The sequence below is a fragment of the Capra hircus genome, chromosome 12 (genome assembly GCF_001704415.2).
Source record: "Capra hircus breed San Clemente chromosome 12, ASM170441v1, whole genome shotgun sequence".
Classification (NCBI taxonomy): Eukaryota; Metazoa; Chordata; class Mammalia; order Artiodactyla; family Bovidae; genus Capra; species Capra hircus.
In genome coordinates this window covers 71,676,648-71,965,005 of record NC_030819.1, presented here as the reverse complement: position 1 = coordinate 71,965,005, position 288,358 = coordinate 71,676,648, and the positions used below count along the sequence as shown (strand labels likewise).

At 41.6% G+C, this 288,358-nt stretch overlaps 1 protein-coding gene across 10 annotated transcripts; it reads right to left on the bottom strand.

Annotated features, from left to right (window-relative positions):
- Window positions 97,760-220,034, bottom strand: TSC22D1 (TSC22 domain family member 1). Of its 10 annotated transcripts, XM_018056771.1 has the most exons (4): window positions 217,415-220,034; window positions 217,008-217,051; window positions 100,310-100,361; window positions 97,760-99,144 (listed from the first exon to the last, which is right to left on the bottom strand). In XM_018056771.1, the coding sequence occupies exons 1-4, from the start codon at window positions 219,872-219,874 to the stop codon at window positions 98,887-98,889; spliced, it is 2,814 nt and encodes a 937-aa protein (XP_017912260.1). In that variant the 5' UTR covers window positions 219,875-220,034; the 3' UTR covers window positions 97,760-98,886. The 10 variants fall into 10 exon arrangements, 8 of the variants coding, with proteins under 8 accessions (XP_017912260.1, XP_017912256.1, XP_017912265.1 ...); XM_018056767.1 differs by having other exon boundaries at window positions 217,008-220,034; XM_018056776.1 differs by lacking the exons at window positions 217,008-217,051; window positions 217,415-220,034 and adding an exon at window positions 101,424-101,446.

Sequence of the window (288,358 nt, the reverse complement as noted above, 5' to 3'; positions counted from 1 at the left end):
AACTACCAAACTGCAAACAGGCTTCTTTGCTAACTAAGACTTCTTGGGGCTCTGGACAGGCATCATCCGCCTGAGAAGGGGCGCCAGCTGTACACCCAGAAAACTGGGCAGCAGGCACGGGAGAGGCGATAAGTCGCAGCGACCACGCTCGCCAAACACCTGAGCTACCTGGACCTGGGAAGGGCACAAAACGCAGGCCCAACCGAGCCTGAGCCTCTGAGGACTACCTGAGTGCCCGAGCCTGAGCGGCTTAGACCGGGGAGGTGCATGCAGCCCAGGGCTGGCCTCAGACGGTTCCCAGAGGAGCAACCTAGATCCTGAGCTATGTGCAAGGCCCAATGTGGCTGAGACACAGCGAGCACATGCCAATGTTATTTGTTTGCAGCGTCCCTCCGTCCCCACAGTGCGACTGAACAAGTGAGCTTAAAAAAAGTGTCTACCACCGCCCTCCGTGTGTCAGGACAGAAATCAGACACTGAAGAGACCAGCAAACAGAGGAAGCTAAAACAGAGGGAACTGCCTTGGAAGTGACAGGTGCCTTGGAAGTGACAGATTAAAACCCTGTCGTTAGTACCGACTACATAGGAAGGGGCCTATAGATCTTGAGAAATATAAGCCGGACCAAAGAACTATGCGAAAATGAACTGACCCCACACTGCCCACAACAACACCAGAGAAAGTCCTAGATATATCTTTACTATTTTTACGATCATTCATTTTTTTTTCTTTTCTTTTTCTTCTTTTTTTTTAACTTTTTGAAAATTTTAAGTCCTCTATTACTCCTTTAATTTTCATTTTTATAACCTACTATAACTTTTCAAAAAAGAAGACCCTATTTTTAAAGCAAACTTCATATATACATTTTTTAAAATAAGTCTTGTGACTTTGTGTTTTTCTTCTTCTTCTTCTTTTCTTTAATATTGTATTTTTGAAAATCCAACCTTTACTCTAGATTTTTAATCTTTGCTTTTTGGTATTTGTTATCAATTTTGTACCTTCAAAAACCCAATCTTCAGTACCCATTTTTACTTGAGAGCGAGATTACTGGCTTGACTGCTCTCTCCTTTGGACTCTCCTTTTTCTCCACCAGGTCACCTCTGTCTCCTCCCTCCCCCTTCTCTTCTCTACCCAACTCTGTGAATCTCTGTGTGTTTCAGACGGTGGAGAACACTTAGGGAACTGATTACTGGCTGGATCTGTCTCTCTCCTTTTCATTCCCCCCTTTTATCCTTCTGGCCACCTCTGTCTCCTTCCTCCCTCTTCTCTTCTCTGTGTAACTCCGTGAACATCTCTGAGTAGTCCAGACTGTGGAGTGCACATAAGGAAGTGATTACTGGCTAGCTTGCTCTCTCCTCTTTTGATTCCACTTCATCTCATTTGGGTCACCTCTAACTCCCTCCTCCCTCTTCTCTTCTCCATGTAACTCTGTGAACCTCTCTGGGTGTCCCTCACTGTGGAGGAACTTTTCATCTTTAACCTAGATGTTTTATCACCGGTGCTGTATAGAAGGAGAAGTCTTGAGACTACTGTAAAACTAAGACTGAAAACCAGAAGCAGGAGGCTTACATCTTAATCCTGAGAACATCAGAGAACTCCTAACTCCAGGGAACATTAATCGATAGAAGCTCATCAAATGCCTCCATACCTACACTGAAACCAAGCACCACCCAAGGGCCAACAAGTTCCAGAGCAAGACATACCATGCAAATTCTCCAGCAACATAGGAACACAGCCCTGAGCTTCAATATACAGGCTGCCCAAAGTTACTCCAAAACCACTGACATCTCATAACTCATTGCTGGACACTTCATTGCACTCCAGAGAGAAGAAATCCAGCTCAACCCACCAGAACACTGACACAAGCTTCCCTAACCAAGAAACCTTGACAAGCCACTGATACAACCCCACCCACAGTGAGGAAACTCCACAATAAAGAGAACTCCACAAACTGCCAGAATATAGAAAGGCCACCCAAAATGCAGCAATATAAACAAGATGAAGAGACAGAAGAATACCCAGCAGGTAAAGGAACAGGATAAATGCCCACCAAACCAAACAAAAGAGGAAGAGATAGGGAATCTACCTGATAAAGAATTCCAAATAATGATAGTGAAAATGATCCAAAATCTTGAAATAAAAATGGAATCACAGATAAATAGCCTGGAGACAAGGATTGAGAAAATGCAAGAAAAGTTTAACAAGGACCTAGAAGAAATAAAAAAGAGTCAATATATAATGAATAATGCAATAAATGAGATCAAAAACACTCTGCAGGCAACAAATAGTAGAATAACGGAGGCAGAAGATAGGATTAGTGAAATAGAAGATAGAATGGTAGAAATAAATGAATCAGAGAGGAAAAAAGAAAAACGAATTAAAAGAAATGAGGACAATATGAAACACTCCAACATTCGAATCATAGGAGTCAAAAGTTCATGAGAAAATACTTGAGGAGATAATAGTTGAAAACTTCCCTAAAATGGGGAAGGAAATAATCACCCAAGTCCAAGAAACCCAGAGAGTCCCAAACAGGATAAACCCCAAGGCAAAACACCCCAAGACACATATTAATCAAATTAACAAAGATCAAACACAAAGAACAAATAAAGCAGCAAGGGAAAAACAACAAATAACACACAAGGGGATTCCCATAAGGATAACAGCTGGTCTTTCAATAGAAACTCTTCAGGCCAGGAGGGAATGGCAAGACATACTTAAAGTGATGAAAGAAAATAACCTATAGCCCAGATTACTGTACCCAGCAAGGATCTAATTCAAATATGAAGGAGAAATCAAAAGCTTTACAGACAAGCAAAAGCTGAGAGAATTCAGCACCACCAAACCAGCTCTCCAACAAATGTTAAAGGATATTCTCCAGACAGGAAACACAAAAAGGGTGTATAAACCAGAACCCAAAACAATAAAGTAAATGGCAACGGGATCATACTTATCAATAATTACCTTAAATGTAAATGGGTTGAATGCCCCAACCAAAAGTCAAAGACTGGCTGAATGGATACAAAAACAAGACCCCTATATATGTTGTCTGCAAGAGACCCACCTCAAAACAAGGGACACATACAGACTGAAAGTGAAGGGCTGGAAAAAGATATATCATGCAAATAGAGACCAAAAGAAAGCAGGAGTAGCAATACTCATATCAGATAAAATGGACTTTAAAATAAAGGCTGTGAAAAGAGACAAAGACGGACACTACATAATGATCAAAGGATCAATCCAAGAAGAAGATATAACAATTATAAACGTATATGCACCCAACATAGGCGCACCGCAATATGCTAACAAGTATGAAAGGGGAAATTAACAATAACACAATAATAGTGGGAGACTTTAATACCCCACTCACACCTGTGGATAGATAAACTAAACAGAAAATTAACAAAGAAACACAAACTTTAAATGATACAATAGACCAGTTAGACCTAATTGATATCTATAGGACATTTCACCCCAAAACAATGAATTTCACCTTTTTCTCAAGTGCACACGGACCCTTCTCCAGGATAGATCACATCCTGGGCCATAAATCTAACCTTGGTAAATTCAAAAAAATTGAAATCATTCCAAGCATCTTTTCTGACCATAATGCATTAAGATTAGATCTCAATTACAACACATGGAGGCTGAACAACCCGCTGCTGAATAACCAACAAATCACAGAAGAAATCAAAATATGCATAGAAACAAATGAAAATAAAAACACAACAACCCAAAACCTGTGGGACACAATAAAAGCAGTGCTAAGGGGAAAGTTCATAGCAATACAGGCATACCTCAAGAAATAAGAAAAAAGTCAAATAAATAACCTAACTCTACACCTAAAGCAACTAGAAAAGGAAGAAATGGAGAATGCCAGGGTTAGTAGAAGAAAAGAAATCTTAAAAATTAGGGCAGAAATAAGTGGAAAAGCAACAAAAGAGACCATAGCAAAAATCAACAAAGCCAAAAGCTGGTTCTTTGAAAGGATAAATAAAATTGACAAACCATTAGCCAGACTCATCAAGAACCAAAGGGAGAAAAATCAAATCAATAAAATTAGAAATGAAAATGGAGAGATCACAACAGACAACACAGAAATACAAAGGATCATAAGAGACTACTATCAGCAATTATATGCCAATAAAATGGACAACGTGGAAGAAATGGACAAATTCTTAGAAAAGTACAACTTTCCAAAACTGAACCAGGAAGAAATAGAAAATCTTAACAGACCCATCACAAGCACGGAAATTGAAAATGTAATCAGAAATCTTCCAGCAAACAAAAGCCCAAGTCCAGATAGGTCCAGATGGCTTCACAGCTGAATTCCACCAAAAATTTAGAGAAGAGCTGACACCTATCCTACTCAAACTCTTCCAGAAAATTGCAGAGGTAGGTAAACTTCCAAACTCATTCTATGAGGCCACCATCACCCTAATACCAAAACCTGACAAAGATGCCACAAAAAAAGAAAACTACAGGCCAATATCACTGATGAACATAGATGCAAAAATCCTTAACAAAATTCTAGCAGTCAGAATCCAACAACACATTAAAAAGATCATACACCATGACCAAGTGGGCTTTATCCCAGGGATGCAAGGATTCTTCAATATCCACAAATCAATCAGTGTAATTCACCACATTAACAAATTGAAAAATAAAAGCCATATGATTATCTCAATAGATCAGAGAAAGCCTTTGACAAAATTCAATATCCATTTATGAGAAAAACTCTCCAGAAAGCAGGAATACAAGGAACATACCTCAACATAATAAAAGCTATATATGACAAACCCACAGCAAACATCATCCTCAATGGTGAAAAATTGTAAGCATTTCCCCTAAAGTCAGGAACAAGAGAAGGGCACCCGCTCTCACCACTACTATTCAACATAGTTCTGGAAGTTTTGGCCACAGATATCAGAGCAGAAAAAGAAACAAAATGAATCCAAATTGGAAAAGAAGAAGTAAAACTCTCACTGTTTGCAGATGACATGATCCTCTACATAGAAAACCCTAAAGACTCCACCAGAAAATTACAAGAGCTAATCAAAGAAAATAATAAAGTTTTAGGATATAAAATCAATATACAGAAATCCCTTGCATTCTTATACACTAATAATGAGAAAGTAGAAAAAGAAATTAAGGAAACAATTCCATTCACCATTGCAATGAAAAGAATAAAATACTTAGGAATATATCTACCTAAAGAAACTAAAGACCTATATATAGAAAACTATAAAACACTGGTGAAAGAAATCAAAGAGGACACTAATAAATGGAGAAATATACCATGTTCATGGACTGGAAGAATCAATATAGTGAAACTACCAAAGCAATCTACAGATTCAGTGCAATCCCTATCAAGCTACCAGTGGTATTTTTCACAGAGCTAGAACAAATAATTTCACAATTTGTATGGAAATACAAAAAAATTCGAATAGCCAAAGTAATCTTGAGAAAGAAGAATGGGACTGGCGGAATCAACCTGCCTGACTTCAGGCTCTACTACAAAGCCACAGTCATCAAGACAGTATGGTACTGGCACAAAGACAGAAATATAGATCAATGAAACAAAATAGAAAGCCCAGAGATCGATTCACACACCTATGGACACCTTATCTTTGACAAAGGAGGCAAGAATATACAATGGAGTAAAGACAATCTCTTTAACAAGTGGTGCTGGGAAAACTGGTCAACCACTTGTAAAAGAATGAAACTAGAACACATTCTAACACCATACACAACAATAAACTCAAAATGGATTAAAGATCTAAATGTAAGACCAGAAACTATAAAACTCCTAGAGGAGAACATAAGCAAAACACTCTCTGACATAAATCACAGCAGGATCCTCTATGACCCACCTTCCAGAATACTGGAAATAAAAGCAAAAATAAACAAATGGGATATAATTAAAATTAAAAGCTTCTTCACAACAAAGGAAACTATAAGCAAGGTGAAAAGAGAGCCTCCAGAATGGGAGAAAATAATAGCAAATGAGTGGATTGCCATTTCCTTCTCCAATGCATGAAAGTGAAAAGTGAAATTGAAGTCACTCAGTCATGTCCAGCTCTTCACGATCCCATGGACTGCAGCCTACCAGGCTCCTCCATCCATGGGATTTTCCAGGCAAGAGTACTGGAGTGGGGTGCCACTGCCTTCTCCCAATAGCAAATGAAGCAACTAACAACTAATCTCAAAAATATACAAGCAACTCCTGCAGCTCAATTCCAGAAAAATAAATGACCCAATCAAAAAATGGGCCAAAGAACTAAATAGACATTTCTTCAAAGAAGACATACAGATGGCTAACAAACACATGAAAAGATGCTCAACATCACTCATCATCAGAGAAATGCAAATTAAAACCACAATGAGGTACCATTTCACACCAGTCAGAATGGCTGCGATCCAAAAGTCTACAAGTAATAAATGCTGGAGAGGGTGTGGAGAAAAGGGAACCCTCTTACACTGTTGGTGGGAATGCAAACTAGTACAGCCACTATGGAGAACAGTGTGGAGATTCCTTAAAAAACTGGTAAAAGAACTGCCTTATGACCCAGCAATCCCACTGCTGGGCATACACACTGAGGAAACCAGAATTGAAAGAGACACGTGTACCCCAATGTTCATCGCAGCACTGTTTATAATAGCCAGGACATGGAAGCAACCTAGATGTCCATCAGCAGATGAATGGATAAGAAAGCTGTGGTACACACAATGGAGTATTACTCAGCCATTAAAAAGAATACATTTGAATCAGTTCTAGTGAGGTGGATGAAACTGGAGCCGATTATACAGAGTGAAGTAAGCCAGAAAGAAAAAACACCAATACAGTATACTAACACATATATATGGAATTTAGAAAGATGGTAACAAGAACCCCGTATGTGAGACAGCAAAAGAGACACAGATGTATAGAACAGTCTTTTGGAGAGGGAGAGGGTGGGATGATTTGGGAGGATGGCATTGAAACATGTATAATATCATAAAAGAAATGAATTGCCAGTCTAGGTTCGATGCAGGATACAGGATGCTTGGGGCTGGTGCACTGGGATGACCCAGAGAGACGGTATGGGGAGGGAGGTGGGGGTGGGGGGTTCAGGATGGGGAACACGTGTATATCTGTGGCGGATTTATGTTGATGTATGGCAAAGCCAATATAGTATTGTAAAGTAAAATAAAGTAAATAAATAACTAAATAAACAATAAAACGGTAAAAAAATAAAATAAAATACTGTGTGCGTATTATCTCACTTACCACCTTGGATTATAATTATCCATATGCCAATTGGATGATGTGATCCCAATGGGCAGAAACCTGACGCTTTTCCATGTCCTACAGTAAGCCTACTGTCCAACACAGAGCAGGTATTCAGTGCCTGCTTGATGAATGGATAAAGAAATCAATGAATGAACTGACAAATGAAGTGGAAGGAAAAAGGTATAAAAGCCAGATGACTCACAACATTGTATGGTGGGGGAGTTTTAGCCTCTGAATCACTTTTTCCCCAAAAGAATAGCAGTCAGAGTGGCTAACTGACCACCCAAAGCCGTTAGTGTGCTGGGCACACATCCTGAGCCAGCCATTGGAAAGTGGGTTTGGATCTACTTGTTAAAATGAGGATAGATTTCATTTGGGGATGTTCTCAACTGTGGAGTTACAGAATCTTAGAGAGGGATGGGTCCTTTGAGGTCACTTAAGTTGATGCTCTGAGCTGATCCAGCCAAATCCAAGAAGAGACCTTGGCTTCAGAGCAGTTCTGTTAGCCATTTCGATGGATTTCTTACTATACTAATTATTTTGAACCCAAGTTGTTTAGAAGATGAAAAAGATATTAGAAAAGAAAAATGATCCCTTAAAAGGAGGCCAAGTAAAATTGGCCACTTTTGTACAATTTTTTTTTTTTTTTTGAAAAATGAAGACAGAATCAGAAGAAATGGAGTGTGAGCTGAAGTCAGGAAATCAAGGACTGCAGGCTCCCGCATGTGCTTGTGTAAATCACCGGACCATACTGACTTTGCATCCCAGACAATGGAGGCTATTATACCTGCATCCCTCTCCCCAGACCTGCCTGCATTAGCTAATGCCTGTAACTGCCTTGTGCTCCCTGGAGAGTGGGTATGTGCAAAGCTCAGGCTGTTGTAAATATTCCAACAACAGTGAGAAACTAACGGTCCTTTTCCATAATTTGTTGAAAATCATAAACCACATGATTTGACCCAGCCAAGTGGTGAGAAATGTCCCTTATGATTTGATTCAGCCAAGTGGTGAGAAATGCAGCTGATCATCCTTCAACTGATGGGTGAACAAATGGAAACTTGAGGATCTGGGGCTGCCTTTTACCAGAAAGAAAATCAAATGCAAAAATGCAGAACACCCAGTTTCTCTGAGCCACACCTGTGAGCTTTCCATAAAGAATATATATGTGGGGGCTTCCTTGGCAGTCCAGTGGTTGAGATTCTGCACTTCCAATGCAGGGGACACAGGTTCCATCCCTGGTCCGGGAACTAAAATCTCACATGCCGCATGGCCAAATAATAATAATAATTTTAAAAATAAAAATGAATAAAAGTCTATGCAAAAAAATTATGTATTTGTTTTCTAAAAGTTTATTCAGCACCCACTACGTGCCAAGGACAGAACAGGGCTAGGTCAAAATAAATCAAGATGATAAGTGATAGTACCTTTGAGAAGGACAACATGTGATGCGTGGGGGAGACACACAAATGAATCAAGTCCGACAAGCTCTAGTAAAGAGGCTCTATGATAACCAAGATGCTATCTACCAATATTTCTAATTGCCCTTCTTGGCAGGGGCTAGTTGCTCTGGTCAATAAATGTTAGAAAAAAATTGTATGGGCAGAAGCATTTAGCTGCCAGTATGAGACTCCATCAGAGAAGGCAATGGCACCCCACTCCACTACTCTTGCCTGGCAAATCCCATGGACGGAGGAGCTGGTAGGCTGCAGTCCATGGGGTCGGTAAGAGTCGAACATGACTGAGTGACTTCACTTTCACTTTTCACTTTCATGAATTGGAGAAGGAAATGGCAACGCACTCCAGTGTTCCTGCCTGGAGAATCCCAGGGACAGCAGAGCCTGGTGGGCTGCCGTCTATGGGGTCACACGGAGTTGAACACGACTGAAGCGACTTAGCAGCAGCAGCAGCAAGACTGCATGGATTTCCCTGGTAGCTCAGCTGGTAAAGAATCTGCCTGTAATGCAGGAGACCTGGGTTTGATCCCTGTGTTGGGAAGGTCCCCTGGAGAAGGGATAGGCTACCCACTCCAGTATTCATGGGCTTCCCTCGTTGCCCAGATGGTAAAGAATCTGCCTGTAATGTGGGAGACCTGGGTTTGATCCCTGGGTTTGGAAAATCCCCTGAAGGAGGCCATGGCAACCCACTCCAGTATTCTTGCCTGAAGAAGCCCCATGGACAGAGGAGCCTGGAGGCTATAGCGCATGGGGTTGCAAAGAGTCAGACATGACTAAGCAACTAAAAACAGCACAGCACAGCACATGAGACCCCAGAGAGTTTTCATTTGATATCTTAAGTGATTGTGGAAGGATGGGTAGCCATTATGTGCAATGCTGAGCCTTCCCTCTTCAGCTACCCAGAAGAGGCTCCCAAACTACAGCCTACTCTGCATCAACTAGAAATACACCACTGTTCTTCTATACCTGGAAGATGTAGGGAGTGTTTGTTATCCACCTCTCCTGACTAATTCAGGTGTCTACTAAGCACTTTGAGAGTAGAGAGGGAAGTTGATGAAATGAAGGAAACATTCACAGTAGAAATGACATTTGAATCAAGTAAAACAGGAAATAGTATACGATCTGGTGCATGTGCACGTATACACTGTGTATATCTGGAGGGTGTATATGCTCACTGTGAGTTTTAATTTTTAGAGATTTAGGCTACAGAGCATTGGCCGTCCCAGTAAGGAGTTTGAAATGAATCCTATGAACTAGTTTCTTCCAAAAGGTGCTGAGGATCAACATGTTTATACCAAGGGTCTTCGGGAGAGCTCTCTAATGGAGAGAAATAACACTGTATCATGAAAAACATTATTCTCTTAGAATTTTTTGTTTTTAAAGTTTCTAATTGCATCAGATGTGATGCTCTTCACCCCACTAGGAATAACAGCCCAAGTCCTTTCGATGGGCTGCAAGGTCTATGACTTGAGCCATGAACCCTCTTCCCTCCTATGCTCGCCTTGAGCCACACGAGACTTCTTGCAGCTCTGTGTACCCCAGAACCCTCGCGCTTTCCATTCTCTACATGGAATGCTCTGCCCAGTATGCCCTGTGTCTCACTCTCACTTCCTTTAAGTCTTGGCTTGTGTTTCATCTTCCCAGTTGTGCCCTCCAGACACTAGGTCCATAAAAGTATAACCCCTTTACTGACTTGCTATTCTCAATAGCTCTTATCACCAACTTATATCAGTCAGTTCAGTCTCTCAGTTATGTCTGACTCTTTGCCACCCCATGGACTGCAGCACACCAGGCTTCCCTGTACCTCACCAACTCCTAGAGCTTGCTCAAACTCATATCCATTGAGTCAGTGATGCCATCCAACCATCTCATCCTCTGTCATCCCCTTCTCCTGCCTTCAATCTTTCCCAGTATCAGGGTCTTTTCCAGTGAGTCAGTTCTTCACAAGTGGCCAAAGTATTGGAGCTTCAGCTTCAGCATCAGCCCTTCCAATGAATATTCAGAACTGATTTCCTTTAGGATGGACTGGTTGGATCTCCTTGCAGTCTAAGGGACTCTCAAAAGACCTCTCCAACACCACAGTTCAAAAGCATCAGTTCTTCAGTGCTCAGCTTTCTTTACGGTCCAACTCTCACATCCATACATGACTACTGGAAAAACCATAGCCTTGACTAGATGGACTTTTGTCAGAAAAGTAATGTCTCTGCTTTTTAATATGCTGTCTAGGTTGGTCGTAACTTTTCTTCCAAGGAGCAAGCATCTTTTAATTTCATGGCTGCAGTCACCATCGGCAGTGATTTTGGAGCCCAAGAAAAGAAAGTCTCTTACTGTTTCCATTTTTTCCCCATATATTTGCCATAAAGTGATGGGACCAGATGACATGATCTTCGTTTCTTGAATGCTGAGTTTCATGTCAGCCAAAATTTTTATTGGTCTATAGTTGCTTTATATATTACAAAATTTTAAAACATTTTGTTTAGTATTTGTCTTTCCTCACTAGGATGTAAGCTCATCAGTGAAAGGGGTTTTTTGACACTTTATTCACCCCTTAATTCTCAGGCCTTAGAATGAACAGCAGGTTTCAAAAAAGTTTTTTTCATTATAGTTTGCATGCTAACTCGCTTCAGTCTTGTCTGACTCTTTGCAACCCCATGGGCTGTAGCCAATCAGGCTCCTTTGTCCATAGGATTCTCCAGACAAGAATACTGGAGAGGGTTGCCACGCCCTCCTTCAGGAGCTCTTAGCAACCCAGGGATCGAACCCGCGTCTTTTATGTCCCCTGCATTGGCAGGTGGGTTCTTTATCATTAGTGCCACCTGGGGAGCCCCATTTATAGTTTGGGTCCTTATAATTAGATTTATGGTATATGTTGTTATTTATGTGTATAGTGTGAGCTAAGTTCAGTTCAGTCACTCAGTCATGTCCGACTCTTTGCGACCCCATGAATTGCAGCACGCCAGGCCTCCCTGTTCACCATCTCCCGGAGTTCACACAGACTCACGTCCATCGAGTCCGTGATGCCATCCAGCCATCTCATCCTCTGTCGTCCCCTTCTCCTCCAGCCCCCAATCCCTCCCAGCATCAGAGTCTTTTCCAATGAGTCAACTCTTCGTATGAGGTGGCCAAAGTACTGGAGTTTCAGCTTTAGCATCATTCCCTCCAAAGAAATCCCAGGGCTGATCTCCTTCAGAACGGACTGGTTGGATCTCCTTGCAGTCCAAGGGACTCTCAAGGGTCTTCTCCAACACCACAGTTCAAAAGCATCAATTCTTCAGCACTCAGCCTTCTTCACAGTCCAACTCTCACATCCATACATGACCACAGGAAAAACCATAGCCTTGACTAGACGGACCTTAGTCGGCAAAGTAATGTCTCTGCTTTTGAATATACTATCTAGGTTGGTCATAACTTTTCTTCCAAGGAGTAAGCATCTTTTAATTTCATGGCTGCAGTCACCATCTGCAGTGATTTTGGAGCCCCCCAAAATAAAGTTTGACACTGTTTCCACTGTTTCCTCATCTATTTCCCATAAAGTGATGGGACCAGATGCCGTGACCTTCGTTTTCTGAATGTTGAGCTTTCAGCCAACTTTTTCACTCTCCTCTTTCACTTTCATCAAGAGGCTTTTTAGCTCCTCTTCACTTTCTGCCATAAGGGTGGTGTCATCTGCATATCTGAGGTTATTGATATTTCTCCCGGCAGTCTGATTCCAGCTTGTGTTTCTTCCAGTCCAGCGTTTCTCATGATGTACTCTGTATATAAATTAAATAAGCAGGGAGACAATATACAGCCTTGACGTACTCCTTTTCTTATTTGGAACCAGTCTGTTCTTCCATGTCCAGTTCTAACTGTTGCTTCCTGACCTGCATACAGATTTCTCAAGAGGCAGGTTAGGTGGTCTGGTATTCCCATCTCTTTCAGAATTTTCCACAGTTTCTTGTGATCCACACAGTCAAAGGCTTTGGCATAGTCAATAAAGCAGAAATAGATGTTTTTCTGGAATTCTCTTGCTTTTTCCATGATCCAGCGGATGTTAGCAATTTGATCTGTGGTTCCTCTGCCTTTTCTTAAACCAGCTTGAACATCAGAGAGTTCACGGTTCACGTATTGCTAAAGCCTGGCTTGGAGAATTTTGAGCATTACTTTACTAGCATATGAGATGAGTGCAATTGTGTGGTAGTTTGAGCATTCTTTGGCATTGCCTTTCTTTGGGACTGGAATGAAAACTGACCTTTTCCAGTCCTGTGGCCACTGCTGAGTCTTCCAAATTTGCTGGCATATTGAGTACAGCACTTTCACAGCATCATCTTTCAGGATTTGAAATAGCTCAACTGGAATCCCATCACCTCCGCTAGCTTTGTTCATAGTGATGCTTTCTAAGGCCCACTTGACTTCACTTTCCAAGATGTCTGGCTCTAGATTAGTGATCACATCATCATGATTATCTGGGTCGTGAAGATCTTTTTTATACAGTTCTTCTGTGTATTCTTGCCACCTCTTCTTAATATCTTCTGCTTCTGTTAGGTCCATACCATTTCTGTCCTTTCTCGAGCCCATCCTTGCATGAAATATTCCCTTGATATCTCTAATTTTCTTGAAGAGATCTCTAGTCTTTCCCATTCTGTTGTTTTCCTCTATTTATTTGCATTGATCGCTGAAGAAGGCTTTCTTATCTCTCCTTGCTATTCTTTGGAACTCTGCATTCAAATGGGTGTATCTTTCCTTTTCTCCTTTGCTTTTCGCCTCTCTTCTTTTCACAGCTATTCGTAAGGCCTCCCCAGACAGCCATTTTGCTTTTTTGCATTTCTTTTCCATAGGGATGGTCTTGATCCCTGTCTCCTGTACAATGTCACGAACCTCATTCCAGAGTTCACCAGGCACTCTATCTATCAGGTCTAGGCCCTTAAATCTATTCCTCACTTTCACTATATAATCATAAGGGATTTGATTTAGGTCATACCTGAATGGTCTAGTGGTTTTCCCTACTTTCTTCAATTTAAGTCTGAATTTGGTAATAAGGAGCTCATGATCTGAGCCACAGTCAGCTCCTGGTCTTGTTTTTGCTGACTGTATAGAGCTTCTCCATCTTTGGCTGCATAGAATATAATCAGTCTGATTTCGGTGTTGACCATCTGGTGATATTCACATGTAGAGTCTTCTCTTGTATTGTTGGAAGAGGGTGTTTGCTACGACCAGTGCATTTTCTTGGCAAAACTCTTAGTTTTGCCCTGCTTCATTCCACATTCCAAGGCCAAATTTGCCTGTTACTCCAGGTGTTTCTAGGCATTTTATTGTTGTTGCTGTTGTGTGTTTATTTTCACAAATGGATATTTAGTTTTTCCAGAAGACTATGCTTTCTTCTTGTGCACCCTTTTCAAAAATCAATTGACCACAAATGTATGCATTTATTTGGACTCTAATCTCTACCACTGACCTATTTGTCTATTCTTATGCAAACACCACGTGTATCTGATTACTGTAGCTTTATAATAAGCTTTGAGTCAGGAAGTATAGGTCTTCCAACTTTGTCCATTTATAAAGTAGTTTTGGCAGCTTAGGTCCTTTGTATTTCCATACAAGTTTAAGAAGAGCAAACACTTGTTTGTTTTTTTTTTTAAGCTCATGGAAACACTTTTTATCTTATGGAAACAATCCTATATTTCTCCCTTTTTTTTTTTTTTTTTTTTTGGTGAAAGGTCAGAATTCTACCTGACAAGAACAGGAAAGATTGTTAGTCATTTAAACAGTTATGCCTGGGGTATAAGAAGCACTAAAGAATGACTAACTCTTCTCTCCTTTCTGCACCCCGGCTTGCATCTCCACTAGAAGTTGTGTATCAGAACAACATTGGCTTAGACTCGGCCTCTCTAATGTACCAAGTGGGTGATCTTAGGCCAATTATTTAACCTCACTGAGCTTCGTTTCTTGTATCTGTGAAACTGACATAATAACATCTACCTCATAGGACTGTTCAACTATTAAATATTATGTGCACGGTACATAAAAAGGTCTAATGAATATTTTATGTGTGCATTAATAAATAAATGAAGAGCTAGGGATTAATTGAGCTTTATGACAGAACAAGCCAATAACATTCCATGGCTTCATGATTACAGAAACATTTGCAAGAGAAGAACTCATCTTTTGGTTTCCCACAGACATTCTTGATGAGAAATTAACCTCTCTGATTCTACCTACCTGGGTGATAGGTAAAAGAAATATTCAACATTCCTCTCACAGGAGTCATGACTGAGATTTTCAGAAATCTGCTTTTCTCTTTTTTTATGTTCCAAATAAAGCTCTTGAGCTCAGAATTGCATTTAGTCCTGGGCAAGAGAAAGCATGTTCTTTGCCCTGAAGGTTGTCAGATTTAGCAAATAAAACTGCTGGAAGCTCCAGTGACCTTTGAATTTCAGATAAGCAACGAACAATTTTTTTAGTATAACTATAGTGAAAGTGAAGTCGCTCAGTCGTGTCCGACTCTTTGCAACCCCATGGACTTTAGCTTATCAGGCTCCTCTGTCCATGGGATTTTCCAGGCAAGAGTGCTGGAGTGGATTGCCATTTCCTTCTCCAACTATGCAATATACTAAATTAGCATTTATTTGTATATATAGGATATATTAGTGTATCTTATGCAATTAGGGTATACACTTTCACTAAAATAAATAGTTCTAATTTATCTGAAATCAAGTTAATTGTGCATCCTGTATTTTATTTCGGAGAAGGCAATGGCACCCCACTCCAGCACTCTTGTCTGGAAAATCCCAAGGACAGAGGAACCTGGTAGGCTGCAGTCCATGGGGTCATTAAGAGTTGAACACAACTGAGAGACTTTCCTTTCACTTTTCACTTTGATGCATTGGAGAAGGAAATGGGAACCCACTCTGGTGTTCTTGTCTGGAGAATCCCAGGGACAGGGGAGCCTCTTGCGCTGCCGTCTATGGGGTCGCACAGATTCGGACACAACTGCAGTGACTTAGCAGCAGCAGCAGCATTATTTTATTTGTCCTTGCTTTAGAGGGCCTTGTATAATATAAACACACATAACCCAAACAATCAAAAAACCTAGTAAAGAAATACATGGGCACCTCTATCATTTGTTACCAAAATCTTTCATCAGTGGCACAGCATAACCTGCAAACATTCTCTCTGATAATGGAACTGTTCTCACAGTGAATGCCATTCAGGCCCCAGGGAATCACCTGTCCACTCCTCTTGCTCACCTGTCCTTGAAACAATAGACAACTTTATCTAAACCCTGGGAAGGTCTATGGGTTGGGCCTCTGCCAAGGTCAGAGATGAACACTGATTCAAAGTGCTGAGAGTTTTTGAGTGACAGAAGTGTGAAGGTAAAAGACAAATTAATTAACTTTCAAAGACCTTCCTTTCAGATAGCCTAGAAGACACAGACGCTTGCAAAATTAAATACTCGTTCACATTATTGCTGGTTAACTCATTTGTAGTCCACTGAATGACTCCGGTACTCTTGCCTGGAAAATCCCATGAACGAAGGAGTCTAATAGGCTGCAGTCCCTGGGGTCACTGCTTCACTTTCACTTTTCACTTTCACGCATTGGAGAAGAAAATGGCAACCCACTCCAGTGTTCTTGCCTGGAGAATCCCAGGGATGGGGGAGCCTGGTGGGCTGCCGTCTATAGGGTCACACAGAATCGGACACGACTGAAGCAACTTAGCCACAGCAGCAGAATGATTCTGGAAGTACTTACAAATTAGCAGGTCATCACAGCAGAATCATTCTGCAATATTCCATAACTCATATTACTCTTGAACTTGTGTGCTTATAAATGTACCCATGACATGCAATTATGTTGGCATCTGAAGAGACATTTAATGCTAGAAATATATTTATTTTTATAAAATATTTAATAGGTTTCAAATAGTCAAAGAATTAAAAACACAGCTCTAAGTCACTTTGATTTAAAGGTTTTATATTTATGAATTATAGTCTATAATTGGCCTCAGTTTTAAAAGGTAATTTTAACTATTTTAGGAGAAAATAACTATTTGGAAATGTATATTAAAATAATTCTAAAATTTTCCACTTAATTTGTTTATAAACAAAATATGTTTATACTTTGTTACCTTCAAATAATTACAAGGTAATTTTAACTCTTTATATCATTGTTACAAGTGATCATTTATAAATGATGTGAAAATCTTGATTATAACATAGATCATAATTAAGCTGAAATAAGGCAAGAAAATAAAATGTATGTAATAATTACATAATACTTTATTATTATTTAGGTCTTTACTTATTATTCATTCATTTCCACTCATGAAAAGATCATCCATGCATGTATAATGATAATTAAATTCAGTCATATTTAATATTTTGTCCACTATTAGTCAAATAAAAATTATAACTGTACACATATTTTTAAATTTTAATGCTGTTTTGCATGGTAGATTGACAGAATGTTTTTCATTTAGCTGTTAATATTAAGCAGTCAGATATTCAAGGCAGGGAGGGCAGTGGGCACGATGTTTTATTGTCTCTGAAGGTAAGAAAGGGAGTAGAACCAGCAAGCTCCTTTCGCAGCTGGTTGTTGGGAAGTCGACTCTTGACCTCTTATGAGACCTAAGACCTCTTCCTCTCACAGTTTGCTGGAGGCAACGTCAAGGAGGGCGGGGAAACCATAGAATCACAGCGATGGAGACAGTGGGATGCTGAGATTCAAGGGGCAGCCTTGTCTGGGGCCTGGGAACTCTCGTGAGAATAAGGGAGAGGGAACTATGCACACGGCGCCCTGGGCGGTGTGGTCCAGCACTTCCGTGATCCTGACTGAGGACAAGTCCAAGGCAGGGTGAGGGCATGGGATGGGAAGGACAGGCGGACGGCTGCGAGAAGTCACTTAAAATAGGTACCTGACTCTATAAAGGAGCAGATTCGGGAGTGATCAAGGTCCAGAGGAGGCCTGCTCTACATAGCTGGCTGGGCAGCCGTCGACCGGCTCCATGTTACGTGATGAGGGCAAACCGGGACAGCCTCAGCTGTCCCTTACTCACCCAGCTAACGCTTGCCAATATTCCTTCCTCCAGTGCTGGCCCTGCAGCAGGAAACCCAGGCGAGTCACCGGCAGCGCGCAGGCTGGCTCTGCCCACCCTCCTCTCCCCCTTAGCTTCATCTTCCCGCCCCGACCCTGCCCTGTGTCCCGGGTAATTCTGAGCCACCCGAGAGGGCTGCGGGTAACCCCCACGCTGCTTCACACCCACCGCGGTTCTCCTCCGGCCGTCCCCGTCTGTTTCCGGTGGACCTACACACCTTCAAGACCCAGCCTGGGGCCACCTCCCACGTGCTGTCATTCCAGGGTGATGCCTGTGGGCCTCCTGGGGTCCTGTCCAAGGGATGGACTTGTGCCCCTACTGGTACCCCTTAGTATGGAACAGGTCACTCGTTGAAGGGTCTGTCCCCTCTACACAGGCAGTTCTTGAGGCTGAAGGATCCTTTCATTTTTTGTTCCCAGCATCTAGCATAGTACCAGGTACATAACCATCACTCAATGTCTGTTGCCTAATGGAACACAATCCCACTTGAACTTCACTACACCTAGTAGAAATAGACATATTATTATCTTATTTATGGAGGTGAAAACAACGGCTTACAGAAGTTCCCTGGCCAAGGATCTCAGTCTTAAGCCTCCTGCCTTCTAAGATCACACACAGGACTTTCAGCTACATTATGAGGGTTAAATTAAATGGCTTTCTTTTTTTAAGGAGGGTTCTGTAGCTGTGAATTCTGTTTGAAGAACAAGGGAACAAGTGGTTCTCAGCTCTGAAGCTGTGAAGCAGTAGTTACACACTTGGGAATGGTCCTTGAAGGATGAAGATTGTTTTTGAAACTTCCTTTGCATAAAGTTGAGTTGGTACCATTAGCTGGGAAGTAATTACAGAGCACTCAGCCCTCAAGAGTATTTATTTATTTATTTTTTAAATCAGTCCTTTACAGGAAGCTGGTTTTCACCCAGGTAACTGCTGCAAAATATTTATCCATGACAGAGAAACATTCCTCAGCCAATCGGAGGCATCTCTGTTGTGTGACTTCAACTGCTTCAGTCCCCTTTACTACACACCCACCGTGTAATTACCTTCGATGTGAAATACATCCTGTTTCTGCTTGCTCAAACACTCCAGGTGACATTTTCTCTGACTTTCCAGAGCTCTGCTGGGAAGTCTCAGTCAGACAGGTGAAAAGGAAGTCTGACTGGCTAAGCCCCAAACCTCTGCCTCAGAGCGTGTTGGGACACAGCCAAACTTATAACCTTCCCCGAAGATACATGCACACCTCATCTGAGGAGGTCTCTTGGTCCTTGAGGGAAATGGCCACTGAAGGAGGAGGCAGCTCCAGGTGAGGCAAAGAAAATAACTCCCTGGGGCTCTCACGTGTGCCTGTTCTCCAGGTGATCCTGGTTCACCTCTTCCAAAAACAGACCTGAAAATGAGCAACAACTGTCGGAACATTTAGGTGGAGCCTTACATGGCGCTAGTGGTCAAGAATCCACCTGCAATGCGGGAGACCTGGCTTTGATCCAGGTCTGTCTGATTCCAAAGCCTATAATGCCACGTTGTACATTGACCTGTCAGGAGGGCTTCCCAGGTGGCGTTACTGGTAAAGAACCTGCCCGCCAATCCCTGGGTTGGGAAGATCCCTGGAGTAGGAAGTGGCAACCCACTCCAGTATTCTTGCCTGGAGAATCCCATGGACAGAGGAACCTGGCAGGCCACAGTCCATGAGGTCGCAGAGTCAGACTGGGTGACTACCACTTTCACTTTAATAGTGATGAACCCCCAAATCTTTGATAAGCTAATTTTCTCTCCTTTGGCACAGTATCACAAGTAGGTTAGGTGTGCTAAATAGCCAGCATCACATCCCTGCTCTGTCTCTCTGTAGTGGCATCCCTGGCGCAGTGTGTTCAGCTCATCAAGGTTGCTTCACCATTTGTCATACGCACCTTTTATTATGTATGTGAGGAGGATAGTACACACAATACCTCACAGCCACGGTGAGGGTTCCTAATACAGGACATGTCAAGCACAGAGCACAAATGTCTGGCACAGAGCGACCAGTCACCAAATATTATTTCTCTGTCCCCTCCATCCCTGGAAGCAGTAGACAGGATCCCCAAGGACCTCCTCAGAGAACAATGGCTTAATCTTCATGAAGGAACTTTGAAGATGGGCAATCAGGGAGGCTGCAAATTGATTCCCCCAAGGGCCAGGCAGGAGATGTAAATAAATGTGGGAGGAGGGGCACGACAAATAAAAGAGAGCCTGACCGTCCAGAGGGCCTCCTAGGATTATCAAAATACACAGGATCTGGTCCAGTGTTACCAGAGCTTTGATTTTTTTTTTAAAGGGAAGCAAGAAATCAAGGTATTTATTTGAGAGTTCCCAGTTACTAAAAGTTGAGTCAGTTAAAATAAATCAGATAATTATTACCACAGATAGGTAACCAAAGAGCCCTTACCCGTGTCTGCTTTACTTCATCTAATCCTAACAATTCTATAGTGTAGGCGTTAAGATCATCTCTTTGCAGATGAGAAAAATGTGGCTTTAAGATGTTTTCCCAGATCATCTATTTGTTAAGAGATGGAGTTGAGATCAGCTAAGTACCCCAAGTCCAGTTTCCTTCACGCTACATAATGTCTAATTCGTAAGTGGACTTGAAGAATCCAGGGGGAATCCTAACCAACAAGTTATTGCCACCATGTCTTGTGGGCACAGATTCTTAAGAAACATTGCTTTTTTAAAAATTTTTTTTTTCAGTGTGGGCCATTTATTTTTACCGTCTGAGCTACAGGGAAGTCCTAACATGGACCATTTTTTAAAATCTTAAATTGTTACAATATTGCTTCTGTGTTATGTTTTGCTTTTGTTTTTGGCTGCTAGGCATGTGCGATCTTAGTTCTCTGACCAGGAATCGAAACTTCATTGGAAGGCGAAGTCAACTACTGGGGCGCCAGGGGAGTCCCAAGAAATATTGCTTTTATCCGGAAGCAGGAAATCTTCCTCCAAGGCCCTATGGATGGAGGCATTTTCTACTCCACAAACTCATCAGGCTCCTAAATGTCCCCAGCCAATTAACAGAGAGAAACCTACACTTAAGAAAATTGGGGTCAATATTTGTTATGGCCTTGCAGTCCTGCAGAGTAACAGGATGTGGGAACAGAGGCAGTCATCAGCCTCAGGACATGACACACCTCCCACACACACTGCTGGCCACACCCTGGCCGGCCACCTCTCCGTCTCCTGCAAACACTGAGGTGAGGGTGGATAGCGTGATAACAAAGCCTGGGAGGCCGAGACTTGCGGGGCTGTGGTTACAGGCCATTCAGATGAGCCTTGATGCTTGTCGGAAATAAAACCTCACCAATAAATTAAAACAACAGTTACCATTTCGCATTCATCCGATTTACAAAATTTGAAAAGTTGACCGATACCAGGTGTTATTGAAGACGTGGGGCAATGGGAATTCTCACATATGGCTGACAGGAGTAGAAACCAACTCAAACATTGGAGAACATTCGGCAATATGGAAAACTCACATGGCCTGTGACCCAGTTAACCATTCTAGGTGTACACACTAAAGGAAATGTCCCTTATGTGCAGAAGGAGGTTGACTATAACATTCTGTGTGTGTGTGTGTGTGTGTGTGTGTGTGTACCTAGTTGCTTAGTCGTGTCTGACTCTTTGTGACACTTTAGAATATATATAGTGCACCAGGCTCTGCCGTCAACGGGATTTTTCAAACAAGAGTGGGTTGCCATTTCCTACTCCAGGGGATCTTCCTGGTCCAGGAACTGAACCCAAGTCTCCTGTGTCTCCTACACGGCAGGCAGATTCTTTACCTGCTGGGCCTTCGGAACAGCCCTAACATTCTATATAATAGCCAAACATAGGGAAATTGATAGACTTTGTGGTATAGTCACACTACGAAACAATAAGCAAAAGTTGAATGAACTGGATTCATACAAACCAACATGGTACATGGTGACATCTTTGGAACATAATGTGAAGGAAACAAAGACATTCATAGGATGATAAATATAACATGCCACCATCTCTGCAAATGTTTTAAATATATACTCTTATGTTAAGTAGGGAAAACAAAGAGACATGCTAAATTCATGATGGCAGCGACTGACATCTAAGGAAAGAGGGAATGGAACAATGGGACTGGGAAGGGGAACAGAAGGGGCTTTGGCTTCTCCGAAGCACGTATGGTAAAACGCGGACATCTGCTGCGTCTGGCTAGCGGGCACCGGGTGTGTGTTATATTCTCCGTTGTTTCTGACTTGCACACTTTTCATCCACAATAAAAAGGGCATCATGAAGAGGCACTGCCCTGGGAAGCTGCCCGCCTCAGCCCCTTGGCTGTGGCACCGAGGAGTCTCACCACCGTCACGTCGCTGGAGTGGCCTTCTCTCCCCTGAGGGCAGAACATGCAGTCCATCCACGGGAAGAGACCTCAGCAAATTGGTCTCTTGGATCTAATCTAAATCTGGGGCCAGGCCTCCAGTGCAAGTCAAAGGTGACTCATGATTTTAAAAGCAGGATGGGGCTTCCCTGGTGGTCCAGAGGTTAAGACCCTGTGTCTCCACTGCAGAGGGCACGAGTTCGATCTCTGATCTGGGAACTAAGATCCCACGTGCCATGCGGTGCAGCCAAAACAAGAACAAAATAAATAAATAAAAGGAAGATGGTCTAGGGGGGCACAATATTGCCAGCCAAACATTTCCTAGCCTTAAATTGCCAAGAGAAAGAATGAAGCTTCCTGACAGGCTGTGTGTGCATGGTAAGTCGATTCAATCGTGTCCAACTCTTTGTGACCCTATGAATTGTGGCTGGCCGGGCTTCTCTTTCTATGTGATTCTCCAGGCAAGAACACTGGAGTGGGTTGCCATTCCCTCGTCCAGGGGATCTTCTGAACCCAGGGACTGAAAGCGTGTTTCATGTTTCCTGCATTGGCGGGAGGGTTCTTTACCAGTAGCACCACCTGGGAAGCCCTCCTGACAGGTCAAGGTACAGTGAAACCTAATGTGGCATTCATTATAGGCTTTGGAATCAGACAGACCTGGATCATAATTCCAGCATCACTATTTATCAGTTGTGAGTCATTTTGCAGAGTAACCTGTCTGCATCTCGGCCTGCTTATCTGCGAAAGTGGGCAAAAGAAGACTTGCATCTTGGGGTCTGTTGAAAGAATTAAATGAATAAAGAAGGCACATCCTTATTCATTCCTTGGATACAGTAAACACTCAGAACATGACCATATTTCATCAACTCTGTCATACAGTTTCTCTCGGTTTAAAAGCTCTGAAAGCAGAGCCTGCTTTCAATCGTTAACATCTTGAAATTGTAATTGGTGGTATTTTGTGTTATTTCTTAGAGGAAACAACCTAGAGACACGTCTTGGAAGCAATGGGATCTTAGAGTCTATTAAATATGGTGGTTCCTGATCTTCCTCTTTCAAATAGTAACTGTGTGTAAATCAAGATATACCAGGTAATATTATTAGGCTATTTCTGAATATGTCTTGTCAAACCTAAAGGAAAGCACTAAAATAAGAACTTACCTCATTCTAATCCATCATCTTAGTCTCCTTAGGATAAAAATGGGGCTCCCTCCTGTATCCCCTGGATCAATCACTGTATCTTCAGTGCACCTTCTGTTTGTCCTGCAGGGCTGCTGGGAGAGAGATAGGCATTTCAGAAGAAAATATTAAGTGCACAGTAACAGCTGTAAACAAGCTCCAAGCTCATCTCCTTGCTTACTAAACAACAGAACTTGCTGAGCATTTCTAAAAGATAAGAGGAAGTTTGGAACCAGTAAAAAAGGTGATAGGGAAAAGGTATAAATCCCTGGAAAAAGTATTATATCTAATTATATCTAATAAGAAGATATTTTATAGTTTAAATTTTTCAAAGATTTTTCGTCTATTTTATTTAAAGTAATCGTCACAACCACTTCATGATTTAAGAGAATAAATATTATATTATCCTGTTTTACAAGTCAGACAAATGAGGCTTGGGAATAAGTGGTGGGTTGAGATCATACAGCTGAAGGAAATAGAAGAAACTAAATATTTGAATTTTCAGTCAAACTCTCCTTTTTAAATTTTTAAACCATTCTTTAAAATTGAAATACAGTTAACCCACAAAAAGTTCTCCTTTTTTGCAAATAAATTCATTTGTATCATATTTTAGATTCCACATAAAAGTGATATCATATGATATTTGTCTTTTCTTCTTGGTTCCTCTAACAGTGACCTGGAAGAAATCACAAGATTTTATTTTGTGGTCTGTTATAACAAGCTAGCATGCCAGATAATTTATTAGATTTCTTGCTTTTCTTTTTTAAATTTTTATTTTTACTTTATTTTACTTTACAATACTGTATTGGTTTTGCCATACATTGACATGAATCCACCACAGGTGTACATGAGTTTCCAATCCTGAACCCCCCTCCCGATTTCTTGCTTTTCTGATCACTGTTTGAAACTATTTCATAAAAAAAATACCAGCAACTCAACTACTATCTTTTTCTTCCTTTCCATCTTATGAACCCATACAATCATTTTTTAAAAGGAACATTTGACATTTTGTCATGATAGCAAAAGCCAATGTATTCACTGCCTTCACATCCCAGCCTGGCAATTTGCCCGTGTCTTCTGGCATATTCTGATGAAATCACTGCTCAACTTCAGTGTACTTCCTCACAGCCCTGAAAGAATTCCCCTACCCATTAATCTGTAGTTGTATTCATCCAAGATGTCAGCTTGATAGCTTATTTTCCATCCTGTCTAACTCACTAGTAACACGATCTGGGAACCAAACACATCGAAATGGAAATTCCTCCTAGAAAATGCAGCCATAAACACGTGTGAAGCTTATCATATGGTAGATTTTTTTAATACAGTTCAGAAGGATTAGGATATACATAATCAAGAATGCATCTGTGTTTTTATTTTCAAACAGGGAAAGTGAGATCACAGAGTTCTTTGATGTGTGATTTTGATCTTCAGAAAGTTTGTTATTACGACCCGTTGCTGATCAATCACCCACTTTTTCACATCCTGGAAGGACACAAGATGGATTTGTTTTCTATGAAAACTCCAGCCTAAACAACTGGTTAATAATCATAATATTCTCTTAGAGCAAAGGACATTGTCTCCAGCTCTTCTGACTGAACCTCAGTATGTTTGAAAGAGCACATCCTGTTTCAGACCCAGAGGGTGAGGGAGTCGGGGAAGAGTCAAGGAGAACTATGAGAATGTAAACATGGGTAACTAAGAATGGAGCCTGCCACCAGCAGTAGTAGAGTTGAGTAGCAGCAAAGGTTTGGGGAGACATTAAGATTGTGGTTATATATTCCATTTAAGGCATAGAGATTTAGGTGACGATAAACTATCCAAGTGGAAACACCTTGCAAACTGGGAAAAAAAGATAAGAACAAAATACAAAACTGGGGCTAAGACTGGAATTTATCTTCATTCAGTAATGACACCTCACTATGGAAAAATAACACCTCGTTATAACTACATGATAATCAATGTCATCCACATGCTTCTTACCATGTGTCTGTGGTTTAGTCACTAAGTCGTGACTGACTCTATTGCCACTCCAAGGACTGTAACCACCAGACACCTCTGTTCATGAAGCGAATACTGGAATGGGTTGCCATTTCCTTCTCCAGGAGATCCTCCCAACCCAGGGATTGAACCCATGTCTCCTGCATTGGCAGGCAGATTCTTTACCACCAAGCTACAAGGGAAGCCCTACCCTGTGTCTACAAACACATTCATTGTTGAAGTCTTAGAACAAGCCTGCAAAGCGGGTATCATAACCATTGCCATTTTCTTCAGATCCAGAATCTGAGACAGGGTTTAAGGGACATGGCCAAGTTTCCCACCCAGGTGAGCTGTTCCCGAGGCCACGTCCCTAACCACCCTAACATCTCCCAACAGAGTGTTACAGATCAAAATGTACCCGGACATCCTAGCCCATGCGTAATCCCCGTGGCAACCCTACAAAGGAAGTACTGTTATGTTTATTTTTACAGATGAGCACACCAAGGCCTTTCTGGGTGGTAAAGTTCCAGAACTCAACCCCACGTCTTCTGACTCCTAATGCAGTGTTCTTTCTGCTCCACCACAGCTGCCCCTGAAAGCTCACGAGCCCCTGCTTTAGGCAGGTAGCATGGACTGTGGATAGAAGAAAGGAAAACCCCACACATGTTGAGGAGGAAAGGGGAGGTCACGATAAGGAATGAGAACTCAGAAAAACAGAAGTCCAGAGAGCTCACATCAGATATTTTTCCTTCTAGGAACAGTCTCACCAAATTAAGATTGACCACCTTCCGTGGGCAAAGTGCTATGTTTGGTGCTTAAAGAAAGCTAGTTCCAGGGCAGATGCAATGGTAAACACTTCAGAGTAGACCTGATTCTTGTCTTTGATGAGCTTATAGTCTCATTAGAGAGTAAATCAGACATTAAACACAGACAATGGCTGGCCCCCATCAGATGAATGGGACCAAAAAGCACCTGAGGGCTGCAGAAGAGGCAAAAGCTACAGGTCACGTTGTCAGCTAATGCTTCCTGAGGGAAGATGGCACCTGAGCATTCTAGTAGAATCATTTTGTGCTCTTGTTCTTATTATTTTTAAGCATATCTGCACATTTATCTTGATATTCTGGAGCAAGATGGGAGAAAATGAGTTCAAATCCTTTCTTCCTTCCTTCCTGTCTTCCAAAACTAAAAAATGATGACAACTTCTCTAACCAAAAGACTGAGATGGCTTGCTTAAGTGCCTGCTTCAGTTCTAGTAGCTATCCTGTGCTGTGCTAAATCGTTTGTTGTGTCTGACTCTTTGTGACCCTATGGGCTATAGCCTGTCAGGCTCCTCTGTTTACCCTGGGCCAAGAAAATAGGTGTTATTTACACTGTCACCCCAAAGGCATTGGAAAGTGCTCTGAATACGCCCAAGGATCCACCCTCTAGCTGTTAACTAGGTCAACGGTCCCTTGAGGAAATAATCTCCCTTTTAGAAATCAGCTAGTTCTGCCTATAGTTAAAGAAACATAAACCATCTGATTCCTGATTCCTAGAAGCAACTAACCCAGTGTGAGCATTTATAAAAGTAAAGGAATCTCAAAAATCTGATATTTAACCATGAACCCCAAGCCGTAAATCTCTGTAAGTCCAGTTGTGTCAAAATAGAAGCCTAAAATAAACTCTAGAGGTTTAACAAGCCCCTTTCCTCTTGATGTGGTATCCCATTTCTGCTGTTGAGTTGGATTTCTAGACATTGCGTCAATTAAAGAGAATTATATGAGGCACATAGAATAGGCAGATTTGTGAAGATAAGAGGTCGGAGGAGAGGCAAATGGGGTGCTTGTGCTTAATGGGTACATACGGAGTTTTGGTTTGGGAGGATGAGAATGTTCTGGAGATGAATAGTGGTGATGGTCACACAGCAGTGTGAATGTACTTAATGCCTCAGAACTGTGCATTTTAAAATGGTTAAAATGGTGAATTTTATGTTCTATATATTTTATCACAATTTTAAAAAAGGAAGATAGGGAGCTTGTTTTAAAACACATTATTGTCACTTGCAGCAAGATAGACGGACCTGGAGATTATCATACTAAGTGAAGTAAGTCAGACAGAGAAAGACAAATATCTGAAAACACTTAAATGTGGAATCTAAAATATGATACAAGTGAACTTATTTACAAAGCATAAACAGACTCACAGACATAGAAAACAAACATGGTTACCAAAGGGGAAGGTGGGAGAATAAATTAGGAGTAGGGAATTAGCAGATACAAACTACTATATATAAAAGACATAAAGAACAAGGCCCTGCTGCATAGCACAGGGAACTATATAAGACATCTTGTAATAACCTATAATGGAAAAGAATCTGAAAAAGGATATATATGTGTGTACATAACTGAATCACTTTTCTGTGCACCGAAAACTAACACAACATTGCAAATCCACTATAATTCCATTTCTTTAATGTTCTTTTAAAAAATGAAGAATTAAAATCTTCTAGGAGCAATGACCAGGGCAATTGCCAACTTTTAAGGACAAGCCCGTTTCTAGTAAGCAATTTGAAAAGTACCATGAAAGAAGGGAAAGGAGAAAACAGAGCTTTTAAAGAGGATACAAAGGAACGTCACACTGTCTGCTAGGAGCCCTAGTATGAGTAATTCAGGTGAACCGTGGCTGTTTCCTGGATTATTTAAGGGAAGATTCAGTCACCAGATGGCTCTTCCACAATCTGATAGAAGCGTGCTGGGGCTTTGAGCCAACTGTTATCCGTTTAAGGATGCTAAGACTTCGAAACTGTGTTTCAGTTCCTAAAGAGGCAAATTCATGGAGACAGAAATAGAATAGAGGTTACCAAGGGCTGGGGAAAGGGTGGGGGAGCTTAGTGGGTATAGAGTTTCCATTTGGGATGATAAGAAAATTCTAGAAACAGTGGTGATATTTAATGCCACTGAATTGTACACTTTAAAATGGTTAACATTTATGCTATGTGTTAAATAAAACATTTTTACATTATATGTTCAGTTTTACATATTTTCTATCACACACACACAAAAACCTAGAACATCTCCACCACTTGAAATAAAAATGAAAAAAAGAAAGTGAATCCTAAGGGAAACGACTAATAGCTGGTAGACACTAGCAGTGGGAGGGGAATGACACTGCTGGGCTGTGCTAAGTCGCTTCAGTCGTGTCCCACTTTTGGTCACCCTATGGATGGGAATAACACTACATTTCACCAAATGGGCTGTTGCAGTCATGAGGCAGCATTGAGCCAGTCGACTCTACAGACAGCTATCCCAGGTCTTTGGCTGGTGAGGTCTTACTCAGCCAGAAGTTTTCCAAATGGCCCGTCCCTCTTTCTCTGGCCTCCTCCCTCCATCTTCCCCCTCCTTCTAAACTATTCAGAGCTCTAACTGGTCATTTTCTTCCTTTTATATTGGCAACCGCCTACACTGGATAAACAAAATACACAGGATGGAGGGGGTGGGTGAGGCGGAAGCACATTTCAGAGTTAGGAAAACAAATAGCCAACGAAGCAGGAGAGACCACAGTCTGACTGAGACAAGTTCAGCTGTGGAAAGAAGTGTCAGACGAGGCAATTGTTTCCAGATCTCCACAAGCAGGGGATGGGAGAGAGCAAACCATCCCATTTATGGGAGTGAGTTCACATGGGGTGCAGTCAAAGTCAAGGAAATGGAGGGAGAGAAACAAAGAGGAGAGTCAAGGTCCCTTCTCATTAAGTTGTCAGTGAGAAAGCCAACTCTGTAATAAAGCTTGCTGGGTACTGATTAGACTCTGTGGGTTTGGACAGGAGAGGAAGAAGAATCAAACACCAGTCATGACATAACACCTTCCCCCTGACTCTTGCTGGAGCAGAACCAAAAGAGTTGGACCAAACTAAGCTCAGAAGCCACAAAGCCACACAGCTGCCATAGGCCACCCGCGTATGAGCATCTCAGGAGGGATGAAGGAAGCCGGGGGAGACTGGGATCATGGGAAGGTGAACAGGCTGCTCCTTGGCATTCATGTTTTGCTATAGTTGGAATTCATTAAGGCCTTGTTTTCTCATTCAGACTAGTAGACCTGCGGAATGAGCTAGATGAATTGCTTGTTAGTAGAGGCTTCCCTTGTGGTAGATAACAGTATGAAAATTCAACAATTTCCTATTGCATGGAGTCCAAACGTTGAATGTGCATTCAGGCAATACTATTTTGATACAGGACAATATTACCCATTCCAAGTCCATGGGCCTGAATGTCCATGCCATTGACGTGTCTACAGTACAATAGAACACGGTGGGAAATGCTGAAGAGAGGGGATCAGAGAAAGAGGAAGCAGATCATGCAAATATGAACCAAGAGCACACACTCATGGAATATCAAATATGACAAAGAAAAAACCCAGAAAAGAAGCACCATGCCACTAAATGAACAACATAAAAAGACAACGTCTGGATGGACTGAACTGTGGAAATGTCCAAGAGAACTGGGCTCACCGGGAAAAGAGGGAACTTTTGTTATTAAAACAGCAATGCTAATATTAACCAGAATGAATCTGAAAGAAGAATATTTCCGTTCCTTCAGAGCAAAGGAACAAAAAACCCTCCGTCGAACCAATCATGTTTCCATTCCTTCTAGACTTTGCTCCTTTCACTGCCAAAGTCTTGTGTATGATTTCTACTCATGAATGATATTCATGCCTGTGTGTGCTCAGTCAGTCGTGTCCGACTCTTTGCAACCTCATGGACTGCAGCCCGCCAGGCTCCTCTGTCCATGGAATTTTCCAGGCAAGAATACTGGAGCAGGTTACTATTTCTTTCTCCAGGGGATCTTCTTGACCCAGGAATTGAACATAAGTCTCCTGCATTGGCAGACAGCTTCTATACCACAGAGCCTCCTGGGAAGCATTAGCTGAGTTAAAATAATGAAATGTATTTTAACTATATGTCCTACACAATACCAAGTGAAAGAGAAAGAAAAAAAAAAAAAAAAAGAGCCCCCCTCTCTCTCCACACTCACACACACTCAAATTCATTGAGTACAGGTTTTGCATATGAAAATGATCATTCTTGGTTACCAAGCAACCATCTCTATGAATTTTTCTCTTTTGACATTTGTTTTGCATCACCTTTAAAGGAGGAGCTGGACTGAATAGCTCTCAAGGTCCTTTTCAACCCTGAAGTCCCCTGAGTCCGTACAGGAGGTGGGCTCAGGAATTGTTCAGTGGGGAGCTCTGACAAAGCAGAGAGGGGCTGGCAACCCCCTCAGGTTCAGCAACCTGAACCCTTAGCCGGGGCCACCACTGGTATATAAGTGACAACCCTCTGGCAAAATCACGTCTGTCACAGTGGGCCATGCTGGTGCCAAGGAGACAGAGCTGGGGATAGAAGCCATGTATGCTTCAGGTTTTCTCAATTCTGTAAAAATGCTATGCAAGCAAAATTTCAAGACACATTCCTATAATCCAAAATGATAGGTACGCCCGTATTTTCATAGCAGCACTATTCATAATAGCCAAGACATGGAAACAACCTAAATGTCCATCAACAGATGAATGGATAAAGATTGGCTACATGTATACAACGGGATACTGCTCAGCCATAAAAAAGGAAGAAAGCAGGCCATTTGCAGCGACATGAATGGACTGGGAGACGATCACACTCAGTGAAGTGAGTCAGAAAGACAGACACCATATCATATCATGTACATTTGGAACCTAGGACGTGACACAAATGAATTTATCTACAAAACAGACTCCCAGACGTAGAGACTAGACTTGTGGTTGCCAAGGGGGAGGGGGAATGGGGAAGGGATGGACTGGGGGTTTGGGATTAGCCAACGCAAACTGTTATATACAGAATGAATAAACGAGATCCTACTGTATAGCACAGGGAACTATATTCAATATCCTGTGACAAACCATAATGGGAAAAAATATGAAAAAGAACATATGTGTATATATATATATATATAACTGAATCACTTTGCTATACAGCAGAAATCAATACAACACTGTATTAGTAAATCAACTAGGGACTTCCCTGGTAGGCCAGTGATTAAGAATTTATCTTGCAATGCCGAAGACTTGTGTTCGATTCCTGGTCAGGGAACTAAGATCCCACACGCCATGGAGCAACTAATCTGTATGACACAACCACTAAGCCCACGTGCTCCAGAGCCCACATGGTACAACTAAGACAGTCTGCAGCCAAATAAGTAAAAAAACTATACTTCAGTAAAATAATTTTTTTCAAAAAGGTACATTCCTACCACGGTCCCCTCTTCCCCACTTGTAACCAGATTGTTGACCCTGAGGTCCTTTATTTCTGGGAATTTTGTCATAGTCACCATCTGTGTGCTAGCTTCTCAGCTATAAGCCTGGGATAATGATGACGTTGACCTGGTGTGGGGGTTGACAGATCAAGCTTGGTAAAATAGCTTAGAAAATAGACAAAAGAACAGGACCTACTTCCCAGGAAGAATTCAGTGTTTCCATGGGCCTGACCCGTACTGGATGCGGTGACACTTGTCACTCTTTGGCAGTATTTTGTCCTTCTTGGACAAACGGCTCTGGAGTAAAAGGTGGGGTTGAACCACACACCCTCTCAATATTATGCTCAGAGGAATTCCTGGGAATCAGTCTGGTGAGGAGGCTTGCCAACTGCTCTGAGTCACTTCCTTTCTTCCCATGGATTGGCTCTTTCCTGATTTCTGCTTCTACGTGAAAAGGGTGTTCAAGCGGGTTGGGGAGTGACACCATGGCTCTGGTCCAGGCGTGTGTTTCCAGGTGACGTGAGGGGACTGATGCTTCTAGGTGACCAGGAGGGGCTCCCTTCAAAGCTTCCTCTTCCTCTTCCCTCACCTATTTTTGCCTCATCCCGGCTCAGATTTCACTGTGATATTCAACAGCCTTGGGGCAGCCCCTGCCTAGTACTCAGTTCCACCCAGATGAATGTGGAAACCAGAACGGCCCAGAGCTTTCCACATGCAAAGTCACCCGGGGACGTTGTGTGATTCAAACACTACTGTGGTTTCAGTGCAAACAGTTTCATCCAAATGCCTGAGCTTTCTGCGGATGGTTTACTAATCCATACCCATATCATTGCCAATAAGCTCTTTATGAAATCCTTTTTAGGTATATTGGATGTGACAAGTTTTCAGAAGCTGGGAATCTTGGTTGAATGTGCTGACATTCAGAAAGGCTGAGAGCATTCTTCATCATCCACAAAGCTCCTCTGAAGCAACTGTGTGATGACATTATTGAAAGGACTGGATTTTGGGGGGAAAAAAAAATTCAATGTGACAGACAGATAAAAATAACAACTATAATAAGGAGTGAGTGACCCAAACCAGTAAAACATGTATATTATTCTAAATGGTGATATAACTTTGAATTTAAATCAAAGGAAACTAACATAAGCAATGAAAACAGGGGCTTACTGTTATCTATAGATGGCTGGGTTACAGTTTGGAGTATGAACTTGCTCTGCATATCTAACGCAAGTTGACATGTATTCTGAATGAATGAAATACAAACTATATAATGCACAAAATAGATATTTATTGTAATTAATATCCAAACCTCCCCAATTCTTTCTGTAGTCACTATTCTTTCATTCAGTGTTCACTTAATCTGTCATCAGACACCCTCTGGGGATACCATCATGAACATCCATGGTCTGTGTCTTAAAGGAGCTCACAGTCTACTAAAAGCGATTTCTGTACAATAAGGATTGTGCATAAATATAAGGCCTTTATCTCTAAATTGTTTAGAGCTCTGTACTAGATATAAACATGTCTTGTGACAGTGAAGCTTAAAAAACAGAATAATATTATTTTTTAAACATTTCCATTTTTTGATAATTCTCTACTGTTAGGAAGGGAGACTCTAAGGAAATCCAGAAATGGTCAGGAATATTGCCCGTCTGTCCATCTTCTCCTCTGGTCCCTATCGTGACTCACTGACCGGGAAAGTACTAACCTTGATGAAGGGGACAACAAAGCTAACTGACTGCAGAGTGGACAAATTCATGACTGTGGCCTCATTACAGCACCCACTCTCACTAGGAAAGCCTGTAAAGCAACAAAAAGAAGTCATGCCACTCACCCATACAACTAAGGAAAAAATAACCTGAACCCATTCACATACATTATGAAGGAAGTATACAAATTGATACAATGTCTTCTGAGGATAATTTGATAATCTCCATACACTTCTCAACACATAACTTTTGGCCCAGTAATCACACTTCTGGGAAGTCCTCCAATAAATATATGCATGCATTTTTGCAAAAATATATCGGCAAAGCTATTCATTGATTTTTGTAGCAATAAACTGGAAACAATCTAAATATCTATCAATAGGAGATTGGTTAAATCAATTATGGTTTCTTCACACCTGAAATATCATGCAATCATGTTAAAATGATAAAATGATGTGAATCAATCTCCATGATACATGAAGTGAAAAAAAATAATGAAATAAGGTACAGATCGTGTTGAATAGCAGGATACTACTTGAGATTTTTTAAAGGGGAATTAAAAGGATTTTGTAACGAGTTTATTTAAACATATTATACATAAATAAGCATATATAATACATGTACACATGTTAAAATGTATTATGCATACATACTTGAGTATGCATAGACAGGTAGAAATTGTTTTCAACTTATTGGAGTCAAAGGTGAGAAAGTGTGACTTTTCTCTATATCCCTTCAATATGGTAATGCTTGAATATTTTTTAGATTTTTGAAATAATTTATAAGAAAAAATGACCAAGAAAGATTCTGTCTCTGAATGCAATGGCTCTTTGGGTTCATCTGGGCTTACAACGTTCAGGCCTGTTTCAGAACCTCCAGTAGACTCCAAAGTATGTGAGGGTAATGACCGCAGCTCATTGTCCTGACCTTCCTTAGGCAAGATACTTAACTTCTATAAAGCAATTTCCTCAGTGGCCCATGGAGGTATTAGCAGAGGCTGACATTTACTAAGTAATGACCATGGGTCTATGCTCTGTGTTTAATGTTCTTAACATGAATAATTTCATCTAATCTCAAAAGAACTCTAACAAGCATTACTGCTATATCCCCGCTTTACAGATGAAGAGAGACTTATATCACCCACCTAATAAGTAGAGGGGCCAGGATTTGTCTGTTTCCAGAATCCACGTACTTAGAGGGTTGTGTAAGAAGCGAGAAGGCACAGGTAAAGCAGTTAGCAATGTCTGGCCCTCAGGAAGTGCTTAGGAAATGTTAGGTATTACTGATGTTATTTCTTCCCTACCAGGAAACTCTTCCAGCCGTTAAAAACATGCACCCAACTGAACAGAAACAAGGTGGCTTTGTGCTAAATCACGGTTGAAATCTTAGCAGGGCACGGGCAGAAGTGTGATACGCAGCACGGCTTGAGTGTTCAAACATGTGGAAAACACTTCACATCACTGCAGCCCTGAGTGCACTGCCATGGGCGGTCATTAGGGAAAATACTGTAATGGGGTACGATCCCTCCCCCCTCGGGATAGGATGGCCTTACTGCTATTAATAACAGCTGTGAGCAGGCAATTACAGACTGGAGATGGGTAATCACGTCTTCCGTTTTAAAGCTTAATCTGATCACCTGTGGGGTCAGGGAATGACAGTTATCACAATGTTTAAAGTCTGTCTTGTGCCATCACTTAGGGCCCAAAGATCAAGGCTTGTCTGGAAGATAGTTTATCCTTGTCCTGCAGTGTGTGTGTGTGTGTGTGTGTGTGTGTGTGTGTGTGTGCACGTGCACGTGTGTGATTTATTTCAGAGCATGTAGAGGCTACTCCAAATCTCTCAAATCTGCATGCTGGCTCCCACTCAAGTTGACCTAGTAAATGTTCCTTCTGAGAAAACAGGAAGCCAAGAGGCCTCTTTGCTGCTTTCAACTCTGCCACAACTCCTTCTGCAATTCCAAGGCCTTTGCTCATTTGTGAAATGAGGCTATCTCCCAGTGTTTGCTCTCTGTCTCTGCCATAAAACCTAGCGCTTTCTAAAGGTAGAAACTCTTGTATCTGTCATTTGAATCCTCAGTGTCTAAAATAGTGTCTGGCACATAGAAGACACTCAATAAACATGAAACAAATGACTGAGTTCCCTTCATGTTACAACATGATATGATTCTATAAAATCATCATTGAAGGCGTTGATGCTAACACGTGCAGCCGACAGCGATGACTGTCAGTTCTATTTTTCTTTGCCTACTGTTGACACATCATCATGAACATTCTTATCAGAACTCCACATGTGCAAAGGAGATGATGCTGAGATTTGCCAACTTTGCCTCTTCTCCAGCAATACTGGAAACAGTGTGGAGGAAGAACAAACCAAAAATATTAATTTGAAGCATCCACGATCTGCTAGTTTTACTTATGTAGGGGGTACCAGTCACCCTCACTCAGTATCAAGAACTGGCCACCACAGCACCTGCCATCAAGATCTCTATGCCCAGGTCCCCTTGATGAGTCAGGCTGAGGGGAGGTCACTAGTTGTCAATGTCTGAAAACTTCAAGTGAGACGGCCATCATTCCAGATCTGGAAAGGGAAATGACCAAGGAGGACATTCTGGGGTTTTGCCTGTTTTGCATACATTCAGCAGGGGTTTTGGTTGTGATTGTTCTTGTTTAGTTGCTAAGTCATGTCCGACTCGTTTGCTAGCACATGGACTAAGCCCAACCTCTGTCCATGGGATTCTCCAGGCAAGAATACTGGAGGAGGTTGACATTTCCTTCTCCAGGGGATCTTCCCAATTCAGGGATCAAACTCACATCTCCTGCCTGGAAGGCAGATCCTTTGCCCCTGAGCCACCTGGGAAGCCCTCTTGATTGTGAACAACACATATAAACTCTGGCCAATGGAAGCAGGAGAATTTATTATAAGGATTGCAGAATACATGAGATACCACCATTGGGTCCACCACCATCTTAACCATCACCCTCTCTACTAGATACTGCTGGTGTCTTAGACCTCACCACCAAGGTGAGGTTGAACCTGGCCCTTTGTCCTTGCACTTTCTGCTCAAGCTTTGAAGTTCCAAACAGGAGCATCACTTGGCCAAGCTCGGTCACACACCCTACTGGGCTCCCATGGTGGGAGAGAAGGTCCTGAGATTCACAGTGAGGAGTCCCCCCAAAAGACACAAGGTTTGCATGTTGTTCACAAAAAAATGACAGGTGTCCAGTACCTCACAGCTCAATAGAGTCACATCTGTAAGCTTTTATTATTTGTTGTTACTTAGTCACTAAGTCACAGAGAAGGCAATGGCAGCCCACCCCAGCACTCTTGCCTGGAAAATCCCATGGACGGAGGAGCCTGGAAGGCTGCAGTCCATGGGGTCGCTGAGGGTCGGACACGACTGAGCCACTTCACTTTCAGTTTTCACTTTCATGCATTGGAGAAGGAAATGGCAACCCACTGCAGTGTTCTTGCCTGGAGAATCCCAGGGATGGGGGAGCCTGGTGGGCTGTCGTCTACGGGGTCACACAGAGTTGGACATGACTGAAGTGACTTAGCAGCAGCAGCAGTCACTAAGTCGAGTCTGACTCTTTTGCCATTTCCTTTTTCAAGGGAATCTTCCTAAATCAGGGATCAAACCCGCATCTCCTGCACTGGCAGGTGGATTTTTTTTACCACTGAGCCACCAGGGAAGCTGCAGCTTTGATTGTACATCATTCATAAAGATGGCTGAAACCCAGTCTCTCTAGTCTGAAACCCAGTGCCCTACATGGGGCAGCCTTAGTATTAATGGTCACAGGCTTGTGATGAATTCTTGCTCAAAAGGTTGACAAACTTACCACCCAAAATTCAATTTTAATCAGTTAACATAACAGCTTCCTGCTTCTTTACCCAAGGCAATTCTAGAAGTTGCAGTTGAGCATTACGTACTACCGGTATGTCATAAAACTCCTGCCACCAGCACCATTAACCCAAAGGAACTTTCTCCTCTTGATCTAGTTTCCATTCACCTCCTCAATCCTCCCACCTCATAAAAGCAAGATGACTCCAGGCCTCACTCCTTCTTAGCACAGTGGTTACTCTTGAACTCTAAGGACGCAGCTTCAGACATTGGACCCTGCTCCCCAGCAGAAGGGCTTCTGGCATGAGCCAGCTCGATCTCTGGTATATGGCAGGCTGTGGGGCTAAGGAGGCTTCCCCAGTGGCTCAGTGGTAAAGAATCTGCCTACAATGTAGGGGACGCAAGAGACGTGGGTTCGATCCCAGGGTCAGGATGATCCCCTGGAGGAGGGCATGGCAGCCCACTTCAGTATACTTGCCTGGAGAATCGCATGGACAGAGGAGCCTAGCAGGTTGCAGTCCATGGGGTCTCAAAGAGTCAGACACAAACGAAGCAACTGAGCATGCACACATGCATGTGGGGCTAAAGAGAGGAGCAAGACCCACGGTGAAAGGGAAAACTCTTCTTAGTAAATAATGGTTAATCCTCAGGACTTCCCTGGCAGTCCAGTGGTTAAGACTTCAACTTCCAATGGAGCGAGCTGTGGGTTTGATCCCTGGTGGGGCAGCTAAGATCCCACATGCCTCAAGGCCAAAAAAAAAAAAAGACATAAAACTGAAGCAGTATTCAACAAACTCAATAAAGACTTTAAAAATGGTCCATATTAAAAAATATTTAAACAACAACAACGGTGATCCTCTAGGTCTAATAAAGGTCTGAGACTTGCAGACGGCAAAGAGGAGAATGGGCAGATATAGAGGAGGTCGCGGTAGTAGTGGTGCTAGGGAAGACTCTTGAGAGTCCGTTGGGCTGCAAGGAGATCCAACGAGTTAATCCCAAAGGAAATTGGTCCTGAATAGTCATTTGAAGGACTGATGCTGAAGCTCCAATACTTTGGCCACCTAATGCAAAGAACTGACTCCTTGGAAAAGACCCTGAAGCTGGGAAAGATTGAGAGCAGTAGGGGAAGGGGGAGACAGGATGAGATGGTTGGATGGCAGCACCGACTCAATGGACATGAGTCTGAGCAAGCTCCGGGAGCTAGTGATGGACAGGGAGGCCTGGCGTTCACGGAGTCACAGAGTCGAACACGACTTAGTGACAGAACAAGAGGAGACTGCCTCGCCCCAAAAGAGGGCAGTAACTCCACTGAAGCCGTGAAAGGCACAGCAGCTCCAGCTCTAGCAATCTATCCCATACATACACATGTGTCCTGCACAAGGACATAAAGATACACGTCCAGGGATGTTCCTAAAGCATTGCTGGCAAACACACACATGTATACAAAATAACTGGAAATAACTGCCCACCTAGCAGTTCATTTCACTCAGTCGTGCCTGACTCTTTGGGACCCCATGGACTGCAGCACGCCAGCCTTCCCTGTCCATCACCAACTCCTGAAGTTTACTCAAACTCATGCCCATTGAGTCGGTGATGCCATCCAACCATCTCTTGCTTTGTCGTTCCCATCTCTTCCCGCCTTCAATCTTTCCCAGCATCAGGATCTTTTCCAATGAGTCAGCTCTTCCCATCAGGTGGCCAAACTATTGGAGTTTCAGCTTCAACATCAGTCCTTCCAATGAATATTCAGGACTGATTTCCTTTAGGATGGACTGGTTGGATCTCCTTGCAGTCCAAGGGACTCTCAAGAGTCTTCTCCAACACCACAGTTAGAAGGCACCAATTCTTCGGTGCTCAGCTTTCTTCACAGTCCAACTCTCACATCCATACATGACCACTGGAAAAACCATAGCCTTGACTAGACAGACCTTTGTTGCCAAAGTAATGTCCACCTATATTTCAATATATTACTATATAACCATAAATATGGAAGACTGTGTACCTATTAGAAAAAGAAGGGATATAAAAGTAGATGTAATCATATTGCAATAAACTGAGAAAATCAAGTGGCAGAACAGCTGGCATACGTTGGCTTGTTTTTTCAAAGGGAATATATAGGAGCCTTCTATAGGAGTAAATTTACTAGAAGGGTAACCTAGAAACAATGGGAATTAGTGGGGAGGGCAGGGAATGAGACCTTTGCTTTATCACTGTATATCCTATTTCTGTTTGAATGTTTGCTGTGAGTATACAATCTATAATTAAAACAAACTAACTTAAAATATTGTGACATGAAGCATAGCGAGAAAAAGAGAGTAAAATTGGTCAGTGTCAAGCAAGCACGCCTGCATGCTTAGTCGCTCCCGTAATGTCCCACTCTTTGTGACCCCTTGGACTGTGGCCCGCCAGGCTCCCCTGTCCATGGGATTCTCCAGGCAGGAACACTGGAGTGGTTGCCATGCCCTGCTCCAGGGGATCTTCCCGACCATGGAACTGAATCCACATCTCTTGCGTTGGCAGGTGGGTTCTTTACCACTAGCACCACCTGGGAAGCCCCATATCAAGCAGGAGTCACAGGTCAAAACCCAATTATTTTCCTAAGCGAGGCAGCATACCTGAGCCTGACGGAAGGCAGATCTCTGACCCTGAGGAACGCTTTTCTGCTCGCAGGCCCAAATGGAAAACCACCTCTGTCTGCATCTTTCCCTTCATGCTTCATGGAGCCAGGTCTGTGCCAGCTCAGGCGGGGCTCTGCCTCTCCAGGTATGTGGATGAGATCGGAGGAAGGCGAGGCACGGAGAGGCTGGCCCTGGTCCTCACACAGCCAAATCCAGCAAGTGTGACTGAGAGGGAGAAGGCCTCTCACCCTTCCCCACCAAGAATCTTATTTGCAAAACAGGAACAGACACATACATAGAGAAGAAACGAATGGACACGTAGGAGGGAATGGGAGGAACTGTGAGCTTGGAATCCACACATATGCATTACTGATGCCATGAATAAAACGGGGAACTAATGAGAGCCTACTCAGTGCTCGGGGAACTCTACTCAGAGCTCTGTGGTGACCTAAGTGGGAAGGAAATCCAAAAGGGAGGGGCTGTATGTATACATACAGCTGATTCATTTTGCTGTATAGTAGAAATGAACACAATATTGCAAAGCAGCTGTTGTTGTTCAGCGGCTAAGTCATGTCCAGCTCTGGTACCCGATGGACTGCAGCGCGCCAGGCCTCCCTGTCCTTCACTATCTGCAGGAGTTTGTTCAGACTCATGTCCATTGATTCAGTGGTGCCATCCAACCATCTCATTCTCTGTCGCCCCCTTCTCCTCCTGCCTTCAGTCTTGCCCAGCATCAGGGTCTTTTCCAATAAGCCAGCTCTTCGCATCAGCTGGCAACTATACTCAATAAAAATTAAAATTTTAAAAAGAAAGAACTCAATTGTTACTGAAAGCGCAGCATGTGGTCATGTAATGGTGGTGGTGGTAATGGTCAAGCCAATGGAAACTAGTTTGGAAACTTAACTCATCTTCAGAGTAGAAAAAGAGTGATCAGATTTTATTAATGATGCTAGATAACTTCTGGCTTCTAGGTTACCCAAAGCTGCCCCTAAACAGTCCATATTATCGTTTGATAGACAAGAAATGGGGAGAGGCATGAGGCTGAGCTCAGCTGAGGAGCCCCTGCCAGTTATGAGGGCACAAAGGGCCAGAAGGCGCCCTCCCTCTCCTCCCCTGGATACAGAGGAGTCTCACGCCATAGAACCCCGTGGAAACCCAGTCACAGATGCCCCAGAGGAAGAACTGGGGTGCATGAGCCAAAGCTGGTCTAACTCTTCTTCCCACCACTCCCCCCAGCCCCAGAACCTCCAGGCTGAGATTTCCCCTCTTCTGGTCTTCTAGGGGCTAACTCCAATCCATCCAGCAAGTGGGAAAGTGAAGGACTGGACCCCTCTTCCCATTCCCCCATCCCCCTCTTCCCCCTCCCCCGCCCGTCTCCACACTAGACAGTTAGTAGGGCCTGGTACCGACGGCTGTGAGTCAGGAACGTTCCATTTGTACCCTTGAACCACAGGGAAGCCTCCAGTTCGGATGCCCCTGGACCGGGGGTGGGGGGTTGGGGGGGGGGATTCTCTAGAGGAGAACCAAGTTGCCCCCGGTGGTCCAAGTTACCCACGTCCGGGCGGTGACCACCAAACTCCGCCTGGGCAGCAAGCCTAAGTCTTTCCTCCACGTTTCACTCAGATGCGGCGCTGTCCGTCTTCCGAGTAACCCCATAACCTCCCAGGCACGAAGGCCTCTCTCCGCTCCATCCTCACATCCCTTCTCTCCATCCTCGGGAAGATCCGGTCCTCTCTTCAGCACTTCAGAAAGCTCCTGCGGCGCCCTTCCCTGCACAAGCCCTTCCCCAGACCCCCGAAGGGGAGGCTCCTTCCCACGGTCCCCCCAGAAGCGCGGGCCCAGCCCCGTCCTCCCTCGTTCAACTTGTCTTTTGAAGACCGCGGGCCGCCGCCTCCAGCCCTGCCCTCGGCCAGCGGGCAGCGGTGCCCGGGAGACTGCGTGACCCCGGCTCGAAGCGCAGCCGCCCCAACCCCTTCCCCAGGGCCTCGGTGGGTCCCGGGCCGGGGAGCCCCCGCCCGCTGTGAGCGCACAAAGCTCGCGGCCGCCTGAACCCTGGGCCTCGCCGCGTTCGGCCGCTGGATCCCGACTCCCCCGGGGACCCCCGACCGGAGCCGCTCGGCGCGCTCCGCTCCGGCCGCCGGGTGCGCAGAGGACGCGCCGCAGCGCCAGCCTCGGGGCTGCGCTGGTTAGGTAGCTGGGGGGACCGGAAGGATGGCGAGGAAGTAGGAGAGGGTTTCCTGAGATGAAAGATTACTTCCGTCCGGGCTCTGGCCTCTCTCTGGAGCCAGCTCGTTGGGGGTTGGGGAGCGGGGTGCCCGGGGCTCGGGGGCCGCGCCTTGCCACCTGCAGCGCCCGGGGCGGGCGGGACGAGCTCGGCCCGGTCGGGGGGCTCACGCGGGGGGCATCCTTGCAGGTGGGAGTCGAGAGCGTTTCCTGGCGCCCGAGCCATGGTGGCCAAACAGCGGATCCGGATGGCCAACGAGAAGCACAGCAAAAACATCACCCAGAGGGGCAACGTAGCCAAAACCCTGGTAAGGCGGGGGCGGCGTGGACGAGAGGCGCGGGGCCGGGCCGGCGCGGGGCGGGCGTAGGGCTGCGGGCGCGGGGCTGCCCCCCACCCCGCCTCCTCCGCGCCCCGGGCCGCCCCTCCCGCGGGGTCCGGCACTCGGGGACGCTGAGGAATGGGCTCCGCCACGGCCGGGGCGCGGACTTGGCCTCGCGTGGGCGGAGAGGGCCCTGGTTGGCCGTGGCCCCTCTGGGAGTGGCTGACACGGAGGCGCAGAAGGGCCTCCCGAACTGAGTCTTTGTGTCTGGGAAAGATCAAAGTCACAGCCTTAAGGGAAGAGTTAAACCCACTGCTTGACACAAGGGACAGGAACCTAGTAGATGCGAGATCGTTTGTTGAATGAATGAATGAATGAATGGGTAAAGGGAGGCCGTGTGCCATCTCTCCCTCCTAGGCTTCGCCCCTGCCCGCCCTCCCCAACAAACACACCCTGGTAAGGGTTTCTTTCCTGCGTTTTGTAATGCTCTCCTTGTGTACATTGGGAATTCAAAGTGCGATTCAACCTGAATTTCCTTCCATCTTCCTTCTTTGCCTTTTCTCCAGGGGCTTGTAGGCCAAATTCTAAAAGCAGCATTCCTCTTATTCATTCTGTGAATTCAGGTTCATCTTGATAATATGTTCCAGAATTTTAGAGCCTAGTTTATTGCCAGGCATTCTACACCTCCAAAAGTGTAGATTAAAGCTTTATAACAATGTTTAAGTAAAATCTGTGCCTTATGCACAGGGGTAGGTGTGTGTGTGTGTGTGGGTGTGGGGGTGTGTGTGTGTGGGTGTGGGTGTGTGTGTGTGTGGGTGTGGGTGTGTGGGTGTGTGTGTGTGGGTGTGTGTGTGTGTGTTGTTCGTTTGTTTTCAGTAAAGCAAATGATCTTCAGCAGAAATTGCCAGGCCTGTATTTCTGGACATTCAGTGGCAGGCCTCAGATGAGCTGTTGGATGGTGTTTGTCTCCAAGTGCATGAGCAAAGACACTTGGAATCTATCAATATTATCTCAGACACTTCAGTGGAAGTTTAGCTGAAGCTTGGAGTTTGGCTGGAAGAGTCTTCTGACTTGATGAGGCGATTGCTTTTAGCCAAAGACACAATGCTGGTTTGATTCACTAAGCAAAAAGCTAGATTTGCAATCACTAGACTAGAATTCTTGCAGAACCAAGCAGTACTATGTCAGAGAAGCCTTAGGATCAAAGCTGGATCTTTATACACAGCTACAGGCTTACATAGGCTTCCCTGGTGGCTCAGACAGTCAAGAGTCCGCCCACAATGTGGGAGATCCGGGTTTGGTCCCTGGGTTGGGAAGATCCCCTGGAGAAGGGCATGGCAACCCACTCCAGTATTCTTGCCTGGAGAATCCCCATGGACAGAGGAGCCTGGCGGGCTACACATCATGGGGTCGAAAAGAGTCAGACACGACTGAAGCAGCTAAGCGCAGCACAGCTACAGGCTTAAGCTGTGCTGGAAACTCCCTCATGTGGGAGCTAGGTCACTGAGTAGTTGTTGGGCAGCAAGATGGCAACATGCCATTGAATTGGAACTATTTTTCACATAGATCTGTGTTTTTCTTATTTTTACTCCGGAAAAAAAAAAAATCTCACTGTCCAAATTGATGCTGAAAAACAATGTTTAAGGATATTAAAACATTCAGGGTTTATATCCCTAGAAGATCAGGTCTTCCAAGGATATTATACAGGCTAGTTAATTTACTGAAAATTTCTAGCTGTGTGGTTCTTTTTCATAAACTAAAAAAAAAAAAAATCAGACTTCACTTGTTAATTCTCTCCAGTTGACAACTTATCCGACTGCAAAAGTAACAACAAAACAGAAACTTTTTGCAGAGCTGTGTTATCCATTTGTTGTTGTTAGGTCGCTCAGTCAGGTCCACTCTTTCACAACCCCATGGACTGTATTCCCCCAGGCTGCTCTGTCCATGGAACTTCCCAGGCAAGAATACCGGCGTGGGTAGTCATTCCCTTCTCCATGGGATCTTCCTGACCCAGGGATCAAAACCATATCTTCTTCCCTGGCAAGCGGATTCTTTACCACTGAGCCACCAGGGAAGTCTGTGTTATCTGTTAGGCTTGGTAAAGTCAGCATCTGCCACCTTGAGCTTTTCAAGACCACTCGAGAACAATTGGGACCTGAAAAAAAAAAAAAATGATTGTCTCCAAAGTAAGAAAAGACAATGGAACAGCTGGAGAATAAACTGTTTAAATATCTAAGAAATGTAGTCAATTTGACTGCAGTTCAACTCAATTCAACTTTCAGAAATATTTTCAAATAATGTTTAATGTGTGGTGTGAATAGATTTTTAATAGGTTCTGATATAGAGTGGGCCCTTCAAAAGTGCCTGGCGCCTACAAGGATATTTAAATGGTCCTACTAACTTTGTAATGAAAGATTTCCAAACCAAGCCACAAGGTATGTTTATTTTCCCTTGGTTAGAAAGGCTTTTTTGGTTAACTTTATTGTACATGGATCATCATCCAAAAAGAAAAATGAAATTCTTTTTCAAAAAAAAAACAAAACAAAATGAGACACGTTAAATCCTAAATCTCATTTTCCTAATTACAGATCTAACATGATTATACTTAGAAAGAAGTAACTTGCAAGGGGTAACTTGTTCAGAATGAAATGCAGACACACAAACAGATTCTAAAGGAAAATCCAGACTAGTCATTTAGAAATAAACTCCTTTAATTGTATGCAGGTATTTCATTATTGGTGTACAGCTATGGAGTGAATCAATATTGTTCTCCCAGATAACAGAGTAATGGGATGATCATTTCATAATTATACAGTAGTAACTTCTTCAGAATAAAGGGGCAAATTACATCTCAGAGTTCCCCTGCTGGTATCTTATCACAGGGAAATACATCCTCCAACAAAGTGAAAGTGTTAGTCGCTCAGTCGTGTCCAACTCTTGTGACCCCATGGACTGTAGCCCGCCAGGCTCCTCTGTCCATGGGATTCTCCAGGCAAGAATGCTGGCGTGGTTGCCATTTCCTTCTCCAGGGGATCCCAACTCGGGTCTCCTGCATTGCAGGCAGATTCTTTACTGTCTGAGCCTCCAGGGAGGCCCATTTTGGGGCTCACAGACTGTCAAACTTCTGCTGGAAATGAACCATGTCATTTGCACGATTCGACTGCTTTTGTAATTTAAAAAAAAAAAAACAAAAAACACCTTTCCTAGCAGTAGACTCAGGCTTAGGTAAATTGTCCTGACAGATTTGTGCTGGACAATGTTTCCCAAAATGAAGTAACTCAAAGCTCTCAGAAAAGGATATGTTGGGTTAGAGGGGTTTGTTTTTTTTCCCCCTGTGCTGCAAGTCATGTGGGATCCTAGTTCTGCTACCCAAGATCAAACCCATGTCCCTTGCACTGGCAGCATGGAGTCTTAACAGCTGGACCACCAGGAATTCAAATCTAGAAAAACAGCATAGATGAACTTATTTGCAAAGCAGAAATAGAAACACATATAGAGAGCAAACATATGGATACCAAGGGAAGAGAAGGGAATGGGATGGATTGGGAAATTGAGATTGATACATACACACTACTCTGGGCTTCCCTGGTGACTCAGACAGTAAAGAATCTTCCTGCAATGCAGGAGACCTAGGTTTGATCCCTGGGTCGGGAAGATCCCCTGGAGGAGGGAATGGCAACCCACTCCAGTATTCTTGCCTGGAGAATCCCATGGACAGAGGAGCCAGATGCTACTGAGAGACTAATACTTTCACTTTCATGCATAAAATAGATAACTAACGAGAACAGGCTGTATCGCACAGGGAACTGGCAAGGAAATCCAAGGAAGAGGATACACATACACACACACATGGTTGATTCACTTTGCTGTACAGCAGAAACTAACACAACATTGTAAAGCAACTGTACTCCAGTTAAAAAAAAAATATATATATATATATATATATATAGGTATTATGACCAACCAAGTTGTTCTTGAGCTCTGAAAGTCCCGAAGTACTATTGATTCACTATGAACTGTCATCAAAAAGATTTCTGTGTTATATGCTCCAAGCTCTGCATCCTGATAATTTGAGTGGAGTTTCCACAAAGGAAAAATAAAGGACTCCATTTGGTATCTGCCCTAGACCAATAATCCCATTTACAGGCTCCTGAATTCACTTGTTGACTTTGCTGGAGACAGAACTAAATGGATTTTTTTTAAATATAGCATTAGTGGGATGACAGCAACAGAATTTGTTTCTGGTCAACTGGGACAAATGATTAGGAAGTTGGTGAATGGGGGAGGGGTAAGTGTTACACTCTGTTCAAATAACTATTTATTTGCTCTCATCTTGACTTAGTCTCAAGTGCCAAAGAATGACACAGTGAAAATGCTGATTAAAGAGTTATTCTGTGCAGTTATTTGACTGATTTTGTCCTTGTTCTAGTCAAAAGAAACCGTCTATCCCCTTTCAGTGTGATTTGCCATCATACAAGTGTTGGTACATACAAGTTTCTCAAGAGAAGTGAGTTGTTTTAATCCTTAGTCAGATTCTATCTGCCCCTGACATTAATCTATACTTCTCTAGTAAGAGAAATCCTGGAATAACCCTATCACCAATTTGGAAGAATTAATAAAAAAGCCAATATCTTTTCTAGATCCTTCTTTAGGTGACCTACAGAGTAGTGAAAGTGAAAGTGTTAGTCGCTCAGTCATGTCCAGCTCTTTGCAACTCTATGGACTGTACCCCTCCAGGCTCCTCTGTCCGTGGGATTTCCCAGGCAAGAATACTAGAATGGGTAGCAGTTCCCTTCTCCAAGGGATCTTCCTGACCCAGGGATTGAACCTGGGTCTCCTGCATTGCAGGTGGATTCTTTACCCCATCTGAGCCTCCAGGGAAGCCCCTAGGTGACCTAAGATGTCATATTTAGTGAATCTTGCATGCTTATTCATTCTTTGATGAACATTTACCAAGCATCTACTATATTTAATTTCTGGATCAGGCATTGGTATGCCCTGATACATGAAAGAGACACAGTGCCTGCCCTTGTGGGGCTTCCAGTCTAGTGGAGAGACAGACATTAAATAAAGCATCACAAGAATAAACATTGTCATACAAATCATGCTAAGTGCTATATAGAAAAAGTACTTGGTGATATAAGTGCCAAGTGAGCTCAACAGAAGTAGAAGAGAGAAGGTTCTCTAAGAATGGAACAAGTAAGCTGAGAACCAGAGAATTGTTGCCTTATCTATGATAAAAATAGGTTTTTTTTTTTTAACCTCTGTTGACTACAGCCTATTTTTGGCTCATGCCAATGAGAAAATATTTACTGAGTTCTTTCTTTTTTTCACTCTACCTTCTCCCTTAGCATTTGAGAAATTCTCCACTTTCAGATGCCTCTCTCAGAAAATATTGGTTTTCCTTTGATTGATTGGATTGTAAGGACCAAGCCCTACCAGCACACAGACCCAGAGGGGTTGCAGAGGGACTTCCTGCTCTTTTGGTTTGAGATGAGCAAGAGGTTCGCAGGACTTATCTGTGTGGGAACCACAGGCCCCTTGTGCTTCCCAGAGAAGCAGAGATTTCTCCAAAGAGTCAGCTTCACTAAGGATTAGGAGATTTATTACAGAATGCTGCTCCTCTCACCTCCATACGTAGTTGCTGTCTGCTGTTCCCTGGATTTGCACTGCAGTCACTTCCCAGGTTTTTAGCACTTAAACATTTTTTCTTTTTTAAACCATTTTTTATTTTTTAAAGAGTTCTCTTTATTTTTTTGGCCGCACCATGAGACACATGGATCTTAATTCCCCAACCAGAGATAGAACCTGTGCTTCCCAGGTGGCGCAGTGGTAAAGAATCCACCTGCCAATGCAGGAGACACAGGAGACCCGGATTCTATCCCTGAGTCGGGAAGATCCCCTGGAGGAGGAACTGGCAACCCGCTGCAGTATTCTTGCCTGGACAATCCCATGGACAAAGGAGCCTGGTGGCTACAGTCCACGAGGTTGCAAAGAGTCAGACACGACTGAGCTTACAAGCACCCATGCTTTGAAGGGTAGAGTCTTACCCACTTGATCTTGGGGGAAGTCCTGGCACTTGGAAAGTTTTGAGAATGGCTGTGCTTTGTGACCCAGCTTGTAAGCCACAGATGCAAGAATTCAAGGGGAGTCTGCTGGAGGCAAAACCCCTGGCTCTATAATGAGGCAAATCTAAACTTGAATCCCAGCTCTTGCTGAAGTTAACAAAGCCTGAGCCTCAGTTTCTCAGCTACAGAAGGGGGATAGTAAGACTGACTTCGTGTAGAGTTGTGAGCGCTGGAAATGGTAAATATCAGCTGCTTCCTAGAGTGCCTGGTATGAAGTGTGCTTTCAGCCAACAGAAACAATGATTAGTAATGGCATTTTTGGCTCCCAAATCACTGTAATGATTTATGTATTATACCTCATCTGTCTCCAGAATATTTAAGAACTACCAAGTTCATTGAGTTCAGTTCAGTTCAGTTCAGTCGCTCAGTCATGTCCGACTCTTTGCGACCCCATGAATCACAGCACGCCAGGCCTCCTGCCCATCACCATCTCCCAGAGTTCACTCAGACTCACGTCCTTTGAGTCCGTGATGCCATCCAGCCGTGTAAATAAGGTTGTTGACGAGTTTTTCCAAACCAGTCTTGATCCTTTAAATTGACTTTGTTCATCTAGATCTTTGATGGCTCAAACAGTAAAGAATCTGCTCACACATGGGCAACGTGGATTCAATCCCTGGGCCTGGCAGATCCCCTGGAGAAGGCAATGGCTACCCACCCCAGTATTCTTGCCTGAAGAATTCCTTGGACAGAGGTGCCTGGCGGGCTACAGTCCATGGGGTTGCAAAAGAGTTGGACACGACTGAGCAACTAACACTTTCCCTTTCATCTAGGTCTGCCCACTGGCATTAAGACTGGGTCTGTCTCGTTCACCGACGGGTCCCCAGCCTCTAGGACAGTGTCTAGCTGTACTCGGTAAATGTTTCTTGAATGAATGAACCTCATCTTACCTTCTCCCACTCGCTTTCAGAGGCCGCAAGAAGAGAAATATCCTGTGGGACCATGGCTGTTGGCGCTGTTCGTTTTTGTTGTCTGCGGCTCAGGTATGGGTTTCTCCCTGTCCTTACTATCCCATGGTCTCCTCTGTCCCATAAAAACACATGTTTTATCCACAAGGTAAATATGCCAAAAATATATTGGTCTGGGATTCAAGTTAATCGCTGCCTGAAGCCTTCCTCTTAATGGGTTTTGATTTCGTTTTCGTTCCAGCAAACCAAATAGGAATAGAGACAGAACTGATACGTTATCAAATCATAATCATAAAGTGATTACACTGAGCAATTAAATTGGCTGGCTACACTTCAGAGTTCAGTTAAAGCTTTCTCTGAAGACCTGACCTAAAAAGGGGCATTTGGAACAGAAAGTGGAGCACCGATCTGCCTGAGATAAATTCACGTTCCAGAAAGAGAGAGAGGCCTTATGCCTTGAGAGAAGCTCTGCAGAGATTTGGGGGAGAACGGAACCTTGGACCTAAGCCTCACGGTACAATCACCTGATGCCGGAAGGTGGCAAGTTCAGAGAACGGTACTTATACTCACATTAGAACACATGCTTTCCCTGGTGGCTCAGCGGTAAAGAATCTGCCTATAATTCAGGAGACCCAGGTTCAGTCCCTGGGTGGGGAAGATCCTCTGGAGGAGAAAATGACAACTCACTCCAGTATTCTTACCTGGGAAATCCCATGAGCAGAGGAACCTGGTGGGCTAGTCTATGGGATCGCAAAGAATTAGACACTGCAAGCCTGCACGCACAAAGCTTCGTGAACATTTCTATTATAATTTCATTGTTGGTTATAAGCCATTGTTCTACAGAGTAGCCAGAAAGTCTGGAAGCATAGAAGAACATCTGTAATAAATGGCTTACTGATATTATGTGATAATGCACCATACGGTTAGTGACATTACATGATATATTCAGTGTGTTGCCCTGCGTTAGCAATGCATAGTTCAGAGCGCTGGCGAAAAATTGCATTGAATACGGTGCGCCGATGCGGCATTTCACTCAGTGCCGCCTATACAGTCATCTGTGACACGTTGCCTCACGTGATCTGCCTCTGATTCTCTCCCCAAAGCAAAACAAACCAAAAAAGGAAAAACACATGCTGTTAGCATGCCACAGAAAAAATCAAGAAGAAAAATCCACCTGTATAAAAACTTATCTATGTTTTCAGGTTTTATAGTCAAACAAAGATTGAACCTTGAGCCTTTTATCTAATTATCTTTCTCTCCCAGCTTTATGGTTTCTTGAAAAAATATTATTCCTCCAAGTCACTGATAAAAGTCTAGCCTTGGAGAAGCCCACAGAACATGATTAGAGACAAATCCCCTCAGGTTGACTTTGAACCTCTCAGCAAAACTCCTACAAGCAATCCCAGTAACTTGAGGGTCCCCAGTGTGCCTGGCACTGGGCAGGCTCTGGAAATAGAAACTCCTCCAGGAGGCAGCAGGCCGTGGGTAGGCAGATAAGGAAGCTGTCCGTTGTAGCCCAGGGGATGAGCACTGTGATAGCAGAGCGCTCAGAGGGCTTGGCAAGCACGGATAAGGGACTGAGTCCATTCGGGCTGCTTTAGCAAAACACCGTGGACTGAGTGGCTTAGAAATGGCAAAATTTTATTGCTCATGGTTCAGGAGGCTGGAAGTCAGAATAGGGTACCAACATAGTCAGGTGAGGGCCCTGTGCCCAAACACAGGCTTCTCCCTGTATCCTCACATGACATCCTCACACGGCAGATGAGGCTTGGGAGCTCAGTGGGGTGTCCTTTACAAGAGCACTGATCCCATTTATGGGGCTTCCCTACTGCTCAGGGATAAGAACCCACCTGCCAAAGCAGGAGACCCAGGTTCGATCGCTAGGTCAGGTAGATCCCCTGGAGGAGGAAATGGCAACCCACTCCAGTGTTCTTGCCTGGGAAATCCCAAGGACAGAGGAGCCTGGAGGGCTGCAGTTCATGGAGGTCTCAAAAGAGTCAGACATGACTGAGAAACTAAATGAAACAACAAATCCCATTTATGAGACCTCCACCCTCAGGACCTAAGCACCTCCCCAAATCCCTACCTTCTACCTCCATCACATTGGGTACTAAGATTCCAACATGGGAATTGGATTGTGTAGCGGGGCTTCTAAATCATGCTGAGCAGAAGAGACATTTTCCCAGAGGAGCTGCCATTTGAGCTGAGTTTTGAAGGACAAACAGCCAGACAAAGAGAAGGTTAATCCGCATGAGGGAGCACCGTGTGACAAAGGCTTGGAGGCCTGAGATAATACACCAGGCTCAAGAATGGCCAAAGCCCAGTCACAGGGCTCTCTGAGAGTCGGTCACCATACAGCCTGTGTTGTTAGGAACTAAATAGATACAGAGCTGGGGTGGTTTTTTTTTGTTTGTTTTGCTTTTTTTGCTTCAAGATACACAGTAACTGGAGCCCTTTCTGGCCTGTGCCCTTAGGTAGCATGTAGGGGAGTGTTCGTGCTTAGTTGCTCAGCCACTCCTGACTCTTGCGACTCCATGGATTGTAGCCCACCAGGCTCCTCTGTCCATGGGGTTCTCTAGGCGAGAATACTGGAGTGTGTTGCCATGCCCTCCTCCAGGGAATCTTCCTGACCCAGGGATCGAATCCAGGTCTCCTGCACTACAGGCCAGTTCTGTACCCAGTGAGCCATCAGGGAAGCTCATATAAGGGAGAGGGCAAGCCAATAGTCTGGCTTATTTTTCTCCAACCCGTGCTAGTTTTCAATACCCATCCTTTTTTTTTTTTTTTAATTTTTTATTTTTTTTTTTAATTTTAAAATCTTTAATTCTTACATGCGTTCCCAAACATGAACCCCCCTCCCACCTCCCTCCCCACAACATCTCTCTGGGTCATCCCCATGCACCAGCCCCAAGCAATACCCATCCTTTTTAAAGGGATTAAAAACCTTCTTTAAACTACATCTTAGTTAACACTTTGCCAGGCTTATTGGTTCACATAGTGGGAACTGTATCTCCCCCTCCTGCCTGAGTACATTGGGATGTTTGCTGGCAGTAATCTTTTGCAAACGTCCCAGTTTCCATTAGTTTTTTCAAGGATCAAGTACATTGTCTCTGCTGTCCTGTTTGTTGGTTTGTGCAGGGGCCTGAAATGGGAGCCTGTAGGGCCTGGAGATTTGGACTTAAAATAGTTAAGAGGACACACCACTCACAGCATGCCACATCCCCTGCCTGCACGCCTGGGGCTCTTCTAAGGATGCCTCTTTATTTTTTAAAATACTTTGGCCATGCCACATGGTACGCCAGATCTTAGTTCCCCGGCCAGGGATCGAACCTATGCCCTATGCATTGAAAGCACAGAGTCTTAACCACTGGACTGCCAGGGAAGTTCTATAAGGACACTTCTTTACCTCTTCCTAGTTAAGACCACTGGCTTCTATGGAAAGGCTAGACAGTGAACAGGGAGTTGGGTCATCTTAACTTCCTTCTCTGTTAACATGCTGTTGTGATCCAAGCAAAGAACCTCATCCCTTTTTTAATCATAGCTAAAAATAATGTCCCTTTTAAATTTTTCTTTTCAAATTTCTTTCGCCAACTTTAGCTTTTTTTTTTTTTTCCCCGCAAGCTTCATTTCAGGCCTAAGCGCTGTTCTCACAGAAATGTATCACTCTTCTCAATTCGTCCTTGGTGCTGTGCCGTTCCTTCTATCTCTGTCTGTGTCCTTTTCTAAACCAAACATGTCATGAGAAACACAATAGCTGCTTTAGCTCCGTCCCTCTTGCCGTCTCTCTGGGATTAGTCACGATTCGGTTCCTCTTGCAGCTCTCACTTTCCCTCCAAGTTCCTCACGTTCCAGAGTCACAAGCCATAGGCTCCTGCCTATCTTTTTTCTCCTTGAATTTATTAGAGTTGATTTTACAACATTGTGTTAATTTCTGCCTCACAGCTAAGTGATTCCGTGATCTACGTACCTTTTCTCTACGTTTAAAAGAATTCGAGGGAGGGGACATATGTATACCTATGGCTGATTCACGTTGATGTATGGCAGAAACCAACACAACATCGTAAAGTAATTATCCTCCAATTAAAAATAAAATTAAATTTTAAAAAATGCAATTTCCTCAAATCTAGCCCTTCGCTTTATCATCAGTTCCTTGGCTTTATGTCATGAGCCGTCTCAGTGCCTGGATGACTGAAGCCCGTCATCACTGCTCTCTCGCGCCTCTGTTCAGTTTTATGAAAGCAAAAGTGTTAGTCGCTCAGTCGTGTCCAGCTCTTTGCTACCCCATGGACTGTAGCCCGCCAGGCTCCTCTGTCCACGGGGATTCTCCGGGCAAGAATACAGGAGTGGGTTGCTATGCCCTCCTCCAGGGGATCTTCCCAACCCAGGGGTCGAACTCGGGTCTCCTGCATTGCAGGCAGGTACTTTACCGTCTTTACCATACTTTACCCATTGTAGCGCAATGTAATAAAGACCCATCACATCCCACGTTCTGCTGTCCGTCTGTGATGCACGCAGCAGCCCTCTCACCCCTGCCTTGCCTGTCACGCTCACACAAAATACACCGGACTTTCCGGTGGGATTTCCATACCTCTGCAGACATGCCGCTTCCTGTCCCTGTCCAGCGGGTCCCTTTCCCGTGAACAGGATATACCGTAGGCCAACCTTAAGTTCCCTTTCACCAAGTCCCGGGGACATTAAGGAGGTCATTCGCCCTCTCTGAGTTCGTATAATTAGTTATTCATATTTTGTAAAAATTTTTTTGGCTACGCAGGCTCTTCATTGCGCGCACAGGCTTCTCTAGCTGTGGGCGAGAGGACTCAGTAGTTTTGCGGGCTTAGTTGCCCCGAAGCATATGGGCTCCTAGTTCCCTGACCAAGTATCCACCCCAAGTGCCCTACATTAGAAGGCAAATTCTTAACCACTGGACCACCAGGGAAGTCCCTAGATTTTTATACAGAGAGGAAAAATGTGATCTGATTCTCTTATTTTCATGACCTTACTCTGTTAACCCACTTTTCTGACTGATGGTTGGGCAAAGGGCTCTTTTTAGGAATAGTGTCACATAGAAAACAAACTTATGGCTACCAAAGGGGGCATGGGGGGAGGGGGAAGAGATAAATTAAGAATTAGGGATTAACAGATATTACTATACATAAAAGATAAACAACAAAGACCCACTGTATAGCATGGGAAACTATATTCAGCATCTTTATAATAACATATAGTAGAAAAGAATCTGAAAAATTGTATATATATATGTTTGTATCCCTGAATCACTTCGCTATATGGCAGCCCACTCCAGTATTCTCGCTTGCCTAGAGAATCCCATGGACAGAGGAGCCTGGTGGGCGACAGTCCATAGGGTCGCCAGGAGTCAGACAGGACTGAAGTGACTTACATACACACACATGTGTTTGTATCAATGAATCACTTTGCTGTACACCTGAAACGTCGTAAATCAACTGTACTTCAATTTAAAAAGTCACAGAAATACTGTCAGTGTACCAGGGTAAATCAATACTCAGGTCAGGCACGTCATAAGCATTGCCTGTTTTATCTGTTTTCCTAGTATCTTCTGGGAAAGAATGAAGACTGGTAAAAATGTTGACACTTAAGTAAATGCTCGCTTGCTGGTCACCCTTACTCCATTTTATGTGGGAAAACAAGTTAACAAACCTCCAGGAGGTGCCAGGACCCCTCATCACGGGGAGTGACGTGTCACAGCACACTCTTGACCCCTTCCTCCTCAGCTTCTTCCCTGTGGCCTTCCTCATTCTCCACACATGCCTTTCGTGCCGCCGGCGCTGGGCGCTGACAAGAGCCGGATGATGAGAAGGACGGGAGAGGACCCCGGGGAGTCAGGAGGCCACACAGCGCAGGCACTCAGAGAGACCCCTGGAGCCCAGGGGATGCCCACTCCTCACCAGGGAGGCCCCCGGGGTCCCGTCCAGCCCGGATCCATGGTTGTAACCAGTCAGAGGATGTTATCTAACACACCTAACTTCAGAGGAAGGAAATGTCCACTTTCCAGGATTGCAAAAGATCTCTCCGGCAAGACACTTCTTTGAAAACTGACCAACTGGCTGTAAAAGGATAAGAGGCTTCTGAGGGGAGGTTAGTTTGGGGCGCTGCCAGATGTGGGTTCAGAGCCTGGGTTCGCTAGGTATCCGCTGAAAACCCTTGGACCAGTTCCTCACTCTCTCTGTATTGATTTCCTAATGGATTAAACAGGGGTAGGAAGAGCCTTGCTGGAGGTTGTCCAGGCGCTGAACGGCTCCGGGGATGTACGTGCTAGCCCACAGCATGCTTGAAACCTGCAGCCTCAGCCACTGCCACCTCTGTCCCCATCACCCTCATGGGAAGTAGTGGTACCATGGATGGGACTTACGTGCCAGGGGGGCTTACTCTCCCATCGCCCCCTACCTCCATCCTCCCAGGCTGTGCCTCTGCTTGGCAGACACAGCCACTCACAGTGGTCTGAACCTTCCAGAGAGCTGTAGACCTCACCTCTTCACTCCAAGGAGGAGGGGACGCTGTCTCGGTGATAACACTCCCAGTGTGTGAGACTTATGTTCCCACAAGAAAGCATCAGAGCCTTTCAGACAGACCCAGGCAGGAAAAAGGAACCACCCACAGGCAGGCCGAAATGAGTGCATAGGGGTTTGTACTTTGAAGTTGAATATCAGAAGTAACCGGTGAGTTTCATCCCTTTGCTTGTGTGTATGCTCACTCGCTTAGTCGTGTCTGACTCTTTGCAATCCCGTGGACTATAGCCTGCCAGGCTCCACCATCCATGGGGATTTCCAGGCAGGAATACTGGAGTGGGTTGCCGTTTCCTCCTCCAGGGGATCTTCCTGACCCTGGGTTTTTATTTTCTTAAAGCAACCGAAATACACCACTGTTTTGTTATTAAAAAAAAAAAAAAAAGTTTCCGTTGTAAGATACAAAAGCTCAGGGGAACAGCGTGTTCTAATGAGACACGGAATTGTCCACAGAGGCCATCTCAGGCCCGTGTCTTACTTGGTCAGGCTTAGTTTGGAAACTAGCCTTACTGTTGTTAATATTATATACCTTCCATCAGAAATCTATAACCTGTCTCTTAGTCACATCCCTCTTCTGAGTCCCTGCAGATGATTATTTCAAACAGGCCAGAAACTTTTCTTGTTCAGGTCTTGACCCGAAATTTTTCCTGGGGCCTTTTTAACTGGGTTGCATTTGTCTTTGTTTGATTTCCTAGACCCTTAGATTGACATTGAAGTCTCAAGACTTTCAACACCCTTCTGTTAGAGACTCGGCTGTTTTATTCTCTCCCATTTTTATTAGAAAAAAAAAATTATCTTCCATTTCTGCAGGCTGGGGGTCCTCTTTCCAGATAAGCAGCTCATCCCAACTCTCAGTCCCCTGTTTTCAAAACCCTGCCTCTTTAGGGAACTGTCTGATAGCTTCTGTCTTTATCTTGAGACTCAGAGACAAGCGTGACCCGGAATGTCTGTCTGAGGCGGCAGAGATGCTGTCATACAGATACACCGAGCGTTATCTGCTCCAGACACTTGCTGTCTGCGGGTGCTTCCCTGGACCATTGACGGAGTCCATACGCCGTTTGTGCCCACAGTTCTTGCCCCTGGGTTTCCCGCTCCCTTTGGTCTCGGGCTCTTTCAAGAGCCTCGTGGAGGAGGGTTCCGAGCCACCCCCGGAGCTCTGTGGGGAGTGTGCTGCCGTGGGTCAGTAACGTCTGACCTGAACACAGCAGTGACGGCAGGGTGATCAGCCCTGACGTCTGTTTCACAGGGTTCACTGGACAACCATCTTCAGCAGTTTTACAGTAGTTTCTAGTGTACAAGTTCCACACATCTTTTGCTAAGTTTATGTCTAAACATCAACATTTATGTTTTTGACGCAATTGTACATGGAGTTGTTTGCTTGCTTGCTTTCTCTGGCTGCGTCTTAGTTGCGTCATTCGGGACCTTTCATTGTGCCGTGTGGGCTCGGCAGTTGTGGTGCACCGGCTTAGCTGCCCGTGTTCCCCCACCAGGGATCAAACCCGTGTCCCCTGCACTGCAAGGCAGATTCTCACCACTGGACCACAAGGGAAGGCCCTGTCTTCAGCACCTTTTTACCCCTTTTCAGTCTTTTATTTTTTATATACGTAGGATCTTTCCATAAGCATTACTGTCTTCAGCATTTTTGACTGTCCTCTTGAACTAAAAGTTTCACCTGGACCTGGGAAAATGAGGTCTTTTTCCTCGCAGGCTAGCTGACCAGACAGTTGGGTAGTTCAGTTGGTACTTCCATGTTTCTTGGGACCTTGTGGTGTCGTTCACCTCTCCGGGGCCCTGGCGTGTCCTTGGATGTGGGCAGGAAGCAGCAAGCTAAGAGCAGAGTCTGTCCTCTCCCCTCACTGAGCTTTCAGCCAGGTCTCTGGAGCCACCATTTTACCCCCATCGTGCTTACGACTCTCAGAAGGAAACTTACACACCAGCCAGCCCCGCTTCCTTCCCTCAGACTAATTCTCTCTCATCTGTCCCTCATTTCAGTTTCATTTCTCTCTCTCTCTCTCTCTGGCTGAACCTGATACTCACTTCCTAATTAGAGATTATGTGCATTTTCGTGGTTCTTGAAGCCTGGGTTTTCTTGAAACTGATGAGTTTATATCCCCCATCAAAGGGAAACCTCCAGGGTAATAGGATTAACCAGTGACTTATTTCCTTCCTAATTTTCTATATTTTCCAATTTTGTCAATGAGCATCTATTACTTGTATAATCAGAAAAAAATAAGTGTATTTGGGGAACAAAATGTCTAGACTCTTGGTTTTAGCCTTTTCTTTCTGTTTTTTTTTTTTTAAGCAGTAGACCTCTTTGTTCAAATCTTAAAGGGAAACAAATGAAAGAAAAGCTCTTCTCACTGAGGCAGGATCTTCAGTGAGATCCTGTGTTGTGTGTGTGTGTGTGCGTATGTGTTTATGTCTCTGTGTGTGTTTATGTCTGTGTCTGTGTGTATTTGCACATGTCTGTATGTGTGTTTGTGTATATGTGCTTGTGTGTGTCTCTGTGTGTGTGCTTGTCTATGTGTGTTTATGTGTCTCTGTGTATTTGCATATATGTGTTTTTGTGTCTCTGTGGGTTTGTGTGTGTGTCTCTGTGTGTCTGCCTGCTTTGTGTGTGTGAGTGTGCGTGTCTGTGTGTGTGTGTGTTTAGGGGATACCTCCTGTGTTGCTGGATATTCTGATTTTTTTTCATCCCCAGAGGGGAATGCACATCTGGACCCTCTTTGCCCATCACATGGGGAATTATGTCTGGCCCAGCGCTGGCCTCTGTGATTACAGAGTTAATGCCTTTCCCACAGAGCCTGCACCATCAGTCGTGAGTAGCTGCGCTGTTTCTGGACAGGAACGTTCCCTTTGTCCGGCAGTTAACAGACTGTACTCTTCTCCTGTCTCCTGCAGGCACTCTGCCTGCTGGGGTGGAATGGAGTAGAGATAATGTATCACGGGCAGGACCGTTTTCTCAGGACACCCTATTCAGAACAGATAGGAAGAGTGAGTCCCTGAGATGTTCTTGGCTGGGCTTGAAGTCTCCTGTCCTCCCAGCCTCGTTTCAGGGGGTCCAGCAGTCTCCCTTTATGGATATGCCTCTCTGTTTCTGGAAGGGCCAATTCCCCTTCCCTCGCTGGGACTGGTGGTTCTGTTAAGGATGGTGTGGACGAGCAAATGGCCCAAGTCCCACGTGTGCCAGCTCCAGGCCCAGCCTCCGTGGGTTGAAAACATGGCTCTGCCATCTACTAACTCTGGCCTGGTAAGAGCTACTCACGTCTATACCCGCTCTAAGCCTCAGTTCTCCCACTGTTAAAAGCGATGATTCTGAAAACTCCTAGGATCCTCATGAAAATGAATCCTGGGGATTATTAAATGAGGCCGTGTGTGCACCGTGTTTAGTTGAGTCCTGGTGGTGGTTTTACAAATGCTTTGTTGTTCCTGTCATTTTGCTGATGCCCTTCATCGTGCTGTGTCGCCATCTCTCAACACTCCTGGCAAGGTTCAAACCAAGTTTCTGAATGTTAACGAGGAAAGAAAGCTAACGCTGTGACTCTGGTGAAGGTGAGAAGATTTGTAGTGGGGGAGCACAACTCTGTGATATTGGGGAAGTCAGGAGCCCCCGCTCCTACCTGGACAGGTAGAGCTCACGGTTCGCCAGCCAGAGGTCAGTGGTGTCATCTCTGCAGGGGCAGCTAGAGCTAGAGCCTCTTGTCTCCTTCCAGAAAGAACTCTTTGAAGACCAGCCCATGGGGTGAGCCTGCAGGATCTATTCATACAACTATTTTGACTACTGTTTCTTGAGCACTTACTATAATGCCAGGCCCTCCATTTATGGTTTCTTTTCTTATCACCCAGTGCCTACAAAGAAGCTTTGGTACTCATTTCTCCGAATCACAAAACAGGTCCGTAGAGGAAATCAGCCAGCATCCCATAGCTAAAAAGAGAGCTAATTCCCGAACCTAAACTCCAAACCCATCTGCTTTCATCACCCTACGTCCTTTTCTCTTACCATTTCCCCCAAATGACCATGGAGGAAGTTTTCCACCAACTTCAGGCATTTAGCATATGACCAGGTATTGAAAAAAGCTCCTGTTGAAACATCTCTTACTTTCCCTGCCAGAAAAGCTGCACAGTGCAGAGTTCCATTTGGACAGACTGTCTGGGTTTGCTCCCAGGTGGGTAAAGCCCCGACCCAGCCATGGGCTGTTTCTTGACTGGGCCACCAGGCTTCTCTGTCACCTTGCTCTTTCCTGGACAGTTGCTTCAGGATAGATTTGAATTCGCCATGTTTGCAGGTTGACCACGTAAACACTGGCCTTTCCTGGAGACTGCCTGAACTATCTTGAAATTGTGATACCCAGAGGGTGTCACAGCCCCAAGACTGGAAAGTGGGATGTTTGAGGAGCTGAGCCGCCCCGGAGAACCCCTTCTGTTTCACCACAAAGGAAAGCTTGAGGACGTGCGTCTGCTCTGGAACTCCTGCCTCAGGATCTGAGATGAACAGTCTGGAAAAAGATGTCTCATCACCCATTGGCTCCCTCAAGGTGATCTTCACACCTCTCTTGTCTATGCTTCCTTCTTCCCCATGCCCCTTGGGTCCTCTGGGTTTCTTTATGGGTTCCTTCTCAGAAGAATGCTTCTACTGTCTGCCATTTGACTCTAGAGAGCGAGCACCCCATTCTTCGCTAATCTGATCCCTTCTAATATTGTCCTCCCGCCCTCACCTGTCCCAGGCTTCCCTTTCTTTCCCCTCTTCTCCATCTCTGGAGAAGCCACTGGGAAATGGCATCTTGCCTTTGACCTTCTTTGTGCTGATTCTTTCAAAGAAAGAGCCACCTCACGATGTCTTGTCTTCTAACATTTCTGCTTGTCTTTTGTGGGACCCATACTTTTCCTACTGGTGCTTTACTTTTCTAAATTTTTCAAATGAAAAAGAATAAAAGTTGTGTGATTTCTGAAGCTGGCTTATCCTCCTAAAGAAAGTTCCCTCTGGCCTCTCTGGATCCCGCTTCTCAGCAACTTCCTTGATGTCGCTTGTCGTCAACCACTCACTTTCAATAAGCGTCATTTTTGGAAGCCCGCATTGTCTGGCAGGGTCCCAGCGTCCCGACGGTCTCCGAGGGGACCTACTTGTGTCATGCCTGTGCTCTTCAGCCACTTGCAGTTATCTGAGGTCAGACGGTCCCCAGGAGGCGAGTGCTTTGGTCTGGCACAGCCCCCAACCTTAAGGAAGTTTGTGTTCTTATGACTTGACTTCCCCTCAAGGACTAAGCTCTTGGACCAATTGAATCTCGGGGTTGCCATATGATGCTGATTCTTTTGGTTGGCAGAGTAATCAACTGAAGTTTTTAAATGCATTTTCCTCCATGCTGTTCGCAATTTTTCATCTTTTGGTCCTTCAATAAATTTGTACTGAGGACCTACTATGTTCCTGGTGCTGAGCTTAGACCCAGGGGTTGATCTGGCAACACAATCATCCCTGCTGTCCTAGAGCCTGTGGTCAAGTGGGGAAGAAGGATGAGTCAGTCAAATAATTATGCTGAAATGTGTAAAATTTCAGCCATGAATATGTTTGAAGGAAAGGCACATAGGGCTCTGAAAGCATGTACCAGCAGACCTCAGAGATATTGCAGGTTTGGGTCCAGGCCACTGCAAGTAAAGTGAATATCTCAATAAAGCAAGTCACATGAGTTTTTTGGTTTCCCAGTGCATATAAAAGTTACATTTGCACTATACTATAGCTTAATAAGAATCCAACAACATTATATCTTTTAAAAAAGTGTATATAGGTTAATTTTAAAATGTATTTTTTTATTGATGAAAAACGCTAACCATCATCTGAGCCTTTCTGCAGGCCACAATCTTTTCTGTAACAGTAATATCAAAGATTACTGATTACAGATCACCATAGCCAGTGTAATAATAATGAAAAAGTTTGAAATGTGAGAATTATCGAAATGTGAGAATTATCAAAATGTGAGACAGAGGGAAGAAATGAGCAAATGCTGTTGGAAAAATGGCACCCTTAGACTTCAGCCATACTGGATTGCCACAATTTTTTTAAAAAAAGGCAATAAAACAAAGTGCGCCTGTGATGCAAAGGGATGGTGTGCTTTGGGTAAGTGGCTCTCCAGGCGTGGTCCCCGGACCATCAGCCTCAGCATCACCTAGGAACTTGTTAGAAATACACATTCTCAGTTCCCACCACAGACCCACTGGATTAGAAACTCTAGGGATGGGGTCCAGCACCTGTTTTCAGACACGTTCAGGACACTGTGATACACAAGTTAGAGAACTCTTGCTCCAGATGGTCAAAGTCAGCCTCTCTGAAGAAATAACTTTTGAATTATGAAAAAAAAACTAGGCAATAGGGTAGGATGGGGAAGTATTTCAGATGGAAAGAACGGCATGTTTAGAAGTCCGATCGTGAAATCAGGGAGCTCCTGAAAACAGGAAGATGTGCCATAAAGGAGGAAGAGAGTGAAGAAGGTGAGTATGGACAAGATGCCCGGAGCCAGAAAATGCTCGTCATGAAGGCTTTGCAAAGGATTGGGCAATAGAGAGCTTCTGGAACGCTAGGAACCCAAGGATGCTGATCTCACTTACTGGGCAATGCAAAGCTTCTGGTATGCTAGGAACTCAAGGATGGCATTATCTCACTTATTTTTATCAGGAATAATTCTAGCTACAGTATGGAGAAAGAATTGAAGAGGAGCAAACCAGCTGGAGATTGTCTCAGCAATCAGGGGAAAGATGACGGTAACTTGGACTAGGGCGGTTTCTGGAAGGATGAATGAAAGACACAGAATCACAAGATTGTTAGGTAATGCCCACAGGTCTCAGTCATCAACTAGACATGTCCAAGAATGACCCTGGTGCTTTGGGTTTACGTGCAAGATGGAGGGGGAGGATGCCAAGCTTGGCAGTGGGAAGAGACCGTGAGGCATTCCTCTTGAGTTCGATGAGCCTTTGAGCCATCTGTGCAGGTATCAATTAGACGGTGGAAGGCGTGGGTCTGGAGCTCCTAGGAGAGGTCAGGGCTGACAGCACATCTTGGTGAGTCATTGAAAGCTAAGTGGCCATTCTCACCTGGGAGAAGGAATGTAATGAAGAGAGGAAAGCCAGAACACATAGTGGGGAACTTCAGCATTCTTGTTGACTGGGCAGGAAGAGTCAGGATGACCCCCATACACCAGGTTTAGTGTAAAGAGTAGAGAGAAGGAAGAAGCCTGGATACCTGGAGAATCATGTGTCACAGAAGCCGAGGGAGAGCTCCCCGCAGGGAGCGCTCGCAACGGTGAAGAGGGGTATACGGCCAGAGGCGGCTGAAGGATGCTTGTGGATTAGGTGACTTGGAAGGCCATTTGTGGTTTCAGCAAGAGCTATTTCAATGGAGTTGAAGAGAGCAGAAGCTAGAGTGCAGTGGAATGAGAAATCGAAGGTAAGGAAATGGATAAAGTGAGGACTATAGACAGCTTTTTGGAAATGGTTGTGAAGAGGAGGGTATCTGTGGATGGGAGATGTAGAGTCAAGAGGATTGTCCTGGTTTGTTTGATTTTTGAGTTGCCAGTGCTTCTCGCATATTAAACCCTAAGGACTTCATTGAAAGGGAATAGTTGAATAAAAGAGATGGAGCCAGCTGAGGTTAACAAGAACCAGGATCCTAAACAGATGGGAGAGCACGGAGGCTCTTGGATTCTGGAGTTCCTGCTCTGGCCTGGATTTTTCTGAACCTCTGTGGCCTTCCCAGGGCCGGATGCCCTGACCTCCAATGCCTGCCTCCCCTCCCGTTCTTGGCATTCTCCTCCTGCTGACTCGCCTGCCCACAGCCCCTTTCCTGCAGCCCGCTCAACTGTTTTGTCTGCTTTGTTCACCCACTGTTAAGTTATTAACTTGTCAGGGTCTAGACTCCCCACTTCCTTTCCCACTTGGAACCCACTCTTGGCTCCCTTCCCGTTCACCGCCTCGGAAAGTCAGCACTGGGGAAGCCTGGATTGCTCAGCGGGTTATTACTGGCGTGCACACAGAAGTACAGTTAATATAATTGGTATAAGATGGTAAAGCCTTTTTAAAGACCTTGATGCAACTGAAAAAACATCATAAAATACAACCATCTCTCCATTATCTTAACAGTGGAGGCAAATGCTGAACTTAAAGTAGACTTTATTCAAAGTAATTTCTCCAAGAGGCTTCGATTTTAAAGGGTCACCTGTAAACATATTTAAGACCATCAGATTTTACATGTTAATTCATGGATTCAATAAGGGTCAAGAATGACCTTTCCTTAGTTTTTAAAGCAGACACAGACATAGGTAAGTTTTAATATAAGTATTGCTACTCTGAGGTAAGCAAACTTTGTCTAAGATTCTTAAGAGAAATTTGCAGCAGTTCCTTAAAAAGAATTGAGTGGTTTTATCATTACCCAGCACTTTCGAAATCATGGAATAACTTAAATGGGATCTGATGGACTAAGACACAGACTGCTTCCTAGTCACTGACCTACATATATACTGCTGATAACGATTTGTTGTCTAAGAATAAATCTCACAGAGAAACAACATTTTGGAGCATCTGTTATGAGCATCTTTCACTTATGTCATCATATTCATTCCTTGCAATTCTTTGGAATACATATTATCTACAGTTTTATAAATTAGAGAAATCAGGGCTCAAAACTATTTTGTGAATTCCAAAGATTCATACTCTGGCAGATGGTAAATAGCCCTTGAGCTCCAGTCTTCATGGGCATACCTAGAGAAGCCACAAGCATCACTGTAGTAATAGTAACTAGTAATTCCAATAGCTCCCATGCACCAAAACCTTGATATGTGAGGAGCCTCATCTATATCATATGTTTAATCCCTATATTAATGCAGCAAGCAACATGGTCCTCATTTCACAGCAGAGGAGACGAGCATGTAGAGGTTAAATTATTCATGCACATGGCTGGTCAGTGAAGAGCAGAGAGTCAGTCTCAGTTCCCTCCAACCCTAACACTCTCTTCTAAAGTTAAGCCCATTTGTCCAAATTAGGGATATTTTCCGATCCCAAGAACAAAGCCTGAGGCATGGCGGATGTAAATATTTTTTCCCTAATGTGCTTGAATATACAGCTGCCTCCTAGGACTCCTATGTGAAGCCAGAACACAGAATGTTTATTTAATTTTTATTCCTTGTTAGCTTTGCTAGAGGAAGACGGAAACATCCGTATTCCGGCAAGCTTATACATTTGGGTGAGTACTTCCTCATCCATCTAGCAACTTCTCCTGTCAAAAGTCACCCCAAAATCAGAATAAGCCAAGAAAACCTCTGAGCACAGCCAGGGTTAAATATCATGACTTGTTGAATTAACTCCTTTATCTAGAAAAGAGTCCAACCTTCACATACAACCGATTGACTCTAGTTACACACGTAGTTCCAGCAGTCTTTGTTTTCGACTTAGTCTGCAGCCCATAATAATAGAAGAGGGCCCACTGCAGACTGGTGTAGTAACACCAGAGATGTGACCATGCACAAGAATCCTTGAGCCCAAGTAACCACTGAGAAGCGTAAAAGAGAGCCCAGGATGTATAGTTGACTGGAGGTGTTTGGGGATCAGATCCAACACTGCATCCGCTGTAACGGTATTACAGCAGAACCTTATCAGTTAGCACTTTGTATATGGTCACACTGAACATTCATGAAAACCTAATATTAAATCACGTTGGGTGTATATCCAATTTAGGAAAGTCATGATGATGTACACAGTGATTTTTTTTTTTTTTTTAGTTTATGAAAAACCATAAACTAAAGTCCCATACGGGGACTTCCCTGGCAGTCCAGTGGTTAAGACTATGCCTTCCATTGCAGGGGCCGTGGGTTCGATCCCTATCGGGCAGCAAAGATCCCGTGTGCCTCGTGGCCAAAAAACCAAAACATAAAACGGAAACAATACTTTAACAGATTCAATAAAGACTTTAAAAATAGTCCACATCAAAAACAAAAAATCGTAAAAAAAATAAAAACAACCCAACACCCAACTTCATTCGTACTTAATCTACCCTTCAAATCTAGCTGTCCAAGAAGGAGCCCCTGTGAATTGTCTTTGGATCCCCAAACACAGTGCCCGGCCCATGGTAAATGCTCACTAAAGTTAGATGATAAAATCAAACACGTTGTTTTTTGAGGGTTCTGAGTCGCCTCTTTCACTCTGGTTACTTAGGATGCAGCATTCCTGGAAGACTTTATGAAGGAGAGACGGGGTAAACCCCTGAAATGACCTCTGCTTGTTCTGTGTTTACAGATGATTACATGGTACCCAGATGCTCCTCAAAAAAAAAAAAAAAAATCATTCCGTACATGTTCATTGCAGTTATCATCGTGATTGTCTTCACCACGATGAACCCATATTGTATATTGTATATCTGGGAAAGATGTGAAAAAGAAGTTGGACCTTCCTCTCCTGGGACACATTTAAACCCTTTCAACCAAACCAGACTGGGAACTATCCAATCAGCTCTAACCCAAATAAGGAGGGGATGGGCCCCAGGAATTGTTTGTTGGACATTCAGGCTACCCACCCCTTCGGTTTATCAGGAAGGAGCTCGTTCCACTTAGTGAGGACAGCGCCCTGAATAAATCAGTGTGGCTCTTGGTGTATTTCAAGTTGAATTTCAGAAAGTTCCAGGCCGCCTGAAGATGCACTTGTATAGAAAGGTTATCAGCAGCCGGGGGGCCCAGCTCTGCGTGTCTGCTCCCAGCACCTGGCCTTCCTTCCTGTTCAAGGGCAGCTTCTTTTCCAGGTCACAGCCCTTGGGAAGAGGCAGCGTCGATGACCTGTTAAACGAGCGCCCCGCCCGCACGCAAGCCCTGCTCCCCACTCCCCAGCAGCATCAGAACCTCCTGGGAACGGAGGGGAGGGGGCAAATCTCTCAGCATCTGAGGGCTTGCTGGCCTCCACTCTCGGTAGAATTAGCAGGAGTTATCCATAAATCCCTGCGGCATCCATCAGCAGACAGAGCAAGACTGCCTTTTTAAAGAAGTTCACTGACCTCTTGTTAACTTAACTCCTTGTTAGGAAATCTCTAATCAGCTGTGTGCTAACAAGCCCAGGGCCCCGGGTCAGCAAAGCGGGGCTGGCGGTGGGGTTGGGTTTCCAGCTGTGTGCTGTCGGGTGTCTGAGCGACTGTTGACTGTTTTGTTTTCCTCGTCCAGCTATCTTCCAGATCATTCAGAGCATCAGAATGGGCATGTGAGCCGGCCCTGGGGGTTTGACACTGCCCCCTCCCGCTGGTGGGTGGAGGACCACTTCAGCTCTTAGCCGGGTATCTGTGGGAAGCCGACAAGTCACCCAGAAGAGGAAAAAACAAACAAACAAAGGCTCCCTCAGCTGTTCCCTGATCACTTCATCGTGGACGTCAGACCAAATTGCTTTCTCACAGGACATCTCGGTACATCCGTGTTCTTGAGCGGAAAGGACATTTTGCTTTGCAGTTGGCAGGATGGGGAGCTTTCTGGTGTCTGTCTGGATTCACCCTGGGTTTCACTAATGTCTGCATGTGGACCCCCCATGATCACTGCTTTACTTTCTATGGAGACAGTCTGTGCTCCATTGGGAATTGCTTTTACAAATAAATGTCTTTGTTCAACCTTATGTCCCTTGCATCTTCCAGTGAGAACAGGTGTCAAGATAGCTCCTCAGGGGGATGGGTAGGGTGGGGGGGACTTAATTATGTAACGGGGAAAAGTCAGGGAATCTGTGGCCTTGGAACCAGGGCTAGATTTACCCACCCTCAAGGCCTACACCTGAAAGGAAGGCCTGGGCAGTTCTTGAGGACTTTGTTTTTTCCACACGTTCGACAATTTGCAGAGGGGCTCTTTGGATCTGCCCCCTGGTTGGGACTTCTAATTTTGCCTAAAGAGGTCACAGATGCCCAGATCACCTGCAGGATGAAAGAGGCTTACCATGCAACTTTAAACAGGCAGGCCTTCGCTGGTTTTTTTTTTTTTTAATTCCATTTTTGCTTTCTTAGTTATTTATTTCATCCCTTAATAATTGGGTGTGTTAGTCACTTAGTCACTCTTTGCAACACCATGGACCGTAGCCCACCAGGCTCCTCTGTTCATGGAATTCTCCAGGCAAGAATACTGGAGTGGTTAAGCTATTCCCCTCTCCAGGGGATCTTCTGACCCAGGGATCAAATCAGGGTCTCCCACATTGCAGGCAGATTCTTTACCATCTGCGCCATCAGAAAAGCCCTAATAAGTGTGAGAGTTTTAAAAACAAAAATGGAGGAAACAGCCAGGACCTCTCGTTACCACTTAAAGGGTCTTTGTTATAAGTGGCCCTTTGGAATAGAGGGCAGGGGCTTTTTGTCCACAAGAGTCCTTCACCCCAGACCTTTTAGTGATGTTCTTGAAAGCTTTCTTTTCTCCCATCCTCCGAGTTCCCCTCCTTCCTCTTTGTTTCCCACTGAGGAGAGGGTGTCAGGGCTGTTCTGAAATTAGCTGCTGCAGGGACAGGCTACCAATCTTGTGCCCACCTCCACCCCCACCCTAAGCCCCTCCAGAGCTGGCAAAAGACATTCTCCACCACTTGAGGGCTGCGCTCGGTAGGTGCTCTGCTAGCTGGCCCCTTCATTATCTGGGCTCTGTCTGGTCACCCTCTTCTTGGTGACTAAGATCAGTGTGAGATCAGACCCCATGGCTGCCTGCCAAGAAGCCGGCCGAAGGCCAGGACCCTGTTGTAAGGGTTCCCTGGTCTGTGCTCCCATTTACACCCTGTCTGACTCCCATGGGGCCTAGACTTTATCTAAGAGGCTTCCTCCTCCCCGCCTTAATGCCAACAAAAGCACACCCATCAGACCATCGTGAAATCCATGGCCGGTTCTGAGGTTTGAGGTTTATCCTTTACTGGAAAGAGTCTTTTCCCTGCCTCATTTGGTCTTTCCCACAACAATAATAATCAATAGGGTGATTATCCCCATTTCAAGGAAATGGAAACTGAAATTTGGCCAGACTGGGCTCTAGGTAAACCCAGCTGTCGCCAGGTGACAGGTGTGGTGGGCTGAGTCGTCTGCCATCCGTAAAACTTCCTGTGGTGGAGTTATCTCCCCGGGCTATGCAATTGGCTTTCTGTCAGTTTCCGGGGAACCTCCCAGAAGTTCTTGTATCTGACAATCTGCCCTCCCTGGTGACTTCTTCCTTGAGCCCTCTACTCGTGGAGACCAGAGCTAAGTTAGTTAGGGTCATGGCTGTACAAGGGAGATTTATAAACATTTTTTTGCCATGACCCATGGTAGGGACCTCCCTGGTGGCCCAGTGATTAAGAATCCACCAGCTTCCAATGTAGAAGATGCGGGTTTGATCCAAGGTTTGGGAACTAAGATCCCACGTGCCACGGGGCAACTAAGCCCATGAAGCAACTACTGAGCCCTCACATTCTAGAATCCCTGCTCCTGCAGCAAGAGAAGCCCTCATATCAAAACTAGAGAAAGCCTGCTCACTGCAATGAAGACCCAGTGCAGCCAAAATAAGTAAAATAGCAGAAAAAAAGAAACACATGGCAACTGGGTATGCCACACACCTACTAGGGCAATTATCATGGAACAACCCTTATCCTTAACACATATGACGCACTCTGGTTTTTATCTAGTCCTTTTCTTTAAGAAGCTGGTTGCACCCTCTTAAAAGGACATTATAAACCATGAGTAGATTGCAACCCACAGTGTGAAAAACACTGCTCTTCAGGAGAAAATCAAGCCCTTCATGGGATACAGGGAAGCAGGGCTTGTGAGGTGAGAAAGTCAGAACCCTGAATCCTGATGAGAACCTGACCTCTCATCTCGGTCACCCCCAAGCAGTACCTCCAGGAGCACATTAAGCAGCTCTTCTTTGGAGATTTATGGTACAGATCCTACAGAGAGAGAACTGGCACCCCCTGAATCCACTGACACATTGGGGCATAAACACCAGATCCTGCTTGTCAGCATTCACTTGCTGTGCAACACAGTTATTGTGGGGTGGGCTTGGGGGGGGGATGGGGTATTTTTAAAACAATATCCATATGATTTTAATGCTGCCCATCTACTCATTTAGCCTTTGGGAAACGATTCACCAGCAGACTTAGTTTAATTAAATCAAATGGGGACTCAGAGGCAATATTCCCAAACCTAACATGGCATCAACTTTGATGCATGAGAACGCCTCCCTCCTCTCACATTGGAAGCATCTGGGACCCTCTGCAGAGCTCAGCGACTCTAAGACTGTGTCTTATTTCGCTCCAGGTCCTGCGCATCTCTGTCGTTAAGAAGAACACAGACAGGGGCGCAGAGTGCTTACGACTTGACCCTCAAAAGCTCTGTAAGAGGGAAGCCATCTGCAGTGGAAATGCAAAGGGCTTTTTCCAGATTCTCACCTCCCAGGGCATCATGACAGATCAAACACTGTTTCTGGGAAGGCCGTGCACAGAGTGTGCTCACAGCTTCAGAGGGGAAGAAAGCACACAGAGAGACATGTGGGCTGCACAGGGCTGGAAGAGAGTTCTCATTCCTTCCAGACACAAGAACGTCCTAGCAGCCTGCAGTTACTCCACTCTGGATCACATTTGCTTTGGAGGCAAAATATCATTTGAGTGATCTCCTTTATCATTCACAACTCATCATCAGGTTTCAGCTGCAAATTGTGAAGATAGAGCAGTAAGTCTCAGCTCCTTTCTTTGAAAATCATCCAGTCCTCAGGCTTCCATCTGCCACCTGTGGGTCCGCTTTCCTCCCTGGGGGTCAGCAGACTTTCTCGGCAGAGGCCAGAGAGCAAATATTTTAGTCTTTGTGGGCCATACAGCCTTGAGACTACTCAGCTACACATTTGTAGCTTGGAAGCAGCCATAGGTAACACATACATGAATGGACAGGCTTTGTTTCAATAAAACTTTATTTAACAAGCCAGTGAGTCCTGCCAAGCCCTGCTCTTGAGTGGCAGTTCTCAGATTGTCATGTACAGATGTGAGAGTTGGACGATAAAGAAGGCTGAGTGTCAAAGAACTGATGCTTTCGATTTATGGTGCTGGAGAAAACTCGGTAATTCCCTGGACTGCAAGGAAATCAAACCAGTCAATCCTAAAGGAAACCAACCCTGAATATTCATTGGAAGGACTGATGCTAAAGCTGAAGCAGAAGCTCCCATCATTCGGCCACCTGATGCAAACAGCCAACTCACTGGAAAAGATCCTGAGGCTTGGAAAGATTTAAGGCAAAAAGTAGAATGGGGCAGCAGAGGATGGGATGGTTAGATAGCATCACTGGCGCAATGGACATGAATATGAGCAAACTTCAGGAGATAGTGGAGGACAGAGGAGCCTGGAGGGCTACAGTCCATGGGGTATTAAAGAGTCAGACACCACTCAGCAACTGAACAACAAATCTCAGATTGTGGTACACAAGCCCTCATCCCCTGGAACACTGGATTATGTTGGAAGGTTTTGCATATCCACAAGCCTGTTGCTCATGACAGAAGGCAGATTCTCTGAAGAAGGAATTTAGAATTTAAATAATAAAAGTAATATAGGCAATTGATCTGCCTTGGCAGGGCTCTGAGGGCTCTCTCAGGATGAACAGAAAGGATATTAATTCTATCAGTGCCAAGGCATGATTGGAGAGTTGGAGTGATAGGGTGAGACCTTGAAGGCAAAGCCAAATTTAAGATGGAGCCAGGGAGTCAAGCTGTTTCTGAGAAGTAACTGGAGATTCTCAGCCTTGAATGTTCAAAACAGAGGCACAGACTATGTTTCGACATCTCGAAAGTCCCCAAGATAGAAGCCTGTACACAGAGACTTCTAGTTTATCTCACTGTGGCAGATACAAACTTTAAATATTGCATTAGGAGAACAAAGAGACCTGAGCAGAGCTGCATAGAGCTCCGGAAGAGAGTTCCAAATGAATGGCTTAAAAATTGGCTCTGGGGACTTCCCTCATCATGGTCCAGTGGTTAAGACTCCTTGCTTCCAATGCAGGGGACTCAGGTTGGATACCTGGTCAGGGAACTAAGATCCCACAGGCTGCTTGACATGGTCAAAAAATAAATTAATAAAACAAAACTACAAACATTGGTTGGTCCTATGTTTATAACCCATCCATTACTTCTTGATGGGAGCAAGATGGAGGTCAACTATGGGGGAGACAAAATATGTTACTACTAAGAAGAAAGTCCAGGATTTCCCTGCTGGTCCAGTGGTAAAGAATCTGCTCCCTTGTCCAGGAAGATTCCACATGCCTTGGGGTAACTAAGCCTGCTGGCCAAAACTACCCCAACTAGAGAATAGCCCCTGCTCTCTGCAACTAGAGAAAGCCTGCATGAAGACCCCACTCAGTTAAAAATAAATCAATAAATAAAATCTGAAAAAAAAAAAAACAGAAGAAAGATCCAGAAAGAAATAAGCATTTGGAGTAATCACCCCAAATTTGCTGAAAAGCATTCTCTTTGTTTTTCTTTTTTTTTTTCAATTTTTAATTGGAGGATAATTGTTTCACAATGTTGTGCTGGCTTCTGCCACACAACCACAAGAATCAGCCGTAAGTATGCATATGTCCCCTCCCTGTTGAACCTCCCACCAACCCCCAGCCCATCACCCCACCAGGCTGTCAGAGAGTACGCCGCTGAGCTCCCCGCGCTATGCAGCCACTTCCCGTCCGCTATCTGCTTCACATATGGTGCTGTGTGTGTGTGTTTCCCTGCCGCCCTCTCAGTTCCTCCCACCCTCCTCTCTCTTCCCCCAACTCCCGCTCTGTCCGCAGCCCATTCTCTATGTCTGTGTCCTTATTCCTGCCCTTCAAATAGGTCCATCAGTACCACTTTCTAGATGCCATATATATACGATATTTGCTTTTCCCTTTCGCCATGACGCATTATTAAGCATTTCATAGTCTTGCACACACGTTTGTTGTCGCTGTGTTATTTCAGTCTCCCCATAAGGTAGGTTAGACTCATGACTAACACATATGGCTTACTGTGGGCCAGGTCCTATTCTGGTATCTATGAGTATCTGCTGTTTGAAGCCTCACAAAATGCCCCTTGGGTAAAAGCTATAATTACCCCTGTCTTACCCACCAAGTGACAAATATGGCTTAAAACTCGATACTCCAAAAACTAAGATCATGGCATCTGGCCCCATCACGTCATGACAAATACATGGAGAAACAATGGAAACAGTGACAGATTTTATTTCTTTGGGCTCCAAAATCACTGTAGATGGTGACTGCAGCCATAAAATTAAAAGACACTTGCTCCTTGAAAGAAAAGCTATGACCAACCTAGATAGCATATTAAAAAGCAGAGACATTACTTTGCCGACAAAGGTCCATCTAGTTAAGCCTATGGCTTTTCCAGTAGTCAGGTATGGATGTGAGAGTTGGACCATAAAGAAAGTTGAGCACCAAAGAACTGATGCTTTTGAACTGCAGTGTTGGAGAAGATTCTTGAGAGTCCCTTGGACTACCAGGAGATCAAGCCAGCCAATCCTAAAGGAAATCAGTCCTGAGTATTCATTGGAAGAACTGACGCTGAAGCTGAAACTTCAATACTTCGGCCCCCTGCTGCAAAGAACTGACTCATTAGAAAAGACCCTGATGCTGGGAAAGATTGAAAGCAGGAGGAGAAGGGGATGACAGAGGATGAGATGGCTGGATGGCATCACTAACTCAATGGACATGAGTTTGAGCAAGCTCTGGGAGTTGGTGAGGGACAGGGAAGCCTGGCATGCTGCAGTCCAAGCTGTCACCAAGAGTCGGACATGACTGTGCAACTGAACTGAAGTGTACCCATGAAGAAACAGACCAGAAGGTTTGAAACACTTGCCAGAAGTCACGCTGCAAGTAAACAGATGAGCTGGACTGCAGACCCAAGCAGGCCGCCCTGCATCTGCACTCTCCACCACTGCACTGACCTCACCCACCACCCGATTCTGCTCCACAGGAATGGCTGATTTTGTTCTGATTTTCAATACAAAAAAAATTTGTATTGACAATTTGTTGCTCAGTATACATGTTCATGATGGAGAAGGAAATGGCAACCCAGCGACTGAGCATATATGTTCAAGAGGGGATTCCCTGGTGGTTCAGTGGTGAAGAATCTGCCTGCAGTGCAGGAGATGTAGGAGATGTGAGTTAGATCCTTGGGTCGGGAAGATCCCCTGGAGAAGGGAAGAGTAAACCACTCCAGTATTCCTGCCTGGAGAATCCCATGGACAGAGGAGCCTGAGCCTACCGGGCTACAGTACGAGGGGTCGCAAAGAGTCAGACACAACTCAGCAACTAAACAACAGATATGTTCATGAAATGGATGACTAAATAAGTCAGCAAACAATAGCTTCTTGGGGAGGGCATAGTTTCAGCGAGGCTGGAGCTGTAGAAGGCAGAACTGAAAGAGCCCAGGTCCAGAAATCAGGCCCCCGAGCTCCTGGCTTCTGTTTATCACTTTGTTCTCTGGTTTGATTTCCTCCTTCATCCATTTGAAGATCTCCTCCCCTCCCACATCAGAGGGCTGTTGTGGGAAGCAAATGATATGATGTATGTGACACTGCTTTGAAAAAACTGTAGAATGCTATACAAATTATATATATAATTATATATACATATACGATTATATGTAATTATTGTTGGCAATCATATAATAATATAAGAGTAATTGCTACTCAGGACAGGTGGGGACTATACAGAGAAACGTTGCTACGTTTTCAAAATCCTACCTCTGCTGGGGCCCTATCTTAGAACAACATGCTCCAGCAGCAAGAATGCCCAGAAGGGGAGGTGTGGAATGGGTCAACACAATCCATCCAGGCTGTTGAAGAAAGAACTCAAAATGTATATGGTATTGTCTTTGCCCCTGTTTCCTCTATTACTACTGTTGCTCATAGTAATTTCTGGAGTTTTAGGCAAGATTCTAAAATCCTTCTGCCCTATGCTGCTGCTGCTGCTAAGTCACTTCAGTCGTGTCCGACTCTGTGTGACCCCATAGATGGCAGCCCACCAGGCTCCCCCGTCCCTGGAATTCTCCAGGCAAGAACACTGCAGTGGGTTGCCATTTCCTTCTGCAATGCATGAAAGTGAAAAGCGAAAGGGAAGTCACTGAATCGTGTCCGACTCTTCGCGACCCCATTGACCGCAGCCCACCAGGCTCCTCTGTCCATGGAATTTTCCAGGCAAGAGTACTGGAGAGGGGCGCCATCGCCTTCTCCGATGGCACCTGTGAAGAGGTTGACTTACTGCTTGTTTTGTTCTCATTATGCTTGTTATCTTCAAACCTCCTAATATGTCAGAATGGAGACAGGACACGCAATCAGTTCCCACAGCACTGGAAATTCCAAACAGACAGAGAATGGCTGGGGATGGGGGGGGAGATGGAGGGAGGGGAGGAGGAAGGGAGAGAGGGAGGGAGGGAGAAAAAAGCAGGAAGGGAAGAGGGAAGGGAGGGAGGAGGAAAGGAAGGGAGGAAAGGACTTTCCTGACATTTTAGTGAGTCAGTTTATCATCTACACGATATCTCCACATCTGTGGTGCCTGGGCTAGGTCGCAGGGGCTCGAACATGACCCCTTCCACACACGCAATCTCCACTCTCAGAACCACATCCCGCAGGGGTACGTTTCCAAGGAGGGATGGTAGAAATTTGTGCAGGCTTTCCTGGTGGCTCAAACGGTAAAAAATCTGCCTGCAGTACAGGAGACCCGGGTTCAACCCCTGGGTCGGGAAGATCTGGAGAAGGGAATGGCAACCCACTCCAGTATCCTTGCCTGGAGAATCCCACGGACCGAGGAGCCTGGTGGGCTGCAGTCCATAGGGTCACAAAGAGTCAGACACGACTGAGCAACTAACACACACAAGACCTGAGAAAGGGGCTTAATTTCTTCCCCTGTTTTTCTTCTGACTAGTATTGTTTGGATAAACCATCTTCAGACTGGATAAGCTGGGGTTTGGCAGGGAACAAGTGAGAGTAAGATAAAGATTCATTTCTGGTGACGAGGTGTGAATAGGATTGTCAGGGAGCAAGACACACACAAAAGAAGCTTTCTTGGTCTCATGGACCAGGGCAATGTGTCTTGGGAACCCAGGAAGAGCAGAGACCGGGGTGGGTTGGGGGTTGCCACCCCCTGCTAGTCCCATGGGCTCCTGAAGGCTCCAGGGTACACAGTCACCTTGGGCATTCTCCATGCCCTTCCTTTCACTCAGTGGCTGGGCACATCATCTAATTTTCCTCCTGAGAATGCCAGGTGGCTGCCGGAATACAATGGCATCCACTACGAGGGTGACACGAAGCTCCGGGAGTTGGTGATGGACAGGGAAGCCTGGCATGCTGCGGTCCATGGGGTCGCAAAGAGTTGGACACGACTGAGCAACTGAACTGAACTGATGAGGGTAACCCAGAAAGTATCTACATATTAGACATACATCCACAAAACTGGCATTGTTGCTCTCTTCTGAAATGTGATTTGGGAAAATGAAAGAAGTGAGAAAGGTTGATGACATTGATCCATGGTCTGCATGTGGGAAAATGTGAGCTCTTTGCACAACAGGAAAGCGCTTTATTTATTCCCTGCCTTTAGGGCAGGAGATGCTAGTTGGGTGTTTCTATTTTAGAGCAAATACTGCGAATAGGGAAAGGATGGCAAAGAAGCAGAAAGACTCCCCCGTGAATTAAGGGCACTTGCTGTCAGAAGTCACCAAACCTGTATTTCCAGAGCCATCTCTGCAGCTCTGGGTCCCCAGATTTGGCCTGGGCCGCAGCCCTGAAAGGACCGGGCTTGGCTCCCACTCCTTTCAATCTGAGTGAAACCCGCACGGTGTCTCGCCCTGTTTTCTAATATCAGCGCTATTACCTGAGATCAACATTTATTTGTGTTGGAAAAGGTTCCTGCTGCTATCCAACCTGGCGGGGCTCCCAGGGAGACAAGGAAGGGAAAAGTCGCTGATGTAATAACTCAGCTTGGGTTCTGTTGCCCATGGTAACGGAGACTGGAGGAAGCCGGTGCATGGCCTGGCTGCTCGGCGTTACTGCACAGGGAGGCCGGGTGCAGGCCTCGGAGGACCAGGCTTGAAAATAGCCTTGAAAATAGCCTTGAATCTTGGGCTTTTCCCTAGGAAGCTCTCCTTGACACCGCATCCCCAGTGGATGCCAGGCTGTCTCCTTATGCCTTGGTCTCTGTCTCTCTCTCAAAGGAGCAGCAATTTCTGCTCTCTAGCAAGATGATGCATTCTCTGCCCTGGCTTTCGGGAATTTCACAGCATTGCCTCTGCACGCCGCTCCAGCCGCTCCCCCAGCATCTCGCCCTCAGTCCTGCCCTGGGCTGCACCCTGTCCTCCTCCTGCGGACCAGGCAGCCCTTGTGTTCTCTCACCAGGGAGAGGGTTCGCTCTAGGAAGAGGGGAAATACATCCCATCTAATTCACCCCTCTTCTTAGATGCTGCCCAGTGATCTCCTGCTGCCTAAGGAAAGTGAACGTATTAGTCGCTCAGTCAAGTCCTACTCTTTGTGAGCCCCTGGACTGTGCCCATGAGATTTCCCAGGCAAGAATACTGGAGTGGGTTGCCATTCCCCTCTCCAGGGGATCCTCCCAACCCAGAGATCAAACTCTGGTCTCCTGCAGTGCAGGCAGATTCTTTACCACTGAGCCACCAGGGAAGTCAGTTAAATGAGGTACCTAGAATTGTCAGATTCCTAGAGACAGAAAGTAGAGCGGTGGTTCTCAGGGGCTGGAGGGCAGGTGAAAATAGAGCATTGTTTAATGGATATAGAGTTTCAGTTTTGCAAGATGGAAAGTACTCGAGATGGATAGTGGGGATGGTTGCACAACCGTGAATATACCTAATACCACTGAACTGGACACTTAAAAATGGTTAAGAGAGTTATATATAACATTTTGAGTTATATATGTATTACCACAATTAAAAACAATTTTTAAAATCCTTGAGCCTATTACTTTTAAAATGGTGGCCAAGATTTGGTGTGGACTGGAGGGCAGAAGTTTTCCCTTACTATTTCCTTGGCTCAAATCCACTCAGCTCTCTTCTCAAATAGCCCTCACTGATACCACTAAAGTGATGCTCCCATTTGCGCACGCACGCGCACACACACACACACACACACACACACACACACACACACTGCCTGGCACACAACTTAGCTGGATTTATGGAGAATCTCTATTCTCCATTACCACCATTTTTTATGCTGATACCTATGCATGCATGCATGCTCAATCACTTCAGTCGTGTCCAACTCTTTGTGACCTCATGGACGATAGCCCACCAGGTTTCTCTGTCTATGGGATTCTCCAGGCAAGAATACAGGAGAGGGTTGCCATGCCCTCCTCCAGGAAATCTTCCCGACCCGGGGATCGAACCTGCATCTCTCGCATCTTCTGCATTGCAGGAAGACTCTTTGCCACTGAGACACTGGGGAAGCCCATTGGTATCTATACATTGGCTTATTCGTTTCTTTTCTGATTCCCCTGCCAAGACATTGGCTCCACCAGGGCAGGGACTCTATCCACGGTTCTCTCCCCGATGTCCAACATATCCCAGGCGCTGGTAGGAATTTTTGGAAAGAATGAAGACAAACAAATATATGACAGTTCGCCTGTATCACAGGCCAAGCCTCCACTTTGGAGCCCCATCTGGGCTTATCTTCTTGGCATTTTTCTCTCTCAAGAACCTCAAAGAGAGGTGATGCAGAAGATGGGGTCTGATGTGGAAGATGGGGTTTGAGGATTTGATACCAAATCATGGCTAAATAACATCTCTTACCATCTTCCACGAGTCCAAGTTGGTGTTACAGTCCAGAAACCAGGAGAATGACAGATGGTGAATTGAGAGGGGAGAGTCAATTTTAGAGAACATAAAACATAGTTTTTAAAATAGAATTATACAATTTTTGAGGTGGAGGGGATCACAGACTTGGGCTGGGTTTGAAACAGGGAGACAATATCCAATTGCAAGTGGATGGCCTGTTGACTACCAGCACCTGATGGCCTGGGACTGGCTGATGGTGCCTTCTTAGTCAAGCCTTACATATGACCAAGCCTCTAAGCTGCGCTTCCCTGATGGCTCAGCAGGTAAAGAATCTGCCTGCCAATGCAGAAGACACAGAGTTGGATCTCTGGGTTGCAAAAAATCCCCTGGAGGAGGAAATGGCAACCCACTCCAGTATTCTTGCCTGAAAAATCCCAGGGAAAGAAGAGCTGGTGGGTTACCGTCCATGGCGTCACAAAGAGTGGGATACAAATAAGCACAGCATAAGCCAGTAAGATGTGCTTTTGCTAAGAAGGAGACAGAGTTGCTGATGGCAGCAGGTGACAGAGGAGAGGCCCAGGGACCCTAGACAAGCCTACAGAATTAGCTTTCCTTTTTACCTTTCTCTTGAGCTCCCAGGCCTGTGGTCCCCACACTGACTTTATGAGGACAGTGCTTACCATTGCTCACATACACCAGGCTGTTTTAAGAGCTCTCATGCACTCCTTCCTCCAAATTAGTCTAAATATTAAAAGGCTAACTTTGGGTAAGAATTCTTGAAAAACAGAAGATAAAATGGCAGTTTTGTTTGATTTTTCAAGGCAATGAAGCCAATTCCCACTAAATGCATTGTCCCTATGATGCTATTACATTGTCACCTGTTGTGTCTTAGAATTCTCCCTCTGGAATCCCAAAGTCTCCAGCAGGGAGTAAAAGTTAAATGTTACTGGAACAGTGCTTCTCAAGCCATGGTTGCAACCATTTGGGGGAAACATAAGACAGTTTAGCAGACCATAATTAGTCAATCCTAAAGAATATTCATTGGAAGAACTGATGCTGAAGCTGAAGCTCCAATACTTTGGCCACCTGATGCGAAGAACCAACTCACTGAAAAAGATACTGATACTAGAAAAACTTGAGGGCAGGAGGAGAAGGGGGCAACAGAGGATGAGATGGTTGGATGGCATCACCGACTCAATAGACATGAGGTTGAGCAAACTCCAGGAGATAGCGAAGGGCAGGGAAGCCTGGCGTGCTGCAGTCCATGGGGTCACAAAGAGTCAGACACAACTGAGTGACTGAACAACAGCAAATGAGAATTTGAACTTGAGACAGAGAAGAATTAAATGGAAAATACCACAGTGCATTGCAAATCATGAAAGCAAGCATTGCTTCACAAAACTTCTCACTCGGCTAAATAAACATATGCATGTGTCCACTGCACTGCAATCTGAGCTGAGTTTCTCTCTGAGTCCTGACCAAAAACTATTTGAAACCTATTCCCCTGATCCATTTTCAATATAGAACTCAACCCTCCTAGATCTAGCCAATGCTCAATCATTCCTTAATTCCTGAATTTATTAAGGGCCCATGGTGTGGAAGGCTCAAATGCGGGGTCCTGGGGAAACAAAGATGAATGGAGCACTGTGTTAGGAATGGTCTGGCAGGAACCAGGTGTCATGGTTTAACTGGGTAATATGAGGAGAGTTTAATAAAGGAGCTATTTATCTGGTGTGGAAAGGGTATAGGGAAACCTAAAGAGATAGTGCAGAACCCGGGGCTGTGGACAACAGAACAAGAAGCCAGAGTGACAAATATCTCAGCCTCTTTCCTCTCCCCCCATCATCTCCTGCTGGTGAGATCCCCAGGCCAAACTAGGCCCAGGGGCCCAGTGATACAGTCCAGATGGGCAAGTGGGGTGAAGAGGGTGATGAGTGAGCATGGAGAGTAGATAGAAGATGGCCAGTGAAAACCAAAACCCTGCCCTCTCAGAATTTACATCTGATGAGTGAGAAGGTTATACAACCAAGAAAACCATGGTGATACAACCCTTGCTGAGACTGGTGTTCATGAGGACTTCTGAATGCACTTGGGAAGAAGCACTTGACTCTTCAAAGAAGGTGAGGGAAGAGAGAAGGCATAGTGGTCCATCTCCACTACATCCCTTTCTTTGGGAACTCCTCCTCTGCTTCAGTCCCTGCAGAGGACTCTGGGTCCCAGACACTGTGCCCTGCCCCTCTCTGTTGCAGGAACCAATCAGAGTGAGTCCCCATCCCTTGAGCATAGTGATTGGCTCAGGGAAGGTCTAAAGCCCAGCCCCTCAGAGTTTTCCTGGGGTGGGGTCTCATGCTAAGGAGGAAAACTGTCTCTCGCCTTTGAAATCAGGAGGCTGGGTGGTTGTAAAGTTAAAACTATCAGCTGCCATCTTTCCCTTCTCCCCAATAAATGTAAATATTCAACTGGAGGAAAAATTGAGTCAGAGCAGAGAATCTTCTTACTGGAAAATATTTTATATTATGGGTTACTTTATATTCAGACATTTATTATATTCATGATACTTTCTCTTGTTTGTGAGCTAGAGTTGAGTTTCTGTCCCAGCTCACCATGGAGATGAAACAAGATGTGCAAAAGTGGGAGATGAGAAAGTGCATGGTCTACTGGAAGACCTGCTGGGTCTGTGGCCTGGCCAGAGCTGAGGGTGCTTGTGACCTAGAGAGAGTGGGATATGGCTAACAGTGGGCTTGAGTCAGGCGCTGAATGCAGGCATGTTTATCAAGATTTTCAGCAGGGAGTGGCACAAACTGCTGTGCATTTTGGAAAGGTCACCCTGAGAGTCAGGTGGAATACGGGCAGAGGTGAGCAGGCCCGGAGGATGGGAGCTGCTGCAGAGCCTCAGGAGACACAGGGGCTCCAGAACTCAGCTAAGGACACTGGGGAACACAGAGCAATGCCAGGGTCCAAGAGGGGTTGAGGGAGGTGAAACAGTCTCGAATTAGTATCAAGGTTCCAGTTCGGATGAGTAGGGAAATGAAAGCATAAATGTAATCATTGTTTGGTTGTGTCTTACATTTCACAACTTGGAGCATCTTTTCTCTCCGGGCCATCATTTCCTGAATCTATTCTGGGTTTATCCATCTTCTATAGAAGACATGGGGCCCCGAACAGAATTATGCCAGCTGTGGTTTGACCAGTGGAGGGGAGGACCATGCACACTTAATGAACGCAGCCCACGGGTCCTTCAATTTCCTTGGAAGTCATTTCATAGTGATGACTCGCATGGAATATATTATTGTGTAAAATCCCTGAGTTGTTTTTCTTAAAATTGTTTTTTTTTTTTTTTTAACGGAGGCTCTGGGTCATTTTTTTTTTTTAATGAGGGAGTGAACAATTATACAAATAAGTGATCCTTTGTAAGCCATCTAAAGTACAAGCCTATGCTATTAAGCTTAGCACGACTTCGCTACATCTGCAAACCATGCCTTTCTAATACTTCTAATTCAGTTTAATTCAACAACCAAGTATGGTATGAAGATTCTAGGGCAGATATTGTGGGAAATGCTTGAAATGGACATATTCTTACTCTTTTCAAATAACTTAGAACCCAATGATTGATACACACACACACATACGTATATATAATTTAAATAAGGCACCTACATAAACATATGTGTGTGCTCAGTCGCTCAGCCACGTCAGACTCTTTGCAACCCCATGGTCTACAGCCCACTAGACTCCTCTGTCCGTGGAATCCTCCAGGCAAGAATCCTGGAATGGGTTGCCATTTCCTGCTACAGCCCACTAGGCTCCTCTGTCCGTGGAATTCTCCAGGCAAGAATCCTGGAATGGGTTGCCATTTCCTGCTACAGGGGCTCTTCCCCATCCAAGGATCAAACTTGGTCTCCTGCATTGGCAGGTGGATTCTTTACCACTGTGCCACCTGGAAAGTCTATATATGCCTAAGATAAGGCACGTAGATATAAAATGATTAAATATCCAAATATCTCTGGACCAGTGTCTACTTGTGAAATGTTAGTGTGAACGGTTGCGATTCTCTGATTTCTCCATGAAGTTCATCACAGCGTCTTCACAGCTCAGCAAGTCTGAAAGGTTTCATGACGTGAAGTCATTGCCTGGATAATTCAGATTAGTCACTAGCCTTTCACCTCTGTGACCTTTGTCCTAGAATATGTCCCCTGGGGCTATGGGTTTGTACCATCCTCTGCTTTCTCTTTTCTGGGGTTGATCTTTTGTTTATTTTTAAAAAATCTCACTAATTTCTGCAGATCCACCTTCCAAGGAGTGGTCAGAGAAAGCAGGCTCCTTAAAATGGGCTCTGCAGGTTTTCTGTAAACAACCTTCAGCTCACTCTTTCCCCCTCGCCTTCCCTCCCCTGCAGGAAACTCCCACGTCAGTTCTCATCATCTGAGATTCCTACTGGAACCACCACCGTCAACCTCTTTCCATTTTTGGTAGCTCACCACTTATTGTACTCAGTCCAGCCAGCCAGGCTGTGAGTCATGCCACCAGGGTGTCCCCCACACCACAGGCCATCCTCTTTCTGAAGATCCATGAGGGAGCCTGACACACAGATCTCAGGACCGTGCAACGTTTAGCAGATCCATTCATTCTGCTGATAATTACTAAGCATCCACTGTGTACCCAGTACTCTGGAGGGAGGGAGCCCAGGGGAAGGAGATGGGTTACCAAGAGAAGACAGACCAGCAAGTACAGAGAAGAGGTGCAGGATTCTTGGGGAGCAGACAGCAACACTCTCACCAGCCTCGGGGTCAGGGAAAGCTTCCTAGAGGAAGAGGTGGTGAGCTGAGCCCAGAAAGAAAGACTATAAGAGCAGGAACACGGCTGGCCCAAGAAAGAGAGAAGGAGGGCTGCTCTTTGCCATAGAATGTGAGTGGCTGTTGGGAGCAGAGGAAGATGTGAGGTGATGGAGGAGCCTGGCTTCTACGGGCAGTAGGAGGCCACTGAGAAAAACTCTAACTGGAAGTGATGTGATCAGGCTGATCATATTTTCTGCTTCCCTGGTGGCTCAGAGGTTAAAGCGTCTGCCTGCAATGCGGGAGACCTGGCTTCGATCCCTGGGTTGGGAAGATCCCCTGGAGAAGGAAATAGCAACCCACTCCAGTGCTCTTTCCTGGAGAATCCTACAGATCGGGGAGCCTGGCAGGCTGCAGTCCATAGGGTCGCAAAGAGTCGGACACAACTGAATGACTTCACTTCACTTCACTTTGATAGCTTAGAAGCTCAGAACTGAATTTGCCGCCTACTGCTAGCAACCACAGAAGGCCATCCATGTGCCATTGGAGATTAATTTACCTTTCTCTCATCTGATTATCCCTTCACTCCCATGTCTTTATTTGTTAGCTTCTGTTGTACTCTATACAGACTTCCCAGGTGATACTGGTGGTAAAGAACCTCCCTGCCAGTGCAGGAGACGTAAGAGGCATGGCTTCGATCCCTGGGTTGGGAAGATCCCCTGGAAGAGGGCACGGCAACCCACTCCAGTATTTTTGCCATGAGGAGAATCCCATGAACAGAGGAGCCTGGCGGGCTACAGTCCATAGGGTCGCAAAGAGTCGGGCACAATTGCCTGTGGTCTTAGCATCATTTCATTCATTATTGGGACTTGTTCACTATCTCGCTTGCCTGACAGATTTTAAATACAACGGAGGCAGAGATAGTGTCTGATATGGTTGCGGGGGGTGGTGTCCACCTCCAGCGCATACAGGGGCTGCAGCCTGAGTTGCTTCCCTTCCCAACTAGGGCTGCAGGGTTCCCAGACCCCCAACCACTGTCCTCTCCCCAACTGCTGTGGCATCCTGTCTGCTGTGGATAACCCCTCGCCCCACATATAGATGTTTTTAAAGAAGATCCACCATTTAACTTTCAAGTACATCAAGTAACTTGTTGTTTAGTCTCTAAGTCATGTCCAATTTTTTTGTGACCCCCATGGACCATACATAGCCCACCAGGCTTCTCTGTCCGGGGTTTCCCAGGCAAGAATACTGGAGGGCGTGGCCATTTCCTCCTCCAATATCAAGTAACTACAACAAATAACTAGTTAGCTGCCTTTAGAACTAGACTTTTGGGACTGGAAGAAACTTGAGCGACCATTATCATCCGAGTGACTCATTTTACAGTAACTCAGATTCAGAGAGAGTGGCTATCTCCCCAAGGTCACGCTGCTGGTTAACAGCAAGTCTGGGACCAACCGCGGTTCCCACGTACCTTAGAAATGCCCTGTGTGGTATTTACAGTGTCACTTTGTTCTTCTTGCAATATAAAGAGTAAAGCTTTAATTTGGCTCGCTCATAAAACTAAATGGTTTGATATATTTAGAAGGTCCGATGAGAACTTGTTTTTAAAAGATTTTAAACCACAGCCCCGTGATTTGTTCTGACCAGTATCCTGACTCAGAGATGCAGAAACAGTGGCGAAGTAAGAAAACATCCTTACGTGCTCAGGGCCACGCCGTCCTCAGCCTCACAGCACTCTCTCCCTGAGCCATCTCACACATTCATAAGGCTTCAACCATCTCTTAATATGCGAGGGGTCCCAGGCAGTCCGGGACACAGTAGCTACCACGCTATGGGTGTGTGCGTGCGTCGCACGCATGCACGTGCGGCAGGCATTGTTCTACGCACAATATATAGGCTATATCATCACATTCGTACCACTACCCAGTCCACTGGACAGGAGAGGAAGGCAAGGCCTGAGAGGGAAAGGACTCACCCAAGGTCACAGGTGGTAGCCCCAGCAGCCCCCTCACCAGCTCTGCAGCTGGTCTCATTGATCAGGACAGGACTGTCTGCCTCCTCCTCCCAGGGTTTCCACCACTACACGTGGCTGCAGGGTCCTGGGTGGACTCAGTGCCACAGAATCAATCCCAGCCCAGCCCTGCCCCCATAACCAGCCTTCCCCATGAACGTCACTCAGGATTCCCAAAGGCCAGTCTGAGTACATCGGGTTGGGCCCCAGCCCTTGGTGGCCCTGAACGTGACCTCGATTCTCTCTGCCAATCAGCCGGTCACCTCTGAGGCAAGCAGCCTGGCTCTGGCCGAACTACCTGGTTCTGGGCCAGGCAGTCTTGCTTCATGCTTCTCCGCTCCTGCTTCCTTGGAATCCCCTCTCCTCTCCTCCCTGCCCTTCCAGTAAAGCTGGTCACTTCCTCCTTTGCTCCAAGGCAGCCCCTCTGGCTGATGCTCACTCAGTCCTTTTCTAGGTTCCAATCACTGACTTCTCTGTCTTTCCTCTCAGGTGGCAGGGGCTTATATCTGGCACTCAAGGCTGCATGGAACCTGAAGAAGGTATACAGGTAGAGAAGATATATCTCTTTAGATATATGTGGATGGATGGATCAGGGGAAGGAATGAATGGCAGAAAGCCTGCCAACCAGCGTTGCATGCAAACCAGTTCACTCCTGCAGGGCCACAGCCCGGCCGGCCCCCCATAGACCCCACATGAGCTCCTTGCCACTGTGCTCACATCAACCCTACGCACCACAGCCTCATCCACCCTGACACCCTCTCACCTCCCACAGGCCCCCAGTGAGGCTCCGTCAGCCCAGGGCTGGAATCTCTCCCCTCAACGCTCCTCATCCCCACTCTAAGGGCCTCCCTTAACCAAACTGGGAAGAATGGTTGGAATCTACCCACACGGTGACAGAGGCCCCATGGTCCTGGAGGGAGCATGGATGGATTGCTCTTGCTGACGTGAGTACTCGGCAAATATTTGTGGACCAAAGGCATGAGCTGTATGATAATAGTCATAAAGGGGACTATAAATATTTGTTACAAGGGAGATGCAATCAACCTCTGAAAGAAAACGCTTGTAAAGACAGAACAAAGCATCACAGATGTTCACATATTTCCAGAAGTCTAGGGTTTTGCAGAAGGAGTGTGTGTTCCTTGGCCAGAGTCAGTTGGGTCCCTGTCTCTTTGAGGTGAGAAGAGAAAGTGGGGGCTCAGGAGTGAGGAGGGGTCCATTGAGCCCAGGGGCCCCTAAGCCCCTGAGACACTCAGCACTCCCAGCCTGCGTGTCCGTTTGCAGGTAACATGTTCACTTGTGGGTGGCCGAGGCAGCGTAGACCCTGTCTACCCATCAGCATTACTGCTTTCTGGTGAGGGGACCTCAAGGGGATGGTCATGATGCCACCTCCCTGCCAGAGAGTCCCACCATGGATGATGAGATTGGTAAATGCATCAGACTTTTCCTTTCCCTTCTTTCCCTCCATTCCTTTCCTTCTCTCTCTCCTCTCTCTTTTTTAAAGTTATGCTCATTGAATTCACACTGTTAGGAGATGTTGAGTTCCCATTTTGTCGAGAAATGCTTTTTGAAATAAATGCAGTGGTCATGAAAACAAACAAACCAGAAAGAATTAATCTATTCCCTTTCAAAGAATGTAAAATTATAAACAAAAAACGAAAACAAAACCTTGCTCTAAGAAGGGATCACTAGGCACCAAGCAGATCCAAGGCATAAAAAAAGGATTAAGAGGCCTGGGAGATGAAGCTAAGATTTGGGTCCTCTGGGTAAACGAAACCTTCTGTTTTATAATCCCAGAATTACCAAAGATGAAGCCCTTCCAAATCTTTTCTCAACACTCTTTTCCATTTATTCCTTCATTCAATAGGCATTTATCTAGCTTCTATAAAGTACCAGGAAAACTGGGGGAAAAAACAAAACACCTGTTAAGAGTATCCCTGACCCTAGCAGGTGAGAGGATGAGGGCTGGGTAGACACAAGGAATCAAGGCTCTGAGAAAACACGGGTTCCAGGCCTTCCCTGGTGGCTCAGTGGTAAAGAATCTGCTTGCCAGTGTAGGAGACATGGGTTCGATTCCTGGTCTGGGAAGATCCCATGAGTCTCGGAGCTTGCGCTCGGAGCAGCAACTCCGAGCAGCACTGTAGAGTCCAGGAGCTGCAGCTACTCAGCCCACGTGCTGCAGCAACTGAAACCCATGCACCCGTGCTCCGCAACAAGAGAAACCCCCACAATGAAAAGCCCAAGCACTGCACCTAGAAAGCAGCCCCCACTCGCCAGCACTAGAGAAACGCCCGAGCAGCAGTGAACACCCAGCACGGCCAAAAATAAATAAATAATTTACAGAAAACCCAGCTTCCAGCCAGTCATTGCTTTGAAATCCATGGCAGCTCCTCCCTAAGGTAGAGATTCCATCAGAGTCATTCGGAGTGCCCCACCCCAGCCTCGTCTTCTCACTCTGTGACTCCCAGTCCACTCTCTCAAACTCTTGCCCATGCCTCAATATTCCTGGCTCTACAGCCCCTTCCAAGCTGGAGGTAGTCGCTCCTCCCCCAACGCTCTCTCCTGGATTTTAGCGCTGTCACTTTTTATTGGCTTTATTTATGAGTCCACCTCGCCTCCAGGATCCTGGCCCTCAGCCCGTTGTGTCTGGTGCCTGGCGGTGCCATGGAGCCGGTCCTGGAGCCCAGGGGTCCGCTCCTGAGCACCCGTTCTTAGCTGAGGGATGGAGGCAACTTACTCCCCACTCCACTGGCCAGTGTGCACTAGCCAGGCCTCCAAGGGGCAAGGCTGTAACATGTGCTACCCTGAGAACGTTGCTCTCTGACCTTTCCTCCCAATTCCCCCATCAATCAAAACATGATTTCCAAGGAGCGCTGGCTTTTCCAGCCCGAGGGCAGCCATAGAACACAGCTTGCTTTCTGGCCGGGCGTCTGACACATCCTTTCCACTAGTCCACCTCATCCTGTAAGACTCAGTCCATTTGTTCCTTCTGGAAGCTTTTCGTGATACTCATCAACCACCCACTTCAACAACCCAGGCACACATGACCCCTCCTTCTGTCCCTCTGTATCCTGTGTGCTTGATTCCAAAAGCCATTGGCGGCCCCTCCCTGGCTAGAAGCTCCTTAGAGGCAGATGCCAGGTCGTGTTCATATCTGTGGCCCCAGCATCTGACAGGCAATACTCATTTGTTGAATGAAAAAGTGGACAGATGAATGAATGAATGAATGCCCCTTCTGTCTTCCTCTTTCACCAAGTTTTCCCTTTCCTTTGCAATTACATGTGGGTCCAGGGTTGTTTTGTCCACTAACTGTGATCATAGAGAAGTGACTTCATGTTCCTGGGACTCAGTGTCCCCTCTGGAAGTGGAAAGGGGTGGGGTAGAGCCAGAGGCTTTGTAGGAAGCCCCCTCCCCTCGATCCTTTGTAAGGTGATTCTGTTGTGTGACTCTGTAGGTGTCAGCACTCCTGGGTTAGAAGAACCTCCCAAGGCCACGCCCTCTGCCCTGAGATTCCTCCCAGGAACTCTGGTATCCAATTGGTCACGTTGTCCTCTCAACTCTATAGCTTTCAAGCCTTCAAATCCCCTACACCTGCCCCAGAAGGGCTTCCCTGGTGGCTCAGATGGTACAGAAGCTGTCTGCAATGTGGCCAACCCAGGTTTGATCCCTGGATCGTGAAGATCCCTTGGAGAAGGGAATGGCAACCCACTTCAGCATTCTGGCCTGGAGAATTCCATGGAAGAGGAGCCCGGCAGGCTACAGTCCAGGGGGTCACAAAGAGTCGGACACGACTGAGTGACAAACACTTTCACCCCGCCCCCCCCTTACACCTTTTCCTTAAACCACAGCTTGAATCCCTTCTCCATTTTCTCCCACGTGGACTCTAAGTCACTGCCCCCAGGACCTCCTGTCTCGTTCAAGTCCATCTTCTGCACAGCCCCAGACCACCAGCCCCAGAGCCTGGGCCCCAGGCCACCTGATCTGGGGGCAGAGGCTTCTGCAGGAGCCTGCAAGGTCTAGATTTCCTGTTGGAACCCAAAGTCCTCAACATCAACTGTTTCCTTCCACAAGGCTGTGTGATTCTACCTCCCGTGTTTTTCTCCAACTCCCAGCATCTGCCGTTTGTACTTTCTGTTCAAACACCCTCTTCCTAATCCACAGGGGACAAATTTGGCTAGTAGGAGGGACTTTCAGCTTCTCAGCACCTGCGAATCCATCTGTATTTGCCTCCACCTTCACTCTTTCCTGCCCTTTCCCTGAGACCTGATTCCTCCCCCCGCGTTGTGGTCCAGAACAAACCTGACTCCATACTGGATCTGTTCCTTTAGCTCTAACCTTTGTGCTCCGTTGCCTGTGCTTAGTCAGGCTGGACCTTTTGTCCATAAGATGTTGCTGATAGCCTGAAATACACATGACAGCCCACTGTCAAGGCTCTGACCTTTAAAGGTATGACATTTTTCCATTCATACAAAGATAAGAAGTGGCAGAACAGAGAATACCATTTGTCTTGTTGGAGGTTTATAGGAACACAGTGACCAGACCTACATGGACAACTGTAAGAACAAAGGATTCAGGTACCAAGAAGTTTGCAAGAACCAGCCACAACCCCTCCCCTTTTAGTATAAAAGAAGCCTGACTTCTAACTCAGGTAGCATGGTTCCTCGGACAATAGTTCACCATCTTCTCCATTGTGCTGGCTTTCTGAATAAAGCCGCCTTTCCTCGCCCTAACAATTCATCTCTCGATTCATTGATCTGTGTGGGCAGCAGTACAGGCTTGGACTCGGTCATAAAACGACTCTCGCTCTCTTCAGCTGCAATGGACAAGGTGGGCTAAAGGCTGTAACGACTCCCCCACCCCCCTACGATGTCTGAGGCTCAGCACAGTTTGCAGTCCTCCCCACGCCCTCACCGCCCTCCCCCTTCTTGGGGCTGCACACTCAGAGAGCGTGGAAGATCCCCTGGGGCCACACCTACAGGTGTCACACATCCCTTCTGCTTGCCATCCATGGGCAAGGCAAGGCGCATGTTACAGCAGGGAGGTGGGAAGGTAGTCTGGCTGTGCCCCGAAAGAAGAGGAAAACGTGGGCATGATGAACACAAGCATCTCCACCAGCTAGCCCCCAGGCCATAGGCGAGGCTGGCTAGAGGAAATCTCCACCTGGATTCCCTACAAGTTCCCCACTCCACACATTCAAAACTGAGCTCTGTAAGGTTCCCAGACTGGTTCTGCCTTCTTATTCCCATCCAGGGGGTGGTGCGATCACTCACCCTTCCAATTCCCTGACCTCGAGGCTCCTACACTCTTCCCCCACCACTGGTGTGTTCCTTAGACTTCTCTCCTGCACCTGATCTATTTCAGCGGTTGAATAACAGATTTCTCTGTGTATAGGCCATCTCGCCTCGATTTTTTTCTAAAAGGTACCTTACAGTGTGTTCCTTGCTGCTATTCCTTAGCGTGATTATGGGAGCCTCTCCCACAATTCAAAGGCTAGAGGAGACCTAGAGGCTAGAGCCCACCCTCTCCTGCCTCACACCCCACCAGCCTGCACTTCAGTTAGAGGAAATCAGCCTCAAGTTGCCACTCCTCTCAACACGCTCACAAGATGCCTCCAACACTGCTGCCCGCTCCCTCTTGGCAACTTGTCCTATTAATAGAAGGCACAGCTCAAGTATCACATTCCCAGGGAGCCCTCGAGGTCCTCCCCAGATGGAGTTGAGCACCACCTCCACGTAGATTACAGTTGGTCACTAACAGAGTGGACTCAACCACGTGGACGAGCTTAACATCGTGTCCTTCATCTACAGTACAAGTAAAATTTTTACATGCTAATAAACTCAATTTGAAACCTTGGGAGGTGGTTCTTTCTTCCTTCCTTCCTTTCTCTTTCTTTCTTTCTTTCCCTCCCTCCTTCCCTTCCATCTTTTATTGTGAGACAGATTTATCACTCCCATGGAATTTTAAGAATTCAAAGTATACAGCAATAATTATTTCTTCCAAAATTCAAAGTCAGTTCAGTTCAGTTCAGTCGCTCAGTCGTGTCCGACTCTTTGCGACCCCATGAATCTCAGCACCCCAGGCCTCCCTGTCCATCACCAACTCCCGCAGTTCACTCAGACTCACATCCATCGAGTTGGTGATGCCATCCAGCCATCTCATCCTCGGTCGTCCCCTTCTCCTCCTGCCCCTAATCCCTCCCAGCATCAGAGTCTTTTCCAATGAGTCAACTCTGCATGAGGTGGCCAAAGTACTGGAGTTTCAGCTTTAGCATCATTCCTTCCAAAGAACACCCAGGACTGATCTCCTTTAGAATGGACTGGTTGGATCTCCTTGCAGTAAAGTATACTACAGTAATTATTCCTATGGGGAAAAGGAAAATAAACAGAATTCCAAACTGTTGACAAGGAAACAGAGGAAAGATCTGTACTAGTTAGGGATCCTCTAGTTTTCCAAGTGGTGCTAGCGGTAAAGAATCCACCTGCCAATACAGGAGATGCAAGAGACCCGGGTTCGATCCCTGGGTCGGGAAGATCCTCTGGAGAAGGAAATGGCAACCCATTCCAGGATTCTTGCCTGGAGAATTCCACGGACAGAGGAGCCTGGGGGGCTACAGTCCATGGGGTTGCAAAGAGTTGGACACAACTGAGTGACTGAACCCTTTCACTTTGACTTTCCCAATTTCTGTACCTTTTCTTCCCTTTCCTTTTTATTGAAAAACTAGACTCATTCTTTCCTGAGCCCACCTTTTTCTTGAAAGTCTTCATCAAACATAGTAACAGGTTACTAACTTTCTGACCCTTCAGAAATACAGGCTCCCTGGGCACCTGGGTGGCTACAGGCACCAGTTTTACAAAATGCGTTACCACTTCCAGGATGGGTCTCAACCTCTCATACCTCCAACGATTTTATCACTGGCTGCCGTCGATGCCACCATCAACATTTCTGTTCTGACGGCAACACCCGAGTTCAGCATCATTTCTGTGTCAGCCTCGGGTCAGCCCCCGAGACAAGCAGATTCTCAGATCTCTGAAGGCTGACACACTCCAGGCTGGTTCCAGGTTAGTGGGGGAGGACACTCAGTCATTCACACACCCAGGCTGACAGAGGCTCTGTCTCACCCAAGGGCCCCAGATCTTCCCCACTGGGTCAGTGGAACAAGCATGGCAGATTGTGATTTTTTTTTTTTTTTAATGGCACATCACGCAGGATCTTAATGCCCGGACCTGGAATCGGACCTGTACTCCTTACTGGGGAAGTGCCAAATCTTAACCACTGGACCACCAGGGAAGTCCTCAGACTGGTTTTCTTACGGCCGAGTGTTCATCACTTCAGCTCTCAATCCGTTGGCTAAAACTGAGTTCCAGGTGGCACCGAATTTCAAAGGGCTGGGAGGTATGATTCAGCTGTGTGTCCAAGTAGGGAGGAAATGGTTTCTAGGGAGACCAGCTTCTACCAGCTTGCCTGGGACTTTCCTGGTTGTAGCACTGAAAGTCCCACTTCCAGGAATCACTCTCAATTCCCCAGCAAACCAGGACAGTGGGTCAGTCTGTCTCCATCTCTCTCTCCCCTTAAGGAGAGAAACACAGACTTCTGTTTTCTTGGTCCCCTAGTCTGCATTGCGGAGAAGGCAATGGCACCCACTCCAGTGCTCTTGCCTGGCAAATCCCATGGATGGAGGAGCCTGGGAGGCTGCAGTCCATGGGGTCACTAAGAGTCGGACACGACTGAGCGACTTCACTTTCATTTTTCACTTTTCACTTTCATGCATTGGAGAAGGAAATGGCAACCCACTCTAGTGTTCTTGCCTGGAGAATCCCAGGGACGGGGGAGCCTGCTGGGCTGCCATCTATGGGGTCGCACGGAGTTGGACACGACTGAAGTGACTTAGCAGCAGCAGCAGTCTGCATTGACTGCAGACCACTACCCAGACATGCTTGAGTATACCTGACACAATAGGGCAGATTGTTTTACTGAAATACAAGTTATTCCTGGAAACTGTGAAGCATGTATGATATAACGCTGTAGTACACACATCCACTAACATCTTTGTCCTTAAATGAGTCAGTTGTAAACTGTAGTGGAGGGGTCATACTCCCCTGAGGAATCGCTACCAATTTAACAACAGTTCCTAAAAGAACTCCCAGAAATATTTTTGCCGAAGGATTCATATGAAAAGAGAAGAGTGATTCAGGTATTTTGTCACATAAGGCAAATTTCTTCAGAAAACAAAGTACCCCATATCTCTAACAGGTGGTATTTGGGCTGCCCTTTAGGGCTGAGACTCTGTACTCCTTTCCAGTATAAAGAACAAGCCACAGGGGACTTCCCTGGTAGTATAGCGGTTGAGACTTCATCCCTTAATGCAAGGGGTGAGAGTTTGATCCCTGGTGAGAGTTTGATCCCATGTGGAGCTAAGACCCCATATGTTTCATGGCCAAAACACCAAAACATAAAATAGAAGCAATATTAACAAATTCAATAAAGACTTTCAAAAATGGTCCACATTGAAAAAAAAAAAAAAAAAAAAGCCAGGAGGGTACTCGGGAAAGGGTCTTTGAAGAAATTCACACATAGCTCCCCAGACAGCCTGTGCCCACTTTCTCTACTCAAAAGAGAAGTTTTCTGCATTGTTTTGTGCTGAAGGGATGAGCTGCCACTTAGGGTAGGAGTCTGGTTCTTGCAGATCTAGAAAGCAGGGAGCGGACACTTGCAGCCTGTGGGCCAGATCAGCAGAGCAGCCGTGCTTCTGTTTGGTCTGCATGATGTCTAAAATCAGGAATTTTCAGACAGAGCCTGGATTTCTGGATCTTGAAAAACGTGAAGATCTGGCAACACAAAGCTTGAGTTCGCACACAGCAACGATTGCACGGAGTTGAGCAGCACAGGATCCGGGCGCGTGTGGATGGAGTGTATTCTCAAGGCCACAGTCATCACCACTTCCCACTGTCTGGCCTCACTTCACTCAAGGGACTTCTCTGTCACATGCTACAGACATCTGGGTCCAAAATACCTGGATTAAAGCTCAGATTTATGTTGCAATAGTGCAGTAATTTTTGCACACTTTAAAATGGCCACTAAACCTTTAAAACAGCTGTTGATAAAGCTTCATTACCGACCCCAGTGACTCTGGCCTGCCCGGCCATCCACAGCACTGTTTTACCTAGAACTTCTTTCCATAAGGAAATCAATCATGTAAGACATACATTCCACCTGTAATTGTGTATTTACTTCTACCAATGACTTTCAAACAATTCCCAATAAATTCTTTCTAATCAAATAGCTGCCTTAAGTATAATTTCTTAGATATAGAAGGAATGGTATATTCCTGTCCCCATTCCAGAAAAGGCATTTTTTAGTGCATTTTTGTAATAAAATTTTAACAGCCATCACTGTTATCCCAATGCTAAATAAAAGCTAATAGAAAATAAAATGAAAGTCACTCAGTCATGTCTGACTCTTTGTGACCCCATGGACTATACAGTCCATGGAATTCTCCAGGCCAGAATACTGGATTAGGTAGCCTTTCCCTTCTCCAGCAGATCTTCCCAACCCAGGAATCAAACCGGGGTCTCCTGCCTTGCAGGCATATTTTTTACCAACTGAGCTATGAGGGAAGCTCAGAAAATAAAACTGCCACACCTTTATTCCTGCAAAAAAATACAAAATTAAATATACAAATAAATAAGAGGATGAATGACTCAAAAATAAGACAGAGGCTAACATTTCTTGACCCATTTGCTTTGAATCAATCTGTGTTTACAGCGTTCCCTTACAAAAGAAATAAAACCTATGGAAATAGCATGTCCTCATTTTAGCATGAGGAAACAGACCAGTATGTAAAGGAACCTGCCCAATGCCACCTTGCTAATAAACGGCAAAGTTAGGATTAACACCAAATTAATTTAGCCCATGAAGTTAAACAAATAAATAGAACAGCACACTCTCCTCCCAAAAGTCCCAGTGAAATAAAGTCACTGGAAAAAGCGGAGGACTGTAGCATCTTGTGGCAGGACAGCATCTTCGTAATCTGATCCAGCTCCATATTTTACTGATGAGAAAGTGAGTAGAAAGTCCCATTCAAAAGGTTGAAGAGCTAGTTTCTGCAGTGCCAGGCCTGGAAGGTGGAGCTCTCTTTATCTCTGCTCTGTGGCAGGCACTCTTATTTAAGAGGGAGGAAACTTCATTTTTCTCTGCCTCCATTTCTAATTTTTGGGCCATGATTGCTGTTGGAATGGTTGTGAAGTTGATGGCTAAAGGCTGCCAGGCCCCTGGTAGCTTCAGCTACTCATTTTACGTAAAAGTAAGGGCAGAGCAGTGTTTGTGGAAATTAAGTTTTCATTTCTAATCTGTTACGTGCGTTAGTCGCTCAGTCGTGTCTGACTCTTTGCAATCCCAAAGACTGCAGCTGGCTGGGCTCTTCTGTCCACAGAATTCTCCAAGCAAAAATACTGGTTTGGGTAGTCATTCCCTTCTCCAGGGGATCTTCCCAAACCAGGGATCCAACCCAGGTCTCCTGCATTGCAGGCAAATTCTTTACCCATTTCAGTTATAATGAATATCTATACATATCTTGTATCAATTTAAAATTGATCCCGGCATTATGTATTTATCACATAACAAAAATAAATATTTGTTTTTAAACTATGCAAAAAAAGAGGAACAGAATTAATGAGTTATAAGCATTGTGAATTTGAAACAGAAAGCATTCATTCATTAAAATCACGTAAGACTCCTTGTGTCTCCTTCCCCGAATGGTGGTTTCTCCTGCTGCAATTGATGATGTCAGGCACACCCAAGGCTGGACAACATTCCGTCCCCCTAAAAAGTCTCTCCCGCTCCAGAGAAACTAAGTATGATATAATCAATTAAATAACAACCCACAAGCCAAGAAAGGCCTAATCAGGTCTGCAAGCAGACAGTAAAAATGCCCTTTAAAATTACTTAAAACATGTTTAGTAATGATTAAAATGAACATGCATGAAAAAACATCTTTTGATTTTAATAATTCATTCTTATTTCATGTATAATATTCAGCTCCCAAACAGCATGGGAGTCTTGCATTTTTAATAAAAAAAGGCCCCCAATTCCATTAAATAATGTAGAAAGTTCTGCCTTAATGATACATTGACATGAACTTTTTCAAATTTCCCACAATTACGACCTTTGCTATTGAAGAGCTTCATTAAAAATATAAAAGATGAAATGGTTAAGGATTTAGAATCAGCGTAGCTTTCTTTTTAAAGGAAATGGGATTACTACGAGTATCCCTTTGTCAGTTATTAATATATAACCTTCACGTGAGTATGACAAGGATTGTTTTAAGCCCTCTCCAAGTTTCCCCAAATCATCCTCATGGCCACCAACCCCTCCCACGGCAGTTGGCAGTTCAGTGCTTCAATAGAAGCTAGGTTGCCCAGCGGGTCACTTTGAGCCCCGTCAACATGCACGCAGCCCAGTCCTTTCCGGGGAACTCTGATGTTCCCTCCATCCGCCCATCAACCTCCCATCAGTTCTACATTAGAGAAGGATTCAGCAAAGTTGAGTCCTGTCCTGCAAGGGCCTGAGAAAACCTTGGAGCTGAGGATTGCTGCTTCTCTCTAGTGGAGGGGTAGTTACTGAGGTGCTGGGGCAGACTGCAGGGCTGAAAACTCACCCTGTTCATCTCTGCTCAGTGGCGTGGCTCCTGCAACAGAATGGGACCCTGCAGGCTCACTTCTCAGGTGCCAACTTGCTTTAGGATTCCATGTTTAGAACTTTGACTTCTTTTAGTCTTAAGGAAACAAGTGGGAGGGGACTCCCTTGTTCATCTGGTCCTTCCTCAAACTCAGTATAAAGGAAGCCACTGGAATTATCCTATCTTTTGTTTGGGCATCCCTAGGAGCTGGGAACTCAATCCACACTAGGAAAGGCATCCATTCTCAGAGTTCTTGAAGCGGAAATCAGATTCTCTCTCTAAGCCCCACCTTCTGATCCTAGAGCTGCTTGTTGGGATTATACATGGAGTAAGGTTCATTCCCCTCAGCCGGTAAACACTAGAAGACTAAGACTTCCACGGACTCCCAGAGTTTTAAAGCCACAGAGGCATTCAAGAGATTTCTCTCAGCTCCCTCGCATCAGCTGTGAATGGGGAACGCCGCTTGTCCAGGTCACACAACCAGTCTCAAGGACCAAGCTCTTGCCTCCTTGTCTCTTCCCTTACTACCTGAAAGAACGCAATGTCAGATTCCTTATGCTTCTCCAGTCAAACCATGAGCATCACTACTTTGCCCAACCCTTTCACCCCCCTTCAGAATTTCACCAAATTGTTTTAACTTTGCCTGGAAATAGTTGTGGAAATGACTACCATTACATTAACACTGTAACGTAGAAACACTTGTTTATCAACATTTTGTATGCTTTATTGAAAGTTGACAAGTGCAACAGTTAAATACAGTGACACCTTACAACTGTGTAGAGAACATGCACAGAAACATATGCAGATAACTACTATACAGGTAATATGCAGAAACCCCTACTGGGAAATCCATTAGCTAGAACTCTGCATTTTTCAAAGTATTCAACCAGTTCAATCAAGGATTTCAGTGAACAGGGAGTGACTTCAAGATACTCAGCAGCTAGAAGATTGCAGATTACACAAAGTGACTACCTGTGCCAAATTCTTAAAATCTCTTTAGGGAGGTGTGTTTTGCTTCATGGGTTTTTCACGGAGATCGCTATATAAAAGACAATCCACACCTCTTCAGACAGCCAATGAAACATCTAAATTGCAATCTGTACAACCTAAATAGTAGTTACAGTCCTCTATTGTACAAAATAGTTACACTACATACACAAATATACAATAAGCAAAACAACCTTCATGGTAAGAGAGCTTAGGTCCCAGCTACCTGTCACCATTTAGTCACACTAATAGTTTTGTGTCACTGTTTCGGAAAGAGGCACAGTACGATTTTTTTTTTTATGGAGTCTGGTGACAGTCGTCGTTTGTACAATGAACTATGTTTTCCCCTCATCTTAGGTGAGACTAAGCTTCACTCTTGACCTTCACCTCCCTTTCCAGTTCCTCTCGGGGGAGGAGAGGAAAGTCCAGTGGCAAGCTCCTCTGCTTTGGAACCCCATGGAGTACACTACTGTGCAAGCAGGAAGAACTCTTGGGGGGGGGAGCGGTGGGGAGCAGGGGCGGGGAGTGGAAAGGCACAACAGCTCCTCAGAATGAATGAAACCACAGCTCACGGTTCTGCCAAGCTGCATGAGGTCCCAGTATATCCATGCTAATTCTCTGATTAACCTTTAACTCACCCAACTAAGCAATTTCTTCAAGCCGAAAGCATATGAGTGTTTAATACTGGAAAAAAGAGAAAATGGCATATGTCAGTCTCACGTCTCTTTTGCAGCGAGCAATGAAATGGGTGACGGTGGGGGCGGACCCCTCCCCTAGTACATCTTCTCAGGTCTGTTCAGTTCAGACCACAGCAGCCAGTTCTTCGGGGGCCGGGATGGCTACGCAGTTGGTCCTGAGCCCTGGGATGCTGGCTGGGCCGGGGGCTGTGTGGTCCCCTGTGGCTGTGTGGTGGCAGGGGGCGAGCCAGTCTGCAGCTGGGCCTGGAACTGGGCAAGCTGCTCGGGACTGGCCAGTGTCTTCAGCAGATTGTTCTCCTGCTCCAGCTGGGAATTTTTCTCTATGAGTTCCTTGATCTGTTCCTTGAGGACCTCCACTTCCTCTCTAACTGCATACATCAAATGGCTTTTCACCAGATCCTGAAAGGGAGAGAAGGAAGGGGGGTGGGGGAGAAAGGTTTAACGTTCTACTGACTGTTTCCCGGACTCTGAATTGTTAAAACATTTTGCGAGTCTCTCCCTAACCACTGACATATCCTGCCTTTAGAGATTCATTTAACAGGCTCCAGGGGAAAAAGACGGAATACCACCCTAACTGTACAATACTTCAGTTTAACGTATAAGTGATCAAGGTTTTGCTTTCCTTGCAGCCGTTGGCCAGGAATGCCTACACTCAGGTTTCCTATTCGAGATGGCAAAACGCAGCCGGGCTCCAGCTCGGTGCAGAAAGAAGCCGGGCCCAGGGATGTCCAGCCCCGAGCAACGGGAGCCACGACCCCGCCCCCAAGCCCCTCCCTCCGCCCGCTGGACCGCCTCCCTCAGCACCGGCTGCAGCCAGTTCCTACCGAGCGTGTTGCCGCATTTTCCTCCCCCCACCCCCCCTTTTCGTGATTAAGCTGACATCACAGAAACCTGGGCAGCCGTCGCAGCCAATGGGCGCTCGAGTTATTTATAGCTCCGAATTAAAGGTTCGGAGTTTGCCTAGCAACAGTGGGCAGAGAATCCCGTGAGAAGAGCCACAGGCGCTGCTCCAATAACAAAGAACGGCCAAGGCGGAAATAAAAAATGGGAGAAATCCAGGCGCAGGCTGAGACGGCGAAACTTTTCTTCGGCTCTTCTTCATTGTGCAGGAGCCTCCACCACTGGGGATCCGTTTGGCCCTGTGGAGGAGGCTCCTTCCCGAGACCCCCACTTCTGGGGCCCTCCCCGCTCCCGGCTCCGCGGTAAACCTTAGGATCCCTAGGAAAGCCACATCACTAGCGATGTGCCCGAGACCAAAGGACACGCTGGGCCAGCGCTTTCCCAGCAATTCCCCAGCAAAAAAGGGGCAGGCACCTCCGCCAAAATCGATGGTTGTTTGAAATCGGTCCTGGAAAGAACATCAAATACCCGCAGGGTCCCTTTCTCTCTCCTTAGCAGACCCGGTATGTGGCTTCATAGTGGCAGAATGGAGACAGTGCCGGCATTTCTAAATGTATGGAGAGCAGTCATCATCTTCTACAGATGCGCTCCTTTCATCCCAAGACACCCTGCATTTTGTACTGTGCCCACATTTAGTACAAACGATTTTTAAAACAGTACATACCATAGCTTGCTCGATTTTGTTGTCAATAGCTACCACACTTGCACCAGATGAGCTGAAAAAGAGAAGGAAAAAAAAATCAATAAATGAGATCTTTTTTTCCTATCCCAGACAAAAAGAATTCCTTAATTCTGTGGTGTTACTAACATCATTTTCTGAACATTCTTTAATGCTATGTAATATATCACCCTCCAGAAAACACCAGCCACTCTCTTCCTAACGAATATCCAGACATTTCCCTATTTTAGTGAGCCACAAAGGCTAAATTACATAATGTGGTTAAACACTGCTCTGGCCAGAACAAGGCTATTCGGAACATTTCAAAAAGCAATATCCATGTCACCGTAGCCTCTCAGCAATGGACAAAGGAATTCGCCGGGCTATCTTTCACCTGCATTATTACAAGGATCTCACGAGTAAATTTTTTAAAGTATCCCAGCCGACATTTACCTATTGTCAAGTCTCACAGAGGCGTTTTCGGTCCCGAGCAAGGATGACAAGAAAGAAATTGAAAAATGTCTCAGTTGGTAAACTCCTAGATCCATCGCCACTGGTCTACACCATTGGGATTTCATGCAATTGCAGCCAAAAACACCCTCGCAGGAAAAAAAAAAAAAAAAAGAGGGAATACTAGCCGCCTGGTCGGGGCTAGATAAAAATCTTCTAGCTTTACTTAGCTCAGGGAGAAACAGAAACGGCGGCACTAATTGAAAGAAGCCCGGCTTCTGGGGCTTGGAGATTCCAGGAAGACGCAGATCCCACTGCTGGGCGGAGAAGGCTCCCTGGTCAGCAGCCGGGCTCCACTAGGCTCTAGTCTAGGGCTCCCAGTCTCCGTGCAAAATATATGCAGGAAAGAGCCGCGCCGATTGGCCAGTGCGCCGCTGGATCCGCCCCCTCCTCCCTTTCCCGCCCTCCTCCCGCTTCCCCGCCCCCTCCCCACCCCCACCCCGCCCCCAGCCTCCCCACCGGCTCCTCGGGTGGGCTGGCACAGGCCGCAGCCTCAGGGGCTGAGAAGTGGGCCGCAGGGGCCTCCAAGATCAAGGAAAAACCGAGCAGTGCTCAGGCGGAAAACGCCGAGGGGTCCTGAAAATGCGATTAGGGCTCCGCACGTGCTTACGTTTAAGGGAGTCAGACCCCGTCCCTGGAGCTGCCTGTCCCCGTGGCTGCCGAAAGGCGAAAGCTGCTTATTTGCAACCAGAACCGTCTGAGCTACTGGGCATGCCCAGTCCCAGCACTTAAAGACTCGCAGGAGCTGGAGTATCTCGATTTCAATTATCTCTTTGTAACAGGCAGCAGTAATTGGAGGACTTTAAGGGTGGTTTTATTTATAAAGATAACTATATTGTAATAATACTTTTTTTTAAGCTAGTGAATTTTAGAGGAAAAAAGTCATATTTCCTTTTTGAGAGATTCTGCCTTTCTATGAGTTTATCAATTATGTGTAGAAACAAAAAACAGTACATAGTCTTTGCTACACATATATAAATTGAGGCCAAAAGGAATCTACCAGATGAAATGAGATCTCAAAAGTTCCCATTGCCATAAACCTTAAAACTGCATTTCCTTCCGTGTATAGCTGGAGGGGTGGGGGCGTGGGTAAAGAAAAACGCCACAGGTTGAATCCTTCCTGCTGCTGCTAAGTCACTTCAGTCGTGTCCAACTCTGTGCGACCCCATAGACAGCAGCCCAACAGGCTCCCCGTCCCTGGGATTCTCCAGGCAAGAACACTGGAGTGGGTTGCCATTTCCTTTTCCAATGCATGGAAGTGAAAAGTGAGAGTGAAGTCGCTCAGTCGTGTCCGAGACTCTTAGCGACCCCATGGACTGCAGCCCACCAGGCTCCTCCGCCCATGGGATTTTCCAGGCAAGAGGATTGGAGTGCTTCCTACATACATTTATTTTCACTTTTAAGTGAAAGTTTTTAGATGTTAAGTGCAATTTCTGTAAGAGTCAGTCCTTTGAGCCTTCTTACATCAGCAGAACTGAGATACTGTAAAGTCTGTATGTCAACGTTATAGCCACACTGACCAAATAATTCCCTTCTCTAAACCAAAATTAAAAGATCTGAGTGTGAAATAGCTTAACCCGTTACATAATTTTCTTCTATTAATTTAAGATATTTGTAAGAATGCACCAACTGAGTTTAAAGTTTATACTATAAGTCTAAGGCCTTAGGGTCACTTGATTATTATAGGTTATAAACAGCTGGCAATTCAGTATGTTTAAGAAGGTACATTTAAGCCTCTACAATACTGCCCTCTAATGGCATAATCCTATAAAAACAGAAACAAAAACTTCAATACTAAAGACTTTCAAATAAGCAAATTGTATCATCACAAATAATTCCAACATAAAACTTGACCACAGAACATATATAGGTACGTATTCTATTTACATACACACACACACACACCCACATATGGTCTTTCCTCTCTCAAACATTCTCTCTTAAGCAGAATCCTTTAATTTAGCAAATTTTAAGTTGCTAGTGGAGCCTCTTAGTCTTTGAAGTTGACCCAATGTTGGCAGAGTGTGTTTGGTTTTAGAAACTGTCCAAAATGGTTAGGTACCAAATCTGGTGAATGTGGAAGCTGATGAAAGGGCAATTAATTCTCTTTGGGGTTAAAACACCAAGGCAGTATCATTCTTTGTCATTGTAAGGTTTATATTGTTCTCTAAACTTTAAAGCTTTGCTTTTGAATAACAAATGATATTTAAGTGCTATTCAAATATGTGTTGGCATATTTATAATTTACAAGTTATATATTATGATACAAATTTATTTTCAAAAGGAAAACAGTAAGTAGAAGCTCAAAAATCACTATTTGGGAAGCAGATATGTGGTCTGTATGTCTATGAATCTAGGCACAATTATTATTTACATTATAGTTTCTATATATTTTGAAAGTTACATACATACACACACAAACCCACATATGGTCTTTCCTCTCTCAAACATTCTCTCTTAAGCAGAATCCTTTACTTTAGGAAATTTTAAGTTGCTAAGTTGCTAGTTATCATTATGTGATTAAGTCACTTACAAATTTAAATGGAATGTCAACTACACAGGAAAAAGTAAAGCATCACTTAAGTTGTAAAAAGAGCTTAAAAAAACCAAAACTCTAAGATCATATATAGAAAAGAATTTTAAATTCCCACTTGTTTAAGAAGATTAATAAATTAACTGAATTTTATTTATTCGAGATGTTCTTGAAAATAGAAAGTTACAAGCTGGTCATGTTTTCATTTCATTCATTCCAACTGATCATCCAAGTATTAACCTAATGAAGCCAATATCCGAATTGCAGTCTGTTTACCCGATATCTCTACAGTGGGACATTATGGTCATCACCAACACTTTGCTATTTTAGACACACTTGCAAGAAACATCCTTGCACATATACCCTTGAACATCTGTAATATATTTCTGGAGAATCTGCTGGGAAAAAAAGATAATTAGAAATCTATTTCTTTTCCTATCTTTTCTATAAATGTACTGCTGCTGCTAAGTCACTTCAGTCATGTCCGACTCTGTGCGACCCCATAGATGGCAGCCTACCAAGCTCCTCCGTCCCTGGGATTCTCTAGGCAAGAATACTGGAGTGGGTTGCCATTTCCTTCTCCAATGAATGAAAGTGAAAAGGGAAAGTGAAGTCGCTCAGTCGTGCCCGACTCGCAGAGACCCCATGGACTGCAGCCCGCCAGGCTCCTCCGTCCATGGGATTTTTCAGGCAAGGGTATTGGAGTAGGGTGCCATTGCTTTCTCTGATAAATGTGCTAGGTTCCTTTAAGATAGATTTTCTTTTTAATTAGAGAAAAAATTTTAATCTCTATGAATGTTATACCTTTTGTTAGATTTGTTAAGTTTGACTTTTTTTTTGACTTTTTATTCTGTACACACACACGTGTGCAACTGATTGATGATGGTGTGACAGTTTCAGGTGAATAGCAAAGAGACTCAGCCATACATAGACAAACAAGTATCCACTCTCCCTGGGGGAAAGGATGAGGGGAAGGGAGAGTTAGGGAGTTTGGAGTGAACATGTACACAGAGATATATTTAAAATGTATACCCTACAAGGACCTACTGTATAGAGCATGGAACTCTGCTCAATGTTATGTGGTAGCTTGGATAAGATAGATTTTAAATGGAAAACTAAAAAGACATAATTTCAAAAAGAAGGCAACGAGATTAGAGATCTCTCTAGAGGAGAGTCCACGGGTCAGGAATGTCTGAGGCCCAGAGGACTAAAATTACTTTCCAGCTATTACAGAAAGGTTCTTCCATTTGCAAAATAGAACATCTGTGAGTTTGGTGCCCTGAGTTTAACCAAGGACAGGATAAACACTCGCATGCCTCCAGGAGAGACCCCTGAAGGCATGGATGATACTGGTCCCCTTCAGACACTGGGCAGAGGTCAAGAGGTCTCACTCCAGTGGGGAATCCGATCACAGGAAAAGGCCCAGACCTTTAAGACTGGGTGGTTATCTGTTGTTGATTTTGTTCTGTTCTGTTTTGCCTAAGTGCCTTTTTACCTGGATTCAAGTTCAATCACTTCTGCATATTAATAGCACATATGCTAATTCAGTGGCATGTGCTCTTCTTCCAAACTTGATAGGTACAGTATAGGTAAAGACCCTGATGCTGGGAAAGACTGAGGGCTAGAGGAGAAGGGGGAGGCAGAGGATGAGACGGTTGGATGGCATCACTGACTCGATGGACATGAGTTTGAGTAAACCCCAGGAGTTGGCGATGGACAGGGAGGCCTAGCATGCTGCAGTCCACAGGGTCACAGAGTCAAACAGGACTTAATGACTAAACAACAGCAACAACAATATAGGTACAGTTGGTGACCCACCACTCAAACAAGATAACCTGTTTGTCCCTCTATCCAAACTCCTTGCAAATCTAAACTGACTGCCGCAGAAGAGGCTAAAGCACAGAACCCCGAGCTTGACCAAACAGCTGTTGTCTAGGGACTGCTCGCCGCCTTCCCTTTCTAGTCCACTCTCACTAGGTGCTGGGGATCATTTTACCAGGTTTAGCAAATGAAACTACAGGACTCCAAGTTAAAGCTGAATTGCAGATAAACCACGAATAATGTTTTATTGTTGGGGTCCTTCACACTGTTGGAACAAGAAAGAATGTCAAAAAAAATTAAGAAAAACTCAACCATACTTTAAATTTCCTTGATTTCCATTGAAAAGATGGAAGATAAAGCTGAGAAAATCTTCCCCAAAACAACAGAACAAAAGAAACAGAGATGGAAACATGAGATACAAGACACTAAACGGGTCCATCTGGGAGGAGGGCCAAGAGCAAAACAGAGTGAATTCCAAAAACAGAGACCAGAGGGATGGCAATTACCAAAGAAATAATTTGAGAGTATGTCCAAAACTGAAGGGTGCAAGTCTCCTGATTATATGAGATGACCAAATGGTGACCGCCATCAATGAAAAGAGCCCTACACCAAAGTGCATCATGACAAAACCAAAGATCATTTGGGACAGAGAAAAATCCTAAAAGCTCCCAAACAGAATAAAGCAAGGTACAAACACAGGTACCAGTATCAGAATGGCTGTTCTGGCTACTGGGAAACAATGGAGAAACTGCTTATAAAATTCTAAGAGAGAAAGGTTTTTTACTTGGTGAAATCATTTAAATGTAAATGTATCACAAGAACATTTTCAGATATTTTAGAAACCGAAATGGAGGAGCAAATCAGGGAAAGGGGTTTAAAGCAAGAGGAATAAGTTCTAGAGATTGGCGGTACAACCTTCCACCTGAAATCAATAATACGATGTTGAAAATGTAAAACTTTGAGAGGGTGGGTCTCAGGTTAAGTCTTCTTACCACAATAAAATGAAAATTAAAAAAAAAAAAAACATTATCCCGAAAGAAAAGATGGCATGAGAAACATGAAGCAGGGACTCAAACGCTGGAAAGGAGGAAGGGAACCAACAGGATAATGAGGGATGCTCCTGGCTGTCCAGTGGTTAGGGCTGCAGGGGGCATGGGCTCGATCCGCGGTGCAGGAACTAAGATGCTGCATGATGTAATGAAAAAGCCCAAAAGAAGATGATGGGGAAGGAAATCTGGGGATGGCAGGTGCTAATAAGCAAACCTTAGCAGCAACAGGTATGTAATCGTGGGGGGAAAGTGAGAGCCTTTGGGAGGCAGCACTTTGGTGCGAATAAACAGAGACATGATGTAATAGATCTGAGCATTTGTGGGGGGAGGGGGCTAAAGCCAGGTATGAACCAGATCTAATGGAACAACTAAGTAAGTTCAGAGACAGTTTTACAGTTTTACAGTTTTGCAGAAATCAAAAGTAAAGGAAAAGAAAAGAATGTTCATAGATAAAATGACTATAATAATTCTTAAAATTGTTTCACGGGTTTAACTTTAAAAAGTTAAGGTTACTGGGAAGGTTGTGGGAAGAAGAAATGCATGGTAGGAAAAAACAATGTCTGTTAAGAATGGTGTAAAAGTGCTAAATCCTCCTCTACTACGACTTGATTATATAATACCTACAATGCTCTTGACAGAGCAAGAAATAACAGTATAAATATATTATTACATGGACATGTGTGGGTAAATTTGAGAAATTAAAAGTGGCTGCCTGCTGAGGCATAAATTTATGGACTGAAAAAAGGAAATTGCTAACTTTTATTTCTATTCACTCTATTTTTAGGTATGTACAGGTATTGCTTTGATTAAAAAATATTTTCAAGAGGGAGAATGGGGTCTTCCAGGAGCTGCTCTGCTCCCAGGTTTCACGTGAGTACTTAGCACAGGTGAGGAAACTGCCTGAGGCTGGGGAAGAGCCAGCAACAGAAGCAGCAGAACAGCTTCTGGAAATCACACAGGGTTGGTGTTGCCACCAGGCTGGGTAAGAAAGAAAAAAAAAACCTTGTAAACATAGGACGCCAGATATTTAGAAGGACAGTACCGAAGTCATGATGAAAAGTTAGTTCTGGACTGACGGGTGTCTGCCAAGGGGAAAGGGGGTGGGAGAGGGTAAGAGTAGGAATTTGGGGTTAGCAGATGCAAACTATTATATATAGAAAGGGTGAGCAACAAGGTCCGCCTGGACGGCACCGGGAACTGTATTCAGTATCCTATGATAAACCACAATGGAGGAGAATATGAAAAAGAGTGTATATGTGAATAACTGAGTCACTTTGCTGCACAGCAATAATTAACAAAGCACTGTAATTCAACTAGACTTCAATGAAAAATAAAATAGATAAATATACAAGGAAGCTTTGAAAAGATCAAACTGTTTCCAAGTAACTTAATTTTTTCTCGAAATAAGGCTCAGAGATAAACCAATAATTCACAATGTCTGGCATCCAGTGAAAAGTACCAGGCATACAAACAAGCAGGGAGATATGACTCATGATGGGGAGGAAAATCGATCAATCAATATGACCCAGATATGACAGAGATGATATAATTTGTAGACCAGGACACTGAAATTATTATAACCATGTTTTATATGTTCAAGAAAGTACAGGTAAACATTAGCATATTAACTGCAGAAAACCCAATTTACAGGATGAAACATATGATTTGGGAAAAAAGATGGGATTAACAGCAGATTAAACAGGGCAGAAATATTAGTGATATATTAGCAATAGAAACCAAAACAAAACAGAGAAAAAACAAATAAATTAATATTGTTCCATATCATTGAACCGTGGAGCAATTTCAAACAACCAAATAAATCTCTAGTGAAGTCCCTGAAGAAGAGAGGAAGGAAGGGGAAAAATATTTGAGGCAATTATGGCAATTTTCTCCATATTTTATTGAAAAAAATAGATCCAAGAAGTTAAACAAACCTCAAGCAAGAGAATTATGAAGAAAACTGCAGCAAGGTATATCATCATCAAATGGCTTAAAAGAGATCATCCTAAAAGCTGCCCAGCGGAAAGAACTAGATTATACACAGAGCTACAAAGATGAGACTGGAAGCAGACTTCTGGTTGACAGAAGAGTGTGGCAGCATCTTTCAAGCACTGAGGAAATTCTGAAAAGTCTACCAACTTACAAGTCTACTTGTCCCCGGTGAAAATATCTGTCAAAAATAAAGATGAGGGACATCCTTGGTGGTCCAGTGGCTGAGACCCTGTGCCCCCAACGCAGAGGCCTGGGTTCAATCCCTACTCAGGGAACTAGATCTTTCATGCTGTAACGAAAGATCCTGCATGCTGCAATTGAGACCTGGCACAGCCAAATAAATAAATATTTAAAAAAAGAAAAAAAAATGAGGATGAAATTCTTTTTCAGAAAGCTGGAAGGACTCAATCACTGCCAGGGATAAGAAATTTATCACTATAAGAAATTTTGCACAAAAGAATGAAGAGTGTCAGAAGTGGGAACTATGTAGTTAAACACAAAAATATTTCCCTTAACTATTATTTCTCTTAAAAAAAAATTATATCTCTTTAAAAAAATAACTGTTTAAAGCAAAATTAGTAACAGTATGTGAGTGAAGAGGGGCTATGTCATACATAGAAGTAAAATGTATGACAAAGTAGAACACAGACCAGGAGGGAAGAAGGAATGGATACTGCTGTACAGTTCTTAGATTACTAACAAGTAGATGTGAACCTTATAGATGGACCCCACAAACTCTAAAGTAATACCTGAAATAACAATACAAAGAGTAATACCTATTAATACTAAGCCAATAAAGAAGATAAAATGGAACCATTAGAGAAAATACAATCTAAAAGAAGGAGAAAGAAAGAAAAGAGGGCTGAACAAAAAGCAAACCATGAGACAGTACACTTAAACCCTGCAGCAATAATCACATTAAATGTAAATGTTCTCAATTAAGCACCTTACTTAAAAGGTAGAGATTGTTGGATTAGATAAAAAAGCAAGACACAACTACTGCTGGCTTTAAGAAATAATCCTTTAAATATAAAGGCATAAATGGGCAAAATAAGAGAATGGAAGAAGATCCTCTGTGTTAAAATAATCAGATGCTGAATGCTGAAAAGGCTACATTTTTCAGACCAAGTAGACTGCAAAGCTAAATCATTTCCTAATGAATAAAAGGATCAATTTATCAAGAGGTCATAAAAATCCTAAGTGTTTAAACACTGATAACAGAGCTTCAAACTGTATTAAGCAAAAACTGATAGAACTGTAAGGAGAAATTTTAAAAATCCAAAACTGTAGTTTTCAACAATCCTCAGTAACTGAAAGACGATAAACAGAAAATAAGAATACTGAACACTTGAGTAACTGTCAAGCACTTGACCTAACTGGTTTTTGTAGAACATTCCATCCAGGAGCAGCACACTACACATTCATTTCAAGCACACATGGCATTTTTACCAGGAGAGACCACATTCTGAGCCACAAAACAAGTCTCAATAAATTTAAAAGAATTCAAATCATACAAAGCATGCTGTATACACATATTGGAATTGAATTAGAAATCAATGACAGAAAATTAATTGGAGAATCTCCAAATATTTGGAAATAACACATACCTATGGAGGTCAAATAAAAGGGAAATTGGGAAATATTTTGAACTGAGGAAAAAAAAATAGCATATTACATTTTTTTAAATAAATATAACAACTTAGATATAATGAACAAATTCTTAGAAAAACAAAAACGACCAAAACTCACTTCAGGAGAGACAGGTAACCTAAATGGTCTCCTTTAAAACTTAATTTGTAATTTAAAATCTTCCTATGCCAAAACCCTCAGGCCCAGGTGGTTTGTTTCACTGGTAAACATTTCAGGAAGAAATAATACCTATTCTACACAAACTCTCTTCCAGAAAACTAAAGAGAAGAAGATACTTCCCAACTCATTCTACAAGGCAAGCATGACCCTAATACTAAAATCAGGCAATGATGCTATAAAAAAAAGAGAAGATAGCTATAGACCAATAGCCCTACTGAACAGAGATACTAAAATTCTTCAAAAAGTTTTGGCGATAACCCTGTATGCGAGACAGCAAAAGAGACACAGATGTATACAGTCTTTTGGACTCTGTGGGAGAGGGAGAGGGTGGGATGATTTGGGAGAATGGCATTGAAACATGTATAATATCATATAAGAAATGAATCGCCAGTCCAGGTTCGGTGCAGGATACAGGATGCTTGGGGCTGGTGCACTGGGATGACCCAGAGGGATGGTACGGGGAGGAAGGAGGGAGGGGGGTTCAGGATGGGGAACACGTGTATACCTGTGGCGGATTCATGTTGATGTATGGCAAAACCAATACAATATTGTAAAGTAATTAGCCTCCAACTAAAATAAGCAAATTTAAATTTAAAAAGTTTTGGCAACTTGACACCAGTTATATAATCAGGACCAAATAGCATTTATTCTGAGAAGGCAAGGTAAACATCTGAAAATCAATATGATTCACTGTATGATTTAGTCAACATAGTAAAGAAAAATTACACGGTCATCTCAATAGAGGCAGGAAAAAGCAATCTGACAAAATTCAACATCCATTCATAATAATAAAAAAAAACCTCTCAGCAAAATAGGAACTGAAGTTCTTCAACCTAATAAAAACCATTCAGTTCACATCACACTTAACAATATAAGAATGAATGCTTTCCTCCTACGATTGGAAAAAAAGGCAAGAATGGCCAATCTCAGCAATACTATTCAATATGACACTGGAGGTAATAGTAACGGGCAGGCAATAAGGCAAAAAACAAAAGAAGGAAGGAAGACCAAAAGAATGGATATCCAGATTAAAAAGAAAAAAATAAAACTGTCCTATTAACAGATAATATGATTGTCTATGGGGCTTTTCAGGTGGTGCTAGAGGTGAAGAAACCGCCTGCCGATGCAGGAGACTAAGAGACTCAAGTTTGAACCCTGGGTCAGGAAGCTCCCCTGGAAGAGGGCATGGCAACCCACTCCAGTATTCTTGCCTGGAGAATCTCATGGACAAAGGAGCCTGGCGGGCTACACAGTCCATAGGGTAGCAATGAGTTGGACATGACTAAGGCAACTTAGCACAAGATTGCCTATACAGAAAATCCCTAAGAATGCATTAAAAAAACTACAGGAACTAACAATAAGCATGTTTACCTAAGTCATGGGATATAAGTTCAATCAGAAAAATCAATTGTATTCCTACGTACTAGCATAAACAATTAAACGCTGATATTTTTTAAATTCCATTTACAACATAATAAAAACACATGAAATAGGTGTAAAATCTAACAAAATATGTATAAAATCTGTATGCTGAAAACTAAGAAATGCTGACGAAAGAAATCCAAGAGAATCAAATAAATGGTGAGATAAACTGTGTTCACCAACTGAAAGACTCAACATGGGTCAATTATCCCTCCCCACAATAATGTATAGATTCGATGTAATCCCAATCAAAATTCCAGCAAGACATCTTATAAAAAATGATAAAGTGATTCTAAAATTTATATGTGAAAGTAAAAGAACTAGAATGAGCCAAACAACATTAAGAAAAGTGCTGAAGGACTCCCACTCAAGACTTTCTGTAAAGTTACTCTTGTCAGGATAGTATGGTGTTGGTAAAAGGACAGATGTTCAGAGCCATGGAATAGAACAGAAAGGTTAAGAGACAGTCTCATGCATCTATGGAAACTGATTTGACAAAGATGTAAAACTGACTCCGTGCAGAAAGATAATATTTTCAACAAACAGTATTGAAACAACTAGATACATATAAAAAAAACAAAACCCAATTTGACCCATTCCTCTTCACCACATGAAATATCAACTTAAAATGGACCACAGACTTAAATGTAAAATCTGAAACTATAATTCCTTGGGACCTTGGGTTAGGCAAAGATTTCTTACATATGGTACAAGAAGCACCATCCATAAAAGAGAAAAAAAATCAATAAACTAGACTTTATTAACATGGAGAATTTTGGTTCTCTGAAAGACACGGTTATAAGAATGAAAATATAACTACAGACTGTAATTAAATATTGCCAGTCACACATCTGATAAAGGGCTTATATCCAGATATATAAAGAATTCTTAAAACTCAATAGCAAGGAAACAACCCAATTTTTAAAAAAATGGACAACACTTTATCAAAGAAGATGAAGATTGGTAAATAGCACATGAAAAAATGTTAAACATTATTAATTATTACAGAAATGCAAACTAAAACCATAATGAGATACAGCAACATAATTCCCTTCTCCAGGGGATCTTCCCATCCCAGGGATTGAATCCCAGGTCTCCTGCACTGCAGGCAGATTCTTTATCATCCGAGCCACCAGGGAAGCCCCAATGAGATATCAGAGGGGGGAAATCTTTTAAAAAGCTAACCTAAAAATATCAACTGCTGATGAGGCTGCAGAGCAGTTGGAATGCTCATGTATTGATGGCAGGAATGCAAAATGGTATAACCGCTTTGCAAAACAGTTCAGGAGTTGCTTATAAAGTTAGACTCATTCTCCATAAAACCCAATAATCCCAGTCTAAGTTAGTGAGTGCGTGCTAAGTCGCTTCAGTCATGTCCAACTCTTTGCGACAATATGGACAGAGAAGCCTGCAGGGCTACAGTCTGCCAGGCTTCTCTGTCCATGGGTTTCTCCCGGCAAGAATACTGGGGTGGGTTGCCATGCCTTCCTCCAGGGGATCTTCCCAACCCAGGGATCAAACCTGCATCTCCTGTGGCTCTTTGCATTGCAGGCAGATTCCTTACTGCTAAGCCACCAAGGAAGCCCTTTGTCATAATCGCTCAAAAGTGGAAACAACCCAAATGTCATTCAACTGCAGAATGGATAAACAAATCATGGTACACCTATACCACGGAATACTACTCAGCCATAACAAGAAATTAAGTACTGATACACACAGGAACACGAACGAATCTCAAATATATTATGGTTAAGTGAAAGAAGCCAGAAAAGACAAACCTATGGGGACAAAAAACAAACAGACAAACAAACAAACCAGATCAGAAGTTGCCAGAGCCTTGGGGTAAGAGAGGAGAGGTTTTTTGTAGAAGATGGAACTGTTTCATTTCTTGATTGTGGTGATGGTATAACCAGTTTGTGTTTGTCAAAACTTGTAGAACTGTGTACTAAAGAGAGAAACTTTACTGTACGTAAATCACACTTTAAAAAAATGAAAGAATAGTGGCTAGGTAGCAGCCAAGAGGATTAAAAAAAGGAACAGCTAATATTTTTCTCTATTAATTCTACCTGATCTTTATAAATGCATGTGTATTTTTTTATTGTGGTAAAACACATATAACCTAAAATTTATCAACTTAATCATCTTAAGTGTACAGTTCGGTATTGTTAAGAGTATATACCTTGTTGTAAAACAGATCTCTACAACTTTTTCTTCTAGCAAGTCTGAAACCATGCATATTAAATAATTCCCCACACCCATCCCCCACCCGGGCCCCAGTAATCATCATGCTACTGTTTCTATGAATTTACTTCTCTAGTTACCTATGCATGTATTTTGACTAAAAATATTTTAAAGTAAAAGCAAAGAGTTAAAAAAAAAAAAGCTACTAAAAGTTATAATACAAGGACTTGAATACTTTCACTGACCAGAACTAAAAAAAAAATGTCTATTTCAGAACTAACTGCTCTATAATTATTTGAAATGTATTATTGGGCTTGAATTTTAAACTACAATTTTGCTTTGTCTTAAAGCTATCAAATTTGTTGGTAATTAAACTGCCGAAGAACAGAGGTATATTGATATTACAGGTTTCCTAAATCCCATATGAGGATTAGAAGACTCAACAAATTACTTGCTCAGAGGAAGAATTTCAAAAATCCTAACAAAATACTAGCAAATTTAAATTAACCTTTTATTTATTTATACACACACATAAGGCTCTCTATAAATATATTTTTCCTGTCTCTGTATATTTTCTCTCTAAATATATACAATTACTTTTAAAGTTCTAGAAGCAATCTCTGGTTCTTCCATACCTGTCTGCACATGCCTCTCTCTATAGAATTTGTTTTATTTAATATAACTATCTTTTTAAGCTTTTTTTGATGTGGATCATTCTTAAAGTCTTTGTTGAATTTGTTACAACACTGCTTCTGCTCTGCATCTGTTTTTTGGCCCTAGGGCACGTGGGATCTTGGCTCCCGGACCAGGAACTAAACCTGCACCCTCTGCACGGGAAGGCCTACACTGGAAGGTGAAGTCCTAACCACTGGATTACCAGGGAAGTCCCTAACATAACTATTAATTCCAAAATGATGCCCTTATGCTAAAAGAGTCAACAGGATTTAAATGATTAACATTCTCTTTTCTCCTTTTTATCGTCATAAAAATAAGCTCCTCAAAGCCAAGCTTCTTCATAAATCACTGCTTTTGCTAAATTGTGGTAGATTATGAAAATCAGAAGCCACAGGCAAAATGGGCATCAAAGATTTTGGAATCAAAAAACATAAAACTCTGAAGAAGTGAAAAGTTACCCTGACTCTGATTTGCTATTTCAAGAACCTTGTGCAAGTCTATCAGGAATGAATACTATTTCTATTTTACCTTTGCACAGCTATGGAAAACAGATGCTTCAGGCTCTTCTTTAACTTTTTAAAAGTAACTAGTTACTTTAAGCTATTTTTTAATGTTGATTTCCCTATGATAACAACTATGATAAGCAGTAGAGAAAGAAGAGCCAGTGGGGAGTATATTAACCATTATTCTGTACACAGAGAACCACCTAGGGCCATTAGAGTCGGTCCTTGGTGATCTTGAAACAAGTAGATGAAGCTCAATTGAGCAGTTTTATTTACAAAGGTGAAGATAAATACTAGAGGATTACATAGCTCCTGAATTTCAAATGCAGACTTAGGTAAACATTAGCAATTGGAAAAGATAACTCTGTGCTAGGGACACTGTGTGTTTAATAAATACCTTCTGCTTTGATCAAGGGATGTATTTCCATATTACAGTCTCTCAGACTCCAACTCTGTGACTTCATTGGGCCTGAGGGTTTCTTTTACTGGTCTCTGCAGAATTTTAGAGCTGAAATGGCCCTTAGAGATCATCTAGTTCTAATTTCCTTCTTCTGTAGGTTTAGAAAGTGAAGTTCAAAGACACTGTGTGCTTTGTACAGCGTTTATCTCATCTACTGTAGGATGGGGCAGAGAACCACCTTCTGATTCAATAGCGATCTAAACCAAGGAATATTCATTTAGAGGGGCAGGATGGGGGAGGGCTGGGAGGGAGACACAAGAGGGAGGGAATATATGTATGCTGCTGCTGCTGCTGCTAAGTCGCTTCAGTCATGTTCGACTCTGTGCAACCCCATGGACAGCAAGCAGCCCACCAGGCTCCTCTGTACACAGGAATCTCCAGGCAAGAATACTGGAGTGGGTTGCCATTTCCAAATATATGTATAGGGAAGTGAAGTTGCTCAGTTATGTCCGACTCTTTGCGAGCCCATGGACTGTAGCCTACCAGGCTCCTCTGTCCATGGGATTTTCCAGGCAAGAATACTGGAGAGGGGTGCCATTGCCTTCTCCAGGGGATCTTCCCACCCAGGGATTGAACCCCGGTCTACTGCATTGTAGGCAGATGCTTTACCATCTGAGCCACCAGGGAAGACCAAATATATGTATCAGTTCAGTTCAGTCGCTCAGTTGTGTCTGACTCTTCGCGACCCCATGAATCGCAGCACGCCAGGCCTCCCTGTCCATCACCAACTCCCGGAGTTCACTCAGACTCACATCCATCAAGTCAGTAATGCCATCCAGCCACCTCATCCTCGGTCGTCCCCTTCTCCTCCTGCCCCCAATCCCTCCCAGCATCACAGTCTTTTCCAATGAGTCAACTCTTCGCATGAGGTGGCCAAAGTACTGGAGTTTCAGCTCTAGAATCATTCCTTCCAAAGAAATCCCAGGGCTGATCTCCTTCAGAATGGACTGGTTGGATCTCCTTGCAGTCCAAGGGACTCTCAGGAGTCTTCTCCAACACCACAGTTCAAAAGCATCAATTCTTCGGCGCTCAGCCTTCTTCACAGTCCAACTCTCACATCCATACATGACCACAGGAAAAACCATAGCCTTGACTAGACGGACCTTAGTCGGCAAAGTAATGTCTCTGCTTTTGAATATGCTATCTAGGTTGGTCATAACTTTTCTTCCAAGGAGTAAGCGTCTTTTAATTTCATGGTTGCAATCACCATCTACAGTGATTTTGGAGCCCCCCAAAAAATAAAGTCTGACACTGTTTCCACATCTATTTTCCATGACGTAATGGGACCGGATGCCATGATCTTCATTTTCTGAATGTTGAGCTTTAAGCCAACTCTTTCACTCTCCTCTTTCACTTTCATCAAGAGGCTTTTTAGTTCCTCTTCACTTTCTGCCATACACATAGCTAATTCAGTTTGTTGTACAGCAGAAACACAATGCTGTAAAGCAATTATATTTCAATAAAAATAAATTTTAAAAAATTTTAATTTAAATAGTATAGAAGATAGTGATGATACTGAGGAGAAAAAGAATGGAAGTGGGAATGTCCACGATCAGAGGATAAATTTCAGATAAAGTCATCAAGAAAGCCCTCCATGAGAAAGTGACTCTTGAGTAAAAACCTGAAGGAAATGAAGGAATCAGTCATGGAAGAGGATATCAAAGAGACAGAACAGGAAGAGGCAATGCTCATCTGATAGTCATGAGTCCATACAACGTCAAGCCATCATGAAGCATCATGGGGTTGTGTGGTGAGCGGTATACAATGCAAGGGATGGCCCTGGCTTTCCTGGTACTCCGAAAGACTCCTTTCTTCTCTGGCAGAACCGTGGCTGAAATCAGCATTATGATACACAGTGCATTTAAGAAGCACTGCAGAGCATTTAATAGCAATATAGCCATACAGATTACATACCATTTGGTATGCTCCTAAACTAGTTTCTTCAGTGATTATTTAGGGGTGCTTTTCACCTTTCAATAAAAACTCAAAAACTTTTCCTGCCTGGAACCATACACAAATGATGTCCTTTTGTAGAATCATCCGCCTACAAAGTTCCAGTACTAGAAATATAGTGACAGCTCTCTTCTCTCAATCTTCGTTTATACAGTTTCATGAAGCCATAAGAATCTCACAGAGTTTATTTCCTTCAGCTACAAAGCTGTTCAAAGCTACTTCCGAGTGAATATGGTAGACTGGATACAGTCAATTATATTATCCCTATTGCTGCCAACAAACCACTAAAGAGATAGAGAATCTGGTTTTAAATACAGAAGGATAGAGTAAACGTGAGAGATGTCGATTTCAACAGCCTGGAAAAAAGATGGCAATTCATCAAGCTGAAACCAAAGCAAGACATACAGAAGCAAGACAAAGTAAGACATATCAGAAGATAGCTGATATGCATTGAAGACTCCAATACTTCTAAAGCACAGGCTTCTCCAAGTACAAGGTACAGGCAAAATGAGAGTCTGTAAAGAAAAACAGACCCTTACCTATCCTTGCTGCTGCTGCTAAGTCACTTCAGTCACGTCCGAATCTGTGCGACCCTACAGACGGCAGCCCACCAGGCTCCCCCGTCCCTGGGATTCTCCAAGCAAGAACACTGATAACTGAGCAAGGCCTAACTACTCTCTAATAGAACCACCACCCAAAGAAAAAGGAACCTGGGGGAAACCGAGAGAATGAAGAAGCTTTAAAGATGCTAAAAGATTACATGGATAAAGTAATGGAGATGGAGAGGGGTGGAGTAGAAAACAAACAAAAAAAACACTACAAAAACCCATGGAAATTGAAAAACTGCTATTATAAAAGCACAAGTGAAAATTTCCTAGAATGTATGAAAAGTAAAGCTGAAGAAATATCTCAGAACCAGAACAAATACCAAAAAGGGACAAATAGGAAAGAAGAGAAAAAACAGCAGTTTTTCAAAAGCTGGATTGCTTTCTTTTCTATTTTTATGTTTTGGCCATGCCACGCAGTATGCGGGATCTTCGTTCCCTAACCAGGGATCAAATCTGTGCCACCCTCCCTGCCCCGCATCGGAAGTGAGGCGTCTTAACCACTGGACCACCAGGGAAGTCCCAGGACAGCAGTTTAGAAGGACTAACACCCGCAGCAAATGTTCAATAAAAACTCAAAATTTGTGCAAACAGAACAGAGAATATGAAGGAGAAGAAAGTATCATAAAATAATGCAAGAAAATTTCCTAGAGCTACAGATCATGCTTTTTTAAATTAAAAGAGACTATCAAGCACAATCTGTTCTGTTGTAAAGCATATTGGGAAAACACAAATTGTTCCAATACAGCCTATACATTACAGAACAACTTGAGCATAATTCATATTTTACATTTTGCTTAGGCTTATGTGCTCAAGCAATATTAGCTGAACACAGGAAACTGCATCCAGCTGGATCAGGCTGCCTGGAAAAACAATCACACACACATCTCAAGCATATTAGCAGCTACTCATAGTTTGATATCTTACAAGACTGTTTGCTATTCTTTCGCAAATCTTAACTTTTCTAACTTTTGTATATTAAAGAAAAAAAAAAAGCACTCATTCAAATCCCAAACATGTCTAATGACCCTGGTTCAAAAATACCAAGCAGTAGGTTGGGATTAACTGATACACACCACTATATACAAAGCAGATAAACAACAAGGACCTACTGCATACCACAGGCAATTGTATTCAATATCCTATAATAACCTAGAATGGAAAAGAATCTGAAAAAGACTATAGTGTGTGTGTGTGTGTGTGTGTGTTTGTGAGTGTAACCGAACCAGCTTTGTAAATCAGCTATACATTAATTAAAAAAAAAAAAATCAAGCAGTGCATGAAAAAGGAAAAAGCTTTAACTAATGAGGAAGAAGCTAAGAATAGGATGTTTTCAAAGACATGAGAGTACATGAAATCTCTCCAGAGCAACAAGCATAAAGGAACCTACACTGTGGGCCACCGAAGAGCACCTGAACATAAAAGAAACACTTACAGCTACAGCAACTTCAAGTGATGTGAAGCCAGTAAGGACAAGCTCCTAATAAACAGAAGAAATGGAAACCTTCCTGACTTCCAAACAAAATGAAACAAAAAAACCAAGAAAAACCTTCCTGACAATCAAAGAGAAAGCACTGTCGCTACACAAAGATCTTAAATGGAAATCACTAGATGCTGCAGAAGTTGCTTCTTTTATTAACAGTGCTACTAATGACTAGTAGTCTCAAAAATCTCTATAATTTTAAAGTTTCCAGCTGTCATTCTCTGTGAAGCAGAGAATGAAGAAGAGAAAACTGCTAAAGAATTTCCAGCAATGATATACAAGTTAATGGAAAAAGGAGTTTATATTTATTATTCTATGTGCATACATTTGATCTAAGTCTAAGAACTATGGCTACTGACACTGTTTTATACTATTGGATGGACTTAGAAAACTAACTTTCCAAGGATGTCCAAGTCTGTTTATATCAAAATAGAAGAATTCTAGGATCCAATTCCAATTATCAGATGGATTAGTGAAGACTGATTATTCCCAAGTCACTTCAGTTCACTTCAGTCGCTCAGTCATGTCCGATTCTTTGCCACCCCATGAATCGCAGCACGCCAGGCATCCCTGTCCATCACCAACTCCCGGAGTTCACTCAGACTCACATCCATCGAGTCTGTGATACCATCCAGCCATCTCATCCTCTGTCGTCCCCTTCTTCTCCTGCCCCCAATCCCTCCCAGCATCAGAGTCTTTTCCAATGAGTCAACTCTTCACATGAGATGGCCAAAGTACTGGAGTTTCAGCTTTAGCATCAGTCCTTCCAAAGAAATCCCAGGGTTGATCTCCTTCAGAATGGACTGGTAGGATCTCCTTGCAGTCCAAGGGACTCTCAAGAGTCTTCTCCAACACCACAGTTCAAATGCATCAATTCTTCGGTGCTCAGCTTTCTTCACAGTCCAACTCTCACATCCATACATGACCACTGGAAAAACCATAGCCTTGACTAGACTAGATTCTACCAAATATGAGCCTCTTTGTGTTTCTAAGGTTCTGATATCAATGAAAGTTCTCCTCATTCTAATAGCATACACAATTCTATTCTTTTTAATTAACATTTTTTAATTGAAGGATAATTGCTTTACAGAATGTTGTTGTTTTCTGTCAAACCTCAACATGAATTAGCCATAGGTATACATATATCCCCTCTTTTGAAGTTCCCTCCCATCTCCTTCCTCACCCCTCTAGGTTGATACAGAGCCCCTGTTTGAGTTTCCTTAGCCATACAGCAAATTCCCACTGGCTATCTATTTTATATACGGTAATGTAAGTTTCCATGTTAGTCTTTCCATACATCTCACCAACTCCTCTTATGGCCTAAGAGAGAGATGCCAAAATGATGCTGACTTAGCCTTTTTAATTCCAATTAAAGTTATCACTTTCAAAAAACTCTTAAAAGCAACTATGATGTTATTTTAGTCCTTTGACTTCAGATACGTTATTGTAAAATTTCAAATCTATTTATTCCTTGATCGGTAATGTCTTTTTAAGGCTGCTTTAAAGATTTTATACTTTGAAATTTGTTGTTTTTGAGTTGCTAAGTTGTTCCATTCTTTGCAACCTCATGGACACACCAGGCTCACCAGGCTCCTCTGTCTTCCACTGTCTCTTGGGAGTTTGCTTAAGTTCATATCCATTGAATCAGTGATGCTATCTAACCCTACTTTGGAATTCAGTTCAGTTCAGTTCAGTCACTCAGTTGTGTATAACTCTTTATGACCCCATGGACTGCCGCCATGCTTCCCTGTCCATCACCAACTCCTGGAGCTTGCTCAAACTCATGTCCATTGAGTCAGTGATGCCATCCAACCATCTCATCCTCTGTCATCCCCTTCTCCTCCTGCCTTCCATCTTTCCCAGCATCAGGGTCTTTTCCAGTGAGTCAATTCTTCACATCAGGTGGCCACAGGATTGGGAGTTTCAGCTTCAGCATCAGTCCATCCAATGAATATTCAGGACTGATTTCCTTTAGGATGGACTGGTGGGATCTCCTTGCTGTCCAAGGAACTCTCAAGAGTCTTCTCCAATACCACAGTTTAAAAACATCAATTTTTCAGCGCTCAGCTTTCTTTATAGTCCAACTCTCACATCCATACATGACTACTGGAAAAACCATAGCTTTGACTAGAAAGATCTTTGTTGGCAAAGCAATGTCTCTGCTTTTTTAATATGCTGTCTTGGTTGGTCATAGCTTTTCTTCCAAAGAGCAAGCATCTTTTAATTTCATGGCTGCAGTTACCACCTGCAGTGATTTTGGAGCCCATGAAAATTCAAATTTCCAAAAATCACTTCTTTCTATATACAATGGGGAGATAACACAAAGAAAGAACCTAGCATTTCTCACATCAATCAGGTTAATCAAGCAGTTAAAGTCATGACCTCGTGCTCTCAACTACTTGGTTTCAGACATAACTAGAGTTAATCGAAAGGTCAGTAAATTTCTCCACTTACTTTTTAAAACAGGAAGTTGCCTGAGAATAGCCTAATTAATAAATAGTATTGTTATAGATTATACCCAAAAGAAATTTTTTCAACTATGAGAATCCCTAACACATAAAAATTATCCCAAGAACCAATTCATAATCGTCATCCTAAAAAAGACTTCATTAAGTTGTTAAAAGGACAGCTAAAGTTTTGCCTTAATCTCTGTAATATGATGAAGCACTTCCCAGGTGGTTCAGTGGTAAAGAATCTGTCTACCAATGCAGGAGATGTGGGTTTGATCCCTGGGTTGGGAAGATCCCCTGGAGGTGGGAACGGCAACCCACTCCAGTATTCTTGCCTGGAAAATCCCATGGACAGAGGAGCCTGGCAGGCTACAGTCCATGGGGTCGCAAAGAGTTGGACGTGACTGAGCATGCACATATGATGAATTAGTTCAGAGAGTGATTCCCAATACTTCTGTTTAATATCTTTAGAGAATCCTCTCTTTTTTTTCCCTCACCTATTTACTTGATGTCCCAAACTGTGTTCCAGTCCTAACAGCCTCCTTCATAGAGCCCAGAAATAAACCCACAAATATACAGTCACTTAATCTACAATAAAGGAGGTAAGAATATACAACAGGGATAAGACAGCAGCTTCTTCAGTAAGTGGTGTCAGGAAAACTGGACAACTACATGTGACCATTTTCTCATACTACGTACAAAAATAAATCCAAAATGGATTAAAGACTTAAATATATAAGCTCTGAAGCCATAAAACTCCTAGAAGAAAATATCAGTAGTTCAATCTTTGAAATCAGTCTTCGCAATATTATTTTGGAACTATCTCCTCAGGCAAGGTCAACAAAAGCAAAACTAAACAGATGGAGCTAGATCACACTAAAAAGCTTTTGCATAGCAAAGAAACTATCAGCAAACAAAAAGACAACTTGAGATGACATGTGCAAATAACACATCCAATAAGGGGTTACTATCCAAACCATATCAAGAGCTCATACAATTCAGTATCAAAAACCAACTCAACTGAAAGATGGGCAGAGGGCCTGAACAGGCATTTTTCCAAAGCAAGCATACAGCTGGACAACAGGCTCATGGAAAGATGCTCAACATCACTATCACCAGAGAAATGCAAATCAAAACCACAAGGGGATATCACCCCACACCTGTCAAAATGCGCTCATCAAAAGGACAAGAAATAACAAGTGGCAAAGATCTGGAGAAAAAGAAGGCCTTGTGCACTGCTGTTGGGAATGTAAATGGGTACAGTCACTATGGAAAATATTATGAAGGTTTCTCAAAAATTAAAAATAGAACTACCAAACAATCCAGAGTACCATTTGGGTATTTATCTGAAGAAAGTGAAAATACTAACTCAAAAAGAAATATGTACCTGTGTTCACCGCAACATCAGCTACCACAGCCAAGATACGGAAGCAATCTTAGTGCCCACCGACAGATGAACAGATAAAGGTGTGACACGCACACGGGGGGCTGGGGGAGGGAGGGGTATCACTCAGCCACAAAAAAGAAAAAATCTTGCCATCTGCAACAGCATGGATAGATCTGGAGTTATTACGCTTAGTGAAATAAGACAGAGAAGTACTGTATGTTTTCACTTATATGTAGAATCTAAAAACCAAAACAAATGAACAAATATAACAACATTAATTCACATATACAGAAAACAAACGAGTGGCTGTGGGCGGCTGGAGGGTGGTGAAGGGGTGGGGATGGGAACAATAGGAGAAGGGGTTTTAAAAGGTACAAAGCACAAGTTTAAAAATAAATAAGTCACAGAAATGTATAGAACAAGCAATACAGTCAACAATATTACAGCTTTGTATGGTGTGTAATCTGTAAAAATGCCAAATTACTATGTGTATACTAAAAACTAATATTATAAGTCAACTATATTTCAATTAAAAAAAGATGGTGAATGTTGTCAGGAAATATTTAAATACTATTTACTTATCTGTGAAAAGTAAAGATTATATTAAAATACATAATGTATAAAAATTAAGTTAATGTACATAACTATAAATAAGATTTTAGATGTACGTTATACACATTGAATGCTTAAGAAATTTGAAAAATAATTCAAATTATGTCACTCTTTTCAATAAAAAAGATCCACTTAATAATTTCAGTCCATATCCCTGCTAATCTTAATTCTGAAAAAAAAAACAAAAGAAAATTGATTCTATAATTCTCAAGTGTTGATCAAAGGGTTCAATTTTACTTGATAAAGTAACAAAATTAGACATCATCATCTATGTATAAACATAAGGAAGAAAGTATAAATAACTATAAAATTATGTATGATTTCCTAAAATTATGAAATTTCAGTTTACAAGTCCATGGACATTTCTTTGGAGCTTCCCTGTAGCTCAGTGGTAAAGAATCTGCCTGCCAATGCAGGAGACACGGGTTGGATTCCTGGGTCAGGAAGATCCCCTGGAGAAGGAAATGGTAACCCAGTCCAGCATTCTCATCTGGGAAATCCCATGGACAAAGGAGCCTGGTAGGCTACAGTCCATGGGATCACAAAAGAGCTGGACACATCATAGCAATCAAATAACAACAACAGTAACCTAACATCTGTAAATCACATTCAACTATTTGACACACTCACAGACTTCTCACATACCTGTATTAATCTTCATTCTACCCAGAATTACAGAAACAGTATCTTTGGCTAAACTGCAGCACTCTTGACTCTGAACTACAAGTTCAGCTGGTGACCAGCCCAAGGGTTTAACACTATGCACTTGAACTCAGAGATGGGTCAGTGGGAATTCAGATTAACTATCGAATTTCATATGGAAGTTGATATAAAGAGACTACTTCTCTCTTTGAAGATGGCCTTTTGAAAGAAATGTCTAAATCCTTAAATGTGTGGTATTTCATTCAAGGATTTCATTTAAAAAATTATATTTGCAAATTTACATTCATTTGCTCTTAAGATTATAATAAAAGAGAAAAAGTTTAAAAGAATCCTTACCTGCAGTCCAATCACAGTAATTGTCAAAGAGCAATGCCAGGAAAGTAGGTCAATTCATGAAAGAAAAATGAAAGGAAAAATCAGTCATTTTCTGTACTGTTGACTGTGCCCATAATTGAGTTATTTTTAAATGTATCTACATGGCTTACGTTTTCATATATTCAGGTATATAGTGGCAAATTTTAAATGCTTAACTAGGAAATGGCAACCCACTCCAGTGTTCTTGCCTGGAGAATCCCAGGGATGGGGGAGCCTGGTGGGCTGCTGTCTATGGGGTCGCACAGAGTCAGACATGACTGAAGCGACTTAGCAGCAGCAGCAGCATGTATACAGAAAGTACTCAATGTCTGCTGAATTGAATTTTAGAGAAAATTATGTATATTACATTTTATAATCTCATGTTTAGAAACTAAAGAAACTAAGGAGTTCTAGATACCACAAATAATAGAAACTAAACGACATGAAAGTACTAAGTGAACAAAGATACAGACTGTACCTATTTTACAATGACAGCTATCAACACGAATGCACATATGTGGTACCCAGCCTTCCAGACGGCCTCCAGTGATCATCCCATTTTGATATTCACACCCTCGCTCAGCCCCCTTCCACAGTGAAGAGTGCTGACCTGGGAAAAATACTGTACAAGCAATAGTGTGTGATTTCTAAGACTCTTTGATCACTCTCTCTGGGAAAAGCCAGCTGTCATGTCATGAAGACCCTCATGTAGCCCTGTGTAGAAAAGGTCCACATGGCAAGGAACTAAGAGACATCTGGCTAACACCCAACATCGACCATCTGAGTGCCCCATCTTGACAGTGGATCCTCCAGCCCAGTGTTAAACCTTCAGATGACCGTAGCCTTGACTGATATCTTGACCATAACATCCTGAGAGACCCTGAGCCAGAACCATCTAGTTAAGCTATTCCTGACCCTCAGAAACTGAACAGATAATAAATATTTATTGTTGGCTTAAGCCACTAAATGTCAGGGTAATTTGTTACAGCAATAGAAAACTGATAGAATGTATATTTCAAAAGGTCATGTAATAATAATACCGCAACAATAGTAAGAGTACTCGAGTATGACTACAGTAGAAGAGGATGGAGGATGATGTCTTCCTCAGCTTCCCAAACTTTCCATAAGGCTGTCACTTGCATTGTTCCATCTTTTCAAAGAGTATATGCAATGCTCCCATCTCTGACTGCTCCCACCACTTGCATTAGAGAAGTTCTAAGTCATTCATCCATTCAGCAAATGTCTCCCAGGATGGGAAGTCCAAACAGCCAGCATAGTCAGTCAATTACAACCTTTAGCAAGAAAACAAAGAGCTCCAGGGACTTCCCAGGTGGCCCAGTGGTAAAGAATCCACCTGCTAATGCAGGAGATGTGGGTTTGATCCCTGGAAGATCTCCTGGAGGAGAAAATAGCAACCCACTCCAGCATTCCTGCCTGAAGAACCCCACAGACGGAGGAGCCTGGCGGGCTGCAGTCCACAGTGTTGCAGAGTCAGACACGACCAAGCGACTGAGCAGGCACACAAAGAGCCCCAGGCCCTGCTGCTGCATTTAACAAAACTTCAAAGCAAGTGCTTCCCCAGGAGAGCCAGCCCCCAGTTCTGTGTAGCTTTCAGCTTCTGCCAAGGAAGCTGCCTCTTGCACCCCACCCCACAGCAGCCTGCCTAGCTGAGAGCTCAATTTCCTTCTGTGTTATCTTAGCACCCACTGCCTCTGCGCTAATTAAAATGTTGCTGGCATTTCACCCTACTTGTGTGTATGTGTGTTTAATATCTACCATGAGAAGTTCAGCTCTTGAGCAGGCACCAAATTTTTGTTTTCTCAGTGCTCTAGTTACAAAAGTTGCCTAAGTGTTGAGTGATCGGCTTGACTCGGTTTTCTCCAGAAGCCACCTCATTTATGGCATGCAATTTTGCAAAGTGGGGTCTTTAGAAACATCCATGTCATAGTATAGAATAAATGCCTGCACCATTAAGGACAGTTCTTACAGCTCTAGAGAACTTGGATCTAATATGGGAATAGCAAGTGCGAAGGCCTGAAGCACAGAGACAGGAAAACAAGGATAGCCCACCAGGAAAAACACAGGCTTCAGGAAGCTTTCTCTTTACCATCTCAAATTCTCTGCTAGACAGGAGAGCTGTTTTCACTTCACATGGCTGAGGCATTCCTTTGTCTAACAGAACTGTGCCAGGCAGGGTGGGGTGGGGTCTGTCTGTGATGAGACAGACTAATTCAATGCTTCTCAACCTTGGCTGAACCTTAGACTCAAGTGAGAGGCTTTTCACAAAGAGAGAGCCTCAAGTCCATCCTAATTGGCCCTGTATGAATCCTGAGCATTGGTAGGGTTTTAAAAGTTCTTGCGAATTCATGGACTGTGGCCTACCAGGTTCCTCCGTCTATGGGATTCTCTAGGCAAGGATACTGGAGTGGGTTTCCATTTCCTTCTCCAGGAGATCTGAACCCAGGGACTGAACCCTGGTCTCCCTCATTGTAGGCAGACGCTTTACCCTCTGAGCTACCAGGGAAGTCCTAAAGTTCCCCAGGTAATATCAAATGAGGCATGGGCTAAGAACCACTAGACCAGAGTAAGACACCAGCAACAATCAGAGGATCGGAGAAAAGGTATTAGGAGTTTGTTTTTTTTTTTTTTTTTTACAAAAAACAAACCTGATATTATTTGATATAATTCAAAAAACTCTGCAGTTGTTAAGTGGGTTTCCCTGGTGGCTCAGATGGTAAAGGGTCCACCTGCAATGCAGGAGACCTGGGTTTGATCCCTGAGTCGGGAAGATTCTCTGGAGAAAGGAATGGCAAGCTGCTCCACTATTCTTCGTAAGATTCTATATTCATTTTCTCCAACAAAGTGTACAGGAACTTCCCTGGTGACTTAAGACTCCGTGCTTCCACTGCAGAGAATGCAAGTTCAATCCCTGGTTGGGGAACTAGGATCCCGCATGCTACACGGTGCAGCCAAAAAAAAAGATGGCGGGGGGGGGGGGGGGGGTACAAAGGAATTTCTGAGGGCACAGATAGGGCTGGAAACAGGCAGAACCGGAGCGTGAGGGCTGAGACCAGGGAGCCCTAATCTTGGCTTCCAGGCGAGGCAGCAGGGAAGGCTGACAACTATGGCTAGGATCCTCAATTCCACTGAGAGACCAGGGGATGAGGAATGGTGGTGGGGGTGCTTGGAGGAATTTTCAAAGGGATTTAGATAAGCTATTCAACAGGAGTTCCTGATGGAGCACATGGACACTGTCTCACATCCCATTTAAAAACTTGGCCATCTTTGGAATGTCAAAAGAAAACGAAGAAGAAAATGGATAGAGACATCTAAATACAGTCCTATTACATGGAGGTAGAAAAGCAGGTGGCAACAAGTTTTCAAACTTGGAGATCAGAGCTGCAGGAAGTTTTAAAAATACAGATTCTTGAGCCCAAAATCAAAGGTATGAATTAGAATTTTCAGAGGTCGGAAATGATAAACTAAAAACAGCCATAGCTGTTTTTCAGTGTTAACAATGTCCCAGGAAATCTAAGCATTTTGTATGTATCACTGGATTTAGTACCTGTAACAACCCTAAATAGTTAACTGGGACATAGAGAAGTTAAGTAACTTGCCCATGAAAAGTGAAACTGAAAGTCGCTCAGTCGTGTCTGACTCTATTACCCCATGGACTATACAGTCCATGGAATTCTCCAGGCCAGAATACAGGAGTGGGTAGCCTTTCCCTTCTCCAGGGGCTCTTCCCAGGGATCGAACCCAGGTCTCCTGCATTGCAGACTAATTGTTTACCAGCTGAGCCACAAGGGAAGCCCAAGAATACTGGAGTGGGTAGCTGTTTCTTTCTCCAGGGGATCTTCCCAACCCAGGGATCAAACCCAGGTCTCCCACATTGCAGACTAATTCTTTACCAGTTGAGCCACCAGGAAAGTCAAAGAATACTGGAGTGGGTAGCCTATCCCTTCTCCAGGGGATCTTCCTGACCCAGGAACTGAATTAGGGTCTCCTGCACTGCAGGCAGATTCTTTACCAGCTAAGCCACCAGGGAAGCCCAACTTGCCAATTGTCAAGGGTGGATCCAGCCTTCACACCTGTAGGGGTGCATAGAGCCTATGCTTATAACCATGACATTCTTCATCCTTTAAAACATCCTCTCCCTCTCCAATAAACCAGTGGTTCTGAGGTTGCTGGATTTTTGAGAACCACTGTACTATAATCTTTTAGTGTCACTTTCAGCATATCATTCTGTGAAATCAGGCTTAACATCAACAGTCTTCCATTACTGGACTTTAAATCAAGTAGCATTGTCTTCTTCATGATGAAGAATTTGCAGTACATTAATGTATAGAAGTAGTTCTCCTGCAGAAAGATGGGCTTGTGCCTAAGACTTCTGTCTGACAAAAACAGAAATTTTATATAACATAAGCAATTTGCTGTCTTGTCCATTCCTCCCTGCTAAAATCTCTGCCTTTAATTCTATTTCTATTACCAATAGCCTAACCCAGACTCATATCATAAGATTTCTGGATTATTGCCATATTATCCCCACTGGTCAATCTGGCTCTAATCGCCATCCACCTGGATCCAGGCAAATCCATCCTGTATACGGCCTCCAGGCTAATATTCTTAATTTTAACTTTCTTGCCTGTCGCTCATTCAATTACAGGTCCTTTAATGATTACACACTGCATATAGGATAAAATCCCAACCTTTAGCTTGGCGTTCAAAGTCTGTAGGTAACTGCTTTAACTTATCACTAGTTTTTTTAAAACACATTATAAAGCAATTATCTTCCAATTAATAAATAAAAAATAAAATGTTCTCTAATAGACTTGCAAAAAATTTTTTTAATTCAACTGCAATGCATTTTGAGTCCAAAATTCCTTCACCAAAACAAAAATTAAATATATCTTAAAACTACATTTAAAAGGAGAAAAATACTTAAACTGTGGGCTCATACTTTTAATGAGATTGTACCTCATGTACAAATGAGGTTAAATGTTAAATGTTTAACTTGGAGTTAAATGTTCAGACTTGGTACCACTTCAAACATGCTGCTTTCACTCACAGTTCTTCAATTTTTGGCAGAATGTACCGCAGGATGTTCTTAACACAGCTAACCTCTTGCATCTTTCGGGTAGTCTCAAAATCACAGTTAATTCCACTCCAGCCTGTACAGTTACACAAAAACTGCCCTTGGGTAACTGGAAGGGTTCTGGCTATTTCTTAGAGCATGAATCTTTTATATAATTCACAAAACCAGTTTGCAAATCTTGAACATCACTTTTACTTAAAAACGTGTAATACCTTACCAGGAGGAAAGCATGTACAAGCTTAAACTACGAGGGAGGGAAGTTTATACATATATTTAGTCATGAAACTCCTACTTTCTCATCTACTATAGGTTAAAAACGGTCGTGTCATTGAGGAGAACTGAGAAGAAAGGATTGAGGGTCTATGCCCTGATACCTATTTCAGATAGAGCTAACTTAATGGTCATTTCCGGGGGCTTCTCTGCAGCCCTTTCAGAGTTCTCTCATTAACTCAGAAGGCAGGTCAAGGAACATTCCAGAAAGCCAGAGAAATAAATGGGTGCTGAAGGAAGCCACATCTTCTTCTTCAATGAGCTTCATCACCAGAGCTCAACAGTGCTTTCTCGGGGCTTGTGGGAGGTTAAATGGATTTGTTTTGAAATTTGGTACCATGAATTTTACCCATATCTTTCCAAAGATTACAAAAAATATGCAAATAATTAGTGAAGGAAACAAATCCAAAAGAAAACCTATTTTTAGCCCAAACCTCTCCTGTAATAGATTCACGGAACAACTGGAAGTGTGTGGGAGGGGAGAAAAAGGTTCTGGCAAAAAATGAAGCCTTCAAGATACTGAAGATTTTATCCAACACTTGTTGTATCACCAGTAACAGCACAAACGGCCTTGAAACAGCTCTAGGACCAGAGCAAGAAAACAGTCACCATGGAAATACATCCATCTCTAAGTATATAATTAGAGATATCTTTTATAATCAGTATTATCTCTTTCATACACATTATGTACAACTCAGAATCTAAAACATGATCACAGGAAATACTTCTGAAAGTTGCTCCACAAGCAGCTATACTAGTTTCTAATGTCCCTCGTAACTACAGAATCCTAGTCCTCATGGTCTGGGGTTGCTTTACCAGAGCGGTCTTTGATGAAGATTTTTTAAGGCTCATAGTTTCTTTTCTTTCCTCCCCTCTGCTCTCCGCCCTACTCCTGGGAAAAAGGCACGGCTGTCTTCATTGCTGTTTAATTTTGCAGAAAGCAATTATGTTCTACTACACCAGAGTCTGGCACTCGACATGATTGACTTCACTTCGCCAGGAAAAAATGCAGATATGCAGAAAAGCAAGCTAACGCAAACAGCACAAGTTTTTACAGCACGAGTTCTAGCGTTCCTGCAGGGCCAAGTCCTCATTCCTCACACACCACCTTTATCTCGCACTTCATCTTAATCGCAATCCAATAACTGGTGTTCAAAAGGCCTATTGATAAAGGCTAAGTAATTTTTCTGCTTAAGAATTCAGGAAAACAGGGAATGTACTTTAAAGGTTTTCCATTAGAAAAGTTAAAATTTAAAAGTTCTGGTATATAAAATGCTTAACAGTTAACCATGGAAAACACTAATCTCAGATAACCAAGAATTTGCAGGCCATCAAAGCAAAAAGAATCTACGAAAACACACTCCTGCCACCTTGTGGTACCTATTCAAAAGACCTTCACCACTTCAAACGTTAAAACAAACTTGACTTCTAAAACTGCTTATTTAGAAAAATATTAACCAAGATATTGTAAGACTTATTTTAAAATCTTAAATACTGATATTAATGTTCATAAAATTTGTGAAAATTATTAAATTGTCAATGTCTGATTTAATGAAGTTGTTTCCAAGGTCAAAACTAAATTGTTCTCTTCACATACAAGATGTAGAAATTCAACTTTGAGCACCTGGAGCTCCCAACAAATTCATCACATCAATTAGGAATCACATTTTCCTTTCTGGTAATCAAATAACCATCCTGTTAAATACATGGAACTACAAATTTTTATTGCCCAATAGATAGCATTGTTTGATCAACTTTAAACAATGAAGTAGGCATAAATGAAGTATGGTAAATTTCTACAGTACCTTAACTACATACACTTTCTAATTCTTAAATTATTCAAACTCCTTAATGAGCCTAAATAATTATGAAGTTTCTTAACATCATGTTGACATACAAAGCCTAGTTTTAAAATAGTGGATAAAAATACAGAACCCCTGACATTTTCAGAGCACCATCTGTATTAATTCCATCTAAGAAAATTATTCAGTGAAGATTAAGTCACTTTTGAAATATAAAGGACTGGAAGTTTACTCTGTGAAAATATGACCACCAATTACAATCAGGTTGCACTAAATGAAATTCTATATATGGAGGTCAAAATTATTAAATCCATAAAATTATTATTTAAAAAAATAATTTAATTAAATTTAAATAATTTATTTAAATTTAAATTCATAAAAATTTAAATTTTTAATAATTTTAAAAATATTATTAAAGTGATAGCTCAACTGTAATTTAGTTTACTGTAATAAGTAACATTTATTGAGAGTCTCCTATAAATCTGTGCTATGTACTTCACCTTACCTCTCTCATCTAATAATCCTCATGTTAACTTAGTGAAGGAGGTAACCATTCTTATCCCCCTAATATACTAAGAAGGTCATTGAGGCTTAGAGGTCAAATAACCTGCCCCAAGTGACAGAGCCTGTCTGCTTCGTTTCCAAGCACCATATCCAATAGAACAGATATTTACATAGTTAAAGCAGCATGTCTGCTTTAAATGTTTCTGAAAAGATAATGAGTATTTTTTTGGTTTTTGTTTTTCTGTTAATGATGACTTTAAATAGCATTTATGTTTCCTTTTAACAATTAAAACTCTCAGGAGAGAGGCAAACAGACTGTTGCATTTTTCAGTTCTGCGGCATCATTTGAAATTACTTCTTTAACAACAAACTGGTCATCTCTTATATCCTCACAGCCCCGGAACTGTGCCTTCTCTTTTTTCCATGTAAACCAGCAGTTTCTACTTTGCATGCTGGTAGCAATGCCTCAGAAATTTAAAGCCACTGGCATTATCTGATTTCTCTCTCTATCCCACAAATATCTGAGACCCTGCTGTGTGTGCCAGGTACTGAGGAGGAGACATGAAAATGCAGTCTTTACCATCAAACAAATTACTGTTTAGTAGGACAGGCAAGGAGACAGTGTTAATGATAAGTATTTCAAGACCAATGTGTAGAGAGAATAATGGAATTTAGCAAGAATGGCAGCTAATTTTGTTTTGAGGTATCTACTTTTGTCCACTCCTCCCATCCTCAAAGCCATTCTCCAGATAAGCTTCACATTTAATTGCACAGCTTTGCTAATTGCTTCTTTTTGTAACAGAAAGTTTTGTAGTATGTTAATCGAAAAAAGTACAAAACAAGTTGTATCAGGGATAATGATTTTGCAGATAAATGTTTTCACAATCTTTTTATCTTTTCTGTTAAAGTTAAAATGTCCAAACAACCCACTGAATGGCTACAGGATACCAGTATTATATATAAATTCCATAAGCAAATTCAGAAAAATAGAAGATTAAAGAAAATTAAAGAAAGGTTTTTAAAATTTGCTTCAAATTCCTTTGAACCAAATGCCACTTTTTAAAGTTCTATCACAGTCCTTTTGCATTCTGTTTCCTCTGTTAGTTTTCTGGAAAAAATAATACCTTTTCTTAACTTTCTCCCTAAATTTTCCTAAAATTGGAAATTTCCTAAAATTTCCTAAAATTCCTCTAGAAATGCTTCTTCACTGATACCAGGTCAACTATCAGATTTTAAATTGCCAATTAAGTATGATATCAGTTAAATACATATACGTATATAAGTGTATCGGAGAAGGCAACGGCACCCCACTCCAGTGTTCTTGACTGGAGAATCCCAGGGACAGGGGAGCCTGGTGGGCTGCTGTCTCTGGGGTCACACAGAGTCGGACATGACTGAAGCGATTTGGCAGCATATAAGTGTATATACCATACTATACACTATAATTATGTATTTTTAATGTTTATATATAGAATTATATTTTTATGTTATAATCACATACAAATAACATGTGAGATAATTTATCTTTCATCAAATGCACTGTAGATGAATTTAAAGATGACTTTTCCCTTCTAATTTCTTATATCATCCAAATTTCTTATTAAAGAAATTTCTAATTAAATCATGAATAAGTCTATTACTTTATAAAGAAATTATTTATGCGAACTCATTCAACAAACATTTATCAGGCATACTTTATTTGTACTACATACATATAAAAAGTACAAACTTAGCAGCTGAAAGACTAGGACTGGGTCTGACTGACTGGTAACGATCTCTTGACTTCAATTTCTTTACTTGTAAAATAAGGATAAGAGTATTTGTTTTAACTTCCTCACAAGTTATTCTAAGGACCCAAAAGAGACAGTACATGCAGAAACACTTATAAAGCATTAAGTTATTTCTAAAGCCGTATCAGAGAAGCAAGTGATATGACCAAACAAGTGGGCAAAGAAGATCACTTAATGTTATAACTGAGATGAAATTCATCCTATATATCTAAAACATCTTCAATTAACCATTAATTTCAGTGAGCTATTCATTTGTAAATCATTAGTGCTATTTGGCTTAACAAAAGTATGCTTTTTTTTTTTAATCATCGTAAACCAGTTCTAAAAAAAAATTACATCATAACAACTCTTGGTCATCTGTTTAATCAATAACTAAAATCTAAGTTATTCCAGTGATTTTTTAAAAACCAGCTTTTCGTTTGTATCTGTATTGTTATGAAAACAAGTATTATTTGACCATTAGCAGTCAGATCATGACTCTATTATAAAGTTTACACACACCTCAGGAATCCATAATCAAACAGAAATTAGAATTTTAAAAACTGGATTCATACGTTTTTCACTAAAAATAACTAGAAAAAATTGCCATCATATGTAAGAGTTAATTTAGGCAAAAAGATTGTTTCTCCTTTAAGATTCAAGGATTTTCATTTATGCTAAGCAGAAAATTTCCCTTTGTAATTTCAGCTCTGATGTGTAACTTTTCTTCAAACTTAGTACTGATGAAATCTATAGATTTAATTTTAAAAGATTTAAAAGTTTCTTTGTCCATTACCTTTTTGGTTCACCCCCTTTAAATAAAATTAACCACAATCTGTGTCTTTCTTTAGTAAAGTAGTGAAAGTCAAAGTGTTAATCGTTCAGTTGTATCTGACTCTTGCAATCCCATGGACTTGCCCACCAAGCTCCTCTGTCTATGGAATTCTTCAGACAAGAATACTGGAGTGGGTAGCCATTCCCTTCTCCAGGACATCGTCCCAACTCAGAGATCGAACCCAGCTCTCCTGCATCATAGGCAGGTTCTTTACCATCTGAGTCACCTAAGCCAGCTGCAAAATTCCTATAATTATTTTCTCTAATTTGAGGCTAGTGAACAACTTTTTTTTGAAACTTACTTTTAAAATTAGAATTCTAAATTTTAAAAGTTAATACCAACTACTCTGAAGTACTTTAAATTTATGTAGAACTATACAATTGGATAAGGACTTTTGCCAGCATTCAAATCAGTTTAAGTTATAGAAACAGTAGAGACAGTGTGTGTGTATATATATACATTTATATACACACACATATACATACATACATATACTCATAAAATATACATAATATACAACATATATTTAAATTAAGCTAGAATTCACCAGCTCTAAGAAGCATTCACAACAATCTGAGCAACTCAAAGGAACCATGCAACTGACTGACATATAAATCTAAATATCTTTAATTTCAAAACATACTATAAAGTACAGCTAACATCATTTTTAAGTAGCTAAATGGATACTGACATTTTCTGATAGAAAAGTTCAATACAAAGTCCTAAATCATCTACAATTTTAAGTCAATTCATTAGCGCTTTACCTGGGGAATCAAACAAATTAAAAGTTGTTATGCAACTAAGCTTTTAAAGATTTTAAACTAAAAAATGGACATTACAGAATTCACCTCAGTTAACAAGAGAAGGAAAGTTATTTCCTTGATAATCTCCAAATAATCTTCCAAGTGGTTTAAAAAATATATATATCTTTTAAAATGTTCCAACCAGGACATAAAAATGGCTGAACTGAACCTCATTTCACCCTCCAATATGGGTATTTAGAAATCAACCCTCTTTCAAGGTAATAAAGAATAGGACCACTGAGGGGGCAATTCTTTACACAGTTATTTGACGACAGTTGAGTACTCACAGCAGGTCTACCGCTAGACTACAGAAAAAGTTTCATGGTACACACACCACGGGGCTTTCCTAGGGCCTCTCTTTGCACTCAGGCCCAACTGACGCTCCCGGTGGACCCAGCCAAGTGTCCCGAGTTCCACCCCTCCCTCAAGGCAGTTTCTATTTAAAGGGACAGTGACCCAGTTTCTTTAGGGTGACCCGGCTTCCCAAAGAACAGTAACACTATGCACACAGTGACTTGCTCTGCTTCAAGGATTTGAAAGGGCATAGGAGACTTTCTTTAGGTTTTTTTAGAGTGTAACAAGTCAGTGCCATATGGCTCCTGTGGGAATTCTAGATCCAAAAATCAGGAGTATCCAGTGAGGGGGGGGGGTGCTTTCCAACTTTTGAAACGTGTTGGGGGGTGGGGGCAGCAATAAAGATGCAAGAATAGAAGGAAGATTTGAGGAAGGAAAAAGATGAAGGGAGGGATGAAGACAGGAGAGAAGAAGCTGGGGAGGGAGGGAGAAAGAGGCACAGGTGGGGAGGAAGGGAGAGAGAGAAGGGCCAGAGGAGGGAAAGAAGAAGAACGAGAGGGAAGAGAGGAACATTCAAGAGGCTTCGCAAAGCAAAACTGAAACAAGCAGATAGGGAGGGCTGGGGAGAGGGAGGGCTCGGGGAGAGACGAGAGAGACGGGAGAGACGGAGAAACTTCCTGCCCAGCAGCTTCTCAATTCCCAAGAGGGCCCGGTACTTCCTACAACTTACATCCAAGATATTCTAGTCTAGCCTTACAAATATACCATTTTACTGGAGCAGACATGGGGGTGGGGTGGGAAATAAAGAGAAAAACATAGTTCATTTGTTTTCTCCTACACAATGCTACTTCAGAAGGTAGAAAAGGACTGAGGAAATAAAAATGAAAGGATGTGATCATCAGCAAAACCCGGATGGTATCAATTATAAAACAGAAAATAACCAGTAAATGTCCAAGTTGGAGCTTTCAGAAAATAGATTAAACTTTAGAAAATTCAGGAACATTTGCAATAAAAAATACAAGGAAAGGGATCAACATCACAGATTTCCTATTAAATTATGAGATTAAAATGAATATAGTATATCTCAAAACTTGTAGGATGTAACCGAAGTAACAGTCTTGGACATTAGAATAAAGACTAAACTGATATGAGGCTTTATCACAGAGGAGAAAACTTGGCAAAATCAACCCAAATAAAAGAAAGGAGATAACAAAGGTAATAGCAAAACCAATTTCAACAGAAAACATATATGAGAAGATCAACACGGCCAAAAATTGGCCCTGTGAAAAAGACCCTAAAATGTCAAACCCCCAGTATGATTAAGAAAAAAAAGAGAAGGCAGAAGTAAGCAAAATCAAGAGAGAAAAAAGAATACAGCCATCATTTTAAAAATACAGAACAGGCTAATTGCTAGAAGAACATTATTTATTGGAACAGACTGATGAAGAGATATGAAATCTGAACAGCCCATTATTGCCACTAAACAAAATTAAATCAACAGTGAAAAACCTTTTTATAAATAAAACTCCCAGGCTAGACAGCTTCACCATCAAGTCCTAGATATCATTCAGTGACCCAGCCCTGGGCGGTTCCTGCAACGGCCAAGAAAGGATCAGCAACAGAAACCACCAAAAGAGGCACTCCCTTGTGAACAGAACAGAACCTCAGTGGGTGGCCCAAAGAGATGGAGAAAATTAAAATTAATGCCATGTGGTTGACACTAGATAAGCCCCAGGAGTCCCTGTGAGAAACTCTGTTGGAGAAGGGGGCATCAGTGGATGAAGGCATAACAAAGTTGAAATGTCACTGCTGACAGAATACATAAATTAGGTATCCTTCAAGATCTATTCAACTTTCTACTTCAGCAATTACATAAACTATAAACAAACTACACAACAACTGGTGCAGTTTATTTCTAGGAATACAAGTACAGAAAAAAAATACACTCAAAATATTATAAAACAGAATGGTTAGTTCTAAATCAGTCCAAAACACACATTATTTGTCACTTGAAATAAGCTTTGAGTAACTGATGAAATGATCCTCCTTTTTTTGGTTACCAAATAATAAACGGTGCAATTCATAAAAACAGGGAAAAAGTGAAGTGAAAGTCACTCAGTCGTGTCCCACTCTTTGCAACCCCATGAACTACACAGCCCATGGAATTCTCCAGGCCGGAATACTCGAGTGGGTAGCCTTTCCCTTCTCCAGGGGATCTTCCCAACCCAGGGATCAAACTCAAGCCTTCCACATTGCAGGCAGATTCTTTACCAGCTGAGCCACCAGGGAAACCTCCCCACAACAGGGATGATGTGCTCTATTTTAAAAATCAAAGCGATGAAAATTATTCATTAGCCACATGATCTGACCCCTGACATAATCAAGAATAAATTATCTTAAACTTAAATAATCTTTCATATTGAAGCACAGCTTATTGAATCAAATTTTATGACTATTTTCAATATTTAGTAATTACAATTTACCTTAAAAATAATTTCTTTTTACATTTTCTTAAAGATTAAGAAAAGACTAGCCTGTCGCAGTTATTGATTACAAATTTTAAGACTGTTATAATACTTAGATCTTCCTAGACAGAATATATTTAACAGTAAAATACCACAACTGCAAAAAAATAAGAATGCATTACGTTTAAGAACACGCCTTTTTATAATGGCTCCCTTCCATCTCAAGCACACCACATCTGTGTAAAATGCATGCCCTGCCCTGTTCACTTCATTTCTAGTTAATGGTACTGATCAACCTCTGGACTTCATCTCTAAGTTCCTTCCTGAAGTGAGTCTTTTCCTGAACACTTAGATCAGGTGAGGTCTCCCTGTGAAATGCTCTCATAGACCTGAATCAGTTCAGTTGCTCAGCTGTGTCTGACTGTGACCCCATGAACTGCAGCATGCCAGGCCTCCCTGTCCATCATCAACTCCCGGAGTCTACCCAAACCTATGTTCATTGAGTCAGTGATGCCATCCAGCCACCTCATCCTCTGTTGTCCCCTTCTCCTCCTGCCCTCACTCTTTCCCAGCAATAGACATGAATACAGCTGCCTTACAGAATTTAATCGCCTGTGTAACTGAAGACAGGACCTGTATGCCCCACGCACAGCAGACACGGAGCACAGGTGCTTTTCTCACTGCTGTGCCTCCAGCATCCAGCACTGGCGGGAGTCAGATGTGTGTGAAGCAGAGGGAAGAGGGGACTATGGAGAATACAGCAAGCGTCATTCCTGTTTTTAAATAAAGTCCTTATATAAAAGGTAAAAGAATTTCAACAGGTTCTTTGTGTAAGCTGGAACAGAACTGAAGATTGGAATTACTTTAAGTTGCTTAAATAGTTAAATCACAACATTCCCTCAGAGATGCCAGATGTTTCCAGAATTCTTAAGTTTGAGGAAATTTTAAAATTTACATTTTAAATTTACATGAAAACATTTCACGTCTGCCACAGGAAAAATAATGTAAAAAATAATGTATGTACAAGCTGGACTTAGATAAGGCAGAGGAACCAGAGGTCAAATTACTAACATCCACTGGATCATATAGAAAGTTACAGAATTTCAGAAAAACATCTACTTCTGCTTCATAGACTACACGAAAGCCCTAGACTGTGTGGATCACAACAAACAGTGGAAAATTCGTAAAGAGATGGGAATACCGGACCACCTTACCTGCCTCCTGAGAAATCTGTATGCAGGTCAGGAAGCAACAATTAGAACTGGACATGGAACAACAGACTGGTTCCAAATAGGAAAAGGAGTATATTAAGGCTGTATACTGTCACCCTGCTTATTTAACTTATATGCAGAGTACATCATGTGAAATGACAGGCTGGATAAATCACAAGCTGGAATCAAGACTGCTGGGAGAAATATACAAACCTCAGATATGCAGATAATACCACCATTATGGCAGAAAGCGAAGAGGAACTAAAGAACCTCTTGATGAAAGTGAGAGTGAAAAAGCTGGCCTGAAACTCAACATTCAAAAAACGAACATCATGACATCTGGTCCATCACTTCATGGCAAACAGAAGGGCAAAAAGTGGCAACAGTGACAGATTTTCTTTTCTTGGGCTCCAAAATCACTGTGGACAGTGACTGCAGCCATGAAATTAAAAGACACCTGCTACTTAGAAGAAAACCTAGGACAAACCTAGTGTATTAAAAAACAAACATTTTTGCCTACAAAGATCTGTACAGTCAAAGCTGTACTTACAGTAGTCACATATGGGTGTAAGAAGAGTTGGACCATAGAGAAAGCAGAGCACCAAAGAACTGATGCTTTCTAATTGTGGTGCTAGAGAAAACTTGAGAGTCCCTTGGACTGCAAGGAGATCCAGCCAGTTAATTCTAAAGGAAATCAGGCCTGAATATTCTTTGCAAGGAGTGATGCTGAAGCTGAAGCTCCAATATTTTGGCCACCTGATGTGAAGAGCTGACTCATTGGAAAAGACTGTGATACTGAGAAAGATTGAAGGCAGGAGGAGAAGGGGACAACAAAGAATGAGATGGTTAGATGGCATCATCGATTCAATGGACATGAGTTTGAGCAAACTCCAGGAGATAGTAAAGGACCAGGAAGCCTGGTGTGCTGTAGTCCATGGAGTCACAAAGAGTCGGACGAAACTTATCGACTGAAAAACAACAAAAGAAAATAATAAAAATAATATATAGACAATAATATTAACACTATTGAGGAACTAGTATCCACACACTATTCTCAGTACTTTATATATATAGTATCTCATGTAATTCCCGTAAGAACTCTGTGCTGTGCTAAGTTGCTTCAGTCGTGTCTGACTCTTTGTGACCCCATGGACTGTAGCCCACCAGGCTGCTCTGTCCATGGGATTCTCCAGGCAAGAGTACTGGAGTGGGTTGCCTTTTCCTTCTTCAGGGGATCTTCCCAACCCGAGGACTGAATCTGCGTCTCTTATGTCTCCTGCAATGGCAGGTGGCTTCTTTACCACCAGCGCCACCTGGGAAGCCTGTAAGAACTTAACTTTACCATTTCGTAGGCAGGAAAACTGAGGCACGGAACGACCAGGAAACATGCCCAAATTCATAGGCCGAAGCAGATAATTTTTTGAGTAAGGTTTAGCATCTGACTCCTAGGAAAGTCTCTGTTCCTTAGTTCTCGGCCTTCCCAGATGGTGCGGTGGTAAAGAACTTGCCTGCCAATATAGGAAACCAGGAGACGTGGGTTTGATCCCTGGGTCGGGAAGATCCCCTAGAGGAGGAAATGACAACCCACTCCAGTATTCTTGCCTGGAAAAACCCCGTGAATACAGGAGCCTGACGGGCTACAGTCCATGGGCTCGCAAAGAGAGCTGTACACGACTGAGGGACTAAACCACCACCACCTTAGATCTTGTTTGAGAATTACTGACTCTTCTATCATACAGTTCTTAAAATCTGACTATCAGGCTTTCTGGGCTTCAAGAGATTAAAAAAATTAAATGAAAAGGGCAAACGGCTACCAGTTATACACAGTATCAAGAAGAGGTAACTTTTCTGTCTTGTTAGGCTGAGAGGTAAGGAGTCGCATCCATAAAGACAAGTCATGGCCCTGGACCTGAGCCTGAGTCATCCTCAAACAGTAACCATCTCAGAAGGTTAAAATAAGATTAGGCATCTAAAAGTTTGTCTCAGTTAGCCCGATACTTCTCTTATGTCAAACACTAGAACCACTGGAAAACCTACATGAATAAGTTGTAACCGTTTACAGAGTTTGGAACATGCCATCTTCTCATGTTATTTATTTAGAACTAAAATGGGAAAAGTTTACACCTCCAAGGCTGGCCCTGAAAGGATAATAGGGATAGTTTACTTTAAAAATGACAATAAATGTCAATAAATGTAAAGTATACATTTCACAAAAATGTAACTACTGAACCACTGCTGGAGAGCATCTAAGGAACAAAAATAATACTGAGTAATATTAAATGAGAAGAACTGGATAATAACATAAGACTCATAGGGAGTTTGAACTTCATTTTTTTAAACTGAAGCAATCAGAAGTGTGCAAGTTCTAGAAGGTATCGGGAACATAAAAACAACTCTTTTAAACTGAGAAACTACAAAAGAAAACAACCTTAAAGTATTTCACTTTAATATAATCTTAATATTTTTTAATATAACATTTGACCAAATCAAGATTAAAAGGCCTATTGTTTTATGGTACGTTAGTGTTCTTTAGTGGAGCTTCCCTGGTGGCTCAGCTGGTAAAGAATCCGCCTGCAATGTGGGAGACCTGGGTTCTTTGGTATAGGAGGGTGATGCTACTAAATATTCCTTGGGATTTAGGGATTGTTGCTAAATGTATTTCTACAAATAAAAATATTATCATGTGAAAATATGCAAGGGACTTGGGACATAAAAATTCTAGTGAAATAAAGAGACATTGATCAAATAACTTTAACAAAGTAAATTCCACTGCTCAGGAAAGATACTAAAGCAGTAGTTACCTCGGGTCTGGCTGGTTACATACGATAAGAGCAGCAGCAGCTGAGTCTAGGATGATTAGGGGTTTGGCTCATCCACAGAGTGTATCTTGGTCCTGTTAACTGGCAGAATAGAGGAGGAGCAGACCGTGTTAAGGGGTGATAACTGAGGAGCGCAGCCTGGATGGGACACGCAAGGAGATGCGTTCACAGGGAAACTGAGGCCCCTCGAGTGCAGCCCCAGAATTTCTACAGAGGAGTACATCAGCAGCAGAAAGGGTTAGAGACACTTTTGAGGCTGAGTTTCCACACCAAACACACTACTTGTCCATGTTTCCGTGGTTTTCAGTTGCTTGTCTCACACAGATTGTATGTTCACGCAGGGAAGCTTTCGTGCATTGACAGGTGGTGGAGGGTTACCTGGGCTAAAGCCCACCGCCCTCCGCCCCCTGCACTACCAGAGGTTGACCTAGGATCCCACAGATAAAACTCAAGTGGAGGCAGCCGATCATTACATCTGGGCAGGGTCCCCGCAGTGCAAAGAAAATCTGCAGAGTAAGAGAAAGAGAAACTTAGGCAGAACCTAAGGAAACACCAACAGTTAAGAGTGCTGGGCGAGGAAAAATTTTAAAATAAATACATGAGACTCAAAACCAGAAGGTCAAAAGAGGAGAACTAGGAACCAAGGGAGGAGAGCATCAGACAATGATGACAAAGACAAGAGACTGAAGGAGGTAAGACTGAAAAGCGTTTCTCAGACTTGAGACTGGACAGTTAGGAAGTCACTGGTCATGTGTGCAAAACGACAGTCTCAGGAACCTGTGCTGTAAGGGGGTGAGGAAGAGGGAAGAGTCGGCCCACGGCCACATCGATGAATGGGGATCAGGAAGACACGGTCTGGGGTTCGGGGGTGGGCAGGGGGTAGATTGCTGATCCACACAAGTTGCCAGTAAAGAGGAAAAGATGAAAGATAACACGGGATGATGTACTGATAGCATCATTATGAAGTAAAGACCCAGAGGACACAGGAGGGAATTAGCTGTTTATAATTATGCACAGAAATTTAAACTAGAGTGTGATAAGAACACTGGTTTCAGCTGATGTTACTATTGTGATGCAGAGGCTTTTGTTCATTTGTTCATGTATTTACAAGCACATACCCAGTAGAGCTGTACACACACACACACACACACACACACACACTCACTATGTTTTCAGTGTTCATCAGTTACCACCACATACAACCCCTGCCCTACCTTGAAGACTTGGTCCATAATGCTGCTAAACAACGTGCAATTGGTTAAGTATTTCTATTAATCCATGAGTGGATTTTATCTTGTTTATGTCCTCTTAGAATATCCAAGGGGCGACAATTACTAAAACAATGATGGTGACTGATGATGGTGACAATCACGATAATGGGGCAGGTCAGCTGGGTCCAGCAGAAAAAGGATTCCTCCTTTGAATTCCCCCCAAATATTTCCTGTATAATTTATTTAACAATGATGCACACAGATTACATTATTCAAATTAAAAAGAAAACCTTCATATATTTAGATCCTATCTCAATTAGACACCTCAAAGATGTCACAATTTCTTTGTATCCCCTCAAACTCCATGTCTCTCAAACATAAAGATGCTTGAAGTGAAGTTGCTCAGTCATGTCTGACTCTTTGCAACCCCATGGACTGCAGCCTACCAGGTTCCTCGGTCCATGGGATTCTCCAGGCAGGAGTACTGGAGTGGGTTGCCATTACCTTCTCCAGGGGATCTTCCCGACCCAGGGACTGAACCCGGGTCTCCCGCATTGTAGGCAGACACTTTACCATCTGAGCTACCAGGGAAGCAAATCTCTTATTATTTTAGCATAAATAATGCAAAGAAAAATTAGAGAAATAGGTTCATGTTAGCAAACTTGTAGTAGGTTGTTTTTGAAAGGGAGAATGAACATTTATTGTCTGCTAGTCCACAAAAAGGAAATGAATAATGGTTCCATATACACATGGTGTCATTTAATCCTCGTAACACCCGCCCCCTATTTGTCAGAAGAAGAAGCTGAGTGTTTTAGAGAGGTTAAATAGTTTACTGCAGGCTACACTGCTAGCAACTGAAGGTCCAGGACCAGAGACCCAAAAGGCCTTGTTGCTTTCCACCCAACCACACAGCATCCTCCATTATAAATGATGTGCAGAAACAGTAAACATTTTGAACATTTGTATTCTTAGGCAGCAAGTTATCTTCAAACATTACAGGTTTTTTTTTAAAAGGTATTAGTTACTAAGATAAAAAAAAATTGTTGAAACATTGTATTTACTTTAAATATATAATCAGTGATAAAAATATTAATGACAAATAATGGTAACAACTAGTATTTATTATTATAAGGTGCCAGAAGCTATGTTTAGTGCTTTAGAAGGTATGTCTTATTTATGCTCTACAGTAATCTCAAGAGATAGGTAGTGTTACTGATATTCTCATTTACAAATGAGAAAATTGAGACTCAGAGACGTTAACGGTCTCAAGATCATAAGTGGCAAAGTAAATAGTATTACAGGAAACTATTTTTGTAATGTGCTTTCCAGTAACAAACTCCAAGAAAATTAATATATTATTTAAACACAGCTTTTCCTCTAAATGACAAACACACTCAATACTGTGCTATGCAGATTTGGACATTCATTATAAAACAAACAACATACGGAAACATAGTATTCCATGGACAGTCCTTCAACTACAAATGGCACATTCAATTTAAAATCTGACTTTTAATCCTCCAGTCTTTTTATAGCAATGGCCAATCAATCAGTAAACTTTAAACCAAAGATGCTATATGGAAAGCTAGAATAACCAGCTAGTTTCCTTTTAAAATCCTTAACTGTTAAGAATATTATAGGAAATTTGCTACTGTTACTTTGACGAGAATTATGAGCAAGATCTCCAAAAACTGGTCAACTCTGAACAAAGAATATCATCTAAATATTCCCAAACATCCAGAGTTTACAGAGTGGTCAACTAAATGAGGATACCTACAGTAATAGGTAGGACTTAATAGGTAGGGGCTGGGAAAAATCCAAGTATACACAAAGAGATTATTCTTACTCAACAGTAGATGGCGCTAACACATCGTATTCTTTTTTTTTCTTTAATAGCGTCCATTCCCTTCTAGGAGAATATTTTTATATAGACAACCCAGGTTAATTTAAATTAAGTATGATTCTATATAATTTAATTTCTAATCTAATTATTTAAACCTGAACACACAGGCATCTTATACACAAATCTGGACAATTTTTTAAAATGTATTGATTTAATTACGATTAAAATTTATAAAATTTGTTAACAAATTTAACAGATACACTATCACAAAATTTGAAAAGCTGAGAAAAAATAACAGATAAAAGAAACTCAAAAATAATATGTGAATGTTTTGAGGTTAGAGTAGCCAGAAAGTGAAATTACTTTTACAGTCAACCAACCATAGGAATGTTCAAACAGCCCTCTAAAACCTCTAGTATTTGCAATAATCAGTTTTTCTATCTGTTCATGAAATCCTTTAAAACTCTGAAGAATATTCTAACTTCCTTGACAGGAAAGGGAATATAGTTCTTCCCCACCCCTTCACATACTAGCCTACCTTTTATACATCATAAAAGACAACAGAGGATGAGATGGTTGGATGGCATCACTGACTCAATGGACATGAGTCTGAGCAAACTCCAGAAGATAGTGAAGGACAAGGAAGCCTGGAATGCTGCAGTCCAAGGGGTCACAGAGAGTTAGACACAACTGAGCAACTGAACAATAATAGTGCCAACCCAATGGTAAATAATGTCTCTGAATGTTGGGTATACATAGGTATGTAAAAAGTTATTTTAATTAGCCTGGAAGAGATAAAATGCACAGTTACTTATTATTACCTGCCATGTTAGTCTAGAATGGGAGCTGGGATAGGGGAAGACAGGGAATGACAGAAATTATTTTAAGTACAAATGATACTCATGATAAATATATTAAATGATTTGTGGCATAAGATAGCAGTCTCAAATCCTGCGAGGAAATCTAGTTATACACCCTGATGCAACACGAAACAGTACAGCTCTATTTTTAGTTGAGGGGCTCTGGCACATGAGCCTCAAGCTACACAGGTGGTTATTCAGTCTGCCCACTGATCTACATTAGGATGACTGATTATCGCAGGGTATCTTAAGTGAGACCAGAATTGCAGACAATACCTGAGTGCTTGTGTCTTGACTCCTAGTCCCAACATTTACATACTGTGATACCCCAGGAAGTCATTTAAACAATTTTCAAACTCAATTTCCTCATTTATAAAATGGAAGTATATAAACCCCATTTATAATATAAGTATAAAATGGGAGTATAATGAGAACTAAAAAATAAAAGCTGTGTAGAATACACAGCATAAGTGACATACAAAGATACAGAGAACGTAAGACTGCATTTTCCTTCTAGCATATTACAGAAACAGTAAAGAGCAGGCAGAAATAATAATAAAATCACTTCATCAAGGCAATAATCAGAAAATAAGGCTTTAAAACACTGAAATCCAGACAACCTGCCCTCTTATCAGCAAAAACTAATAAAGTAGGAGTTTCTGAAAAATGGGCACATAGTATAAGCAAATAAAGCCTTAAAGTCATAAATAATAATAGTATAACTAGTGACTCCAGCTACAAACCTAAGGGCAGTCCCCATACATATGTGTACAGAAATTCCTGTTAGTCATATTTCAATCTTTAAATGTCTAGCAATCCTGTATATAACCTAATGCCAACTGTGTACATAGTTATTAAGAGACTTTTTAGTAAGATTATTTTTATTGAGCCCACACATATTAAATATTAGATTTATTACATTTTTCATTAGAAAGACATTTCAAAAATGTCCTACTATTGCAGAAGGAACAAATGACTAGGATAACTCTCAACCTAGAACTGGGTTCCCAAGACCTTTCAAGAATTAGAGTTAAATAAAGTCCATTTCCGATAAACATAAAATAAAAATTTGTCACCATTTAACATTCACTAAAGAAACTCCCCAAAAATATTCCTTTAGGGAAAAGAAAAATGCTCCTTTTAAAAGGTCTGAGTTACAAGAAGGAACAGTAAGCAGAGAAGCTGGTAGACATGTACATAATACTAAAGAAACACTGTCTACTGTAATAATAATATTTATTTATTATTTAGATAATAAAAATGTCAATGTCTGCATAAATAATAATGTCAAATTTATGGAACTTTAAAAAAATGAAATTAAAATGGTCAATAACAATGTCTGACTAGTATAAACTAAAAGAATGTAAGTAGCATATATAGCTCTCAAACCCAAATGGGGAAAAAAAACCTCTCCCCACACACATCAAAATCCTACTATACAGTATTTACAAGAGACACAGTAAAATATAAGGGCATGGAAATACTAAAAGATGGAAAATGGAAAAAAGAGACATCACTGGCAATATCAACTCAAGAAAGCTGGAACGACCTTATTAAAATAACACAAAATAGATCTAAGCAAAAGGCATCATTAGGGATAAAAAGAATCAAGACATAATAGCTTCAATGCACCAGAAATGCACAAGAATTCTCCTCTTGTATTCACCGAATACATATAAATCTATAAAGCAAAAATGATAGAATCATAAGGGAGAATGCGTCAAATCCCCTCTCTTTACAATATTTAGATCAAGCAGACAAAATTAGTTAAGGTATTAAACATCTGCTGCTGCTGCTGCTGCTGCTAAGTTACTTCAGTTGTGTCCGACTCTGAGCGACCCCATAGATGGCAGCCCACCAGGCTCCCCTGTCCCTCGGATTCTCCAGGCAAGAACACTGGAGTGGGTAAAAGCAATTAAATAACTTGACTCAATGGACACAAAGAGAACTCCCAAATTCACAGTTAAAGAACACACATCCTCTACAAGCATCCATGGAATATGTACATAAACTGTTCATGCGCTAAACCATAAGGCAAGACTAAACAAATTTCAAAGAATCTGTATCACACAACCAAGTCTGTAGATCACCATGCATAATTCATTTATACATAATTTGCTAACAAAAATGATAAAAATGTAAAAGCACCTACATTTTAAAGCACTCCTAGATCATTTCTGTGTCAAAATAAAATATAATGGTGGTTTAAAACACTGAAAATGGGGACTTCCCTGGTGGTCCAGTGGTTAAGATTCCATGCGTCCAATGCAGGAGGCCTGGGTTCGATCTTTGGTCAGGTAACTAGATCCCATATGCCACAACTAAGACCCAGCATGGCCAAATAAATAAAAACAATTCAAATGAAAAGAAAATGTACACTTGTAAGATACGCTGCCAAAGTAACAACCCGGAAGACATTTTATAGCCTTAAATGCTTACAACGTTAGAGAAGAAAACTTGAAAATTAAGAGCTATTCTAAATTTAAGAATAGAAATTTCAACTTAATAGAATAGGAACTAAAATAAGCCTAAAGGCAGAGAGAAACAGAAAATGAATATAAAACAAAAATTCGTAAAACTTTAAAACAAGATACAATTCTTACACATTTGGTTCTTTGAAAGGCTAATAAAACAGGTCCGTGGACAAAGGAGCCTGGCAGGCTACAGTCCAGGGGGTTGCAAAGAGTCAGACATGACTGAGTGACTGTAACTCACTCACTCACTGAAAACATTAATGAAGAAAAGGGGATACAAATATAAATAGCATGAGGAATTAAAGGATATAATCAAAAATTAAAATATATTAGAATATTATAAAAATTGAGGCAACACTAAGAAACATCCGATCTAGAACCTTTTACATGTGAATTTCTATCAAACAGCCAAGGTACAGAAGATGATACTCTTACAAAATGTATCTAATAGTGAATAAAAAGATATCATGACCAAGTTGGGCTTATTCTAGCAATAAAAGACTGGCTAATCGTTAGAAAATCTTAAAATTGTATTTATCACCTTAAAAAATTAAAAGAAAAAGATTATCTCAAGAGATGAAAAAGATTGACAAAATTTAATAAAACTCAGTAACTAAAAATGTAAGAAAGCTTCCTTAACCACATATAAGATATCTATCCAGACCTACAGACCATATCCTTCTTAACAGTGAAACGTCAGAAGCATTTGTTTCTGAGTTAGGAACAAGTCTGCCAGTATTAGCACTCTACTAGAAATTCTAGCCCTATATTCACCAATACAGTAGCCACTGGCCACATGCAACCATGAGCACTTGAAATATGGCTAATCCAAATTGAGACATGCTATAAATGTTAAACATATACTAGCTTAAGAAGATTTAATAACTCCAAAAAGTTAAATATCTCATTAATAATTTTATACTGATTACATTCTGAAATAACAATATTAGATTAAATAAAATATTATTCAAAGTAGTTGCATCTGTTTCTTTACATTTTTAATGAGACTACTACAAAACCTATATACCTTACATCTATTAGAATGGCTATCAGCAAGAAAGACGAGATACCACATGTTGGCAAAGATGTCTAGAAAAGGGAATGCTTGTGCATTTTGGTAGGAATGTAAATTGGTGTAGCCACGGTGGCAAATAGTACAGAGATTACTCAAAAAATTAAAAATACAGCTATCATATGACCCAGCCATTCTACTTCTAGATATTTAAAAACATGAAATCAAAAAGATACTGGCACCCCTGTGTTATTTGGATTTATGACAAAGACAGATTTGCAAAGAAGAAAAAGGATGGTCTTTTCAAATATTAGTACTGAGCTAATTAGCTGCCTCTATATGGTAAAACTTGATCTCTATCACAAACCATATTTTTTTAAAAAATTAAATAAGATGGACTATAGCTCTAAATGTTAAACAGTTTCTAGAAAATAACATAGGAGAGTATCTTGGTGATAAGCAAACATTTCTTAGATAGAACACAAAAGCATTAACTACAAAGAGAAAAATAAACAAACTGAACTACATCAAAATTGGGAAAGACATCAATAAAAGAATGAAAAGACACACTGCATTGTGAGAGGAGATATTTGTAATACATCAAACAGCTTACTTCAGGAATATTTAAAGAACTTCTAAAATCAATAAGAAAAAGACAGCTTAACAGAAAAAACAGACAAGAGACTTGGACAGATATTTTACAAAATTATATATCCCAATAGCATGGCTGTCTGCTTTCTATCTATGCTCAATCTCATTGTCCATAAGGGAAATGCAATTTAAAACCACAATGAGGTAATACCACACACCCACCAAGGTGGCTAAAATTAGACTGATGAACAGATTTAAATGGGATGGATGGAGTTAGAAGCAAATAGAGCACTCATACATAGCTGGTAGATGTGCAAATAGGAAACTTGGTAATATCTACCAGAAATCAACATACACAAACCAACCAGCAATTTTATTCCTAGGACTACCCCCAACAGAAATGCAAAGATATGTCCACCAAAAGGATATACATGGGAATGTTTATAGCTGAATAATCATGATAGTCTCCAAATAAAAACTATCTAAAGTCTATCCATAGAAAAATACAATGTCATATACTCATACAGTGAAATACTACATAGTTAACGACAATCAGCAAATTTCTGTTAAACTCAACAAGGATGAATCTCACAAATACAACTAGAAGTAAATGCATATATAGCATACAATTTCACTTATATAAAGTTTGAAATGGACAAAAGTAACTGACACTAGACTAGTATCTTTACCTAGATGAATGAGGGTAGTAATTAGGAGGTAGTTTGAAAGGGGATTCTAGAATGCTGGTAATGTACTCAACTTCAAACCACAATGAACTAACATTTTCATGCATTGTATTAGCAAAACTGAAAAGGTCTGTAATATCCAATTACAATCGGTGAGCTTTTTATGCACAGCTGGTGGGAGGGCAAATTGGAACAATAGTTGTGGAAAGTCCCTTTACAAGCTGAACACGTGTCTCTTCCATGACTGGGACACTCCATTCCAGCTGGAAATACTATACAGGTCTGGGCATGTATGTAAAAAAATATTCACAACATCCCTGTCCATGCTGACAAAAAAACAAAGATAAAAACAAAACACAACTGGAAACAACCCTAAAACAACGCTGAGCAAGAGAAGACTATATAAACTGTGGGCTTTCACACATCTAAGTTTCATGTATTCATGAAAATAAACAATGCACAGTTATACATGGATACTCTTAAAACAACACTGAGTGAAACACATAACCAGATAAGACTCCCCACAGGATTCCATTTTTTATAAGGCTCCTAAAACAAACAAAACTAACACCACATTGTTTAGGGAGAGTACCTATCTAGATAAGCTGATGTGGGATCTATTTTGATGTAAAACACAGGGGGAAGTGGATGCTGGGGGGAGGGGGAAGCAATAAAAAATAGCTTCAAAGATACTCTAATGTTTTGTTCCCTGGTGGCTCAGCAGTAAAGAATCTGCCTACAATGCAGGAGAAGCGGGTTCAATCCCTGGGTCAGGAAGATCCCCTGGCAACCCATTCCAGTATTCTTGCCTGGAGAATCCCATGGATAGAGCCTGGCAGGCTACAGTCCATGGGGTTGCAAAGAGTCGGACACAACTTAGTAACTAAACAATAAAATAGATTCACAGCTGTTTATTTTATTTCATAATTAGCTTAATGTTATGTAATTCTTTTACATGACTCCCAGATCCAATGACCAAAAGAACTCCTTAAAATATGAAAATATGAGTTCCATTTGATTTCCCTTGAAAACTGCTCAAGAGATACACTCTCACTGGGTAGCTATCCACATCCAATATCTCTCAGGTACTCTTTACCTCTCCCATCAAATATATTCCTCAAAAGGCCACCTGTGGTTGTAGTAGCAGCAAATATAGCAAACTAGGTGGCTCCGAAGGCACGTCCCTCTAAGAACCGTGCTCCAAAATGAGCAAAACGAACAGAATCAACTTTGTAGGAGTTCTGGAAAGGAATCAAAGGCTTATAAGCAACCGAGCAAATAGTGAATCATAAGGGGGAACACAAAAATGGTAGATAAGCTTGGCAGCGTTTCTCCTTGCCCACCAACTCCCTGGCTCTGCTGCGGTCTTGATGATGGAAGCCTTCATTCACAGTGTGGCACCGGCAGCAGAGCAGACCTTGTTCTCAAAGAATCGTGTCTGTGTTGACCTATCTGTGAACAACCTGAAAGACCAACTGACATTCACTCACTCCAGGTGGAAAAGTAGCTAAGTAGAGGGCATTCCTAGAAAACACGAAAAGATTACAGGGAAAGTGCACAAAAGATAGGCTGACAGCCTGGGGAGAGAGACGCTATGGAAAATGAGTACACTGGAAAGGTACCATCATACTGGGCAATCAGAAAGCCAGCATGCACGCCCGGGACAGGATGTGAGAAGATCCTGAAATGTTACTCCTGGCAGACCTTGAGGTTCAGCGCATGAGGAAGTAAAGGCTAAGGGAGAACTATAAACAGCCTAGCTCAGCTTTAAAGGCTGTCCCAGCGGAGGGCCAATCTGCAAAGAGTGGGAGAGTTGGGGTTATTTGGCAGGAGGCGGGGCGGTGCGTCCAGACACTCAAGGCAATCTCTGCCAAAACACTGATGTTGCTCTTGCTAAGTCGCTTCAGACATGTCCGACTGTGTGCGACCCCAGAGGCGGCAGCCCGCCAGGCTCCGCCATCCGTGGGATTCTCCAGGCCATTTCCTTCTCCAGTGCATGAAAGTGAAAGTGAAGTCACTCAGTTGTGTCTGACTCTTCCCGACCCCATGGACTTGCAGCCTACCAGGCTCCTCTGTCCATGGGATTTTCCAAGCAAGAGTACTGGAGTTGGTTGCCATTGCCTTTTCCACTGCCAAAACACTAGCTGACCTCAAATGAATGCTATAGACACTTCAGAGATCACCTACAGCAAAGATACCGAAACAAACCCATACAACTCTCACCAACTGATTTTAGAAAGGGGTGCCTTCTTCAACAGGGGAAGAACAGTCTTCAATAAATGGTGCTGGTACATTGGATACTGATATGCAAATGAATAAAGCTAGACTTCTATTCATACCATCGACAAATTCAAAACAGACCAATGATCAAAATACAGGAGCTGAAACTAAAAAATTTCTGGAGCAAAACACAGAATAAGATGCCATGACCTTGGGTTTGGCAACAGATTCTTAGATATAACACACTGAAAAGCACAACCAACAACAGCAAAAATAGGTAAGTTGGACTTGGTCAAAATTAAAACCTTTGTGGATCAAAGCATATTATCAAGAATGTGAAAAGACAGCCTACAGAATGGGAGAAAATACTTGTGATTAATACTATCCAATAAGGGTCTAGTATGTATTGAACAGAACTTTGGGGTATATACCTAAGAATGGAATTAAGAAGACATACATACTGATGGTTACTAAGCACATGAAAGATGTTTAACATCTTTTAGTCACTAGGAAAATACAAATCAAAACCACAGTAAGGTACCACTTCACACCCACTGCTGCTGCTGCTAAGTCACTTCAGTTGTGTCCGATTCTGTGTGACCACATAGACAGCAGCCCAACAGGCTCCCCTATCCCTAGGATTCTCCAGGCAGGAACATTGGAGTGGGTTGCCATTTCCTTCTCCAATGCATCAAAGTGAAAAGTGAAAGTGAAGTCGCTCAGTCATGTCCGACCCTCAGCGACCCCATGGACTGCAGCCTTCCAGGCTCCTCCGTCCATGGGATTTTCTAGGCACTAGGATGGCTATAATTAAAAGTATAGAAAATAAGTCTTGGTGAGGATGTAGAGAAATCAGAACACGTGTACCTTGCCGGTGGGAATGTGAAATGGAGTAGCAACGGTGGAAAATGGTTGAGTGGTTTCTCAAAAACTTAAAAAGAAAAACCACATGACCCAGCAATCCCACTCTTAGGCACACATCCAAAAGAACTGAAGACGTGTACTCAAATACTTACACACCGATGTTCACTAACGTGCACTATTCACAAGAGCCAAAAGGTAGAAACAATCAAATGTTCAGGAATAGATGAATAGACAAAATGCGGCAGACACCCAAGGGACCCACTTCAGCCATAAAAACAGTACTGATTCATGCTATAACGTGGGTGAGCCTGAGAATCATTATACCAAGTAGCCAAACAAAAGAGGTCACATGTTGTATGATGCCATTCATACCAAATACTCACAACAGGTAAATCCATAGAAACAGAAAGTAGATTGGTGGTTGCTGGGGCCTGAGAGCAGAGGCCAACGGCAAGCACTGCTCACTAGGAATGAAGTTTTCTTTTGGGGTGATAAAAATGTTTTAGAATTTGACAAGCTATACAACACTGTAAATGTACTTAATATCACATTTCAAAATAGTTATTTGTTTTAAAATAGTGAAAGAACCGTTCACCACAACTCAGCTCTTCTCTAAACTGCTGCCAGGTCCATCTTTCCAAAATGCAAATCTAATCATGTAATTTTTCTACCCAAAATCCTCCCATAGTTTCCCTATAGTTTTTAGGACAAAGTGAAGGTCCTTATCTTAGCACAACAGGTCTTCCCTATTGTAGGCTGCTCCTAGTCAGACACGACTGAGTGACTGGACAACAGCCTAGCCCTCGGGCCTCATCTCCTGCTGTCCCTTGCCTTTTGGTCGAGGTGGTGGTGGTCAGCTGCTAGTCACTAGTCTATCCAATTCTTTGACACCCTATAGACTAACAGCATGCAAGGCGTCCCTGTCCTTCACTGTCTCTCGGAGTTTACTCAGATTCATGTCCATTGAGTCGGTGATGTTATCTAACCATCTCATCCTCTGCTGCCCCCTTCTCCTTTTGCCTTCAATCTTTCCCAGCATCAGGGTCTTTTCCAGTGAGTCAGCCCTTTGTATCAGGCGGCCAAATACAGGAGCTTCAGCGTCAGTTCTTTCCCAATTACACTCTTATTTCCCAATTACACTTCTGCTGAAGGAGTCTGTGCTTTTCTAACTGGGAAACCCTTTCCCAGGTAACTTCCCTCAAATTTCAACTAAAATGTCTCATCCTCTAGAAAGGGTTATTTCACTGTTTCACAGCATATCTTTGAAGCATTTATCAGAGCACTTACCACTTGCCTGCTTTCCTATAGACCAGATAACCCTCGACCAGACTCTGAGGGCAGGGGCCGTGACTTTATCATATTTATATCCCAAGTACCTCGCTTAGCGAATGCGCATGCATTAGTCCTTTACTTGGTCAGACAGAAAATAATTCACAGCTTTGCTCACCCTTTGCTACTTGGTCCTTAGGTCTTCATGGCTGGCCAGTATCTGAGGGAATAATTAGCAACTTGTTTGTGCAATGTTTCTGCCTCGTAATCCATCCTCAAACTAATTAAAACAAGAGCTTCTGAGTTGATTAATGCATTTAATACACGAAGAAATATTTTCTAATCCTCCTTATTAAGAAAAGAAAAAACTGCTCTAAGTTAATCTAAGGAAATGTAAATCTTTTTCTTATTAAATAAGGCCATAGTCAAGGTAAAACCCCTTAATTAGTTCTGAGATGAAAAACCTAAATATAAAAATCTAACTAACAGAACGGTTCTCTCCCTCACTGGAAATACAGTTCGGCTTGGGCCTGCGGAGTTGGACGTCGGTTTCACTCACTCTGGCATCACTGGCTAGCAGCTCCCTGGGCACACTGCCATGCTCTTAGCCTCAGCAAATCATCTGGATGCCATTAGGTACTATGCTAGAAACTAAACACTTGCATAGTATTTTTCAAAGAAAGTATTTTCTTTTTACTTGTTTCTGCTGAAAACACTTGATATCTAAGACTGTTTCAACAATCTGAATTTGAAGGTACCCAGGGTGAGCAGGGCTGTACCTCTAAGACTGCCTTATTAGGTATAAACTGATATTTTGAAATATCTATAATTTACAAATACTTCCCCAAAAATAGTACTTGCATGAAAAACTACAGTTCTGTGTTTTCATTGGTAATGGGGTTTTACTCTAATTGTTCTAATTCAATCGAATTCTGTCCACTTAACATCTGTAGACTTCCGACCCTGGAAAGAAAGAAACGCTGCCGTTAACTAATTTACTTTCTTATGATCAAGACTGACTTTACCTAGAGCTATTTCTGCTGACCCCAAACATGCTCCCTGTTTTCATCATTTTATAAACTCCCAAAAAAGACTTTGGGAAAATATTTTCTCAATGCCAACAAGTCTTGTGTTTTGCCTAATTAGCTCATTTGTTTTACATCGTACAGAGCTGGAATTAGCAATTACTATTTCCATCTTTAGATAGGCAGCTAGAAAGCCCTCAGCTAATTTATGCCCCACTTCTAGACTTCTGTGTATGTTGTCTGGGTCACATTTTCATTCTGAGCCCCATCTTATCCTTTCTAAATGTGTATACTTTTATAATTCTGTCATGCTGGATATATTTTTGTAAGCTTCCTTTAATTCCTTATGGAATATACTGTTAGGAAAACTTTACTTATCACTTGACTAATTATCAGCCAGTCTGCTTCTGGGCTTCCAAATGTTATAGGAGCCAGACTTAATCATACTTATTTCACAGGTTTTCGGCAACCCACATACACATTCTTGTTTGATTATACATCCATACTCCACATAAACCATTCTATATTTTGTTTTTCATTTTTTTGGAGCCATTGCAATTTATCTCACTATCAACAAGCAACATCTCTACCTAAATTTCAGAGGTGAGACAATCAACTAAATTCCCTCTGTCCTCCTCAGACTGCATCTTAAGAATGTGTAAATTATAATCACAACCAAAAGAAAGAAGAGGCTTCCCTCTGGGTTCTTAATGCTAAAACCTGCTCAGTATTTCCCTATGGCCTTACTTTATCTCATATACTTAATGGCGTCTCCTCTGCTGGCTTCTTCCTTTGCCAGAAAAGTTTTATTAAACAACATCTCACCCTCTGCCACTGTTCTGTTTTAGGCAGTACCTAAAGTTCTGGTTCTTGCCTGGAGAATCCCAGGGACGGGGGAGCCTGGTGGGCTGCCGTCCCTGGGGTCGCACAGAGTCGGACACGACTGAAGCGACTTAGCAGCAGCAGCAGCAGTGGTTCCTGCAGTAAGAAGCTAGAAGGGATAAGGATATGGAACTAGAAGCAGCGGGGTGGGGACCCAACCATGGGGAGCAATGGAAAATTCAGCAGAAGGAAAACAGATAAAACCCTGACAGGCAACAGGTAATAATAAGGTAAGAGATTAGTCTTAGGGAGTTTCAGTATCATTTAAGAGATGACTCAGCAGATGGGACACTGCAAATGTCACACATCAGAGAGAATCAGCCTCTGAGTTTCACGAAGAGGCCTAGAGTTATCAAACTACTCTGCAAAGAGAAATAAAAGCAGCCCAGGAACACAAAGTGGGGTGAAGGCGGGGAACTGATCACTGGAACAAAGCAGTACACTGATTATGCATACTACTGCATGATCAAGAGTTAAGACAGCAACAGCCATCCCAACTGCTGAATCCTCCAGTGTTGAGCTGGACCTCTTTACTGCTGCTGCTGCTAAGTCGCTTCAGTAGTGTCCAACTCTGTGGACCCCATAGACGGCAGCCCACCAGGCTTCCCCGTTCCTGGGATTCTCCAGGCAAGAACACTGGAGTGGGTTGCCATTTTAAATCCTCCCTAAGGTCAGACTTGTTCCCAGAGGCCCAGGCAGGGAAGGGGTGCGCATGCTAGAGGGAGTCAAGTGGGACAGATGAAAGAAAATGATCAGAGGTGTGACATGACGGATGAAATATAAGAAGAGAGGCTATGAATGTGGGATGACCAGTCTAGGGTAGTAAAAACAACAAACTTCTGAACACACATATTAACTGTATCAAAGTCAGATGAATTTACATACATACAGAAACTCTGTGCGGGGGGTGGGGGGGGAGAAGAGTGAGTGGCGCACACGCAGTGGGGGAGAACTCCATTGAAATGACTCTCTTCCAGGGTTAACAATGATCTTTATACTCAACAGCCAACTGTACTTAACCTACCTAAAGTTGTGCTCCAACAGCCCTCTAGCAGATCAAATGAAAATCTCTCTCTGATTTGTCTTTATATGCAACAAAAAATATATGTAACCACCCCCAAAATAGGTGTGTTGATTTACCTTTTTGGTACATGGTTATTTTCCATTTGCCATCTCTTGCTCACTGAAAACTTGTATCTCTCTCCTAGTTTCAATATGATACTTATAAATTTATATGACTGATTCAACTAAATGCTTATTAAGAAGCATTTTTTTTAAATACACAATCCTCCTTTCAAACACTCCATGCTTTTCTGACTGATAACCAAGTTGCTGATTTTTCCAAGTCCCATCTTGGTTCCAAAGACACAAGTAATCGGATACTTATTTGAGATGGAAAACACCTTCAGATAACCTTTAACTTCTCTCAGCCTAAAAACCCCTTTTCCTCTAATTAAATTCTCTTTTTTTTCTTTTCAGAGGCCAACAACAATGATAATTAACACTTTCAAGCCCTGTTCCATATGACTGATTGCTCATTTAATCCTCAACCAAGGTTCCTTACTGGAAGCACTATACACAGAAAATTATCTGATGCCTGTTTTCTCAAATCTCCCAACAGTGGTTCAAAACTAGTGCCATTTCAGATGCGTAGGAGACAAATCAATACATAAATAGTTAACTGAGGTCATTATTGCTGAATTTTCTCAAGAAATTCCTGTTTAGAAAACCCGTAAGTCAACAATTCCAGTAGGTAAGCTATATTATTATCCCCATTCGACAGATGAGGAAACTGAGGCAGAGGTTGCATTACCTGACCAAGGTCACATTGCTAGTGAAGTAAGTGGAGGAACCAGGATTCAGAGTAAGGAATCCAGAGTCCTTACTATTTCAATAACTCCAAATCTATAGCTCTGAATCCACTGAGCTCTCCCTTCACATACGTTGTTGTTCAGTCCCTAAGTCATGTCTGACTCTGCAACCCCATGGACTGTAGCCCTCTAGGCTTCTCTGTCCATGGGATTTTCCAGGCAAGAACACTGGAGTGGGTGGCCATTTTATCCTCCAGGGGATCTTCCCGACTCAGGGATTAAACCTGCATCTCCTGCATTGGTAGATAAGTTCTTTACCATTGAGCCACCAGGGAAGCTCTGCCTTCATATGTAAGCAACACCTTATGAACTAATCCTTAATGATGTACTATTTTTACAGTTATTTTACAAATATACACACTTATCACAACAAAACTGCAAGCTGTTTAAAATAAGGACCACAACAAACTTCCCTTGTATTCCTATAGCCCCAGGCTCCTGAAAAAAGTCAACTAAGCGTAGGCTTACTGATATAAGCCTCACTCGAGCCAAAGTACAGTCATCAGTCATTAGAGATACACTAATATGTACATACTGAACATAATGAAAATTGAAGATAAAAATATGGGGAAAATGCACACAACACAGACATATCTACAATTAATTATTTTTAAGTTATCATATAATTACTAATATGAAGGTTGCTTTTTCAGCAATTTTACTTTCTAGTTCCTTCAGACAGCTTCTAATGTACCCACACAAATACCCTGAAGTACATGGGGAGAATAGAGGGCAGCCAGGCGATGTAGTACATGATGAAAGATTCTAGAAATCTGCCGGGGCTCTATTTAGGAATATATAAATCTAGACTAAAGTTAACATGGCAGAAGAGAAAGGAAAATAAATGATTGCCACCAAACTCCAGGATGCCAACATAAATACCTTTGAATTTTCAAAGTGCCATTGCTACTAAGTTTGTAAATGAGCTAATACTTTTCCAAGAATTTTCATCAGTTTTTTTTTGGTGGGGGAGGAGAAGGTATAATCTAGAATATAAAAATCAGTATTTTCAACTCTAAGGCAGAGAGAGAGAGACTTTACAACATAAAGCCTCAGGGTTTCAACACAAAGGTTATAAAGACAAATGAAACAGAAACACAGGCTAAGACTTGGCTAGTGGATAAATACGGCATTCTACAGCTGATGAATGTTTCATTACAATTACCTGATACCATTCCTCCTTTTACTTAAATACTGATCCATTACAAAACCTAGTTTTACAGATTCTTGAGTATATTTATGTTTTTATTTGGACTAGAAATACTTAGAACACTTAAACATTAAAAATTACTTCAAATAAATTCATGACAAAATTAGGAGACATTAACTGAATCCATCTTAAGAGCATATTAACATAAAAAGATGGAAATTTAGTCTTTTACTCTGTTAAATATCCAAGATAATATACCTAGATTTGACTATAAAATGATGATTAGTTGATGCGAATTTGAGATCCAGGGTTACATGGCATTTCAAATGGTTCTTCCGCTGTTGCTTCTGTGGTTATTAAACCACAGAAAAAAAGCTAGTTTATCACCAAATGGAATGAAATATTTTAATCTGAGGCAAATAATTTTACTTTCTTGGGGGTATTTAGACAGGTTTCTATTTACTGATGAAAATTCAATTTTTCTTATCTTGGAGCCAGAAAAAATTAAGCCCATACTTAATGGATTTTTTTCCCTTTTTCCCATCAGAACCAAACATTACTCTGTGTTTTACCTGCAGTCTAGTCTTAGAGCTTCTTAAGTTCCCATTTAAAGTCTCAAATGATAATGTTTACTATTTCTTTAACACCATATAAACAAAACTACTACATGATACACCTTCACATATTTAAGCCTGAAACATCACTACCCCAATTTACAGTCAACATACAAGACCAACAGCAAATGTTAGCCCTGGTCATCTCTTATTCAATACAGCACTCAAAAACACTGTTAAATATATGTTGGAAAAGCCATTTTGCATACATAAAAAATGCCAGGATGGAGTCTAAAATTATATGTAACCAGCCAAGTTCTACTCTGGGGTGTTTTCACTTAGAAGGTTGTCTCTGTTGCATCTAATTGTTATCCAAAATGATTCTTAGTTGCTGTTGCTACTTTTTAAAACACCAAAGTTTATGTCTGAAGAGTTTTAGTGTTCAGTGGTTCACTAGTTCATCATCTTTGTATGATTTTGTTTAAAATCTACTTTTTTAAAGTACATAGTTGGTTTACTTTCCAAACCATCTAATTAAACAAGGAAACCATATACTTTGGTGCTAAACCATCCCAGAAAAACTCTGTGACCTCACACTATAACTGTTGAAACTCCCCTGGCACAAAGTTTAAAGAACCTTATTTCAAAGGAAAAAAAGTAGCTGTTATTAGACAACTAGATCTTTCAATAAATTTAAATTTCATTCCATAAGTAATTTACTGAATGCCTACTAAGTATAAGGTACATTAATAGTTTCCATGGGGCATTCCAAATAAGAATAAGACATCCCCGACCCTTAGGGAGCTGATGGAATAGGATAAATCTTTCGGAAACACGTAATAATAGAAAATATCTATATGGTACTAGGCCATGTTTTAAATATGTATTAAGTTGCTTATTAATCACATCAGCCCTGTGAGCCAGGTACTATGACTGCTCCCAATTTACAGATGAGAAAAATGAAGCTCAGAGAGGTTAGGTAATCAGCTCAAGGTGTAGAACTAGTAAGAGGGGGAACTGGGATTAGAATGCAGGCAATGTAGCTCCAGAGTCCGTTCTTTTAACCACTCTGCCCATGATGACTCAAAAAAATAATTAAGACAGGTTGTCAGTGAGTGATAATTTTTTTTAAAGCACAAGACACACATATATGCATTGAGCTTCCAAAAGATCACATCCAAACGGGTAGAACTCAAAATGTGGTCCCAGGACACATAAGCCTCAGGGGAAGAGCGGAATGGGAATTCTTGGTAAAAAGGATGCATATGAATAAGCATATGCATTGATGCTTTTTAATTGTGGTGCTGGGGAAGACTCGAGAGTCTCTTGGACAGCAAGATCAAACCAGTCAATCCTAAAGGAGATCAACCCTAAATAGTCATTGGAAAGACTGATGCTCAAGCTCTAATACTTTGGCCACCTGATGCAAAGAACTGACTCACTGGAAAAGACCCTGACGCTGCTGAAGGCAGGAGGAGAAAGGAGCGACAGAGGATGAAATGGTTGGATAACATCACTGACTCAATGGACATGAAGTTGAGCAAACTCCGGGAGACAGTGAAGGACAGGGAACCTGCAGTGCCGCAGTCCACGGGGTCGCAGAGAGCTGGACACGACTTAGTGATTGAACAACAACGAATTAGCAAGGGGTTATGTAAAGGTGATATTTTAAAAGTATGAGTGAGTGGTCAGCTAGAAGAAAACAACAGGAAGCCACTAAAGATGTCTGAACTGGGTATTGGGAGGGGATGTTTCAGTGAGATTAATCCTATAACTGGGAAGGAGGTGGGGAGGCTCGGAGGCTGGGTAGTCAGTAAGGCGTCTCCTACAAATAGTCCAAAAGAGTTGATAACAGCCAAGAGTATGGGGGTGATAATAGCAATGGGAAAAAAAAAAAAAAAGGCAAGATGTTACAGAATAAGAAATTCCAAGACCAGATAACACAGAGTGTCCATTATGAACCAGGCACTGGGGATTCAGAAGCAAGCTCAAGCAGGAGAAAGTGGAGTCAAAGTGACTAAGCTTTGGAGTCTAGCTGATGGGAACTCCAGGGTGATGGTTAATAGAAGCTCCAAGCTCATGAGAAGGAACGCATACAGGATACAAGGCAACTGGTCAGCAACACAGGACAGGGCAATGGGAAAGAGCTCAAGGCTGAAGACAAGGATTTGGAGTCATCCGCAGGATTCAGAGTTTAAGAACTGTCATAGATGTTCCAGGAGGAAGCTGACAGAAAGGAAGAGAACTAAGGACAAAGCTTTTACATATTTCTACATAGCTTACGGGAGGGGAGGTAAATAGCCAAGAAATGAGATTTCTAAAGTAAGGAGCAAAGCAGGGAAGTGCAGTGTCAAAATAAGAAAGATTCAAAAGAAGTGGAAGACCAAGTTTAGAGAAGTCCAAAAAGGCAAGGAGTCAGAGGAATATTGTACTGAAGAACTAAGCATCCGAAGTCCTTCCAAAATTTTACAAAGTAAATATCTCACATAGGGAAAGGGGATTAAGAGGCACAAACTACTATGTATAAAATTAACTACTAGGATATATTGTACAACACGGGGAATATAGTCAGTATTTCATGGCAACTATAAATGGAACATAAGCTTAAAAAATGTGAATCACTATATTGTACACCTGAAGCTTATATTATACATCAACTATACTTCAAAAAAAAAGTAAAAATATATTACTTTCTAAAGCCTACAGGGTCCAATCAGGTATGTATTGATGTTATTGGGCTTCCCTGGTGGCTCATTGGTAAAGAATCTGCCTACCAATGCAGGAGACACAGGTTTGATGCCTGGGTTGGGAAGATCCCCTGGAGGAGGAAATGGCAACCCACTCCAGTATCCTTGCCTGAGGAATTCCATGGACAGAGGGGCCTGGCGGGCTACAGGCCACGGAGTCACACAGGGTTGGACACGACAGAGTGACTAACAACAGCAATTGATGTTATCGCCCTAAAGCCAACATAAGAAACTTAAAAGTTCACAAAATACTATAGAACTTAATTCCTCACACTAGAGGAGACAACAGTATGCTGAAAACAGATAAAGCCACGGTGTAAACAATACATAGCTTCTTGTCATGTCAACCTCCCTCAGTGTTTGCTAATCTGAAATGCAGTTTCAAATAACAAAGCTGTAGTATGGAGTGAAAATGAATATTCACAAGACTTCACAGAGATTTCACACTTGCCTCAAGTTCCTTCACGTTTGTTTCTCCTGTTCCCCCATTTGTCTTCATTCTCCCCAATCTTGACCTTTGTTCTCAAAGAGCCTTATAATTAAGTAGAATAAATGCTTAACATAAGGGAAGGCATGCTGCTATTGCTAAGTCGCTTCAGTTGTGTCTGACTCTGTGCGACCCCAGAGACAGCAGCCCACCAGGCCCCGCCATCCCTGGGATTTCCAGGCAAGAACACTGGAGTGGGTTGCCATTTCCTTCTCCAGTGCATGAAAGTAAAAAGCGAAAGTGAAGTTGCTCAGTCATGTGCGACTCTTAGCGACCCCATGGATCGCAGCCCACCAGGCTCCACCATCCATGGATTTTCCAGGGAAGTATACTGGAGTGCGTTGCCATTTCCTTCTTCAATGCATGAAAGTGAAAAGTGAAAGTGAAGTCCCTCAGTCGTGTCTGACTCTTCGTGACCCCATGGACTGCAACCTACCAGGCTCCTCTGTCCATGGGATTTTCCAGGCAAGAGTACTAGAGTGGGTTGCCATTGCCTTCTCTGATAAAAGCACATAAGAGGGGCCTTTCTCCAGTCTTACAGATTCAGAAGCAAATACACAGAGGAACTTCATGACCTTTTATCTGAGACATCACACTAATAAATGCCAAAACTGTGTATAAAACAAGTTTCATCCATACTCTGAAGTTATAATGGATTTGGAAGGAATTAAACTAGAAGGATGATGTTGACAAAATGTTGCTTGCAGTTAGGAGAAAGTGGCAAATGTTTTGGTTTTACTTTAGTACTACTAATGGCACCCCACTCCAGTACTCTTGCCTGGAAAATCCCATGGATGGAGGAGCCTCATAGGCTACAGTCCATGGGGTCGGCTAAGAGTTGGACATGACTGAGCAACTTCACTTTCACTTTTCACTTTCATGCATTGGAGAAGAAAATGGCGACCCACTCCAGTGTTCTTGCCTGGAGAATCCCAGGGACAGGGGAGCCTGGTGGGCTTCTGTCTATGGGGTCGCACAGAGTCGGACACAACTGACGCGACTCAGCAGCAGCAGCAGCAATGACTAGTACTACTAAAGTCCTACGTCCTGTTCTTCATGTATAAAATAGGCACGTTTATTATCTTTCTGAATTCACTAACTCCTACATAATTAAAGTTCATTTAACCTCAGTGGGATGTTCAAAGATAGCTGATAGCGAACTTCTGAGATTCACAGGCAAACTATATTTAGCCTGGGGTTAGTTAGCTTGATTAAGGTATGATACTAATGAACCCATTGCTCTGATGTTTATAATACATCCTTATCGATAAGCCTCACTTTACGATGGAGTAAACCTGCCAAGTTATCTTCAGATGTGCTGCAGATGGTCACAACATGGATTGTTTTAAAGAGAGAGAGACTGAAAGAAGGGAAGTATATCAGGGTAAGACTGCCACCTGGACTATACATCCCACATCCCAACACAATCTCCCTGCTTCTACTCTTCTCCTAGAATCCATTTTTTCCCACCCAGTAGCCAGTATGTTCTTTTATAAAACACAAAGACTATGTTGCTCACTCCACTCCAGCTTCACTTACACTTCTTCAGCAGAGTTCTACTCACAGGGCAACAGGAAGCTAACTCCTATGGGGCCCATAGTATCTGGCCCCTGCATCTCACACCAATGTCCTTGGGCTCCTCACGCCCAGCCACCAAGCTGCCCTTCTGTCCACTGAGAACATCAAGTTCCTTCCCCATCTGAGCTTTTGTGCTCCCTGTGCCTTTTGCCAAAACACAGAGAGAGAGACACACAGCCCAAAGTGTCTAACTGAAAAGAACATTTACAGAATTATCTCAGGAGGTTCCACGTGATAAGCAGAAACTGGCAGATTGAGCATCAGTCTAACCAGAACAGAGTAAGTTTAGGGAAAACTGAAATTCATGTTAGTCAGCCACATTCACTGAATGATGGACTCTAAATTACTAGTAGTAACCAAGACTCAATATAAACTAGAAATCTCAGCTTCTGTACCTAGACAGTATGCTTCCACACCCAGAAGTCAACGAATCTACACAACATTTTGATAAAAACAGTAACCAAAAGGATGGTTCACTAACAATAAGAATGCTACAGGCAACACCAGTGAGATTTTAAAGCCAACATTACCTTTTAAGCCAAATGAATTAATTATGCTAGCAGAGCAATCAAAATGACCAAGAGGGCAGGATGACAGTGATTCACAATATAAGTATACTCAGTGCTACTCAACTGAATACTTAAAAATGGTTAAGATAGTCAATTTTATATACTGTGTAGTAATGTAATTATGTAATGTATGTAATATGTGATGAAATACTACAATTTCAAAGGCGGGTGGTCAGGAGTGGGAAAGTATCAAATGCATCTTTAAGGCTAAAAAGTCTGGAACTCCTTTCTCTGAGAAGTCATAAAAGCTAAGAAGGTTATGATCTATTAAATCACAACCGATCAAGTAAGAATATGCAATTGCTCACTGAATTAATTACCAGAACTAAAAGAGGGGAAAAAAGAAGATAACTTTAAAAAAAAAGAGATGTAACTGTACTTCTAACATGTTTATCTTCATTAGCCAAAGTTCACATTAAAACATATCAAATTAGAAAATTAACAAAAAAATTAAAATGAGTAATCTGTGCAAGGGGAATGAATATGCTCATACGTTGCTAGTCAAAAGTATAGTAGAGGCTCTTTGGGCTCCAACAATCTAAAACCTCAACCCAGAATTACACTGTCTGACTACTGTGCTTCCTTCTGGTCAGGGATAAATGAACTGTTTATACACACAAATATGTATGTGTGCACATGTGTCTGTATGCTTACACACATACATGTGTATTAATATAAGTAGATCCAGACTGTATGCAAAACACACAGCTTTCAGTCTTTAGAGGCAACAACTGAAACGGAAGCAAATTTTCAAAACTTAATTCATCCTATGCCATGGCCTCTTAAAGAGTGTGCACTGATCCACAAGCATTACATTTTAAAAAATCAAGAGCAATGGTCGCATCATTACAGAAAAAAAAAAAAATTGTTGCCTACTCACTAAAATGTCAAGTAAAAATTGGAGAAAATGAACAGTGAGCATAAATTAGAAAACTTTTCAGAAGACTTGATTATCCCTTATAATTTCTAAGACACTAACAGAAAACAAGCACTGAATTTCACACTGAAAACGTGCAGGAACATTAAAATCTATCTTAAATGTGCAGGATCTATCAGGACCTCAGCGTATTCTCCATCCTAACGCTGTTGTTTTCTTTAGATGTCTACCAGTTAAATCAATCTCAAGTATATGTTAGCACCTTCAAAAATAATTTTGACAAAAAATGAAGTTAAATATCCTAAAGAAAGGGATTCCCAGGTAGTTCAGTGGTAAAGAATCTGCCAGCAATGCAGGAGACAAGGGTTTGATCCCTGGGTAGGGAAGGTCTCCTGGAAGACAAAACGGCAACCCACTCCAGTACTCCTGCCTGGGAAATCCCATGGACAGATGAGTCTGGTGGGCATCTGTTCATGGGTTCATGGGGTCGCAAAGAGTCGGACACGACTGAGCATCCCAAAAGAAAACAAATATCCTCCTTCAAAGTAGAGGTAAACAAATTATATGTTAACTCACAGAGAGTATTTCGAAACAAATTTTCTCATCCCATCCCAAGGACAAAGTTAAAAACAGATTGCTTATTTAATTCACAGACAGTCCTAATTATAACATCTAACTATCAGCATATCATGGACATAATATTATTACTTTCATCAAACTTTGCTTTAATATTTACCTAAGACTATACAATGGTCTAATTAGAAAGATTTCAGTCACCTTGGAAATGAAAAGCTAAGGTGATAGGAATAATCGTGGACTGTCAAATAAGGCCAAAATTTACTTTAATGGACATGCAAACTATCTCAGTTTTAAAGGACTATGAGAGAGAAAAATCCCAATTTTTAAAACCATACTTTAAACCAGTAAACTCCAGAATAGAGTATAAAAGATGATCTACTTGGTGCAGGAAGAAAAAAGTTTTTCATTTTAGAAGTCAGACATTGAGATGCGCTGACATTTCACATATAGATTGACACTGGTGACCCCGGTCTACCCTTTGGTTAGATGGTCTCATCAACTAGTGTTCAAGTTGTGTTCCCGTTGAGGTATCCTCAGTTGTATTAATAGTTGCACAAAGGTATAGGAATTTTCAGTAGCACTTTTACTTGGTCACTTTCAATGCTTTAAATTTTACTGCAGTTTATGGGCATTTGATTAAGTGAGTTATATTAACTAAGTAATCCACACCAAATAAAGAAATGGCTTTAAAATATTTCTGCAAAGGAATATAGGACTAGGATGATAACGAATAACATGTGCATGCATGCTAAGTCACTTCAGTCGTGTCCAACTCTTTGTGACCCAATGGGCTGTAGCCACCCAGCTCCTCTGTCCATGGGGTTCTCCAGGCAGGAGTACTCGAGTGGGGCTGTGCCCTCCTCCAGGGGGTCTTCCCAACCCAGGAACTGAGCCCCACATCTCTTACATCTCTGGCACTGGCAGGTGTATTCTTTACCACCTGCGCCACCGGGGAAGCCCACTGATAACACAAACAGGCAAACAAAAGGAAAATGGCAGAGCTGAATAACTCTCTAAGCACAAACATCATATTAACCACAACAGTTGACAAATGCATCATGCTAATCAGATCTGCAAAAAAAGAACCCCACAAAACTATTCATTTGAAATACAGATTTATGTCCCTTGCCAAATAATCACAGTCCTAAATATATATTGTGCTTAATTAGTGAGACTATGAAGCCATCACTGTTCACAAGACATCTAAAATTTTAAAAATTCAGAACCAAGACAAATATCTGTATTTTTTCAAGATATATTTAAAGCCATGCAATACTCAATCCAGTGGGCTCAACATTTTACAACTCACTAAATATCCCTAACAAATAGCTATGTTACATTAGGAAAATACTTTGCTCTGTGGCAAAACTGAATTTTAAAAATGAAAGTCTAGTGACAAATTAAAATGCAATCCCCAATCAATAAATATTGTCAGAAGGGGTTATAAGAAAGACTGCATAATGTCTGAAGAAAGCAGCACTGTTGTAAATGATGTAGTCCATAAAGGTCGGATAGAAGATAAAAAGAAGACACATTTCTTACATGGCTCAGCCTGTGGTGTTTGCTAGATTCTGTTTCCAAAATAAAACACTGTGTTTGTGTATATGATGAATTAAAGAAAAATTTTACTGGCAAAGATGTAATCTCAACCGCAAATTTCTTCTTTTATAATTGCAACTTCCGATGAAGCAGCTGCTTTAGCTAGAAAAGGGATTTGCAGATAAATCAGAGACATCAACTCATGTGAAAATCAATGAGTCATCCAGTCACAGGCAAGTTATTGCAGCAAAGAAGTTGAAATTATAAGTTTGCACTAAATGCCCCAGGATATCAACGTTGTTAATTCCATTAAAAAAAAATCATTTAAAGTAGAAAGATCATTTGTTGTTGTTGTTTAGTCACTAAGTCGTGTCTGACTCTTTTGCGAGCCCATGGACTGTAGCCCACCAGGCTCCTCTGTCCATGGGATTTCCCAAGCAAAAATACTGGAGTGGGTTGCCATTTCCTACTTGAGGGGTTTCTTCCCAACCCAAGGACCAAACCACTGAGCCACCAGCAAAGCCCAGAAAAATCATAAGGGTATTTTCAATGAGACAGAGAACAGAAAAAAAAAAATCCTTTCTCCTCTATTTGGCTTGCTAGCTGTCTATTGTGAAAAACTTAGAAGAACTGTTGAACTTAAAAGACGGGCTATGGATTTTTCTTTTATGAAAAAAAAAACATTCACAATTGCTGAGCTTTCCTGTGATGACAAGAGATTAAGCTACCAAGCAGAAATCTTCAGTACAAACACACTGAACCTGTACCTTTGATGTGAAAACGTTTCAACAATTCATGAGAATGACTGCTTTCCAGGAATAACTTCTATGGGAATTTTAAAGATGGATGTCTCAAAACAGCTCATCATTGTGTGATCGGTACTAAAACTGTTGAGAGAGATAATTTTTAAAAAGCTCTCATTTAAAAGCTTGGAACCATGTTTAACTACTTCCAAAACCTTCCAGAAGAACATCAGGTTTCTAATCAATTTCTTAAAATGATGGTAATTAAAATCCATTCCATCAGGTGCAAGGTCAGACTACTAGGAACCAGCCAAGTATCACCAAAACCTCTGCATAACTGCTGGATATTAAAATCTTAGTATCATGATTTAGGAATTACTGTCAATTCAATCAATGTATCTTTGTGAACCATCTCTGACAGGCATTATACAAGTGTCGAAATAATGACCATCGAATCTGATTCATATTGCTGTCAAAATAACCAAGATTTTTAAAAAATTATGAAGCATGTTATAGATGGATGTTCAGAAACATCCTCACCATTTTGTGGTTTGTAGTGAAATGTTCAGAGCGATCTTAAAAATCTCTCATATCTGCACACTGAAAATATGTGCTTAAATTAAGGCTGAAAGAAAAATTAAGAGCTTAAAAAGAAATTTTGATTTATAGAGGTAAAGAATAAAACTCTAATTTATATGACAAATTTCATCCCCCTTTTCCTATCTTAGAAGCCAAACTCAGATAGAAAATATAGGCCAAAAGTATAGCCAAAAAATAGTATCCAATTTTTCACTGAGAAATTATGAAACAGAATTTACATATAAATATCTCCATTCCTAGTGGAGTTTTCATGTCACAACAATTCACTCTATTTCCCAAGAATGTAAGAGGTGTTAAAGCCTTTAGGATAATCCCTTCTTCATTATAGTATCCTGACTTATTTAGTAGATTGAGAAATGTCATCTAAATTTGCGAATACTGATACAGGCCTATTAGAAACTCTATTATAGGGAGATAAATATATTTAAACAAAGGTTTCAGAATTTAGAGTACTTAATTAGAAAACATACACAAAATGTGTCCTCAAATAGTCCTACATTCACCACCAACACAAACAGTTCAGAGAACAAAGACAACTGCTAGGAGATGATTATTGGTTTGTTTTTGTCTTTAATGCACTGAACTGTGCAACTAAAATATCAAAGCTCTGGTTCATGCGCAAAGTTGCAACAAAGCTGCTCATTTTTAAAACCCTGATAGCCGTCACAGGATTGTTTTTAATGACTTTTTAAAAGACAACATTGAAAATACAAGAGTTCATTATTAAGTCTCATTTTCCATTAATAAAAGGCTTTATATTTAGAAAAGTAGAACGTCCCAACTTAAAAACAGTAATACTTAAAATGTTTGAATTTACTCATGTAAAAATGACTAGGTCCTTATTATTAAAACTAGAAATTTTAGAAAGCATTTAATAAGCTACTTTATACAGATATATTTTAATTAATATGATAGTAGTAACTGATTTTCAGAGAAGGCGATGGCAACTCACTCCAGCACTCTTGCCTGGAAAATCCCACGGACAGAGGAGCCTGGTAGGCTGCAGTCCATAGGGTCACGAAGAGTCAGACACAACTGAGCGATTTCACTTTCACTTTTCACTTTCATGCGCTGGAGAAGGACATGGCAACCCACTCCAGTGTTCTTGCCTGGAGAATCCCAGGGACGGTGGAGCCTGATGGGCTGCCGTCTATGGGGTCGCACAGGGTCAGACACAACTGAAACGACTCAGCAGCCGCAGCAGCAGTAACTGATTTTAACTCTTAAATATGAAGATTATTCTATGCTTTCAAAGAACTACTGTAAACAATTTTGAAAATAAAGAAATGAAGTTCCATTCTTAGCAAAGAAATGTGTATATAAATTTTTAAGATGCCTGTGTTGGTGTTAGTCATTCAGTCATGTCAGACTTTGTGACCTCATGGACTGCAGCCCTCCAGGCTCCTCTGTTCATGGAAGTCTCCAGGCAAGAATACTGGAGAGGGTAGCCATTCCCTTCTCCAGGGTATCTTCCTGACCTAGGAATTGAACCCAGGTCTCCAGCATTGTAGGCAGATTCTTTATCATCTGAGACACCAGGGAAGCTGAGAGATAATTAGTTCCCTATTATTTCAGACATATACACTTTCTTATAAGTACTTGACACTTTCTTATAAGTACTTCAGTAAGAAAAAAAAAAAGTTCTGTACTTTGCTGTACTTTTTGCTCTACAAAAGAACATCTTACTACCAACTTGATGTTACAGGAATAAACTGTTGTCCTGCAACGTACTTTGGCACCACTCGATTTTCAGAAAATAAAAATGTATGCTAAGCTCATGACACAAAGCTGTTCTTAACACTGTTAGGCATTCAAGAAAGAAAAACAAAAGGAATATAATGTACATTATTTCAAAACAATGACTCACAGTTAATGAGTATTTCAAGTGATTGCAAAAGCCTGAAGTGATTAGTTTATTCCAACTACCAAATGCCAGGCTACCAGGAGTGCTGATTATTCAGCATCTAGCAAAACAAGGCCCCCAAAATTACAAAAATTTTGGATAGATTTAATTTAAAATTTAAGTTTTTTAGATTTTTAAATTTAAACTCCTTTGAGAAATAATACAATGTTAAATGACAAACTGAATTTTTTCCATTATAAATTTCTCTAATACAAAGCATACATTGAGTCAAGACAAAAATTAAGTCTGCTATAGAAATTATCCTCTTGGACCCCCTAATAGAACGGTGCAGAGAACCTCATGAACTAAGGAATGGAGAGAAATGCTGACAGTTGATACCTTCCTATAAGAAACAAAAGTATGAGAGAAAAAGAAAGGGTAAATTAATGAAATGAAGAGCTAGACAAAGACTCATTTCATATCACCCTACAGTTAAAAAGTAGTTCTTGCTCTTGAACTCAAATTATGACCAAGTATCCCTTCCCAGAGATGAACACAAGGCAGCATCATTTGGGAGTTCAGGAAAGCTACACTTAAAGACAAATCAAAACCAGCTTGAATATTTTATTTCCAAAGTTAGAAACAAATCTAATTTCTCTGTTTTGGAAGGCCTGAAGAATGGAACTATGATTAAGTGCCAATTATTTTCATATGGTATCAAGAATCTAGAAATAAACTCTAGGATATTTTTCTTAAATAACATTCTTTTATTATCTAAGAAAGCCAGGGGGCTGGGAGAAAATGTAATAGTTTAAGCTAATTTTATAGAAAATTCTTTCAATAACATTACTGTGAGCTTATCTTTCATTATTTTCCTTCCTTTTTAAAATTTTTTATTCCTTAGTGAAAGAAAGATAGCATCTCAAGATCTGATGAACCAAAGGGTATAAGCCAGTTACTGGGCTAAGTATCCACAAATGGTAAGCAAAACCAAACACAATCCTTGGTCTCTCAGAGGTTTTTAGCTGGAGGGAGAGGTGGGACACAGAAATGTAAGACTGTGACCACTGATACGATATGAACATGGCATTATGAGAGCAAAGAGGATGGTGGTCTAACCTGGTCAAGAACACCAGAGGTATTCCTGAAGCAAGGTAATGACCACGGAGTGAAGGCAAAAAAAGACGAGGGAAAGGCAGAGTATATTAAAAAAAAAAAAACGAATAAATAAAAAGTGGCCAAGCATGAGCGGAGAGGTAAACAGGAACTTGGGTCTGTTGGGGTTTCACAAATTATAATGATTTTGTCTCTAACCTACCCAAGGATTCGAACTAAAAATAGAAAGCTGACTGTTTTAATTAACGATATAGTATCAATAAAACTTGTATCTTGAGAAACATCATTCTGGCTGCACTGTGGAAAATGAATTCGATTAGCACAAGGCTGTATACAAGGAGACCAGTTAGAACTGTTATAGTGCAAGCTAGGAAGTAATAGACTGAGGACACTGATAACAGAGAAATAGATGCTGAGATCTCAGACACAAAAGTCAACAAGAGAGGATGACAGATGGAGTAAAGGAGGTGTGAGGAATACACACACAGAGAACGTCATCTAGGTTTCTGGCATGCATAAGTGGATGCCCGGAGGTGCTAGTCACTAAAAGGAGGAACGCTAAGATCACATTTGAGGGGAGACAGATCAAAAATTCAAAGTGTGTTTGAAGTGCCCTTGGGGCACAAAGAAAGGGAAAGAGATGCCAAGTAGGTTATTCTGTCTCTAAAGCTGGACCACTATGACTGAACCTGAATCATCAGTATAAAGTTAATTAAATGACCAAGGATCCAGCCTCAGAAATTCTCAATATATAAAATAAAGCCTGGGAAAGAATGGGTCTGCAAATCAGACTCAGAATCAGCCAGAAAGGTAGGAGGAATTCAGACTGAAGACTCTCAGAATCCAAATGTTAGAAGAGGGTCAATTGTGCTGAATGCTGAGAGCACTCGTGGCGAGGGATGGAAAAGGTCCAGTTGATTTGGTGATAAGGTCACTGATCACCTCAGCGGTATCATTTCAATGAAGTTAAGAGGGAGAAACAAGTTTGGAATAGAGAGAGAAATGAGTGGCATTGACAGAAATGGAGAGAGAATGTTATAGGGAGTAAGTTTGCCTACACAGAGGAAAAGGTGGGCCAGTGCCTGCCGTTACTTATTTTTTTAATTGGAGACTTGAATGTGTTTGTATGCGTACGAGAAAGATTTGTTTGAAAGGAAGAAATATGCGAGGGAATTTAAGTCATAAGACATCTGAGAAAGCAGAGGTGACTGGATGCAGAGCATAGATGGAGGAGAAAGGATGGCTGCTTGCTGAGAAGGTTAAGATTTATGTTTGGCATCGGAACGAAGTCTAAAGAAAAAGTGGGAACGGAAGTGCCTGTTGAGAAAGCTGCATATTACTCAGGGTGCTCTAGCATCATACAATGTTAATGCCAGAATAAGCACTTTTTCTTTATCTGGCACATGAAAAAATGCTTTACGTATTAGTCTATTCATCCCTCATCGCAACCCCATGCAGCGTTTATTAGCTCCTTCACAGATGAGGAAACGGAGGCACACGGAGGTTAAACTTGCCCAGGTGAATGGCTGCACTGGGCACTCAAAACCAACACTCACCCTATAGGCCCGTTCAGTCAGTAGGCTGGACAATCTCTCGGTGGGCTTGAGATTGTCCCTAAAGCACCCATACTGTCAGTACCGATGGATGATTTCTGGGATCGTACTGCTAGGATGAAAGTTATGTTGACCCTGCATTACCAAATATTTAACTCACTTATGGCCAAGGCAATAAGGATTCATAAATAAGCCTGGGCAATAAGACTTCAGAAACTGATTACTGTAGTCACTAGTTCACACTACTGAGAAAGAATCCCAAAGATTTTTAAGTCTTCTATTGCTTATTTTCCAGAACTATAACAATTGTCCAACAGCACTGAAGTGGCCCTGCGATTCACCTATTTCTGTGTGGATCTCCCTCACTAGATGTGGACATCTCAAAAGTTGCCTACCTCTTCCTCACTGAAGTATCTGTTCAGTGCCTACTGTGTGATAGCTACTCTGCCAAGTGCTAAGAAACAGTATGAATAACAGAAGCCAGGCAATATATAAACAAACTATATATTTTAAATTGAGAAAATTACTAGGAAGGAATTGATATCAAAGAATGAAGGTTAAGAAGCAAAACGGGATGTTTAGATCTAGTGACTAGAGACAGCATCTCTTAAAGGGAACACTGAAGCTGAGACCTACAATCAGAGGAAGGGACATTCCAGTCACTGGGAATCCCCTAAAGTAGAGGATAAGCAATTTAAAGACTTCATGAATAAACCCAAGGTTGGTTAGAGAGCAGGAATTAGGGCAAAGCTGGAGGCAAGATCACAGGCCATGATGAAAGAATTTGGATTTTATAGTTTTAATGAAGAAAAGCAACTGAGTCTTCAACAGGAAACAGATACGGATGGATGTAATAAATCCTATTCTATAAAGAACACAGAAGTCAAGGTGACCAGAGAGGGCTACTGCAAGAGTCCAGATGGAAATAGTGAGAAGCTGGACAGGCTTGAGACAGATTTAGGAGGGAAATCTGATCTTTGAAAAAGGAACCAAAGTGATTCAAAGGTGGAAAGGACAGTCTTCTCAAAAGCTGGTGCTAGAAGAAATAGACATCCACATGGGGAAAAAACAGACCAATCTAAAAACACTGGCCTTATCTAAATACCAAAGAGGATACAGAGATGGAAAATAAGCAAGTGAAAAGATGCTCAACACATGCCATTAGGGGACTGCAAATTAAAACAATGAGATACCACCACACCATCTATGACCTTTTTCACTTAGTCTACGAACTAGGACACCTATAATGAAGAGGAGTTTATCCTAAAGGATTTAGCACCTCTTACATTCTTGGGAAATATAGTCAACTGTTGCGACATGAAAACTCCACAGAAGTGGAGATATTTATATATTATTTATATTTATATGTAAACTCTGTTTCATAATTTCTCTGTGAAAAATTGGAAACTATTTTTTGGCTCTGCTTTTGGGCTGTATTTTATTTTCTACTTGACAAAGACGTAAAACAACAGCAATTCTCCTTTACTGCTGGTAGGGATGCAGAACGGTACAGCTACTCTGGAAGAGTGTGGAGGTTTCTTGCAAACCTAAACAGAGGCTTACCGTTTAAGATCCAGCAGTTGCACTAGTAGGTATTTTTCCAAGTGTCTTGCAAATGTGTCCTCAGAACACCTGCACACAAATGTTTATAGGAGCTTTCTTTACTCGTAAGTCCCCAACACTGAAAGCAACCAAGATGTCCTTCAAAAGGTGAAGAACAAACAAACTGTGGCAGATTTATAGAGTAATAAAAAGAAATATGCTATCAAGCCACAGAAGGGTAAGGACAAACCTTAACTGCATATGGCTGAGTGAAAGAAACCAGTGGGAAATGCTACAGGATTCCAACTCTATGACCTTCTGGGAAAGACAAACCTTGAGAGACAGTAAAAATATCAGTAGGTGCCAGGGACTGTGGTGGTGACAGGATACCCTAATGATGGACAGGTGAAATTACACGTTTAGCAAAATCCATAGCACCGCTGACACAAACAGCAAATCTTTATGTAAACTCTGGACTTCAATGCACCAAAACTGGTTCAACTACAACAAATACACCAAACTAATGCAAGATGCTAGTAAAGGAAACTAGGGAGGGGAAATTAATATAGAAGCTCTGTATTTTTTGGCCAATTTTTCTATAAACGTAAAACTGCTATAAAAAGAAAAAAACCAAAGTTTTTAAAAAATCCCCAAACAACTGGACTAACAAGTAATAGACTGCATATGGGAGGTAAGGGAGACCACTCCATTGTTTTTGATGTGAGATCAATATCATTCTTTACTGTAACGAAGACGACACAGAGAAAAATAGCCTGGGGGTTGGGACTTTTTTTTTATGTAGTTTAATCCACTTGATTTCCAAGTGGGTATCAAGACCAGAGCTTTGAGGAGGTGGCTGGGCAAGAGATAACCATTAGGGGAGTGAAAAAGAAAAAGCATTAAGTCATGGGAAAGGATGAAGTCATCCAAGTGCAAAGGAAGAAGAGACCAAAAGAAAAACTCAAAGACTGAGAAGGGCATTTCAGAAGATAGGTTCAGCTACAGTGAACTCTGCTAAGAGGTCAGAACGCACAGGTAAGCACCGAGTAGGCCTGCTGTTGCCACAGAACCTAAGAGACTCTGATAAGAGCAGCCACATGATGTTAGATGCAAAAGCCACAATGGGACAGACTAAGAAAAAAATGAAACTTGCGAAATTACAACAATATGAGTAGATAATTCTTGGTAATAAAAGTGAGTAGAGACTGTAGTAGAAGTTAGAGGGTGAGGGAAAAGGTCAAGATGGCTTCCTTAAGATGACATATGAAAGCATAATTAGATGGTAATGGGAACGACCCAGTAGAGAGGGAGACTGGCTCACAGAGAAAATACTAAAGCCATGAAGTCTTTGACAAGACACAATAGATCGATCCAGGCTCCAGAGAACAAGGGGGGAAAGCCTTTGAAAAGATGGGTATAGGGTAGGAAGCATCTTATCTTCAGCACTTGAGAGATGCATGAAATTTAGTAAGTGGATGCTCAAAAGAATTAATGAATCAAATTAAAGAAGTGAAATGATTCAGAAGGCTCCAGAAGCACTATGTACATGTTAGGACCCTAGGCTAGAATTATGCCAGAGAAGGCAGAAATAGAGTGTAAAGCAAAACACATTTTAGAAGGACAAAGGCAATAAACAGTTACAAACAAGATAGATATAAATGCAACTTAAAAACATTGCTTTAAACATCAATGGTTGAAATACATCAATTAAAAGACAGAGACTATCAAATGGATTGAAAAAAAAAAAAAGACCCAACTGTATGTTGTAAGAAAAGTTCACAGTAAATATAAAGATACAGGAGATTTAAAGTAAGAGGATAAGAAAGATATACCATAACATTAATTAAAAGAACACTAGAATAACCACATACATTTCAGGAAACCAGATTTCAAAACAAGGAAAAGTTCAGGGCTAAAGAAGGACATTACACAATGATGAAGGGGTCAATTCTCTATGAAGAGATGACAACCCTTAGTATGTATCTGGTTAACCACAGAGCATCCATATATGTGAGTCAAATACTGACAGAGCTGAAGTGAGAAACGGATGAACAGACTAATATACTGAAAGACTTCAATGCTGCTCTACCAGGAAGCGACAGACCGACTCAGCAGGCTGAAAATCAGGAAAAGACAGCTGAACTGAACAGCACCATCCATCAGCTGGATCTCACGGACATCTAAAGACTACTTCATCTAACAACAGCAAAATATACCTTCTCAAGCTCACATGGAGAATTCACCAAGATTAAAGGCCATAATACACACCACAAAATTTTGAAATAATAGAAAGCATGCTGAGTATGCTCTCGGATCAAAATAGAACTAAACCAAAAATTAGTAAGATACCAAATTTTTACAGACAGATGAAAATCCCCAAAATGGAGATTAAACAACACTTCTAAATAATACATTGGTTTTAAGAGGCTCAAGAGAAATCTTTAAATATTTCAAACTGAAGAAAGTGAAAACACAATTTATCAAAATTCTGAAACACAGCAAAAGCAGTGCTGAGAAAGACGAGCCATATAAACCTAAGGCAAGTGGAAGAGGAGAAATAAAAATTAGAGAAGTCAATGAAACTGAAACTGAAAACAATAAAACAGAAAAGTCCACAAAGCCAAGGTTTGGTAATTTTATCAATAAAACTGATAAATCTCTAACCAGGCTAACAAATAAAAAGAAGGAAGACACAAATCACTAACACCACAAATGAAAGCAGAGCCATTACTACTGATCCCATGGACATTAAAAGGATAGTAAGGAATATTATGAACTCTTATCTCCACAAACTTGTTAACTTAGATTAAATGAATTTAAAAGATATAATCTACCAAAACTTACAAGAAACAAACTGGAAAGGTTGTATCTATTGAAAGAAACTGAATTAACAATTAATAACCCTCCCAAGCAGAAAGCACAAAGCACACATGGTTTCACTGATGAATTCTACCAAATGTTTAATAAAATAACACCAATTCGCTACAATCTCTTTCAGAAAGTAGAAACAAAGAGAACAATTCCTGACTCATTCTATGAAACAATTCCAGTATCAAAGTCAAAGACATTACAAAAAAAGAAAATTACAGACCAGTGTTTCATTAACCTTGACACAAGAATACTTGACAAAATATTAACAAACTGAATGCAATAGCATGTAAAAAGAATTATACACCATGGCCAAGCTCCACTTAACCCCCATATGTAAGACTGATTTAGCATTCAAAAATCAATTATAAACACTACAGAAAAATCATATGATCCTATCAATAAATGCAAAGCATTTGACAAAAGGCAACATCAACTCATGATTTTAAAAAAATACATAACACTCAAACAAAAAACCTCTGAGGAACCAGAATTAGAGGGGATCTTCCATAATGTGAAAAACATCTACAAAAAACCTACACCTAACATCATGTTTATTGGTAAGAAACCAGATGCTTTCCACCCAATATCATGAATAAGACAAGGAAGTCCCCTCTCACCATCTTTACTGAACTTTGTACCTGCAAGATCTAACCAGTGCAGTAAGCAAAGGGAATGAAAGGTATAAAGACTAAGAAGGAAAACATAAAATTGTCTTTGTTTGCAGCTGACATACTGTATATTGAAAGCCCCTAAAGAAAGAAAGAAAAAGCACCTTTAACTAGTAAGCAACTATAAAAAAGTTGCAAGATAAAGGTAATGTTAACTGTTTTCCTATATATCAGGAATGAACAACTGGAGTTGAAAACACACCATTTGCATCAGCACCAAAAAAAAAAAAGAAATATTTAGGTATAAATTTAACAAAATACATACAGGATCTATGTGAGGAAAAAACTACAAAATGTTGATGAAAAATCAAAGATCTAAATAAATGGAAGACTAATTAATGATCATAGATGGTTAGATGTCAGGTCTTCCCAACTTAATCTTTAGATCCGATGCAATCCCAATGAAAACCCTAGCTAAGTCATTTTGTGGACAATTTGATTCTAAAATTTATATGAAAGACCTAGTTTCAGTCTCAGTAAAAGACCTAGAAAATTAAGAGAACTGACAACCAATTTTGAGATGAACCAAAAAATCTACAGTATTCAACACAGTGTAGTATCAGTAGAAAAGACAGGTCAATGAAATGGGATAACTGCCCAGAAACAGACCTATACAAATATAGTCAAGTGATCTTTGAAAAAGGAACAAAGAAAATACAAAGGAAACAGGACAGTCTTTTCTTAAACTTTTGCCTTACAATTTTCACAAATGTTAACTGTGATCCAAAATGGATCACAGGCCTAAATGTAAAATTCAAAACTGTAAAACTTCTGAAGGTAACATAGGAAAAAGTGTAGGTGACCATGGGTTTAACAGTGAGTTTTTAAAAGATGCAACATCAAAAGCATAATCCATTAGAAGAAAAAAAATTGATGTGGAATTGATTAAAACTTTTGCTCTCTAGGAGACACGGTTAAGATAATGAAGACAAGTCACAGACTAGGAGAAAACACTTTCAAAATACTTCTCTGGTAAAGGCGTGCTATCTAAAACTTACAAAGGACTTTTAAAACTCAACAAAAGGAAAAAAAAAAAAAACTTTTTAAATGGGCAAAAGATCTGAAAGGAGACCTCACAGAAAAGGATATACAGATGGTAAACAGTATCATTAGAGAATTGCAAAATAAAACAGTAAGAAGCCACTATACACCTACTGGAGGGACTACAATCGAAAACACAACCACCACCACATGCTGGCAAGGATGCAGAACAGGGACTCTGGGTCCTCGCCGGTGGGAAGGCAAAATGGTACAGCCACTTTGGAAGAAAGACAGCTGGGCAGTTTCTTACAATGCTAAGCATAGTCTTACCGTAAGACCCAACAATTGCACTGCTGGGTGTTTTTCCAAATGAGTTGAAATCTTCTGTCCTCAAAAACCCTACACACCAATGTTTACAGCAGTTTTGTTCCTAAGTGCCAAAAACTGGAGGCAATCAGGATGTCCTTCAAAGATCAGTGGATAAACACACAGTGGTAGATTTATATGATGGAATACCATCCAGTAATAAAAAGAAGTACATTAACAAGTCACAAAGAGACACTGTACATTGCTAACTGGAAGAAGGCAGTCTGAGGCGGCTAGAGGTAAAACTACAGAAAGAAGGAAAATATCTGTGATTGCCAGGGGTGGGGAGGGAACACAGGGATGAATATAGGCGTGTATTATGTGTAGGTTGGTGAAACTTTTCTGTATGACACTATGATACATGACATTATGTACATGGGGAAACTTGCAGAACTGTATGACAGGCGTGAACCCTAAACTATGCATTTCACTTAATAATGAGGTTTCGACACCAGTTCATGAATTATAAAATACACCAAACAAGATGTCAATAGAGCAAACTATGATAAGCAAAAGTGTACCTGGGGAGGAGGGAAGTATTCTGAACTTTCTGGTGAATTTTCCTGTAAAGACTAAAACTACTCTCAATTTAAAAATGCATAGTAAGTAAAATATCCCTTTTAAAAATGAAGTTTCCCTAAGAATATCAATCAACAGCATGATAGAATTCTTTAGATTTTGACAAATTTTCTTTTAAATGCTACTTTTGTTGCTTATTGACTATGTGCCCTTGGGAAGATTTTGTGATTTCTGAGTTTGGGCATTTTTGGATGTAAAATAAAAAATTACCTCAAAGGTCAACTGGATTTAATCACATAAATATACGTAATTCACCTAGCAAAAGCTGCACAAAGTAGGCATGTAAATCATTCTTTTCTTTCTTGCTCATTTGTCCTCAAATTCTTTTTAACTCAGGTAAGGTAGAACACACCCTGAGTATTTCTCAAAAACAGGTAACACATACCCTAAAGGTACATGAAATCAACCATTAAACAAACCATTAGGCTATTCATACCTTAAAGGTATTAAATACATGTCTTCCTGGAGCTCAATTTAAAATCTGGAGGGGAGGGGGGAAGCTGTTTAACTGGTAACTTAAACACCGTTATACCAAAATAACGCTGCTGAAGTATTTGCACGCTATTTCGAGAGGCAACAGGAAACCCTGCTTGCATGAGAATTTTGGCCACACAGGCTTCCAGGGCACTTCTCCACCATCTTCAGCCGTTTGGGATCTATCTCAAATTTTTCCACCAAAGCACTGCCTTTCATTTCCAGTTTTAATTATGTTACTAAACCCAAGTTCATTTTCGTCTCAATGTCAGTCCTTGTGTCAACAATTTAGCTCCAAAGGGCCTGCTTCCCCTTAAATTACTAAAGGACAACCTGAAAAATAACATTTTGCATTAAGAATTAATTCTTTTGAATTGTGGTGCTGGAGAAGACTCTTCAGAGTTCCTGGGACTGCAAGAAGATCAAACCAGTCAATCCTAAAGGAAATCAACCCTGAACATCCACTGGAAGGACTGATGCTGAAGCTCCAATACTTTGACCACCTGAAGCAAAAAGCAAGGAAAAGATGTTGATGTTGGGAAAGACAGAGGGCAAAAGAAGGGGGCAGCAGAGGATGAGATGGCTAGATATCATAACTGACTCAATGGACCTGAGTTTGAGCAAACTGGGAGATAGTGGAGGAGAGGTGGGGGGTGCTCAGAGTCTGGGGGTGCTCAGTCCATGTGGTCGCAAAGAGTTAGACAAGACTTAGCGACTGAACAACAATAAAAACTATTTAATACAGAATTTATAGCTCTGTGAGTCAGAATTAAGCAAGCAATAACTGAAATGAAGATTACTTTTTTGATTGCTTTCTCAAGGTCTTGGCTTGACTTTGAGTCATTTTCTTTTCCACTGAACTGCACATGTTAGTCTGTAAGAGACTACTGCCCTGATTTTTTTAAACAAAATTTGCATATCAATATGAAACTCTTTTGTCCAAGAGAATCTCATAAAATTAAGCACCTGACTGGATAAATACGTAAGGATAAACAAAGTAGTATGAGTGTCACAAGGTCAAACAGAGGCTGAGCACACCTGTACTGTGTTGTGTCACACAATAAGAAAAATATACTGAAGCATGTTCAGAGATCTGAAGAACTCTTAAGGACTTCAAAACCATGCTACCTAAGAGCAAGAAATGGAGGCATGCTTAACCTGTAGGAAAACAAACAAACAAACAAACAAACTGCGTTTGAAATTGATGCAGTATAAGAGCCATCTTAAATCACCTGCAGGCTATGGTATTTGAAGGGAATCAGACTTGCTCGATGTTCCCAGAACTGGGACTAACATGAGGCAGCAATAAAGTACAGGATAAGTATAGATCTTGGAGCCTTCAAGAGACTCAAACCCTACAGTAGACCTTTAATAAACTATGTGATATTAGAAATACGTGTGATATTCTCAGACATCAATTAATCTTGTACGTAAGATGAAGGTTCTAACTTGGCTAATTCCCAAGGTAATCTTCAAATAAAAAATGACATGGAAGCATATTCTGGATCAGCTTCTTACCATCAGAGCATCCTGAACATGGAATGAGCTATCTCACTGAAGTCATGAGTGCTACTACTAGTTCATAGCAACACGATCATGTGCTCTGTATAAAGGAAAAAGCACAACAGATAGCACAGTATTTTAAGTAAAAGCCAAATATCCACAAGCTGGTATTCTTATAAAAAGAATTAAAATGATAGGATGGAAGAGTATTATTTTTATGTTGCCATCTACTAATTATAATAATGTAATTTTAGGGAAAAAAAATCCTAAGTCATATTTCTAGCTCATCTGTACTGAATATTACATTTTCCTTTGTTTCTAGATATACTGAATATTATGCTAACTTTTGATTCTTTGAACCCACTTAATATACCTTATGGGATAACCTTATAAATATCTTGTCTGAACAATTCTGTATATACTAGCCAACAATATTATTTCTTAAAGACTCCTCTGAGTTACAGTGAAAGTGAATGTTTATAAAACTCAAATTCTCAAACCAAAGTTAAAATTACTCAGTACAGCTACAGTTTTCTACATTTTAGGTTTATGTAATAAAAATAGGCATACACAACCAACAACCAGGGAATAACCTGTACTCAACTTTCCATGTATAGTATTTTAACAGTGCTCAGCACATAAGAAATACTAAATTAAGTATGGATCATAAACATTAAGAGAACAAGGGTAGGAGATGCTTGGAATACAGTAGGCCAGGTACAGAGAGTACAATGTAGATAGATGTTCCTAAATTCACTCCAAACAAATTGGTGGTTTATCCATTGCTCTTCTCTCAGGCAAATTTAAAGCAAAATTCTTTCCCTAACTCTACATCTGTCTGAAAATCCAAGGAAATCTGTTGTAGGTCACTTTATCATCAGATATTACACTGAAAATATTTTGAACATTTTCTACCTACATGCCATACCTTACCTCTTGAGTAGAGATCACTTTGATCACAATTCCTGAAAACTCCGATGCACACTTCAAAGTTCCCTAGCATTTTTTTTTTTTTTACTGCAGTAATCTGATTACCTTAGATGTACATTTAAGTGGGGAAAACCTTTAAAGAGCACCTATGTGCTTATTTTGAAAATACAAACCTTTCACATTTCAAGACTAAGCTAATGTGAACTTTTTTAAATGGGAAATTAAAATATCTGAATTTTTAAAATCAAGAAATTGCTTAGGACACCTAGGCACTGACATTTTGCTCAAGTGTTTCAATACAGCAAAATCAAGAAAGATTTATGGATATATTTACAATAAGCTACAAGGTCAGTACTTGTAGTCACACTTCTTATTGACATTTATCTTCTTTAAAACAGAAGTTATTAAAATAAACTTTCTTTACTCAAATAAAACTATTTTATTTTATAGTTAGCCCTATAAATCATAGTGAAACAATAAACCTAGTTCTTATACCTCAAACATAAAGCCACGTTCAATATTCATAAACATTTTTATTTTGAAGCTACTGATAGTGTAGGGAAGAGTTCATGTAATGAAAATTATTTTTAAAATTCTCATTTCACCACTATTTTTACAATATGTCTGAAATTTCTAGTGTAATGCTTTTATTTAACACTCCCTGCCCTACATCTTTTAAATACACATAGTTAAGTCTTCTAAATTCTTTTGTACTCAAGGAAATATAGCCTCCCATCTTCCATAGAAATACATTTTGTCTGTGAATCTTTCAATAGCTTTAATTCTAAAAACAAAATTTTATCCACAGTATTTTTACTCATCTTTTCCAAATTACTAGACTAATAAAGCCAAGAATTTTAGCTCCTCTCCCATACCCTAACTACAGTAGCTACTCTAAATCATAATTTCCTTTTATAATTCTTTTTTTCAGAGTATAATTTCTTTAGAGAGCCAAATTAGGTCATTTTAATCCACAAGTTGTCATTAACTAAACTTATTTGTCACCTAGGAACCCACCATAAAGTTTTTTAAGTTTGGCAGTCTGCTTACAAATTTTCATCAATCCAAAAGGGAAATCTCCTCTTGTTTCTAGCAGACTCTTCATAGAAAAGTAAATTGTTCTAATGGCTCTAACTAAGTTTATGTAGATATAAAGACAAGAATCATAAAAACCAAATTTTATCCTTTCCCATGTTCTCTTGATAAAAGAAAAGAAACTCTGTAAGTTAAGATTTTCCCTTCTACAACTACTTGTTCAAGTAGAACACCAAAATGTAAAATACCTTCTTCTCCTATTAACAGTATCCACTAATAGAATAGTTCTCCAATAAGTCATTATTCTCAAATATTCTTTTTCTGACTTGAAGAACTGTCTTCTGTATGCAATTTTCTAAGGGTCTATGTTTAGCAAGATCTCACTTTAAAAGACTTGAGCGTATTACTCCTGATATTTCCAATATTAACTCAAGAGTTTTAATGGTTTGCAAAATCAATATACGAAAATGGCATTTAAAAAAATCCAATTCTGGAAACAAAGCTAAGGTGAAGCTAATCAGTAAAGTGCAAAAACAAGACTAAATAGATCATCTATTTCCTTAATTTGGCACTGTGTGACCCAATGAAAAGTCATTTTAATTCAACAGTTTAAATCATTTTTTTCTCAAAAAAGTTTAAGACATACAAGGATATATATTCAGAAATACTTAGAGGAAGACACATAAAATTAAAATACATTTTAAAATACTGTTATAGTTTCCATTTTCTACTCCTGAAAGAAAAATAAGCCATTTATCAGTAAGTGCATTTGTTTCATGGAGAAAATATTTATTAGTTTTTCAAATGATCACATAATACAAATGTTACACAATTGGTCATTCTAGAAAAAATTAGCTTATATTAATATTCATAAAATAAACACTGAAAAATATAGGACTGCATATTGTGACATGAAATATTTTAAAATCTGAAAGAAAATGAATCAAAATAAAAGTTTAAACAAATCAGTTCACATTAATATACATGAAGTTTCACTTTTAAAAAGCTTTCAGTGGCATGAGATGAATAGAAATGCACTTACATTTCTTTTGCACACTTTAAGGAACAAAGCTAAAATTTAATCAAAGCATGAGATGAATGGGATTAAGAGACTAAATCATTTCTCTTCAAAACTGAAAAAGGCCATAAACTGGCCTTCAGGTCCCTGAGTTCTTTCTAAAATGTTGAGTAGTTGTTTTTTAATTTATATGTGTTTGTAAAAACTATCTTATTAACTTTTAACAAAAGCAAATCAAGAGTAAAAAGTTATAATCGTTTATGGGAATTCAGAGCTCTCCTGGGAAATTTTAGCTCAAACTGATCTTTTAAACTTACTTTTAAGTACCATATATACAAAAGTTTATGTATAATTAATGAGGGGAAAACGGGTCCCACACATAGCCAACAAAGACTAAAGGCCAGGTTATAACCTAGCAAGTGTGGTTTCTAAAGCCTCTTAAGATTCCTAAAACAGTTAGATGCTTCCACAGTGTTATCTCTAGAATTTCTATTCTTAAAAGTTTAAACCAAATAAACTGGCAGCATCGCGTAACTTTAAAAAACCTCTAGAGTAGCTTTCAACTGACTAGTTTAATAGATACTAAAAAGAGAAATAAAACATTTTGATAGCTACTGCCATCAATTTATCAAATCCATAGTTTGGATAACTTTCTTGCAACACTTAATTCACACACAGAGGCTTATTCTACTACTACTACTTGCCTTTGCTCTATAAAATACCTCTTTGTTTCAGTATCATTCAACTTTAGAATGCCTGCAAACGCAGAATAATACCTCAAGTTTAACAGGTATTTACTTTGAAAGACTTAACTTAGAAGGTGCCTCTACTTCTACACTGGAATCTGTTGATTGGACAAGAATAAGGCTCAAGGCTAGAAAAAGATAAACCAAAAAAGTACATTCTAATATTAAAAGTAATTTAGGAATAATTAAGATTTTCACCCTTTACTTCCTAGTTCTTTTCAGTGTTGGGCAACAAAAGGCAAGTTTCATTAAGTTTTCTGGGTCTCTGAGACTACCAAAAAATCTGCCTGCTTCATTAGGGTGATTTTCAATCCCACAAATCTTTTAAGTGAAACAGATAGAGAGCTATTTTTTTAAAGAAAGGAGTCTCTCATGCTTCCTCTAGTTCAGTCTTCTGAATAGAAAGGAATAGTTTCACGGTCATGTAAAGTTCCAATCTGAAAAAATTACGTCATTATTTGAGCCTTTCCATTTCCAGATCAAGAGTACACCAGAGAAAATCTCAAAGTTTATCAATGACAAGATCAGGTGGCTCTCTCATCCTTGTGTCTTCTAGATATAGTGCATGGCTCCGTTCACCACTGCCTTCCAAACTGCAGTTGCTGCATGTGTGACAGATATCGTCCATGAAGGCTCTGCTAGAGTTCCTTTGGCTGAAGGAGGATGTTTACCAGTTGAAAGAAATCTGGGCAATTAGAGAACAAATAAACCGGTCTCCCATTATCAAGATACCTGGAGTCACAGAAGGAATCCACCAAGGAAAAAATGAAAACTTGCCAAAGGCACCAAAGTTCACGTTCTACCCACTATAGATGATAAGAACTTCCTGAAATCAAATCCTACCCTTGGCATCAAAGATACTAACAGAAAACTGTATTAATGCCATGGGGAAAATCTAGGACAAGGTTCTTTTGCCACAAATAACATTATTCCTAGGGACTGGAAAACTACTTGTGAGTATACTTAACAAAGCTTTCAGGGATAGTATCTCCTGAAACATATTCATTTGTTTGTATCGTATTAAAGAATGAAGCCTAGATTTGACAGTAAAACCATAATGGTACTATCATTGCATCTTGTTAAAGATCTACCTGATATGAAGTCCTAAAGTTCAACATAGGAAAACAGACCAAAAAGTTCTCACTAATAGGGTAGGATAACACCTGGACATCAGATGTGTATATCAGGAAAATTCAGATGTCCAGTTTGCCCAAAGACAAAATACAGAAACTTCTTAAATAGTGGAATATAAAAGAACACTGAGAAGTACACTACTACCAGTAAAGGTTAAAATGGGCCAATATTTCCCTTTAAAAATTCCTGTGGACTACACAGGCATTCACCAAATCAGTGCCCCCAAATCAGCCACTGCTTTAATTATCTGGAGAGAAAATTAAATACATCTTAAGTCTCTTTTCCGAAAGGGCACTAGTTAGCATTCTTAGAAAAACAAACAGATTGCAGCCCCACTTGGTTCTTCTATGAACCCAGGGAGTAAACAACAGAATTATATGGGCAATGGAAGAACACTCCAGTCTATAAATAAACCCAAGTAAATAATGGAAAGCACCCACTTGTTTATTACCCTTTCCCAACTCTCTCCAGAAGCTGGATATTCTGCCTCCAAAGGTTCAGTGGAGAAAGTGGACCCCTGACGTCAAAAGCTCTCCGTGGTCTTGGCTGTATCTGTGGTTCTAGGATCACTCCTTGCACCTCTGGTAGGAGAGAAGCACTGAAATAGAGAGCTGAATATAGATTTAAGAAAAAACTCTTATTAAGAAATTACATTCTCTGGTCATTGAGCTTGTAATGACTTATCCTCAGGACAAAAAGGGGCTGCCTCTGGGCACACGTTCTTCCGTGCCTTCTTAATTTGAATTTTAGAAGCCTTTCACCAGGAATGATTAATTCCTCAGTAACTACTAAGAAGGGAACTAGCTTGGTCTAAGTCATAACACAGGGTGTGACAAACCACTCAATGTCAAGTGGAAGACCAAATACAAAAATGATAAATTAGGGCTGGTAAACAAGATCATAAGTGTCTTAAAGGGACAGGCAAAGGCACTTGACCTCAGATATATTAAAGGAGGAGTCCCAATTAATTCTGCTGTCAAAGAGAAGACGATGGATTGAAAAGCAGAAATAGAATAATCAAGCATATTAACAGGAATACCACTAAACCTTGGGAATTGCCTTAAGAAGCGGAATTTGTTCTCAGTTTTTTAATTCTTCAGTAATTTAAAGAATTAATCAGACTACAGTCCCTTATTATAGCAGTATAAAAATAAACCTGAATTTTATCAAGCTATGCCTACTGTCACTGAAAAAGATTTATTCTTCAAGCACTCATCCTTTAAAGTGGGAGGGCAGAATAGTGGACATAGGCAATACGGACTAGAAGTCCTTTTCAAACATATGATCATTTGGTTTGGGGTCAAGAAGGACCAGGAACTAATCATTAATGGCTTCAATGCAGAAATTAAAGTAGTTAAGATATACCCAAATAATAGATGATGATAAAGATACTGGAAAATAGTTCACTTTATTATAGAAATAAGGTGAACAAGAGAAGGAAGTTCAAAGCACATAGTATCTGATCAAGGAAAAGCTGAAAGGAGAATAAGATAGGCAGATATATAATATTTAAAGTTAGAGGGACTGCAGGATAAATTTTAACAGTGGAAAACAGATCAATTGTATTTTGTGGTACAGAGTGATACATCCCTATTAAATTTCAGATCTTATTCTAAATAGAAAGGTGCTGTATGCTCCTGCTGTATGGAACATGAGCAGTCACTGTCCGACTTCAGGGACATGTTGTATTTAGGGATAAATTAAGAAAAAGTGCTATCAAATAATTTCTCTCACTCTCACCCCAACTGGTCATCACAACGGTTCCTTACCTGGTAGTGGAACGAGGACTGCGCTCTCTTGTTCTCTATCAATCAACTCACAAAGGTTATAGGTTCAGGACTAAGAAGGTAGCAACCAACCAAAGTTAGTTTTAATGCCTTCACTTCCTTCTGGCTCTGCCGGCCAGTTTGGAAAAATGCCAACAGCTGAAAAGGAATGGTTATTCCATTACCTAACAACAATTAGAGTAAAAAAAATTTTTTTTAAGCCTGAAGATGAAGGAATGAGGTAATAACCCTTTGGTACCTTAGGAATATATTCAATTCTGTACAAGTGAGAAATAAAAATGGTTCGGATTTAGAAAACCTATAAATTTAACCATCAAATCTATAATTTCCAAAATTTAAAGAAATGAAAAAAGAAGTAAAAGGAAGTCAAGGGAGTGAAACTGTCATCTAACAAGATATCAAATAAATAACTACAATAGTATTTTATGAGTTTATGTGGCAGCTATCTTTTCATTTCAAATTTCCAACAGACTTTAAATCCCAGGGTCTTTAAACAGTATTTTACAGTAAAATCACATTTGGAGGAATGTGAGGGATAACAAGAGGAAAAGAGCACCAAAAGAAAAGATCTGAATATTCAGTCTCTCAAAAAAACAAAATCTAAATAGGTATTTTCAAAGGTCAAAAATCACAAATAGATTAACAAAGTATTCCACAGCTGGAGTTCTTAAGGAGTGGCTCTTTAACAGATGAGAAAGGCTTAAAACTGATACATCAGAGGTATCTCATTTGTTTACAGTGGACCTATACCGTGGAAACAGGTATGACAAAATCACTTTTTAAATTATTAAACAATCAGCCTCTACCCTTTTCTAATCAATTTTCTTGACAAGTTATTTTTCATATCTAATAATATTTCAATATTAATCATGAAAATTTAAAGACTCCCAAATGAATGAGAGCTAAGTAAAACTTAACTAAGATACAGTTTAAAATATATTCAGAAACTATAAAGATATGATTTTCCAAATTTCTTAGTTTTTCTTCATTTTATAAATACTAATCAGTAGTATAGCAATATACCTGATCGAAGATACATGCAAAAAGGAAGCATTCCATTATGGAAAAAATTTACCCAGGGAATTCCATTATGGAAAAAAATTACTCAATTCTAAATTTAAATTTAGAAGCCCACTTCACTTTGAAAATGAGAAACAACTCCCAAGAAATCATTATCTTGCTCAGATTAATAATGGTCTAAATTTACAGTTTCTCCTTAAGTAGGAACTCCAAATCCTTGAATTACCAGGCCCCACAGAATATATAAATTAAAAAGGCAACAAACTTAGATTTAAAACCACCCAATATCCTTAGGTTAAGTTATAGGGTAAGTTAAATAAGAGAGCTGGCTGGAGAAATAGATCCACTTATGAAATTCTCCTAAGTCAGATTACTTTCAAGATATCACCTCTCTATTTTGCTTAAAGTATGCCAAAACTTGTGGATTCAACATATTCATACTCAAAAATGAACTAAACAGATTTCCTTAAATAGGAATTATTTGAATCACTGAGAACTGTATCTCTCTTGCTTCAGGAATTAATTTATGAAGACTATGGATTGATAATCACTTACACAGAAAAATGTAAAGGCACTTTCAAAATGAGACCATTATTCAAACAAGAAAGAATAGCCTTTGCAAGACTACTACTGATTGAGGCTCACAAGAAAGACACAGTAGGACCTAACCTAATTCTGTTTTAATAGACAGCATTCTTCAATGTGATGTTTCAAGAGGGAAAAAAGAAATTACTCCGCTTCAGGATTTACAGTTCAACCAGTAAAGAAATTCCAAACCAAAGCTAAGAAAATCAGCAATGCTGAAATGTCACAAAAGAACTCAAACAAGGAGGCAGAAGGTCTATTCATCTATCATTTTAGTATTTTCCATTATTAAAGTTTAAAGATTCTTACTAAATATTAAGTTACATTCAAATTGGAAACAACCTAAGTATTTTATATATAAATACTACTCTTAAGAAACTCTCCTGAAATGTACAGACTATTTGCAATATTTGTTCTCAATACTAAATTACTAAATAAGCATATAATATTTATTAGGTCTAACCATTTCTAATATCAATGAAAAGAGAGAAAGATTCACCAAATCATTTTTAAGCAATGAAATAGAAGGTAACACATTTCTACAAACACTATGATTTCTATTCTCTTGTGTCATAGAAGACTAATTTAAGTCTAAATTATAAATTTACAGATAATTCATAAAACAAAACATCTAAGAGTCACATGGTGGCTCAGATGATAAAGCGTCTACCTACAATGCGGGAGACACGGGTTCGATCCCTGGGTTGGGAAGATCCCCTGGAGAAGGAAATGGCAACACACTCCAGTACTCTTGCCTGGAAAATCCCATGGACAGAGGAGCCTGGTAGGCTACAGTCCATGGGGTCGCAAAGAGTCGGACATGACTGAGCGACTTCACTTTCACTCTAAACTGGGAACGTAACACAGAAATATCTTCTTCTTTTTTCATTTATTCTTACTAGTTCTAAGGCATTTCTGGAAAGACTAAGAATTTCCCACAAATCCCTTCACATGTCCAAATCAGGCCCAACTGGCATTAAGAAGAAAATGAAAGAACATCTTTAAGAGAAGCAGTGAGTCTTTGCAACTCCAGCCCCTATACACACTTGAGTTAAATAAATTCAGTCAAGGTTTTATAAATGAATGAAGCCCACTGGTCAAAAAACAAAAAAGTTAAGGAGAACTCTGTCAAGCAGCTGATGTCTAAAGTTAGGCTTTTTTATCCTAAAGGGAATAAAAATCATCATAAGTATTAGTTTCATGGATTCTCTTTTTTTTTCTTTTTTTTGCGGGGGGGGGGGGGTGTCCATCAGCTTCTAGGGTTAATTTCTACATATGATCAATCACCTGAAACTTCACAGGTATTATCCTGAGGTGACACAAATTTTACCTAAATTATAAGACCCATTATAAATTTTCTAATGTTCTTTTCCAGACCAAAATTAGTAAGAAAACAAACTGGATATTGCCAAAACATCCAATTTCACTTTTAAATTTTAAAAAGTGAGAGATCTTGTCAAAAAGGCAGATAGACAGACAAAGCCCAGCTTCCTAAGAATTAGTTAGCCACAGTATTGTGTTGTATCTGGAGGAAAAGGCGGTATCCCCCATCCAAGTACTAATGATGCCTGACCCTGCTTAGCTTCCGAGAAAAGGTTATAGCTAAACCACAACCCTGTATATATTATCAAAGGGGATACACCTTACAAATACTAAAATAAGGAAGAAAGCCTGGAAATTGAGGAACATAGAGCATGGAAAGCAATAACCTAACAGAGAAGAAAATATAATGAGAAAGAAACCTATTAGATTATTTTAAGAATCTAACCAAATTCCAAGATTTATTTTATTTTATTTTTTTCTTCATCCTTTTGGAAAAGATACTAATCCCAAAATTTGGGGCTCAAGTTACTCTATTTTTAGGTTTAAATATCAAGTATTTGTCAAAAGAGAGAAAAGCAATAGCTAATCCAACTGTGTCTTCAGGTTCTACTAGCTATAAGATAGGGAAGTAAAAAAGGTAAAAAAAAAAAAAAAAAAAGAAAAGAAAATGTGCAATATATTTTTAGAGCAGTTAATGCACTATAGAATGAAAGATAAAAGGCAATCCTAAAACTATGTATCAACTATAAAAAAAGTCAAATTCAGAGTCAAACTGCATTTAAAAAGGCAACTTCAGGGTCAAGACAACTAAACACAGAAACATTTAAATTTACCACTGCCTCCTTTAAATAAAAAAGGCTTCTATATTTCAAAAAAAGAAAACCTTAGTGAAAGTAATTTTATGTTAAAATTAATGGAAATATGATGAGAAACAATATTGACACAGTATTAAAATATCTCCCACAAGACACTTATTATTTACATCAGAAAAAAGTAAATTAATAGTGTAGAAACCTGACAGACACTTCCTTAGCCAAATTAACTTTTATCACCACCAGTAACAGGACAAATCGGTACCACGTACCTCCTGATACAATGTACTGATAAGGACATAACATCACTTCGGTGGAATCTTTTCCAAAAATGTTTAATTCTCAATCTGATTATGAAAGAACATCAGACACACAAGTTAAAAAATAGTCTAACTAACCAGTACTCTTCAAAAATGTCACGGTTACAAAAGGCAAAGAGAATGAAGAACAAGCCCAGACTGAAGAAGATTAAACAGACATGACAATTAAACACACTGTGAAATTCTAGATAGGATCCTGGACCAAAACAAGGTCATTTAATGGACTATGATCAAAATGCAAATAAACTTACAGATGGTTAGTATTAACTCCTGATGTCTACATTTGTTCTACAAATATGAGCAAAAGCTGGGTGAATTCTATGTACTATTTCTGCAACTTTTGGTAGACCTAAGTTTGTTTTAAATAAAATTTAAAAATATAAAATAAAACAAAAGGTTCTGAATAATTTGACATAAAGTGCACTCCAATCTTTCTTTAAAAACTAACTCTAGTAGAAATAACAGCATTAATGTTCTGTACTAACATCAGAATACTAATCAGATAGTGATAGTCTTGCTTATGCTTTTTAATTTTTTTGATAAACAGTTCTATAGAGAGAACTCGGATTTGGAAGAAATCAGAGATTAAAAAAAATCTTCTACAAACAGAGAAACTGAATTATGTTTGTGTTAAACTAGCATGGAAATGAACTTTGGACTAAAGCAAGCATACAGGAGTAATTGGCTAAAAAACAAAAAGTCTTCAGATTTTGAATTACTACACGGGAATTTTTATTCCTCCATAATAAAAAATGCAAGGAATAAAAATTTGTGCTCATTTTCTTTAAAATTTCCATAAGAAAGTATAGTGCCATAAATATCCCTCTTACAATTTTTTTTCCTAAAAATCAAATTACAAAATTCTCATAAACCTTCACTTAAAAAATCAGTTACAAGTAAATATTCGTAACCTGTTTGTTTTTTTAACACTTATGGAGAGCTTAGTATACAGCAATATAGTACGCATTTTATACATATGGCCTCACTCAACCTCACAACTCAATGACATATAATACAATCATCACAAGTTTACTGAGAAGAAACTAAGGCACAAAGCAGTAAAGTTAACGCATCTAAGATCACAAATCTAGTTAGTTGGAGACTAGGAAACAGAGAACCAATTTGTCTCCAAGATCCTGAGTTTTAACTAATTTTATACTTTTCCAAATTATATTACTTTGATTACCAATATTTGTTTTTAAAATACTTGGAATGTGATAAAATGCTAGAATAAATGCTTTAAGTAGAACTGAAATTTTCTCCTATATGTTTTGCCATTTCTACCAACCCAGGAAAGTCTGCCAAGGCAAAAAGACTTAGAAATAAAGTATAGCAAAACTCAGTATCAGCACCATAAATAACCTAGAAACAGATGTTTCTACAGAACCTAAAAGGCCTATATCTAAAATCTGTTGAAATGGTAATTCAAAATTCTTCTCATCTTTAAAGGATCTCCAAAAAAGCAAGATGCAGAATTTTAATTTCTAGTTTATGTGTCACATGTATCTATTAACCTGCCTAACAAATATATAAGACAGCCTCTTAAATGTATAAAAATCTCATTAAAAGTTCAATGAGTTTAATTATCTTAATGTACTTTAAACATTATATTTAAGTCAATAAATATAAACATTAAATTAATAAACATTATATTAAGTCATCACTTATGAGCAATGTAAGAATAATGATCTAGCAGTAACAATTGGATTTTATTCTCTACTAATTCAGAGCTCAATTCTGCTACTTAGAGAACAGTCTTTCGTTTGTTAGCGTATATAATATTTTGTATGGCTGTTGTAGCTGTCCTAAATTTTAATGTATTTTAAAAATTATTTACAGATGGCTTTCATTATTTCTACTCAAATTCTTCTGTATATAAAAACAAGATCAAAGGAAGGTCATTCCCTTCCTCATTCCAATGAAATCTAATAAAAATCAATATAATATCTAATTGTGAGTATGATATGAGAAGCACTCAGTAGTTTATACAAGAACAAGATGCTTTCAAATTCCTTATCAACAAAGCGAGGAAGGTTTTTTAAAAGACTGGAGAATTATTTAATTATAAATAACACCTTTAATCTACTCTTATATAACTTGTCTGGCCATTGAGCCTGCAGTGACAGAAAGGAGTCATAGATGGTATCCTGAACTTCCAGGTTCATATCAGTCAGTAAACGATCAGAAATTAAGAAAGCCCAAGTTTGCCAAATACTCATGAGGCATTCAATACCTACACAGTAATGAAACTACAAACCAGGAAAATAAAGAATGCCCAACCTGATATGCTATACTAAATTTATATTCTGGGAAAAAAAAAAACAAACATTAATCCAGATATTTTACCAACCATTCACAGCTTTCACAGACAATCCTACTTTTCAAACATTTTAGAAATAAGATTTTATAGTCACGATCCAGGTCGTGAAAATGAAAATACTGCCAGAAAAGAAAATGGTGAAATGTTATGAAAGGAAAAGAACATCATTACCATCAAATCAACTTTAGAAATGTGATTTGACATAAAAGAGATACATGAAGTTTAGTTAATACCATGTGGGTTATCCATACAACTTTCTAAGTGAAAGTGAAGTCTCTCAGTTGTGTCTGACTCTTAGTGACCCCATGGACTGCAGCCCACCAGGCTCCTCCATCCATGGGATTTTCCAGCCAAGAGTACTGGAGTGGGGTGCCATTGCCTTCTCCAACAAGTTTCTAAAGGCCACCACAAATCTTGGATGAAGGCCTTGTAAGTGCCACTATTACCACAACTCAAGTTTTCAGTTTAGTCAGTGAGAAAACAACAAATGTGAATATAACTTCAAGAAATAAAATTCTTATATACCCCTTCACATGTTTAAATAAGGCACTTCTTTAAGTTTTATTCAGAATACCAGATTATAGTGTTTGAGTTGGAAAATCTTTTTCTATTCCTCCTTCAAAACTTGAATCAAGTCTGATAAATACAGACAGTACTTTAAAAATTCTGACTTCCTGCTGTTTTATGGTGGTCTATCATCAAAGTTATTCCCAAAAAAGCCAGAAAATACCTCAATCTACCAACACATCTTCAGGAACATCTCCAATATCCATTCTTTTCACCTCTTTGATAAATCTTTTAGTCTCCAAAAGACTTTCATTATTCTCAGAATTTGACATCTTTTTTTGGTACTACTTATTCCATTGCTGAAATAAATGGTTAACACATGAAATAGATAAATGGGAGTGCAAATGTCTATTGGGTCCTTTACTTTGTTAGCAATGTCAAGTTTTAACTCTAAAACCTAAGAAAAACAAAGTAAAGTAAGTAAAATGTCCTATGTTTTACTAACTGAAGCACAGAACAAATTCTGATTAGCGTCCCTATCTCTGAGTTCATGGAGTTAACTAGTTTTCTCTCTCCTATTACAGATTTCCCCTAGGAATATGCTAACTCATATGAGGCCCATCCTTAAGGTCTGCAAACCATTTACAACGACAGGGCCAATTAAATGAGGCTGCAAACATGTCAGCCTGTACTTTTCACAATATGTTCTTAAACTTCTGCCAGATGGTATATATACTTGGTATATACTTTCACATGACAACAATTATACTTTTATTTCTAATATAAATCAAATACTTAAGAGAAAACAAGGTGGTATAGCAGAAAAAGAACCGCTCACATAGAATAAATGAAGGGACGGGATGCACTTGAAGCCTGCCATCACTTAGCTATACGACCCAGAATATTCCTCACATGTAAAATGAAACAGATCAACATTTCCCAAAGTATGTTCCAAAAAACACAGGGTCTACAAGACACTAATAGGTGCTATATGTTCAAATGAGTCGGAGTCAAGAAATAAAACTGTCTTCCTTCTGCAGAATCTCTGTCTTCAATAAATTAAAATACAACGTCAGTCTCCAAGACGTATACAACAAAAAGCATTCTCCCCCAAATTCCAGGGCTCTAGAACATTTTTCTTTTTACTTGAAGAACCAGCATTCCCAAAACATTAGTTTTGAAACTTTTAAACTAGATTTCAAAATCCAGTTCAATGAATCTCTGAAATTTAGAAACCAGGTACTGACTCATTATCTTATTTAAAATAAACTGATTAATTCCATTCATTCTAAGCAGATAAGTCTTCAGTTCCATATGGGACTGAGTATGGAACAGATGGTCTTCAGGACGTTACGCCCGTCTAAAACAATCTTACAGCGAAAAAGTTTCAGAACCATTTCATTAGGGAAATGGTTTCATTTTTGGAGTATCAACAATCTGCCGCATGACACTACATTCCTTCTACATATTCCCTGCCCCCATTAAGAAAGAGGGAAGTACACTTTTAACAACTTTTATTTCCATGAGTTCCAGAACTCTGAAGCACGTCTCCAATAGTCAAGCTACAGTCCAAGCACCCTGGGATTCAGCAAAAGAATTCATTGCAATGCTTTCATTATAAATCACTTTTCTCTATGTATCTGGAATGGTGACACTAGATATACATTGTTCTTAAGAGAATTGAGAAGGGATTCACTCCTCCTGCATACGTTAATTCTCTAATGGAGCTCCAGGTGAGAAAGGTTACCAAAAAATGTCACAAAGGCGCAGCATCACTTGTTTCTAAGGCTGTAGTATGAAGAAAGTCTCTAAACACGTAGACAAGTTTGTAATTTCAATTTACAGTAGGTAAGAAAGGAATCATTCTTATCTGGCACAGTAAGAGCAGCAGCTACCGTTTACCGAACAAAGACGTGAACTTGCTGCACTACACTGTCTCCTTTAATCCTCCCAGTAACAGTGCAAGGGCAGCTAGTACTCCCATTTAACAGGTACAGAATTGTGGGCTTACAAGCACATTTACAAAGGTCAGACAATGAAGAGATAGCATCAACAAGATTAGACACCTGATCTGAGGCCAAGGATAATGCTCGTTAAACTCCACCTCATTATGCTCTATGCTCATTAGTCTACAGCCTAGATTAATCAACCTGTGTGAACAGAAGAACTGTCATGCACATCACACGCAGAATAACTAAGCATAATTTAACGTGGAATAAGTCAGAAGACGTACAAGATTTTAGGATATTTCTTCGGGGTACAAGACAAAACTGTTCAAGACCAAAATCATGTCTTTTTCCCTTTGCATCCTTAGTAATGTTTGCTCAGTGTGAACATATGTGTATAACAAGCATTTAATAAATATTTCATAAATAAATAAATCATCACAAATATCAAGAAAGAACAGAAATATGATAAATATAAGAAGACTTCTGGGCTAACAGACAATTGCTTAAATTGCTTATTTTTCTAAAATACTTCATACAGCTAAAAACTATCACCAGATCGTCCTCTTGCCTGACCATCCCTTTTACTGGCCTTTCTACTTTTGTCCGCCCCCCTTTTCATGTTTTGAACCTCTAACTCAACCATTTGTATTAACTGCATTTAAGTTATATATTCATAACACAACCAGGTTTTTGCTAAGCCGATGTGTTCACTTTTTTTTTTTTTTTTTTGCATATGGATCAATTTCTTAACAAGCTAACTGAAGCTACTGGCAGATTCTCATGAGCTAAGAATCTGAATGTAACTAGAGACATACCTAAACTTTTATATAAAGAAAAAACAAAGTGAGTCTGTTAGCCTATCTATTTCAGAAGGGTAACCTCACTGATAATTTTCTCTTTTTCAATGCAACTGCTTCAAGGATTGGGAAGAGTGGCAAATTTAGGCTCTTGAAAGCATATCAATAAGCAAAATGTCTAGAAATGCAATCAATTGTACAAGATGTGAAAATTACTGTACAAGATGTGAAAATTACTGACTTTTAGCAGCTTTGGCTATTTCATATTACTGGAAAGTGAAATTATGGAACATGTGAATAAGATTTGTACTATGTTACTATTAAATGATAAATTACTACTATATCCTTTAAGATCTACTTTAAGATAAGATATCCTTTAAGATATCCTTTACAGTTAACTACAATTTTAAAAAATTCCAATTGTTTTCTATAGTTCCACTGTTATAAGTGAATCAGGAAAATATAAAAATTAAGGAAAGCAGCTTTACTATAAGACATGTGAATTAAAAGAATAACTAATGCAACTGTCTAAGACTTAAAAATAATACTCTTCTAGGTTAATGAGCAAAAAAGACTAGTAAATCTTTTTTTTCAACTTAATATTAAAATGTTCATGTAAATTAATAATTTTTATTCCAATAATAATCATACAATGTGAACATAAGCCATCACTGTACAAAATTAAAGATCTGAGTCACAAAGTGCTATTATAATTGGATTAGAGTTTTCTATTTTGAAAAGTACTGTAATTTGATCACATGAAACAAAAAATAATCTGAAGTATCAATAGCTTATAAGCTTGTATTTAAAGCTCACTGAGATCAATACAAGGCTACCCATCTGATCTATTAAAATGTTTGTCATAAAACTACCTCTATATCAATTTATTTTTCAGAAATTGGATTCCACTTAAGCAGATTTTCTAATTAAAGGCTTATTCTTCAGCAAAAACTTGGAAAACTTAAATAATTTTGAGCAGAAAATGCTTTCAAATGTATTAAGAAAAAAACAAAATTAAGATTGAGAGGATCATTTGAAATACCAGTCACTGTACCACTCAATAATGAAGAACCATCAGGAAGTGTATAAGGCCAAAGAGCTCCATACTCATACGCTAAAGACTGCTTTTTTTGTGGCCTGCACTTGTGCTTTTTTTTTCAAATTTTAAACTTTTTATTAGTGAAAGTGAAGTCACTCAGTCGTGTCCAACTCTTGCGACTCCATGGACTGTAGCCCACCAGGTTCCTCCATCCATGGGATTCTCCAGGCAAGAATACTGGAGTGGGTTGCCATTTCCCTCTCCAGGGGATCTTCCCTACCCAGGGTTCGAACCCAGGTCTCCTACACTGCAGGCAGATTCTTTATAATCTAAGCCACCAGGGAAGCCCTTTTATTGGTATAGCTAATTAACAATGTTGTGGTAGTTTCCGGTGAACAGCAAAGGGATTCAGCCATACATATACATGTATCCATTCTCTCCCCAAACACCCCTCACATCCAGGCTGGCACATTACATTGAGTAGAGTTCCATGTGCTATACAATAGGTCCCTGTTGGTTATCCATTTTAAATATAGCAGTGTGTGCATGACCTGCCCAAACTCCCTAACTATCTCTTCCCCCAGGCAATCATAAGCTCCTGTTCTAACTCTGGGTCTCTTTCTGTTTTGTAAATAAGTTCATTTGTATCAATTCTTTTTAGATTCCAGGTATAAGGGATGTCATAGGATATTTCTCCTTCTCTGACTTACTTCACTTGTTATGATGACACTCCCTAGGTCCAAAGTAGTATTAAGTATCAATACTACTGGCCCTCCCCATCTGTGGATCCCACGTCCTTGGATTCAACCCACCAGAGAATGGCCGAATCCATGGATATGGAACCCACAAAGACAAAGAGCCAGAGTGGTACATGCTCTGGAATCAAATCACCTAATGGAATACTAGCTCCATCACTTAGTAGTTATGTGACCAACTTCCTTGACAATATTTTACCTGTAGTAGTATGTCAGCCAATAATATAGTGAAAGAAATTTTAGAATCATCTGTCATACAATCCTCAGGTCCCCTATGAATTTATCATCAACCTTATACAAATTTACCAAAAAAAAAAAAAAACTTACAGAAGTTGCTACTTCATATATTCTTTACCTTCAGTAATATTAAACATACTTGATACTGGGGCTTCCTAGGTGGCTCTGGTGGTAACGAACCCACCTGCCAATGCCAGAGACATGAGACGGGTTTGATCCCTGGATGGGCTGATCCCCTGGAGGAGGGAATGGCAACCCACTCCAATAATTCTTGCTGAGAGAATCCCATGGACAGAGGAGCCTGGCAGGCTACAGTCCACAGGGTCGCAGAGTTGGATAAGACTGAAGCACCTGAGCACACACCCAAGTATGCTTGTTCCTAAAAGGACTGGGAAGAGGGGATATATGTATACTTACAGCTCATTCACACTGCTCTACGGCAGAAACCAAGACAACATAGTAAAGCAATATCCCCCATTTAAAAATAAATTTTAAAAAAGGACTGGGATGCAGTTTAATATTTGGTTTATTACTATGGGATTCAAGAATGGAGGCAGAAAACTAGTTAAGATACCTAGCTTGGACTCTCCCTACACCTCCTCATTCTAGATCTACCCTTCCTCCCTAGAATCTCAAAACAGGTAAATTCCTAATAAGATATATATCCAGTTGTACAAACATAAATCCTGATGTCACATAGGAGGATAACTGGTAAGTAATGTTTGATAGATCCCGAAAGAAGAGAATAACACAGTGAAAATGAAGAACAGCTTAGGAATCAGTGAAATCCCTTATGTTAAGATTCTATGATATCATGGAATATCCACCAAAGACAAAAGATAAGGCTCCATGCTTGACTCTGGAAGAGAAGTTAAGATCAACTGTAAGTGATCAAGCCTTTTAAAACAGGACAAGAAGGAAAGACTCAGACATGTGATGGCTCATTAGCACCTGATCAGCAGACAGCACTGGAGCCAAAACCAGAGATTTACTCAATTCACCTCATCACCTTGCACCCCAAACAATACAGTTGAAAAAACAAAATTCAAGCAAAAAAGGTTAACTAAAAAGTAGCATTTTTTCCAAAATAAATTTAATAAGGTAAGTTTCACTGAATCAGTTCAGTTCAGTTACTCAGTCGTGTCTGACTCTTTGTGACCCCATGGACTGCAGCACGCCAGGCTTCCCTGTCCATCACCAGCTCCTGGAGCTTACTCAAACTCCTGTCCATCGAGTTGGTGAAGCCATCCAATCATCTGAACCTCTGTTGTCCCCTTTTCTCCTCCCGCCTTGAATCTTCCCCAGCATCAGGGTCTTTTCCAAAGAGTCAGTTCTTCACATCAGGTGCCCGAAGTATTGGGAGTTTCAGCTTGAGAATCAATCCTTCCAACACCATCTCTCAAAGTAAATTTTAAAATAGGAGAGTATTTCCCTCAATAAAGAATCCTAGTCATTGTTGAAAATAGCACACCAGAAGGACACAACCAAGAAAACAAAACTACATTAAAAGCATAAGCAAATACCTCCTTATGAAAGAAGGTGGTTGTATTATCTATTCCTAAAATAGAGATTCAAAACATCTAAAATGAGAAATCAGCTTTGATACAATTATTTGATTCACTGCATTGAAAAGATGATAAAAATATTTTAAAGAAAAAACTGAGGGGGAAATATTATAACAAAATATCCAAATAAGTAGGTTATCTACACAATACCTTAAACTGATAGGTAACTGACATGCCATTTATTCATCAACAATTTCACTAATATAAATATAAAATTATATAAAAATATATACAGTATATGATAGATATTTTATAATATACAAAATTAATATAAAATATAAAAATCATTGATAATTACTTAAATCATAGCATGTATTAGGGACTTTTTAGTACTGAAAATATTCTCTGTAATATCTGTCTGTAGAGGCCTAACATTTATTTATAGCACATTCTGAATTTCTTACAGAACACTCTGACTAGGAAAATGTGAAGCACTTCCCTTATTTGAGAATGGGAAAAAAAAGCAACATAGAGCAGCATATTAAACAGTCCATGGTTAAATGATACAATGGTGGCAAATACAACTAAAAATACCATCTCTTTATACTTATCCATAGCTCAGTAATTATCACCATTTGGAATTTATTCAGGTTCATGCTTCCTTAAAATAATACACAAAACATAACCTAACTTTCAACTAGTGAACATTCAATACAGTATCAAATTTCTCTGGGGTTTTCTTAAAATTTCCAGCTCCGACTTTGCTGTCAGGTTATGAACTGCTACTTTCTTACTGTCATCCTACATGCGCCCCTTCCCCTCCCCTCATCTCCTCTAAGATGACAGAGCTGGTAAAAGTCCAAAAAAGGACCAGAGATACCATGCAAGAGGAGGAAACAAACAAAACAAAAAAAAAAACCCACAGAGCTTTATTTTATGATGGCAATTTCAAGCAGTTTCGGAAGCCAGAGCTGTGTTCTTAAATGATTAAGTTACCCACTCTGGATACGTGGAGTGTTACCGTGTGTGGACTGGGTCCTTACCTTCTTAGCTTTCCTAATGAGGCCAAGGTCACTGGTTCAAACCATTATCTCAGATTGCAACCACAAAGAGAATGTGCCTCTATCTTCATCAGTGATGGAAAGGGAATTACTGAACTTCTCATACCCCATTAAGAAAGGAAGCAACGAGACATCCAAAGTAAGGATGTGTTTCCTAAAACACAGCATTGATCAGGCCACTACATGAACACAAGAAGGGCCCTCCATTCCAAGCCCAATTAAGTCCAAACTTGGCAACCCTGCCTTTCAGGCTTTCCAAAGTTAGCCTCATCTGCCATGTTCTTGTATACAGACACTATCTCCTACCAACTTAGACTATGTCCTGTGTTCTTTTCTATAAAACACTCTCATACCATGAACCTTTTGGGCTGTTTTCTCTGCTAATGCGACTTGTATTACAATGCCCACAGCTATCAAAGTTCTCTCAAAAGCATGTGATCTTTACATTCTATCTCTCACCACTGCTTTAATAATATCTCTCAGGACACACTATATCCTACCTTGTCATACTTTTCCCATTTACTGGTTTTCTATCTCAAGTCATTCCCTAAAATGTTTCCAGAAGCTTGCAAAAATAGATGTAAATATTACAAGATAAAATAAATTATAAATGGGTAAAAAAACTAACACAAAGGACCAAAAATAGGAGAAGAGTAATATATATTGAATCTGTTACCTGTTATCTCTTCCTTTCATGTATGTGTGTGTGTGTGTATATATTTATTTATTCTTAAATTCAACTTCAGGCTCTCCTTAAGGATATAAATAGTGCTATGTATATACACGTAAATAAATTACATCCTTTCAAATACCCAGGAGATTCTGTAATCTAAGGACTATTTTAAAGTGTCCTCTTAAAAAAGCATATACCTTTGTACGTGTGAAGTCGCTCAGTCGTGCCTGACTCTGCGACCCCACGGACTGTAGCCTACCAGGCTCTTCCATCCCTGGGATTTTCCAGGCAAGAGTACTGGAGTGGGTTGCCATTTCCTTCTCCAGAGGATCTTCCTGACCCAGGGATCAAACCCAGGTCTCCCGCATTGTAGGCAGACGCTCTACCATCTCAGCCACCTTGTATACCCACACATATATGTGCATATTCCCAAATTTTTGAAATGGCAAACGAAAATGAAAAAAGGCACTAACATACAAAGGAATAAGTTTTGTGGCACTTTAGATGTCAATAAAATAATCAAATTACATTTACTGTCAATGATAGCCTTAATGTTTTTGTCACTTTAAATAAATCTATACCATTTCCTTTTTGGTAGAGACTCTTGCCTGGAAAATTCCATGGATGGAGGAGCCTGGTGGGCTACAGGCCATAGGGTCACAAAGAGTCGGGACACGACTGAGCAACTTTTCACTCACTAGGAGTGCTCAGGGGATAGGAAGAAATAATTTCATCTCTTTCCAGTGGCTGGAAGAAACTGGCAATGGACTCTGGTTAGTACGCAAAGAAAGCACCTATGATCAATAATGTAAAGAACCCATCCTAGATATTTAGTTCAGTTACTTGGATTTCCTTCCACTACTAAATATATTTAGGACACATCTGCTTTGGATTACAAACACAGATAAAACCTATGGAGACATTAAACTGCCAAAATCGTACCTGAAGGTTAGAACCACTTATCCTTCAGATCTTTAAAACTGCAGCTATAAATCAATAGCTTTTCTGGAAAATCAGCGTTGTCTTTTTCCTTTTTGACATAAGAGAAATGAAACATTGCTTTGAGGGAGGAGAAGCTAGAAAAGTGAATACAGTATTTTTATAAGTTGAGAAATTTGCTAACCAAAGGGTTCCTGAACTGAATCATCTTACAATGAAAACCACAATCCCCCTAATTTCCTCCATTCATTAAGACTGCCTTAAGACAACTTTAAGACTGCTATGACTCAAGAGCACATAATCTATCTTAAATGGTTTTATTAAAATAAAACCACAAAAATAATACAAGAGTAAGGTTTTATTACTATCACCACTAGAAATATATCATACCCATATGATAGCAAAAATGTAATGCTAGATATCATTTCAACTGTACATCTATATGTTGTTTGACCAACTAGTCAATATGCGGCTTGTTGACATCGAGATATACACTAACCCTAATAACCAAAGAAATTAGGTAACTAGGAGAGCTGAGAGAGAATAAAGTCTCATCAACAGTGAGCAATTTTATAATCAATCCATCCATCTACAATTACTCAGAAAAAGAATACTCAGACACGTACACTGAGTACCAGGAGCTCCTCGTCTAGGTAGTAAATCAGTATTATAAAAATAATCTGGGCCACCTGGAAAAACAAGATGCTATCTCATCTGTCTTATCCCCAGGAAGCTCAGAGTACTCTTTACTCTATGGCTCCATGGATGAGAAAAGGCAATAGCATTCACCACGATCTAATCCTTAATAGAATCAAGCCACAGTGAATCTTCTCCCCAGTAAACACAAATACAGTTTTAAGCCACACAGCCAGTTTTAACATCAGTATGTTCACAAAAGAATATGAAAACCTTTAAAGACTCTCAGAACTAGCCTCTGATGACCCCTGAACTACAACAGATTTTGTATTTTCCCTTCTGTTTTTAATAACCCCAATCTTAAAAGGCCTCATCTCTTAATACTTTTTTACTCCCATTTAATATCCATATATAATCAATTAAACTTATTGCTAATTCTAATCACTGCCTCATATTTTTCATGATTCTTTGCCCTTAACAGAAACCATAACTTACTAGTTTAGTAACGAGTAACTACATTGACCATAAGCAAAACAGAGTGGTTAGGAATTTTAAACAAGTAATTAACTCAATGCTTACTACACTAACAAAGGAAACTCTTAATACAAACAAGTGGCATTTTGCCAGTTAAACGTTTATATTTTAAACAGCTGAAACTGCTAAGAACTTTCAAGGTAATACTTAGATATTCGAGAATCATTTATGCTAAAGAGTGAACCAGTCAAAAGGAGATGAAGAAAAATACTGACACAATGTAGAAATAAATGGGTTTAAGTTGGAGAACTCATCATAAACATACATAAACAAAACATATGTGCAAAAATAAACAGATGCTTGTTAAAAGCAGCAAGTAAGCACTGCTTTTTTGCTCATAAACACAAAAAAGTAATCAATCAATCCTCAATCAATTCTCTCTCAATCACCTCTACTAAAGGAGAAAATAGTGTTATCACATGATGTATCAAGAACTTATTTACCTTCAAATATGTCATAATAGTGTTTTTAAAAAGAAATTGTCCTTATGCCAACATTAAATTTTTTTTTCTTCACTTATTAAGCAGATTTTTACTGAGTACCTACTGTCAGATACCAACATATACTTTGCATATATAGTAGCAAACCAAAAACTTGTTTGTGAAGCTTAAAATCAAACAGATAATCATACACAAATTAAAGGCTGTACTAAGCACTATAATATAACAAGGAGATTTTAAACAGTGTTAACAAAGAATCTAAGTTTAGACTGGTGTATCAGAGAAGGCCTCTTAAGGTGACAGTGAGGCTTTAGGGAGGAAAGGAGGAAAGATGACATAGAACACGTTCTGACTAACAGAACAGCCCAAGCCAAAGCCTGGAGGAGAGAGCAAGGATGACAACCTGAGGATCTGAAAGGAGGCAGATGGGACTCAAAAAGTGAGGGGAAGGAGCATATGAAGCCAGAAGAGAGCAAAAGCAAAATGGAATCACCTTAAAAGAAATAGAAAGGCTTTAAGGATTTGGGACAAGTGAGTAACTGAAACAGATTTCCATTTTAAGAATGTCATTCTGACTACAAGACATAAAATCAGAGAAAGGCAAGAATGTATGCAGAAAGTTGGTGAAGAAGCAACTGCAGTACTTTTTAAGAGTTGAGTATGTTATCTTAGGCTAGACTTGTGGCAACAGAGATAGCGAAAGAAAAGATAAATTCAAGATATATTTAGAAAGTAATGGTCAGAATGTAGAGGGTGAGAGAAAGGAAACTATCAAGAAATAACTCAGGCTCCTAAAGTGAAGAACTAGAATGAGAAGTAACATTTATTAAAATGAGGGTGACTAATACATTTGAGAGGTCAAGTAATAAGGAGGTTAAGGTTAAGATCTGTTGAGACTGAGAGGCTGTGAGAACGCAAGTAGAGATAACATTAAGGCAAAGGACCACATCAGTCTAGAGCTAAGAAGAAAAGTGTGGTCTAGGGATATGCATTCAGAAGTTGAGAGCATACAGATCACATCTGAAGCCACAGAACAGCCAACTACCTAGGGAAAAGGGAGGGGATGGAAAGAGGACACAAACCCAAAGAACTCCAACGATGAGTCTGACAGAAGAGCTGAACTGAAAGTAAGAGAATGGGTGCTTCAAGGAAGGAAAACAAAGCTCAACTAGACCTAATGAGAGGTCCAGTAAGATTTTCGAGTCTAGCTGATAGGTAAGGAAGAAGTGAAGGGTTGGGGATGTGAGCCTAGGAAAAATGTCAACCTGGAATCCAAAACTCAGTACAGACAGATCACTCTTTTAAAATAACATAAACATCCTTTATCATTTTCCCCCTCGTGTCATTTCTTTTAATAAGCCACTAAAGCATATTCTTACCATGACATAGTCAACCCTAAAGGCACAGTGACACAGCAAAAATCAACCACTATGGCTCAGATAATGCCACACCAGAACAGGGCATGCTTTGCAGTTTCATATTTTTAAATTGAAGTTTCTAAACAAAAAATAAAATCGATTTGCTTTGCAATACTGAAGTGAAATGTTACAAAGACAGAATTTAGATTAGAAAATTAAAATGGTTTTCCTGAAAAGATAATTTTCATACAACTTTCCCCCCAAAATGTTAAAACTAATTCATCTAACATTTGTCTTACTGTATTTTCCAGGTACATCACTCTTATGACTCTGCCCACTTTTTTCCTCATCAAAGGGTCACAGGTAAATGTTGATATGTTTTAAGGCAATCCCATGATTTGTACTAAGACACAAATCAACAAGGCCTGCCTTCTTTCGGGTTTTCAGCCACTCTAATATTCCTTAGGGGCTTACCTCATGTTGGCTTTATGAGCAGTAGAAACAGCACCAGATTCTGAGTTGGAAAAACGACTTTTAATCCTTACTCTGCTTTACTGTTATGTGTGTAACCTTACACAACTCACTCGGTTTCTCTAATAAACCAAATAAGCTTCTGTTTATGAACCAGTAAATTAGAAAAAACTTAATTCACAAGGTTGTTTAGTGATTAAATGCGATAATAAGTATTAACTGAATCTAATCCTAACATTTTAAATCACTTCTGTGAACTAAAATACCAAGTTATATGCCATTCTTATTTCTGCTGAATATAAGCCAAGCAATTCCACTCAAAATTTATGTACTAATTACAGATCAAATCTTGGAGCATGAATCATTAAAATTAGCATCCTTCTTCAGATTTAATAGCATAGCATTCTACAACTGAAATAGACGTGTAGTTAAACACATTTATTTTACACTCCTTTCCTAAAAACCTCACTAAAAATGACAGAAAAGGAATTTTTAAGATATAAAAAGCCATGAGCCCACAAAAATTGAGAGAATGGGTGAAAAGACAATAGCAACAAAAATTTGGAAGCTGGAAAGCAGATGGTTGAGTGACAAATGACTTAGCAAACACTAGGAAATCAAATCTTTAGCAAACAGTGGGGAAAGCCAAGAACAAACCCAATTTAAACTGTAAAATCCCCAAAAGACTCAGGAATTGGCAGTACCACATACATCTGAAGTGGGATGTGGGGGAGAGAGAGTGCTAAAATAAGAAAGATTGTTTAAAAGTCTGTTTAAGAAGCAACCAGCCCCACAGATACCAACCACCCCTCCCCAACCCCAACAAAAAACTGAAAATATATTGTCTAGTGAATATAAAACACAAGATCCTGGGACTGAGAAAACGAGGCACAGCAATATGCAGGAGAGCATACCGAAAACAAGCTGACTGAGTGAAGAAACACATACGGAGGCGCCCGGACAGGTTACCATAGAGTGAAGCTAACAAAACCTCTCAGAATTTCAAATCAGCATTTTACTCCCCTACTCTCACACACAACCACCACCTAAGGAAAGGCTGTAACACAAAAGATAAAGACCAAACAAATAAAAACTATGAGAGTAAAAAATGGAGGACACAGATCACACATGGAGAAGAAACCCTAATGAAAAAAAAAAAAAAAAACAAAACTAACACTTATACTCAGCTAAGAGAAAGTACAATTGCTACTAGAACAGGATAGATACTATTCACAAGGACCAAAGACAAAAGCTCTTGGAAATTTAATATATGATAATTTATGATAATAGATGAAAACTCAACAGCAGTAGAGCAAAAGAAAAAGATGAAAAACAGCAAAGAAAATATGAGAAAGTCAGAAGATTGGTCAAGAAGGTCTATCATCCCAATAAAAGGAATTTGAGAAAGAAAAGAGAAATCAGAAAGAAATAATCAACAACCTCATTCAAGAAAAAGTCCCAAAAAGGCGTTTCCAGACTGAAAGGGCACACCAAGTATTCAGCACCCTGAATGAAAAGAAATCCACATAAGGAACCCTCACTGTTAAATTTCAGAAAGCTAAAAACAGATACACTCTTAAAAGCTTTCAGAGATTTAAAAAAATGAGAGAAGGGAAGAAAAGAGAATAAATAAGAGGACGGGTAAAAAGGAAAAACAAAACACACACAGGCCACATGTAATATCTGTAAGCCATCAGAACAGCTTCAAACTTCCCAAAAGCAACATGGAAGCTAGAAAGCTATGGAGCAAAATTACGAAATAATACACTTTCCAATCCAATATCCTTTACCTAACTGTATAAGGGTAATATAAAGCCATTTTAAAATACCGAGCAAGCCAAGGAAGAATACGACGTGGGTCACTGAAAAATGCAGCCCCAACCACAGCACCCCACAATGTTAGTAAGTCTAAAAGGCAATCAGTCCGGAATGAAGATCAGAGAAATATGAGAGACTTCCTCAGAAAGATAAAAGAGGTAACAATACCTGATATGTCTGAACATCTCCAGGGACATGTGATGAAACGCTGAGTCAGTGATTACTACAGAGAAAACTAAAGCGGCAGGGAGGAGTGGAGACAATGAATTCCAGCCAGATCAGCCTATGGAAAAGCTAACAGTCAACAAGTCACACTGAGAACTGCTTATCAGCTCTTAAGTCTCCTACATTTAAGTACACCCAGAAGATCAAGAATTGCCAGACATCTGAGGAGAGGCTCTATCACAAAAGGTTAAGCCCAAAACCCAAAAAAATGGGAAGAAAGGCAACCTGGAGGAAACAGATGATGACGGAGGAAAACTTGGGGTAAGGGAACCCACTACTAACATTTGTAAATGTTAAACAATACACAGAAATATACATACAAGTATACCATACATACTAGATGGCTGGGATAGGAGGAAGGCAAGTGCAGGACATTAGACAGGCTAGGAAAAGTTATATTTTACAAGAAAACTGAATAATCAACAGTGATGCAATCGTAACTATTAAGATGAAGGGGGGACCAGGAGGAAGTAGGACCAGCTGAGTAGATCATGACAAAGTTAATCTTCATTTTCTACCCAGGAAGTTACCAAAGCCAAAAACAAAAGCAAGTATTTTTATCTAACACATACAAAGCAAAGCTAAAGGAAATCAACTTTGAATATTCATTGGAAGGACTAATGCTGAAGCTCCAAGATTCTGGCCACCTGACGGGAAGAGCCAACTCATTGCAAAAGACCCTGATGCTGGGAAAAATCGAAGACAAAAGGAAAAGAGGGCAGCAGAGGATGAGATGGTTAGACAACAACACTGACTCAATGGACCGTAATTTGAGCAAACTCTGGGAGACAGTGAAGGACAGGGAAGTCTGATATGCTACAGTCCATGGGGTTGCAGAGAATAGGACACGACTTAGAAACTGAACAGTAATATAGAGCATATGAGTTAGAGACATTTCAAAGGACTTTCCAAATTCGTTTCATTCTTACAAAATCCTATGCGGTAGGTAGATACTATTCTCCCCACTTTCTAAAGTGAGCAAACTGAGGCACAGAGAGGTTAAGCAGCTGGTGAACAACAGAGAGGGTGGCTCAGACCTAAGCAGTCCACTCTCCTAACCACCTGGCTGCACTGCACGGCGAGTAGTAATACAGGGGGTTATTTAGAGACTAGGAGATAAATATCACAATCGTCATCTCCAAGAGGTGAAAGTAACTGCTTCCAGGGAAATAAAGAGGGCAGGAAGCTTTTGTTTGTTTTGATAAGCACGCAAACTATCTGGCTCTTTAAACTGGGCAGGTACAACATAAATAAAAATTAGATCTTATAATCTAGTATTTCACAGTTAAAGTATTTTATCTGATGCAACCATCCTAAGAAGTTGGCAAAAATGAGTATTACTCCTATTTGATAAGAAAACTCAAATTCCTCATTAATATCTATTTGAGGAACTACTCTATATACAGGTACTGTATTTAGAAGATAAATATCAATTCACCTTAAGGTATGAAATTCCTTTTCATTTTGTGTCATTAACTTATATGATCCTGCATCTCCAACAGTTTTGAACGATACAAAAGGCAAAGAAAGGTCTGCTCATTGATTCTTTCAAAAAACACTTAGCTCTTGCCCTTGAAGAATTCACGGTCTTGTGGGGAAAATGGGTAAACGTAAGTTTAATTGAATGTGCACAGTGCCTTGAATAGAGGACCACTAAAAAGGGCTAAGGCAAACATTTCTTGAAGAGAATGCTACAGAGGGAACATCTGAGCTGAGTCTTAAAGGATGAATGGAAGTTTGACCAATTTCACAGAAGAGGCTGTATTAACAATCACAAAACACTGAAAACATCAGTGTGAAATACCTGCATCTTCCCTGTGTTGTAACAGTAAGTTCACATTAGAGGCTAACCTAAAACATTACGTGTTTTGTTTGCTAGCCACCCAGTTGTGCCCAACTCTTTGCAACCCCGTGGATTGTAGCCCACCAGGCTCCTAGTCCACGGAATTCTCTAGGCAAGAATACGGGAGTGGGTAGCCATTCACTTCTCCAGGGGATCTTCCCAACCCAGGGACCAAACTCAGGACTCCTGCACTGCAGGCAGATTCTTTACCATCTGAGCCACCAGGGAAGACATTAAGACATTAAGACCTTTTTAATGAGATTTTTTTTTTAAAGATCATACATAATCTTAAGGCCTGATCATGTTTTCTAATCTTTATAGTCTGTGCCAGTAGCCAACACCAGTAGACACGTGTTACCAACATTTTAAAATTTACCGTGTCAATATTATTTCAAAAGATGACTAAAGAACAGCCAATCTTCATGTATCCTACCACCTAAAAGTTGTATTGCTAATGTGTTTTCTAAGTCATAACACCGACATTACAATGTATCCTTTTCTCCCATGAGATCCATAGGTGAAGCCCAGGAGACACAAAGGACACAGAAACTAACATGGGAAGAAAAAGGTAAAAACAATTTTTTAAATCATTATCACTTAACAATTTTTTTCCAAACTACAGTGATAATCTGCAGTAAAATGCCAAGAAAATAATACACAAATTTACCAGATCTGAACTTTACAGCTATTTTAGGGGTCATTTTGATATTACAGAATTTAAAGGATGTTAACAAAAGCTCAAATATGTGGTTAATTCAAAACAAGTACAGTCAACTCAAGTTACTGTACACCAATATTTAATTATATTTCTCAGTATCTGTTTTGCCCCTTTAATTTCAAACCATTTTACATAATTTGCCCCTAATTAGTCCTCATCTCAGCTGCTATATGGAAAAATTGATTCTGTTCTAATATCTTAAACTGGGACTCTAGCTCTATAGTTAAAAACCGAACTGTAAGTAGCAGCATCTGACTTTAATCGTCTGGAACACCATGTTATGGAAAGTTCTATCATGCCCTACCACCAGGAGGAGAAAACAAAAAGGAAAAAGTCATGCCAGGAGACCACAATGGTAATCAGTAAAAATCATGGCAGGTTTGAATTCAAAGTATGTGGTTTTCATTTGTGTATCCACCCATCTTTTACTTCTCTAAATTTAGCATCCACATAATATACCTGTTCTTATAGGGGTTTTACTCAGATCACACTCACTAGATTTAGAAAACCTGAGTATCTGAGGTAAGTTAATTATTTAAAATTATAGATGTGTATTAGCATGATTTGATAAATTTAAAGGTTTAGCAATAATTATAATACAACTATTAAGGAAACCAGCTCCTAAAAGAAGTCTCTCTTTTAAAGTATAGCCTTGTATACATGATACAGAATACATGTGGCTAGATAACAAGATTCTATATATGACTTAGAAAAATAAGAATCTTCAAAGGCAAGAATTTAAATTATTTCAATTAACCATGCCTTTACCTTATATCTTTTAAGTAATTTTAAAAAAAAAAAAAAAAAAAAAAGAAGGCCTCACTGAAACATTTGGCTTTTGTTTTTCTAAAATGGCAATTCTTTTGAAATATGCTCAATTTTTCCAAAGTAAAAATCACAGATATACATTTAGAATGTAAATGTTCCAACTGGCTTAATAAAAGTTCAATCACAAAAATCTCCAATACTAAAATATTTAAGTATCTTTCACATTTATTCAAAGTTCCACAGTGAAAATGAATAGCCTCTGTCAAAACTCCTTGATCAAAACTATTACTTTGATCAAGGTTAGTAAGGCAAATCTGTGAAAAGAACATTCCTTTAAAAATCGACTTAATTTAAAGCCATGTAATATCATGAGAGATTTCACAACTCTTCTAGCTGGCCAACTTCAAAGACACAATTTGATTCAAAAAATCACCATATTATTACCAATCCTATTAAGAAAACAATGGTCTAGTAATGTATTTTAGGCTTTCTGTATTTCTCTGGTCAGAGAAGAGAACAAGTGGAGTAGATTAGCAGGAGAACAAAGTCAGTTTCATGTCTCTAAAAATTCAACACTCCAAGACATTCTCTTTCTTTACTCTTTAAAACAGCTACCATCTTGATCTACTATGCAAAAGGAAAAACATACTGCATACTACTGTCAAAGATAAATTGGGCTGTTTTTAAGTGTATGCCCCTCCTTCCCCACAAAACACTTTACCATTCCTATTTCTTTACGGCTCAGATAAAACCACCATTAAATAAGTACACAAAAGTCGGTCAATTAGTTTGAAAGCAACCTGTATAACCCAGCTTAGGTCACCTTTCCTATAATATCTGACTAGGAAAAGCAGTAACATGATCTTTTTCAGACTAATAGCAAACACAGTAGAACTTTGGGTCATCCAGTTCAGTGAAGGAGAAACAAATGTGGGAACCACAACCTCCCCTCCTGCCCCCAAGAGATGATCGTAACGATTTTAGTAAGTCAAAAGAAGATATGAACTATTAAGCTGGGTTAGCAAATATTAAGCTTCTGTTCATAATTAATTCTAAAAAACCATCTCGTAAATAACAAAATCGCTTGGGGCTCCCATACCTACTCTTAATGTTCAAAAACTATTTTGTCAAGTGTTGTTTACGTTTTACTTGGACCACTTCCTAAGCAGTTTGAAACCATTCCATCACACTCCTGCTCTAGAAAACTTACCAGAAAAATGCTCGTTCACCTCTAAAGAGGAAAAAAGTAGATAATGCTTTTAGACTAACCCTGTGCATATGCAGTGACTAAATAGAGGAACTCTTGAATCTGTTGAATGCCTGCAGAAACACGGCGTGAGCTTACCTCTCATCCTCGCCATCCACCAGGGGTGTCGTCAGCGGTAGCACCTTCAACGGGAAAAGAGAAGCAGAGGCTGCAAGGCTGCTGCTACTGCCATCTGAAACTGCTGACACTCCCCCACTGTCACCACTGATGGTCTGAGGTAAGCCAACTAAGGAGGGTTCCACTGGGCGCCTGGCATCTTCGATTTGGCTTCCAATTGCCTGAGCTAATGATTGTGCGGAGAATTGAACAGAACTGAGTGGTAGCTGTTGCGCCAAAGGCAAATTTATATTAGATGCTAGCAAGGGAGGCTGACTGACACTTTGAACCAAATTACCATTCTGAGTGGCGGGGGCTTGTGCTATATTCTGTGACGGAACCAAGTTTGTCGGGGCAGAAGGCAGTCCAGAAGGACCAGCTGAACTAACCTGATTTGTAACAGAAATACTACTAGCAGAGGGCAAAGGACTAACTGCAGGCAACTGCTTCGAAACCACTCCTGGAGCTACCGACTCGACCCCCTGTGGCTGGGGAGGCACAGGTAACAGGGTACTCTGGGGTGCAATGACCAGTTGCTGAGGAAGGCTTGAAGCGCTGGGCTGAACTCCCTGATGAAGGATCGCAGCTGGAGCAGGTGGCACTATCTGTGAAGACGGAGGAGCACCTTGCTGGATAACTGAAGGTGTGACTTGGGTGGAGGGCTGCTGCAGTGCCGATGGTAGGCTTGTCTGTTGACCAATATTTGCGATTTGACTGCCGGGAGGTACCGCAGCTACTGTCGTGTGAGCCTTGCCAACAGGTTGGCCAGCTGCCCCTGCAGGTTGTGCCTGGACTGCCGCGGGCTGCACTGGGAGCTGGATGCTCTGTGGCTGAGCCATAGGAATCACCGTGGCTCCCACGGCCACCCCTGCAGAAGTGGGCTGTCCAGAGGATACCGCTGTTTGGAGAAGCGGTGAGGGCTGAACATACTCGGAGGCTGGGTTCGGAGTTACTGATGTACCGTGGCTTGGGGCCATTGGAGTGGCCACAGCTGGCGCCGGCTGGCCATATTGTACCTGTTGGGGTGGCGCCCCTGACAGGGGAGCTTGCACTGGGGGGGCCGCCTGGGAATAGGGCAGTTGGGGTTGAGCCAGGCTGGCGATGGAAGGCTGCTGACCTAAAGCCGAAGTGACGCCCACCACGCCAACAGGTGACGGCTGAATACCGGCTTGCAGAGGTACTGGTGGAAGACCTGGCTTCGGCTGATAGCCCAGTTCTTGAGACGGTAACTGAACCTGCGAGATCTGCGACTGAGAAATACTCTGAGGGATGCTAACTGCTGAAATGCCCTGTGGAGCGGTGCTGCTGAAGTCCATCTGCGGAAGGGCCACCCCTGGAAGGGTCGGGGGCGGCTGCGGCTGCACCGGCGGGGCCGCCAGGGTGCCCATCTCTCCGCTGCCCACACTCTCCGTGTAGTGACTCAGTGTGCTGACGCTGCTGCTCACAGAGCTCCCACTCGTGCTCTCCCTCTCGGAAGTCGCTTCGGTCGTGTTCTGTCTTACACTTTCCACCACCTTATTTACCACCACCCCTTCGGTGGCAGGTACGGCGGCGTTTTCTTTTTCATAGAACTCAGTGCAAGTCCATCGACCTTTTTTGAAAGGCTCAGAAGTAGAATCTAACTTCACGACTCTGAACCTGGACGTGTTAACGGTTGGCTGTTGTTGCTGACTCGAAACGGCCCCCACTGTCATGCCCACTGCTGCACTGGCAGCGCTGTTAAAGGCCGCGGAGGAAGCAATCGTACCATTGCCCATGCCACTCAAGATATTCACATTAACCCCGCTGCTCACTGCAGGCCCGACACTCATACTAGCAGCACTGGGGATAGTGCTCACACTTATATTAGCGTTACCAAGCATGCTGCTGGTCACAGCAGGATTAAAACTACCCACAGCAGTGATGTTAACGTTATTCATCGTATTGGTGCCCGTAACAGAATTTATACCTAGGCTGCCGGTAGTACTCGGAGCACGGATACTAGTCATGACAGATGCCGGCGAGCCACTCGATGATACAGCAGAAGTTGGTGCCACTGGCATAACACCGTCAGAGCTTCCCGCGGCCGAGAGTTTTCTGGACACTGGGCTTGAGGGCGGCCCTCCAGGGATGGATGTACTGGCCACACCGGCATGAGATGGATGGTGGTGCCCGTGGTGCAGGTGGTGGCCATGAATGGGATGGTGGTGATGGAGGGGGTGTGGATGAGCACTCCCATTGATCACAACGTTCTGTTGTGGAAGGTGAGGCAAATGAGGCTGAGGAAGGTGGGGCTGGTTAGGAGAGACCGCCCCAGGTGTCTCGGCTTCCTGGAAGTTATTGAGAGTCTCTTCCGAGGAGCTGCGTTCAGGCTCCCCTAAGTCCGTAGCCCTGGAAAGCGACACATCAAGGATCTCGGAAGACGACAGATCTTCCGTATGAGACTCATCCAAGTCGTCGTAGCTCTCCGTGTCCTCTGCGATGCTGTTGTTCGAGCTGATGCTAGCGGAGATCTGAGCCGGGGTCACGCTCGTTATCTGGAAGCCACTTTTCTTTTTCATCTGCGTTCCGCCTGGCGCAAGAGGCTGTGCCTGCAGCTGAGCCTGCGAAAGGAGGTTCAGGCTTTGTGGAGGCGGAGGCTGTGGTCCCGACAGAGAAGATGCTGCAGGAGGCAGCGGCTGGAGCAGCGACGGAGGCGGAAAATCCTCGGCAGATGGGGCACTACTACCGACGCCGGTACCTGCTGCACCGAGAGCTGAGGCGCTGCCCCCGCCGCTGCCCCTTCGAGGGAACATTGCCGGGTGCGCCATCTTCCTAGCACTCATGTCTGCAGCGGCCGCGGCCGCCGTGGACTCGGGCGGCTGGTGCATTGTGTTGGGTACCGGGGCGGGGGGCGGAGAAGGCGAGTGCAATTTCCTTCTGCACCGTAATCTTTGTATTCAAGACGCCGAGGAGGAAAACGGGACCTGACGCTCCGCCCGGCGCGATTCCCCCACCTCCTCCTCCTCCTCCTCAGCCGCAGGCGCCGGCCGTTCCTGCCTTCGAGGGCGAGCTTCGGGAAGGGAGGATGGACGAGGGTGAACGGGGCGGCCAGGGACCCGAAGGGGGGCACCCCTTCAGTCCTTCGCCATCCACTTTCCCCTCTGGCCTCACACCCCCTTTATACTCCGCTTCACGTGGGGTGCGGGGCGGGAGGGAGGGGGTGGGGAGGGGAGCGGGGAGGCGAGGGGAGGGGGGTGGGAAAAGCCAAGAAATGCCCACCTTCTCCGGACAACTCCGGAGCCACCTCTGCCCCTCCTCCCGTCGGCGGCGGCGGCGGCCGCTGCAAAAAGCCTCCCGGTCGCCCTGCACGAAGGCGGCGCCGAGCGAGTGTCGCCTTCCCCTCGCCGCCCCCCAGCGCCGCCGCGGCTGCCGGCGGCGAGCCCCGAGCTCAGTCAGTGTCGCTCAAACCTCCGCTCCCGGCCCCGCCGGCCCGGCTCGGGCCTCCTCCCCCCACGGCCCCGCGGACCCTTTCAAACCCCCTGGGCTCGCGGCGGCTGCTGCTGCTCCGTAAGGAAACGCTGGCCGCGACTGGGGCCGGCGCGGCGAGGCTCGGGCGGCGGGGCGCCCGGTACGGTGAGCCCAGCAACGGGGCGCGGGCGGGCGCGCAGAGACGCCGGGTCCTCGCGGAGCACGGCCGGGGCGCGGCGGCGGCGGTGGCAGCGGGAGCCCAGGGACCGCTCCATCACTGGCAGCCATGGAGCCCGAGCATTTTCCTCCCTCCGGGCAGGCGCCTCAGCTCGGCACACGTCCTCGGGGAGGAAGGGGCCGGCGCCCGAGCCTCCCCGGAGGGCGGCGGGACGTGCGCTGAGGAGCGCCGGCGGTGGTGCGAGCCGCTTCGTCCTTGTCCTCCGCAGCCGGTTGGTCCTCTCAGCCCCGCTGCTCCCGCGGCCCGGGCGGGAGGGGGCCGCAGGCGACGGCGACTCCTCTCTCGGCGGCGTTGGTGGCCAGACGGGGCTGGTGCAGCGACTGCAGCCGACGCCGTTCAAAGGAACGAGAGGTGGGGTTTGGTCGGTGTCGGCGAACGGGGCGGGTGAGTGGGTGGGTGCCGAGGGAGGGCGGCGGGCGAGGAGGGGGCTGTGGTGGTTGTTACTAGTGCTCTTCTCCGGCTCCGCCGTATCCCCCGGTCTCTCGCGGCATCGGGAGAGGAGGGACCAGCGCCCGAGCGCAGGAGGAGGAGGAGGGGCGACCGCGGGCGAGAGGAGGCGGAGGCGGTGGCAGCGGCGGCGGCGGCGGCGGCGGCGGCGGCGGGAGGGGGGCCGGCTGAGGAGAAGGAGGGAAGATGGCGTCTGCGCATGCGCCCCGGCGCCGCAGACATAAAGCCGGGTCTGGCGGTAGAAGGAGGCGGCGGCGGCGGCGGCGGCGGCGGCGGGTCTTCGGGCCTCGCCGAGCGCCGGGTGTCCCGGCGGAAATTGCCGAAGGTTGACTGAGGCGCCGGCGGTGGGGGGGGGGTGGGGAATTTCGGCCGCGGGGGAGAGAATCCGGGTCGGCCCATGGGGGGGTGGGGCGGGGCGCGGAGCGCGCGCGCCTGTTAGGCGTGTCCGCTCCTTTTTCCACACGCGGCCGGCGCGCGCGCGGGCACGCGGCGGGCGGAGGGGCCCGCGGAGGCCGCCGGGTTCCCGGGACTCGGGTGTCCGCGCCCCGGGTGGTGTGTCCCCCGCCGGCCCCCGCCTGTGGAATGGGTAATGAGGCTTTTCTCCGCAGCAAAAGCATCACGAGTTTCAGTTCCCAGGAGTCCGCCGCCGCCACGACATGAGTCAGGCGTTCCTCCTAGGCGCGCGGCTGGGCCCTTCTCTTCGCCTCGCCGCACCTGGGCTTGCCCCCCGGGCCGCGCCGCCCTCGCCGGCTCCGAGGGTACCCCCGAGCCTCGGGGTCCGCGGAAGGCCGGTGGCTACTCGCGAGCGGCGCCCCCTTTTGTGCTGCGCGGTGGCAGCTGCCATGCGGTCCCCTCGACCCCTTCGACGGGCAGGGGCGAGCGAGCCGGCAGATGTTGCTGCTTTCTGCCCTCAACGGCCGAAAGGAGCTCATCTCCAGAAAGGGAGCGCTTGCAATCCGTCGTTACCTGGAGGGAAGCAGCCCGGCCCAGTGGGGGAAAAAAAAAAACTGACCTCAACAGGTGGAGCTAATCGCCCACAGGGATAGCTTTCCCTGTAATTGTCCAGGCTGTAGGCCGCATTGGTTTTGACTTGAAAGACAAAGTGGCCTGGTCATGGTGGCAACGTGAGGACAATGATCAATGAAGACCACCTTTGCGATTAGAAAAAGAACTGTCTGCAGTTCCAGTTTGGAAAAAAGAAAGGAAAAAAAAAAAAAAAAAAGACCTGCATAGTTCTACAGAAGCAGGGTTAGGTTTGATTGGAGGCAACTTAACTGGAAGTTGCTGCTCTGGCCATTACAAGTCAAAACGTTCTAGCCCTAAGCATATTTGACCACTAAACAAAATGTACTTCTCACCTAGGAACCAAGAAAACAAAAACACAGTATAGGAAACCTTAGAAATGTTTTTTTTCAACTTAGTGTTGAGGGACTAAACGTTTATGGTCAGACCTCTGATTCACTAAATCTCACAGCCAGATCTAGCAGTCCTATTTCAGAAGCTTGTTAAAAACATACATGGCAGGGTTTGAAAGATGCATAATAGTAGATTCAGCATGTTACCTTTTAGCTTTCTCTAAACTTGTCCCCTCTTTCCATCCCCTAAAAGGTTAGGAACCTCACCATTCTATTGCAGTATAGAGAAGCACATGCTCAGCACCCCTGTATAGCTTGTACCAGTTTTGATATATTGCTTTTTCTGTGCTCTCCTTCACTAAATTCAGAAGTAGGACTACGTGTTTTTAAGGAGTTCTGGGGTCAGTAGGAAGTGCACGCCTGCTCAGAGGCAGCAGACTTTGTGATCGCATGGACTGGAGCCTGTCAGGCTCCTCTGTCCATGGAATTTAACAGGCAAGACTACTGGAGTGGGTTGCCATTTCCTTCTCCAGGGGATCTTCCCCACACAGGGATCAAACCCCCAAGTCTGTTGCATTGGCAGGCAGACTGTGCCATTAACCACTGTGCAACCCAGAGGACATAGGTACAAAGTTCAGTTCAGTCGCTCAGTCGTGTCTGACTCTTTGTGACCCCATGAATCGCAGCATGCCAGGCCTCCCTGTCCATCACCAACTCCCAGAGTTCACTCCAACTCATGTCTATCAAGTCAGTGATGACATCCAGCCATCTCATCCTCTGTCGTCCCCTTCTCCTCCTGCCCCCAATCCCTCCCAGCATCAGAGTCTTTGCCAGTGAGTCAACTCTTCACATGAGGTGGCCAAAGTATTGGAGTTTCAGCTTCAGCATCAGTCCTTCCAATGAACACCCAGTGCTGATCTCCTGTAGAATGGACTGGTTGGATCTCCTTGCAGTCCAAGGGACTCTCAAGAGTCTTCTCCAACACCACAGTTCAAAAGCATCGATTCTTCAGCATTCAGCTTTCTTCACAGTCCCAACTCTCACATCCATATATGACCACTGGAAAAACCATAGCCTTGACTAGATGGACCTTTGTTGGCAAAGTAATGTCTCTGCTTTTGAATATGCTATCTAGGTTGGTCATAACTTTCCTTCCAAGGAGTAAGTGTCTTTTAATTTCATGGCTGCAATCACCATCTGCAGTGATTTTGGAGCCAAAAAAATAAAGTCTGACGCTGTTTCCACTGTTTCCCCATCTATTTGCCATGAAGTGATGGGACCAAATGCCATGATCTTCGTTTTCTGAATGTTGAGCTTTAAGCCAACTTTTTCACTCTCCTCTTTCACTTTCATCAAGAAGCTTTTTAGTTCCTCCTCACTTTCTGCCATGAGGGTGGTGTCATCTGCATAATAGCGTTTTGCCAAGAGAAGGCACTGGTCATAGCAAACACCCTCTTCCAGCAATACAAGAGAAGACTGTACACATGGACATTACCAGATGGTGAACACCAAAATCAGATTGATTATATTCTTTGCAGCCAAAGATGGAGAAGCTCTATACAGTCAGCAAAAATAAGACCAGGAGCAGACTGTGGCTCAGACCATGAACTTCTTATTGCTAAATTCAGACTTAAAGAAAGTAGGGAAAACCACTAGACCATTCAGGTATGACCTAAATCAAATCCCTAATGATTATACAGTGGAAGAGAGAAATAGATTTAAGGGCCTAGACCTGATAGATAGAGTGCCTGATGAACTATGGAATGAGGTTTGTGACACTGTACAGGAGACAGCGATCAAGACCATCCCCATGGAAAAGAAATGCAAAAAAGCAAAATGGCTGTCTGAGGAGGCCTTACAAATAGCTGTGAAAAGAAGAGAAGCGAAAAGCAAAGGAGAAAAGGAAAGATATAGGCATCTGAATGCAGAGTTCCAGAGAATAGCAAGAAGAGATAAGAAAGCCTTCTTCAGCGATCGGTGCAAAGAAATAGAGGAAAACAACAGAATGGGAAAGACTAGAAATCTCTTCAAGGAAATTAGAGATACCAAGGGAACATTTCATGCAAAGATGGGCTTGATAAAGGACAGAAATGGTCTGGACCTAACAGAAGCAAAAGATATTAAGAAGAGATGGCAAGAATACACACAAGAACTGTACAAAAAAGATCTTCACGACCCAGATAATCATGATGGTGTGATCACTCATCTAGAGCCAGACATCCTGGAATGTGAAGTCAAGTGGGCCTTGGAAAGCATCACTAGGAACAAAGCTAGTGGAGGTGATGGAATTCCAGTGGAGCTGTTTCGAATCCTGAAAGATGATGCTGTGAAAGTGCTGTACTCAATATGCCAGCAAATTTGGAAAACTCAGCAGTGGCCACAGGACTGGAAAAGGTCAGTTTTCATCCCAATCCCAAAGAAAGGCAATGCCAAAGAATGCTCAAACTACCACACAATTGCACTCATCTCACACACTAGCAAAGTAATGCTCAAAATTCTCCAAGCCAGGCTTCAGCAATATGTGTACCGTGAACTTCCAGATGTTCAAGCTGGTTTTAGAAAAGGCAGAGGAACCAGAGATCAAATTGCCAACATCACTGGATCATCGAAAAAGCAAGAGAGTTCCAGAAAAACATCTATTTCTGCATTATTGACTATGCCAAAGTCTTTGACTGTGTGGATCACAATAAACTGGAAAATTCTTCAAGAAATGGGCATACCAGACCACCTGACCTGCCTCTTGAAAAACCTATGTGCAGGTCAGGAAGCAACAGTTAGAAATGGACATGGAACAACAGACTGGTTCCAAATAGGAAAAGGAGTACGTCAAGGCTGTATATTGTCACCCTGCTTATTTAACTTATTTGCAGAGTACATCATGAGAAACGCTGGGCTGGAAGAAACACAAGCTGGAATCAAGATTGCTGGGAGAAATATCAATAACCTCATGTACAAGGTAGGTGGTCACAAGTACTGAAAGGGAGATGGTAGTAAAAATCAAGTTCACTTGAAAACATCAGACTTGTTTTATGATATTCATGAATTGATAGGTGAATAATTGGATTTTTTACATAACTGTGGCCATTTTTTTACATAACTATGGCCATTGAAGATGGGAGGAGAAGGGGATGACAGAGGATGAGATGGTGGGATGGCATCACTGACTCAATGGACATGAGTTTGAGTAAACTCTGGGAGTTGGTGATGGACAGGGAGGCCTGGCGTGCTGCAGTTCATAGGGTCACAAAGAGTCGGACACGACTGAGCAACTGAACTGACTCACTGACTGATGGCCATTTACAAAAATAATTATTGTTTTAAGGCTACAACAGCCTTTGCTTTAAGAGATACACCCAATTAATGGCCACCATTCATTGCTGAAATGAAACTCTGACATGCTTTTTAAATAGTTTTTGAACGGAAAATAGGAAGTAAGTATCCCAGAAAACTGAAAGTGCAGTGGAATATAGTGGGGCTAAATGTGTCTCTGAGCTACTATGTGAAAGAAAATACTCACAGTCCCTCACAAGTTGGCTTTTAGGTCAAAGTTTTAAATTACCCCCAAACAACAACTTAACATGCCTGGGGTCACCTAAATACCCACCATGATTGTGCTGATAGAGTTTGAAGCAGAAGAAACACACAATCAAGTCTTTCAAAGTTGGACAGAATGACTCATTGAGCTAACCGTGTAAAAGCAGATATTTCTAATAACTAGTAATAATGAATATTGTTATTTTGGTGCTCTTTTGATATTGGGGGTGCATGGGTGGGTGTATTATTTTTTTTAGAAGAAACTTGTTTTCGTTTTTCCAGGATAACAGTAAGACCTAAGAAAATACGGTCTTTCGAAACACGTTTCACTTTTATCTGCCGTTTCACCCTCAAATTCCTGGTGAGGCAGCCTCAAGTCCCACTGAGATATGACGAGCAAGTCTGCAAATATGGAAAACCTGAGTTTGAGAAATGTCTCTCTCTTTCTCCAGTAGCCAGCATTTCTATGACCAGTGATACATAAATATGAGTCCCTAAAAACAAACAGAAGCCCTTGAACCAACCTGGTGGTGTTACCATGTTCCCACCTTTCAATTTGAAAAGTCTGGATTTTTTTTACATTATTATCAAATGCCCACTGCTGTGTGGAATGAAGTCATTAACACTCCTTCGAATCCAGTACTTGGACTTATCCTTTGTCTTTTGAAAGCCTACATTTCACCTATTTACATTCTGAAGGTATAATTCTGAAAGGGAAAGGGAATTCCCTCAGTCTTTTCCGACTCTTCGCGACCCCATGGACAGCAGCCTACCAGGCTCCTCCATCCATGGGATTTTCCAGGCAAGAGTACTGGAGTGGGGTGCCATCGCCTTCTCCGAAGTAGTTCTGAATTACTCTCTATTGTTCATATTAGTCCCAGGTGCAGTGTTCACCTAAATCTCGTTATCATAACATTGCAAACAAGCACATAAATTTCACTATGTCAAGAGTTTTTGGTGGGCTTCCCAGGTGGCACTAGTGGTAAAGAACCTGCCTGCCAATGCAGGAGATTGGATTCCATTCCTGGGTTGGGAAGATCCCCTGGAGGAGGGCATGGCAACCTACTCCAGTATTCTTGCCTGGAGAATCCCAGAATTTTTTCTACCATAAAATAGAAAATTTCCTGACCATTATAACTTAATTCACCTATTTGTGAGAACTGTGAAATAGATGGGCATTTAAAACCAAGTAACGGACCCTCTTGCACTGAAACTGTGGAGCCCTCATGCCCTAGAGCCTGTGCTCCTCAATAAGAGAAGCCACCACGATGAGAAGCCTGCACACCGCAAGAAAGAGTAGCCCCCTCTCACAACTAGAGAAAGCCGGCGCAAAGCAAGAAAGACCCAGCGCAGCCAAAAATAAATACATTAAAATAAATTAAGTTAAAAAATAAAACCAAGAAGGGACTTCCCTGGCAGTCCAGTGGTTGAGACTTCACCTTCCAATGCAAGGGGTGCAGGTTCGATTCCTGGTCAGGGAACTAAGAGCCCACATGCAAGGAAACTATATGCTGCATGCACAGCCAAAAAAAAATTTTTTTTTAATAAAATAAAACCAAGTAATTCTCCAAAAGAAGTGCCCTTGAGGAACAGGAAGAGAATACTTGCACTCAGAATGGCTGTGAGTGCAGAGATAAATACTAAAGAGGAACGGGAGCAGAAAATACACCATTGATCCACTCCAGTAATTATTCTGGCTAACCAGGGCTTCAGTCATGCTGTAGTTATGTGTAACTTTTAAATGTCATCTTAAAAAAGTCAAATTTTTTAGTAATGAGTTATAAACATGAAAAAAAGTCATACATTTTTACATATGAAATTTATGCATGGGGATAGTACAGCATGTTTATTAAATCAGTTTGCTCTCTAGAAAATTGTTAATATGAGACCAGAAGTCATATGTGCTCTTTGACTTTTGCAAATTGCACAAAATACTTATTTTGAAACTTTTCATTCACATTTCATTGAGTGTAGCTTAACTTATAACTGATTCAATTTTGTAGCACTTGTTAAACTTTTAATATAAATATGTTTCTGGTCAGCTAAACAATTTTATATCCTCAAAGGAGACATGATTATTTTTTTTTAAAGTATAGAAATTTGAATTTATGGTTCAGCGGGCACACTGATATACATTAGCTCGTTAAATTCTACCCTTTGAGGGAGAAGGTTTTATCATTCTCATTTTAGAAGTAAGTGATCACAGAGAGATTAAATAACTTGTCCAAGGTTTATGCCTAAATCTGGGTACTCAGGTCCCTCATTGCAGATTGCATGCCTCTGTGCTGAGGATTTTCCTGCAAACACAGTATGACCTCTAGAGACTAATATTTTTCAAAGCTCTTTTGGAAATTAATTAGTGTTCTTTTAATGCTTTTGAATGCCAAGGAAGATAATTCAGCATACACACTAATTGCACACAGCATTTCTTCTACATGAAGGGGATGAAAGACTTCTTCCCTGTTTGAAGCAACATAAATGATACAGACGCTTCCACAGTCAGTCTTCTCTAAGGAATGTGTTAATTTGGAGAATTTCCTCACAGTTAAAATAAATTAAAAAAAAAAAGATTTCTAACTTCTGCTGCAGAACTAAGTAACATTAAAAAAAAAGAAATAATTTAACTTCGTTTTTTTTTCTGTTTATAATCAAATAACCCTCCAAATCTCCCCAGATGATAGCTAATATTTATTTAATGACTACTCTCTACCACACATTTTCTAACTGCTTTAAGTGTTTTATCTCTAATTCTCACAACTGTATAATGTACGAGCTGTGATTACCCCATTTTGCAAATGAGGAAAATGGGGTTCAGAGAGTTTGTGGTCTTAAAATTTAGCAAATGTGGGGCTAAGATAGAAATTCCTGCAGTGTAACCTTCTCTTCCTTCAGGGCTGCATCTGAGACACATTGTTAAATCAGGTTTCTGCCAACTCTAGCTCCCAAGTTAAATTTCCACAGAATACTCATGTTTTAATTTGTCCAAAGACTCTGGGAACACCATTTTCTCCTGATGTAGAAACATTCTAGGAAAGAATGTACATTTTAGAATCTCTACTACAGCTGCCTAGGAATTGGACATAAATGAACAGAACCACGGCTTGATAAGTTGGATGATCCTTCACTGATCAAAAACAGATGTCAAATGCTTGGGGGGGGGAAAGGCATTAATCACACATAATTGGGGAACACTGTCTATGCAGGACAAGATAAATGTTTTCCCATCCCAGCAATTAGTGTTCATTGAACATGAGAGCCTATAAAATAGAGACAATAATAACCTAGTCTTTCCAACACGTTCTAAGGACCAATTTGTATTTGCACATGTTTTTGAATACTGAAGTTATTGAAATAAGCAAATTCATTATTTTTCTTTGTGTTACAATTCTGAGAAGACCTCTGTCCTTCCACCATATGTGAACCAAAACCAGGTCGAAAAGTACAAACAGATCATGGCAGCCAATATTTCTTAGTATTTAAAGATAAGGTCCACAAACACAGGTCTATTTCAAGTCTCAGAGCTCAAGGAAAAAAGAATTGCTCTTGAAGTCATTCCTGAGTGTGGAATTTTCCTTTGGTCATTCATTTTCTCCTACTCTCAATTATCTTTCAGGAGAAAAACAATAAAATAGTTTTCAGTAACTTATACTTAAATTGACATTCCCAGTTAATTTCATTGTGGAAGAAAACAGGAAATCAGTAGTCATAAAGGCCAAAATCTTGTCTGATTTTTATACCTTTGATGGAAAATAAAAGAAAATGTTGGATATGTGCAAGCTAAATTAGAATCAGAAGCACAAGATAAAATCCTTTTAAGTGTATGACCACTGACTGCTAAATGCAACTGTTTGCATAAGGTGTTTACAGAACCTTCCTATGTGAGTGATATAATTAGAACAATTAAATAGGAAAGGTTGGAATTTCAGAGAAAAACATGAGATAGGATTTAGAGAAAAGAGCCTAACAAAACTGATTTAATACATGCAATGTATACACACTTGTCAAATTCAAGAAAATTAAATGTATAGCTGACTCAGCCCCTTCATGAAGTTAAACATAAAGTTAATTGCAAGGATGCCAGCAAAGCTTTCCATCAAAAACTAGAAGTGAAGGTTCAGGTGCTTTCTTGCTCCAGTTATTTATAGACAGGAATGGGATCATGCCATAATGCCAACTCAGTGGTTTAACTTTGATGTTTTAAAGAGTTTCTAAACACCCCTTTTATCCAAGGCATAAGTAACACACACACAAAAAATAGTTGTTGGATTACAATGATTAAAATGTATATTGCGATAATACTGTATGGGATAGTACTGTTTTACCCCAGTGTTGATCCTAAATTACTTAATAAAAGAAAAACAGCATTTTGAAAAGAATACTTCCAGTGAAAAACATCTTGAAAAAGGATGTAAGTTCTCTTTATTCTGTCAAGCATATGATAGGAACTCAATAAGAACTTGTAAAGAATTTCTTAGATCCCACATTTTGCAATAATATTGTCAACATAATTTATCACATGAACTTTCATTACTGAACTTTTCACAGGATGTTTCTGCAGAACATCAGGTTCAGAAATTATGACAGTAAGAAACAAGCTCACTATTAAAATTTCAGTCAAGGGCATCCAATGGTATTACATTTCCTTCTCTGTTCTTTACTTGATCTCTGTAAAATCCTCCTTGCCCAAACTAAACTTATGATAATTTGCTGACTACTCCTTTTCATGGAATATCATGCCCAAAGCATTTTTTTTTTTTGTAAGAAGCAAAGTTCAGTGAAAATGGTAAGAAGATACAAGTTGAATCTGCATCTCCGTTTCTGATAGCTTTGCATTTGTTTAGGGATAGAGCATCACTGAAGCGACTTAGCAGCAGCAGCAGAGCATCATGTTAAATACTGTTGAGAACTGAGATCCTTACTCTCTGGATTCTGGAGATTCATTCCTTACATCCTGGCTTCAGGATATGGAGAATTTAGGTGCTTCTTCTCAGATGAGCTCCAGAACTACTATCTAGGAAACTTAACTTGGCATGACTCATCACAGATCTCACACAAAGACTACAGTGAATAATTTCAGATAAAATGATTAATTTTTAAAGCTTAGTTAACACATCTAAAAAACTTACTACCTGTTCATTGGTCAAAACTTCTATTTGGGGGACTTCCCTGGTGGTCTGGTGGTTAAGAATTTGCCTTGTAATGCTGCAGACTTGGATTCATCCCTAGTTGGGGAAACTAAGATCCCACGTGCCACGGAGCAACTAAACCCGTGCAATTACTGAAGCTATGCACCACAACTAGAGTCCATATGCCGCAACAAAATAGCCAACACGATGCAATGAAGATTCTGTGTGCTGCAACTGACCCAATGCAGACAAATAAATAAATAATAAAATAGTTTTTTTAAAAAAGAAAACCTTCCATTTTGAAGTATTAATACCAAATGAGGGTTCTGCTATTATTTTTGCATTTGCCGCCATATGAAACACTTTTTCCTTTTATTTATGATTGTGAAGTATAGCATGGCATACCACTCCCAAAATATGCTGCTTTGGTATATTAATATTTTGTGATGTAGGCACTTAAAAAACAGCAAGTGCAGGAAGAGGCTTTCTCTGAACTCCCCTTATCTGCCTAAAGACAGATCCTCCAGAAGGAATTCCATTGTCAAAAATCCCCTCCCCGGGAGTTTCTTTAATTCATTAACCAGGGAAGATGGACTTATCACAGGAGGAGAGTGGAAGTCAGCACCACACTCAGACAAAAGTTCTTCACAAGCTATCATACTTCCAATGTGTTCTTCTAAGGGTCCACTCATCTTTCCTAGAAGTCACTGACTCTGCCTTAAGAGATCTACATCCCCCCTACCCTTTCCTAGTAAGATGATATTTAATCTTGAATTTTAAGCCACCTGGGAGAGAAAAGGGAAGCTCTCCTTAGAACTAGAAATAGGAAATAATAAGATTGACTGAAGTTCAATATCATTAATTGAATATCTACTACCTGTTTTTTAAGGGACAAAATTGTCTAGGCGGTGCTCTTTTATGTATCAATAAGGGCACAAACAAAGGCCAGCCTTACCATGGACCCTCACCTCCAGCTCAAAGGTGTATTTATATAACTTTGTTGTAAACAAAGAGCAAATGGGAAGCAGCAGGAGAACAATTTGGTTCACGTTTCACCAAAGATATTTTTCTTCCAGGTTGAAGGTAACCAGAGACTTCTAAGTCATTGCAAACATGTCTTAATCCAGCAATTCCATATAGGCACCATATGAATCTTTGGAAATTAGATTAAAAAAATTCTAATGTAACACAATAGCAACATTATAGTTTAGAAACCATGATGCCTCACTGATGCATACATCTGCTGGGGAATGAGCATATGGTGGTGCCCAGAACAGAAGTAAAGAAAACCTGCAGTTATGGCTCTTTAGTATGATAATTGATTCTGAGTAAACGTATGAGTTTTGCTGCTTGTCTAATTTTCAGTTGTTGGGTTTTTGCTTTTGTTCATTTTTTTAATGGCAGATGTTCGGGAGGCAAAAAGCCTCTATGTTCCCGGTGTAACTGAATCTGGCAATATTACTAGTAAGACCAGGGAAATATACTAAACTTAGCAGAAAGCAGAGACAATAACAACATCCAAAAGTGTTCTTTGAGGCTGCTTATCCTCTGACAAATGACATGATAGCCAACAGCCAAGCACAGAAAGAAACTATGTCTGTATCTCATATGTTTAACATTAATCGATTTTATTCTATGGCAGCCCATTATCTATATGGTGACAGATAGAACATTCCATAAGCAGAAAAACTAGAAAGGGCGATTATATTTAAAAATAAAGAAAAACAATGTTATCGGCTTCACCTTTAAAGCACTGAAATGAAGTTTTTGATTCCTTTTTATGGCTAATATTCCATTGTGCATAAGTACCATATCTTCCTTATCCATTCATCTGTCAATGGACATGTAGGTTGCTAAAATGAAAATCTTGAAACATGAACTTGAGTCCCATTTTCAACAGGGAAACGGGATGAGAGCAGAACCTGAAGTCTATTGCACAGATTAAAGTGCATTTTAATCAGTATTTCAGGGACAACCACCACCTGAGTATCTGCATATGCTTGTCCCCTGGGTAGTTTGCATTCTTCAACCATCTCAAACCTCCCAGTCAACCCCACTGGGTTCCCCCATCCCCACACTACAATGTGTGCGTGAGGGATGGCAAATCATTTGCAATTTGGTCTAGACCAAAAGAGAAAAAGTCTAGGCATGTAACTCTATTGAAGTGGACGTCTAAGTCTGCTATACTTTATCTACTATTTTGGAAGAATTCTGTCATTGCTTTCTTCTAATAGCAAAGATAATAAAAAAGCTATTGTTTCAGTGAGGTCTCTCAGCCCACAAACATTTATTAAGGACTTGCCTAAATTGTAAGTCATTTTAGTGTGGAACAGAAAAGGCATGTTTGTGCCTACATACCTCATAACAGAATATTCTAGAATGATTATAATATACATTTCAGTCAACTCTATCACACTTATACAACCAGCAGAAATATGATATAATCAAGTTATCAAAAAGTAAGGGGGAAAAAGAAGAAAAAAAGTAATAGAGTGAGTCGTGGAGCAAGAACTTATTTAAGGATACTGAGATCACATACAGAATTCTTCAAAGGCTGCATGAAAATAGAAATAACAGAATTCTTTGGTGCCTATGTGTGGTTGGAAAGCACCTGGGAGAGGTCTCTGGAAGAGTAAACAGATCTTTTTGTCTCTAAGGGACCCACCTTTGTCCCTGAATTGGCTGCCTAATTCTTATTTATCTGGGGTGAGGAGAGTAGGTAGACAGGAAGTCTCGTCTTCTTCAAAGAAAGAGGAAGCCCAGACATAACAGAACCTAAACTCCTGAACATCATTTTCTATCATTACTGTCTTCTGCTGAAACCTAAGCTGATTTCCTAATGGCAATAACCCTGATACAGAGTTGAGTGGTCTGAATGACAGATACAGTCAGAACTATATTATGGAGAGTCTGCCATCAAAAGTACATTAGGGGGAATTCCCTGGTGGTCCAGTGGTTAAGAATCTGCCTTCGAATGCAAGGGACAAAAGTTCAATCCCTGGTCCACAAAGATTCCACATGCCTCGCGGGGAACTAAGCCCACAGCTCCAACTACTGAAGCCCACACGCCCTAGAGCCGGTGCTCCAAAACAAGAGAAGCCGCCACAGCAAGAGGCCTGCGTGCCACAACTAGAGAACGCCCGAGCACAGCAACGAAGACCTAGAGCAGCCAAAAAAAAGAGTCGTTTGTTGTGTGTAATTATCCACTTTTCTTTATCCACTCATCTGTTTATGGACATTTAAGTTACTTACACCTCTTGGCTATTGTGAATAGTGCTGTAATGAACATGAGTATGCAGATATATCTTTGAGATCCTGCTTTGAATTCTTTTGGATATATGACCGGAAATGGGGTTGCTAGATCATATGGCAATTCTATTTTTAATTTGTGGAGGAACCGCCATATTGTTTTCCATAGTAGCCCTACCTCTGATCACAATGTATTTTTCATACGTTTTTTGCACATGATTTGTTAGTAGTCAGTTCAGAAAGTTTGCGTCTGAATTCGTAAATGAGATTGGCCCATTATTCTCTTTCCATAAATTGCCTTGTCTGGATTATTTCCAAAAACCAGCCTTTGTGTTATTGATCATCTATATTTCTATTCTTTTCTACTGTTTCCTTAATTTCCATAGTTAATTTCATTATTTTTCTTTTCTACTTTGTTTGACCCTGATTTTATGAATTGAACATGTAGCTCAAGCTGTCTTATATTTTAAATAAATTCATTTACACATATGCATTTCATTCTAATTACTATTTCCCTTCTAATTACCCCAAGTTTTGATATGTCGTTGCACATATAAAAATGTTATCATTTCCATTGTGATTTCCCCTTGAATCCATGAGTTCTGTAGAAGATTTTTTTTTTCAATTTGTAACCTCCAAATTCTGTTTTATAAGTAAAGAAACTAAAGTCCTGAAAAATTAAATGTCCTGATCAAAACTGTATCACTAATGCCTGGGCTGAAAACCAAATCTCCTGATTAATGCTCCACTTTGCTTTTCCAAATTTTTAATTCATATTCTTTACTCTATCAGAAAGCTTCTTGAAATTAAGCCAACATCTTTAACTCATATTACAAGTAGAAATCTACTTTTATATTAGCCTCATTCATTATACATTTTTAAAATATTTGCCTAAGCCTTTTTCTAAATATATTTAGACAATTTTCTTACCTTCTCCTCCAGCCAGGATTTATTAATTTCTAGCCACATCATTTGGCATAGTGCTTAGCACAATGTTAGACTTTCAATAAAAAGTTTATTTAGGGAACTTTTGTTTAATGAATGTTTAAAGAGTAGTATTAGTGCCATATCTGAGCTTTATTAAACATCAAATGACAAGGATGGAAGGATACTTTCCAGCTTACCATAACACAAGTCCAGTGAATTTATAATAAAACTGAAACAAAGAAACAAGAAGCCAGAATCACTGTTGAACTACAATTCCATGGTCAAAAAAGGGACAGTAGAAATATGTGAAAACATAAAAAATAAAGTATAAATGACAGTAACCAACTTTCATGAAACATCTGGGAGAAATAGATTTTATTACCTCTACTATATAAATGGGGAAATGGAGTTGCAGACAGTTTGGGTGACTTGCTCAGGTGACATAGCTACAAGTGACAACTTCGCATTGGAATGCAGTTGTCTCCACAGCCCATCCTCTTAGCAGTAAACCACAATTTTCTCCAAATCCTTTATCTGAACTCTTTCCTCCCAGCTGTAGCCCAGGTCCAGCCCACCCCCTTGGCTGTAATTGGGAAGTGAGAGATAGCTCTGAAGCAAAGGGAAAGGCTGGTAGTATCAGGATCAATCTCCAGTGAACACAAAATATTTTGTGAGAGGTTAAATATTACCCCCTTTTTTTTTTTGTCCTTGAGAATACTCTTTGGTGATGTCCAGGGGGAGGAATTGGACAGTTCTGCTGTTAACATCAATTCAATTCAATTCAGTCCCGCAGTCGTGTCTGACTCTTTCAGACCCCACAGCCTGCAGCATGCCAGGCTTGCCTGTCCATCACCAACTATCAGAGCTTGCTCAAACTCATGTCCATTGAGTTGGTGATGCCATCCAACCATCTCATCCTCTATCGTCCCCTTCTTCTTCTGCCTTCAACCATTCCCAGCTTCAGGGTCTTTTCCAATGAGCCAGTTCTTCACATCAGGTGACAAAAGTATTGGAGTTTCAGCTTCAGCATCAGTCCTTCCAATGACTATTCAGGACTGATTTCCTTTAGACTTGACTGGTTGGATCTCCTTGCAGTCCAAGGGACTCTCAAGAGTCTTCTCCAACACCACAGTTCAAAAGCATCAATTCTTTGGTGCTCAGCTTGCTTCGCAGTCCAACTCTCACATCCATACATGACTACTGGAAAAACAATAGCTTTGACTAGACAGACCTTTGTTGACAAAATAATGTCTCAGCTTTTGAATATGCTGTCTAGGTTTGTCATAGCTTTTCTTCCAAGGAGCAAGTGTCTTTTAATTTCGTGGCTGCAGTCACCATCTGCAGTGATTTTGGAGCCCGAGAAAATTAAGTCTGTCACTGTTTCCATTGTTTCCCCATCTATTTGTCATGAAGTGATGGGACTGGATGCCATGATCTTAGTTTTTTGAATGTTGAGTTTTAAGCCAGCTTTTTTACTCTCCTCTTTCACCTTCATCAAGAGGCTCTTCAGTTTCTCTTCACTTTCTGCCGTAAGGGTGATGTCATCTGCATATCTGAGGTTGTTGATATTTCTCCTGGCAATCTTGATTCCAGTTTGTGCTTCATCCAGCCTGGTATTTTGCATGATGTACTCTGCATAGAAGTTAAATAAACCTTGATGTACTCTTTTCCCAATTTGGAACCAGTCTGTTATTCCACACCTGGTTCTAACTGTTGCTTCTTGACCTGCATACAGATTTCTCAGGAGCCAGGTAAGGTGGTCTGATATTCCCATCTCTTTAAGAACTTCCTATTAGCGTAATGCTATTAACATACTGTCCACCTTTTTTTTCCTAAGTCCTTATAAAGCTCACATAGGAGATCTCATGTCAGAAGTTGCAGTGCTCTATTAAAAATATCATACTCAGGACTTCCCTGGTGGCCCAGTGATTAAGCATCCACCTGCCAATGCAGGAGACATGGGTTTGATCCCTAGTCCCTGAAGATACCACAGGTGTGGAGCTACTAAGCCTGTGCACCACAACTATTGAAGCCCATGAGCCTACAGCCAGTGCTCCACAACAAGAAAAGCCACTGCAATGAGAATTCTGTGCACTGCAACAAAAGTGGCCCCTGCTCACCACAACTAGAGAAAGCCCATGCAGCAACGAAGACCCAGCACAGCCAAAAATAAACAAATATACTTGTCAATTAAAAAAAAAAAAAAGAATACCATACTCACAAATAATGAGATCCTTTATGCATATTTTCTCTAGGCATCTTTTCAAAATGTAGGCATTTCCCTTTCATTATTTAATGTGTGCGTGCTAAGTCACTTGAATTCTGTCCAACTCTTTGTGACCCTGTGGCCTGTAGCCCACGAGGATCCTCTGTCCTTGGGATTCTCCAGACAAGAATCCTGGAGTGGATGCCATGCCCTCCTCCAGGAGATCCTCCCAACCCAGGGATTAAACCCACATTTTCTCTTATGTCTCTCCATTGGCAGGCAGGTTCTTTACCACTAGCACCACCTGGAAAGCCTTTATTATTTAATAAAACTACCTTAATTAACCTTACCAATATAATTTGGTGCTGCACAATAATAATTATTTTCCTGATAGTGTTGCAGGAAGGGGAACACCTTCCAGGGCCCGGAAGTGGGCTCTTGTCTAACACTCAGAAATGTATTGTCTGAGGAGACACATGTGCTGACAAAGCAAGAGGTTTTATTGGGAAGGGGCACCCAGATGGAGAGCAGTAGGGTAAGGGAACCCAGGAGGACTGCTCTGCCACAGTCCTGGCTTGCAGTCCTGGTTTTATGGTGATGGGGTTAGTTTCCAGGTTGTCTTTAGCCAATCATTCTGACTCAGAGTCCTTCCTGGTGGGGCATGCATCACTCAGCCAAGATGGATGCCAGAGAGAAGGATTCCGGGAGGTGACTGGACACATGGTGTCTCCTTTTGATCCTGAACTCTCCCTATGACCAGTGTGTTCTCTTGGCAAAACTCTGTTAGCTTTTTCCCTGCTTCATTCTGTACTCCAAGGCCAAATTTGCCTGTTACTCCAGGTATTTCTTGACTTCTACTTTTGCGTTCCAGTGCCCTGTAATGAAAAGGACATCTCCTTCAGGTGTTAGTTCTAGAAGGTCCTATAGGTCTTCATATAACCATTCAACTTCAGCTTCCTCAGAATGACTGGTCAGGGCATAGACTTAGATTATCGTGATATTGAATGGTTTGCCTTGGAAACGAACAGAGATCATTCTGTCATTTTTGAGATTGCATCCAAGTACTGCATTTCGGACTCTTTTGTTGACTATGATGACTACTCCATTTCTTCTAAGAGGTTCTTGCCCACAGTAGTAGATATAATGGTCATCTGAGTTAAATTCACCCATTCCAGTCCATTTTATTTTGCTGATTCCTAAAATGTTGATGTTCACTCTTGCCATGTCCTGTTTGACCACTTCCGATTTGCCTTGATTCATGGACCTAATATTCCAGCTTCCTATGCAATATTGCTCTTTACAGCATCAGACTTCACTTCCATCACCAGTCACATCCACAACTAGGTGTTGTTGCTTTGGCTCTGTCTGTTCATTCTTTCTGGAGTTTTTTCTCCACTGATCTCCAGTAGCATATTGGGCACCTACTGACCTGGGGAGTTCATCTTTCAGTGTCCTATCTTTTTGCCTTTTCATACTGTTCATGGGGTTCTCAAGGCAAGAATACTCAAGTGGTTTGCCATTCCCTTCTCCAGTGGACCACATTTTGTCAGAACTCTCCACCAAGACCCATCCGTCTTGGGTGGCCCTACATGGCATGGCTCATAGTTTCATTGAGTTAGACAAGGCTGTGGTACATGTGATCAGATTGGTTAGTTTTCTGTGATTGTGGTTTTTAGTCTGTCTGCCCTCTGATGGGGAAGTATAAGAGGCTTATGGAAGCTTCCTGATGGGAGAGACTGACTGAGGGGGAAACTGGGTCTTGTTCTGATGGGTGAGGCCATGCTCAATTCAGTTCAGTTCAGTTCAGTTGCTCAGTCATGTCCGACTCTTTGCGACCCCATGAATCTCAGCACGCCAGGCCTCCCTGTCCATCACTGACTCCCGGAATTCACTCAGACTCACGTCCATCGAGTCAGTGATGCCATCCAGCCATCTTATCCTCTGTCTTCCCCTTCTCCTCCTGCCCCCAGTCCCTCTCAGCATCAGAGTCTATTCCAATGAGTCAACTCTTCGCATGAGGTGGCCATGCTCAGTAAATCTTTAATCCAATTATCTGTTGATGAGTGGGGCTCTGTTCCCTCCCTGATATTTACATGGGGCCAAACTATGGTGAAGGTAATGAAGATAACGGCGACCTCCTTCAAAAGGTCCCACACAGGCACTGCTACACTCGGTGCCCTCAACCTCGCAGCAGGCCACCACCGACCCATGCCTCTGCCAGAGACTCCTGGATGCTCACAGGCGAGTCTGGGTCAGTCTCTTGTGGGGTCATTGCTCCTTTCTCCTGGGTCCTGGTGCACAAGGTTCTATCTGTACCCTCCAAGAGTCTGTCTCCCAGGCCTGTGTAAGTTCTGGCAGCTCTATGGTGGGGTTAATGGTGACCTCCTCCAAGAGGGCTTATGCCATACCCAGGTCTGCTGCACCCAAAGCCTCTACCCCTGCAGCAGTCTACTTCTGACCCATACCTCTGCAGGAGACACTCAAATACAGTTCTGTCTCAGTCTCTGTGGAGTCTCTGGGTCCTGGTGCACACAAAGTTTGAGCCCTCTGAGCATCTCTGAACACTTGCTCCTTGGAAGAAAAGTTATGACCAACCTAGACAGCCCATTAAAAAGCAGAGACACTACATTGCCAACAAAGATCCATCCTGTCAAAGGTATGGTTTTTCCAATAGTCATGTATGGATGTGAGAGTTGAACTATAAAGAAAGCTGAGCGCTGAAGAATTGATGCCTTTGAGTTGTGGTGTTGGAGAAGACTCTTGAGAGTCCCTTGGATGGCAAGGAGATCCAACCAGTCCATCCTAAAGGAAATCAGTCCTGAATAGTCATTGGAAGGACTGATGCTGAAGCTGAAACTCCAATACTTTGGCCACCCAATGTGAAGAACTGACTTATTGGAAAAGACCCTGATGCTGGGAAAGATTGAAGGCGGGAGGAGAAGGGGACAACAGAGGATGAGATGGTTGGATGGCATCACCGACTCAATGGACATGAGTTTGAGTTAGCTCTGGGAGTTGGTAATGGACAGGGAGGCCTGGCGTGCTGCAGTCCATGGGGTCGCAAAGAGTCAGACACAACGGAGTGACTGAACTGAACTGAACTGAACTGAACTCTCCCTGTTGGTGATGGCTTATTAGTTCTGTGTTCCTTACCAGGACTTCCTGTTGTAAAATGACTCATGCAAATGGTTACTAGGATGCCTGGCCAGGGTGGGCCGTTTCAGTCAGTGTGCGTCCCCTAACAATAATAGTATTACTGAAAGCTCAGCCTCTTTGTGCATCAGAGCAAATCAATTTCTGGAGACAGAGTTTTGGGTGAAGTGGAAAAAATAGCTCTTCTACTTTGCCAGGCAAAGGGAGATACATCAGGCTCCTGCCTCAGAAAACTATGTGTCCCAACCTGGGAGGATTTGAGGATGAGTTTAATAACAATGATTCATAAGTGGGGCCTCTGACAAGATTAGTGCGTGAGCAAGGCTGAAGCTGAAGCTCCAATACTTTGGCCACCTAATACGAAGACCCGACTCACTGGAAAAGACCCTGATGCTGGAAAAGATTTAAGGCAGGAGGAGAAGAGGACAACAGAGGATGAGAGGGTTTGATGGCATCATCGACTCAATGGACGTGAATTTGAGCAAGCTCCAGGAGATGGTGATGGACTGGGAAGCATGTTGTGCTGCAGGCAGTCCACGGGGTTGCCAGGAGTTGGACTTGACTGAGCGATTGAACAACAACAAGGGCTTGCACTCCCTCAATCTTGTCTCAGGTGGGGGGTCTCCCAATCTTGAACTTCTCTAGTCCCTTTAATCTTGCCTCAGATGGTTTCTTGGCTGCTCCTCCCCTGATTAGCAACTGTTAGAATCTGCCCTTTGGAAATTAGGGAAAGCAATGGCACCCCACTCCAGTACTCTTGCCTGGAGAATCCCATGGATGGATATTATATATAGTAGTATATATATTATATTATATATATACTATATATATTTAATATATATAGTATATTATATACTAGTATAATATTTATACTATCTTTTCATTATTTGATATGTTGATCAAAGTAACATCATTCTTATTTTACTAGTTTCTAATTTTTTTCTTGAACATTTTTCCCCTTTAGGATTTGAAAATTAGTAATAGGAACAATCATTCTTTCATCTTCAACTTTTAGATTGTTTATTTTTTCCCCCTTTGGCTTTGTGGTATCTCCTTGATCTCTATAATCATTATTTTTTATGCACTAGATGTGTGTGGTGATTACAAAGAATGCTTTATGACACAGAGAAATGCTCACAATATAAAGTTTCAAAAAAATAAGATAAAGCAGAACTCAAAATTGCAAGTACAGGGACTTCCTGGTTAAGAATCCGCCTTGCAGTGCAGGGCAGTGTGGGTTCAATCCCTGGTTGGGGAACTAAGATCTCACATGGCTGCAGAGAAACTAAGCCTGAGTCCACAGCTAGTGAGCTCGAGCCACAAGGAAGATCCTGCGTGCAGCAACTAAGTCCCAATGTAGCCAAATAAATAAATAAAATATTAAGAAGAATTCTAAGTACAGTGGGAACCCAAATGACTATTGAAACATGTTTTGTTTTACACTATCCCAAAATATTGACAGACATCACTCTGGGTAGTGAGATTATGAATAATTTAAAAAAAAAGATTTCTGTATATTTTTTATGTTTTCTGCAAAACATATATATTTTATGTATTTATCTGAATCAGAGCCAAAAGTTGGAAGTGAAGCCAAAGGGATGATTTTGTTGAAAGGTTCCTGCAGCTGCTAAAGGTTGTCCATCCACAAGAAGCCTTCCCTTCCAGCCCTGTCTTGAGGCACCTGTTTCTGGTTTTCTGGTGGGCAGCTGGTAGGTTTGGTGTGTAGAGAGCACGAGTGTAGGGGTTTGTGTGTGCAGGGGGGTACCGGGGGTGCACAGTAATCCCAGGGAGAGGTCCTGGGAGGCACCAGAGCTCTCTTAGTCTATGGTTAAAGGCAGTGCTATTTAGAATAGAATGGAAATAACATCTGGATCCACATGGAAGCTATCTGGTCCAGGTCACTCTCCACCTTAGATTCATTTTCCCAAACAAGTTTATTTGAGCAAGTTCTGGCCTTTTAAATCAGATTGGTAGTGTAATATCAGATATATTTTTCAGCCTCACTTTGCTTAATTTTCCCAATCATTAAGGGCTAAATAATAATATTATTATTTAGCAGAATATCTCCTGCTATCTCATTAAAGTGTCCTGAGGATTTAGCAATAAATGTCTCCTGTACACTTTTTTGGGCCACTTCATAGGCCACAGTCGCTCTTTGTAAAAAATTAAGTTGCAAAGACATATAGGTTAGAAAGGTGTGTGTGTGTGTGTGTGTGTGTGTGTGTGTGTGTGTGTGTGTAATACACTTTCCTTTTTCTTTTGCCTCTCCAGGCTTTATTCCACTATTCTTCCTTCTGTGAAATGAGACAGAATCACTGAAGGCCTATCGTGTCGAAAGGTTTGTTTAATGACTGTCCCATGTGAAAATATGCAGTGTTAACTGAGAAGCATGACTGATGTGACTGTGGAGGCCCATCAGACTGACTCATTTATCAAATCCTAAAGAGTTGTTTCATAGATTGGCTTTTCTAGTCATTTTTCAATAGAATTAAAGCCTGAGCAGTTATAAGAAAAACAAAGAACTCTTAGGGTTATTTTTTGGGGGGATAGGGTCATCTAACCATTTGGGAGCCCTGACATAATAATCTGTGATTTTTCCCCCAAGCTCATTTTTGTCACACAGAGTAAAAATGTGTGAGTGAACATAAAACAACAACAAATTCCCATGGCAAATAAACATAAAGGAAAGCCATTTTCAAGGGGCTGTTTTAGAGAGTTAATATATAGAGTGCAATTCTTGTCAATTGATCATATTCCGTTTTATTCAGCCTCAGGCTTTTGGTGAGCTTTTGGGTTAACAGACAGAAAATGAGATGATACAGTTCTGATAATATATCATTCTTGTATGAACCCCCTCATCATCATGTCTAAACTGGCAATCTCTTTAGTTGAGTTGGGCACAACTTATAGCTCCACACACCAATTACAAGGATATGAAATTAATGTAATGGTTCCTCCCTGGTGGTCCAGTGGCTAAGACTCTGTGCTTCCATTGCAGAAGGCCTGGGTGCAATTCCTGGTCAGGGAACCAGATCCCACAAATTGGAACTTAGAGTTTTCATGCCACAACTAGAGATCCCACATGCCACAAGGAAGATCGAAGACCCAGTGCAGCCAAATACATACATATATATTTTTTAATTAAAAAATAATATAAAATTAATAGAAGATATTTCATATGTGAGGTGGAGAGAGTAAAAAAAAGGGAAAGTGTTAGTTGCTCAGTTGTGTCTGACTCTTTGTGACCCCATGGACTGTAGCTAACCAGGCTCCTCTATCCATAGGATTTCCCAGGAAAGAATACAGGAGTGGGTTGCTGTTTTCCTTCTCCAGGGAACCTTCCCAACCCAGGGATCAAACCCTGGTCTCCTGCACTTTAGACAGATTCTTTACCTTCTGAGCCACTGGGGAGAGTCAAGACTGATAAAATAACAAGGTAATAGTTCAGATCTACAGTGTGTCCTGTTGGCCCTTTTCATTTGTACTCATCACATCTGATGTTTCCACATTGCTAACAGCACTGTGTCTTTCATGTGTGTAGTTTGAGGAGGGAGCAATGGATCTGTGCTGCTGTAGGCATGGGAGGTTGTGTTCTGATCACCAAGCTATGACCCAATAAAACCAGCATCTCAGGCAGGATCAGGACGGAGTTCTAATTCAACCTTCTGTCTTGAATCGCTCACCCATCAACACAGTTCAGTTCAGTTCAGTTCAGTCGCTCAGTCGTGTCCAACTCTGCCCTATCTGGGCTGTTTTGAAAGTCTGGCATGCTCACCAGAAACTGGCAGGAAGCCATTTTCTATGGATATGTTTGTTTGGTGTTTAAAACATGCAAAACGTAGCATCTTTGGTAAAGCAGAAGAATAATAATTTCTTATTCATAAATGATACTTTTCTGGACAAAAAAAGTTGATAAAAAACTCTGTTTGAAACTAGACTTTTTTCCAGTATAAATAAGAGTTCGATTATTTTTCTCACTCAAGTTTTGGGCTTGCGTCTCTCTTTTCAGACAGTTTTGTGTCTCATTTCTCGTACAGATTTCTATTGCCTTCATGGCTTTCACAGAGAATTTAATCCTTGGCAGTGAAAAGAAGGAATCCCAGGGGGCAAGTGGGGGGAGGTGGGAGGGACTAGCTAAGCTGAAGGAGTTCGATTTGAATTGAAAAATCCTTTAGTCATGCCAAAGATGTGAAATCATCAAAGACGGAAAGATCATACACAGTAAAAACAGGTAAACCTCTGCCTTGCAGGAAGCACATTCTCTTTTCATTGCTCAAAATTGTGATGTCAGTCTTGCAGCAGGTTATCCTTGAAAGAGAATATTACCCTCACCTTTTAGAAACCCTTTGCTACTTTACAGTGTGATTATATGTGCTAGAGAGTTGCAGTGATTGAATACAAATTAGCACATCTTTTTCAGGTTTAAGCTAAAATTGTTTTCCCCAGTACCTATGGATTCAGGATGTGAAAATATATTCTCAGTGGATCTCACTCAGATCTTATTTTCCACATGTATTTTCAGTTATCTTCTTCCTTGACTATACCAGGTAGAGTTCTTTGGTTGCAAGCAACAGTAATTGCCTCTGGTAAATCTAAGCAAGAAAGGAATTTATTGGGATTTCCCTGGTGGCCCAGTGGTTAAGACTCCATGCTTCCAATGCAGGGGGCATGGGTTCGATCCCTGGGCAGGGAAGTTCCATATGCTGAGTAGCAAGGTCAAAAAAAAAAAGGAAAGAAAGAAAGAAATTTATCAGGCTAAGTCGGGAAGCTGAAAGGATTGAAGAGAGAAGACTGAAGATCCAGTGTTGGAAGGGACTGAACCAAGCAGCTCACATGAGTCTCCACAGCAAGAAAGTCTCAACAGCTGCATCTAGAAGCAATGGTTCAGAGTCCAAAGAATCTGGCTTAACTAGGGTCACTCTTCTTTCCTTGGTTGGGGGAAGGCACCTCCCTTCTGAACAATAGTCCCACCAGATGGTATCCGAAGGGTAATCGCAAAGGGTAAATGGAGGATGCTATTACTGAAACAACGTGGACTGAAAGCTAAAAGAAATAAACCCCAAATAACAACAACGACAACAACAACAAAAAAACAAATGAGTACCATTCCCTCCCTTCCCATTGTATTCTTTTTCTTCTCCTTTTGTATGTTTTCCTCTCTCATTTCTCCTTTGTCTTCTCTGTCTTTCTTGTCTATTCCTTTTCCTTGCCCTTTAAAACTTGTTATCTTAGCTGGAACTTTTCTCACTGCTCTTGCTTCTTTAGCAGAGACCCTAACATAAAAATTGTATCACCCCCCAAATGGGAAGGAAATCCAATATACACATACATGTATATGTATATATCCCCTCTTTTTTTGATTTCTTAAATGAACAATGCAAAGAAGTTGAGTTAAAAGAATGGGAAGACTAGAGATCCCTTCAGGAAACTTGGACATATCAAGGGAACATTAAAAGGATGGGCATGATAGAGGACAGAAACAAGAAGGACCTAACAGAAGCAGAAGAAATTAAGAAGAATACACAGAAGAACTCTAACCAAAAAAAAAATCCTAATGACTTGGATAACCATGATGGTGTGGTCACTCACCTAGAGCCAGATATCCTGGAGTATGAAGTCAAATGGACCTTAGGAAGCATTATTACAAACAAAGCTAGTGGAGGTGATGGAATTCCAGCTGAGCTATTTCAAATCCTAAAAGATGATGCCGTTAAAGTACTTCACTCAATATGCCAGCAAATTTGGAAAAGTCAGCAGCGGCCATGGGACTAGAAACTGTTAGTTTTCATTCCAATCCCAAAGAAAGGCAGTGACAAAGAATGTTCTACTAAACAATTGTGCTCATTTCTCATGCTAACAAGTTTATGCTCAAAATCCTTCAATCTAAGTTTCAGCAGTGCATGAACCGAGAACTTCCAGCTGGGTTTAGAAAACGCAGAACCAGAGATCAAATAGCCAACATTCATTGGATCAAAGAAAAAGCAAGGAAAGTGACAGTGTGGATCACAACAAACTGTGGAAAATTCTTAAAGAGATGGGCATACCAGACCACCTGATCTGTCTCCTGAGAAATCTGTATGCAGGCCAAGAAGCAACAGTTAGAACCAGACATGGAACAACAGACTGGTTCCAAATTGGGAAAGGAGTACCTCAAGGCTTTATATTGTCACCCTGCTTATTTAACTTATATGCAGAGTACATCATGCAAAATTTTGGACTGGAAGACTCATAAGCTGGAATCAAGATTGCCAGGAGAACTAGCAACAACCTCAAATATGCAGATGACACTATTCTAATGGCCAAAATTGAAGAGCAACTAAAGAGCCTCTTGAAGAGGTAAAAGAGGAGAGTGAAAAAAATTGGCTTAAAACTAAGCCATCATTCAAAAAACTAAGATGGTGGCATCCAGTCCCATCACTTCACAGCAAATAGAAGGAGAAAAATTGGGAGCAGTGACAGATTTTATTTTCTTAGACTCCGAAATCATGGTGGACGGTGACTGCAGCCATGAAATTAAAAGACTCCTTGGAAGAAAAGCTTTGACAAACCTAGATACTGTGTTAAAAAATAGAAACATCACTTTGCCAGCAAAAGTCACAAAGCAAAGCTATGCTTTTTCCACTAGTTGTGTACAGATAGTGAGAGCTGGATCGTAAAGAAGGATGGGTACCAAAGAATAGATGCTTTTGAATTGTGATGCTGGAGAAGACTCTTGAGAGTCCCTTGGACTGCAAGGAGATCCAACCAGTCCATCCTAAAGGAAATCAGTCCTGAATTTTCATTGGAAGGACTGATGCTGATGCTCCAATGCTTTGGCCACCTGATGTGAAGAGCCAAATCATTGGAAAAGACCCTGATGCTGGGAAAAATTGAGGGCAAGAGAAGGGGACAACAGAGGATGAGATGATTAGATTGCCTGATCGACTCAATGAGCATGTATTTGAGCAAACTCTGAGAAATAGTGAAGGACAAGGACGCCAGGCATGCTGCAGTCCGTGGGGTTGTAAAGAGTCAGACATGACGTAGTGACTGAACAACAATAGCAACACCTCAAGGAGGGGAACTCTTAAGCATTTTCTGTAAAAAAAAATCTACAGCATCTGCCTTTAAAAATAAACTTCTCTTTACCTTGCTGTGGAATTTGGAAGAAAGGATAAGGGCTTCTTCAAAGATCTACTTTATTATTCTTCCGCAAGTTTTCTAAGACTTGTTTTTAATATATGCTGATTGCAGATGTTCTCTTTGGCCTCAGTAAATGCAGTCAAAACTAAGTGGCTGCATTTTAAAGACAAACTGGTTATATATATATACACACACACACATCTGTGTGTGTGTATGTATATGTAAAGTACAACATTAAAATTTTTTTTTTATCTATTTGGTGTGCCAGGTCTTATTTGCAGCACATGGAATCTTTAGCCGCACACGCAGTCTCAATTGTGGCATGTGATTATCTACTTCCCTGACGAGGGATTAAACCCAGGCCCCCTGCACTGGGAGCACAGAGTATTAGCCACTGGATAACCAGGGAACTTCCCCAAATTGTTATATTTTAAATTATCTCAATAAATTTTTCTAATACAAGATTATCAAATTATGTGACTTTAAGGACAGTATGTAAAATAATTATTTTTGGCCAAATTATGAATGAATTTTGCCTAAAGCTGAAAAATAATGATCTTATTGCTTCATAATAAATAACGATTTTTATCTAAGCACATAAGCTGAAGGAAGACATATTTTCAAAGTTTACTTTACATGTGATATTACACCTATAAAAAGTTAAGTAAGTGATATTTTCCCACATATCATGAAATAGAATATAATACCTATCAACCTCTTCAAGGAATCAGATTTCCCTAAAAGGCGTAATAGGATGAACTGAGCTCTGAGGAAACACAGAAAAGCTTCTAAATTCAGAAACAGTCAGGAGAGTTTCTTCTTTATTGTCTCTGTCCATTTTTACTGTCTGAAGTCATTATTCCTTTTCCTTTGTCCCTTTCTGGAAAGCAGGAAAAAACAGCGCTTCCTAGTAGCCCCCTAGGGAGACTTGGTTTAATTAAAGTCTGAAAAGCACATTTGAAAATGAGAAATATTAAACCAGAAATAATTTGTGAAGTGTTTTACCCCACTCTGTATATGACATGTAGTTGAAAAGGGGGAGGGAGTAGAATGAGAAAAGTAAAGAAATTGAGAAAATATTAAACCTAGTGTCAGTTATCAACCACAATCAGGAATAGGGGTTCCCTGGGCACCACTCAGTGGGAAAGCGTATGAGGCCTTGTTAGCCATTAGACTGTTGTCCTGGAAAATTCAAATTAAACATTCTTATAGACATTGCTATGGAAAAAGCACATGGTCATCACATGTAACGGAGAAGGCAATGGCGGCCCACTCCAGTACTCTTGCCTGGAAAATCCCATAGACGGAGGAGCCTGGTAGGCTGCAGTCCATGGGGTCACTAAGAGTCAGACACGACTGAGCGACTTCACTTTTCACTTTCACGCACTGGAGAAGGAAATGGCAACCCACTCCAGTGTTCTTGCCTGGAGAATCCCAAGGATCGGGGAGCCTGGTGGGCTGCCGTTTATGGGGTCGCACAGAGTCGGACACGACTGAAGCGACTTAGCAGCAGCAGCAGCAGCATCACATGTAATTGACTGAGTCCTGCAGGGATACCAATAAAACCATCATTAAACAAAAAGCTTTTGCACCCAAGTCATGTGCATGTGCGAGACGACATTGCATGCCAGTCAAGGCAAACTGATGAGGTCGTCTTCTTATGTCACCTGCTACATTTCTGGAAATACCTATTTCTTCTTATCCTCTTCTATAGGAGAGGCTACAAACTATTTCTTTGAAATCTGTATCTTGTGCTATTGTCATTTCATTTTTGTTTTCTCTTTTATTTTCTCCTTGTTTTCCATTCCACACTGGAAATTAAGCCTCAGAATTAATTTTTCAAGCATAATATTCATTAGTGAGATTACCACTTGAGAGCAGCCCAGTTTTTCAATATACCCATCAATCTGTTAATTGAAAAGTTGGCAACCATAGTGTTTGAAGCCATTGTAGTTTTGAATCCAAGGAAGATGTCATTATCTGATGAAATTTTGGAAGCATAACAGGTTGCTATTACTTCCATGTTTAATTGCTGGTATCCAGCGCATACTAGAGGGTCCCAGAGACTTGGTTCATGGGTACTTTTCTGGACTTGACCTTCTTGTTTTGAGAACAGTCCCACCCTGTAGTTGGCAACTTTGCCTTGGCAACATATCTTGTCCATCGTCTAGGACTGTTTCCATGAGATTTAGCAGGCGTGTATGTTTATTTCTATTTATTTATTGTGGCTGCACTGGATCTTCATTGCAGCATGCAGGCTCAGTAGTTATGGCACACAGGCTTAGTCGCCCTATAGCATGTAGGATCTTAGTTTCCTGACCAGAGATCGAACCCATATCCCCTAGATTGAAAGGCAGATTCTTTTTTTTTTTTTTAATTTTTATTTTTACTTTATTTTACTTTACAATACTGTATTGGTTTTGCCATACATTGACATGAATCCACCACGGGTGTACATGCGTTCCCAAACATGAACCCCCCTCCCACCTCCCTCCCCATAACATCTCTCTGGGTCATCACCGTGCACCAGCCCCAAGCATGCTGTATCCTGCGTCTGACATAGACTGGCGATTCGATTCTTACATGATAGTATACATGTTACAATGTGAAAGGCAGATTCTTAACCACAAGAACACCAGGGAAGTCTCCATGTACGTTTAAATTAACATAGATATTAATAAGCAAGAATGTATTTAGAAGTTAAGAGCGGTCATGAGTTAAAACTCAGTTTATAAGAAATTATCTAAAATAGAGATTCAGTGGTGCTCTAATTGTTCCTCAGGTGTCCTAAGCAATAGTATTTGGCTTGGAAGAGAAGGCATAGGAAAGATACAGAGAAGGTGAAACTACAGTGTACATTTTGGAAGTCTTTGTCTCATCTAAATGTCTTCTACTTTATCCTTCCTTCCAGCTAAGGGAATCAGAGTTTTCAAAACCTAACCTGAGAGTTTCCGGTTTTCTATTTTACATGAAAATATTCTCATCTCTCACTTCCTTACCTAAAAACCTAATACAGCTGGCAAGAAACAACCTTTCACGAATTATTTACCCTTTAAGAACAGAGAATATTCCTAGTCCATACAAAAGTACCCCTGATTTATCCTCATATGCCTTAGGGACATTGATAAAGTATTAGCAGATATCAGTAAAATATTGTTGGTGATGATAATAAATGATGAAATGCTGATGAATTTGCATAAGCTTCTGGATAGTCTATCTGAATTCAACTTGGAATGATGGTTAGAAAGAAGATAATATTATACATCTTCTTACTTTAAATCTGCAAAAGCATAAAGTGATTTATGCACTCATAAAATTTGAAATCTTGTGACCATTTGAAACAATGAAGAGCAATGAACAATATACACATATTATAATGCTGTTTATTTCCTGTATACAGCAGCAAACAAAAGTCTCTAAGAAAGTACTTAAATGTCATCAAAAATGACTTGTTGTGTTAGTGTTAGTTGCTCAGTCATTGTGACCCCATGGACTATAGCCTGCCAGGCTCCTCTGTCCTTGGGATTCTCCAGGCAAGATTACTGGAGCAGGTTGCCATTTCTTAGTGAGTCTCATACAAACGCAATTTTCATTCCTGTTCAAGGAACAGTTCTGTCTATGACTGTGAATTTGAAAATGATTGTGAAGTGGACAGAAGAGTATGATTTACCAAAGTCAAATAGCTTTATTTTCATTGGCTTAATCTTTATTTTTTTAATGAAGCCTCTCTCTCTCGCTAATGAAATAATTGACTCATTAATAAATTAGACAACTAGTTTAGAAAACTAGAAGCAAATGGTAACTTTTTTTTTTTTTCCATTTAAATTGTGCCGCAGGAAAGGGAAAAGAATCTCCCTGGTTTACAAAATAAATTTCTCCTTGATTCCCTGGAAAATACAAAGCTAGAAATAGGCAGTGTCAGGGGCAGCCAGAATTGGTGTGTCACAGAAACACAAAAATCCTGGCTTATATTTCTAGTTACAGCATTGACCTATCTCCCAAGAATCTCACCCTGCCTGACTCTGTCTCAATCGAATAGGGTTATTTTCCCTTGTTCAGATGTAGTGGTTTAAGCTTAAGTCCTGGAAGCACCGAAACAGGAACCATGGCAACCTTGAGCAATGACAAGATTAACATGTCTCAAACAAAAATGGCTCCTTCTTTCAGCTTTCAGCTCCTAGAGGAAATATTTACATCTTGGATTTTCACCCTATGAATGCAAATATCGTCCAGTTATTTACAGGGTGTAACGCATTTCTTTTCTATTGTTATTTCAACCAAAATAGGTTGTGGAATAGGAAAACACACAATTGCACAAGCAAGAGCAAGGAGGCAGAAAGGAGTGTGGTGTATTTCCCAAAGGATGAACACTGCAGGCCACACTTATAGTTTGCATAGACTTTGTATTGAACAGTGATAGAACTTGAGGTTGGAAAAGCAGATGGGAGAGATTATTCATACAAAGAGCCTTTGATATCAGCCTGATAATGGCTAAAAAATTAGCCAAAGTTTATGCAACACACTAAGTGTAGCAATCATAGTGCTTAGACTTCACATGGGTTATTTCATTCATAGTTCACAAGCAGGGCTGTGAATCAGTAAGTATGTACCGTTACCATGAGAACAATTGTTGTTGTTGCATAGTCTCTAAGTCGTGTCCAGCTCTTTTGCAACCCCATGGACTGTAGCCCACCAGGCTCCTCTGTCCATGGGATTTCCCAGGCAAGAATATTAGAGCAGATGGTCATTTCCTTTTCCAGGGGATCTTCCTGACCCAGGGATCGAACTCCCGCTTGGCAGGTGGAGTCCTTACCACAGAGCCACCTGGGAAGCCCATAAGAACTATTACCATCCCCTTTTCACAGAATTTGGAGAACTTAGAAAACTTGCCCAAGGTTACATAGCTGGTGAATGGCAAAACTAGTAAGGGGAATCCAGGATTCTGACTCCATAGCCAGGAGTTTGGGTTTTATGCTATTCTGGAAAAATTTTTCCTAAGTTTTTGTTTTTGTTAAAACTGTGTGTGTAGGACAAGAATCAAACAGTTCTACAAAGCTTATAATGAAAAACAATAATCTTTTCCTTGTTTCTACCATTAATTTTTTCCTCCCAGACACAAGCCTTTTAACTTTCTGTTTTTGGTTTTGTTTTTAACGTATTTATCTTTAAATCTTTAAATAACCTTACTGGGATGCTACAGAAATAAATACCATTACTTGATTTTTCAGTGTTGCCTATTATCCGTATTTCTATTTATTATACAAGATAAGGGTTTAGCTCTTTCCCCACTTCTTGGCCTGCACTGCAAATATAAATCCTCTATACAAATATGTCATTTGGTTAAACAATGTTTAATATTTACATTATTTTAACTAGGTAAATACTGTTTATAATTGAATCGAGTAGTTCTCAGTGACATGATTGCTTTTACTTTCTTCAATAACCTTTTGGTTTTCCTGGATTTGATAATTTCTTGGTTTGTTTTTTTATTTTATTGCTTAGTTTTCTGTCTCCAAATTGTTCCAAGAGGTGTAACTCTCCTTTTAATATGTTCAAACATGCCAAGTGCCCAATCAATTTCTTTTTTTTTTTTTAATTAAAAAAATTTTTTTTCCATGCTGGGTCTTCATTGCATCGAGTGGGCTCCTGTCGCAGAGCACAGGCTCTGGAGTGCTAAGGCTCAGTCGTTGCTGTGTGAGGGCTCAGTTGTCCCATGGCTGCAAAGAGTTGGACACGACTAAGCGCACACACACATATGTGGGACCTTAGTTTCCAGACCAGGGATCAAACCTGTATCCCCTGTATCAGAAGGCAGATTCTTAAACTCTGGACCACCTGGGAAGTCCCACCAATCAATTTATTCTTGGAGACATTTCTCCCAGAACCCTTTGATCTTATTCAGTTTGGACTGACTACTCTGGCTGTGTTCTGAGATCTCCCCTCACCATGTCCCTGAGTATTCTTTTCCCCTCTCTCCTTCCTTACATCCCTTGATTCCTGAATTTCATTTCCTCCTCTTTCTTTATTTACTCCTTTATTTGGGAGGAATATATCCTTCACTCTTTGCTGAGAAAAAATGTTTGGGAAGTGAATTTGTGGAGAACTTTAATTTCTGAAAATATCATCCTTGCGCCCTTCAGTTTGCTAGGTTTGGTTGGGATTAGAATACCAGGTTAAAATATTATTTTCCAGTTAGAGCTTTGAAGGCATTTTTCCATTGCTCTCTGCTGATGCTGTTGAGAAGTCCGAAGTCAGCCTGATTTTTGATCATGGGTATGTAATCTGTCCTTCCTTCTCACCCAGGCTTTACTCCCTGTTTTCTTCAGTTTCATGATGAGGTAGCTTTGTGTAGATATAGATTTAACCCCTGAGCGGAACTGGGTAAACCTTTTCAACCTGGAAACTCATGACCTTTAATGCTTGGAAACTTCTTTGAATTGTTTCTTTGATATTTTCCCCTCCTCCATTTTCTCTGTTCTCTCTTTCTGAAAACCTCATTTAGGTATCAGTTCCCCCAAACTGATCTCTCTCTCTCTTTTTCTCTTATCTGTTTTCCATCTTTTTGTCATTTTGTTTTACTTTCTTAGTGATTTCCTTATCTTTATCTTATAAACCTCTTACCAAGTTTTTCATTTGTGTTATAATTTTTGTAATTTCTAAGAGCTTCTTTTTGATCTCTGAAGTCATTTTTTTCTCCAGTAGCTTCTTTCTTGTTTCATGATAGACTTGTCTTCTGTTATCTCTCTAAAGATATCCATGATAGTTTTTCAGTTTTTTCCTTCTGCCTGAATTGTTTTTATTTCCACAAATGACTTTGCTCAGATGTCTACTGATTCTTGGTTGACTGTTCTTTCTTTAGCATGGGACATTTGGAAAGGGGGACTGCGAGGCCTCTTCCATAAGTGGGCCTTTTTGATGGTGGGCTTTGGTGTTGGGCCCATCTGGATGGAAAGTTGCTTCAGGGAATGTGAGCACTGAGTTTTATGTGTCAATTTGCCTAGCCCAGTTGTTTCATCAAGCACTATTCTAGACATGATGTGAAGGTATTTTGTAGGTATGAGTAATATCTACAGTCAGTTGATTCTAAAGGAGATTACTCTCAATCATGTGGATGGACCTCATCCAATCAGTTGAAGCCCTTAAGAGGGAAAAAAACAGGTTTTCCAAGAAAAGTGATTTTTCTTCAAGACTGTAACAAAGAAATCCTGCCTCACTTTCTAGCCTGTTGACCTGCCCTATAGATGTTGGATTTTCTGGTCCCCATAATTGCAAAGGCCAATCCCTTAAAATAAATCTCTTAATGCAAATATACCTATATCCTATTGATTCTATGTTTCCCTGGAGATCCTTGACTGGCACAGGAGCTCCTGTTGTCTGTATATTTAGACTTTTCCTCCTAGCTTAGTCAGATTTATTTTAAAAAAAAATTTTTTTTTAAACTTATTTGGCTGCACTGGGTCTTAGTTGCAGCCCTCTTGGCCTTCAGTCTTCACTGTGGCAGAGGGGATCTAGTTCTCTGACCAGGAATCAAACCCAGAACCCCTGCAGTGAGAGCAGGGAGTCTTAGCCACTAGACCACAGGGAGGTCCCCAGATTTCTTTAAAAAGCCTCTTGTGGTCTCTTGACTAAAAACGACAGCCTGGCTACCTGTGAGGTAAGAAGGCTGCAGAGTTCTTCTTATTCCCCTAAAATAACTTTGTAGTACCCCCAAACTTAAACTGTGCCTGTGTGTGCTTAGTCACTCAGTCGTGTCCAACTCTTGCGACCCCATAGACTGTAGCCTGCCAGGCTTCATGGGATTCTCCAGGCAAGAATACTGGAGTGGGTTGCCATTTCCTTCTCCAGGGAAACTATGCCTAGTAACTCCCAAATCAGAACCCCTCTGATTTACTCCCTCCAGAGAATAAGAAACCTTTTCCTAAAAAGATGTGACCTTCCAATGGAGAGAGAGGACATCACCTCCTGAATCTCTGAGGTCATTCGCTCCCAATGTTACATCTAGAAGTTCTTGAATATCTATTCCAAATATCTTTAAACAAGCTATAATTTAAGGGCTTCCCTCGTAGTCCAGTGGTTAAGAATTTGAATGCCAATGCAGGCAATACAGGTCTGATCCCTGATCAGGGAAGATTCTGGACAACTAAGTCCATGTGCTCCAGCTACTAGAGAGTAGCCTCCTCTGGCCACGACTAGGGAAACCCTGCACACAGGAGCAAAGACCCAGCACTGCACCAAATAAATTAACTAATTACTTTAACAAGTTTGATGACTTTTGGCAGAATTTCTGTTACATTTTAGTTGCTCTGAGAAAACACACTTTTTCCTCATTCTCAACACTTAGACCATTATAAAAACAGAAGCCAGGAACTGCCCCTCAAAATTCTTCCATGCTTCTTCTTCCTTATTCCTTCTCATAAATTCCATGGATTCTTTCAGTCATCCTCTCCCAAGTACATGGACTCCTCTTTCTTTCTTGTAGTCAATTGGTCAACAAATTCCTTTCTCTTTTTTCAAAGGTTTGGCTCTTTCTTTTCATTCTCCTTGCCATAACCACGTTTTAAACCTTTAACTTTCTCCCTTTGGGATTTTTGTGGGGCCCTCCTAACTCTGTGACTTAAGTTTCTGCCCATCTAATTTGTCCTGCATTTTACAGATGATCTGAGCTTCCTTAAAATAATGTTTTTACAATATTGCTCTCCTTGGCAAATCCTCTCATACTAACTTCTGGTTTAAGATGATGAACTAACGGCATTTTACTTCAGTCACTTTCCCCAGCCCCAAAACTGACAGAAAAAGGTTAAAAATAAATAAATTTAAAAGATAGGCATATGTCCACGAAGACAAACATCATCAACATTTTGAAAACCATTAAGCAGGTGGATGAGCCATAACTGACTCAGGAAATTCATGAAAACTGAACCTGAAACCAGCAGTGAAGGAAGTCTAGGAGTGATCTGACTTACGGCATAATATCTCTGAAATGCCTAGGAACTGGAATCACAGCACCTTGGGCTTTGACAATGAACATGCAACTGAAAAATGAGTCAGTTGCTTTAAAGTCCACATAAGAAGCCTCTAGAACCTCAGATCCTCTCCCCAACTCTCCCCTCTATACCCATCCCGGCAGCCTTTCAATCTTGCCAGGACTCTGAAAGGCTTTGTTCCCCTCTCTTTTCTACACAACAGCATCAAAACATAGGATGCCTTCCCATCTTAGAACATGGCTTCTGGTAATAAACATAGTATCTTTCACCAGAGCTTGGTGAGGGTTTTAGGAATATCAAGAAGAATGCTTCAAGGGAACAACTCATCAGGACAGAGCAGGACCCTGGGCAACTCCCGCCTGGAAGGAGAAGTTCTGTAGACAAGCCATCATACATAACTGGCACTGGCTTAACCTTCATGCGGGCATGAGCTGCTTCCAAGGTTCACAGTCAGGCAAGTGGAGTGAGTGGACCAAATGGCCAAGGGTGCATGTGGGGTTGGTTCTTTGGGGGCCAGAACTCCAACCTGTCGGGAGCCGCTTGGCACCTCAAGCTGCTTTAGCACCTGGAGTTGGTTGTCATAATGCCCTGTTAACAGGAGTCGTCTGGCTGCCAGTGCGGGAGAGCCGGGTTTGATCCCCAGTCTGGGAAGACCCCACATGCCGCAGAGCGACTAAGCCCGGGCTCCTAGAGCCTGTGCTCTGTAACAACAGAGGCCACTGCAAGGAGAAGCCCGTGCGCCGCACCTAGAGAGGGGCCCCCTCTCGCCACAACTCGAGAAAGCCCTCATGCAACAGTGAAGGCCCAGCGCGGCCAAAAATAAAGAAATAATTAAAAACAAAAACAAAAACAGGAGCCACACTCAGGTGACTAATCTCTAAGGCTCTTCTTTGGCTTCCATTGCAACCTTCGTTTTAGGCTCTTGCATCTGGAGTTGGCCTTTCTCAGTGAACGTGCCTTCCTGGTCTGTTACGTTTTGCCTTCCCAGCTTCTGTTCCTAAGCGTGCCAGCTGTCCATCCCAAAGTAACCATGACTTGCCTCCTTTCTCCTTGCCCCTCTTCATCTTTTTTTTTTTTTTTTGACGCATGGGCCGTGACAGAAGTCCGCCGAGGTGAAGGGGAGTTGAGGAGGGACTCACTCTTTGCGGCCAAGTGGGTAGAGCTTGAGGAGAACTGGGAAGACGTCCATTAATCCAATGTAGTAAAAAGGAAATGCGACAGATTTTAAAACGTTGCCAAGCAGTGTAAGCATCCAGGCAAAGTCTGACAACTAAATTTGTAGTGGGCTCTAATGAGATGGTTCTTAATTTATCATGTGGGGAAAAGACTGGAGGAAGCAGACAAAATGAGCCAGAAAATCCCTTGTATATACAAACATGAAAAAAAAAGTCACCAAAATGTTAATGTTATCCCAGAAATGAGATTTCAGGTATTTTTCTTTCTCCTTTATACTTTTATGTATAGTTTAATTTTTTAAATAGGCAATTATTGTATAATGCCTATACAATTGCCTGTACAATTATTGTACAATGCCTAATTCCTATTGTATAATGAGGAAAAGCTATTTCTGTTGAGAGACAGGAAAGAAGAGTCTATTAAAAGAGGAAGAGGGGGAAGAGTGACCCAAGAGTTGGATTAGGCACAATGATTTAAGGCATCACAGATGAAAAAAAAAAAAAGAAAATGCGGTGAAGGTAGCATTGTACACTGAATATGCAATGAAATATCAGCAAAGAGAGCTGATAGACTGAAAAATTTGAGAGACTGACCGCCTCAGGCAGGACAGCCATTAGGCTAATAAAACATTTATGTAAACTTTAAAAAAGACTTATTTTTCAGCCATCACTCAACTTTTGGGCCTGACACCTTTGTGCGGTGCACGACCTCCACAAAAAAGTCTTGATCCATCACCCTGGCTGGGGACATGACTGTAATAAAACTGGAATTCTCTGCACAAAGAAGAAGGGAAGAGATACCGGGTAGATAATTAAGAATTTGCCTTATCTTCAGCACTGGAGTTGCTCGTCTCACTCCTGACCTGTACAAGGACAAAGGAAGGAGTTTGAAGGCCTGCATTGTTCCAGCAATAAATGATGATCGAGTAGAACTATTTTCCTGCACAACTCTAGGTGCTAGGTTCTGGGAGAAACAACTGCTAATCCCTAGCAGAACTGAAATGGTGCAATTACACAATGCCTAGCAAAGTGCAAATATTTGTTCGAAAATGAATGAATACAGCAACTCTAGTGCTACCATTGTATAAAACAAGGCCAAAGTATAATAATAAGAACTCCCTATTTTCCCCCTTTTTCCTTTAAAAAATAATTTTACATCCTCATCAAAATCTATCCTTTGCCAGAGTCTAGAGCAGCCACGTTCAGCAGACCTTTGTGCAAAGATGAACTCATGTCCTATGTTTGCACTGTCCAATATGGCAGCCAGTCACCATATATGGCTATTGAGTATGTCAGAGGTGGTTGCTGCAACTGAAACTGAATTTTAAATTTAACTTATAATGAATTAAAATTCAAATAGTCACATCTAGTGGACACTGACTACTGAAACAGAGAGTTTTAAAGGGCCTGAGTACATATCATGAATTCTGTGGATTAGTAAAGGTAAGTGTCTGTTGTTAATCCATTTCCTTCACTTCAGTTGATATTGGGGCAAATTGAGATTACCCTAAATCTTTTTTCCTCTGATAGTCTCACCATCTGTATGTTTTTGCTTTTCAAATGAAGTTAGTTTATCAAAGCTTTTCACACTTAGAATTATTTACAGGTGCCAAAAGTAGGTACCATAGATCTGATAAGAAACATGGATTTGATTTATGCATTTTTTGCTTGTTTGAAGTTAACAATAGTTTTTATATGATTACATCAGATTCCACATACAGGCTGTTAGTCCTTGTGTGGTAAAGATTACTTTCCACTTGTAATAAACATACACTCTGCTTTCTCCATCAAGAGTGATATGTTCCTCCTGAGTGATCCTTGCTTTGTGCCTTGCATATTAGCCATTTAACCACTTACTACCCCATAATATTTTCCAAATCCATTTTGCATTGCTGTCTAAATCTTATCTTTTTCCTTTTAAATGTATGGATACCTCCTCTCCCAGACTTGAGATCTAAAGGCAAGGTACAAGGGTAAGATACAGTTCATGTTTTGGTGGAAAGAACCCTGGACTTGGAATCAGGTTATGGACATTTGGACAATCATTTTGAGCCTAAGATTTGTCATTGGTAAAATGGGAATGATAATACTCATTTCAGAGAATTCTTGTGGGCCTCAGCTAGTGTGTGTAAAGCTCTTGCCAGATGCTGAAGAACTAAGTCACTGCTGGATATTCTGTTTCATTATGCCCTTCACCACAAGGCCATAGTAAAAGGTAATGGAACAGTCACTGAATGACCCAATGAATGGATACAGAAAACAGATATGGGAACTCATGTACACCCGTGGCGGATTCATGTCAATGTATGGCTAAACCAATACAGTATTGTAAAAATAAAAATTTAAAAAAAAAGAAAACAGACATGGTTTTCAATAATTTTGAAAATTCAGATTTAATAAAAATGTTATGAATTTATTTATTTATTATTTGTTTTATTTGTTTTTCTTTTGGGCCACTCTGGTTTCCCTGGCTGGGGCACTAAGATCCCACATGCCACAGGGCAGGGCCAAAAATTTAAAAATTAGTAAATAAATAAATAAAATGAAAATTAAACTTCATTTTCTAACCTCCAGTGTACCTTACTCCCCTTGTTTCTTATTTAAGTACCACTTGGCCTGGGGGAGGGAAAATATACCTTACCAAAGAAAATATTGGTCATATGTTCCAAATTAAACTTTCAGATTTAGCCATTTTGAATTATTTTGCATAAATCATTTGTATAATTTGCACAATTATATAAGAATAATATTCATAGGTTTGGAGCAGTCCCCTTTGTAATACATGCAATTAATAAATCCTTAATAAAATAAATAGTAAAATTAAAAAATAGTTCTCACTGGGAGTCAGTCTCTTTTGGTATAGCCATCGTCAATGCAATTATGTATTACATAAAATTTTCTAATGAGTTTTCACTCCTAGAGTTACATGTACCACAAATAGAATGGAATTAGACCCCCCAAAAAATGGAATTAAAAATCCTGAAAATCTATGCAATATGAAGTATTCCACTATTCTTTTCTCTAACAAGCCAAGTAGAGATTTATCTCTTATTTTTAAAGATTTTTCTTATCAGGGCTTAAAATACCTTTAGACCAAATCACACCTTTATATAAAGCTTTTTACTTCGACACAGTCTGTGTCCTTGAACTTAAAAATACACACACCTGGATGTAGATTTTCATCTGTTCCTCGCTGTTGTTGTTTAGTCACTCAGTCATGTGTGACTCTTTGTGACCCCATCGACTGTAGCCCGCCAGGCTCCTCTGTCCATGGGGATTCTCCAACCCACTGGAGTGGGTTGCCATTTCCTTCTCCAGGGAATCTTCCCTACCCAGGGATTGAACCTGTGTCTCCCAAATTGCAGGCAGATTCTCTCTCATCTGAGCCACCAGGGAAGCCCCTGGTCCTTGTTAAGTGACTGTAATTTCTGCCTTGACTCTATAAGCCTCTCCCACATCCCTTGCCTCATTTTGACCATCTCTCAGACACCAGCTTCAAAATTAGGAAAGTGAGTGAGTGAGAGTGAGTGAAAGTTGGTCAGTCGTGTCCAACTCTTTGCGACCCCTGGACTATACAGTCCATGGAATTCTCCAGGCCAGAATACTGGAGTGGGTAGCTTTTCCCTTCTCCAGGGGATCTTCCCAACCCAGGGATCGAACCTAGGTCTCCCACATTGCAGGTGGATTCTTTACCGGCTGAGCCACAAGGGAAGCCCTCAACTGGGAAAGGAGTATGTCAAAGCTGTATATTGTCACTCTGCTTATTTAACTTATATGCAGAGTACATCATGCAAAATGCCAAGCTGGATGAAGCACAAGCTAGGATCAAGATTGCCAGGAGAAATATCAACAACCTCAAATATGCAGATGACGCCACCTTTATGACAGAAAGCAAAGAGAAACTAGAGAGCCTCTTGATGAAGGTGAAAGAGGAGGGTGAAATTGCTGGCTTAAAACTCAACATTCAAAAAACTAAGATCATGGCATCTGCTTCCATCCCTTCATGACAAATAGATGGGGAAACAATGGAAACAGTGACAGACTTAATTTTCTTGGGCTCCAAAATCACTGGAGTTGGTGACTGCAGCCATGAAATTAAAAGACATTCTTTGGAAGAAAATTTGTTACAAACCTAGACACCATATTAAAAAACAGAGACATTACTTTGCCAACAAAGGTCCATCTTGTCGAATCTATGGTTTTTCCAGTAGTTGTGTATGAATGTGAGAATTGGACCATAAAGAAAGCTGAGCACCAAAGGACTGATGCTTTTGAACTGTGGTGTTGGAGAAGACTCTTGAGAGTCCCTTAGACTGCAAGGAGATCCAACCAGTCCATCCTAAAGGAAATCAATCCTGTATATTCTTTGGAAGAACTGATGCTAAAACTGAAGCTCCAGTACTTTGGCCACCTGATGCAAAGAGCCGAATCATTGGAAAAGACTCTGATGCTGGGAAAGATTGGAGGCAGCAGGAGAAGGGATGACAGAGGGCGAGATGGTTGGATGGTATCACCAACTCAATGGACATGAGTTTAAGCAAGCTCCCAGAGATGGTGAAGGACAGGGGAGCCTGGAGTGTTGCAGTCCATGGGGTGGCAAAGAATTGGACACGACTGAGTGACTGAACAACAACAGACACCAGGAGCAAAAGCTTCAGAAGGAAAATGATTTTTATTCAGCTTGAGTTTTCTTGTGCTGAGGATCAAAGAAGAGGCTGTTCCTATGTGGGGGCAGGAACCTGTCATCTGTGTTTGTGGTCTAAGAGTGGAGAGTGGGGATTTCTTTTCTCCCCTTGAGAGAAGAAGAGCACTTCTTTTCATTGCTGCCTTCGCTGTTAGGATTTCTATGGTACCTCTTCCTCAGTGCCCAGAAGGGAGCCATTGACCCCTAAGGGTGATGATGTTCCTTTTGAGTAATGTCTCTGAACTCTGAAAGATTCACCTCTTCTGTAACAACACCTAGTTACACCCTGTGTCTTTCAGTGAAGGAATCCAACATGTGCCTCAATAGCGTAAAGATTATTTTAAGCTAAAAACATCTGAACAAATAGCAGCCACAGAAAGTAACCTTCCCTAAGCTTCTTTTGGGGACTTAGCCAGCACTCTTGAAAAATACAGCTGTCATCAATTCCCTGTCCAGGAGACTTACAGCCGGAAAGGAGACTAATCATTATCACTGGGATGAGTAACTGCTTAACAAACTTTATCTGAAACTGTCAGGCCTTTCCTTTGTTCTTCCACAGAACCTCTTTCTCTTCCCTCCCTCTCCCATTTAGTTCGTTTATACACTCCTATCTCTCCCTGCTCTGGGAGTCATTTCATTTAAAACCTCCACTGAACGTAAGAAAGCTTTGTGTTTTCTCCTGACAAGCTGAACTCAAGTTGGAAGAGGAAGTTTTTCCTCCAAATAACATCATCTTAACTTAATACTTACAACAACCCTATTGTATTCCCTTTTTCCAGGTGAGAAAAACTGAGCCTTGGAGAGGTTAAGAAAGTTTCCAAGGTCACACGGAAATTAAACAGCAGAGATGGGCTTTAAATGCTGATGACTTGAAAAAAAGAAAAACACAGCCAATTTTCTAGGTGTGCTATGTACCCAAGACTGGTGAATTTTTTAACAGATGGGTTGGGTGATGGAGTCTGTTTCCCCATTCCTCCGTAGATGCTTGGAGCTGTGATGGCAGAGCTGGACAAGTTGGAGGGAGCAGCTTGGTCCATGAGAACTCGACGAAAGGTTTCAGAGGAAGCCCACGTGACATGTAAGAACCAAGCAAACACTGTGTTGTGTTAGTACCTGGGGTTGAACTGCAAGGTGGGAAGGAAGAGGGGCGAAAGATGCCATGTGCAAGCACAGTCGTTCACCAACTTAGAGGCCCAGAGGTCTCCCTGAGAGATGGTTCTGGGACCAGTATTTCTCAGCCTCATCTAGTCATGGCGCCCAACACAAAGGAGGTCCTTGGGCATGAACCACTGGAGCTGCCATAGAGTGACCCCTGTGTCTCATTAGTAACTCATTAGTAATCTCCCTCCCTCGGCTTCTCCCCCAGGAAAACGCGTTAGAATGGCCCTGAGTGAGGAAGACATTATTTATTATTTTTATTTTTTTATTTTACTTTATAATACTGTATTGGTTTTGCCATACATCAACACGAATCTGCCACAGGTGTACATATGTTCCCAATACTGAACCCTCCCTCCCACCTCCTTCCCAGCACCATCTCTCTGGGTCATCCCATTGCACCAGACCCAAGCATCCTGTATCCTGCATTGAACCTAGACTGGCGATTCGTTTCCTATATGATATTATACATGTTTCAATGCCATTCTCCCAAATCATCCCACCCTCTCCCTCTCCCACAGAGTCCAAAAGACTGTTCTATACATCTGTGTCTCTTTTGCTGTCTCGCATACAGGGTTATCGTTACCATCTTTCTAAGTTCCATATATATGCGTTAGTATACTGTATTGGTGTTTTTCTTTCTGGCTTACTTCACTCTGTATAATCGCCTCCAGTTTCATCCACCTCAGTAGAACTGATTCAAATGTATTCTTTTTAATGGCTGAGTAATACTCCACTGTGTATATGTACCACAGCTTTCTTATCCATTCATCTGCTGATGGGCATCTAGGTTGCTTCCATGTCCTTGCTATTATAAACAGTGCTGCGATGAACATAAAGGCTAACCCTTAATCCACTCACGTTTCTTGAGCAATAATAACCATTGCTACTAAGAAAACTCTACCACTCTATTATTAGTAATGTGTTTGTGACACACATTTCACAACTGATCCTGACACCCAGGATCATGTTGAATTCACCAAAACTCTGTTCAGGTGTTCCTATAATGTCTTATGGAAAAGCCCAAATGAACTTTTGGGCCAACCCAATAGAAAACCGAGAGTTTGGTTTAACCGGCAAAGTGCCCCTTTATACTAGGGTTAATCCAGTACTCCAAAAGATGATGTTCAACTCAGTTCAGTTCAGTCGCTCAGTCGTGTCCGACTCTTTGCAACCCCATGAATCGCAGCACACCAGGCCTCCCTGTTCATCACCATCTCCCAGAGTTCACTCAGACTCACGTCCATCGAGTCAGTGATGCCATCCAGCCATCTCATCCTCGGTCATCCCCTTCTCCTCCCGCCCCCAATCCCTCCCAGCATCAGAGTCTTTTCCAGTGAGTCAACTCTTCGCATGAGGTGGCCAAAGTACTGGAGTTTCAGCTTCAGCATCATTCCTTCCAAAGAAATCCCAGGGCTGATCTTCAGAATGGACTGGTTGGATCTCCTTGCAGTCCAAGGGACTCTCAAGAGTCTTCTCCAACACCACAGTTCAAAAGCATCAATGAGTGGCCCCCAAAGGAGGCAGTTGCGTCTCCTCTCTTCTCCATGGTCTGAGCTCTCTGGGGATCCTTTCCCAGCTCTTGTTCTTTCCGCCTTAATACATGAAGATGAAGACCGGCAAAAAAAGGCAACCCTGGCCTAGAGCTTTTACCTGCTTCTCTAGTTTTGAATACAGGAGGAAAATTACAGTCAACAAATTAAAGTTATCAAGCTACTGATGTATGACTATGAAACAAAGATCAGATTTCAACAATCAGGAGGGAAACGGGGAAAGTCTTAAACTGAGGAAGGGCTTTTGTAGCCCTCAGGGCTGCCTCTGCAGAGGCAGTTAATCATCTGCCCAAACCATCGGATCCATTTCCACAACCTTTTCCTTAAGTTGTCTTTCTCCTGCTGCCCCTCCTCTCCTATAGGCAAAAGGATGGCAATGGGATCATTGCCTTTAGAAAGTAAACACTCATACAAAGCAAGTATAAAACTGTTACTAAATTGACCTCCTTGGGGACTTCCCTGGTTGTCCAGTGACTAAGACTCCCCGCTCCCAATGCAGGGAGCCTGGATTCGGTCCCTGCTCAGGGGAACTGGATCCCACATGCTGCAGCCAAGAGTTCACATGCACAACTAAATATATAAATATATATTATATTTTAGCCAAATATATATAACATATATATATTTCAGCCAAATATATAAATAAATAATTTTTAAGTAAAATGATATCTTCTAGGGAAATTATGTTTAGGTATCACAATTAAAAGGTATCATTTGTAGCTGACAGCATCTTCTTGTGGATCAGTTTATCTGATCTACTATAGTTTCTCTTACATTGTCTCACAGAGCACGTGGAGTAAATTTCTTCTGAAAGAAGGAAAATGTTCATTTCTACATCCTGGATGGGCTGGGGTGGAGGAAGGATAAATTAGCTGATTAAACTTTCACAAGTCAGTTTACTGAGCAAAATATCTACTGTCCTTCAGAGCATTTTGTAGTCATATCTCTATCGACATGTCCAGAAATTGAACTCAAAATACCCCAAATCTGGGTGCTTTCCTAAAGTTCTTTGATATCCTTGAAAACTGAAATCGACTCTGCTGTTTCTCAGACTCATCTAGAATGCACTGTACCTGCAGGAGAGGCCCACACTGTTGGCCTTCTCAAGTTTCTCTTTGAAGAGACAAGAAACAATCCCTCCCTGAAGAGAAGTGAGAATGCCTCTGCCTCTCAAGTTTAAAGGAGATGGGAGGTGTGAGGCGAGGTCAGGGGGCACCAGGGCAAAGGCCGTGGCTGAACTTGAAGGCCAGCCAACAGATACGTGTCAATGTCAGCTGTACTTGAAAGACAGAAATCCCAAACCTTAAGATCCTCACATTTCAGGGAAAATGAAGAGTTCCTTCTTTGTCGTCAACAAATCACTGTTTTCATAGCAGCATGAAACTTCTTTCCAACTAGACTTTTCTTGGCCATGAGCAGCCATGACCGAGTGAATAATTATCTTGTTAAACGGGGACTGGTGAGGACTTCCTTGGTGGTCGAGTGGTTGAGAATCCGCCTTGCAGTATGGAGGACGTGGGTTCAATCCGTGGTCAGGGAAGAAAGGTCCCACATGCCCCGGGGCAACTAAGCCTGCACACCTGCACACCACAACTAGTCTGTGGGCATAAGGAAAGATTCCCCACGGTGCAGTGAACATCCTGGGTGCCACAACTAAGACCTGGCACAGCTAAATAAATAAATATTCAACAAAGAAAACCAGGGACTGGTCATCTACTCTGTGATTTTTTTTTTTTTCAGGTGACTTCCTCTAGAAAGGCTTCCTTGTATTTCCAACAGAAGCCCATCATCACCTGTCTGAACTCTTGAAGTACTCAGAGCTCAGCTTTAAACTGCACTATGTCACGTGGAGATGATTAGGTCATGAGGTCAGTTTTTTTCTCTTAATTTTCCGTCGGAGGAGAATTGCTTTGCAGTATTGTGCTGGTTTCCGCCATACGTCAGCATGAATCAGCCACAGGTCCCCACCTCGTGAACCCCCCTCCCCTCGCCCACCCCATCGCACCCCTCTAGGTTGTCACAGAGCTCTGGGTTGAGCTCCCTATGTCACGCAGCAAGTTCTCACGGCTGTAACTTCACACATGGTCGTGTATTTGTTTCCATGCTGCTCTCTCGATTCATCCCACCCTCTCCTCTCCCCATGAGGTCAGTTTTGTGGAGGAAGCTTGCTCTGTTGGCAGCATCATGGGAAGATGGTGGCAACGAGGAGACCAGCAAGATATAAAGATCTTACAACAGAGAGGGTTGAGGGTCTAAACAAAGGCAGCAGCAGTAGATATGGAGAGAACTGACCCACGAATTTAACAGAAATGTAGTACCTAAAATGCACAGAACTTGGTTCCTGGTTGTACATGCAGACGTGAGGGAAAGGAAGGGGGTGACTTGGATGACGAGTAGATGGTAGGACCACAATGAGGCAGGGGGTGTAGAGAATATGAAAAGGACGAGGCCCTCCGAGGAGTTCAGTGTTGGATGTGCTCAGTTTGAGGTGCCATGGGGGGAAGGATGGACACAGAAGGCAAGCAGGTGGGGTTAAGACTGAAGTTCAAAGACAGGTTAGGGGACTTCTCTGGAAGTCCAGAGGTTAAGACTCCACACTTCCAACACAGGGGGCACAGGTTTGATCCCTGGTCTGGGAACTAAGATCCCACATGTCACATGGTGCGGCCAAAAATAAAAAACAAAAAGAAACAAGAATAGGACAGAAACTGGGGACTGGGGCTTGGCAGTGATTGGAAATCTGTACTGCTCAGATTTCCCATCAAGAGAATGGGAGCCTAGGCTGGCGGACTGCCCTCTGCTCCTTCACCTTCAAGAGGGACAGTGTTCACACCCTCCACTCTCCTGGGGCGGCTCCCAGCCACCAGTGACCGAGCCTGGCCGTGGCCTGCAGGCTTCTCTAACACAGGCTTCCTCAGGGCTGTACTGGGAGCTGAGGCTCTTCCTACCCAACCTCCTTCCTTCTTATTCTTTCATTGAAGTCCATCAGCACAAAGGCCTAAGGCTCTCCCTCTCTCCTTTAACCCTTACAGGCATTTCTTCCAACAGATTTATTGCACATCTAATTCCATCTGAGTGTGTGCTTCTTGGAGGTCCTGCAGCAACCTAGGAGTCATCAATATATGTGCATGCTAAGTCGCTTCAGTCGTGTCCAACTCTTTATGACCCCATAAAGAGCCTGCTGAGCTCCTCTGTCCAGGGAATTCTCCAGGCAAGAATACTGGAGTGGGTTACCATTTCCTTCTCCAATATACAGGTAAGTAATTATTAAAAGAATGCGAGTGAATTAGACATATCTGGGAGAACCTACAGAATGAGGGGTAAAAAAAAAATCATTGAAATGTTAAAATGAAAGAAAGGGTTACAGAGAATACTAACCTTTAGGTAGTGATAAGAGGGGCTCTGGGGCTAGGCTGCCTGGGCTTGAATAAGGCTAGGAAATGGCAGCCCACTCCAGTATTCTCGCCTGGGAAATCCCATGGACAGAGGAGCCTAGCAGGCTACAGTCCATGGGGTCACAAAGAATAGGACATGACTTAGTGACTAAACAAGAACAACAGTGACCACTTATTATTAGCATGACCCTCTAGGCAGATTGCTTAGCCCTTCTAAGCTCCTCTTTCCTTGTATGTAAAAGGAGAGGGGGGATATTCATATTCGTTAAAGATTTGTTGTGAAAGTAGTTAGAAAACTACTTTTATATATTGAGGTCTCTGTAAAAGTTGTTAGCCTATATCGGAAAAGAATCTGAATAAAAATGAAATTATGTATAACTTAATCACTATGCTGTACACCTGAAACTAACACAACATTGTAAATCAACTACATTCCAATAAAAGGTTAAAAAAAAAAAAAACCTGGCTATTATCATCAGGCATAATGGATGAGGAGCCCCTAGAGTAGGCAGTAGCATCCAGGAAAAGAAGAGGAGGACCAGAATCTTGCACCACAAAGCCAGGGAAGCAGCAGTTTCAAGAAGGAAAAGCAGTTTCAAAAGTCATAAACAGCCATGAAGAATGAAGTGGAAAAAAAAAAAAAATACTGGACTTCCCTGGTGGTCCATTAGGAATCTACCAGCCAGTGCAGAGGATGCGGGTTTGGTCTCTGGTCTGGGAAGAGACTCCACGTGCCACGAGGCAGCTAAGCCTGTGTTGCACAACTAGAGAAGTCACTGCAATGAGAAGGTCTCATACCGCAACTGGAGAGGAGCCCCCCTCTTGTCACAACTAGAGAAAGCCTGCGTGCAGCCAAAGATACATATTTTTTTAAAGAAACCAGTAAAAAAAAGATGAAAAGATATTCAATAAGGTTGGAAATGACTGATGACTTTGACAAGAGCGCTCTCTGTGGTGTGGGGAAGACAGAAGTCAGACGAGGAGGGCTTGAGAAGTGAATGGTGGTTGAGAAAGTGAATAGAGGGAGCCATCTTCCATCCTTGACTTGGCTTTGACGTCCAAGGGAGAGAGACCCGTGGACACAGGGGGCTCAGGCCAAGAAGAAAGCAAGTTTGTTTATATGCAGAAAGTACAATGCCCGAGGACAGAAAGAGAAAGTTTTGGATAGCAAGATGTTTTCAGGAACTGTCAAGGAATGGGCTGAGTGATTTTTGGGTTAACTCACAGAAGGGTGAGTTAATCAATGGAAAGGATGGTGATACTCTTGAGACCACTGAAGTAAGGATGAGGATACATTGAGGAGGGGTCACAAGACAGAAACGTGAAGGCAGTCCCAAGCAATGCCCTCTATCTGTTTTGTCTCTAACGAAGACCCCAAGATTGCAGCTATTAAAGATGAAGAGGGCAGAGGTGAAGTAGGCAACTTGAAGAAAACATACATTTTCCTCTTCTCCCCTAGCAGTGAAGGAAATCCAGATTCATTGAGCACCTCCCCTGGGTGGGCCCTGGGCTGTGAACTTTCACCTGGTTGCTGTCCTGAATCCCCAGCACCATCCTTTGAAGTAGATGTCATTATTCCCATTTCACAGATGAGAAAAACTGAGGCTCTAAGAGATGGAGTCATTAGTCTAAGATGTAGGTCTAGTGGAGTACTCATTATTTGTTGAATGAATGGACTGCCCTTATCATGCTCTTTTTCATCTCCAGTGGGTTGTGTACTTGTGTGATGTTTTTGCCAAACAGCCTTCTCCCTGTTGAGACTGTCCTTATGTCGTTGAGTCATGGGTCAGTCATAACCCCCTAGAATGTCACACTACTGAAAAATGCAAGAAGTGGCTGGACAAGGACATGCATATGCTTTATTTATCCTCAAACAGAAAAGCTACTTAAAAGATTATGACTGATTGGGAAATGAGATTTTGTGGGGCAGGAACATTCGAAGCTGCAGTTGCTAACATTCCCATCAGGGACCTCCCTGGGACACAGAACTGATGCATGGATTGTTTTCGTTTTGTTGTTAATAATATCTGGATGAAATGCCTGCCAAAACATTTCACTGGAGGATTTCGGATCTGCTTTCCAAGTCTACAACTGAAGGGCAGCCGCCGATGTCACTGTGCTGGCTTTCACTGCTTCATCTGGTTGAATGAAAAATAACCAGTCGTGTCCTCAGGAACATTGTGTGTTCTTGATGCTTTTCAGTTAAAGTCTAATTTGTGTTCTTCTTGCAATTTTGCTAGTCAGAAAGAGAAGGGTACAAATAATCATTTAAGGCAGTAAGTGAATGGACCACTGGACTCCAAGTTCCTGTGGGAAGTGGGTCTTGTTTCAATTCCCCGATATTCATTTAGAGGATGGACACCATGCTTGGCACTCAGTGTGTGCTGAATAAATTCTTGCTGAAATAAACTGAACTGCATCCACACACCGCAGACAGCAGAGTGGGAGGGGGTCGGCGAGCCGTTTCAATCCATTTCCATTTTCTTCTAGAACAGGGCACAGAACTGTCTCACAAAGATGTGTGAGTGACACTCAAATTCGTTATTGAGGTTCGAAAAGAGTTATGAATCCCTGCGAATAATCCAGAGCCAGGGTTGTCTGTCACTGTAGCCGGAGGAGAAAGGGTCATCTTCCTAAATTGTATCCTTTTCCCCCCACCTCTTTAAGTCTTTGTTTTTGTAGCTCTTTGGAGCTGTGGTTCTAATTCCCGGTCTATCCCAGATTTACTGTTTGACCTCAAAATGAGTCACTTAATCTCAATTAATAGCTTAAGTTTCCCCTTCAGTGAGAGCCAAAGGGCCTTGGCTATAGTTATAGTTAGCAAATATCAAGCCTCAAAAATTGGATATATTTAGTGCCATCCATCATCTATGTAAGGCTAATGGATATGAATTATGAGTACAAAGCCCCATTTAAACACTCTCAACTCCTCCCAAATTCCCCCTTGGAGGTTGTTAAGTCTCTGTGTCATGTAGGAAGAGGGGAAAGACAAGCAAGCTGGGGATGGTTGCCCCAAGCCCAAAGGAAATATCCTGGCAACAAAGGGCAACAGGAAGAAAGCTCAGCTCACTTGTCGGGGCGACTGTCATCTCCTGATCAACAACTTGCCATCCTGGGAAAGAATGAACTAGTTTCTGCTTTTGAAAATTAAATGAAAAAGACAGCTGTTCACTCCAGCCTCATGATAAGTGCAATAAGATGCAGGTTTACAGAATAAGTCAATAATGTTGTAATTATTCATGTTTTTCGAGGATTTGCCACTTGCTTTCCTCCAATCCTAAGTATTCCCCAGGGACTTTAAATAAGCTAGACTTTAAAGATTAGATTTGTGCACTGTCGTTCAATAACAATCTGAATGAAAGAGGAGTGTGTATCTTATCAAAGAGAGTGATGGGTTAAGAAGTGAAGCAGGTCTCTACAAATGACTGAATTTCATTCCATGTTATATTCCTCTGTATACATCCATTCATCGAGATATGGACAGACCTAGAGTTTGTCATACAGAGTGAAGTAAGTCAGAAAGAGAAAGACAAATATAGTCTATTAATGCATGTATGTGGAATCTAGAAAAATGTTACTGATGAACCTTTTGGCCAGGCAGGTATAGCGACACAGACTTATAGAACAGACATTTGGACATAGAGAAGGTAGGTGTGGGTGGGATGAACTGGGAGATTAAGATTGACATATATACACTACCATGTGTAAAACAGATCACCAGTGGGAACCTGCTGTATAGCACAGGGAGCTTGGCCAGTGGGAACCTGCTGTATAGCACAGGGAGCTTGGCCAGTGGGAACCTGCTGTATAGCACAGGGAGCTTGGCCAGTGGGAACCTGCTGTATAGCACAGGGAGCTTGGCCAGTGGGAACCTGCTGTATAGCACAGGGAGCTTGGCCAGTGGGAACCTGCTGTATAGCACAGGGAGCTTGGCTCGGCACTCTGACGATTTTAGAGAGGTAGGATGGGGAGGTGGGTTGGGAGGAGGCTCGAGAGGGAAGGGATATATGTATACATATAACTGAATCACTTCTTGGTATTGCAGAAACTAATGCAACATTTTAAAGCAACTATACTTCCCCCCCAACCCCCTGCTCCTTGGAAGAAAAGCTATGACCAACGTAAATAGCACATTAAAAAAGCAAAGACATTACTTTGCCAACAAAGGTCTGTCTAGTCGAAGCTATGGCTTTTCCAGTGGTCATGTATGGATGTGAGACTTGAACTATAAAGAAAGCTGAGTGCCGAAGAATTTATGTTTTTGAACTGTGGTGTTGGAGAAGACTCTTGAGAGTCCCTTGGACTGCAAGGAGATCCAACCAGTCCATTCTAAAGGAGGTCAGCCCTGGGTGTTCATTGGAAGGACTGATACTGAAGCTGAAACTCCAATACTTTGGCCACCTGATGCAAAGAACTGACTCAATGGAAAAGACCCTGATGCTGGGCAAGATTGAAGGCAGGAGGAGAAGAAGGGGATGACAGAGGATGAGATGGCTGGATGGCATCACCGACTCGAAGGACACGAGTTTGAGTAAGCTCCGGGGGTTGATGATGGACAGGGAAGCCTGGCGTGCTGCAGTCCATGGGGTGGCAAAGAGTCGGACACGACTGAGCAACTGAACTGAACTGAACTGATACTCCACCCCCGCCCCCAACTCTTTTTAAAAGTGAAGCAGAAAAAGGAGAAGCTGCTATTTCCTCCTGCAAGTGCTGTCCTACATTTCCCAGGGAGGAGACAGACGCACAGAGGTGAAAGCCCATATTTCTGTGGGAAAGGTCTAGAAGAGCCCTGGTGGATGACCCACCTCTGCTACGAGAGAACTTAGAGCGGTTTACCTCATGGGTGGGCTCAGTTACAGTGGTCACGGTCACAGTGCAGCTAATGTTCCCTTGGGGGCACTGATCAATCTAAAACCTTGAAGACAGCGTATTGCCGCACTCCTCTGTTGAACAGGATCCATGCTGATTGAAGGGTCAGACCTCAAATTTGGCTGCGTTCTCTTCTCCTACTCTGTTCACAAGCACACGCGTTGACCTCTGCAGACACCAGGAGAGTGCCTTTGGGTCCCCACTCACCTTGCCACTCAGCCAACAGCACCATCTGTACAGCTATAATGGATGGACACATATGAAAACCTCTAAAGCTCCATTTTCAAGGGCTGCAAGTCTTATATATAACATTCCTGAGTGACTGATGAGATGGGTTCTCCACACAGCAGAATGCTCCAGGAATCTCTGTGATAACATGAGTTTATAAATTTGTTTTCTTGCGACAGTATTTACAAGCTCCGTGATTTATTGTAGAACTCAGTAAATATTCAACATGATCAAGTGCTGAAATTGGAAGTAACGACTCGCACATGGATAGAGTAGAACTTGCTGTTTCTTAATGTGTAGAGGGAAAAAATCAACCGTTAATGAGTCTATTTGAAAATGACAGTATACGATTTAAAAGAACACGGTGGTGTGTATGTCAACATTACTCTCTCAATTCGTCCCACCCTCTTACTCAAAATGTTATATTCCATTTGCTTTCTTAGGCTTTATTTGTGTGTTCTGTGCTCAATGAATGTATTCAGGAAACCCTGAAGTTCATTCCTACGGTATTTTGACCTTAACCCCATTAAAGTTTGAGTATTTCTTGGCTTTTATGGAACTACTAGATGTTCCATGTTTACCTTAAACTTCTATTGTACAGACTTGAAATGAGCCATTTCTTAAGAAACCCTGGTTCTTTTTATTGGGGAGTGGTAACTAGAAAAAAAAAAAATCTGAGTGTTAGATTTGCTCATTTCTACCAGGAAGTCATTGTTTTTAGCCCCTTTCAGTGGACAGGGCAAATCAGGAAATCTCTTTCAAAAAAAGAGAGGGAGAGAGACATTATTAGTAGACATTTTAATTAATTTCTAGTTCATTCCTTCTGTGTTTCATCGTGGGAAAAACATATTTAAAATCTTTCTTCCTTTTATAGACAAAAGCGACCACATATATACTTTTGTTCCTTGCCTCCCTTTCTCTCTTAATATTATATTGGAAATCACTTCACTCAACGTGTAATGATCTTCCTCAGTCTTTTTAGGTAGATAATCTATTCTACTAGTCTTCTAGGGGTGGATTGTTATGTTGTTCCCTAATTTTTCTACTACAGAATTGCCACATTGAAAAACATTGTACGAATGTTGTTTCATATAGATGGAGGTCCATTTTTAGGGTGAATTCCTAGAACTGGCATTGCTGGGTCGGGGGTACAGGTATTGCTAGATATTCTCAAATTCCCTTCCACAGGGACTGGGAAAATGTTTGACATGCAATAGTCTATCTTGTCTCTTAGAAATTTTATTCTTGTTTTATAATTCCCATATTGTTTTGAATACCCTCAAGGCACAATCTATGTATTTATCTTCATGTGCTCCACAATACCTAACACAGTGTGTTGTTCATAGGAAGTTCTCAATTAAGTGTCGAATGAGTGAGTAAATGAATGAATAAATGAATTAATGGGCTATTCTTTTCCACCATATCAACATTGTTGGCCCACTTGACAAGAACCTGGGACCTGACTAAGGTAACAGCATTTTTCAGTGCCACTCTACATGTTAGCATAGAAGACGTGAAAGACTGATGAAAATGCAAGCAAGCGAGAAGTGGTGGGATGCTAACCTTGAACCTCCGAAATAGCGAGCAAAATACATTTGATTAACATCTATAGTGTACTAGGCAAGGTAGATACAAAGTATATGAAGATATGACAATGATGTCATGGAACTCAAGTTGTTTACAGCTTAGTTATGTCTACAGAGATACGGGATATACATACACACCCACAAGAAAGGGCAGTGGGTCATAAAGATCAAATGGATGGTGCAGACATTTTAATGCAGTAGGAGTTAAGAGGATGGAAAACAAAATCTACAGCTTGGAATAAGGAAATTGGGACACTGTGGACACATTTCATTGCAGCCTTGAGGCTTGATTCCCATGAAGCAGGATTCAAATCGAAAGGGCTGAGGAACAATGGGAATTTATGGCGTGTTCTTCCTTGGTGGCTCAGATGGTAAAGAGTTTCCCTGAAGTGCAGGAGACCCAGGTTCGATCCCTGGGTTGGGAAGATCCCCCGGAGAAGGAAATGGCAACCCACTCCAGTATCCTTGCCTGGAAAATCCCATGGATGGAAGAGCCTGGTAAGTTACAGTCCGTGGGGTCACAAAGAGTCAGACACAATTGAGCGACTTCACTTCTTCTTCAAAAAACAGTAAGTAAATCAGTCTGACTGAATCAGAGTGGTTATATAGGAGAACACTGGGTATTGGAACTTATTGTTTTAGGCCAGATTTGCGGGAAGCCATGAATATCCAGTAGAGAAATACGATAGATCACAGTAGCTATAGTTTTAGATGGTAGTAAATTTTCATGCTTTTTATGAACCTCTATCTTATTTCTTCCCTAAACTCTGGGGAAATATGTCCTGGTGAGTCTGTGAAAATAGGGTCAGTACCCTCCCCAGCTCCCAAGGGCTGAGCAATGTCAATCAAAGGACCTCAGTGAATAATCCAATATTGTTTAGGGATGGATGCTCTACCTTAGGCAGAAGCACTTAGAATCATCATGGGGTTGGGATATGAACTTGGGGAGAGAAGTCTTTACTTCACTGGTATTGCTGAGCTGGGAGGATATGATGGGGGGCAGTCAGTAGCAGTACTGCCCACCTCATGGTGAGAGCCAGCATGCAGAATAAAGCTTAGCTGTGATGGACAGAGTGGAATGCTGAAGGGACAGACAGAGGTCTCACCATCCTGAGAGCTCCTGCGTCCATCCTTGCCTGAATCAAAAGCCTCTTTCTGACTCACAAATTATGTGAAAGCCAAAACTTCTCCTTTAGCTTGAGATTGGTTTCTGACACTTTCGTTTGAAAGAAGGTTGACTGATAGAAGAGGTTTGGATTTCATCCCACCTATTAAAGCCTCCCAATTTGGTTTGCTTTGATCACTGGTCCTAGGAAGCCTTCAAAAATGGAATTTTGTGATAAAGCTAGTAAGCTAGTTTAGGAATATTGCCTTCCAAAGCCTCCTTTGTAGGGTCATTAACATATTAAATATTCAAAGAAGTCTCTTGCCAAGTAACTGTGCAGGAAAGCTCCCATTTGCTCCCGCTTGTCCGACCCTGCCTCATGTATTGTCCCCACTCTGCTGTGTGCCCTGGGAGGAAGACTTGACTTCTCTGTCGGTGAACTCCCTTGCCTTTGGCCTTAGCTGGGATTGAACAGGAAGCTGGGGAGGCAGGAGAGTGAGGTGGGAGACCTTATCCCCTGCTCTCTGCCTGGTGACCGTGGGCTGCTGTATTCCTCAATTCAAGGATACAGGTCCTGTCCAGTGTCCCTCTCCTGGTACAGTAGCATTCCTCTCTCCCTCTCTTCAAGCCTACGGATAGTTTTTATTTATTTATTTTTAAAATACTTAATTGGCTACTTTGGGTCTTAGTTGCCACACCTGAGATCTTCATTGTGGCACCCAGGCCCTTTGTTGCACAGGCTTCTCTCTAGTCGTGGTGTGGGCTTTAGAGAACTCGGCCTCAGCAGTGATGGTGTGCAAGCTTAGTTGCCCTGAGGCACATGGGATCTTAGTTCCCGGGCCAGGGATCAAACCTGTGTCCCCTGCAGTGGAAGGCAAATTTTTAACCACTGGCCTACCAGGGAAGTCCCCAAGCCTTGGGATGGTTAACGACCCAGCCCTGGACTACTCACCTCTCCTTTGTGGCTTCCTCAAACACTGCTCAGTCATTTACTAACCCTGCCTTAATTTTGAGTGTGTTGTCTGTTTCCCACCAGTACCTGAGGACCTGACCTAGTATTAATGTTAATTATTCATTACCTCCTAATTTATTAAGCCCATAACTTTTTTCCTAAGTTGAGGAGCACCCGCAAGACTGCAGAATCACAGATTTTGACCATATACTTTGGTAATGCCTTCCTAGGCAAGGGCTTTGGTACGGGATTCTGAAAAGATAAAGGTAGCCTAGGGACTTCCTGGTGGTCCAGTGGTTAAGAGTCTGCTTTCCAAGGCAGGGGACTTGGGTTCAATCCCTGGGCGGGGAACTAGGATCCCACATGCCGAAGAAGAGCTAAGCCTGAGAGCCACGACTACTGAGCCTCCCCAGGCAGCGAAATATCCCGCGTGCTGCAACTAAGCCCTGATGATGCTGCCAGATGAGTAAATAATTTGAACAATTAATAAAGGAGACCAATAGGGTGAATTTACACGTTGAATTGAAAATTCAAAGAAGCAGCTTTAATTCTGCTGGGGCTTCTCCCGCCTTTTCCACTCTTACCCTGGAGCATTCCTGTATAAGAATGTGATTTTTCCACCCAACTGGCACAGTCTACTGGCTTTTAGTTAGGTCTCAGGCTTTACAACCTTGGTGTACAGCCCCTTCTCTCCCTGGGAACCCCTCTCCCTGCTCTTCTTCTATCCAAAGCCCGTTCTTAAAAAAATAATAATAACTAAAAACCATTCACATCACCATACACCCCTGCTGCCATGAACATTCCCCAAAGTGCTGGAGCTCACTTTGTCACTCATGCGGCCGTTGCAGCTTGCTGTATTGCGTGACTACTCACACATGTTGGTGAAGGTCATGTTTTAAACTTTTGCCTTGATAGTTAACTTCTCACAAGTTTGATCTGTATTTCCAGAGCTAGATTGTAAGCTCCTTGACAACAGGGACAAGATCCCCACACAAAAACACACCCCCTCCTCCTTGTCTCTACTGACCCCAGGGATACATCATTTTTTCACAGCCAGTTAAAAATCCCATCATGGTATAAAACATTCCCTGGTCATCCATACCAAAGGGGATTTCCTTAGGCTTCTGAAGGGCTAGCGCTCATTATCCACCAGAGAAAACACTCATGCACTCTGAAATCTAGTGTCACCTGGAACTATTACTCATGACTGATTATTAATTACTTCTTTGTATACTTCTTTCTTCGGAGAAGGCAATGGCACCCCACTGCAGTACTCTCGCCTGGAAAATCCCATGGGCGGAGGAGCCTGGTGGGCTGCAGTCCATGGGGTCGCTGAGAGTTGGACACGACTCAGTGACTTCACTTTCACTTTTCACTTTCATGCATTGGAGAAGGAAATGGCAACCCACTCCAGTGTTCTTGCCTGGAGAATCCCAGGGACGGGGGAGCCTGGTGGGCTACCATCTATGGGGTCGCACAGAGTCGGACACGACTGAAGCGACTTAGCAGCAGCAGCAGCAGCATACTTCTTTCTTGGAGCTTTAACAAGTTTAAAAACCCAACCGGAAGGAGGGGACATGTGTGTACCTAGACCTGATTTACACTGATGTATGGCAGAAACCAACACACTATTGCAAAGCAATGATCCTCCACTTAAAAATAAATACATTAAATTTAAACCCCCAACTGTTATGGGTTGAACTGCATCCCCCAACCAAGTTCATATGCTGACGCCCTAGTCCCCAGTCCCCCTAAATATGACCTTACTTGGAAATAAGGTTGTTGCAGATGAAATTAATGAAATTGAAGTCATACTGAAACAGAGCCGGCCCCTATGGTCCTTGCTCCCCATGTCCTCAGCCTGCCTTTTGTCTGTGGAAAAACTTCAGCCAAAGAATAAGTTTAATGAGAGAAGTAAGAAACTGTAGAAACAAAGGGAAACAGCCCCACAAGACTAAATGACAGTTCAGTCATCAGGCAAAGTCAACGACCTTTAGTTCCTCTTCAAGGGCTCTAGGTAAGATTCTAAGCCACATCCTTTGAGCCGTATTGTAGATACTGAAAGTCCCACCAGGTGGAAGAAGTTACATGACAACCAGACCACAGTTATGACATAAGCTGCCGCAATTCTAAGAAGTGACCTCAAAGAAATGGGAACATACTGACCCTGGAGCTAAAGACTAACTGTACTTAAAACAACCAAGATGACGTTGATCAGAGCACCAATGACTAATTTCAAGATGATGGTCAGAGCTGACAGTGCTCTTCCTCCATCTACAAAGGCTCTTACCCACTGGCTGCCAGTGGGGGCAGTCAGCCTTTGGGCAGGAGTCCACACTCCTCCCTGGCTGCTGACGCCCAAAATAAAGCAAACTTTCCTTTCCACCAACCTTGCATTTTTATTGGCTTCTGAGAGGTGAGCAGTGGGACCCCCTTTCAGTAACAATCCTGGAGTTAGAGTGGACCCCAAATCCAATACAACTAGTATCTTTATTAAAAAATATGTGTGTGTTGGGCGGGGGGGGGGGCGAGCGGAGAATTTAGACCCAGACACACATGCAGGAAGGATGCCACATGAAGACCCTAGTTATCCTGGGCTTCCCTGGTGGCTCAGTGGTAAAGAATCCACCTGCCAGTGTAGGAGACATGCGTTCAATCCCTGGTCTGGGAAGATCCCACATGGCATGGAGCAACGAAGCCCATGACCCACAGCGACTGAACCTGTGCCGTAGAGCCCGGGAGCCACTCCTGCTGGAGCCCGCCTGCCCAAGAGCTTATGCCCCACAACAAGAGAAGCCATCTCAGTAAGAAGCCCACACACCACCAACAGAAAGTACCCCCTGCGCACCGCAACTAGAGAAAAGCTTGTGCAGCAACAAAGACCCAGCACAGTCCAAAGGAAAGCATTTTAAAAAGAGCATAATGTCCTGCCACAAGCCAAGGAATGTCAAAGATGAACAGAAACCACCAGAAGCTAGGAGAGAGGCATGGACCCGTCTCTCTCATAGTTTCAGAAGAAACCGACCTTGCCAGCACATTGATCGAGCACAGACTTCTGGCTTCCAGAACAGTGAGACAATCGATTCCTGTCGTGTAAGCCAGTCCATCTGTGAGGCTTTCTATGGCCGGCCCAAAATAAATGAGTGCAAGCGCCTTAGGGACAAGAACCCTATCTTGGAGCCTCTTGGAGTAGGGTTCCAAATACAGATCCCTCACTGGTTACTAATGTCACTTCTGGAAAGTTAATTTACCTTTCTGAGCTTCAACTTTCTCCTCAGTAATATGGATACAGTAACATTTATTTTGGAAAGTTGCTTGACGAATTAAAGATGATGTATTAAAATGTCCGGCACAGTGGTTGACACTCTGTTCAATAAGCATTAGGTCTTACAATCATAAACCTCTCCTTTTCCAAATGGGGAACTTGGATCCAGACATGACAAGTGCCTGTCTAAACCCACATAGTTAAATAACAACAACTTTCCGCCCCAAACCCAGATAGGTTCATGTCTAGTCCTGTGTATACAATGTCTCGCCTGTCATTGCTTAGGAGAACAGTTAGGGTGATGGCATTAATTTAGCGGTGCTTTGTTTCTGTTTGTTTGTTTTGCTTACTGCTGTTCTGTAGGCAGAGACTGTGAATTTCAGGAGTGGGACCTCTGAAGTTTTTTCCATCCACAGGTAACTAAGCCATATCTTAAAGTAAACCATCTCTCCTTTTTTAAAAAAATTTTTTGGTACAGAATTAAATTTCTTTGCTTAAGAATGGTATAATTATTTGTTAACAACATTATAATTAAGAGCACTAATTATTGAGCAGAATATATATGAAGAGGCTACTGGAACATCTCTGCTTTGTGTGCACAGATATTCTCTGCGTGCTATTATTAGATAATGCTTGGATTAATTTTAAATCCATATTCCTCCCAAATGCAGAATCCTCAGCTTATGTACATCTCTTGATGCCTGCGATTCTTACTGCAACTTGTTTCCCTCTTGTTTTGAAATGATAGTGTGAATTTGCATCAGAATGCTCGGTTTCTTCCCAGGTTTATCAGATGAAATGCTTTCTCTTCCTGCCCCCAGTTATACCTATTCTGGTGGCGTTTAAGTCAAAACGATGATGTCTGTTAAACTATGATTTTATTGTATAATTGATCATCAATGGTTGTGCTTTGTATGCAATAACATGCTGCTCATCCAACTCGACGTCTCTAAACATGTTGAGAAATCAGTCATGAGCTGAACAGGTGGAACCCAGGAAAGGTTACGTCCACTCTATAAAGAGACCGAGGATCTTGTTTCAAATACTGGCTGGATCTTGGGGAAACCGTGACTTTAAAATGGCAGATTACCCATGAAAGGGGAAGGCAATGGGCACCCCACTCCAGTACTCTCGCCTGGAAAATCCCATGGACGGAGGAGCCTGGTGGGCTGCAGTCCATGGGGTCGCTAAGAGTCAGTCACGACCGAGCGACTTCACTTTCACTTTTCCTTTCATGCATTGGAGAAGGAAATAGCAACCCACTCCAGTGTTCTTGCCTGGAGAATCCCAGGGACGGGGGAGCCTGGTGGTTGCCGTCTATGGGGTCGCACAGTCGGACAGGACTGAAGCGACTTAGTAGTAGTAGTAGTAGTACCCATGAAAAGAGTGAAAAGAAAAAAGCATGAAAGGGTGAGTGAGTTCTGAGATCTCAGCAGATTTTTCTGTCGTCTTCCGTCACGCCATGACAACCTACATCAGAGAAATCTCTTATTTCAAAATTGCAAAGGATATTGAAATCTCTCGAAACAGAAATTTAGAAGCCCTTATTTCTGGGATAAAGCTGCCAGGAAATTAAACTAGAATCAACCTTTGACAGATTATTTTCTTTTTTTTTTTTTAATTTTTGAGGACCTAATCACCCTTCTCCTAGCAAACTTTCCCAGGTGTCAGATCCACACACAAGTTTGAAGCTGAAAGAATGAGGAAAGGAATCTTCAAAGGAAGAAAGGGTTCCTCAGGCTCAAAAGCAGCCCTTGCTATCAACAGATACTCCAAGGACAGCTAGGAACTCCCAGGGGCCAACGGTGTTGAATGGAAGTAACCCTCTGTCTTCTCTTTCATCAGCTGGCAACTTCAAAAGCACCTGTCTATTTCTCCTGGCTTCAAGAGTGGCCATCCAGCCAATCCATGCTCATCTTCCATAATCCCAGGATGAAGACCCTTGTTGAAAAGAGCACAGAATACATGGTGCCCTGCCTCCTGTGTGTTTTCTATTTTTGATCTCAAAATGGGTATTGATGGACTGGTCATCTGTGTTCCCAAGGACTAGGTAACAGGACTGGGGACAGAAGTGAGAGGGAGGAATAGGGTGGAATCTCGTGTCTAACTCTTTGCAACCCCATGGACTGTAACCCACCAGGTTCCTCCGTCTCTGTTCATGGGATTCTCCAGGCAAGAATACTGGAGTCGGTTTCCATTCCCTTCTCCAGGGGATCTTCTTGACCCAGGGATTGAACCCAGGTCTCCTGACTTGCAGGCAGATTCTTTGCCATCTGAGCTACCAGGGAAGCCTCTCTCTTAGCTGCAGAAAATCTTTATTCTTCTCCAGCGGAAATTTCAGGCTTGACTTCCATCAATATTCGGGATCTCGTAGGGGCTTCAGGGAATTCCTAAATCCCTCGAAATCATATTGTGCATTCATGCATATGTCCATTTGTGGGGAAGAGGTTCAATAGCTGTCATAGAGTCTGCTACTAAAAAAAAAAAAAATGAAAATACTGCTTCCTAAAAAGTTCTCTTAAAAAGTATGAATTTAACCTCAAAGTCATAAATCTGATGTAAAATGAACACGAAAGTTTCTATGAGATAGACTTTATGAGGACATTTTAGTCGAGTGTAACTCTTGAGTGTCTGAATATTAACAAATAATATGGAAAGGAAGATATTGCTTTAAACGTTCAGGGACTCCCCTGGTGGCCCAGTGGTTGGGATTCTGCCTGCGAGTGCAGGAGCCATGGGTTCGATCCCTGGTCTGGGAGGATTCCGTCTGCCATGGGGCAACTAAGCCTGTGTGTCGCAACTACTGAGCCTGAGCAGCACAGCTGCCGAAGCCTGTGCCCAAAGCCTGTGCTCCACGAGAGAAGCCACTGCAGTGAGAAGCCTGCGCACGGCACCCAGAGAGCAGCCCCCTCGTGCCACAGTTAGGGAAAGCCCATGCCTGTCAGCGAAGGCCCAGCGCAGCCAAAAACTCAAACAAGTGTTTGTCTTAAATGTTCAGGACATTGAATCCTCATACTGGCTTGACATATGACTATAATGATTCGCTTCAGCAAGTATTTCTTCACAGCTAGCTATTTTGGACATGGAAAACTTGGTAGGACACCATTTCTAATCATCTCGAGGGACTTACTTTCTTTGATAGAACAGAATAAACAAATAACTAACCTACAAACAAGAGGACCAAAACTGCTGCAGTCTAAAGTATGAATTGAAATTGGGAAAGACTGGCGAATTGGGGAGTCCTTTTGGTTTGCTTGAGAAATAATGAGAATATGAACTTGGAGAGTGGCAAAGAAAATGACGAGAATAGATAACTTACAATTAGACTTGTTTATTCATCCATTCATTTGTTCTTTCTTACTTTAATTCATCTCTTTCATTGTATCAGACACTTGTTAGAGATACTCAGCAAAAGTGAGTAATGTAGTGTCTGTGCTCACAAAGCTCTCTGACCAGTCCTGAGTAGCTCCTCTAATCTAGCAATTCAAAAGTTAGTCCCACCCTGATGAGGGATGGGCCTCCCTAGTGGTTCAGACAGTGAAGAATCTGCCTGCAATGCAGGAGACCCCAGGTTTTATCCCTGGGTTGGGAAGATCCCCTGGAGAAGGGAATGTCTACCCACTCCAGTATTCTTGCCTGGAGAATTCCATGGGCAGGGGAGTCTGGTGGGCTACAATCCATGGAGTCACAGAGTAGGTCACAACTGAGTGACTAACACTTTCCACTTCCTATGAGTGATGACAGCCTTTAACCAGACCCATTCACATGACATCCTTTCAAATTCTGCTTCCTAAGCCTACCAATTTCTGGTCACATCTCGTTTTCTTGACTATGGTTCCACCTCACTCCCTTGACAACACTCCAGCTTTCATCTCTGGGTTCACTTCTTACACTCACTTCCTAGTTCCTGTTTGGCGTTAGGCTGATTTCATGTACTTTGGGGAAAGCCTTGCCCAGGCCAGCCAAGCCCTGCAGTCTCAGCAACTTGGCACAATCTTCCTGGCTGCCTCCCTTCCACCCAAAGGGTCCAGACCCAGACACCCAGAGTCCAGCCATAAAGACAAGTGGGTGTAAACCGATGAAGATGCAGAGCCATTGCCCTATTCTTAAGGGTTGAGTGATATGCTCTTGGGAGCACAGAAAAGGATGAACTCAGCAGAACCTGGTGAATTCAACAGGGTCCTACATTAATAGGACTACCTCCCCAAAGGAGCATCCATTGGTTTAAACCAGTACAGATTCTTCCAGATGATTTAATGACTAACTCTTAGAATCATAAAGAATAAAAGCAGGAAGAGGCTTTCAAATTCAGCCTTGGCGTTTTTCACTGTGAAGAAAATGGAGGCACATGATCTTAAGACCCACAGGGAGTTTTTGACAGATTCCTACCTGCCCAACACATTTTTCCAAACAGTGAACAGCTGCATGACAGTTCAATTATAAAAGGAAAGGAAAAATAGATGTGTGTCATTTTGTGTATAAACTGCCTGGAGGGACCACATCATGAACATATTCCTTGTGTGATCTATCAGAGTCCTACACCCTGATGCTGGAAAGACTGAAGGAAAGAGGGGAAGGGGATAACAGAGGATGAGATGGTTGGATGGCATCACCGACCCAATGGACATGAGTTTGAGCAAGCTCCGGGAGATGGTGAGGAACAGGGAGGCCTGGCGTGCTGCAGTCCAAGGGGTCGTAAAGAGTCGGACATGACTGAGCTACTGAACAGCAACAGACACTGATGTGTGTCCTTAAGGATTCCCGAGGAAATAGCCACAGGTGCAAGGATAAGTATGGGTTTGAATAGAGGTGAAGCAGGCAAGGTAAATCTGAGCTGTGCTTACTGTATGAAGCAGATAGGATGGAGATGAGCTTGTATAGCAAACCTAAAGAGATGAAGTCTAAATTCACAACAGGAAGAGTGAGGATCTAATAGTCTAGACATGGGGTCCCTAACCTCCAGGACCTAATGCCTGATGATCTGAGGAGGAGCTGATGTAATGATAATAGAAATAAAGTACACAATAAGTGTGATACACTTGAATCATCCTGAAACCATCCCCACTCTCTCCCACCCCCAACCCTGGTCCATGGAAAAATTGTCTTCCATGAAACCAGTCCTTGGTACCCAAATATTTGAGACCACTGGTCTAGATCCTTCTTACTCAAATTGTGGTCTGGAACTAGCAGCGTCAGAACATCCGGGAGCTTTTTGGAAATGCAGCTTCCTGGTCACCTCCTCAGACCCACCGAATCAGAACTTGGATTCTGAAGAAATCGCCTGGCGATTTATCCGCAGGCTGAAGTTTGAGAGGCAAACAATGGATCACTTACTCCGGCTCTTTTCCCTGACTAGTTTAAATCACACTGAATGTTAGCAGAAATTGACAAGCAAGACAAAATTTCATAGGTACAGGGATGGGGATGGGGGGGGGTATAAGAAAGCACAAGAGAGAGTCAAAGCTAAATTGCAGCAAGAGTTTTACTTCTTGAGTTAGTATATACCTTTAAACAGCTACTTTCCTCCAAGCTTTAATTAATTGTTTTGCATTGGTTCACTGTGTTGCAAGAGAGCCTGTGTTTGCAATTAAGTGGCTCTGACAGATGGGACAGAATGATTAGGTGTTTCTGCCCAAGAGACAAGAAAGTTACCTGTGCCCAAGAGTATATTTCTCCCATATGACATGTGAATTCGTTTTTTTTTTTTTTTCTAAAAGAACATAACAGTGTACTTTTCTTCTTGATGAAATTCCTGGCAAACTGTTCAAATCTTTTGAAAAAAATCATTTTAAGGAATAAATGTAAAAATGAGATCGTGAACAAGCAAACGAAAGTTGGATGTTAGCCACCATCATTCACATAGTATTTTCCACCAGTAATTTACACATTTACAGATTCCAGGGAGGGCATGGAGACAGGAGTTCCAATCCTGGATGTCCCTTTGTAAACCCGTACAGTTTAAAACTTCTAAATCCCAATTAGGCTGCTTGAACCAACTGAGATGCCACAAATGCAACCTAGTGGCTTTTCCCATGGGAAGTCAGAGAAGTGGAAAATATTTCAAGCAATTTGGGCATGCTTGCATAACCCTTTTGTGGAAATTCCTGCACTAACAATTTGCAATTAAAGTGAAAGTGAGTCAAAATAGAATGACCTCTCATTTCAACAATGAGTATATTTTGTAGACTCTGGTCTATGAATGTGCTTTACATCTGACCCAAACGTAGTGATCAAAAAACCCCCAGATCACACATTCTACACCCCTCGCTGTATAGTATACCTATCAGGGTATACCTATCAGGGAGCAAGCTGCTGGTGTCACCTTAATGATCATTTTTTGTTTAGACATAAGATGTGACTGTATGAAAGAAGTAAATCAACAGTCAAGTGGGGACAGAAAGACACATTCTCCATCCAAATTATAGTTGTAAACTTATCTGCAACTAAAGTGGTTCTCCCAGTTAGCTTGATGTTTGAAATTCCCATACTTTTGAGTCACTCGCCAATTTAGCATTAACTGCTTGATATCTGAGATTAGGAATTAATTTTTTATTCACCCAACTTTAACAAAAGCTTCCTTAGGAAAGTCACTCTGCAACTTGGGAAAAAGCATAATATATACAACAGAATAGGTGTATTTCTATACTTGATGCTGTAAGTTATTTGTGCTATACTCTTCCCTTAGCCTGGAAAAAAAAAAAGAGTTAAATGTTAACTAGAATACGTGTTCAGAATTGCTCTGCTAATATCATTATTCCATGATCCTTTCAAATATTTCTGAGATGCCATCAGATTGTTACAAGTTTGCTCTAAAATTACAGATGGTGATTATAGCCATGAAATTAAAAGACGCTTACTCCTTGGAAGAAAAATTATGACCAACCTAGATAGCATATTTAAAAGCAGAGACATTACTTTGCTGAATAAGTTCCATTTAGAATTGATGGTTTTGAACTGTGGTGTTGGAGAAGACTCTTGAGAGTCCCTTGGACTGCAAGGAGATCCAACCAGTCCATTCTGAAGGAGATCAGCCCTGGGATTTCTTTGGAAGGAATGATGCTAAAGCTGAAACTCTAGTACTTTGGCCACCTCATGCGAAGAGTTGACTCATTGGAAAAGACTCTGATGCTGGGAGGGATTGGGGGCAGGAGGAGAAGGGGATGACAGAGGATGGGATGGCTGGATGGCATCACTGACTTGATGGACATGAGTCTGAGTAAACTCCGGGGGTTGGTGATGGACAGGGAGGCCCGGCGTGCTGCGATTCATGGGGTCACAAAGAGTCGGACAGGACTGAGCGACTGAACTAAACTGAACTGAACTGATGACTAATGTGTAGAGTATTTATATCTTTTTTTTAAATGTGACCAACAGTATAGTCTTTAATTTCAAGTTAGTTACATTGAGTGATGCTCATAATTCTTATTTCTGTCTTTGTTGAAGACAGAGGCAAAGAGTATCAAGGGTAGGAAGAAAGAGAAACTGTTGAGTTATGTGCCTTAGAAACACAGCATTGATCTGGCATTTGTATCTTTACAGAAAACAGCAAACAATGGGTATATTTGCAAGTCAGACCACTTAAAGCCATCTATG

What these genes read in the sequence shown, in the direction of transcription:
- TSC22D1 (XM_018056767.1), bottom strand. Translation starts at nt 219,874, where the DNA reads ATGCACCAGCCGCCCGAGTCCACGGCGGCCGCGGCCGCTGCAGACATG. An exon ending in GTGGATGGCGAGGATGAGAG is followed by an intron (nt 100,362 to 217,007) that starts GTAAGCTCACGC and finishes TCTCTTTTTCAG; the next exon opens with CTCATCTGGTGCAAGTGTGG. An exon ending in ACAAAATCGAGCAAGCTATG is followed by an intron (nt 99,145 to 100,309) that starts GTATGTACTGTT and finishes TCTCCCTTTCAG; the next exon opens with GATCTGGTGAAAAGCCATTT.